We start from the raw sequence: 276,231 nt of genomic DNA on the forward strand, positions 1-276,231 counted from the left end.
AACAACGATCGACACCACATGATGACCAATGAGCCGTCTCATCCTGGTGACGGTTTCTATGGTAACGACTGAACCTCTGGACTCAGTGATTTAAGCAGCTTTGTTCATCAGGAGGGACACGACGGCGTTCTGACTGAGCGATGCTGTTACTCTGTGTTTGTTTATCCAAAGTGAACGTTTAAAGGAGCGGAGCGCTGAGGAGCACTGAGGAGCCCTGAGGAGTCCTGAGGAGCGCTGAGGAGCCCTGAGGAGCCCTGAGGAGCCCTGAGGAGTCCTGAGGAGTCCTGAGGAGCGCTGAGGAGCCCTGAGGAGCCCTGAGGAGTCCTGAGGAGTCCTGAGGAGCGCTGAGGAGTGCTGAGGAGTCCTGAGGAGCGCTGAGGAGCGCTGAGGAGTCCTGAGGAGTCCTGAGGAGCGCTGAGGAGCCCTGAGGAGCCCTGAGGAGTCCTGAGGAGTCCTGAGGAGCGCTGAGGAGCCCTGAGGAGCCCTGAGGAGTCCTGAGGAGCGCTGAGGAGTCCTGAGGAGCGCTGAGGAGCGCTGAGGAGTCCTGAGGAGTGCTGAGGAGTCCTGAGGAGCGCTGAGGAGCGCTGAGGAGCCCTGAGGAGCGCTGAGGAGTCCTGAGGAGTCCTGAGGAGCCCTGAGGAGTGCTGAGGAGCCCTGAGCTAATGAGCTAATGTTAGCACGATAACACTCACACACAATCTTTAACATCATACCTGTAAAACTTCTAGCAGTACTGTAAGCATGTTAGCATGTAGCTCAAAGCACGTCTCTCTCCATGCTAAAGCTATGCTAGCATGGCTGCAGATGGGTTCAGTGCCTTTAAGTCAAAACATGTCAGTAGCCGCTCGATGCTAAACTCTGAGAATTGATGTCACTTCCTCGGGGCTCCTTGGCATGTTCATCTAACGGAGACAGACCTGAACACTTCAGCTCCAGCGTCTCAGAGCTGCGTCCTGCTACGTCAGCTGCAGATTGCTCTACGCGCTGGTGCGTTCAAGAACACAAATCAGCCGTACAGAAGAGTAACATTAGCAGCGTGATGAATCTGTCGGGGGATTTCCTTCATTTCTGGAGGAGTGGCTCTTATTAATAGGATAACTCTGCTCTGACCTCCTCTTGGGCCTCATGTAAGCTGGAAAATCAGCCGCCTCCTCCTCCTCCACCTCCACCTCCTCCTCCTCCTTCTCCTCTCCGCTCCGCCGTCCAACGCTAAGACGTTCCAACTGGGGGAGCTGACATGGTGGCGCTCGGCCCGCACAGGCGACATCTGCAAACACTTTCCAAATTATTACCCAGCTGAGCGGCACGAGGAGGAGTAGGAGGAGGAGGAGGAGGAGGAGGAGGAGGAGGAGAAGGGTGTGTTGGCCCAGTTCTTTCTCCTGCTGAACGTTGAGCCCTGACTCGCGTCCATCTTCAGCAGCGTTCATCACCTCCTGCTCCGTCAGGACGAGCTTCAGCTCATTAAATATGACTCATCACTTTAACGTTTCCCAGCAGAGATTTAATAACACACCTGACGTGTCCCTCACAGGCCTTCAGAGTCAGGCCTTTGTTTACGTCTATTAACCACCAGGTGTTTCAGACAGGAAGTAGCCTTTGTAAACAGGAAGCAGAAGGTGAGAGTAAACATGAGAGGAACTCAAAGGTTCATGAATCATTCTGTTTCTTATTTCATCTCCTTTAATAACAAAGTGAAACAGTCAGAAACGTCTTCCTGTGCAGGGAGGCCGACTGTCTGCAGCTCGGCCGACTGTCTGCAGGGAGGCCGAGGCAGTCATCGTTTACAGATCGCTTCATCGTTTACAGATCGGTTCATCGTTTACAGATCGGTTCATCGTTTACAGATCGGTTCATCGGTTCATCGTTTACAGATCGCTTCATCGTTTACAGATCGGTTCATCGGTTCATCGTTTACAGATCGCTTCATCGTTTCATCGTTTACAGATCGGTTCATCGGTTCATCGTTTACAGATCGCTTCATCGTTTACAGATCGCTTCATCGTTTACAGATCGGTTCATCGTTTACAGATCGGTTCATCGGTTCATCGTTTACAGATCGCTTCATCGTTTACAGATCGGTTCATCGGTTCATCGTTTACAGATCGCTTCATCGTTTCATCGTTTACAGATCGGTTCATCGGTTCATCGTTTACAGATCGCTTCATCGTTTACAGATCGGTTCATCGTTTACAGATCGGTTCATCGGTTCATCGTTTACAGATCGCTTCATCGTTTCATCGTTTACAGATCGGTTCATCGGTTCATCGTTTACAGATCGGTTCATCGGTTCATCGTTTACAGATCGGTTCATCGGTTCATCGTTTACAGATCGGTTCATCGGTTCATCGTTTACAGATCGCTTCATCATTTCATCGTTTACAGATCGTTTCATTGTTTACAGATCGCTTCATCATTTCATCGTTTACAGATCGCTTCATTGTTTACAGATCGCTTCATCATTTCATTGTTTACAGATCGCTTCATCATTTCATCGTTTACAGATCGTTTCATTGTTTACAGATCGCTTCATCATTTCATCGTTTACAGATCGTTTCATTGTTTACAGATCGCTTCATCATTTCATTGTTTACAGATCGCTTCATCATTTCATCGTTTACAGATCGCTTCATTGTTTACAGATCGCTTCATCGTTTACAGATCGCTTCATCATTTCATCGTTTACAGATCGCTTCATTGTTTACAGATCGCTTCATCCTTTCATCGTTTACAGATCGCTTCATTGTTTACAGATCGCTTCATTGTTTACAGATCGGTTCATCGGTTCATCGTTTACAGATTGCTTCATTGTTTACAGATTGCTTCATCATTTCATCGTTTACAGATCGCTTCATCGTTTACAGATCGCTTCATCCTTTCATCGTTTACAGATCGCTTCATTGTTTACAGATCGCTTCATCCTTTCATCGTTTACAGATCGCTTCATCATTTCATCGTTTACAGATCGCTTCATCGTTTCATCGTTTACAGATCGCTTCATCGTTTCATCGTTTACAGATCGGTTCATCGGTTCATCGTTTACAGATCGCTTCATCATTTCATCGTTTACAGATCGCTTCATCGTTTACAGATCGCTTCATCGTTTCATCGTTTACAGATCGGTTCATCGTTTCATCGTTTACAGATCGCTTCATCGTTTCATCGTTTACAGATCGGTTCATCGTTTCATCGTTTACAGATCGCTTCATCGTTTACAGATCGCTTCATCGTTTCATCGTTTACAGATCGCTTCATCGTTTCATCGTTTACAGATCGCTTCATCATTTCATCGTTTACAGATCGCTTCATCGGTTCATCGTTTACAGATCGCTTCATCGTTTACAGATCGCTTCATCGTTTCATCGTTTACAGATCGCTTCATCGTTTACAGATCGCTTCATCGCTTCATCGTTTACAGATCGCTTCATCGTTTCATCGTTTACAGATCGGTTCATCGTTTCATCGTTTACAGATCGCTTCATCGTTTACAGATCGTTTCATCGTTTACAGATCGGTTCATCATTTCATCGTTTACAGATCGCTTCATCCTTTCATCGTTTACAGATCGGTTCATCGTTTCATCGTTTACAGATCGCTTCATCGTTTACAGATCGCTTCATCGTTTACAGATCGTTTCATCGTTTACAGATTGCTTCATCATTTCATCGTTTACAGATCGCTTCATCATTTCATCGTTTACAGATCGCTTCATCGTTTCATCGTTTACAGATCGCTTCATCGTTTACAGATCGCTTCATCCTTTCATCGTTTACAGATCGCTTCATCGTTTATAGATCGCTTCATCATTTCATCGTTTACAGATCGCTTCATCGTTTCATCGTTTACAGATCGTTTCATCGTTTACAGATCGCTTCATCATTTCATCGTTTACAGATCGCTTCATCCTTTCATCGTTTACAGATCGGTTCATCGTTTCATCGTTTACAGATCGCTTCATCGTTTACAGATCGCTTCATCGTTTACAGATCGTTTCATCGTTTACAGATTGCTTCATCATTTCATCGTTTACAGATCGCTTCATCATTTCATCGTTTACAGATCGCTTCATCGTTTCATCGTTTACAGATCGCTTCATCGTTTACAGATCGCTTCATCCTTTCATCGTTTACAGATCGCTTCATCGTTTATAGATCGCTTCATCATTTCATCGTTTACAGATCGCTTCATCGTTTCATCGTTTACAGATCGCTTCATCGTTTATAGATCGCTTCATCATTTCATCGTTTACAGATCGCTTCATCGTTTCATCGTTTACAGATCGCTTCATCATGTCATCGTTTACAGATCGGTTCATCGTTTCATCGTTTACAGATCGCTTCATCCTTTCATCGTTTACAGATTGCTTCATCCTTTCATCGTTTACAGATCGCTTCATCATTTCATCGTTCGTCTTCCAATAAGTTTGGTTAACCTCAAAACCCGACTCAGCGACAGCTCGAGGACCTGTCATCATCGTTTCCCTGGCCTGTGTGCCAGTTTCCCAGCAGCTCCTGAACGCAGCACGGACCAGGACTGAAGAACTCTTTGTGTTTTAAACTTTCCTCTTTCTGCCCGGCCCCCCGCCCCCCCCCCAGGACTCGGAGGCTCAGCGCGCTCTGACTCCACACGTGTCACTGGGAATCCGTTCAAGGCGTTCGGAAAGATAGAGCGAACAATCATTGAGGTAATTACCTCATTACCCAGCATCCACCTGAGAGCCGGGGGAGGCGGCTGGCATGCAGCGTCCTCGAGCACTGATACTTCCTGACAGTTAAGTCATGGAAGGAAACGGAGCTGCTGTTAGCATCGCTGCACCTTTAAAGGGACAGGTGCAGACAGGAGTGAAGGTCGCAGCTCGGAGCTCGTCGAGCGCTCACTGGTTCCAGATTGTGTCCAAGAACAAACCAAAACATTTCCAGGAAGAAGACGGATTTCACTTTCATCTCAGTGCGGCTGTGTTTAGCGTAGCTTAGCACAAAAACAGGAAGCGGGCTCGTTTCACTGACATCATGAACAAAACAAGAGGTTTGGATTTAGCTTAGTTAGCCCTAGCAACTAGCTAACAATGAGCAAACTAAACATTGTTTTATTAAAGTAGCTGTTTGTAGCTTATTGTACTAGCATGAAGCTAAGGCGACTGCTAACAAGTGTAGCTACAAACAGCTAATGTTTACCTGATGTTTATGTTTAAATCGAGTCATCTCAGCCTTCATGATAACGTTAGCTGCTTGTAGCTAACTATGGTGCGCTAACATTTCATTGGTTGTGGTTGTTGTTTTTAGCTAACCAATGCTATTACTGAAAACATGGGGTTAACTGACTGAGGGTTAAAATGCTAGCTAGCCTACCCAAAAGAAGCTAGTATTTAAAGCTACAGACACCTTGCTGTAGCACTGTCGTAGCATTTTATATGTAGCTTAGGAGGACGACTGAGGAGTGAAATGTTAGCCGCTAAACAGCTAGCCTCATTGACAAAAGATCACGTGTTTAGAAAGTACATACGTATAGTTAGCATTTAAGAGCTAGCTAAAAAAGTCAAAAGTTATATCCAATGTTGTTTTTAGCAATGTGGAAAACACGAATGGGGTTAGCCTAGCTTAGCATAGAATCTGGAAGCAGGAGGAAACAATCCTCACACATCATTTACATGTTTTAATTTGTCAGCTAACAAGAAAATAAAGTGTTTGTAGTGGCGTTAGCATTAGCTCCTAAGCTAAGAGATGCTAAGATCCCTTAAATAAAAACATGCGGGTCTGAGCGGAGCTGTTTGAAGGTTTAAGGGGGGAGAGAGAAACAAAACAAGACGTTGAAAACCAGATGAAGAGAATCAGTGCGAGGTCGTTAAGCGGATCGTTAAAACGAGTCTCGTCCACGTAAATAACTCTGTAAACTCTGCTAATCGCTGTTGTTTCTGTGAGTCCGACAGTGAAAGCCCCTCTCTCTTTATGACACTCAGCTAATCCTGCTCTATGTTGGTGTATATTCATGTGGCGTGTAGGAGAGTCAGATGTTTCTGAGCGTCTGTCTTCACTCTGCTCGAGGCCTGAGGGCGGACAAAGGCAGCTCTGTGCAGAACACCACAGAAGAAGAAGAAGCACTTTAACAGGTTATATAAGCCTGCAGGTGGAGCGTGGGCTCTGGCACGCCGAATCAACGCCAGCACTTTGGCAAGAAGAGACGTGTGATTGGTTTTCAGAGCTCCTGGGAACAGCTGGACGTATCAGGGCGGAGACACACTGTAAAAAAGAACTTATTAAGGAAGACGGACACACTTCTGGTGCCATTTTTCCCCCTGAATTTCCTGAAAATCATGAAGGAAAACTGAATTCCTGCTCGTTTCCATCCCCTCTGTGTGTGAGCTCACGGCTGGTGGAGATAAACAGCAGGTGGAGCAAAGTCTCCAGGTGGAAACTTCAGAGGTTTTATTTCCTTTATTGTGTTGTTTGTTTGTTTTAGGCTGGAGTCTTTTATTGTGAAGGCCTGTGTGTTTTATTGTGAAGGGCTGCCTGGTGGGAGCAGAGTGACAGTGAAGGTCAGGAGGTGGAAAGAGGAGAGAAACAAACAGCTGCTTTCTGGCCTCTGCTCGGTGACTCAGACGTGTCGGCCATCTTGGATTGAACATGCGAGCTTTGTGTTTCAGTCACATGAAGAAGAGCGCAGTGAGGTCGTGTTAATGATTCAAACTGTTTCAATGTTTCTGCTGAAGCTTTCATTTCACATCAGCATGTTTTCTGTCCACAAGGAAAACAGCGCCTCGTTAGCCTCGTTAGCCTTGTTAGCAGTGTTAGCCTCATTAGCCCTCATTAGCAGCGTTAGCCTCATTAGGACAGTGCAGTGTGCCGCAGTGCCTCGGGCCGTGTGTATGTCTGTAACAACAGCAGAAGCTTTGATGTTTTACAGGCGAGCTCAGAGCCGCTCGGCTTCATGAGCAGACAGGAGGAGAAAACAGAGGAGGAGCAGGAGGAGGAGGAGGAGCAGGAGGAGGAGGAGGAGGAGGAGCAGGAGGAGCAGGAGGAGGAGCAGGAGGAGGAGGAGGTGGAAGGAGTCGTGTTGTCGAAAGTGTCGCTCTGAGAGACGGAGGATGCTGGTGATGTCGTCTGTGTGTCTTCACTTCTTCACGTTCCTGCTGCAGGTTCACCTTCCTGACGTCTCACAGGAGAATCCTCGAGGAGCAGCAGAGAGCACACGCGTGTTTATGTGAACATGTTGGTTATTGATAAGAATATTGATTAGAGTCACACTGCAGATACAGAGGGAGGAACCAACACACAAACAACAGCTCCAATCACCACAGCCAGCGCGCAGTGTGCTGTCTGTCTGCAGTACAGCTGTCAGCCTCTGGGGGCAGCAGCAGCTAATGTCAGCTGGACTGTCTGACACACACACGCACATACACACACACGCACACACACGCACGCACATGCACACACACACACACACACACGCACACACACACCCACGCACGCACGCACGCACGCACACACACACACACACACAGGACAGGTGGTACTCTGAGTTTTATAGACAAACAAACATGTTGGAACTGTATCCTCACAGCTCTCCTCCTCCTCCTCCTCCTCCTCGTCCTCCTCCTTCTTCTTCTGCTCCTCCTCTCCTTCTACCCCTCCTCCTCCTCCTCTTCCTCCTCCTCCTCCTCCTTCTTCTTCCTGTCCTTCTTCTTGCTCTCCTCCTCCTCCATCTCCTTCTTCTTCTTCTGCTCCTCCTCTCCTTCTACCCCTCCTCCTCCTCCTCCTCCTCCTCCTCCTCCTTCTTCTTCCTGTCCTTCTTCTTGCTCTCCTCCTCGTTTTTCTTATTGTTCTCCTCCTCCTCCAGCTCCTTCTTCTTCTTCTGCTCCTCCTCTCCTTCTACCCCTCCTCCTCCTCCTCCTCCTCCTCCTCCTTCCTCTTCTTCCTGTCCTCCTCCTCCTCCTCCTCCTGCTCCTCCTGCTCCTCTCTCTTTCATCACGGCTCAGTTTTCCCGCCGCCTTCCCTCCTGTTGACACCTGACGAGCGTCTGTCATCGTCCTCCTCTGATCTGTCGCTCCGTTGTGTAACTCTGCAGTGAATATTTTCCTCTCCTCTTTTTCATCAGCTGTTGATCCCTCCATCCTGTCGCATGTGACGCCACGTGTTGGACCGCCTGCGTCCTCGGAGTCCAGGTCCAGTGATCCGGTTTTCCTTCACCTCCTCCTCCTCCAACACGGAGGAAACATGTCAGCGTTCTGGCTCCCAGCGTGCACGTGTGAGGCGGGCGGTTGTGTTGTGATGTGGGCGGGGCTTGTGTGATGTTGTGATGTTTCCCATCATGCTCTGGTCCAGGAGCAGCGAGGCCACCGAGGACGCTCTGATTTCACGAGCTTCTCAGAGAGCACGTGGAGCAAACTTCAGTGTGTGTGCGCGTGTGTGTGTGCGCGTGTGTGGACACACTCGTTAGCATCGTTTGTTGAGTTTTGTGTTTCACGTCCGTCTGTGATTTACATTCCTCTCATTCCTGTCTTTACTTCTGCTTCCAGCTGCTCGTTGTGATCGAACAACACAAAGTTTGAGCCGTTAAAGAGCTGAAACGTGAGCTCACAAGTACACACTCTCAGCTCACAAGTACACACTCACACACTTTGAAGGGGGGGTAAGAGCATGTACAGTCACAGCATTAATGTAGCATTACAGGAGGGGTCTACCAGGCTCAGGCGCAGGGGCCCAGGTGGTCAGGGGCCCCTCGTCTGGAGTCTGTTTGTGTTTGAAGTGAGACTTTAAAGTAAAGACGACGGAGCTGATGGACTACAGAGACGCACACTGACAACAAAGAAACACTACAAAGAGACCACGAAACAAACTAGACCACAAAAAGGCTGACAACAAAGACACACAAAAACCTAAACAAGAGATACAGAACTGTTACACAGAGACGGCAAACAACTACAAAGACACAAAAGATGACTACAAGCAGCAAAACACAATACAAAGCTTCAAAACATCCTCAAAGACATTTTACACAACCATGAAGACACACAAGGTCACCACAGAGACACAAGGTCACCACTGAGACACAAGGTCACCACAGAGACACAAGGTCACCACTGAGACACAAGGTCACCACAGAGACACAAGGTCACCACTGAGACACAAGGTCACCACAGAGACACAAGGTCACCACTGAGACACAAGGTCACCACAGAGACACAAGGTCACCACTGAGACACAAGGTCACCACTGAGACACAAGGTCACCACAGAGACACAAAGCAACCACAGAGACACAAAGCAACCACAGAGACACAAGGTCACCACAGAGACACAAGGTCACCACTGAGACACAAGGTCACCACTGAGACACAAGGTCACCACAGAGACACAAAGCAACCACAGAGACACAAAGCAACCACAGAGACACAAAGCAACCACAGAGACACAAGGTCACCACAGAGACACAAAGCAACCACAGAGACACACAAAGCAACCAGAGAGACACAAAGCAACCACAAAGACACAAAGCAACCACAGAGACACAAAGCAACCACAGAGACACAAGGTCACCACAGAGAGACAAAGCAACCACAGAGACACAAGGTCACCACAGAGAGACAAAGCAACCACAGAGACACAAAGCAACCACAGAGACACAAAGCAACCACAGAGACACAAGGTCACCACAGAGAGACAAAGCAACCACAGAGACACAAGGTCACCACAGAGACACAAGGTCACCACTGAGACACAAGGTCACCACAGAGACACAAGGTCACCACTGAGACACAAAGCAACCACAGAGACACAAGGTCACCACAGAGACATACAAAGCAACCACAGAGACACAAAGCAACCACAGAGACACAAAGCAACCACTGACACACAAAGCAACCACAGAGACACAAAGCAACCACAAAGGCACAAATCAACCACAGAGACACAAAGCAACCACAGAGACACAACGCAACCACAGAGACACAAGGTCACCACAGAGACACAAGGTCACCACAGAGACACAAGGTCACCACAGAGACACAAAGCAACCACAGAGAGACACAAAGCAACCACAGAGACACAAAGCAACCACAGAGACACAAAGCAACCACAGAGACACAACGCAACCACAGAGACACAAGGTCACCACAGAGACACAAAGCAACCACAGAGAGACACAAAGCAACCACAGAGACACAAGGTCACCACAGAGACACAAAGCAACCACAGAGAGACACAAAGCAACCACAGAGACACAAGGTCACCACAGAGACACAAAGCAACCACAGAGAGACACAAAGCAACCACAGAGACACAAAGCAACCACAGAGACACAAGGTCACCACAGAGACACAAAGCAACCACAGAGACACAAAGCAACCACAGAGACACAAGGTCACCACAGAGACACAAAGCAACCACAGAGACACAAAGCAACCACAAAGACACAAAGCAACCACAGAGACACAAAGCAACCACAAAGGCACAAAGCAACCACAGAGACACAAAGCAACCACAGAGACACAAAGCAACCACAAAGACACAAAGCAACCACAGAGACACAAAGCAACCACAGAGACACAAGGTCACCACAGAGAGACAAAGCAACCACAGAGAGACACAAAGCAACCACAGAGACACAAAGCAACCACAAAGACACAAAGCAACCACAAAGACACAAAGCAACCACAGGGATACAAGGTCACCACAGAGACACAAAGTCACCACAAAGACACAAAGCAACCACAGAGACACAAAGTCACCACAGAGACACAAAGCAACCACAGAGACACAAAGCAACCACAGAGACACAAAGCAACCACAGAGACACAAAGTCACCACAGAGACACAAAGCAACCACAGAGAGACACAAAGCAACCACAGAGACACAAAGCAACCACAGAGACACAAAGTCACCACAAAGACACAAAGCAACCACAGAGACACAAAGCAACCACAGAGAGACACAAAGCAACCACAGAGACACAAAGCAACCACAGAGAGACACAAAGTCACCACAAAGACACAAAGAGACAGAAAGAGACACAAAGAGACAGAGGAGCATGCTACAGTCGTAGCTTTAATGTTTCTGCAGACGTTAGCATCATGCTGATGGTGACACAAGTTTCTGAGTCGTCCACAGAAATGAAAACGTTGATTCGAGCAGCCGATGAAACATAAACAGTTTAGTGAGAACACTCTGTTTCTGTTCATGTTTTTAATCACTCTTTATGTTTCCTCCACAGCTCTGCTGGCAAACGTCTGCAGGACTGAATTATAAAGTGTCAAAGAGCCAAAGCCCGCTGGAAAACAACACATGAAGAAGAGGAGGAGGGGGAGAGGAGGGGGAGGAGGGGGGGAGGGGGGGAGGGGGGGAGGAGGGGGGGAGGAGGCGGGGTGTACATGATGAAGAAACCAGAGAGTCAAAGACAAAAAAAGAGAAAAGGGTTCATGTTTGAGGTCCAGAGAAGAAAAGGAGGGAGGGAGGGAGGGAGGGAGACAGGGAGGCGGGAGTGTACAGTGTGTGAGGAGAGTGATGTCATCCTGGCCACGCCCACCTGCAGAGGCTATACATGCTGGCGTGGTGGTGGTCCAGCTCTCCACAGCGAGGACGTCCGATAGCTGAACAAGTCCTAAGACCGACTGACCAACCAGGGAGAGGCTTAGTGAAGTTGTGCAGCTCCTGGTCGCTCCTCTTCCACCTCCTTCAACTCCTCATCATCCTCTTTGTCCTCCTTTTTATCCTCGTTTTACTCCTCTTCATCATCCTCATCATCCTCCTCCTTGTCTCCTGAAGCTGAGAGGTCATGGCGGGCATCGCTCTCCTCCTCCGGGTCCTCGTCCTGCTGCTGGGAGGAACCGTCCTGCTCAACGGCACCCCGGCACAGAGGATCAGAGGCAAGTGGACATGAATACTCAGTCAGTCAGAGAGGGAATCGAACGTGTGGCGTAGATACAGAGATACAGAGATACAGAGACGTGGGCTGCAAAGAAGAGGCGGGGAAATGATGTGACATAGAACAGGAGAACTTTAACAGGTGGTCCTGCAGGGTCCAGAAGGTTCCAGGAATAAAATGATAATATTCAGAAAAAGCTGAAACAGAAAAGTTTGTTTTTGAAAAAGAAAAACGTTAAAAAGATAAAAAGTTTGAACATTTTATTCGTGGTTCGTGTGGGCAGCAGAGCCGAGCAGAGAGGAGCTGCTTGAGACGCAGGAACGTGACAGGAACGTGCTGCTCGTGGAAAGCACACGTCGTTCTGTTTGTTTCTGCCTTCAGCAGCACTGATGACATGCTTACAGTCAGGGAGCAGGGTTTACCTGCAGCTCAGGTGAAGCTGCTCAGTGTGTGTGCAGGTGAGTGTTCGCGTGTGACTCAGAGCATCTGCACAAAGGACAGAACACAGGTTCTGTCTTTACCTGTCGAATGGTGTTAAAGTGTTTTCGGTGTTTGAGGCGGTGCAGCGAGGCGTGCAGGCAGGTGTGCTGCTCGCCCGGTGGGAAGGGGGTGGGGCTAATTCATGATATAACCTGTGATCTTTGTATCTCATTGAGCTTTTAAAAGTTATGTAAGACGATCAAACTGTTCAGAGCGACGAGGTGGTCTGATGTCATCGGGGGGGGGGCTGTTCGCTGTTTGGAGGTTTCTGAGCAACAAGCCGGATCAGCTGCTCTGCTGTCCTGAACTGACCAGGTCCAGCTGGTACACTCGAAACAGCATCACACACACACACACACACACACACACACACACACGTTAAAGCTGCACTGAGGAGGGTTTGTCCAGCAGGGGGCAGCACGAACACATCACTCACTGAAAGTGTTAAACGTGTTCGTTTCTTGTTTTCACATCCAGACACTCAAAGGTCAGGTCAACACGACCTGTAACTGCTGACCTCACCTGTAACTCCGCTGACCTCACCTGTAACTCTGCTGACCTGTAACCTGCTGACCTCACCTGTAACCTGCTGACCTCACCTGTAACTCTGCGTCCTCTCCTCTTCTTCTCCTCTTCAGTGCGGCGTCAGAACATGAAGGTGCGGATCAACGCCACGGGCGACACCATCGTGATGAAGTTCGTGCGTCCGAGTCCCGACGTGAAGCTGGAGGGGTACGTTCTGGGCTACGGCAGCAGCATGTTCTCCAAACAGTTCATCCCGCTGCCCGAGAACGGACAACCGTACGAGACCGAGCTGGGTAAGAGGGGCGGGGGCGGAGTCTACGGAGGCCTGGAGAGGACATTGTATCTCTATAATAAAGATTATGTTCGTTTGAATCTTTTGTTTGATTATATTTAATGATCTTTAAACAACAAATTTAAAGGATTGACTTCACGTGTGTCCTCTCTGGGCTTCTGTACATCTCAGAAAATGGTTTATTGTCTTTTTATTTTGAGCCTGTTACTTCCTGTGTGTCATGATTAGGTGTTAAAATGCACAAAAATTGGCTGGGGTTTGGTTGCTAGAAGTTGTTGTGTGTGTGTGTGGGGGGGGGGGGGGGGGGGGGGGTGATGATGATGAAGATGATGATGATGGTTTTGTGACGGAGGTGCAGAGCTGACGGCTGTGATATCTTTAAAAACCTTTAAATTCTCGGTCATGGAGCTGAAGGACCTCGGCCCTTTGCTTTACCCCGGCCTGGATGCTGAGTCAGAATGCCCCCACAGCTGAAGTCTGGGGGAGAGGTCGGCACCTCCTTACATTCTCATGATTTAGGCTCCGATCCGAACAGAAGAAACGTTCTGGGTCAAAGTTGAGAGCTGATGTTGGACGGCCATAAAGGGAACATAAATCAGCAGCAGCTGTTCGGAGACGTTTCAGTCAGTTTGAAGACTGACAGCAGCTCTCATGAAATATGTTGCAGCACATGCAGGATTGTGTGTTTGTCTCTGTGAAAGTGACCACTAAAGCTCCATGTCCAAACCCTCTCACTGGGAAACGGAGAGATTCTGCAGAAGCTCTTTGGGGAAAAGCAGAACTTGAGAAGCTCTGAGCAGCCGAGGACTCGGCAGCAGCAGCAGCAGGTGGCATTGATCCTTTTTCTGAAGCTCCGCCAACAATTTTTATCCCCCAGCACAAAAACACTAAAAGTTATGATGCTGTGATGTGTTTAAGGGAGCGTATCGGGAGAGGGGTTAACAGAAATCCTGCTGAAAGTCGTCCTTCATCACCGCGCTCTCCTGAGACGCGCTCTGTTTGCACTCAGCATGCTTCGAGATAAATTATTGCAGCTTTGTTTAAAAACGTCCAAAGTTTGGCTGAAGTTTGGTGGACAGGTGAAACTCAGCCACATCGTGAGCGCTTACATGAGCCTCATTTGTTTTCATTCGTCAGTGCATACACAAAAGGTTTGTGCTTTCTTTAAACCTGTCAGAATTTGGCTGAGGTTTGGTGCTGGTAAATTGTAAACTGTTTCGAGGTTTATTTTTCTCTGCATGATTAACTTTGGCTCAAACCTCTTTGTTTGTTTCCTGACGACAGCTGACAGATTAACTCTGCGGTTCATTTAAAAACGTCTGGTGGACAGAACACCTCTCAGCCACATGATGAAAACTTTCTTCAACGGTTATCCAATGAGAGAGCTTCACTTCTTTATGGAGAGGAAATATTAAAAACCCTCTGTTTCTGGCTGGGGTTTGGTGGGTGCTTTTCTTGTTTAGGTTGTAAAGTGTGTAAAGATGTGAACTAAAGGCCGAACGTCTCTGAATGTTAGAGATCCAAACCTCGGAGCTGAAAACAGGTCATGACCACAGCGGATCTGAGCTTTGACATTCTTCTTCTGTGCAAACACATTTGTTTTGTGCAATGTCTAAACACGTCTGAGGTTTGGTGGTCTTCGGGATATTTTTCGTGAAGCTGAATTTTTCTTTGTACTTTGTTGAAAAACGTCTAAAGTTTGGCAGGAGTTTGGTTGCTGACAGTTGATGGTTTTCCTTTGATTTTTATCAGATGAAGCTGAAGAGGTTTGTTCTCTGTTCTTCACCGCAGAGTCGGTTTGAACTCACCAACAAACCAGACGTTCAAAACGTATCATATTTCTCTTCTGTTCTCTTAAAGTCTTTTGAGCTGTGACGACAGTGGAAGCCATTATTTTCACTGGAGTAAAAAACGTCAAAATGTGGCTGAAGTTTGGTGCAGAGATCCCCAACAGCCCCAAAGTTCATCAAACTTTTCACAAGACTTTTCTATATATTGTTTTCTTTATGGCATTATGTTTCATGGTGTGTTCAAGCACTGCTGGGAAAGTTGGACATCCATGATGTGTTTACTTACCGCTCTGTGGGTGCATGAGGTCCAGAGGTTAATGACAAACAGACCTACACGGTTTATTTTCAGGACTTAATTTAATCTCTTCTTCTTTCTGGCGCTCGTCTCTCGTCACCGCTCCTCCTGCCCCGAGGCCATCTGTCAATCACAGCGTGTGGGCGGGGCTGCGGTGTCAGGGCTGCTCTTAAACACTTCATGTGGTGATTACCTTCCTGCTTAGAGGAACCATCCATCAGCCGCTCGGGAGGATCGACCGCATTGTTGACTCTTTAAATCCGACGCTGCCGGCGGCTGCTGGTTTTGGTTTTTTGAGCCACACGAGACACAAACGTGGAAACTCGATCATTTCCTCTGCAGGGAAACGGTTCGTGTGTTTCTACCGAAGGATCAGCTTCAACATGTTCTTTAAGAGAAGTCAACAATTAATCAGTTCATTTGAGAGATGACAGATTTCTACACCAAACTTCAGTCAAACTTTGGACCTTTTTAAACATGTTTAAATTTCAACATCGTCAGAAAATAAAGAGAATGAAGCTCGAAGATTAAACATGACGTTGATCAAAAGAGTGATCAGCAGTCGGCGTGCAACGACGTGAACGAGAACTAAAGAAAACATTCAAATCAAAACGCTCTCAGGTGAGTTTGACCTCCTGACCTTCAGGACAAATGGAGCTGATGAATGTTCCAGAAAGACGAGAAGAAAAAAGCAAACAGAGGAGAGAAGAGCGATGACCTGAAGACAAACAGTGACTCTGCTGCTCTTACAGGTGATCACAGGTGATTGATGAGGTCAGGAGGGGAAGCGGGGGGGCGGGGCATGTTTCCACCTGTCCGTGTTTGAAGCTCTGAAGAGCAGAAGAAGAAACAAACGTCTCAGTCTGTTTGTTTAGCTCGAGCACTTTGTTTGTCTTAAAATCAGATAAATCAGCATGAGGTCTGGTGTGGGAGGAGAGCACTGCAGAGCGACACAAACAGGAAACAACAGCAGGATTTTCAGAATAAAGTGAGCAAACAAAAGCGTGATTTTCAGAATAAAAGGACAAAACAACATCGTGTGTGTGCGTGTGTGTGTGTGTGTGCGTGTGTGTGTGTGTGTGTGTGTGTGCGTGTGCGTGTGCGTGTGTGTCTGTCGGGGGGGGGTGTAGAGAAACTTGAGCCTCCTGAATGACTCAGGTGATGAGGAGCAGCTGTGAGTGTTTCACTTTGAGCTGTTTAAACTCAGAGTCTGTAATGGTTCACATGTGTGTGTGTGTGTGTGTGTGTGTGTGTCTGCTGTGGGGGTCGTTTTAATACCTGTCATGACATCATCATCATGGCCGCACGTGTCCATAACGAGGTGTAACATTCCCCACATGGTTCTGCTCTGCGGTGCGTTCAGGGACAGCTTCAGACGAAGCGTTCAGGACTCAACACCTGATTAATGTTTCTGATGTAAACGATGGTGTGTTCAGGGGCTCTGGGAAATGTTGGGACAAACAGCTTTCAAACAGAGGAGCCTGTTTTTATTAATATAAACTGTGTAAACATCACCTGTGTACTTCCTGCTCTGAGAGGAAGTCCTTCCGTCTGATCGTCCAATCATCGACCTGAATGTCGTTTCAGACGCGGAGCCAAAGTACCTGGTGGCCGTCCAGCCAATCCCTGTCAACAACGTGAAGAAACACTGCACAGGTACGCCCCCACTTCCTGTTTGGTTTGTAAAGCTTCTCAGGCGGACAGGAAGTCTCACTCTGTCTCACCTGTGTGCACAGGGAAGGTGAACCTGGAGAAGCCTCTCCACCTGGTGATCGGCTCAGTCAGCCCGACCGCCGTGCTGCTGTCCTGGGGAAACTACCTGAAGACGCCGTACGAGGGGAACATCATGGACGAGTGTCTGGAGGACGGGTGAGGATGGGGGGGGCAAGGTGTGATCAAGTGATGATCAGGTGTGATCGTGGGAGAGCAGGTGTGAACAACCTAAACAATGTCAGAATCGTACCTTCAAACATTCAAGCTATTGTCACTCTCTGAAGCCGACTATCTGACACGCCATGCCGTGATTGGTCAGCAGTGTGAAAGTGGGCGGGGTTTAATCAGACGACAGAGAGAACACTCTGATGTCCTTACTGACCAATGTTAGCGCTTCGTTAGCGAACGTTAAGACATGGACTGTTTGTTTGAGGCCTTCAGGAACACGTCTGTCGGTGATGAAACCAGACGGCTCCCTGCGTGTGAAGGCTCCTCACACGTTCATCATTCACACATTCATACAGACTCTGTTAGACGACATGAAAGCCTCTGCCTGCTTTCATCTTTGTTTACGACCAGTGACAAAGTGTCCACAGCTTGTTTCTCTGAGCAGCCAATCAGGATGATGGATGTCCTCTGAACCGCCCGTGTGATGAGTGACACCGACTCTCTGTTCCACCATGAAAGCCTGAGTCGGAGCCATCGGACGTTTTAAGACCTTTTATTATTAAGACCCCAAAATGTGTCAAAATAAAGCCTCAGATCAAAACACTGTTATTTAAAGCAGAACAGTTACTAACCTGTTTTTAACCCTTCGCTCTGACAAACATGCTCAGGGTTCAAAAAATGACTAGGTGAAGGCAGGTGAACAGGAGGCCCCGTCAGAGCAGGAAGTAAACCGTCCCTGGTGTTATCAGAGTGCAGACAGACAGATATTTGATTTAAGACGACAGAAGCTGAAATGTTCAGAAGAAAATCCTCTCGTGGATTATTTGTGTTGTTTTTAAAGCTGTTTGTGTTTCTCAGCAGTAACTGTGAGTGAAACTGTAATTACATATCAGCCTTTAAAAGGGCCGAGAGTAGAGCCCTGAGGAACCCCACAAGTAATAACAGACTCTCTGTGTCTGATGGACGTGGAAGGAAACAGCTGCTAGCTTAAACATTAGCATAAACTACTTCTGAGGCCGGTTATACATCGGGCAGTGTTTCCTGTTTGTTCTGCACGTCCATCCAAACGTCTCGCTGACGAGTGTTTCTGTGACCGTCCCTCAGGTTCTACACCATCCGCTACAGAGAGAGGAACAGGAAGTGGATCTATCAGACCTGCCCGACCAGCGACACGGTCGTCGACAACCTGAAGCCCAACACGCCGTACGAGTTCGGCGTCCGCTCCAACAAGGAGGACCGCAGCAGCATGTGGAGCAAACCGGTCATCCACAACACCAACATGGGCAGTAAGGAGACTGACAGAGCTTACAGTTTGATCTTCTTCATCACCACGCAGTCTGTGACCTCTTGTGACGCTGCGTGTTCCTGCTGCCAAACGTTTAGACGTCCGCAGTCTTACAAAGAAATGTTTAAATCAAACACAGATTTTCTGCTTTCATTTTCACACATTTCTTTTGTTCTTTCAGATAAAAACACACAGAAGCCGTTCAAGCTGCGAAACCCTCTCGCCAAGCCGCTGGTGAGTGACCTGCTGACATCATCAGTGACATCACAGGATATGATAACTTTAAACTGACCTGTCCTCGGACAATCACACGACTAATGTCGGTGTCTGTAGCTCGGTCGTTCCCTGCCTTCAAAATAAAAGCGTGCTTTAACCAGAGGACCGTCATGCTGGCTTCCTGTGGCCCTCTGCACGTGTGTGGTGTCGTATGACGCACATCTCCGGCATTGTGTGTTTGTTCTGTGAGGGGTCAAAGGTCGAGGTCGTGTTAGAGTCCCTGTGAGACGATAAGATCCGAAACACACTTCCTGTTTCGGAGTTTATCACCTTGAACGTGATTTACTGAGCTGAGCTACGGAAGCCTGCGGCTGCCAATGTCAAAGTGAAAATGTCAAAGTGAAGCTAAAACTACATTACCCATGAGCCTCAGCAGACTCATAACTTGGTTCTGAATGATCGAAGCTGCACATTAACAGGATCTGAAGCTCTCTGATTGGTTGATTTTCACAGCAGTGCATTCTGGGACTTGTAGTCCAACTGTGTCCTCTCTTGTCTTCCAGAAGCCTCTGGGACCTCACGCCCTCTTCCCTCCGCGTCTCGGTGAGTTTGTGCTTTTGAAATGCTCTTAGCGTGTTTGTGAACGTGTTCGGGCAGCGTCTCCGCCCCGTCTCGGCCTCACAGCTGAGCAGCAGGTGTGTGCAGAGGTGTAATCCTCCTCCATCTGTTCTCTTGATAATAAAAGAAAGAATTAAAGGTGTGACAGACGTCAGCACATGTTCAGGCCGGTTCAAAGCTCTGCAGGAGGAAGCTTCCAGAAACATCCCAAACATCAGGTTCAGACAGAGACGCAGGTCTGACAGCAGCTCATCATGGATTCAGCTCAGAGTTTGTTTATTATCGAGAACAGCCCAAAATATTGACGTTCTAAAGCTTTGAATCAAAGCCGAGCAGCAGCTTCACCAGAGTCTGAACTGATATTATCTAAACCTGAACAGCTGTGATGAAGGACTCTGATCCATAATTATCACACTCTTTCAAAGGTCAGGTCAAAGTTCAAATGGCTTTCTGTGACAACATGAATCTTTATTTTAACACTCGACTGTTTTTATTTGTGTCTCGTGTCGACTCGTCGGCAGCTCTGCACAACAGGACTCGCCTCCCTCTGCTCAAAAACCCGGCTTTCCCCGGAGCTCCTCGCACTTCTTTTGGTGATTATTACTTCCTGTTTCCTCCACCAACACAGACGCATCACTTCCTGTCACACTCTGTTCCTTCATTCAGGTCTGCAGACACTGTCTGACCCAGAAGCAGCACAGACGGTTCGACTGATCGAAAACTGCCCGAACGTGTGAGGCTGAAACGTTTGAGTGAGAGACACTCTCAGATATAAACAGTATATATACAGAGACAGTTATGTATAAGTACATATACATATAAATAGAGTTATACTGTATATAAACAGATGACTGTATTGTGTCGGTGAAGCTTCGGAGCGTCTGAACGTCTCCGTGATGTTTCTCACGCAGCTCAGTTTGATCTCTCGGCAGTCGAACCATCTCTGCGCTGCTTCTGTGAAACCTCCAGACAAACCCGTCATCCTTTTCTCTCCTTTCACCGCTTTTATTTTGAAATGTATTTCCTCTTAATGAACCACATTATTCCCCACAGCGCCACCTGAAGGCCACCAGGACACTTTACCTCTGCCCGGCTCTGCGGAGCCTCAGTCAGCTCATGTGTCACTCGGTAAAAACAAAAGCTGCTCGTTCATGTTTTTAATCATCGGCTTCATTTGCAGCCTGTTTTTACCTGCTTCAGCTGAGTCCAGTCATGCACCTGGGAGGGGGCGGGGTCAGGGACGTGCAGCTGTCGTGATTGGCTGCATGCTAGCATGCCTTAAGTTCAGTTAAACAGTCGATACCAGGCATGGAGAAGAAGGTCAGGTGCTTCGAGTAGGTTGGGTTTGCCCCGCCCACCCTGAGCGCAGCCACTGCTCGTTATTTAAACCACGCTGCCAAAGGTCATGTGACCCAAACGATGCTTCACTCTTGCTCCTGAAGCCGTCACAGTTCTTCTTCTGCTGTTCTTCTGTCACTCTGGAATGTTCTGTTGTCTGTTCTCCTGTCGTTCTCAAGCGCTCAAAGACTGAACATCACAGATTATTATGATAACTACGACTGTGACGACTCAGACGTCAAGAAGTTAGATGAAGATGCAACTACTGGAGAGGCTAGTTGACAAGCTAACTGCTAACATACTAGCCAGCTAGTTAGCTGTTGGAGCCGGTCAGCTGGTGGTTAAACTGGTTTGTAACGCCGGCTGCTCCAACAGGATTAAAGTAGGTTCAACATTCAGCCAATCAGCACGAGGCAATGATTGCTCCAGCAGAGATCAAGTCTTAAATATATGGGGCCAGCTCATTGTTTCCTGTATGTGCGCAAAGTTTCAACAAACGCTGCTACATGAAAAAACTGTTTAAGCTTCGAGGACGTCTGAAGAGAAATGAAGGTTTCAGAAAGTTCAGTGAACTATGACCTGAGTGTTTGAGCAGGTAGAGACGGGTTCAGTCACAGCGAGCACTCTCTGTCCACCTGTCCCTGTCTGTCCCCGTCTGTCCACCTGTCCCTGTCTGTCCACCTGTCCCTCTCTTCAGTCCTCCCTGTGGCTGCTTCATGAGGTCGCTGCCATGTTCGATCAGTCTGCATGACAGGACTGCATGTTGACACGTTCAGGCGCAGACGTTGTCGGACTCTCCCATCAGGGAGAGACGACACAAGTCGTTCTGCAGAATCCTGAAGCTCCTGTCCGCTCTGCGTGTCTCTGTGAATGTACAATGTCTTCCAGACTTCTCTGTATTTCGGGTACAAGATGATGGGACCAAAACCTGATCACATTTGTTAACCAATTGGAGAATCTCATTAGCAAGTAGGGCTGGGTATCATGTCTGGAGCTGATTTGATGTTTGGGATGACACCTGAACATTTCTTTTTAAAGTAAATAAAACGTCTGAAAGTGGACGATGTAGCATCGATCCGACCTGCTGAGATCAGACCTGATGATCCCATCATCACCTACCTCTCTCCTCTCTCGCCCCAGACAAAGGAAACACTGTTAGAAACGACAGCCAGCGACCAGCGGATCCCACTGCTGCCCTCCCCACACTCCTGCCCAGCAAAGCCCCTCCTGCCTCCACCACAGCCTCCCCCCTCCTTAAGCTCAGCTCCGGGGGTGACTCACAGCAGGGGCAGACTACTAAGGCACCCACTAATGTACCCGAGAAGCCTCATAACCCTGCTGGTAATTTCCAACTTCAGCTTTCCCCTTTATGTTTGACTTCTTTTGGCCTGTTTGAGAGAAGCAGAGGTTCACCGGTCAGTTAACCCTGTAGTTAAAAACACCTGCTGCACCTCTCGAGTCTCACTGTGTGACCTCCATGACAGGAAGTGTGTCATCTGCAAAGAAGAACACAAATATAATCCCTTCGCACCCTGTGGGGCCGCCATGAAAGTCTTTATAGACTGTTGTGGTATCAGTCGCTCGACTGGTCGGCCGGTTGGCCAGAGTGAAGCAGAAATGTTGATTTGACTGGTTCAATCATAAAGAGTCTGTGTGACCTACAAATACAGCACAGAATCGTCTGCGGATGTGTTTAGTTTAAAGTTATTTTTTAACATTCTTAATCTTCCAACTTCTTCAAGGTGTTCTCTCTCATGTTGAACTTCCTGGTGTCAAACGTTTTGTCTTTCACAGCCTGAGGACTCTCTTCTCTTTCCAGCTCGTGGTGTTAAACCTTCTTTCTCCCACACAGCTTTCGGCCAATCACAGGACGAATCATCGCTGCTGAGATCCGCTCTGGCCAATGAGAGAGCCAAAACTAGCCACTGGGGTAATAATGACCTCATGAAACGCTTACTGCGTCTTGCAATCAGAGGCAGTCTTGCTCCTTCTGTCTGTGTCTGCTGTCCGTGTGCTTCCTCAGAAATGTGCAGTGACGTTTTTGTCCACAGGAATGGCTGCTCGCTCCAGGACATGCACCATCGAAACACATTCATGGCCTCCAATGTCTGCATGCTGCACACAATCTTACAGTCATGGTTGTCTTTTAATGACTGTGGTTTCTTAAGATTGTGAGCGCTTCAAGACTTCTCATGATCCCATCAAGCTCTGGTCCATTACAGTCAGATCCTCCATCACTAACATCACTGCTCAGGGCTGCTGCAAGCTCGCTTCACTGGCACCTTAGATCAAGCCAAGATCAGATTGTAACTGAGGTCCTGCAACTGTTTTTGATCTCTTAGGTCAAGACAGCAAAAGAAATCTGTCTCCACCCCTGCCTTTTCAGCCCTACCACCCGGCAGCTACCACGCTTGTCAGATCCATGAGGCCTGCATCAGGAAAGCCCCTGTTCCCCTTCTCTAATGGCCTCAGACAGCCCTACTCGTCCTCTAGACCCAGTAACTCATCCCCCACCTCTGGGATACTCGGGGGTAATCCTCCTTGTTCTTTCTTGTATGTTTTCAGTTCACTGTGTCTCAGAAACAGTGTTTATCAGTGAGTCGTTTCAGATCAAAGATTCATTTGTTTCGCTTCATATAAAGTCAAACTTTCTTTTTCAAATCTGGACTAAAAGTTTTCAGGAAAGAAACTTTGCTGTTTGAATGTTTGCGATCTCCCCTTAAATTATCTGAAAAACAGTGCTGTTAAACCCGACTGAGAACACTCTCAGTGCGACCTCTGTGCACCCAGAGGCATCAACATGTGCCATCGCTCCCCGTTTGTCGTGGAAGCTGGCACTCTCCATTAAACCATGAAACACAGTGATTGGTGATCTTCCACAACAGATCTGAATGTTCTAAATAAAGCTGCAGACTGAGACAGATATGTGTCCGCACGTCCAATCAGCTCTGTGCAGGTCGTCAGTGAAAGTCAAAGTGTCGTCTGCATACAGCCAAACAGCTCCGCTCCGTTCTGTTACCTGCTGCTTTAAAAACAGAGACTCGATGTAACATCGTTCTCCTGTTTGTCGTTATCAGCAGATCCGTGTCTAAGAAATAAGAGTGTCATCTGCAAACAGTTACAGTTATAAATCTTACAAATGCAAAACGTGTGAACCAAACACAAGAACATCCGTGTTTCCTGAAATCAATAATCAATGCTCTCAATCACGACTTAGTAATGTGAGGTAAAGATGTGTCACATACGCAGCGCTGGTTTCTTCCTTAGATTGAGCACTGGTTTGTCAGTGCCTACCTGTACAGGTACATTGCTGCTGACGTGTGTGGATCCTGTAACTTTCTTTTAAATCCAAAGGTTGAATTTGTCTTTGTCTGTTAACAGTTTGACTTCTTTGCCTTCAGTCCTTCTGTCTGTTGACTGAGCTGCTGAATGAACCTCTCAGGTGAACAACCACCAAGTCCATTTTAAGCTGAAGTGTCAAAGGTCGACATTCAGGAAGATTCAAACACCAACCTGAACATGTCTTCCTGTCTGAATCTGACTGTCTTTAGCAAACCGTTCCAGCAGGACTCCGACGGTTGTTCTCATGAGCGGTTCAGGTTTCAGAGGCAGCGTCTTTCCCTTCGTAACACTCGCTGGTTTTCTCCCTACAGTGAACGGACAGCCGCACCGGGGGGGCCTGTCCCCACCGAGACCAGCCTTATGGTCCAGACCTCGACTGGGTAAAAAGACTTCGCTTGTCTTTCTGTGTTCCATCATTAACCCTTCAGTCGCTTTGCAGCCTCTCCGCCTGCAGCTCATGTTGGTGTTTTTGTCTCCATTCGTTGTGTTTATTAATACTTGAATGTTCATCCATCCATCCATCCATCGGTCTGTCCGTTCATGTTCATGTTGCCTTCTGTCCCACATGGTTTGTTGTCTCACCTCCAGCTTCTGCAGGTTTCAGCTTCTGGCCAGAACTTCTTCAAATAATCAAGTGATGCTGGAGTGGGAGCTTGATTATTTGACTTGGTTACATAAGTCCAGTCACAGCCGCAGATGATGTCACTCTGTGCTCCATGTGCTGGTGGTGGGGGGGTGCTTGAATGTCTGGGTTTGAGGTTGTGGTCGGGGTTTCCAGTTGTTCTCCCACATGCAGACTGTTTTCTATTTCACTGATTGTTTCAACAGATTGTTTCTCGTTACGCAACATTCAGAGTGAAACTCTACGTTTCATTTTTCTCTCAAGAAGCAGCAGAAAAACATAAAGTCAGCCTTCACCTACGGACGTCTTTAAATGTGAATGTTGTTGGAGAGAGAGACACGTGAAAGCATGTCGACGTTTCACTTTAGAAATCTGGGGAACACATTACCTTGAACTTGTTAAGACTACAGGTAAACTTTGCTAATGCTAGTTGTTAGGACGAGTGCTAATTGGCCACTGGTCAGCTGACTCTGGTCTTACAGGAGAGTCTCCTGAGCTGCTGGTCAGACTCAGTTAACGTGCTCGTCTTTCACTTCTCAGAAACGGGCCGACCGTCCGCATGCTCTGAAGGTGTTTCCAGAACTCTTCAAACCGTCCACACAAAACAAGAAGCAGATATTTTAAAATCAGAACGGGTTAAGAACTGGTCAGAAGAGTCTCTGTGCTTCAGAACACCTTCAGAACAACACCTCCAGAACACCTCCAGAACACCTTCATAACACCTCCAGAACACCTCCAGAACACCTTCAGAACACCTCCATAACACCTTCAGAACACCTTCAGAACACCTTCAGAACAACACCTCCAGAACACCTTCAGAACACCTCCACAACACCTTCAGAACACCTTCAGAACACCTCCAGAACACCTCCAGAACACCTTCAGAACACCTCCAGAACACCTTCAGAACAACACCTCCAGAACACCTCCAGAACACCTTCAGAACACCTCCACAACACCTGCACAACACCTTCAGAGCAGCAGGAAGTTTGTCAGACATGGCTGGGAAGTTATTAGATCCAATGACAACGTGAGTCAGACCACCATCACATGAGGTCTGGATGATCCAGATAGCACATTCACACCAGGTGGACATGGGGTCAAAGTTCAAAGATTGAGAGATGGTGTGCGTGGTCGGCCCGTGTTCTTGGTGCTTTGTCTTCGGCACGTTAAGTTGCTGAGACCTCCAGCTGTTCCAGCAGAACAGCTGGAGGTCTCTTTAGCGTCGACGATTCACAGATCTGTTAACCCAAAGGTGTCGAGGTGCTAAAGACAGAGCCCAGTGTTAAGAGTAGTGCCTCTCCTGCTGCAGTGAACAACTCATTGCTGGAGGACAAGAAGTCCGAGTTCCCCGATGTGTACAGCCGCTCGAGTCCCGCCGTAGAGGAGCGGTTTCATGGTTGGTAACGTTTTGCCCGTCTGCACCAGAGCTTGCTGATGTCGTGTGCTGCCTGGCGCTGCGGTCGCTCTGCTCTGCCAGGACTGCATGGTTTGGTCGTGTGAGGTGTCCCGGGGCTAATCTTTAAAAATAAACTCAGCTTGAAAGCTTTGGCCAGAAGCTTTGGCCGAGCCTGTGGAAAATACTTTTCAGAGTATCGCTTCTGTTATTGTTAGCTTGCTTTTTTCAGAGCCTCACTTTGCAGAGCTTCTTGCTTTCCTCAGCAGCGTCTGATCGAAGGAACAGTTGGTAATGACTGAGTGATGAACCCGGCGACAGGGCTCGACCTTTCCGGTTCTTAGTAATGTCCCTGTCCGCGGTTCATGTGCTTCTGCCTCTGCTTCCTGCCTGACTGCGAGCACCGTGAGCACGATGAGCTTCAGACATGTCGTTGTGTTTAGAAAGCCCTCACGCAAACAGGGCAGCATGGCGTGCAGCGAGCGCCTTCATCACAAACTGCTGTTAGCTGAGCACTGAGACTGTTTGTGTGTGAACAGAAGAAATCAAACCAATATTTGTTTCATTGCGTCTCGTAGTGTAATCAGAGGCACAGCTGAGCGTGGGTCGTAATCACAGCACGTCTCTGTTTGTTGAACTGTTGAATATAAGGACGTCAGAAAGCAGTAGATAACATCCCAACGCAGCCTCCGCAGGCTCCGCAGGCCGTCTGCGTACACGTTTACACGGAGCTGATTGAAAGGAATGCGTCTGTATCGTTTCATGCTACGAGCTAAACGTTTCAGGGCTCCATCATCTTTCATGTTTCTGGCTCCGCATTTATTCCATTTAGTTTTGGAAGCGGGTCAGCGCCTTGATTGTCAAGAATTTTGGCTTCTCCTAAAGCGGGGGGGCGGGGGGGGGGTAATTAACTGCAGGTTCTGGACTTCAGTCTTTGGAGGATTTTACACAAACACACGAGTTACACGGGATTGTTCATGTTCAGGTTCATCTGGTGTTTGGGAACGAGTCTTGAGTTTACTTCAGCAGAAGGAAACAGATCGTCAGACGATTAGCGAGCAGAAAACAGAGCTAATAATAGAGCGGCTGTTAGCGTGTCGCTCCTCGCCGTGTTCAGACAGGAACAGAAACATGGCTGACTCTGAGACGTTTCTGTCACGTGAACTCTAAAACACACATGAAAGCACGTTGTGTCCGCGTGTCACCGGAGCGTTCCTCTGCTCACCTGTCTGACTGTGATCAGGTCAAATCTTCTGCAGGTGAAGATCATGTGTGAAATGTATTCTTTGTTCCAGGATCTCCCCCTCGTCCCTCCATACCCATCAACAAGAGACCGAACCTGGTGGGCAAACCTGGAGACACCGGTCAGAGCCACAGATCAACATGTGTTCAGTGTCTCTGTCTGTTTCTTCATGAAGGTCTCTGATCCTCCTCTCTGCTGACATGTTTCCATCAGACAAAGTCAACAACTTCAAGCAGACGGACAAACTGCCCATCCTGAAACCCAAACTACCTCCAGCAACCGCCAAGCCGACCAAGCAGGAGCGCAAACAGACCAGCACGGCCGCTCCGACGACCGCCGGTACGAGCGCTCAACCCTAACACTACGAACACTACGCTCTGTAGAAGGCTCTCTCTCAGCATGCAGTGTGAATGTGCCCGACAGTCTTCCGAACTGTATTTTGAACAGCATCAGTGAGAGCGTCCTGTGGCAGAATGGGCCGGTCGATTTCATGAGAACTATCGGAAGCTCTTTAGACATTTACGCCCACGAGTCACATTTACCTGTAAAACTAAACTTCATCTTTATACATTTCTTGATTCAGCCAGTCGACAGGAGACCTGGGAGGACTCCGAGCTGTTTAAATCCCAGCCGGCCTCTGACGTAGATGCTTTGGGCAAGAAACGATATGTTGGTGAGTGGATGCAGATTCAAAGGGGCATCGGAAACTTCACATCAATCAAAAGGTGACTAATCAACCCTCTCCCCTCCTAAAGCTCCTCACGTCATCTACCAGACAGGAAAGAAACCGGACGAGCCCTGCTCCATCACCTCCTCCCTCAACTACTTCCCAGGGGACGAACGTGGCGAGGCCAATGTGACAGCTCCGCCCAAGTCTCCGCCCTCCAACCTCACCGTGGTGACAGTAGAGGGATGCCCGTCCTTCATCATCCTGGACTGGGAGAAAACCGACAACGACACCACGGGTACAAAGACAGACGGATGTTTTAATGTTTGGGTGGTGCTGGAGCGTCTTCTTGTTCTGTTGACCCGAACTCGACTTTGTTGTCCTCTCCTCAGAGTATGAAGTCATCTCCACCACTAAAGGACCCGACGGCGAGCAGGTTTCCATCCTGACCACCGACCAGACTCACACGGCCGTGGAGAACCTCAAGCCTGAGAGCAGGTATGTTTGACATGGAATCGACTTGTTGGGGAAGGGCTGTAGAAACAGGTTGATCCTGCTCAGAGCAGAATGAGCTGTTACCTCTCTCTGTGTAGTTAGACCGTCTGCTGCACCTCCTGAAATGTTCCTGACAAAGCGTCGTCTGTTCCCCGCTCAGGCGGCGCTCCGGTCGCTCTGCCTTCAGCTGTCCAAACACACCGAGGCAGTGGAGCGATTACAGAGTCAACCCGGAGCGCTGCAGCCAGACGTTCAGAGAGTAAAATAAGCAGAGTCTGTCCGTCACGCTCACTGAGGTTTTAATGAGCCTGGGTATGGGAAAACTATTTGGTATGAAGGACGATGCTTGGAGAGGAAATCTGGCACGTGTGGACGACTGGAAGGCGCTCCGAGCTGTTATTCTACATCGTGGTGAACGAGTTTATGACTCTTTAGGGCGTCTTTAGGGCGTCTTTAGGGCGTCGTAGATCTTTGACTAAATACAGGTGCAAAGAAGAAGGAGCTCTCAGCGCTCTCTGGATGTGTCTGCTCTGTGATTGGTTCATATATTTCTGTCTTTCTCTGTGTCTTGGTAGTTATGAGTTTAAGGTGAAGCCAAAGAACGAGTTGGGTTCAGGTCCTCCCAGTGAGCCGGTGTCCTTCAACACAGAGTCAGGTACAAGGTCTCATCTTCGTGTCCGAATGTTGTGAATAATTAACGAACCAAAGCCGCTAAAATTACAAACGTCCAAAAGTTCTGGTTCCGATCTTTCAAGATGTTTCTTTTTGTTTCCTTGAACCAGCCGACCCGCGTGTGAGCGAGAACGTCTCAGGTAAGAGCAGTGACAGCACAGTGTCATCAGCATATTGACGGTCACCTGTACAGTGGAGCCAACACTTCCTGTCTGTGCAGGTAAAGACGCCATCTGGACCCAGTTTCCCTTCAAGACGGACTCGTACTCCGACTGTCACGGCAAACAGTACGTGAAGAGGACCTGGTACCGCAAGTTTGTGGGCGTCCAGCTGTGCAACTCGCTCAGGTACAAGATCTACCTGAGCGACTCGCTCAACGGTGAGTACAGATCATCGAGTGTCTGTGAGAGGCTCCGAGGTTTGTTGACAACAGTGAAAAAACTTCACCTCATTTGGAGCTGCAGAGGAGCTAACTAGCTAATGCTAATGCTCGTGTTACTCGACTTGTAATAGATCCAGATGCACTCATGTGGGCCTCATGTTCATTTCTGTCATGTTCTGATTGTTTCTATTGATTTCTCTTTGCAGGTAAATTCCACAACATCGGTGATCAGACCGGCTTTGGCGAGGATCACTGTCAGTTTGTCGATTCGTTCCTGGATGGAAGGACGGGCCGGCAGCTTCGATCCGACCAGCTGCAGTCCAGACCCGGTAAACACCCGTTTCTCAGATCCTGACAGCAGACGTTTGCAGCTTTGGTTATTGTGCAGGTGAAACAGGTGTTACGTATCCGATCTCACTAAACATCTCTTGTGCTCCAGGTTTCTACCGAGCGGTGCGTCAGGAGCCCGTCCACTTCGGCCAGATAGGAGGCCACTCCCACATCAACTATGTGTCATGGTACGAGTGTGGGACGCCCATCCCCGGGAAGTGGTGAAAGGACTGAAGGTTCTCAGAGAGGCCCCGAGGAGGAAGCGTCGTCCAGGCTGGGAGGGCGACACCAGCAGGAGTCTCCGCCCATCCCTTCCCCAGTGCTGTAAAAACATGTACAGGACATACTCGTCAGGGAATTAGCAACGAGAAATATGTAAACATGCCTCATCTTTACTATTTATCAAGCAACAAGGTAGAAAGTGGTAGAAGAGGAGGAGCCTACATGGAGGTGGGTTACCCTCTGCAATGTTTTATTGTGTTCATAAAGGGAAGCTGGCTCCCTGGAAACTATTTTCATAACTTGAGATGTTATTTATCAAAAGGTCTGATTACATTTCTGTTGGAGAAGTCACAGGATATTATGGGATGTGGTGCTTCTGCTGTTTCTCTGCTGGAGATGTTTACAAACACGTCGTCATTTTCAGTCCAGCTCATTCCTGTCAATCAAACCAAAGTGTTTACCTGTAAAGCCCAGAGGTGCTCATCAGTCACTGTCCTGCTTCATATGAACACAGGTCTGTTCATCAGAACCAGCAGCTGACCAGTGAAACCAGTCGTGTACTGGTGGCTGTGAACGAACAGACGGAGAGTTTGTCATAAACTTGCTGGATTTTTTCTGCCTCATGCATGTTCATGCTCTGAGTACGTGAGCCCGTAGACCCTGAAACTAATTTAACTTTATAACAACCTGTTACATATGTTCTATATATCCATCATTCTGTCCTTCTGCTCCACTGACGGACGCTCACTGACACTAGATGTGTTGGAGCGCGTCTCGTACCGAAGCTGAAAGGCTTCTTCACTTGCAGTTTGCACATCAGAGATGTTTTATATGTATATGCAGAGAATGTATTTTTTTAATACATTTCCGTCAACATAACTTTTTGTCTTTAGCAGCTCGATCATGTGCTCTCGTTGTTGTTGCGTCGTGCTAAAGCTAGCTCATCTGGTTAACAGTGAGCTATGGCTAAGTGTTTCCATAGCTGTTTAGCTAACAAGGCGGCATCTCATCCAACGTGGACATGTCTCTGAACTCAAAACGTAAAGGATTTATTAAACACACACGCCGGGTGTCTCGTGTGGTATTTTTACTTGACTAAAGTAGGGCTAGCTTGGTTAGCAGGACTAGAGCATTAGCCAGTTGTTTCTATGGCCCTGATCGAGAACCAACAGAGTACACGTGGTGTTCCCATAAAGACGCCGCTCGTAAAAGTTTCCTCTTATTGAATGTTTCATGATCAGTGGAGAGCTAGCGATGCAGCTGCAGAGCTAGCTAAACTTATATTGATCATTTGAATGCACGTGATCAAAGAAGAGCTAGCATGAAACAACAGTCCGTTCTATCAATGGTGTTCTTTCTACCTGTCCGTCAAACTAGTATCAAGGTGCGTTTTTTAGCAATGATTCGTCCCACTGAGCGACGTATGGGAAGTTAGCTCAAACAGGGTTAGCTAGGTTAGCGCAGATAGGGTACAGGCTAACTGTGTCCGTGGCTAACTGGCTCTCACGCGTCAGGATTAAGAGAATAACAGTTCAGCATTAGTTACAGAGTGAGTCTCTCTGCAGTCTGAGCTACGAGCTAAATGCTAATCGTGCTGCATATTGTCAAACCGCCGACACCAACCCCCACCTGGTTACAAGCTGTTCACCTGTCACCTGGCCCCTGACTGTACAGACCCCATTAAGATAAAAGTGCTTGTACAGACTGTATGTTAGCGTGAGGCTGTGCTGTCCATGTTTTTCTACATGTTTGTTTCTGTATTGATTTTTAACAATAAAGAACATTTGATTGTTTTTTTAAATAATGTCTTTTTATTACCTTCACCTGTGTTTACCTTCGTCTCTGCGTATTGATCTGTTTAAGGCTAGCTAGCTAACAGTGTGTTGAGAAAGGATCAATATCAGAAACTGATGATGCAACAAGTTCATTTTAATTAGTTTAATTAGTAGTCTTTGTACGTAGTCCCATAATGCTTTGGGGTATGTAAACAGGAAGTGTGGCGTGTGGCTCTTCCTGATATAAACTCTGTCACATGTCGTCTGAACATGAACACAGTGGAACCACAGATTTCCTCTCAACACTGAAAACTCTTTCAGGTCATTCACCTGAAACTGGGTAAGAGCCAACGTTTACATTGTGTGTGTGTGTGTGCGTGTGTGCGTGTGTACGTGTGTGTGTGTGCGTGTGTACGTGTGTGTGTGTGTGCGTGCGTGTGTGTGTGTGTGTGTGTGGTTCCAGCCTGGTGAATGAATCACATGGCTCAGGTGGTTTTATGGAGTCGTTCGTGCTGGTGAAGTGAATCAGGGTGCTCTCTCTTTCACAGTTAATGATCCTCACAGTCGTAGAAACCGTTTAAATCCTGATCATGTGACATCACCAGAACCATTAGCGCCTGTTTCATCGATCAACTGGAGCCCTTCTCAAACCTTTTGTACCTTTGATTCAGTTAAACTTCAGAAACGTGTGAAGACAAAAATAAAGACTTTCTTTACGAGCTCTTGGTAACAAACCTCAGGTCATCAGAGCGGCCCTCTTTCTGCCCGAGTCTTTGGTCCAGATCTTCGACCTGTCGTTCTTTGAACGACTCAAGGGTTAGGATCAAACGAGGGACCTCTCATCGGTCCTCTTCCTCCATAAACACGTGAGCCACACAGAGGTGCTGGAAGCTTCTGTCTTAGAGCTTCTCAATATTTCCTTTGGACGCCGGCCTTCAGAAGTCACATGACCTCGATAAGAATCTCGTCTTTCTTAGACTCGTCCTCCGTCGACCTGAATCATTGAACGCTTCTTTAAGACTTCGCTCTGGCTTTGAATCCACCACCTCAGCGCTCCCTGGCAGCACTCGATGTTCCTGATCCACAGAGCCAGAGACTCTGACGGTGTTTCTCACACGTTTTTCCCTTCCTGCCTCCAAAGCTTCACGGGGCCTGGATAAGAACCAAAGACCACAGCACTTCAGAGCTACCTGAATCCTCTACCTCAGGTCGTCCTCACGCTGGGAGCTGTGGTCCATGTTCACAAGCTTTACAGACGAGGCGTTACAGGTGCTTCTCTTGGACTCAGGCCTCTTGAAGTCACTGTGAGTCGATCTTAGTCAAACAAAGGACCTCGGTAATTTGGACCCGCCGTCCCCCCCGGCGTCTGTCTGAGAGCTCTCCAGGCTTTGAACACCGGCCTCCTGAAGTGACAACCTCCGGACTCCCAGGTCGTCCTCCAGGTCGCTGAGCTACGGAGCAGAACCCTGTGTTTGTTGTTCCTTGATTGACCCCGGTCGGCTGTGATTAACCCTTCGTGCTACTTCTATGAACTTTGAACTCGAGCGGTACGTCGGTCGTAATACAAGTGTTCGTTCATTCTTTCTGGTGATGTAGCATGGGATCTATTGTACTTGTTGCCGTGGAAACAGAGTGACACATCACTCCTGACCTGGTAGAAATCGCTGTGCCGTCTCCCTCAGAGCTCGAGTGCTGAAGAATCTAAAATGTGGAAAACTGTGAATGTGGTTTGGTTTGATTCCAGGTCCTCTGTTTGCAGCCCGTACCCATCCTCATATTACCCCCCCCCCCCCCAGCATTGATGTGATGGATTACATCACTTTTCCAGAACGCCGTCAGGGCCGTTTTCTGAGACCGCGGGGTAAAGATGGGCTCTGTGTACCGTCGGCATGGCAACAGGTGGATTATTTCAGTTAAGAGGGGGAAATTGTGACAGATTTTTGACTCTGTGAGCAGAAATGTGAAGGTTTGTCCACCACAGGGGGGGCGTGGTGCCAGCTCTGCTGTAATTCATCCTGTTATGTAACACATGAACGGTTCCACTGAGAACCAGAACGTTCCATTAACGGCTCGGCGCTGACGTGATGCCCAACCTCCATCAGCTGCATAGCTTCTGTTCTTATGCAGAGAAAACTTCATCACATCACTGACCTTTGACCCCTAACATTTGGCCCCTGGCAGAGGTCTTGACCCCCCACTGTGGCTGCTGCAGCACAGACATGTTGCTCATTGTTTTTCACTCGTTTAGAGAAGGAAGCAGTGACGCTGGCGCTGCGTCTCTCTCGTGCTCCACACAGAGAGGCAGGAGCGTGTCGCTGAGTCTGCACAGCCTCATGATGAAGGAAACAGGCTCTCAAAGCTCCCCGTGTGACTCTGCGCTGGAACACAGGAAATGATGTCACACATGTAAACTTGAACTGTTTGTGCAGAAATGTTTAAAACACATGAATGTGCCGAGGCCGCGTGTGCTGCCATGTTTCTGCAGGCAGGAAACTGGATCCTGCTGTGAGGCAGACTTATGTAATGGTGCAGACGCACCGAGGGGCCGCTGGTTCTGTTTAACCTCCTCAACTCGATTATTGTGCAGAAGAAGAAATCCCCCGAAGCCTCCGAACATCTCTGAGTCCATAAACAAGAACAGACGGTCTGCTGGGAGATGTTGGCGAGAGTTCAGACCCGAGGAGAGCCCTCTGCTGGTCCTGTGTGATCAGCCAGGCTGCGTTCAATGGACTTCCTGTCTGATCCAGTGAACCTGACCACTTCCTGTCTGTTGGTCGATAAACGTTGTAAATGTGAGAAGCAGAGACACTTCGGTCTGAATGTGTGAGATGGAGACTAACAGGGTGAGAGGAAGCACCCTGAGGTGGACTGCAGGGACATGTTTGTAACGTCCTCCTCAGCGTGTCACATCCTCTTCCTATAGCAGAGAACACTGTTGTCCTCGCAGTTAAACTCAGTCGATGCACGAGACCACATCAGTCAGATTGTGATGACAGCTCGTCTGTGAGACAGGTTAACATGCAGGTGGCTGTCGGCCACAGATCAGGAGCCTCCCTCTAACACCCCCCCCCGGGCGCCTTGTTGCACCGTGTTTTTCTGACCTCTACATGTCCGTTGTCTCGTCCTCACAGGAAGTCTCGGCTCTGTGGAGGGTTAGTTGTTAATTCCTTTCGCAGTGACTCGTGTTGGACCAGCAGCAGCTCGGCCCGTTCCTCGTGTCATGTTTGATGGATGTTTCAGGACAGATGTTCTTTCCTTCTTCAGCTCATGTCCTGATGAAGTTCATCTTCATGTCGATGTGAGGAGCTCCCTCTGATGGATGACCCTTCAGTCTGAACCGACTCTGTCATCAAACTGCTCTGATGAGTTTTTCTAGCTTGTTTAGAAAAGAGACGTGTGGTCTGAACCTGGACTCGAGTTACCACATGTCGGTCCTGACTTGGGACTTGTTCTTTGGAGACCTGTATGTCTTCACTTGGGACTGTTCTACCTTGCATGTCTCCTGACTATTCTCCGGACTATTCGTAGCACCTGTCGGTCTTTACCTCCATCTTGTTGGTTTGTACTTTGCACTTGTTGCTCTTGAAAAGGGACTCGTTTGTTCTGACTTGGGACTTGCTGTTACATGACTTGGCCTCGAGTCAGACTCGATTCATGAATCTGATGACTCTTGATAGACTCGGGTCTTCACTTGAAACTCTTCTCTGAATCAGTTCAAAGTTGAATCGTAGTTTTCAGGTCGTTTAGGCAGCATTGGCGGGTCGTGGTGGTGCTCGTAGTCCTCCTGGTGTTCCTCAGGGCTCCTGACCTGGACTCCAAATGTTTCTCTCTTTGTCGTCTTCCTCCCTCGAGTTTCTCTGAAGGGTGAGTTACGAGGAAGGGGAACTCCTGCTCCCTGCTCTGATCTCATCCTGCCCGGGATTCCCTCATCTAAGGAAAATCTGACTCGGCCGAGCTGAGCAGGGAGGATGAGGGGAGAACAAGGGGAGGAGGAGGGAGGATGAGGGGAGGATGACGGGAGTAGGAGGGGAGGACAGGGGAGGACAGGGGAGGATGAGGGGAGGACAAGGGGAGGACAGGGGAGGACAGGGGAGGACGAGGGGAGGACGAGGGGAGGACTAGGGAGGATGAGGGGAGGAAGAATGGAGGATGCTGGCTGTTTGTTTCAGGGGAATCCCCGGTGAGATTAATGATCCTCTCTGGTGATGAGCTCTTCCTCTGAATCTGTTTCACAGAGACGTTTCGTGACGTCGTCGAGGGGCCGAGATGTTCGGTTTGTTCTTCTTCTCTGGTCGACTTCCTGACCGCTGGGGGACTGACGGATTCTCACTGTTGGGCTGAAGTCCTTAAATCTGACCTCAGATCACCTCTTGGCTCCTGTCCTCCTCCTCCTCCTGCTCCTCGCTCAGAGCCTGTGTTCACACCGAGCTGACGCGGAGCCAGGTCTGGATTGTTGCCGTCACACATGGGTCAGATAAATCCAGAACCGCCTGCTGAGGTGAAGAAAAGAGGCAGAACGTTTTCTCAGAAGCATTTCAAGGCGAGAGGATTGTATAATACTTTTTATGAACTTTCTTTATGTGTTTTCCAGCTCCAGATATCTGACAGAAACGATCCAACGGACGGCGCGGCTCAGAGAAGATTCAGAACGTAATTTTATGGGCTCTTCTTCTCTTTCATCCTAACAAAGACGATCTTTGTGTTGGTGTAAAATCAGTGTGTGACATTCAGGAACTAAAATAAACGCCGCACGTTAAAGAGGTGTTCAGGAGCTAAAATAAACGTGGGGCGTTCAGGTGCTAAGAGAGTGCAGGATATTCAGAAAACTGTACAACAAATGTGAGGCGTTTAGGAAGTAAAATGAGCGTGGGACTTTTGGGGACTGAACAAACACACTGGCACTGTCCTGGAGCACGTTGTGTGTTTGGGGACTAAAACTAGCACAAGGCGTTCTGGAACTACAATAAGCGTGGGATGTTTGAGGACTGCAATAAGAGGGGGGCTTTGGAAGGACTCGGTTGCAATTCAAACCTTTTAAAAAAAGTTTTCAGGTTTTCTGAACAAACTGCAGAGAGTTTGTTCACTTAGAAAACTCAAAGTTTTTTAAAATCACATGATTGAACGTGTCAACTATTCTTGCCTGAACAGAACATGATGTTTTTCAGTCTGCCGGCTGGAGGGTCAAAGGTCAAACTCTTTGTGTAGACATGTTGTCTTTACAGCAGTGTAAAGGCGAGTGACCTGTTGTCCAAACGTGTCACGTCGATGTGTTAATTTTCATTCTGAGGGACTTTTACGTCCTTGTCTGTCTTAATGTACGCAGACGTCCATGTCTGTCTAAACGCGCGCAGACGTCCTTGTCTGTCTTAACGTACGCAGACGTCCATGTCTGTCTAAACACGCGCAGACGTCCTTGTCTGTCTAAACGCGCGCAGACGCCCATGTCTGTCTTAACGCACGCAGACGTCCATGTCTGTCTAAACGCGCGCAGACGCCCTTGTCTGTCTAAACGCGCGCAGACGCCCATGTCTGTCTAAACACGCGCAGACGTCCTTGTCTGTCTTAACGTACGCAGACGTCCATGTCTGTCTAAACGCGCGCAGACGTCCTTGTCTGTCTAAACGTGCGCAGACGCCCATGTCTGTCTTAACGTACGCAGACGTCCATGTCTGTCTAAACGCACGCAGACGCCCACGACTGTCTAAACGTACGCAGACGTCCATGTCTGTCTAAACGCGCGCAGACACCCACGACTGTCTAAACGCACGCAGACGTACATGTCTGTCTAAATGCACGCAGACGTCCATGTTTGTCTAAACGAGTGCAGACGTCCATGTCTGTCTAAACGCACGCAGACATCCATGTTTGTCTAAACGAGTGCAGACGCCCACGACTGTCTAAACACACGCAGACGTCCATGTTTGTCTAAACGCGCGCAGACGTCCTTGTCTGTCTTAACGTACGCAGACGTCCATGTCTGTCTAAACACGCGCAGACGTCCTTGTCTGTCTAAACGCGCGCAGACGCCCTTGTCTGTCTAAACGCGCGCAGACGTCCATGTCTGTCTAAACGCGCGCAGACGCCCTTGTCTGTCTAAACGCGCGCAGACGCCCATGTCTGTCTAAACACGCGCAGACGTCCTTGTCTGTCTTAACGTACGCAGACGTCCATGTCTGTCTAAACGCGCGCAGACGTCCTTGTCTGTCTAAACGTGCGCAGACGCCCATGTCTGTCTTAACGTACGCAGACGTCCATGTCTGTCTAAACGCACGCAGACGCCCACGACTGTCTAAACGTACGCAGACGTCCATGTCTGTCTAAACGCGCGCAGACACCCACGACTGTCTAAACGCACGCAGACGTACATGTCTGTCTAAATGCACGCAGACGTCCATGTTTGTCTAAACGAGTGCAGACGTCCATGTCTGTCTAAACGCACGCAGACATCCATGTTTGTCTAAACGAGTGCAGACGCCCACGACTGTCTAAACACACGCAGACGTCCATGTTTGTCTAAACGAGTGCAGACACCCACGACTGTCTAAACGCACGCAGACGTCCACGTTTGTCTAAACGAGTGCAGACGTCCATGTCTGTCTAAACGTGTGCAGAAGTCCATGTCTGTCTAAACGCGTGCAGACGTCCATGTCTGTCTAAACGCGCGCAGACGTCTACGTCTGTCTAAACGCGCGCAGACGTCCACGTCTGTCTAAACGCGCGCAGACGCCCACGTCTGTCTAAACGCGCACAGACGTCCACGTCTGTCCAAACGCGTGCGTCCATGTTTGATCCTGGGACGTCGTTGTGGCTCAGCCTGTCAGCAGAGCGGATGCATGTTGCTATCAGATGATAAATCTGCTTTAGATGGATCAGGTTGGAGAGGCTGAAAGGCTGAAAATGTGAAGCAGAAGGAAACAGAGACTTATCAGCTCGTCTGCACACACATGGAGTGGATTTGTGGGTGTGTGTGGCTGCAGGGGCAGATGCTGGGAGGCGATGAAGCCGTTATGTCACACATAGCAGCAGCACTCTCAGGTCTGAAGAAGGGAAAAGATTGATGTCACGTTGGCTCTTTGTTTTATTCTCCAGACAAAGTCAAACCTGCACACGCTCACAGACACGTTGAAAATTAATATTCAGAGAGTTTACCTGCAAGTCAGTACCCAGGGCACAGTGGACCTGCTGCCGGAATCAAACCTCCACAGTGAACGTTTGAACCACCGAATAATGCTTCGATTTCTCAGTAACAAAACCCTCAGAAGAACAAGAGTTCAAACCAGCACGAGGCGTTCAGGGACTCATATGAGCATGAGCGTTCTGAAACTGCAGAAACATTTAAATTCGAGGAGTCTGAAACTACATGAGGAGCGTGTAAACATTACGAGAGTATGAAACACTGTAAACTGCGTCTTAATCCTTTAAAGGTCGCACGTGTTCTTCTGTCCTCTGATTGAATCTTCGCATGTCGACACCTGCAGCAGGCTTCACCTATGTGTGTGTGTACATGTTGTGTGTTTGTGTGTACATGTTGTTCACCTGATGGCAGCTGATGAGACTCACTTACTAAATCCTGAACCTGAACGTCTCCCCTGAAACACATCACTTCATCAGTGCCGGCCCCGGAGGGCGCTGATCGCTCAAACAGACCGGAGCCAGAGGAGGAGCTGATGGTTCCAACAGAGGATGCATGAGAGAGGCCAGCAGGAGGGTCTGAATCCAAGGTCAGTGTGTGTGTGTGTGTGTGTGTGTGTAATCAGGCTGTCAGGTTGCACAGATGTGCAGACAGAAAACATCTCGCTCCTTGTGCAACATGAAGCTCTTAAAGGAGGCAGAATTAGTTCAAACAGCTCTTTTAAAATATAATGATGTGTCCCCGCGGGGCCCCGAGCAGAGCGCCGCCTCACGTGAGCTGGCTGTGTGTTTTATAGCGAGTTAAAGCTGCAGCAGGTCCAGGTCTGCTTCTCATTAGAGCAGGAAAGCCCCTGAAAACACAGCGCTTATGTAAGAGTGCAGCAGCCAATCAGAGAGCTCGGAGACGTCAGGAGGACTTTAACTTTACTAACTATATTATTATAACTCTGAAGATGTTTGGACTGAATTAAAGAGTTTCAAAGTTCAGCTGAAAAGTTTCAGATCCATCAGTTTCAACATTTTCCTGCCAAATAGATGGAGGAGGATGGAGGAGGGAGGAGGGAGGGTGGAGGATGAAGACGGAGGACTAAGGATTGAGGACTGAGGTTGGGGGAGGGGGGATGGAGGGTGGAGGGTGCAGGGTGGAGGTTGGAGGTTGGAGGTAGGAGGTTGGAGGTTGGAGGGTTCAGGGTGGAGGTTGGATGTTTGAGGTTGGAGGTTGAAGGATGGAGGTTGGAGGTTGGAGGGTGCAGGGTGGAGGTTGGAGGGTGGAGGTCGGAGGGTGAAGGTTGGAGGTTGGAGGGTTCAGGGTGGAGGTTGGATGTTTGAGGTTGGAGGTTGAAGGTTGGAGGGTTCAGGGTGGAGGTTGGATGTTTGAGGTTGGAGGTTGAAGGATGGAGGTTGGAGGTTGGAGGGTGCAGGGTGGAGGTTGGAGGGTGGAGGTCGGCGGGTGCAGGTTGGAGGGTGCAGGTTGGAGGGTGGAGGTTGGAGGTTGGAGGGTGGAGGTTGGAGGTTGGAGGGTGCAGGTTGGAGGGTGGAGGGTGGAGGGTGGAGGGTGCAGGTTGGAGGTTGGAGGGTGGAGGGTGCAGGTTGGAGGTTGGAGGGTGGAGGTTGGAGGGTGGAGGGTGCAGGTTGGAGGTTGGAGGGTGGAGGGTGCAGGTTGGAGGGTGGAGGGTGGAGGGTGCAGGGTGGAGGGTGGAGGTTGGAGGTTGGAGGTTGGAGGTTGGAGGGTGGAGGTTGGAGGGTGCAGGGTGGAGGGTGGAGGTTGGAGGTTGGAGGGTGGAGGGTGCAGGGTGGAGGGTGGAGGTTGGAGGGTGCAGGTTGGAGGTTGGAGGGTGGAGGTTGGAGGGTGGAGGGTGCAGGTTGGAGGGTGGAGGGTGCAGGGTGGAGGGTGGAGGGTGCAGGGTGGAGGGTGCAGGCTGTCATGAGTCTCTAGTGTAGTTCTGGTTTGTCTTGTATTTCGGTGTTCAGTTGTTCTTCCTTGCGTCACTTCGTCACCTCGTCACCTCGTCACCTCGTCACTTCGTCACCTCGTCACTTCGTCACTTCGTCACCTCGTCACTTCGTCACCTTGTCACCTCGTCACCTTGTCATGAGCTCTCATTGTTTAGTTTGGTGTTTGGTGTTTTCCATGTTCGGGTCACAATTAAGTCTTGTTAAGTATTTCACTTGTGTCTTTTTGATTAGATCATTTCCTGTTTCACTTTGTCACCTTGTCTCTCGTGTTGGTCCACTTCCTGCCTTTGTGTTTCCCGCTTGTTTGATTATGTGCCCTGCCCTGATTGTCTGCACCTGCCCCTTGATTGTCTCACCTGTGTCTGATTAGCCTCACCTCCTAAGTTTATTTAGTCTTTGTGCTCCCCTGTCTCTGTGCTGGTTCATTGTGGTCCATCGTGTGTGAGTCTATGTCCCTGACCTTACTCTGGATTATCCTCGTGCCTCCCCTGATTTCCTCGTTGCTCCTCGTTCCCTTGGTTTACCTGTTCCCGGTGTTGTTTGTAAGTTTTTTTTCTCTGTCTTTTGATTTTCCTTTTTGTCTTTTGTTGGAGTTTAGATTTTGTTTGTGCATTTTTGCCTTTCATTTAATCAAATCCGTTATCTAATTCTGCGTCTGGGTCCTCACCTTTTTGTTGAAATTGAAACCGTGACACAGGGTGGAGGATGGAGGGTGGAGGGTGGAGGGTGGAGGGTGCAGGACAGCAGTTTGTTTTCGATCAGTCCGTCACAGTTTTATTTATTAATCAACTTCTTACTGTTTGTTTGTTTCTGCACAAACTGAACACCTGAAGACAACCTGTCCTTTAAAGTGTTTCAAATGTGTTTCAGGTTTAAAGCTCCAGTAACACAGCAGGTAAGGGAACCTGCTTCTGCCCCAGTGCATGCTGGGAAACCCAGCAGAGAAGGACAGCAGGTGAATAAAGCAGAAGGTGCAGAACACAAAACTGTCCTGCAGAGTCCTGAGCACCGTGTCGGGTTTAATCTGCTCTTCATCTTGTTTTCAGTGTTTGTTTGTTTGTGTGTTTTCAGTGTGTCTCTGTGTGTGTCTCTGTGTGTGTCTCTGTGTGTGTCTCTGTGTGTGTCTCTGTGTGTGTCTCTGTGTTTGTTTGTGTGTCTCTGTGTGTGTCTCTGTGTGTGTCTCTGTGTTTGTTTGTGTGTCTCTGTGTGTGTGTCTCTGTGTGTGTCTTTGTGTGTTTGTGTGTTTTCAGTGTGTCTCTGTGTGCGTCTCTGTGTGTCTCTGTGTGTGTCTCTGTGTGTGTCTCTGTGTGTGTCTCTGTGTGTGTCTCTGTGTGTCTCTGTGTGTGTCTCTGTGTGTGTCTCTGTGTGTGTCTCTGTGTTTGTTTGTGTGTCTCTGTGTGTGTCTCTGTGTGTGTCTCTGTGTTTGTTTGTGTGTCTCTGTGTGTGTGTCTCTGTGTGTGTCTTTGTGTGTTTGTGTGTTTTCAGTGTGTCTCTGTGTGCGTCTCTGTGTGTCTCTGTGTGTGTCTCTGTGTGTGTCTCTGTGTGTGTCTCTGTGTGTGTCTCTGTGTGTGTCTCTGTGTGTGTCTGTGTGTGTCTCTGTGTGTGTGTTTGTGTGTTTGTGTGTTTTCAGTGTGTCTTTGTGTGTTTGTGTGTTTTCAGTGTGTCTCTGTGTGTGTCTCTGTGTGTGTCTCTGTGTGTGTCTCTGTGTGTGTCTCTGTGTTTGTTTGTGTGTCTCTGTGTGTGTCTCTGTGTGTCTCTGTGTGTGTCTCTGTGTGTGTCTCTGTGTGTGTCTCTGTGTTTGTTTGTGTGTCTCTGTGTGTGTGTCTCTGTGTGTGTCTTTGTGTGTTTGTGTGTTTTCAGTGTGTCTCTGTGTGCGTCTCTGTGTGTCTCTGTGTGTGTCTCTGTGTGTGTCTCTGTGTGTCTCTGTGTGTGTCTCTGTGTGTCTCTGTGTGTGTCTTTGTGTGTTTGTGTGTTTTCAGTGTGTCTTTGTGTGTTTGTGTGTTTTCAGTGTGTCTCTGTGTGTGTGTCTGTGTGTGTCTCTGTGTTTGTTTGTGTGTCTCTGTGTGTGTCTCTGTGTGTGTCTCTGTGTTTGTTTGTGTGTCTCTGTGTGTGTGTCTCTGTGTGTGTCTTTGTGTGTTTGTGTGTTTTCAGTGTGTCTCTGTGTGCGTCTCTGTGTGTCTCTGTGTGTGTCTCTGTGTGTGTCTCTGTGTGTGTCTCTGTGTGTGTCTCTGTGTGTCTCTGTGTGTGTCTTTGTGTGTTTGTGTGTTTTCAGTGTGTCTTTGTGTGTTTGTGTGTTTTCAGTGTGTCTCTGTGTGTGTGTCTGTGTGTGTCTCTGTGTGTGTCTCTGTGTGTGTCTGTGTGTGTCTCCTGTGTGTCTCTGTGTGTGTCTCTGTGTGTGTCTCTGTGTGTCTCTGTGTGTGTCTCTGTGTGTGTCTCTGTGTGTGTCTCTGTGTGTGTGTCTGTGTGTGTCTCTGTGTGTGTCTGTGTGTGTCTCTGTGTGTGTCTGTGTGTGTCTCTGTGTGTGTCTCTGTGTGTGTCTCTGTGTGTGTCTCCTGTGTGTCTCTGTGTGTGTCTCTGTGTGTCTCTGTGTGTGTCTCTGTGTGTGTCTGTGTGTGTCTCTGTGTGTGTCTCTGTGTGTGTCTGTGTGTGTCTCTGTGTGTGTCTGTGTGTGTGTCTGTGTGTGTCTCTGTGTGTGTCTCTGTGTGTTCTTTCTTAAAGCAGCCTCAGGACTCTAAGTCCACATCTGCTTCCTGTCAGCGCAGCTTGTATCAGAGCGCCCCGTCGTCGCGCCCCGTCGTCACACCCCGCAGAGAAATCGAACGCCCCCTGCAGCCGAGGGTTCACGTCAGAATGAATTATGTAACGATCGTCTTTATTGACGGGTTTAATTATCAGATTTATGCTGTCAAACTACAAACAGACTGAGGGGAGCCTGAAGGCAACATCTGCATGAACAACATTTCTATACTGTAAAAAGGTTTGAGCTTTTCTTCTGTATGTGCGTCAGTGTTTGGAGGAAGGAGGACAAAGAAAACATCTATTTAGTTTAAATTAGAGAAAAATTAAATAAAATCTGATCCGAGTGAGACCTCCTGTCTGTAGCTTTTGTGAAGTTGTCAACACGAGGCTTCTGTGTGATGTCACGTGAGGCGGCGTGTTGGCGGCATGTGTGGTGGGACTGAGACACCTTCACCTCCATGAAGACGTCTGCTTCGTGTCAGAGCTGCTGCTGCCTTCACTGACCCCCTCAGAGTCCGGAGAAACCAGCTCCACTCTGAAAGCCTTCTCTGTGAATCCTTTGATGATACTCTGACTTTCATGTAGCGCCACCATCAGGTCAACATGTCAAAGTGATTAAAACCTGCAGCTGAAAACTTTCCTCTGAGCCTCTGCTGCAGCCTGTTTTCTCCTAATAAGCTGCTGTGAGCATGCTAACATGCTAAACTAAGGTGGTGAATGTTATTGTACCTGCTAAACATTAGCATATGATCATTGATATAGTGACACTGTCATGCTAGCAAGCTGATGTTAGCCTTTAGCTATTAGCACACAACTCCTTTAAAAGTTTAGATGACTGAAGAGTTAAATTTAGAGGATCCACGACCAGCAACGTCTCAGTGTACACTTCATTTATTCAGACCGACACACCAGTGTAAACCATTAAAGACTTACCATTAATAACCAGTGTAAACCATTAACAGGACATTTAGACTGTAAAAAACCAGTACAAATGAGGGTATATACGGCCCACCACTAACCAGTTTAGACCAGTTTAAACCAGTTAAAAGGCTCTAAAGTTAAACTCAAATATCGGTTACTAAACAATAAAACCTCAAACACACCATCTTTTATTAAACATCGATCTCAGGTTAAATCAGATATTAAAGTGTTTGTGTTGAACTCTGCTGCCACCTGTGGGACGAGCAGCGTCACTGCAACCACACGCAGCAGAGACTTTCATCTGCACTCTTCTTCAGCTTATTTTTTATTCTCTTTTTTTTAAAGTGGGAACAAAGATCCCCCTCCTGGGGGTTCCAGTGCATCCTGGGAAATGTAGTTCACACATGTGAAGCTGTGATGATGAAACAAGCAGAGCTGCAGGAGGTTCCGAGAGGTCGTTCTGCTGCGAGCTTCAGCTTCGCTCCTGTTTATTACTCTCTCTGCATTCACATGTAGCTTTGCATCTCCATGAACGCTGTGCTAATGAGCTGTTAGCGGCTACAGTTAGCTGCTGATGTTAGCTGCCAGGACTCCACAGGTCTTTGTAGGACTCGGAGCCCATGGTCCTGCTTAAGGTCTTGGTCAGATTGTAGTGTGTGTAGCTGAGCGGGATGAGGATGGCGTTGGAGATGTGTTTGACGGAGTGAGACACGGTGGCTCTGAAACTCGGTGTCCGGGCCGTGAAGAGGACGAAGATCTGAAAACCCTGAAAGAGAAAGGGGGGCAGTAAAGACCAATTAAAGACAAGGCTAACAGTTCCCCTCTGGTTCCATTCTTTATGCTAAGCTAAGCTAACCAGCTGCTGGCTGTAGCCTCATGTGACATGAGTGTCAGCAGCTCCTGACTCACCTGTGTGGTGGTGCAGAGGCAGAAGGCGATGCTGAACACCAAGTTGGCGTGTCCTCTGGTGACCAGGACCAGGTAGCCCAGAGTCCAGGACAGACCGAGCAACACGGCCAGAGACACGCTGACGAGGATCTTCTTCCTCAGGGACAGAGAGCTGCTGTGGAACCGTTCACACAGGTAGAAGTTATTCTCTCTGATGAATGTTCATCACATGCGCTCTGTGTTTGCTCTGAGACTGAAGACTTTGCTATCATTGATCGTTCTGATTCTCGTCCATAAATCTGCCTTTCCTGTCTGTCCTCCTGAGAAGGACTTTTACATCTGAAAGAGTAGAGGTGTACAGTAACTGTTAGCAGCGTTACCTCTGGAGCTGGGGGTCGGTCCTGCAGGTGATCATAGAGGTGAGCAGCAGCAGCAGCAGGTTGTAGACGAGGATCAGACCCAGAGGAAGCAGGAAGCCCCAGAACATGGGCCTCCCAAAGTCAAAGTGTTTGTCTCTATCGAGGCCTGCGAGCCAGCAGCTGACGGAGCAACAACACAGGCGTTACAACAGATCATCAACCAGTTAATAATGTGGAACTATTATCACCGAAAAGGACCCACAATTCCTCCTGTCGGTATCCCAGAGGGTTCTCCACCCTGTATGTGGCTCCCAGCGTGACCGCCATGATGACAGCCGGGGCTCCTACGAACAAACAGCGACAACATCAAAGTTACAGCGTCTGAATTCATGTCCTGATGTTTTGTTGTGGAACGTTCGGGGCTCTGGAGGGTTAAAGTCTCACCCCATCCCACAGCCAGGCTGCCTGAGGTCCAGTGAGGGGGGAGACTGCGGCGCAGGCTGCTCACAAGCAGCACCAGCTCCGTCCCGTACACGGCGTTCCACATGAACGTGGCCAACAGGAAGTAGTGCATCAGAGCTGCCACCACTGAGCACGTGCCTGCGTCTGGCTCCACGCGCTCATCAGAGGGGAGGACGACGTTTGTCTGAGCGTCGGGCTCAACGTCGCTGTGGCGGCTCGAGTTCCCCACGCCGGAGAGGAAGGTGATGATGAAGGCCAGCAGACTGATGCACACATACAGCAGAGGCAACTTCCTGTTGTTCTGACGCCCGCCAGACAGACAGCTGCACAGAGGACGAAAAAAAGGCGATACAGTTACAGGAAACAGTTTAAGTGGTGATCCTTTGAGAAGTCTGACGATCTGTTGAACATCCATCCACAGACACTAGCAGGATGCCTTTAGGGCTAACGGTGTAGCTAGCAGTTAGCGATAAACGCCTTTAAGCCAACACTTCCTTCTTCGTGCGCGGCACTATTTACAGTCCCACTAGAAACAAGAGAAGTGAGGATGGAGCTGGAGCTGAGAGACAACGTCTAAGAGCAGAGTGTTAACTGTTAGCATGCTAATGTCTGTTTATAGAGATTCATAAGATAATGACGATGAAGAGGATGGTGTGATAGAGGGTGGAGTTCCTCCTCTGTTGCTTTCCACACAGTTTACCTGTGCACACCAAAGCCTGCTGATGCGTGATTGGTCGATACTACTCGGACTACCAACAGAAACCAGAACATACTGTGCACCATCCTTTCACATATTTAGATGTTTTACATGTTAAACATCTGTTTTGTTTCCATGGGAACTCTAAGAGCTCCACTGAGGTGCTAAAATAAAGTCTTACTTTTCTTTAATGTGGTGAACGATCGTAACAACCAAACCCAGAACAGAGAACGAAAGTCCAACGATGGAGACCACACTCAGAGCTTCTGCGTATTCATAGTTCTCCCTGAAGGACTGAAACACAACAAACGTAGAACATTTGTACCTTCAGCTCAGTTTGTGTCGTGTGATCTACATTAAAACCAGCTGTGGTCTCATTCAGTTCTTTCACCCAGAGAGCAGCGAAGTTGGTGGTGTGGTCACAGAAACATGTCAGGACTCCGTCTGAAGCGTTTCCCTTCCAGCAGCCGTCCGTGCTCCACTCGTTCACAGAGTAGTTCCAGAAAACACAGGCGAAGTCGAACAGAGACGTTCTCTCCATCACCTGAAACATCAACCTGTAGTCAGACGTTCACCCTGTGTTCTCGTTAAAGACAGTCTGAACGAGATCTTACTGCCGGTCTGAACATCATCTCCACGCGCTGCGGCACCATGCTGCGCCCACGACCTTCAACGCTGGCCGACAGGACCCTGATGGTGGCCCGTCGCCGCATGTAGTGCCTCGACCTGAAGAAGCGGTCGTTCTGGTAGAGGACGAAACCCAGCGACACGTTCGCCGGTTCCTGGTGACCGCTGACGGCGCCTTCAGGCACAAGGCGAGGACATTTTTATTAGTTTGGTACAAAAACCTGAATTTCACAGTTTTCTGACAGAAACCAGAAAACTCACCTGGTGCGAATCGAACGTGTATCAGGGCGTCCGCTATGAATCCGTCTTCCACCACAGCTTTCGACGTGTTTGTGTTCAGCCTAATTCTGTTAGCAACAAAACTGCCGGTGGTCCCTGAACACACCGAGAAACAGAGATGATGGCTCTGACATGAAATGCTCTGATATGATGAAACACATGAAGAATGTCTTTGAATGTCCCTGTCAGGCTCCTGTAGGCAGGAAGCTCGACCTGCATGTGAGACTTTAACAAATAACAAATCATGAACATTAAATTTAGCTTTGACTGTTTCAGCTCGTTGTTCTGCCTGCTAGCTCTCGGACACACAGAAACAAACATGGCCGCCTGACAGGAACCAAAGTCCATCGTTAAAGATAATTAAACGTTTCATTTGTAGAGTGCAGATATTTTAACCCTTTCTCTGCCGCTGTCTCTGTCCAACGCTGCCCTCAGTTTGTAAACAAACTGCTGGAGGCCTCGCAGAGAGCCAGACGCACACGCGACGATAATAAAAGACATGAGCAGAGATCAGACGGACGGCAGGACGCTGACACACTTTAACATCATAAAACCATAAAAAGCTTCAGTGAACATAATTTATCCGGAGGATTAAACAACAGCACGGACTCTGGACTGACTAAACCGGGTCACCTGAAATAACCCGGACACGAGGTTTAACCTGGATTCTCTCAAACCCACAGACGATGGTTTAAAGGACTCAACGGGATGAAGTGGACTCGTGTTCTTCTCTCGGATGATCGACAATAATCATAACCTTTGATTGTTTTAGTCTCCTGCAGCTCGCACAATAAGCTGCCAACAGAAATCATCCCAACGCGACCGACCGGGTCAGAGCTAGTCTGTACTTGTAGGACATTTAAGTTAACAGACATCATTCAGTATTTCTCCAGTAGAACTCTGAACAGGCTTCGAACTTTATTGGGGCTATACTGTGGAGAAATAAAACTTTATTCTGCAGGTCCAGGATTTAAAATGACCCTAAGACGGTTACCTGACTTTAGTCTACGTTAAACTTAAAGCTCAGTCACGAGTACATCTGCTGTTTTTGCTGCTCTCGTGAATCCTGCCTCATCCAGGTGAATGAATTCGCACCTGACAGAGAGGTGAACTGGACTCCCTGCGTGTCTGCAGCAGGGACCTGTGCCGACTGGACCACCAGGTTTGGTTGGACCACCTGGGACTGAGACGTGTTCAGACTGAGGCTGAGGTTGACGGAGAGCTCGTCCAGGGTCTGCGTGAGGCTGCACACAAAATACACATACGTTAAAATAATAACCAGTACGTTAACAACATTAATTATCTGATGTCATGTCTTCTGCACCTGAAACTGAACATGACGAACACCTGAGACTTCAGGTGTAACTGCCGAGTTTAACCCAGAATGCTGTCTGAGTACCAACCGTCACATCGGGTATTTAAAGCTCTCTCGTGTTAAATGTTCGATGGCTTCCTCCCCTACTTCACTTATTTTTGATCAGATGTCTCTAAAGACCAACAGTTATACACCTGACATATTGGTCTTGTCCCTTTGAGGCTCCCGTAGACCTTCAGCCTGGAGCCAGACCTGCCTCCTGTGAGTGTCCGGGCTGAATACTAATGTGAAACTGTGTCTTTACTTTGAACAGTTTCAGCTGATTACCAGTAAAAACAGAAATCAACAGGTTATGACTAAAATGAAACGTTTGGCTTAAACAGGTCATGTTACTAAAATGGCACAGGTGTACAGGTAAACATGACAGCTGGACCAGCAGGCAGGGGCAGGTATGAAGAGTTGATCACCTCAGAGTGGAGTCGTTTTCCTCCTCCTCGTCTGGAGTGCCGGCAGTGAGCAGTTGGCTGACTGTTGCTACCGCTGCCACCCTGACGCTCTGCAACACAAACGTTAACACAGGACACACCTGTCAGCAAGACACACCTGTCAGCAAGGATCACAGCTTTAGTGAGCGTTTGTTGTATCTGCAGTTTTAGAGAGAAACCCTTGAACCTGGTTCGGCAGTCGAAGATGGTGTTTGGTGTCGACTGAACCGACGTTTCTTCTTCTTCAGTTTTGTTGGACGTACCTCTGTGGCGTTTGGAAACCGCAGCAGTGTGTCGGCGATCAGAGCTGCTGCTGTCACGTTTTCAGCCGTCAGCTCTTCAGGCCTGGACGTCAGAATCTGAGTGCTGGAAGCCAGAGACTCCAGATCAGCTGGACCGGTAAGCTGAGAAAAGAAAGACTGTATTCAAACTGAACCTGGTGGAAACATGTAAGGGACATTCAGGCATGTGCTCTTGTTGTTACCATGACAACATTCAGTCTTCACTGTGTACTGTAAAACACAGCTCTGTTATTCTCACATTTTGTTGGATGTTGCTCAGCGTCTGGTCACACCGGAGCACCTGTGGTGGACGGTCGAACACCGGCGATCCGTTCTTGGTGGAACATCTGGTGGAAGCCCGAGGTTTACCAGCTGGATGGAGCGACAGAAGTTAAAGTGGTGGACACAAATTCATCTTGTTTCATGGTGTCAGATAGATGTTGGATGTAGGGTGTTGGACTGGAAGGTGGACAGAGACACAGTGCAGATATGTTGTTGCAGGCAGGTTGACAGTTGGTGCAAACTTACCTCCACTTGTTCCTTTGGGACAGAGTTCCTCAGAATATGCAAACCAGCCGATGGCTGTGCGAGGAAATCGAAATCCACCCAATGCTAGTTCTTTGCAGAAATTTTCTACGAGGAAAAATGTTATAAAAGGAGCTACGTCTTTGAAATATTGACCTTGTAGATGCTTCTCTTACCAGGCCTTAACCATGTGGTCGCATTTTACTAATTAATGTGTATTTAGCGGCAATGATACAGGCTAGCATCAGAACACAATGCTAAAGTCATGCTAGCTAAAGACCCGTTCATGTTTATGGTTCCCCAAAATGCTAATTTGTAGCTTTCTGAAGATTTAGATATAAAATAGAGCCTGGTGTCCAAAGTGTAGAGAAACAGACACCGCTGTCAGTAAGTCACATGTTCACACAAGTTTGGTATCATGCTGCTGTCGCTGAGCCAGACGTACCTTCAGAGCATCTCTCTCCGGTCCAGTCATCAGTGCAGGTACAGACACCGCTCACCGGGATCCCTTCATTCTCGCAAACCAGAGGAGTGGTAGTGGGGGCAGTAGTGGTAGTGGGGGTGGTAGTGGTGGCAGTAGTGGTAGTAGGGGCAGTAGGGGCATTAGTGGTAGTGGTGGCAGTAGTGGTAGTGGTGGCAGTAGTGGTAGTGGTGGCAGTAGTGGTAGTAGGGGCATTAGTAGTAGTAGGGGCAGTAGTAGTAGTGTTAGGTGCATCAGTAGTATTAGGGGCAGTAGTGGTATTAAGGGCAGTAGTAGTAGTAGGGGCAGTAGTGGTAGTGGTGGCAGTAGTGGTAGTGGTGGCAGTAGTGGTAGTAGGTGCATCAGTAGTATTAGGGGCAGTAGTGGTATTAAGGGCAGTAGTGGTAGTAGGGGCAGTAGTGGTATTAAGGGCAGTAGTGGTAGTGGTGGCAGTAGTGGTACTAGGAGATGGAGGAGGCCAAGTTGTAGAAGAAGGAGCAGTTGTAGGAGGAAGCGATGCAGTAGTAGGAATAGGGGGAGTAGTATCAGTAGGACCTGTAGACCCCTCTTCAGCAGTAGTTAGAGCTGTACTTCCTGGAGATAAAGTAGACCCCTCTGTAGCAGTAGTTAGAGCTGTACTTCCTGGAGATAAAGTAGACCCCTCTGTAGCAGTAGTTAGAGCTGTACTCCCTGGAGATAAAGTAGACCCCTCTGTAGCAGTAGTTAGAGCTGTACTCCCTGGAGATAAAGTAGACCCCTCTTGAGCAGTAGTTAGAGCTGTACTTCCTGGAGATAAAGTAGACCCCTCTTCAACAGTAGTTAGAGCTGTACTTCCTGGAGATAAAGTAGACCCCTCTGTAGCAGTAGTTAGAGCTGTACTCCCTGGAGATAAAGTAGACCCCTCTGTAGCAGTAGTTAGAGCTGTACTTCCTGGAGATAAAGTAGACCCCTCTGTAGCAGTAGTTAGAGCTGTACTTCCTGGAGATAAAGTAGACCCCTCTTCAGCAGTAGTTAGAGCTGTACTTCCTGGAGATAAAGTAGACCCCTCTTCAACAGTAGTTAGAGCTGTACTTCCTGGAGATAAAGTAGACCCCTCTTCAACAGTAGTTAGAGCTGTACTTCCTGGAGATAAAGTAGACCCCTCTTCAACAGTAGTTAGAGCTGTACTTCCTGGAGATAAAGTAGACCCCTCTGTAGCAGTAGTTAAAGCTGTACTTCCTGGAGATAAAGTAGACCCCTCTTCAGCAGTAGTTAGAGCTGTACTTCCTGGAGATAAAGTAGACCCCTCTTCAGCAGTAGTTAGAGCTATACTTCCTGGAGATAAAGTAGACCCCTCTTCAGCAGTAGTTAAAGCTGTACTTCCTGGAGATAAAGTAGACCCCTCTTCAGCAGTAGTTAAAGCTGTACTTCCTGGAGATAAAGTAGACCCCTCTTCAGCAGTAGTTAAAGCTGTACTTCCTGGAGATAAAGTAGACCCCTCTTCAGCAGTAGTTAAAGCTGTACTTCCTGGAGATAAAGTAGACCCCTCTTCAGCAGTAGTTAGAGCTGTACTTCCTGGAGATAAAGTAGACCCCTCTTCAGCAGTAGTTAGAGCTATACTTCCTGGAGATAAAGTAGACCCCTCTTCAGCAGTAGTTAAAGCTGTACTTCCTGGAGATAAAGTAGACCCCTCTGTAGCAGTAGTAGTAGCAGTTACAGTAAAGGGAACACTTGTAGCAGTAGAAGTTATAAAAGGAACAGTCGTCGCAGTTGAAAGGAGGATGGCAGCGGTGGTTGTCGAGGGTTCTGGGATCACAGCGGTGGTTGTGTCGGGGATATTTGGCCCTGTTGATGATGTCTGTGAGGTCTTGGCTGTAGTGCTAGAGAAGGCCAAAGGAACAGCTGGACAAGACATAATTATTACAACAATCAGGAGGAGTCAGTTGTCACTGTGCTGTCACAGTGTGCAACAAAATATAAACCAGACTAAGAGTCTACAAACATGCTAGCAGCTCTGTGAGGCTGTGTGCTGACCCACATGAACAGTTGGATAGTTGTTTTAATAGTTTTAATATAAATAATTTAAATTAACATAATGAAGATCTAAGCATTATTTTAAGTTGATTCCTTTATTATAAAGAAAATTAAACGAAGAGTAGCTTCAGTGAGAAGGTAAATCAGACCACAGTCCAGCCCAGAGCACCACCAGTTTAAACTGGTCAGACTGGGATTGGGACAAACAATTCAACAATGAGCCAACATGATGAACAGATAATAAGCTGTTGTTTTCACATTTGTTGTTATCATGTTAAACAAAAGATTAGTTGTATAGTCCTCCATTTAACCAGTTTAATGTTCCAGCTATAAACAAACCGAATTACCCAACACACACGACCAGTCACAAGCGTCTGAAGGAAAGCAGGAGTTTTCTTACCCAGCGTGAAAACAAGCAGAAACCTTAAGTCCATCGCGACTAGCGGCTGCAGGTCGGACACTTTGTCATGTGATTAAAGTCCAGTTTATTAACTGTGATCATGTTACTGTGAAGCTGTGTTTGAACTGTGCTGCCGTGCAGGGAGTGTCAGAGTGGTTTATTCAGCTGAGTTTAATGTATTCAAATTCAGTCATAAAACACAAATGAGCTCAAAGTTCCTTTTTTACTGTCGGACTCCACACTGTAAAAAATCCACGCTGTAAAAGAACAAGTCTGCTCGTTGATTCCACTGTGATTGTTTAAACACGTTTAATGTTTCATGAATGTTTGTGAGCAGTGAATTTATCTGCCTCAAAGACAAGTGACTTTAATTCTTTTTATTTGAGACTTCAAGTTTCACATTGACAGCTGACGTCTCATCCTCTGAGCCAACAGGAGGCGGACTCATCGCCCGCCTCTGAACCAATCAGCTGTCAGATGTGATGACTGATTAACCCTTCACTGTCTGAGTGCTGGAGTTTGACTCTCTCATATTGAACCATGAGATGGCTGTTGTTCTCTGCGAGCTCTGACGTCACTTCGATCTTAGAAAAGTTTCAGGTGAAATAAAAACATGTCATTTCTGCTCTCTCACTTCCTGTTTGACCTGGGATCTGTAGTTTTTTCAGGATAAAGCTGCCCTCTTGTTTCCATACTCTGTGTGATACCAACAGTTTGAGACTTTAAAGCTTTGCAGACAGAAACAGGATTTCTTTGGAACGTCAGAGAGGATAAATTCTGTGTGTTCATGTTTCACTCCTTCACTTTGTCTCTGGTTCTACTTTAAAACAAACACTGTGGTTAAACACTGAGAGGAGTTTATCTGTTGGACCCTGAACTTTGACCTCAGGCCTCCCAAAAATGATTGAGGGTCGATGGAGCAAGACTCACAGAGCCTGAGGGGAGCGAGCACAGAGCCGCCGGACTCATGAGCTGAATCACAGCTGAAGTGTTGCCGGGTAGAAAACTGCTGCGTAACCAGTCAAAGCCGATGGATTATTGTTCTAATAATGATCAATAATCAAAAGAAACACTGTTAAGGCTAATAGTTAGCTTAGCTTAGCTTAAAGGAGCATTGAAACTGTTTACATAAAATCTGACTTTGTTTTTATCTCTCTTCCTATTTACTCACTTCCTCTTTCTATTAATGTTTATGAATGCTGCTGTGTGTGTGTGTGTGTGTGTGTGTGTGTGTGTGTGTGTGTGTGTGTGTGTGTGTGTGTGTGTGTGTGTGTGTGTGTGTGTGTGTGCGTGTGCGTGCGTGCGTGCATGTGTCTGTTAATGTAGCATGGAGCTGTGTTGTTGGAATGATCAGAGTTTTTAATGATTGTCAGGCGACCCACAAACAGAGCTGCTGTTAATCATTCAACACACACACTCCTGTTAAGCATAGCGTGTGTGTGTGTGTGTGTGTGTGTGTGTGTGTGTGTGTGTGCTTTAAAGGGGGGTGTCGTGTCTGTGTCCCTGCAGTGCTCGGTGTGCAGACATCATGGCTCAGCTGGTGGAGTGTGTCCCAAACTTCTCTGAGGGTCGAGACAAACAGGTTCGTTCTCTTTAATTTCTCTGAAGAAACAGACGAGTGAAGGTGAAGCTGCTGTTAGACACACCTGTCCTGACTGCAGCTCGTTCAGTAACTTACCTTACCTTAAAAATCAGGTTTAACAGTATCTGTGATATGGGCCTGTAGATATATCTGTGACGTTATCGGCCTGTAGATATATCTGTGACGATATCGGCCTGTAGATATATCTGTGACGTTATCGGCCTGTAGATATATCTGTGACCATATCGGCCTGTAGATATATCTGTGATGATATCGGCCTGTAGATATATCTGTGATATCGGCCTGTAGATATATCTGTGACGATATCGGCCTGTAGATATATCTGTGACGATATCGGCCTGTAGATATATCTGTGACGTTATCGGCCTGTAGATATATCTGTGACCATATCGGCCTGTAGATATATCTGTGATGATATCGGCCTGTAGATATATCTGTGATATCGGCCTGTAGATGTATCTGTGTTATTGGCCTGTAGATATATCTGTGACCATATCGGCCTGTAGATATATCTGTGACGATATCGGCCTGTAGATATATCTGTGATATCGGCCTGTAGATGTATCTGTGTTATTGGCCTGTAGATATATCTGTGACCATATCGGCCTGTAGATATATCTGTGATATCGGCCTGTAGATATATCTGTGACGTTATCGGCCTGTAGATATATCTGTGACCATATCGGCCTGTAGATATATCTGTGATATCGGCCTGTAGATATATCTGTGACGTTATCGGCCTGTAGATATATCTGTGACCATATCGGCCTGTAGATATATCTGTGATATCGGCCTGTAGATATATCTGTGTTATCGGCCTGTAGATATATCTGTGATATCGGCCTGTAGATGTATCTGTGTTATTGGCCTGTAGATATATCTGTGACCATATCGGCCTGTAGATATATCTGTGATATCGGCCTGTAGATATATCTGTGACGTTATCGGCCTGTAGATATATCTGTGACGATATCGACCTGTAGATATATCTGTCAGCTCTGGTGTGAATGCAGAGACAGACTGCAGCAGAGTGTTTGTGGGTGTTTCAGGTGATTGATGCCATCTCTGCAGCCATCTCCGGCTCCTCCGGCTGCAGCCTGCTGGACGTCGACCCCGGAGCCTCCACCAACCGCACCGTCTACACCTTCGTGGGCTCACCTGAGTCCGTGGTGCAGGGAGCATTGAATGCTGCCCGCTGCGCCTTCAGCCTCATCGACATGAGCAAACACTCAGGTCAGCGGCGTCCTTCAGCAGGAAACAAGAAGTGTTAATCGGGAGATAACTGACGTGTGTGTGTGTTACCTGTCCAGGTGAGCACCCTCGGACCGGAGCACTGGACGTTTGTCCCTTTATCCCCGTCCAAAACGTCTCCATGGAAGACTGCGTCCGTTGTGCCACCGTGTTCGGGCAGAAGCTGTCTGAGATGCTGCACGTGCCCGGTGAGACGCTCACATTATTCATGCGGCGGCCATTTTCCTCTGACATCACACTCAGGGTGGGCAGCTCAAATGTTTTTACACTGCATGATGAGCACTTTAACTTTAACCAGAGTACTTCCACACTGTAGTCTTAATTCTTTTCTTCTGACTCATCTGACTTCCTGTTGTCACCACTGTACACAGGAAGTGACACCCAACATGGCAGACTGTTAATAGTCTTCACAAACACAACGTTTAGCAGTGTAGCTAGCAGTGATGCTAACACTGTCTCCGTCCTCAGTGTATCTGTACGGAGAGGCAGCACGCAAAGACTCGAGGAGAAGTCTTCCTTCAGTGCGAGCCGGAGAGTACGAAGCTTTACCTGACAAGGTGAGAGTCCGACAGCCAATCAGAGACCGGCTGCTTTTCTCCTAATCTCTGGGTTATTCAGTGCGTCAGCGGTCACTGCTTCATCTCAAACCAGAGCAGGCTGTGTACCTGCATCGCAGCAAGGTGACAGAGCTGTCACAAGGCATTGTGGGAAATGTAGGAGAAGTTACGAATAGATCTTCAGAGAATCAGACCGAGCTGATCATCACCTTTCAATAACATAACACAGATAAAGCGTATGAGTTTCTTGTGCTCCTGTTTCACAATAAGAGTTCCACAACACTTGTAAAGATCTTGATGCTTGTTTTTTCTCTCCTCCAGTTGAAGCGAGCTGATTGGTCCCCTGACTTTGGCCCTGCCCTGTTCGTGCCTTCATGGGGCGCCACGGTAACGGGTGCTCGCAAGTTCCTGATCGCCTACAACGTGAATGTGATCAGCACCAAAGAGCAGGCGCACCGCATCGCTCTGAACATCCGGGAGCAGGGCCGAGGGAAGGACCAGGTGCATGCTGGGAGTTTGAGTCAGACAGTCATTCCCCTCCTGTTTGTCACGTGGTGTTTTTTCTTTGTGATACGATTGTGTTCACTTTAACAGTGATACAAACTGACTCATTTAATACTTTATTATGACTCTGTTACTACCTGCTCACCTGTGGACTGCGTGCATGCGTGTGTGTGTGTGTGTGTGTTGCAGCCCGGGCGGCTGCAGAAGGTGCAGGCATTGGGCTGGTACCTGGACGAGGCTAACATCGCTCAGGTGTCCACCAACATCCTGGACCACGAGCTGACCCCCCTCCACAGTGTGTACGAGGAGGTCTGCAGGGACGCCGAGGTCAGAGGTCACACGCACACACATTGACGCTAACAGGAACAAGCACGTTTTTCTTTTTTTTCACAAATTAGTCAGAAAGTTTCAGTGATAAGGTGTGTGTGTGTGTGTGTGTGTGTGTGTGTGTGTGTGTGTGGTGCGTTCAGGGCCTCACCCTGCCCGTGGTGGGCTCTCAGATCGTCGGTTTGATCCCTCTGAAGGCTCTGCTGGACGCCGCTGACTTCTACATCCACAGAGAGCGACTGTTCATGGTGGAGGAGGAGCACAAAGTCCGGCTGGTCAGAGATCAGATCCACAATCAAATCTGTTTTTATACGACACAGACATGACGTGTGTGTGTGTGTGTGTGTGTGTGTGTGTGTGTGTGTGTGTGTGTGTCTGCAGGTGATCAGTAAACTGGGTCTGGACTCTTTGGGTCCGTTCAACCCGAAGGAGAGAATCATCGAGTGAGTTTGTCTTTAAAACATGCTTCAGCTCACTTCGACTGTGGCTCAGTGGTATAGTGGGTTGCCTCTCAGTGGGAAGGTTGGGGGTTTGATCCCTGACTGCTTTAGTCACATGTCAAAGTGTTTTAGTGTCCTTGGGAAAGCCACAGGTGAACCTGTTTGTGCTACCTGTGCAGGTACATGGTGGGGTCACAGGAGGACAGCCGGCTGGTGTCTCTGTCTCTGCAGCAGTTCGTTCACAGTGTCGGAGCTCGGACGGCGGCTCCCGGTGGAGGATCAGTTTCTGCTGCTGTCGCTGCTCTGGTACGAAGAAACGTCGTCATGTGTTCAGAACGCACGCAGCGCTCGAACACGTCAGCGTGACGACATCGAGGGACAAGAATCAAGCTCATTTTGACTCTGTTGTGTCAAATTTAAAGTTTGTAACTTGCGAGACAAACACAAAGGTCAGACCAAACCTCATTCAGAAAACAGTCCTTTTAAAGTCGTGTTCTAGTCGTCCTGCAGACACACCTGACAGAGCATAAACTCAGCCTGTTTACAAACCTGCCTCCTGACGTAGTTCTCTCAGCATCCTCTCAGCCTGTTTATTGTCATTAACTCTCAGTAACATCTGTTTGTTTTGGCTTCATAGCGCTGTAGTGAGACAGATCTCAGCCCACCTGTGACTGGTTAGATACAGTGAGAACAGAGGGATGAATACTCACAGGTTGCATTTCACCCTCTTGAACACAGATGACCCCATGGTCAAACTTGTGTGAGAAACACAATGTTAGAATTAGCTTTAGCTCTGGTCTGAACGCCGCTGTGTTTCTCTGTGATGACATGTGTGTCCTGCAGGGGGCGGCGCTGGGCGCCATGGTGGGTCAGATGACGTACGGGAAGAGGCAGTTTGAGAACCTGGACGGCGTGATGAGGAGGCTGATTCCTCCGTTCCACGAGGCCATGAACGAGCTGCTGCTCATGGTGGACGCCGACTCGTCCGCCTTCAGCAGCTACATGGTGAGCAGGACGCTCCGACGGCACGCTGACCTTTTTATTTGACTGTGTCCGAGCTCCACGCGACGGAACATCGTGTAAACACGAGCTTCAAAACCATACGTTTGTTTGTGTGTTTCAGGCAGCGCTGAAAATGCCTAAGAGCACGGCAGAGGACATGAAGAGGTGACTTCAAACATTTATGTGTCGTGTCTATAGTCACTATTTATTCACTACAGTATAAGTCAGCCTGTATTCTATAATCTGTGACCTCTGACCTGTGACCTGTGCTCCCTGAGGCGTGAGGCTGCCATGCAGGAGGGTCTGCAGCGGGCGGTGGGCGTCCCTCTGGCTCTGGCGGAGCGGGTCAGCGTCCTGTGGCCGTCTCTGAAAGAAATGGTTGTTCATGGAAATGTGTCCTGTAAGTCTGATGCTCAGGTGAGTCAACGTCACGCTCAGGTGAATCAACCTCACGCTCACAAACATTCTCAGACCCGTGGTGGAGGTTGTTTACGTCATGTGACCCTGTGGCTTCAGGTGGCAGCTAAAGCTCTGGAGACGGCCGTTTTCGGTGCGTACTACAACATCACCATCAACCTCAAAGACATCACAGACGAGGACTTCAAGATGGCCGTACGTGTGTCCTCTGTAGGTGACCTTTGCGTGACTCAGGTGTGGTCATGAATCATCAGCTTGTGTTTGTGTTGTTTCGTGTCGCAGACGCTGAAGAGAGCGGCGGCGTTGCTGCAGGAAGCGAAGGACAGCGCCGCCGCCGTCCTGCAGGCTGCTGAGGACAGGAAGTGAAACAGCTTCCACACATCTGAGTTTATTCTACAAGCTCTCACGTCTCAGCGTGACGCCCTGGGATTGTTTCTTACAGCAATGCACTCTGGGACTCGTAGTTGATCCAACAGTTCAGTCTTGAACCTTCAAACTTTTCTTCACTGTACAAAACATGTGAAACATCCAGCGTCTGTGAGGGTTGAACTCAGTAAAGATGTTCATTAGACGTATATATTTACATATTATATAATGTATGTTTTACTGTGAGGATCATAAACATGAGGCGACACAATAAACTGAGAGCGACTACCTGACACGTGTGATTATTAAAGGCAGGAAGACATTTTCTACTTGTGTGAAGCTAACGTTAGCATTAGCAACAGACTGCACACTAGCAGGTGTAAGATAAGATAATCCTTTATTGATCCCCAAGTGGGTATTCAGGACATAGCAGGTATAGCATGTTCACAGAGTTTAGCATGCTAACATTAGCGCATTAGCATAAAACCCATGAGCTCAGGTGGTCAGGTGAAAGATTGAATGTCAAACCTCAAATCAAACATCATTTTCATTCATATAACACAGAGCTCTGACCTCTGACCTCTGAGGACACAATAAAAGAAACCTGGATATCAGGAGTCTGCTGCTTTAGCTCACACTGTTACAGGACTGTTTGGAGGTCTGAGGTTGTGGGTTCAATCCCCTCTTCAGGTTAGCATTTTAAAGCAGGTGTGCAGAGAGAAGACTTGAGCTGTTTGATCAGGTGCGTCTGGATGTTGGACACTTGGTCCTTAGAGGTCATTTCTTATCGAGGTTGGAGAAGACGGGACGGATCAGGCTCTGAGGGGACAGCTCTGGCTGTAAGAGGAGGGACTGTCACACCCAGTTCGTCTCTCCTGAGAGGTCGTGGGTTTGACCCTTCGCTGTTCTGTCACGTCTGAAGAAAGACTCAACACCTTTGTGGGACAGTTGTCAAATCTCTGATCCCGCCGCTGCAGTTGTTGGACGACTGTTACGAGGTTGTAGGTTTGATGCTTTCAGAGTGAGAGAGTGAACTGTGTGTTTGTGCCTGGTGGGGCAGCTCAGCAGGTCAGAAGACTGTGTGGGGTCAGGAGGTCGTGGGTTCAGTCCTCATTAAGAGTCACTGAGTTTTGAGCTCCGTCTCTCAGACAGGTGAAAGTCCACCTGTCCTCACTTTCTCTGCAGACTGATGGAGCTGAACTTCCTGCAGCTTCTTCCTCAGTCTGATCTTCTTCCTCCCTCTGGGTGAGCATTTCTACCAGTGCTGAAGATGGTCTAGAGGATATCGCTGCTGCCTGTCGTCGTGGAGACGTGGGATCAAACCCCACATGAGACCACCTGAGGTATGTGATCACCTGTGGGTTTGTGTGTTTCTCTAAAACCAACGAAACCTCCGTCAAACTGCTCGATCTTGCGTTGCATTCATTTCTTGTTGCAAATTTCCGCCCTCGTTCAATTTGATCTCAGCTGATCTTCAAGGAGTCAAAGAAAAGGTGAGTCCAGGTGAGTCGAGCTGGCTGGCTTGGTAAAAGCCAGCTAGTGAGACCAGGTTTTGTGTCTCATAAAATCACATCCTGTAGGGAGACACTGTTTTTATTTTATATCTGTAGTGAACAAAGAGCTGCAGGGAGCCTTTGAGCTGCAAAGTGAATAGAAGTTATGCTAGTCCTGAGCTAGCTAACGTTAGCTAGTAAAGATGAAAAGGAACCTCTGCATGCTGCAACCGCTCAAAATGTGTCTATTGGTTGTGTCTGCTTCTCTGTAAAGTCAGCAGGGTTTGCTTTAGAAAAGTTAAGGACCCAGGAGCAAGCAAAGGTAAAATGATCAGTTTGATGTGAGTCCCAGCACACTCAGGGATCTTGGGCAGGCTCAGGACGAACTGTTCAAAGAATCAGTTTAAATCAACATTAAACGATGTGAAAGAGAGGAACGGCGTCATGTGGAGGTGTTTGGACGACAAGGCAGAAGGAGGGAAGGGTTAGAAGTGTGATGGAGACAGTGTGAAAGAGAGAAGCAAAGAGCACTGCCTTCAAACCGACCGGACTCAACAGACGGTTTAAATTACATGACAAATAAAACAAGTTGTAACCACGAGGTGGCAGTAAAACCCCACAGAGAAGAAGAAGGTCGATGCACTACAGAGCACTGGGTGGCGCTAATGGCACCACAAGCTGTTTGCACAACGCCAATTATATCAAGGGGAGAAGAAGAAGTGTTTCCGGTAGCATGTTGCTTGCAGAGGCTAACACGCTAACGAACTCTACTCACGCCGCGCGTGTCAGCGTGAGGTACAACCACCTGTTTGGATTTACCTGTTTAAGGTTTAATGTGTGCCCCTGTTAGCTTACAATGCTACATATCGTTAGCGTAGCGTTAGCCTGCTGCTTGCTGGAAACGGACGGACGCGGACACTGCGCATGTCAGAAACTGTTTGTAACTGAGTGAGGAGACGAAGTTTAAAGTGTCTCTGCGGGAGGACGTTTCTGAGAATAGACAGCGGTGACGTCCAGAGAGACTCGAGCTGTCCGACACGCAGCAGGTGTGTTCTCATGTTAGACAAACAGGTGAACCAGCTGTTGACAGAAAATACTGCTGTATATTCCTTATTTCACATTGTCCACATTTATACTGTTCCTTCATTACTGCTCATAACTAATTATGTGATGTTTAGCAGCATCATTGTTTTATGACGGTATTAGAGGCATTCCATCGTCACTGAGACTTCTCACTGTGTGTATCACTCCTCCTGTCAACAGACTCTTATATCCCTGTAGTTACACAGATAACCGTTACATTGTATAATGTGCTGTTACACTGAATATGAGCACGCTGTGATTATGAGCCGTATCACAGCCGTGCTGATGTTCAGTGTAACAGCACAGTGTGATGTCACTTCAATAAGAACACCGCGCTGGACTGAGGAAGGCCTGCAGTGATTGGCCGACAGCAAATACATACAGTCATTTATTTGTAAACCCGAATTCAACAGGACCAAACGGTTCAGCTTCGTTAGACTGACACTGGGTAGTTCTGTTAGTTACCTCACAGGTAGACGCTCTGATACTTTTAGACTAGTGTTCACAGTGAGTGCACGACTGTGTGTGTCATATTTAAATTACATTAAGAGCATGTGCTGTGCTGCTGTTGTCAACACTGTTCATGCTCTATGCTAACCCCCGTTTTGAAGGCTACTGCTCCCTCTGATTGGAGGAACAGTGAAGTCAGGCACCACAGAAGAAGAGTAATGTGTAAGATAGAGAGGTCACACGGGGCTCCAGTTACAGCTGATGAACTTGGTGAGTTTTCTATAAACCAGTGAGGAAGTGATATTAGTGCTGAGAAGTCATCAATCATTGTGATCAGAGTTTTTATAGAGTACAACATGTTTCACAGAGTACAACATGTTTCATATCTCCGTCCCTGATAAACTCTGGTTGTGTTTCCTCCCACAGACCAGCAGCTGCTTCTCTCTGAGCCGGAGGGACCCCGGTCTGGACCCAGCAGAGCCCCTCACATTAAAGAGGAACAGGACAAACTCCGGACCACTGGGACTAACTGGGAGCATCAGTGACTAAATGAACATCATGCTGTGCTGAAGAAGACTTGAAACTAGAGACTGAGACATAAACTCATCAGGAACATGTTTACTGAGGGAATACATCAGGAGAGGAGGAGGAGCATGTTCTCATTGACTTCTATAGGATCACACTGCTCTTGGCCCCTGCTTTAAGTGCCTTTAAAGCTGTATTTTTTCTCAACAGTCTGTGATGTTCTGTAGCGCCACCTGGTGGACACAGGAAGTGATGAGCCTGTGTACATTCTCCAAACAGGAGAATCCAGGTGGACCTCTGTGCTCGGCTCAGGACGAACTCGGACTGTGAAAGCATCAATAAATTTGACCTCTGGTTTCATGTCTGCTGCAGCGTTGTTTGTGTTTCTCAGGAGTTTAAATGTGTCACATCTAACCTGTAACTTCCTCTGGGAGGGGGGCATGTTCCACAGACACACACGTCTGTAGTTCTGATGGAGCACAGTGCGACACGTGTGTGAACACGATACATCATTATGTTATCATCCAGTGTCTGCTTGTCCTTCTGTCCTGTGACGGCCATGTTGTTTCAGGTTCAGGTGTGTCTGAACTGTTCCACCTGTTTGTAGTCGGTGTGTGTCTGAGTCCAACGAAGCTAAAAAACAAATGAAATAAAAATCTAACTTTGCATCCAAATGTAGCCGAGTGAAACGCCAGCGTTCAGGTCTCTCAGGAGCGGCCTGGATGTGATTGTAACTCAGGTAATAGCTCAGCACCTGAGCACCTGTGTGACGTCCTGTTTCTCTGCTGTGGAAGCAAAGTGACAGAAATGATCCAAACTGTCGTTTTCAGAGCAGAAACACTTCCTGTTGGTCTCCACAGTTGTTGTTTCACTGTGACACAGGACCTCCTTTAAACCTGCCCAGGTGAGACTCACCAGCACTCTCACTTTATCTGCTCTGTGTCACCTAAGGATGTCGTATGCTGTGTTTCCTCCACCTGAGCCCATAAAACAGACTTTATTAGGTCGTTCCACTTCAACAGATATGATGACCACGCCCTGTGTAAAGTTCAGTTTCCCTTCTGTGCTCGCTGTGACGCAGATTCTTCTGTTCATCGGAACCTGCCGCTGAAGGTAAACGCCAACTTTAACATGTCTTACTCGTTAACAGCAAACAGAAACGATCTGCTTTTATTCAAAACAAAACGTTACAGTTGAACTGGTGACAGACGGTGAAACAGCCTTCAGAGCAAAGTCGAGTCAGGAGTTCATGCGGACGCAGCAGCAGGAGCTTATGTTTTATAAGATCGATCAATACGTCACTAAATAAATAAATGAAAGCGCTCGTGCTGACCCGCAGTGTTTCTCTGCGTCGCTGCTTCAGTCTGTGCTCTCAGTGATCAATAATCAGATCAAAGAAGCAGAGACTCTTATTTTGAAAGGACCTGTCTGAGTGTGTTTGAGCCTGAAAGCGCTCGTGCTGACCCGCAGTGTTTCTCTGCGCGCGCTGCGGAGGCTGAAGTTAAACTTGAGTTTGTCTTCAGGAGAAGATTTAACGTCTGTTCATCAGGACGGATTCAGTCCGAGTACAACAACAGGTCAGACTCGTGGATATCTACAGATACAATAATGATGTGACAGTGATGTGTCAGAGGTGTGTGTGTGTGTGTGTGTGCGTGTGTGTGTGTGTGTGTGTGTGTGGGTGTGGGTGTGTTCTTCATTGCTTAGTGGACAGTCTGAACCTGTGGACTCTGAGCTCCTGATCAAAGTTCTGCTTTATTGTCTTTATTGATCACAGTACAGTTAAACAATAACTGACTAATTAAAAGAGTCCATGTATCGTTAGAACACACTAAATGTGAACAATGTGAGGTCAGTGTGCTAAAGCGCCCTCCAGTGTGAGGTCTTCGAGGTTCTCCTCTCCGGTCAGCCTTCAGCACCACGGTCCCTGAACGCATCAGTGCCTCAGGGATCTGTTCTCGGCCCATGATTATTCTCCATCATCATAGTTGACAGAAGAATACAGGAACATCGTGTTCTGATCAAGGTTCTGATGTGCGGTGAGCAAAGACCTGCAGACCTCAGGAAGAGGACTGAAGCCTGAAGGTCTCGTCTTGAGCAATTGTGAGGCAACGGCCCTGTGCAAAAGAGGATCCATCGTGTCCTTGTCCCTTCTTGAAGAGCTCTTAAATCAAGCTCACTGAGCAGATGTTTTAGTACTGTCCATTGAAGAACCTCCACTGGACGGGCCATCTGTCCAACACGCTGTGGACACCTTGAAGCACTGTATGTTCACCAACAAGCTTGAACCTGGAGTCAACGTCCAAACAGTCAGGTCAGGATAAGAAGGAGTGCTCCCGCCCCGGCTGAATGAATGAATGTCTCACTAACTCCACAGCTGTGTTCGGACCAGAGGTAAATCGATGTTGAACCTTGGGTCACTCGAGGGACTTTGATCAGGTCACTTGTGTTTGTTTGAGTTAAACCTCCTCCTGAGCTGTGTCTGATGAACTCTCCTGCTGCTTCCAGCTCCTTGAGGCTGACCAGTGCCCAGTGTGATGAGCTGTTAGCTCGGATCAGTACCAGGATTTCTCTGATGGACACCAACTACCGGCGTTCTGTTTCAGCTGTGGAGCGCCTGTCCACCTGTCTCCGCTGAGTGGCAGTTTCACTGTATCAAGTCACACGTGGGCTGAGATCTGTCTCACTACAGCGCTATGAAGCCACAACAAACAGATGTTACTGAGATTTAATGACAATAAACAGGCTGACAGGATGCTGAGAGAACATAAGACATAACAAGGAACATAAGATCAGTGATGTGATGTCTTTAAGAAACATCTCAACAGTTTTTCCAAGTTGGTCCCAACTGTCCAGCCGCCCCTGAAGCATGCGTAACTTGGTCTCTAGTCCCAGATTGAACCACCGGCTCCTCACGGAGCCTTGGCACTCTGCTGGGCCGACACCATGAGTCATGAAAGGAGCGTCTTTATTTCTTTCTTTTAGACAGAAGTGAAACTTTGGATGATCTCAGCTGAACTGTCTCCTCTGCAGATCAAAGTGTGTGAGCTGATCTGAGCTCAGCGTCATGAGTCAGTGTGAGGACAGAGAGGAGGGGGCCCCTCCCTCTGGACCTGGACCTGGAACTGGACCTGGACCTGGACCTGAGCCCAGCTGTGTGTCCTTAAAGAGTGACGGGTCAAAGGGTGGTCTCGTTGATTTTAAAGGACACCAGCCCTCTGCAGTAAAGAGGTAAACAAACTAAAATCATTCAGCTTCCAGGTTTATTGAACTTTGGTGTGTTGATCTTTTCTGGTTGATAGTTTCGAGACTCTCCAGGAGCTTCTCTGTCTGAAGACTGAACAGTGAATTTCCATTGATGGTGGTCCTCCCCTCTGTGTAACAGGATCTCTGAGAGACCAGCCTCTGAACCTGGACCTGAGCCCAGCTGTGTGTCCTTAAAGAGTGACCGGTCAGTGGATGGTCTCGTTGATTTTAAAGGACACCAGCCCTCTGCAGAAAAGAGGTAAGCTGATAAAAACATTAAAATGTTGCTGATTCATTGATGATTGTTGATGGACAAACTCAGTAAGAAAACTTCTGCTTGTAACGCCGGTTTTAATAATTGCTAAACAAATACGCTTTTGTATTATCGTCATTAAACAATGAGCAAAATATATTTATCTTTTTTAAAGAAGATTTTTTGGGCTTTGCCTTTATTAGACAGGACAGATGAAGTGAGACAGGAAGTGTGGGGAGGAGAGAGTGGGGGTTGACATGCACCAAACGGATCGGCAGGCCGGGAGTTGAGCCTGCGATCCGTGCGTCGAGGACTGTAGCCTCTGCATATGGGGCGCCCGCTCTACCAACTGAGCCAAACCAGCCAAACCAGCGCCCCAACAAGCAAAATGTTTTGTCCACTGTATCAGCAAACGTGTGTCACTGTGGTCTGGGTGCTGTGCACATTAATTACTGTTTTTATGTTTCTAGGTGATTCTTTAAAAACTGTCGATTTACTTCCTGTTTGACTTAGGATCACCATCGTCTGCTGGTTAAGCCTTGTTTATGAACACAGCTCTGTGGTGAACAGTCATGGTTTGGTCAAGGTACAAACTAAATGTGCACAGTCATCAGTTTGTTTTAGCAGAGCCGAACAGGTTATATTCAAAACATCAATGAATATATTTAAACAACACCTGTGTCTGTTTGAATACATGTAGCCCTGAGACGTACGTTCCCCTTCCACCCTCAGCTTTGGTTTGATCCAGTGTTCTCTGGTTTCCTCTTTGGATAACCTGATGTTTCAACACTTTACCTGCTACAAGTTTATTGCGACAAGCTAAATACATAGCATCCATAGCATGGGGTAGCATCCATTTAGCTTGCAACGAAAACTTAAGTCTGCACAGAACTGCAGACTCGAGGGACCCTCACCTTGTGTCTGTCTCTCTGCGGACACACACACTATGATCTGATCCTTCATGGTTCCTCCACAGAGTCGACCAGGAGACCTCAGAGGGTCCCAGTGGTCAGTCTGCCCAGCAGCATCAAGCACACCTGGACTCCATATTTATGGTCTGTACCTGTACAACAGCTACTCTACACCTGTTCTGATCCAAATGATCTCAATCTGCACTTTTTAGACTCTTCAGTCCGTCCAACAAGGACCTGAGGTTTGTTTTGATTTCAGTTTGATGTTTCACTCATACAAAGTTCTGTTCCAGCTGCTGGAGGAGAACATCGTCACGTTTGTGAAGAACGAGCTGAAGAAGATGCAGAAGGTTCTGACTTCAGATTACCCAGAATGCTTAGAGAGTCAGAGGGAGGATGAGGAGGAGTTCCACTGTGAGGAGGCAGAGCAGAGGAGGAGCAGCAGCAGAGAGGCACTTCTGAAGCTCACAGTGGACTTCCTGAAGAGGATGAAGCAGGAGGAGCTGGCTGAGCGTCTGCAGAGCAGTAAGAGAGTTTAACATGATGCTGAAATGGAAGAAGTATTCATGTCACCAGAGAGGGAGGCAAAGTGTCTGTAGATGCATTCTTTAGGGGAATTATATTAACATACTTTTATCATTAATGACTTGTTGATTTTACTTCTTGTGCGTTTATTCAGAAAGTCCTAAAGTTTGTCGACGTAAACTGAAGTCTAACCTGAAGGAGAAGTTCCAGTGTGTGTTTGAGGGGATCGCTAAAGCAGGAAATCCAACCCTTCTGAATCAGATCTACACAGAGCTCTACATCACAGAGGGAGGGACTGGAGAGGTCAATGACGAACATGAGGTCAGACAGATCGAAGCAGCATCCAGGAAACCAGACAGACCAGAAACAACCATCAGACAAGAAGACATCTTTAAAGCCTCACCTGGAAGAGATGGACCAATCAGAACAGTGATGACAAAGGGAGTGGCTGGCATTGGGAAAACAGTCTTAACACAGAAGTTCACTCTGGACTGGGCTGAAGACAAAGCCAACCAGGACATACAGTTCATGTTTCCCTTCACCTTCAGAGAGCTGAATGTGCTGAAAGAGAAGAAGTTCAGCTTGGTGGAACTTGTTCATCACTTCTTCACTGAAACCAAAGAAGCAGGAATCTGCAGGTTTGAAGAGTTCCAGGTTGTGTTCATCTTTGACGGTCTGGATGAGTGTCGACTTCCTCTGGACTTCCACAACAATGAGATCCTGACTGATGTCACAGAGTCCACCTCAGTGGATGTGCTGCTGACAAACCTCATCAGAGGGAAACTGCTTCCCTCTGCTCGCCTCTGGATAACCACACGACCTGCAGCAGCCAATCAGATCCCTCCTGAGTGTGTTGACGTGGTGACAGAGGTCAGAGGGTTCACTGACCCTCAGAAGGAGGAGTACTTCAGGAAGAGATTCAGAGATGAGGAGCAGGTCAGCAGAATCATCTCCCACATCAAGACATCCCGAAGCCTCCACATCATGTGCCACATCCCAGTCTTCTGCTGGATCACTGCTACAGTTCTGGAGGACGTGTTGAAGACCAGAGAGGGAGGAGAGCTGCCCAAGACCCTGACTGAGATGTACATCCACTTCCTGGTGGTTCAGACCAAACTGAAGAACATCAAGTATGAAGGAGGAGCTGAGACAGATCAACACTGGAGTCCAGAGAGCAGGAAGATGATTGAGTCTCTGGGAAAACTGGCTTTTGAGCAGCTGCAGAAAGGAAACCTGATCTTCTATGAGTCAGACCTGACAGAGTGTGGCATCGATATCAGAGCAGCCTCAGTGTACTCAGGAGTGTTCACACAGGTCTTTATAGAGGAGAGAGGACTGTACCAGCACCAGGTGTTCTGCTTCGTCCACCTGAGCGTTCAGGAGTTTCTGGCTGCTCTTCATGTCCATCTGACGTTCATCAACTCTGGAGTCAATCTGATGTCAGGAGAACAAAGAATTCATCATGAATCTGCAGAGACATGTTTCTACCAGAGTGCAGTGGACCGGGCCTTACAGAGTCCAAACGGACACCTGGACTTGTTCCTCCGCTTCCTCTTCGGTGTTTCACTAGAGACCAACCAAACTCTGCTACGAGGTCTGCTGACACAGACAGGAAGTGGCTCACGGACCAATCAGCAAACAGTCGAGTACATCAAGACAAAGATCAGTGAGAATCTGTCTGCAGAGAAAAGCATCAATCTGTTCCACTGTCTGAATGAGCTGAACGATCGCTCTCTAGTGGAGCAGATCCAACAGTCCCTGAGATCAGGAAGTCTCTCCACAGATGAACTGTCTCCTGCTCAGTGGTCAGCTCTGGTCTTCATCTTACTGTCATCAGAGAAAGATCTGGACGTGTTTGACCTGAAGAAGTACTCTGCTTCAGAGGAGGCTCTTCTGAGGCTGCTGCCAGTGGTCAAAGCCTCCAACAAAGCTCTGTAAGCACATTCATATTTACACTTTGACTAAAACTCAACCTTAAGATCAGCAGGAGAGAATACTTTCTACTTGTCTTTTACCTTTGCATCATTTCTCCAGGCTGAGTGGCTGTAACCTCTCAGAGAGAAGCTGTGGAGCTCTGTCCTCAGTCCTCAGCTCCCAGTCCTCTAGTCTGAGAGAGCTGGACCTGAGCAACAACGACCTGCGGGACTCAGGAGTGAAGCTGCTGTCTGAGGCACTGAAGAGTCCACACTGTCTTCTGAAAACTCTCAGGTCAGATGAAGTTATGTTGTTGTAAATAATTTGTTACTTACAATGACAATCAGCCGGTCAGCTCTTTTCAGGCCATGACAGAAGCTTCTGTTGAATCAGAGGTGAAATCAGCGGGAGCATTGAGCAATATGATTCTTCAATAGTTTGAGGATCCCCTTCATACCTCTTTTCAGAGTAAAGGTCCACAACCCTCATGATGCATTGACAAGTCTTGTCAACCAAGACAACCCAAGATATCCAGAGCCTTCAGCATCTCAGAGTCTCATCCCCCCCTGGTGTCTTGTCTTGCACTGCACTGCCTTTCTCCCACTTCAGTTACCACTGCCAGAGAAATGATCAAAGCTTCCCCAAAGCCTTCCTCCTCTGTAACCTCCATGGAGAACGTGTTGGTCCATGTATGCATCACAAATAGACCAATGTCTTTACATCCTAAAGGTCGACGTTTTAAGGAACCTATTTTTTTAACAGTGCATTTTGTGTCAATCAATTCTCACTGAAGTAACGGTTTGTCTTGAATGACTTCTGTATTTGACTTAATATTTCCAGAAACTGTCATCTCGCTGTGGTTTCAGCTGCCTCTTGAATGTAAGCATTGTAAATATTCGCAGGTATACCCCTCACAGTATTTGTGTTGTTTTGTGACCTTGCAGGCTCTCGGGCTGTCTGATCACAGAGGAAGGCTGTGCTTCTCTGGCCTTAGCTCTGAAATCCAACCCCTCACACCTGAGAGAGCTGGACCTGAGCTACAATCATCCAGGAGACTCAGGAGTGAAGCTGCTGTCTGCTGGACTGGAGGATCCACTCTGGAATCTGGACCGTCTCAGGTATGAGGAGTCCTGCTGCAGCCACAGACAGTCAGTGTGATAGTGGAGGAAGAGCTGGAAACATTTTCTTTGTGACACTGTCAGCCTGTATTATGACCCCAAAAAACCAAGCCGACAAGCTGAGCATGCTCTGTGCCCAGAAGCTGAGAAGCAGAGCCTTACTTGTCTCAAAGAAGCTTGTGAAGTCTACAGATCTCAGCTTTGATCCACAGACACCTTGATGCCCTCTCAGAGGCATCTGTGACCTTCCTTATTCCTTTCTCCTTTACCGTCACATCATCCAAAGGAGCTTTTTGAGTGACTGCTCTGTAAGGCCTCTACAACTGCCCTTACTGGGCTCACACCAGGCCCTCCATCCCCAGGTTCCAATGTGCTTACCAGCCCCTTGTACTTTGCCTCTTCCCCTCAAAGACCCCCTCCATCTGTACTGCCTAGGAAACCGTAATCTCCACCAGGACCACTTGTCTTGTTGTTTCCAACACCAAGACCATGTCTTGCCTAAGTGTGCTCACTACAGTGGTGTCTATGAATCTGAGCTGAGATCCAACGTCAGCCTTCAGCACTCAGTCCTGTGCTGTGGCAAGGACATTTTCCATGACCTGCTCCCATCTGGAGCAAACCCACCCTTTCCACCCTTGTTTAGACCTGCTTCTTTGATTATGGCCTTGTCCAGCTGATGTAGATGTTTTGGGGTGTCCCTCAGGCTGAAGAAGCTTTAATAATCCAGAATGGTCTTGCCTTGTTCATGATGTTGGTCCAGTGCAGTTTCCTCTGGCTTCTGTGAGACTCAGCTGTAGCAATTGACAAGGTTCAGCCACAGAATAAGACTTCCAGTGTCTTAAACCTTAACCTTAAACCTTGGAACTCCAGACTGTCTCTGCCAATCTCCACTGCTGGGCCATCTTCATCCTACTGCAGATGTCCTTGATGTTTCTTGCTCTAACAGGGAGGTGGATTTCTGGGGTTCATCAAGGCACTGCTTGGCGCAAGGTCTATCCTCCTTGCTCTCTCTCTGCAAGTTCTGTACCTTGTCAGCTTTCTTTTGAGTCAAAGCATGTTGGCAACTTTGTTTGCCAGAGGTTCATCTTGGTGAATCTGAAGGGTTTTGCAAAGAAAGGCGATGAAGGGTGGTTCTTTCTGGTAATGATGCAGAATTTAGATTTAGACATGGGTTCACAAAAATAACAAAACCATGTTTAAGAGTGATGTGAGGTCTGTGTTTGATGCTGTGAGAGGACGTGCTGATCTGACCCCTCCTCCTTTCAGGGTGGAGCCTGCTGGAGTCCGATGGTTGAGACCAGGTCTGAGGAAGTGTAAGTGTAGATTTGACAAATGAACTCAAAGCAGCACACATGCAAACATTTTCAACCTGTGACATCACTTCTTTAAATCTCTGATGTCATCATTAAACTATCTCATCTCATCTCTCCATCAGACTCCTGTGAGCTCACACTCGACACAAACACAGTCAACAACAAAATCCAACTGTCTGACGACAACAGGAAGGCGACACATGTGGAGGAGGATCAGTCCTATCCTGATCATGCAGACAGGTTTGAATGTCTTCAGCTGATGTGTCGGACTGGTCTGACTGGTCGCTGTTACTGGGAGGTCGAGTGGAGAGGACTGGTTTACGTGTCAGTGAGTTACAGAGGAAACAGCAGAAGAGGAAACAAAGACGAGCACAAGTTTGGAAAAAATGATCAGTCCTGGAGTCTGAGCTGCTCTGATAGCGGTGGTTTCAATGTCTACCACAACAACGAGAGGAAATCTATCACCTCCTCCCCCTCCCCCTCCCCCTCCTCCTCCTCCTCCTCCTTCTCCTCTGTCAGAGTAGCAGTGTATGTGGACTGTCCTGCTGGCACTCTGTCCTTCTACAGAGTCTCCTCTGACACTCTGATCCTCCTCCACACCTTCAGCACCACCTTCACTGAACCTCTGTATGCTGGGTTCAGGTTTAGTTCCTGGTCTGACAGGTCTGGTTCCTCAGTGTCTCTGTGTTCTCTGTAGGAGGGAGAGTCTCCTCCTGCTGGAGGATCAACAGAATCACAGTCTGATAACAAGTTACTTTAATAAATTAATCAATAATCAATAAACAGAGAAAAGTCAAACCTGATTATAAAGATTTGTCAGTCAATCAATTCAGTATTTGATTGGTTTAACATCAATGTAATGTTCTTACACTTCAAATAAAGAGATCATTTTCACTGCACATGCTGTACTTTGTTTTGCTTTATCATGATCAGTGTTGCAGTTGTTGACAGTGACCACTGGAGGGCAGTGCACACACACACACACACACACACACACACACACACACACAGTGTTGAATGGACACTTGTTCTGAACACACAGACAGGCGGTCATGGGACCCTGTTTGCTCGTCCTGAACCATGTGAGTCATATGAGCCTGAGAGAGAGAAGAGGAAGAGGAGTGGATTAAAGAAGAATACAACAAAGATGGAGGGCTTGTCCCGGTGGGTGACGGAGGCCGGGTGGTGGGTGAGGAGGTGCTGCTGTGGGGAGGAAGATGAGGAGGAGAAAGAAAGGAGGGAAGAAGACTACTACAAAGAGGAGGAGGAGGAGGAGGTGAAGATGGAGGAGCTCAGCTTTAGAAAAAGCAGGAGCTCAGCTTCCCTCCCGCCTGCTGAGGTATTCAGTAAGACTGACATCATACCTCCCTGTCTGAGTGATGTCACTTCTGTCTGAGTGATGTCACTCCTGTTTGTCACTCCTGTCTGAGTGATGTTACTCTTGTTTGTTACTCCTGTCTGAGTGATGTTACTCCTGTTTGTTACTCCTGTCTGAGTGATGTCACTCCTGTCTGAGTGCTGTTACTCCTGTTTGTTACTTCTGTCTGAGTGATGTTACTCCTGTTTGTTACTCCTGTCTGAGTGATGTTACTCCTGTTTGTTACTCCTGTCTGAGTGATGTCACTCCTGTCTGAGTGCTGTTACTCCTGTTTGTTACTCCTGTCTGAGTGATGTTACTCCTGTTTGTTACTCCTGTCTGAGTGATGTTACTCCTGTTTGTTACTCCTGTCTGAGTGATGTCACTCCTGTCTGAGTGCTGTTACTCCTGTTTGTTACTCCTGTCTGAGTGATGTTACTCCTGTTTGTTACTTCTGTCTGAGTGATGTTACTCCTGTTTGTTACTCCTGTCTGAGTGATGTTACTCTTGTTTGTTACTCCTGTCTGAGTGATGTTACTCCTGTTTGTTACTCCTGTCTGAGTGATGTTACTCCTGTTTGTTACTCCTGTCTGAGTGATGTCACTCCTGTCTGAGTGATGTTACTCCTGTTTGTTACTCCTGTCTGAGTGATGTTACTCTTGTTTGTTACTCCTGTCTGAGTGATGTTACTCCTGTTTGTTACTCCTGTCTGAGTGATGTCACTCCTGTCTGAGTGCTGTTACTCCTGTTTGTTACTCCTGTCTGAGTGATGTTACTCCTGTTTGTTACTCCTGTCTGAGTGATGTCACTCCTGTCTGAGTGATGTTACTCTTGTTTGTTACTCCTGTCTGAGTGATGTTACTCCTGTTTGTTACTCCTGTCTGAGTGATGTCACTCCTGTCTGAGTGCTGTTACTCCTGTTTGTCACTCCTGTCTGAGTGATGTTACTCCTGTTTGTTACTCCTGTCTGAGTGATGTCACTCCTGTCTGAGTGCTGTTACTCTTGTTTGTTACTCCTGTCTGAGTGATGTCACTCCTGTCTGAGTGATGTTACTCTTGTTTGTTACTCCTGTCTGAGTGATGTTACTCCTGTTTGTTACTCCTGTCTGAGTGATGTCACTCCTGTCTGAGTGCTGTTACTCCTGTTTGTCACTCCTGTCTGAGTGATGTTACTCTTGTTTGTTACTCCTGTCTGAGTGATGTTACTCCTGTTTGTTACTCCTGTCTGAGTGATGTTACTCCTGTCTGAGTGATATTACTCCTGTTTGTGGATCCTTACTCCTCACTGAATAACATGACCTCTCTGTCTGTCTGTCTGTCTGTCCCAGCTGGATCCGGTCCGGACCAGCTCGTACCCCTCTGGCTCCCAGCCTCACTGGTTCCACACCCTGCAGGTCCGACGGCTCAGAGTGCAGCGAGGACGCAGCAACAGTGACCCGCTGGGAGGGAACAGCTGCCAGGACCACTTCACCTGGGTCAGAAAACACACCTGTCAATCTTTTTTACAGTTTTTACAACATGACGGAGGTTAGACAGTTCTCTGCCTGTCCATAAGATGTCCTCAGACATCTCTACCTGTCCAGTACCTTGTCACTTCCTCCTTCCCTGTACTCACGCCGTCCTTCATGGCCTCCACTAAACCCTCCATCTGACCTGCGAGCTGATGTGTCTCCTGTGTCTCTGTGCAGAAACCGGGCCTTCAGTTCGGAGCGGCTCATTCCTACGTGAGTCTGGAGAAACTGGGTGAAGGAGCGTATGCCTCCGTCTACAAAGGAATCAGCAGGTCAGTCCAACCGTCTCACCTCCATCAGAACCACAGACAGGACTCATTGTGAGAACTACAGACGGGACTCAGTGTGAGAGCCACAGACGGGACTCATTGTGAGAACCACAGACGGGACTCAGTCTCAGAGCCACAGACGGGACTCAGTCTCAGAGCCACAGACGGGACTCAGTCTGAGAGCCACACTAGCTCAGTAGCTCAGTGATAGCTGTCTGCTAACAGCGTACTCCTGCACGACCAGCACTTTTACTGTGATACTTCCTGAGCTGTAGCTGCTGGTACTTCTGCGTGTAACAGTTTATTTTGTATTTAAACTTCATTTTGTTGAATCTTTTTAAGGATCAATGGGCAGCTGGTGGCTCTGAAGGTGATTCGTATGAAGACAGAGGAGGGCGTCCCGTTCACTGCCATCAGAGAAGGTACCAACACACAGAGTCCTCATTTTTTATAGTGTACCTCCTTTCTGTGTTTTTTACTGTGAAGCCACGTGTTAAACTTTTTACAGAGCATTCTAGGTTGTCCTTTTTTTAATAAGGTTTATTTTTTACAGCGGTTTCACTGATTTCTGACATTCCACCCGAACCCGAGTTTGAGAGGTTGAAAGGTTGATGGTGGAATATATTTTTAAGGTGCTTTCAAGGTTTTTTAAGGTGGTAATGAAGTCTCGGGAGTCTTTGGATTTATAGGTCACATTTACGTTTAAGGTAGTATTGATTATAGGTGATTTTGTACGTTTTTTAGGTGGTACTTTCTGGTTGTTGATGTTTTTACAGTGCATGCCCTGGTATACAGTTTATTCTGTGTATGTGTGTGTGTGTGTGTAGCCTCTTTGCTGAAGGGTCTGAAACACGCCAACATCGTCGTCCTCCATGACATCATCCACACCCGAGAGTCTCTGACCCTCGTCTTTGAATACGTGGTGAGAAACATGTGGAGGTCGCCTGCGGGGGGCGCCACCTGCAGTTGAACATGATCTTATAAAACTAAACTACTGATACTTATAATAAAGTAATGATTCAGAAGAAGGTCTGTCTTCATGTCCGATGATGTAAATATTGTAAATGTTGACGTGTGGACTTTAAACATTTGTTTCTTCTTCGTGTGTTGTTGCAGCAGACGGACCTGGCCGAGTACATGAGCCAACACCCTGGAGGACTGCACTCGCACAACGTCCGGGTTCGTTCACAATCACAGAAGTCAGCCCCACACATCAGATAACCTTTAAAAACAGCAAAGGTGAAACGACTTTAACCTGTTGTTTTTGTTTTTTTGTTTACATCTGTTTTTGTGGTTGTTTTGAGTCGCGCTTGTTGTCATCATTGTCTTTTTGTTGCTGTTGTTGGTCAGCATTGTTGTTGTGCTATTTGCCGTTGTTGATGTCCTGGTTGCTGTTGTCATCCTCGTTGTTGTCGTCGTCCTTATTGTTGTTTTCGTGCTCATTATTGTCGTCCTCGTTGTCCTTGTCCTTGTCCTTGTCCTTCTTGTCGTCCTCGTTGTTGTTGTTGTCCTTGTTGTCGTCCTCGTTGTTGTCGTCGTTGTCCTTGTTGTCGTTGTCCTTGACCTTGTTGTCGTCCTCGTTGTCCTCGTCCTTGTCCTTGTTGTCGTCCTCGTTGTCCTTGTCCTTGTCCTTGTTGTCGTCCTCGTTGTCCTTGTTGTCATCCTCGTTGTCCTTGTCCTTGTCCTTGTTGTCGTCCTCGTTGTTGTCGTCGTCCTTTTCCTTGTTGTCGTCCTTGTTGTCATTGTCCTTGTTGTCGTCCTCGTTGTTGTCCTTGTCCTTTTCCTTGTTGTCGTCCTCGTTGTTGTCGTCCTTGTTGTTGTTGTCCTTGTTGTCGTCCTCGTTGTCGTTGTCCTTTTTCTTGTTGTCGTCCTCGTTGTTGTCGTCCTTGTTGTCGTTGTCCTTGTTGTCGTCCTCGTTGTTGTCGTCCTTGTTGTCGTCCTCGTTGTTGTTGTTGTCCTTGTTGTCGTCCTCGTTGTTGTTGTTGTCCTTGTTGTCGTCCTCATTGTTGTCGTTGTCCTTTTCCTTGTTGTCGTCCTCGTTGTTGTCGTCCTTGTTGTCGTTGTCCTTGTTGTCGTTGTCCTTGTTGTCGTTGTCCTTGTTGTCCTTGTCCCTGTTGTCGTCCTCGTTGTTGTTGTTGTCCTTGTTGCATCCTCGTTGTTGTTGTTGTCCTTGTTGTTGTCCTTGTTGGTGTCCTTGTCCTTGTTGTCATCCTCCTTGTTGTCGTCCTCGTTGTTGTCGTTGTCCTTTTCCTTGTTGTCGTCCTTGTTGTCGTTGTCCTTGTTGTCGTCCTCTTTGTTCTTTTCCTTGTTGTCGTCCTTGTTGTCGTTGTCCTTGTTGTCGTTGTCCTTGTTGTCATCCTCGTTGTTGTCGTTGTCCTTGTTGTCCTTGTCCTTGTTGTCGTCCTCGTTGTCCTTGTCCTTGTCCTTGTCCTTGTTGTCGTCCTCGTTGTTGTTGTTGTCCTTGTTGTCGTCCTCGTTGTCATCCTCCTTGTTGTCGTCCTCGTTATTGTTGTTGTCCTTTTCCTTGTTGTCGTTGTCCTTGTTGTCGTCCTCGTTGTCGTCCTCGTTGTCCTTTTCCTTGTTGTCGTCCTCGTTGTTGTCGTCCTTGTTGTCGTTGTCCTTGTTGACGTCCTTGTTGTCGTTGTCCTTTTCCTTGTTGTCATCCTTGTTGTCCTTGTCCTTGTTGTCATCCTCGTTGTTGTCGTTGTCCTTGTTGTTGTTGTTGGTGTTGTAGCTGTTTATGTTCCAGCTGCTGCGGGCGCTGTGCTACATCCACAGTCGGAGGATCCTCCACAGAGACCTGAAGCCTCAGAATCTGCTCATCAGCTACCTGGGAGAACTCAAGATGGCCGACTTCGGTCAGACAGCCTCCACACGGAGCTCCACCCACTCATGGCTTTATCAGTCGTCTCTCTCATATACAGATGGTTTTGATTCTGTCCGTACTGACTGGACCTCCCCGTCTGGTTCTCGGTTCAGGTCTTGCTCGGTCCAAGTCCATCCCCAGTCAGACCTTCAGCTCGGAGGTGGTGACTCTGTGGTACCGACCCCCCGACGTCCTGCTGGGATCCACAGATTACTCCACGGCTCTGGACATCTGGTCAGTGCTGCAAACACATTAACCCTTCAACTTTTCAATCTCAGGTAGCCCCGCCCTTTTAAAACCAGCTGTGACCATGTGATTGTGTCATTATTGAATAAAGTTTTCTGCGTTTGAATCAGGGGAGCTGGGTGCATCTTCATCGAGATGCTGCAGGGGGCGCCAGCGTTCCCAGGAGTCACTGATGTGTTTGAACAACTACAGAAGATCTGGACGGTGAGGAAGAGTCCCCAGTAAAAAACACTGTTACTAATATTACTAATATTATCATTATTATAATTTATTCATTGTTGTTATTGTTATTATTATTATTATTATTGTAGGTTCTGGGCGTCCCCTCTGAGGACAGCTGGCCCGGAGTCAGCCAGCTGCCCAACTACAACCCAGGTCGGTAGACTCCGCCCACTTCCTGGTTCAACGGCCAATCACAAGACAGTGAGGAGGCAGTCAGGAAGTGATGTGATGATAAGAATGAACCCCTAAAAGAAACAGTTTACAAAATAATCCAAAGATCTAAATGATATTGATTTAATCAGTTAATTTCTTTATTCTTAAATGTATGTTTTCTTTTTTGTGATAAATTAGACTAAGTATCATTTCATTCTTATTTTTTATATTTTGATATTTTATCATTAACTTTTTCATTTACTCAAGTAAATTATTTTATTTCTTTATTTTAGTTTATTTCAGTTTATATTTTATTAAATTCAAACATAAACAAATTGTCTGTCTTAGTTTAGTTAGTTTTCAAGTAATTTGAGGAAAAGTTAAATGTGTTCTATTTTTAAATTATTCTGAGCTTATAAGTAATGACTGAGAAATAAACATGTTTAAAGGTGAGAAACATACAGTCCTAATAATCATTGTTTTATAACATTAATTATATTTAACCCTCATTATTACAGTAAGTGACAGATTAATTAGAGGTTGTTGTTCCTCCACACAGAGTGGTTCGTTCCCTCCAAACCGAAACAGCTCCGGACCGTTTGGAAACGGTGAGAACAAGTTTACATGCAGTTAGCTCACTAGAGACTCCATGCTAAAGTGTTAGCATTGAGACTAATGTATGCTAGTGGAAAGCGTATGCTTAAGAGTTAGCATATAGTCTTTGCACAAAGCTGACTGTCATTTATTGTTGTGTATGCTAACATGTTAGCATGGAGCCCACTGTATTGTTTTATCTATGCTATTGTCTGAAAACTGTTTATATAGCTGTTAGCATGTTCACTAGCTAGCATGGAGCTCTGTATGACTCAAACTAAGTAATGCCAAAATGTTATCATGTTAGCACTGAGCCTGCAGCCTGTCTGTCTCTCTGGCTGTGCGTCAGGTTGAACCTGTCTGTCTCTCTGGCTGTGCGTCAGGTTGAACCAGCTGCCCTATAAGACGGAGGATCTGGTCGACAGGATGTTGAAGGAGATCCCGTCAGAGCGGATCTCGGCGCAGGATTCCCTGCAGCACCCGTACTTCAGCACGCTGCCTCCTCCCATAATGCACCTGAGAGACAGTAAGAGCCCCTGTCATAACCACACCTTATACATGCTAACAGATACAAATGCATTCATCTTCTTCTTCTGTGGTTTTTGCAGCGGTGTCCATTTTCAAGGTGCCCGGCGTTTGTCTGGAGACAGAGGTCAGAGACGTCTTCCACCCCGGGCGGAGGGTCAAACCCTGGTGAACAGACTCAGAGCCTGGCGAGACGACCGCGGGGGCAAACAGACCCATCTCAGTCAGATGACCTGTTAGCATGAAGCTAAAGCGTGAAGCTAAGTGCTGGTGCTGTAATGTAAATGTGCTTTAATCTGTTATTTGTTGATTTAAATATAAAATCTTCCCTCTGCGCTCGTCACTCTCAGCGAATCTCCTGATAGCATTCGTTAGCATATGTTAGCATTCGTTAGCAGTGTTTATCAGGATTTCTTCGTGTGCTGATGAATTCCCCTGACAGCCTTCTTGAATAATGAGTGAATGTTTGTGATGAAGCTGCAGACAAACATCCTCTTCATGTCTTCCTGTCAGAGGTTCGAATGTGGATTATTCTTACAGCAGCAGGTTCTCAGGTACACACAGGACCGACAAACAACAACACGTACGTGTCAATGAAAAGCAGCTGAACAATAATTATACGTAAAGACCCAGGGATCCTCCGCAGACATGAGATGAAGATCCTCCACATAAATAAACTAGAGTGTACGAGCTTCAGTCAAAGATTTTTTTCTTTGTTTTAAAAAATGTTTTTTTTCATCTCATCGACTTTCATCAAAATTTACAAAATAAAAAAATCGTTCTGTCACTCAAAAAGTCCAAAAAATAAAAAAAATGACAGGAAACTGAAGATTTTAGATGTTACAGCAGAGTCTGAACCATAACCTGGTCTCACGAGGTCTCGTGTGGTCTCGTGTGGTCTCATGTGGTCTTATGAGGTCTCGTGTGGTCTTATGTGGTCTTACGAGGTCTCATGTGGTCTTATGAGGTCTCATGAGGTCTCATGTGGTCTTACGAGGTCTCATGAGGTCTTATGAGGTCTTACGAGGTCTCATGTGGTCTTTTGAGGTCTCGTGGTCTTATGAGGTCTTACGAGGTCTCATGTGGTCTTATGAGGTCTCATGTGGTCTTATGAGGTCTCATGAGGTCTCGTGGTCTTACGAGGTCTCATGTGGTCTCATGTGGTCTTATGAGGTCTCATGTGGTCTTACGAGGTCTCATGTGGTCTTATGAGGTCTTACTAGGTCTCATGTGGTCTTATGAGGTCTCATGAGGTCTCATGTGGTCTTACGAGGTCTCATGAGGTCTTATGAGGTCTTACGAGGTCTCATGTGGTCTTTTGAGGTCTCGTGGTCTTATGAGGTCTTACGAGGTCTCATGTGGTCTTATGAGGTCTCATGTGGTCTTACGAGGTCTCATGTGGTCTTACGAGGTCTCATGTGGTCTATTAACGTTTAGTATTCACCCCATGTGTTAGCTACAGGATAGCAACAACAGCAGCGCCAGCTAAGGAAGGTTCCCAAATCCCGTACATATAGACCAGAGCTGCTAACATTAGCTTTACCTCTGATAGCATTAATGCCAGGACGTTTCAGTGCTGAATAGAGCGACCTGTAAGCTAACAAGCTAATATAGCTATCAAATGATATGCTAACAATTGGAAGAAACACAAGGCAAATACTTAAGGAAGGAAGCTAGTTAGCTGGATATGCTACCGTTAGGGTTAGGATTAGAGAGTGTAATCCATTCCTCACGTGTTCCTGTGTTTTGTTTTTACAACGCAGAAATAAGTCACAGCTAGCTGCTAGCATCTTTAGCAGGTTACTGGTCTGTAAAGGACTCTCAGCAGATATCAGTGGTTGTTGCTAGTTTTGGTTAGCTCATGGCCTTTTTCTTGTTGAAAGATTCTTTTTAAATGATGTTTAGTTTATTTTCTTCTTCGTGTGTTTTGTGGCTCCGTTTTTTCAGACGATGTTTCACACGTTTTATTTTCATACAGAGAATAAACAGAATCACTCTTTGTGTCAAACTTCTTATTTCACTTTTTGTTTTTGTTTGTTTGTTTTTCCGAAGCATCACATTAGCATGTTTGTGCGACAGAACAACAAGAAGCGTGAACAAAACAAGAGCTAACAAAAACTCGTCTGTTTTGAAGTTCATGTATAAATTTATGATGATTCGTTGGATCCTTTGAGTGACAGGAAATCAATTGTAGTTAAACTGAGGGACTTGATTGATGGAGAGATAAAAGAGGGAGCAGAAGGTGTTGCTGCATATTTAACTCTGTTTGTCGTTTGATGACAGAAATTCATTCACGGCACTCGAACACGTCATCATAAATAAATCAGAACGCTCAGCAGCCTTTGAAATGTGGCCTCTGAAGAATCAGACGATTGACAAGTTGGACTCGAGTTATTTTTAATCTCAAAGACACTTTTTCTTTTGTTTTCTCTCAATAAACTTTAAGTTTCCTCAACTTTCAGCACATCGTCGGCTAACGCTAACGTGTCTTACAAAGCTACTGTGTTATTCTGCCCCGCGATGCTAACTCAGTGAAAACAGTGTGTTAAACACAGAGACAAAACAAACCGAGGCAGCTGATCAAACAGCAACAAAGCTAACTATCCATGAGGAAGCTAGCGGCTAATGTTTGCTAAAGCTAAAACACATTTTAACAACCAAATGTGTACAGTGACTAATACAACTCAACTAAATGAGGCAGCAGCTAAATACTAAACAAATAAATTATGAGCTCACTAAATGCTATATATATATATGTTATTATTATTATCATTATTATTAGCAATAATAATAGTAATTATAATAATAATAATCATTATAATGTGTTACTGGGTGAACTGGATCCTGGCCCCGCCCCCTGGCCACGCCCCCTCAAAAACTGTCTTTGTCCTCTTCCTGGCCTCTCCTCTTCTTCTTCTTCTTCTTCTTCTTCTTTTATCTCCAGTCTTCTTCTCTGCTCTGACCTGTGGGCGGAGCTCCTTTGTCCCTGCTGTCCCCGAGTGCATCTGCCCTCGCAGCTCGTCATGTTAACATGTGAATGGGACGGTAACATGATGTTAATATGTGCTGCTCAGCACAGCTTCCAGTGTTTCCAGAGGAATCCCTCAGCCCGGCTCCCCCAGAGCCCCCCACAGGCCGGCTTTTCATCTGGACAGGGTGTTGTACTTCGGGGGGAGCGGGGAGGTTCATTCCTATGAACAGGGGTTCATGTTGAAAACCATCTGTTAAAGAAATCGTCTGAAGAAGGCCGACAGAAAGTGACAATCAACAGCAGAGAAGAAGAGCTGTCCTGGTGGCGGGGTAGGGGGCGGAGTCAGGGGGCGGAGTCAAGTCACTGAATCAAGGGCTCATTCTCACTTTGTTCCATCACATCCATAAAAACTGACTGCCTTTACGAAATAAGAGCAGAGAAATGACACACAGCAGCTGTCAGGATAAAAAGATTTTCAAAATAAACTTAATATTTAAAAGTTTCTTTATCGGTGTTCTTTGTGCTTCTTTGACTTTTCTTTGATATGAAAACATCTTTTCGTTGTACTCAAATGAGACATTCAGGCAGGTAAAGGAGGTAAACCGATGATTCAACTCAAACCTGGTGAGAAAACAAAACAAACCGCGCTGCTGTTAAAATGTTTACCTTCAATTACTCACTGCAGCTCTGTGGTGGTTTTGCAGATCGAGCTGTGTGTGTGTGTGTGTGTGTGTGTGTGTGTGTGTGTGTGTGTGTGTGTGTGTGTGTGTGTGAGTGTGTGTGCTTATAATTAATTCATATTTTATATATTGAATGAGACTGCAGAGTTCAGTTTGTGATTCTTCGTGACGTCACTTTTTGAAATGTTGGTCGTATTTTTTTAAATAAACTTCAGTTTTTAAAGATTCTTTGAGTTTGACAGAAACAGACTCAGAAAATCTTTTTGTTGCATTAAAAACATTCACGTGTCTAATTATTAAATGTCAGAAATTATAAAATGTAAAAGTATTCTGAATAATATTCATAAAATGATCACGTGACAGGCGACACAGCCGCTTCTTTTCGGGGTCTTTACGAGGTTAAAATCATTTTTATTACAAAAAACTGATGTTTGCTAAATGCTAACTTTATTTAGCATTAAGATTATTTAATAATTCATTATTCTTTAAATTGAGAAACAGCAAAATAATTCAGATCTTTTCTGTTAAATTTAAATCTAAATTAAATTTTATGCTGAAATCATTATGAAAGATTTAATTTAAAAAATATTAAAACTTACTTAATTTATCTGAGGGACACCTGAAAGCATCATGAGGCTAACGTAGTATGATAGAGTATGTATAATAGTGTAACACCTGTGCTGTAGTGTGCAGTAGTGTTTGTACTTTTAGTAGTAAAGTAACACACAAATGTACACTGAATGTCTTCATGTTCACTGTGCAACGCCCCGCCCCCTTCACCTCCACCGACCTATCAGAGGCGAGAAGAGCAACATAACAAAGCGTTTGATTGGAGCAGAGAGGCAGAGGAGTTTCCAGGCGCCCCCTCCTACGGGGAATAGCGGTGGGGGAGGGCCTGGAAACCGGCCGGCTGAGTGAGGAGTCAGTGTGATGAGAGAGTCAGTCCTGCAGCCTGCGCGGAGGGAGAAGAGCCCCCCGAGCTTCTTATCAACAAAGAAAAGTTTCCACTGCCGTGTGCGTGCTCAGAAAGAGACGGAGGACGACCTGCTGCTCGTCATGAGTGATGTCTCTCCCTGGATCCGGACTGACAGTCAGCTGGAGAGGAACAAACACCACGATTCGGGTCATTGAGGATGCAGCAGTAAAGAGCTCCTGACTCAGTCATTCTCGGTGAAACTCAGCAGCAGGAGCAGGACCGACTTCTTCTGGAGTCTTTGCTGCTGAACAGTTGCATCTTTCTCAGGAGCTTCTTCTTCGTGGAAACTTCTTGTGTGAGTGCTCTGTCATGGCAGTGTGGAGGAGCTGGTGCAGAGTTTGGATAACGGGCTGCACTCTGCTCCTGGTGCTACTCCTCCTGCCATGCGCAGCTCAGTATGAGAAGGGCATTTCCATCCCTGAGCACGGCTTCTGCCAGCCCATCTCCATCCCCCTGTGCACGGACATCGCCTACAACCAGACCATCATGCCCAACCTGCTGGGACACACCAACCAGGAGGACGCTGGGCTGGAGGTCCACCAGTTTTACCCGCTGGTGAAGGTCCAGTGCTCTGTGGACCTCAAGTTCTTCCTGTGCTCCATGTACGCACCGGTGTGCACGGTTCTGGAGCAGGCCATCCCTCCCTGCAGGTCTCTGTGCGAGCGGGCTCGGCAGGGCTGCGAGGCGCTCATGAATAAATTTGGCTTCCAGTGGCCAGAGAGGCTGCGCTGCGAGAACTTCCCAGTGCACGGTGCAGGAGAGATCTGCGTGGGTCAGAACACAACAGACACGGACAGCCCCACCTCAGACCCCACCCCCAACCTCCCTGAGCTCCTGACCCTGCCCCCATACATCCACACGAACCAGCCCTTCTCCTGCCCCCTGAAGCTCCAGGTGCCCCCTTACCTCAACTACCACTTCCTGGGGGTGAAGGACTGTGGGGCCCCCTGTGAGGCGTCCAAGCCCAACGGACTGATGTACTTCCGTGAGGAGGAGCTAAAGTTTGGCCGGCTGTGGGTCGGTATCTGGTCCGTTCTGTGCTGCGTGAGCACCCTGTTCACCGTGCTCACCTACCTGGTGGACATGAGGAGGTTTCGATACCCAGAGAGGCCGATCATCTTCCTGTCTGGATGTTACTTCATGGTGGCGGTTGCCTATGCCGCTGGCTTCTTGCTGGAGGACAAAGTGGTGTGTGTCGATGCGTTCAGTGTGGACGGCTACAAGATGGTGGCTCAGGGCACCAAGAAGGAGGGGTGCACCATTCTCTTCATGATCCTCTACTTCTTTGGCATGGCCAGCTCCATCTGGTGGGTGATCCTGTCACTCACCTGGTTCCTCTCGGCCGGGATGAAGTGGGGCCATGAGGCCATTGAGTCTAACTCACAGTACTTCCACTTGGTGGCCTGGGCAGTGCCGGCAGTTAAAACCATCACCATCCTGGCGATGGGGCAGGTGGATGGCGACCTGCTCACCGGGGTCTGCTACGTGGGGATCTACAATCTGGACGCTCTGCGGGGCTTCGTCCTGGCACCTCTCTTCGTCTACCTCTTCATCGGCACGTCCTTCCTTCTGGCCGGCTTTGTGTCGCTTTTCCGCATCCGCACCATCATGAAGCACGACGGCACCAAGACAGAGAAGCTGGAGAAGCTGATGGTCCGGATCGGCGTGTTCAGCGTGCTGTACACCGTGCCCGCCACCATCGTCATCGCCTGCTACTTCTATGAGCAGGCGTTCCGGCCGCAGTGGGAGAGGACGTGGCACATGCAGACCTGCAAACGCTTCGCCGTGCCGTGCCCGGCCAGAAACTTTGTTCCGCTGACGCCCGACTTCACCGTGTTCATGATCAAATACCTGATGACCATGATCGTCGGCATCACGTCAGGCTTCTGGATCTGGTCCGGGAAGACGCTGCAGTCATGGCGCAGGTTTCATAAGAGACTGAGCAACAACAACCAGGGAGAGACGGTGTAGAGGAGGAGGAGGAGGAGGAGGAAGAGGAGGATGGTTGCTGGGACACACTGAGGACATTTGACTTCCTAATGACAGTCGTGGGTTTGGTGCTCATCCTCTGGAGGATCTGAATCCTGTTTGAACTCGTCAGGACGCCGTTGGGCCGCTCCCAGCTGCAGGGACGTGTGTTCGATTCCGCCCCTAATCAATGATCCACTTGTAGCTCTTCGATTTTTAAACTTGTTCAGTAACAGAAAGAGGAGGAAGAACCTCGTGTCTGTAATCAGCGTGGAGGTGTCCTGCACGTATATCTGATCTAGGTTGTGTTGATCGATTGACTTCCTGTCTGAAGAAGAGATTCAGTTTAAACTCAGAGGAAAACACTTTTACACTCCACACGTCTCTAAACCTGTGAGTGGAAACGTTTACTCTAAAAATCTTTTGGTTAAAAACGTGACACTGTGAGGTCACAGACAGGTGACAGGAAGTGAGCCATTGTGTTTTAACTCATTGAGGAGCTTTAAAACACTCACTCCCTTTCTCAGAGTCCTGTCTGAACATACACACACACACACACACACACACACACACACACTCACACACATGTCTAGATTCAGTGTGACTTCCTCTTCGCTGATGTCCCTTCAGAATAAATCTCCAGAAATAAAAACCTGTTTTTAGTTTCCTTCAGTTTCAAAGTATTCAGTGATTCTCTGCACACGTCACACTGCTAACAGCTAATTCAGCACCTGTGAACATTATATTTTCTGTTTACTTCCCTCAAAGCATCATGGGAGTCATTGTGCGTCTCAGATCTCATTGGAGGTGACGACAGACCTTGAGATAAAGTGTTACTGTCATCACTTCCTGTGTATCCAGGAAGTGTTTGAGTTTATGGTTCATGTTGTATATTTTCTTTCTTTCTTTTTCAATCATCTTTTTTTACGTGTTGTTTCCTGTTGTGAGGTTTTTCAGAATAAAATGTTGCAGTTTTGACAGAAGCAGGGTTGTTCTTGTTTTTAGATTATTGATTCACATATTTAATGTTGATCATTTTGCTCCAGACGGCCGCTCTGCTGAATCCTGCTGAATCCTGCTGAACATGATCCTGAAGAAAAGCCTCCCAGCCTGAGCCCGGGCAGCATGACCTCCTCACGGGAGGGAGCAGCGTGACCTCCTCACGGGAGGGAGCAGAGGACAGCTGTTCACCTTCCTCAGGTCGGGAGATTTTCCTCCTTAAATCTGAGATGAAAAACTGGTCTCCTGTAAACGGCCAGCGTCTCCTCAGAGACGGGGAGGTGGCGCCCTCTGGTGGTGAACAGAGTCTCTCTCATGCATCAAAGTGAAATCGTGATTTTACTGTTGGAGCTCATTCAGAATTATTTTGCTGATTTGATTTGATGAGAAATGTTTCGTCTCAATGAGCCAACCTGACGCCTTCACAAAGCAACAGATATTTTGAACTTTTATTTTGAAAAGTATTTTACAGATTGTTATTAGGAGTTAGTTTTGAGGCTCATCAGCAGTAAGTGAAGCTGTCTGATGACAATGTTACAACAAGCAGGGGAAGTTTTCAGGTGTTTGTTCATTATGACCTCACTGATGTTTCATATCTAACCATGCTAGCGTTAGCGTTAGCTGATCCCTTCAGCCTGGACTCAGAGAGCCGAACGTCTGTCCTTAAAGGTGATTGGTTCATTTTTATGAGTTTTGTGGTTTTAGCCGGCTACACTGTAAAAAATGATGAAGTGTTGTTATAAACTATTTGAAGTCTGCACAGGGGGTTTTATTTTGAAAGTTGACTGAAGCTGTTTCTGTGCCTGACTTCCTGGGCAGCCTGACCGATCTGTTTTAATGACCCTCAGCCTGATTATGAGTAATGAGTGTGGATCTGTTGTGTTGTAGTGACTCACAGTGACCACCAGGGGGCAGTGAATACTCTCATCATTTCTGTCTGTTGAGAAAGAACATCAACGTTTACAGATGGTAATAATATCTGAGCTCACAAATCACTCTGGCATAATGTCTGATAATGTGTAATGATGTGTTGTAGTGACCCACAGTGACCACCAGGGGGCAGTGAATACTCTCAGATGGTGGGAGAGTTGGGGTGGAAACAGTGAGGACGCTGATGTCAGGACTTCTTCTGGAAGTTTCTGTGTTTTACACTGAGGTGAGTTTTTATTGTGTTTCTTACATTTATATTCACTCTGCCTTTAGAACAATAAAAACACAGGATTATTTCCCCTTCACAACAGAAACTGTGCACTTCCTGTGAAACCCATGTTCTTTAGTTAATACATTTAAATAAGGTTATTGTCATATGCAGAATGAATCCTCCCTCTTCTGAAGCTCAATAAAACATTTTTATCTTAAATCTTAATTTTACGAAGCTGAAACAGATCTGAGAAACGACTTTTATTTAACAAAAAAGAGTTCAATGAAATACGATGAAATATTTGACATTTTATTTTTGGTCTGAGGTCAGATTTGTGTGAACAGATAACGAGTCATCAGCCCCTCTGTCAGTCATGTAGCGGCCTCAACCATCCACACGTCTCTTTGTGGTCGTTTTGTGTCTCTGAGGTCGTTTTGTGTCTCTGAGGTCGTTTTGTGTCTCTGTGGTCGTTTTGTGTCTCTTTGTGGTCGTTTTGTGTCTCTCTGAGGTCGTTTTGTGTCTCTCTGTGGTCGTTTTGTGTCTCTGTGGTCGTTTTGTGTCTCTTTGTGGTCGTTTTGTGTCTCTCTGAGGTCGTTTTGTGTCTCTCTGTGGTCGTTTTGTGTCTCTTTGTGGTCGTTTTGTGTCTCTTTGTGGTCGTTTTGTGTCTCTGAGGTCGTTTTGTGTCTCTGTGGTCGTTTTGTGTCTCTGAGGTCGTTTTGTGTCTCTGTGGTCGTTTTGTGTCTCTGTGGTCGTTTTGTGTCTCTTTGTGGTCGTTTTGTGTCTCTCTGAGGTCGTTTTGTGTCTCTCTGTGGTCGTTTTGTGTCTCTGTGGTCGTTTTGTGTCTCTCTGAGGTCGTTTTGTGTCTCTCTGAGGTCGTTTTGTGTCTCTCTGTGGTCGTTTTGTGTCTCTTTGTGGTCGTTTTGTGTCTCTCTGAGGTCGTTTTGTGTCTCTTTGTGGTCGTTTTGTGTCTCTCTGAGGTCGTTTTGTGTCTCTTTGTGGTCGTTTTGTGTCTCTCTGAGGTCGTTTTGTGTCTCTTCGTGGTCGTTTTGTGTCTCTCTGAGGTCGTTTTGTGTCTCTTTGTGGTCGTTTTGTGTCTCTGTGGTCGTTTTGTGTCTCTCTGAGGTCGTTTTGTGTCTCTCTGTGGTCGTTTTGTGTCTCTTTGAGGTCGTTTTGTGTCTCTTTGTGGTCGTTTTGTGTCTCTCTGTGGTCGTTTTGTGTCTCTGTGGTCGTTTTGTGTCTCTTTGTGGTCGTTTTGTGTCTCTCTGTGGTCGTTTTGTGTCTCTTTGTGGTCGTTTTGTGTCTCTCTGAGGTCGTTTTGTGTCTCTTTGTGGTCGTTTTGTGTCTCTTCGTGGTCGTTTTGTGTCTCTCTGAGGTCGTTTTGTGTCTCTCTGAGGTCGTTTTGTGTCTCTTTGTGGTCGTTTTGTGTCTCTGTGGTCGTTTTGTGTCTCTGAGGTCGTTTTGTGTCTCTGTGGTCGTTTTGTCTCTCTCTGAGGTCGTTTTGTGTCTCTTTGTGGTCGTTTTGTGTCTCTCTGAGGTCGTTTTGTGTCTCTTCGTGGTCGTTTTGTGTCTCTCTGAGGTCGTTTTGTGTCTCTCTGAGGTCGTTTTGTGTCTCTTTGTGGTCGTTTTGTGTCTCTGTGGTCGTTTTGTGTCTCTGAGGTCGTTTTGTGTCTCTGTGGTCGTTTTGTCTCTCTGAGGTTGTTTTGTGTCTCTGAGGTCGTTTTGTGTCTCTGAGGTCGTTTTGTGTCTCTTTGTGGTCGTTTTGTGTCTCTCTGAGGTCGTTTTGTGTCTCTGTGGTCGTTTTGTGTCTCTGTGGTCGTTTTGTGTCTCTTTGTGGTCGTTTTGTGTCTCTCTGAGGTCGTTTTGTGTCTCTTTGTGGTCGTTTTGTGTCTCTCTGAGGTCGTTTTGTGTCTCTCTGTGGTCGTTTTGTGTCTCTCTGTGGTCGTTTTGTGTCTCTTTGTGGTCGTTTTGTGTCTCTCTGAGGTCGTTTTGTGTCTCTTTGTGGTCGTTTTGTGTCTCTCTGAGGTCGTTTTGTGTCTCTTTGTGGTCGTTTTGTGTCTCTCTGAGGTCGTTTTGTGTCTCTTTGTGGTCGTTTTGTGTCTCTCTGAGGTCGTTTTGTGTCTCTTCGTGGTCGTTTTGTGTCTCTCTGAGGTCGTTTTGTGTCTCTCTGAGGTCGTTTTGTGTCTCTTTGTGGTCGTTTTGTGTCTCTGAGGTCGTTTTGTGTCTCTCTGAGGTCGTTTTGTGTCTCTTTGTGGTCGTTTTGTGTCTCTGAGGTCGTTTTGTGTCTCTGAGGTCGTTTTGTGTCTCTTTGTGGTCGTTTTGTGTCTCTCTGAGGTCGTTTTGTGTCTCTGAGGTCGTTTTGTGTCTCTTTGTGGTCGTTTTGTGTCTCTCTGAGGTCGTTTTGTGTCTCTTCGTGGTCGTTTTGTCTCTCTGAGTTCGTTTTGTGTCTCTGAGGTCGTTTTGTGTCTCTTTGTGGTCGTTTTGTGTCTCTGAGGTCGTTTTGTGTCTCTTTGTGGTCGTTTTGTGTCTCTTTGTGGTCGTTTTGTGTCTCTCTGAGGTCGTTTTGTGTCTCTCTGAGTCGTTTTGTGTCTCTTTGTGGTCGTTTTGTGTCTCTGTGGTCGTTTTGTGTCTCTGAGGTCGTTTTGTGTCTCTGTGGTCGTTTTGTGTCTCTTTGTGGTCGTTTTGTGTCTCTGTGGTCGTTTTGTGTCTCTGAGGTCGTTTTGTGTCTCTGTGGTCGTTTTGTGTCTCTGAGGTCGTTTTGTGTCTCTGTGGTCGTTTTGTGTCTCTGAGGTCGTTTTGTGTCTCTCTGTGGTCGTTTTGTGTCTCTGTGGTCGTTTTGTGTCTCTCTGTGGTCGTTTTGTGTCTCTTTGTGGTCGTTTTGTGTGTCTCTGAGGTCGTTTTGTGTCTCTGTGGTCGTTTTGTGTCTCTGAGGTCGTTTTGTGTCTCTTTGTGGTCGTTTTGTCTCTCTGAGGTCGTTTTGTGTCTCTGAGGTCGTTTTGTGTCTCTGTGGTCGTTTTGTGTCTCTGAGGTCGTTTTGTGTCTCTCTGTGGTCGTTTTGTGTCTCTGTGGTCGTTTTGTGTCTCTCTGTGGTCGTTTTGTGTCTCTTTGTGGTCGTTTTGTGTGTCTCTGAGGTCGTTTTGTGTCTCTGTGGTCGTTTTGTGTCTCTGAGGTCGTTTTGTGTCTCTCTGAGGTCGTTTTGTGTCTCTTTGTGGTCGTTTTGTGTCTCTCTGAGGTCGTTTTGTGTCTCTTTGTGGTCGTTTTGTGTCTCTCTGAGGTCGTTTTGTGTCTCTTTGTGGTCGTTTTGTGTCTCTCTGAGGTCGTTTTGTGTCTCTTCGTGGTCGTTTTGTGTCTCTCTGAGGTCGTTTTGTGTCTCTTTGTGGTCGTTTTGTGTCTCTGTGGTCGTTTTGTGTCTCTGAGGTCGTTTTGTGTCTCTGTGGTCGTTTTGTGTCTCTCTGAGGTCGTTTTGTGTCTCTCTGTGGTCGTTTTGTGTCTCTGTGGTCGTTTTGTGTCTCTCTGAGGTCGTTTTGTGTCTCTCTGTGGTCGTTTTGTGTCTCTTTGTGGTCGTTTTGTGTCTCTCTGAGGTCGTTTTGTGTCTCTTTGTGGTCGTTTTGTGTCTCTCTGAGGTCGTTTTGTGTCTCTTTGTGGTCGTTTTGTGTCTCTCTGAGGTCGTTTTGTGTCTCTTTGTGGTCGTTTTGTGTCTCTGAGGTCGTTTTGTGTCTCTCTGAGGTCGTTTTGTGTCTCTTCGTGGTCGTTTTGTGTCTCTCTGAGGTCGTTTTGTGTCTCTCTGAGGTCGTTTTGTGTCTCTTTGTGGTCGTTTTGTGTCTCTGTGGTCGTTTTGTGTCTCTGAGGTCGTTTTGTGTCTCTGTGGTTGTTTTGTGTCTCTCTGAGGTCGTTTTGTGTCTCTGTGGTCGTTTTGTGTCTCTGAGGTCGTTTTGTGTCTCTGTGGTCGTTTTGTCTCTCTGAGGTTGTTTTGTGTCTCTCTGAGGTCGTTTTGTGTCTCTGAGGTCGTTTTGTGTCTCTCTGAGGTCGTTTTGTGTCTCTGAGGTCGTTTTGTGTCTCTTTGTGGTCGTTTTGTGTCTCTGTGGTCGTTTTGTGTCTCTGAGGTCGTTTTGTGTCTCTGTGGTCGTTTTGTGTCTCTTTGTGGTCGTTTTGTGTCTCTGAGGTCGTTTTGTGTCTCTGAGGTCGTTTTGTGTCTCTGTGGTCGTTTTGTGTCTCTTTGTGGTCGTTTTGTGTCTCTCTGAGGTCGTTTTGTGTCTCTTCGTGGTCGTTTTGTCTCTCTGAGGTCGTTTTGTGTCTCTGAGGTCGTTTTGTGTCTCTTTGTGGTCGTTTTGTGTCTCTGAGGTCGTTTTGTGTCTCTTTGTGGTCGTTTTGTGTCTCTGTGGTCGTTTTGTGTCTCTCTGAGGTCGTTTTGTGTCTCTCTGAGTCGTTTTGTGTCTCTTTTTGGTCGTTTTGTGTCTCTGTGGTCGTTTTGTGTCTCTGAGGTCGTTTTGTGTCTCTGTGGTCGTTTTGTGTCTCTTTGTGGTCGTTTTGTGTCTCTCTGAGGTCGTTTTGTGTCTCTTTGTGGTCGTTTTGTCTCTCTGAGGTCGTTTTGTGTCTCTGAGGTCGTTTTGTGTCTCTTTGTGGTCGTTTTGTGTCTCTGAGGTCGTTTTGTGTCTCTTTGTGGTCGTTTTGTGTCTCTCTGAGGTCGTTTTGTGTCTCTTTGTGGTCGTTTTGTGTCTCTGAGGTCGTTTTGTGTCTCTGTGGTCGTTTTGTGTCTCTGAGGTCGTTTTGTGTCTCTCTGTGGTCGTTTTGTGTCTCTGTGGTCGTTTTGTGTCTCTCTGAGGTCGTTTTGTGTCTCTGTGGTCGTTTTGTGTCTCTCTGTGGTCGTTTTGTGTCTCTGTGGTCGTTTTGTGTCTCTTTGTGGTCGTTTTGTGTGTCTCTGAGGTCGTTTTGTGTCTCTGTGGTCGTTTTGTGTCTCTGAGGTCGTTTTGTGTCTCTGTGGTCGTTTTGTGTCTCTGAGGTCGTTTTGTGTCTCTCTGTGGTCGTTTTGTGTCTCTGAGGTCGTTTTGTGTCTCTCTGTGGTCGTTTTGTGTCTCTTTGTGGTCGTTTTGTGTCTCTCTGAGGTCGTTTTGTGTCTCTTTGTGGTCGTTTTGTGTCTCTTTGTGGTCGTTTTGTGTCTCTCTGAGGTCGTTTTGTGTCTCTCTGAGGTCGTTTTGTGTCTCTTTGTGGTCGTTTTGTGTCTCTCTGAGGTCGTTTTGTGTCTCTGAGGTCGTTGTGGTCGTTTTGTGTCTCTGAGGTCGTTTTGTGTCTCTGAGGTCGTTGTGGTCGTTTTGTGTCTCTGAGGTCGTTTTGTGTCTCTTTGTGGTCGTTTTGTGTCTCTCTGAGGTCGTTTTGTGTCTCTTTGTGGTCAATTTGTCTTTGAAGTTGTTTTGTGCGTCTTTGCACGCTGACAATCGTCAGGATGTGATTCAGTCTGTGATATTAAAACCATCTGTTAGCTGACACATGTTTAGTGTGCACACACACACACACACACACACACACACACTCACGCACACACACTCACACACACACTCTCACACACACACCAGCCCATGTGATCTGCTCAATGACTTCCTGTCTTCTGCTGCTGTTGGACTCAGATGAAAACAGCCTCTTTTGTTCTCGACTGTTACAATACTGAGAGCGCGCACACACACACACACACACAGTATTATTGGTTATGTGTGTGTTTCCAGATGCGACCCTCTGAACTCGTTTCTTTCAGGGGTTTTAATGAACGTCAGACGGACTCATTCAGTGTTGTTTCCTCGTTTCTCTCCACAGATCATCTCTTCTTCCTGCGGCAGGGTCACATTTTATTAGCAAACACTCAACTGAGACTACAGGACTACTGGAGGTCAAGCTGGAGGTCAAGCTGGAGGTTGATAGCGATAGTCAGACGATAGATAACGCCTGTCCTTTGTGGAAGCTGAACAACAGTAAAACATTACAGAGATGTTACTGATGATCCATACTGATCATATTAAAGCATGAATGTCACAGTGATGAACAGTTAGAGCAAACAGAGAGGTGCACATGTGCATTTTAATGACCAGAATAAGTTCATGTTGCAGTGTCGGAGAGAGAGCGATCTTAGCAGACTCTAAGCTAGCGTTAGCTCGTGTTAGCGCTGTAGGAGAGCTGCATGGAGGCTCTCGAGTCCTTCACACAGAAACCGGTCTGCAGGCCGTGAGCGGAGAAGTTTCCTCTGTCAGTGACGATTTTCACTGATTTTTCTTTAACGCCACATGAGCGAGGACTTTCTTTAGCCCTGAGTCGTGTCTGCAGGCGCCCTCACAGGTGCCCGTCCTGTGCGTCCTGAGTTCTGTGCAGGACATCATGCAGGTTAAATCTCAGGCTGTCAGCGTGCCAGCTGCACATCTGAAAAAGCTCACAGGGAGAGCTGGGACGTGCGGTTCCCACCGTCGGCTGGCTGTGAACTCAAACCAGGACGGTGCTGCAACCTGGTCCTGCTCCCTGCAGACCGGAGGGTGTCAGCGCTGGCAGGGCCGCCTGAGGTGGCAGCGTTTCCCTGTTTGTCTTCATAATGAGAGCCGCTGTGAAACAATGCGAGGGTGAGGGCTTCACTTCCTGTCTCTAAACTCGCCCAAACCAGGTTTTTATAAAATGCGGCTCCATTGTCCCAAAAAGGAAAAGAGCAATTAAAGAGCCGGCAGCGTGCTGCGAGATCCTGCAGCTCCGTCTCTTTCATGTTTGTCCTGGCAGAGTGTGTTCCTCCAGGTGTTCAGGCATCTCTGTGAGGACCCGAGCCGCCCGAGGACTTGATGTTTACACTGATTCCTTTAACATGAAGTGTTTTCTGTCGGCACAGAGATGAAGTTCAACACGACACAGACTAAAGTCATGATCGTTCATCGTGTCTCACACTGAGTCTGTGCTGACGGCTCGTAAACGGCCTGTTTCTGTTCACACGTTTCAATAAAGTGTTCATCAAATCTTTATTAGAACAAGAGGCACTGACAGGACTGATCGTCTCACCAGCATCTTCAGCCCCTCGGCTGTTAAAGGTGTTAGCTGTTAGCTGTTAGCACCACTCTGTGCGTGCGCGTGGAGACCATCAGGCTACTCACACGCCCAGCAGGAGGAACACTTCCGACCACACAACAGGCTGTCGTTCGTCCGACCTGAGTTTGAATCAGATCCGTGACATGGCGGCCGTACGTGGCGTCTCTGTGCCTCACTGCAGCAGCTGAACCCTGTGGGACGCACGCTCACACACCTGAGGCTGTCAGGTTGTCTCACCTAGTGAATGTTTCCTGCTGATACCTGAATGTTCATCATCGTGTGCCTTCCTCTCTCAGAGAACACCTGCAACAGGTGTGAAGTGGGTATGAATCCTCTCTGAGCTGCAGCGCTGCTGAAGGGACGAGCTTCCTCTGGTCGACCTGTGGAGGTGAGAGAGGGCTGACCCAGACGGCACAGGTGCGGACTGTGTTCCATCCAGTGCTTTATAAACCTGTGATAAACGTACGAAGGGATGAGCCTGAGCCTGACTGTGACCCTCACTCAGGTATGTTAACACCTGATGCACACCTTCCTGTTTGAAATGTTTGATCCCGCCCACTCCAACCTGTCAATCATTCCCTTGTGTGATGAGAGCCTGTTCCTGATGTGTCCATGCACACAGTGAGACAGGTACAGGTGAGAGGTCACACTGACTCACACTGTTTTAGACGATCAGGCCACACGTGAAAAGTGTGTGTGTGTGTGTGTGTGTGTGCGTGTGCGTGTGCATGCGCATGCGCGGGCGCGTGTGCATGCGCGCGATAATGAGTGTATTGTGAGGAAGAACAAAGGCAGGTCTGAGCTGCAGGAGCCAATGAGACGTTGATCACATGACCCAACATGTCGACCTGTAGTTCATGTTTGAGATTCTTAAAACACATCAGAGTGATACCTCGTCAGCACACAGCAGCTCTGTCAACCCCCCCCCCCCATGTTTCAGATGCAGTGATTCATGAGATCGAACAAACAGACGTCTGGTTTCATTCTGCAGCGTTTATTTGGTCTCACCGTCGCCAGCAGCAACAACAACATGATAACAATCGTTTCATCGTCTGATTGAACAGGAAGTGATGTAACCGCAGCACGCCGCCTCACTTTAAACACACTGATACAAGAAGATATAAAAGCATTAAAACCAAGAAACTGAAATCTGAGCAGAACAGGAAACAGAAACAATCTTTAGAACATCTTTAGAACATCTTTAGAACAACTTTAGAACAACTTTAGAACAACTTTAGAACAACTTCTGCATTTACAGAGAGCGCTTTGATCTCAGCTCTCTGACCACCGCTCATTGTAAAGGTCAAAGAGGTCAGAAACATGTCAAACATTTCAGTGCTGCTAAACTCTGTCATTACAAACCTCACTGAGAAAACGTGGATCTAAAGCAGCTGCGTCTCCTCTCGCAGTCTGCTGTGTTTCTGTGGATTTTCTTAATGAGCTTCTGAATGACAGACTTTAAGAATCCAGCTGCTTCACATCATCTCATCGTCAGTCAGAACCTCAGAGAGAAAACGACACGTTTTCACACCGTGTCCGAGCCCCCGTGCTGAGTCTGCAGGTCCCTGGTGGTTGGGGGGGGCGGGGGGTCAGGTCTCAGACATACTCGAACCTGGTCTTAAAGGGGGGCTGACCCCGCTGCGGGATGGGGGCCAGTGTGTTGCAGCACTCCCTCTGCAGACACCAACAGGAAGTGAGCAGCAGCGACCCCCCCAGCAGGTGCAGGACCCCCCCAGTCCAGCCGCAGAACAGAGCGTCCCCGAAGTCCCAGCGTGGCACCATCTCAGGCAGCGTCTCGTCAAAGAAGCGTAGGACCGCCAGGTGGGCCACATACGAGACCGGGATCAGCCCCAGGACCCCGGCCCCCAGGCACAGCACCCCCCCCACAGCCTTCAGAGCCCTCTTGCAGTGGCGGGGGTCCGCTCGCTCGGGGCAGCAGGCGACGGCCTGCAGGCCGGGGATGGCCAGCAGGAGTCCCAGCAGCCCCGCTGCCAGCGTCAGGATCATGAAGATCCGGGCCAGCTGGATGTTGGGGGGCAGGCCCAGCATGCCGTCGTAGGGCCGGCACTCCAGCCCCCCCAGGTCCTGCACCACGCAGGTCTCCCACAGGCCCAGCTGGTACGACTCGGTGGGCAGCAGGTTGGTGGACAGCGTGAGCCACGAGGTCATCAGGGTGCAGGCCAGCGAGCAGAGCCAGGCCCCCCCCGCCAGCACAACCCCCACCAGCTCCAAAGCCTGAACGCCCGGGTCCATGACGAGTCTCTCCGAGTCTCAGGATCCCCGAGTCTCTGTGGGTCCAGGTCTTTACCTCCCGCTTCCCTCGTGCTCAGAAGGGGGGGCTCCTCGATGCCACATCACTCCTTCAGGGAGGATCCTGAGCGGCCGCCAGCTGCTCCGAGCTTTAAGTTCAACACAGAGAGAGAGAGAGCCGTGTCCTGCCCCCACCCCACCGACCCCCCTCCATCAGGTCGACGGGAGGCAGTGATTGGCCGGCGCTGTGAACAACAGCATCATTGAGCCGCCTGCAGCAGGAAGTGATCACTCTCACACACACACCATCTGCACGCCGTCTGACTGTTAAATGAAAGATAAGGATGAATGTTTGGTGTTTGAGGGTTTCCGCTCAGGCTGCTACAAACACTTCAGCTTCATGAGTCTGACTCTGAATAATTCTTCACGTGTAATAAACTCTTTTTTTCAGACTCATTTCAAACTTCTGTTCAAATCTAACAAGTTTAAGGCATCAGTCGGTTTACTTTTAATAAACGTGTATAAAATGTTTGAGTAATTGAAATGTTTCCGTTCGTAGCCTGATTGTGCTTTTTTTCATCATTCCTTCATACAAAAATATAAATAAGATAAAATAATGTCTTACTGATGTTTATATTGAAATCTGAATGTTCTCTGAAGGACCAGATTTAGATTAATAATCAATAAATGACACCTCTAATAAAAGTGACCGTTAGCTGCTGCTCTCTGGCCTACTGACGCCCCCTGCTGGACACCAGCAGCAGCTTCATGGATATGAACTGCGTCACACGACTGAGACAAATACGGTACTTGTCATCACACGGCGCCACAGCTCAGGCTGGATCAGATGCAGGGTTCAGGGACATGTCGGTGTTTCACGACGAAATAGAGATCGAGGACTTTGAGTTTGAGGAGGACACGGAGACGTTTTATTTCCCGTGTCCCTGCGGAGACAAGTTCGCCATCACTAAGGTTAGAAACTGAAGGCTAACAGCTAACTCTCTGTTAGCTTCAGATACACGCAATTCCTTTATATTTATTATTAAAGAAGTCTCCTCTTCTAGCCGAGCACACGGCTTCTAACTAATGTTCCTGAAGTATAGACTATAGAGTAGACTCCACATGTACACGCCAAACTTCATTTAAATATCGTCTCATTTAAAGTTTACGCTGCTGCAGTGACACACTCACCTGTAAAAGAAAACGTTTTAAGGACTTCTACAGTTCATTGAGGTCTGATGATGTATTCGGCACGCATTTCATGATTGTTAATATTTTTTTATATTAAAGCAATTGAATTATGTTGTAAAGAAAGTAACCTGAAGACATCAGAACAATGATATAAAAATGTTTTTAATGAAGTTTCGTTTGTTTTTTCTGTCACAAACACCCTTAATTACTTAATTTTCTCAGTTCAGCAGCCTTATGAATGATGTTCTACCCACCAAACTCCACCTAGATTTCATGACATTAAAGGCTCTCCAGCTTCATGGATGTATTTGAATATTGACTATAACAAGTTTTAAGACTTTCACTAATCACTGATGTTCTGATGAATTCGGCGTACTGACAATCTCTCTGACGTCACTGAATGTTAGATCAGTTAGTCATATCTCTGTGAGTGTCTCCATCCTGTTTAAAGTTTGTCCAAACATGAGCACATATGATTTCTACTTTTTCTTAATGGAGTTTGGTTTGACGTAAGCCCTGTTCTTTAACTGCTGATGTCACAGCAGTGTCACCTCTAGGATGGACCTGCTGTGTGTCTGTGTGTCCGATCTGTAATCGTTGAAACGTTCAGTCTCTGACTGTCTGGATTCTTTTTAAAGGAGGATCTGGAGAACGGGGAGGAGGTGGCCACGTGTCCGAGCTGCTCGCTCATCGTTAAGGTCATTTACGATAAGGTCAGTAAACGCATCACGCCTGCTTTGAAGTCGAGGTGAAATGAAAAATGTCATTTTAATCCTTTTAGATCATCACGGTAACATTGTGAATCTGTTTGACAATTTAGGCCCAAAAAAACACGCGTGCTTACGTCAGTTAGCACCAAACAATTTCAACCAATCAATCTGCAACATTTAGCCGCAGAGCACCAACAACGCTCGGTCAGTTAGCTAGCTGCTGCGCTGTGGAGAACGTCTGTCTACGCCCACTTCTCAACCATCAAATCAAATCCCTCTAATGATATGTCCCGCCTGCACGTCCTGTTTCACTCGGACATACGTCACGATACGGAAGCTAGATACTCTCGAGATGCCGTTTCAGCTCGACTTTAAAGGCTCACAGAGCACCAGCTGGGAGCTGAACCCTCTCTGTGGACTTGCTCACATTATTTCTGTTTGCTGAACAATCCTACTAACACGTTCGATGTGATACAACCAGAAAAAGACCTTTATTGTGAAGGTCCACTCACTGACAGGAAGTGGTCACTGGACATAAAAGGTTGTTTTGTGTTTCAGGAGTTGTTCATGTCCGGAGAAATCATCGAGGCTCCGCCATCGTCTTCTGAAGCCAGACTGCAGCTGGCCCAGTCCTCCTGACCTCCGACCTCTGACCTGTGGAAACCACGGACCGCCCCTTTAAACCAATAAAAACACTTCACACAGCCAGAGACAGGAAGTTGCTCAGAGCTCACAGCATCTTCTTCTTCTGTGGTTTCAGCTCGTTTGTCTCGTGGTCACGTCCATTTTTCTTCACGTTACTGAAGGATGGTGCATTCAGGTGCTGCTGGGAAACCTCAGCGTCCTGAGGGGAGAAAAATACCTGAAAGAAAAAGTCAAATGAGCTGATGCATGAGTTTGATGTGTACGTACGTGTCTCACTCCAACATGAACTTATTTCTTCTTCTTGTCGTTTGAATAAAAACTGTTCCTGCTGCTTCCTCATGTTTTAGTGACGAGAACATTTCAGCTTTAATGATCTCATTTTATTTCATGTTTTCATCCTGATTTATGTTCATTTCACAACAAAGGGAACACCGCAGCTCGCCCTACCATCTTCTTCTTCTTCCCGCTGTGAGGCAGTTGTTCATTTAAACCTGTCTGACTCCCTGTTTATAGAGTAAACTCGTATTATTAATATATATTAATAATACTGAAGGAATGTTCATGTTAACCTGTTTGATCACATGGTTTGATATAATAGAGTCAATAATCATGGTATCATCAGCTAAGGTTATTTTAATGCCGCACGCATACGATTGTTTTGGACATGGTGTTTGCTCCTCTGTCTCTGAGGGAGGTGGTTAGTGACCGTGTGTGGGGTGAAGAGCTCCAGGGAAAGGGAAAGCTCGAGGTGGTCCAAACGATAACACCTTGCTTTGTCTCTGAGAGGAAGTCCTTTCTCTGATGTAACAGACGCTGTGAACTCAAGAGTCTGTCAGTCAGCTGCACAGCTGCGCTCTGTGTAGGACTGCTCTTCTATTATTCTGCCCTTTAAGACATCAAAGAACTGTTTTGATCTAAGCATCAGAAATTGCCACCACGTCACTATGATGTTCAGGCTGAGAGCAGTAATTAGTGACGTCAGCTGAGCTCGGAGCCTCGCCCGTTTCCCGTTAAAGTTTACTTTCACCTTGTCGTGTCTTCGTGACGCAGCTCGTGTCTCCGTCTGAAGGTAACACACATTTTCTCTCTTTTTAACGGCTCTCTGCTCATCTTATTGCCAACAGCTGTTACACATGCTAACAGCTGTTACACAGCAGGAAGCTGCGCCTCGACTGTCTGAAGTAAGTTTGATGTGAAGCTGACAGGCTGTCCGCCATGTGGTCCGAGTATGCAGGGTTAATATAAAAGCAAGTAGATTTGATGTGGAGGGATCGATCAGAGGGGATTTATTTTCTAATTAGATAGGCGGCTCTGTGTCACTATATAAATAAATATGTTACTGCGTCTTTAAGCCGCCATGTCGAATTCTCCAACAGGAACCAGCGTCGCTCTTCAGTCTGTGCTCTCACGTGATCAATAATCAGATCAAAGTTAAAGTTTACGTTTCTTTCTGAAACAGAGACTCTTATTTTGAAAGGACCTGTCTGAGTGTGTTTGAGTCTTTAACAGCTCGTGCTGATCCTCAGTGTTTCTCTGCGCGTGCTGCAAAGGCTGAAGTTAAACTTGTTGTTTGTGTGTGTGTGTGTGTGTGTGTGTGTTTGAGGTCCAGCTTCATTAGTTGTTGGACAGTCTGTGTGAATGTGGGCGGGGCAAAGGTAAAGCTGTGTTCCTGAGCACATAGAGAGCACCAGCCCTCCTCTTTGCTCTGTGTGCGGCTGAGTGACGCCACCTGGTGGACGGATGTAGACCTGCAGCAGCTGATGGAGCCTCCTGACTGCACGGAGCAGGACATAACGGACAGCTGATTCACTGAACGATGTTTCCTCCACAGATCAACGTGTGTGAGCTGATCTGAGTTCAGCGCCATGAGTCAGAGCGAGGACAGAGAGAAGGGGGCCCCTCCCTTTGGACCTGGACCTGAGCCTGAGCCTGAGCCTGGACCTGGACCTGAGCCTGGACCTGAGCCTGAGCCTGAGCCTGGACCTGAGCCCAGCTGTGTGTCCTTGAAGAGTGACTGGTCAAAGGAAGCTGCTGTTTTTTTTAAACCAGGGTAAATATCTGACAGAAGTAGTTCGTTAATAAAAACCAGTTTCACCTTCGATCAGTCTCTACATAGATCAGTTCTGAAGCTGAGCTGAGCATAGAGCACCTGATCCTCTCACACCTGATCCTCTCACACCTGATCCACCTCACACCTGATCCTCTCACACCTGATCCTCTCACACCTGATCCTCTCACACCTGATCCTCTCAACCTCACACCTGATCCTCTCACACCTGATCCTCTCACACCTGATCCTCTCACACCTGATCAACCTCACACCTGATCCACTTCACACCTGATCCACTTCACACCTGATCAACCTCACACCTGATCCTCTCACACCTGATCAACCTCACACCTGATCCTCTCACACCTGATCAACCTCACACCTGATCCTCTCACACCTGATCCTCTCACACCTGATCCTCTCACACCTGATCAACCTCACACCTGATCCTCTCACACCTGATCCTCTCACACCTGATCAACCTCACACCTGATCCACTTCACACCTGATCCACTTCACACCTGATCCACTTCACACCTGATCAACCTCACACCTGATCCACTTCACACCTGATCAACCTCACATCTGATCCTCTCACACCTGATCCTCTCACACCTGATCAACCTCACACCTGATCCTCTCACACCTGATCCACCTCACACCTGATCCTCTCACACCTGATCCACCTCACACCTGATCCTCTCACACCTGATCCTCTCACACCTGATCAACCTCACACCTGATCCTCTCACACCTGATCCACCTCACACCTGATCCTCTCACACCTGATCCTCTCACACCTGATCAACCTCACACCTGATCCTCTCACACCTGATCCTCTCACACCTGATCAACCTCACACCTGATCCACTTCACACCTGATCCACTTCACACCTGATCCACTTCACACCTGATCAACCTCACACCTGATCCACTTCACACCTGATCAGCCTCACACCTGATCCTCTCACACCTGATCAACCTCACACCTGATCCTCTCACACCTGATCTACCTCACACCTGATCCTCTCACACCTGATCCTCTCACACCTGATCAACCTCACACCTGATCCTCTCACACCTGATCCACCTCACACCTGATCCTCTCACACCTGATCCTCTCACACCTGATCAACCTCACACCTGATCCTCTCACACCTGATCCTCTCACACCTGATCAACCTCACACCTGATCCTCTCACACCTGATTAACCTCACACCTGATCCTCTCACACCTGATCCTCTCACACCTGATTAACCTCACACCTGATCCTCTCACACCTGATCCACCTCACAGAAAAATTACTAAACGATCAAACACTGAGTTTTGGTTAAAGGGCATGTCAGTCTCCTCAGGAAGTGGAACAGGAAGTGGAACAGGAAGCGGTTTGTAGCTCCATTCTGATAACACTGACTGTAGCAGTATTTGGTTATAGTCACAGCTCCACCTACTGGCGACAGGAAATAACATGTTTTACATGTTGATGTAGATAGTTGAACATATACATTTCAAAATAAAAGCTGTATGACCTTAATGATGACCTTTATTGTGAAAATCCTTTTAAAGGGTGAGTCCCTGGAGGCGCAATGACTTCCTGACTCAAAACAAAATACATTTTAAAGTGATGAGGCTCTGAGGAGGGGCTGTGGTAAAATGGCTCAATAGCGCCCCCTACAAAATGTCTTTGAATTAAGCCTCCAGCACGTTTAACCTAGAGAATTGAAAATATGAAGGTTGATGTGACATCCTCACTAAAAGATTGTTGAGGCCCAATCGTAAGTCCAACAGGAAGTGTGCCAGAAGTAAAGGTACATAATATATATTTCAGGTCATTAACAGGGCTCATACCAGGACAAATATTCTAATATAAAACTGAAGTGTAATAAAAACCGATATTCAGATATTAAAATTAGTATTTGATGTGAAAGAAATTCAGCACTACCGTAGCTGTCTCGCGAGCTCACGTGTTCTCGTATGTCCTCGGGCGCACTCTCTTGGTTACGGAGCATCCTTGAATGCATCACAGTAGAATTCAGATACCTGCCCGGCCGGAGAGAGAGATTCTCTCCCCAGCATAACAGACAGGTATAGGTATGTTGATTTTTTTAAGAGACATGTTTATGTTAAATAAATCTACCTGTCACAGCACAAATCGCTCGGTGCACTGAATGTGCGTTTTACCGTAACCTAATTACTTAATTTGTTTGTTTTGCAAGTATAGGAAGCCTATGTTTATCTTTTAAAAGGAATGTTTATGTTTACATTAATGTATCTTGGCATGTAAGTTTGTCTCTCGTTGTATTGGTATGCCCTCTTGTGGACATATTGTGCAAAAAAAGATATGAGAATAGTTCGGACCTTTGTGTTTTTTTAGAAGGAATGATTGAACCTCATTCTGACAGCAGTAGCTCAGGCTTCACCGAACTCCTCCTGGGAGATCAACAGGTGTGGCTCAGACCTGCTCTGGTACAGAACAGACCCTCAGGATGAAAACAGCAGCTGTCGGCATGTTTGTACGACATCACTGACCTGAGGGGATTCAAACATTGATCATTAAAATAGTGAGTGGGGTGAGAACATGAGAACGTGTGTGGTAGTCAGATTTGTGCAGAATGCTTGGGGGCCGATCAAAGTTGGGTTGTTGTGATTGAAGAGAAGTTCCAGCTTTCATTTGACAGCTTTGGTTTGATCCAGCGTTCTCTGGTTTCACTCACTAACATTTGCACTAGTTAGCTGATCCTTCATGGTTCCTCCACAGAGTCGACCAGGAGACCTCAGAGGGTCCAAGTGGTCAGTCTGCCCAGCAGCATCAAGCACACCTGGACTCCATATTTATGGTCTGTACCTGTACAACAGCTACTCTACACCTGTTCTGATCCAAATGATCTCAATCTGCACTTTTTAGACTCTTCAGTCCGTCCAACAAGGACCTGAGGTTTGTTCTGATTTCAGTTTGATGTTTCACTCATACAAAGTTCTGTTCCAGCTGCTGGAGGAGAACATCGTCACGTTTGTGAAGAACGAGCTGAAGAAGATGCAGAAGGTTCTGACTTCAGATTACCCAGAATGCTTAGAGAGTCAGAGGGAGGATGAGGAGGAGTTCCACTGTGAGGAGGCAGAGCAGAGGAGGAGCAGCAGAGAGGCGCTTCTGAAGCTCACAGTGGACTTCCTGAAGAGGATGAAGCAGGAGGAGCTGGCTGAGCGTCTGCAGAGCAGTAAGAGAGTTTAACATGATGCTGAAATGGAAGAAGTATTCATGTCACCAGAGAGGGAGGCAAAGTGTCTGTAGATGCATTCTTTAGGGGAATTATATTAACATACTTTTATCATTAATGACTTGTTGATTTTACTTCTTGTGCGTTTATTCAGAAAGTCCTAAAGTTTGTCGACGTAAACTGAAGTCTAACCTGAAGGAGAAGTTCCAGCGTGTGTTTGAGGGGATCGCTAAAGCAGGAAATCCAACCCTTCTGAATCAGATCTACACAGAGCTCTACATCACAGAGGGAGGGACTGGAGAGGTCAATGACGAACATGAGGTCAGACAGATCGAATCAGCATCCAGGAAACCAGACAGACCAGAAACAACCATCAGACAAGAAGACATCTTTAAAGCCTCACCTGGAAGAGATGGACCAATCAGAACAGTGATGACAAAGGGAGTGGCTGGCATTGGGAAAACAGTCTTAACAAAGAAGTTCACTCTGGACTGGGCTGAAGACAAAGCCAACCAGGACATACAGTTCATGTTTCCCTTCACCTTCAGAGAGCTGAATGTGCTGAAAGAGAAGAAGTTCAGCTTGGTGGAACTTGTTCATCACTTCTTCACTGAAACCAAAGAAGCAGGAATCTGCAGGTTTGAAGAGTTCCAGGTTGTGTTCATCTTTGACGGTCTGGATGAGTGTCGACTTCCTCTGAACTTCCTCAACAATGAGATCCTGACTGATGTCACAGAGTCCACCTCAGTGGATGTGCTGCTGACAAACCTCATCAGGGGGAAACTGCTTCCCTCTGCTTGCCTCTGGATAACCACACGACCTGCAGCAGCCAATCAGATCCCTCCTCAGTGTGTTGACGTGGTGACAGAGGTCAGAGGGTTCACTGACCCTCAGAAGGAGGAGTACTTCAGGAAGAGATTCAGAAAGAAGAAGCAGCAGGCCAGCAGAATCATCTCCCACATCAAGACATCCCGAAGCCTCCACATCATGTGCCACATCCCAGTCTTCTGCTGGATCACTGCTACAGTTCTGGAGGACATGTTGAAGACCAGAGAGGGAGGAGAGCTGCCCAAGACCCTGACTGAGATGTACATCCACTTCCTGGTGGTTCAGACCAAACTGAAGAACATCAAGTATGAAGGAGGAGCTGAGACAGATCAACACTGGAGTCCAGAGAGCAGGAAGATGATTGAGTCTCTGGGAAAACTGGCTTTTGAGCAGCTGCAGAAAGGAAACCTGATCTTCTATGAGTCAGACCTGACAGAGTGTGGCATCGATATCAGAGCAGCCTCAGTGTACTCAGGAGTGTTCACACAGGTCTTTATAGAGGAGAGAGGACTGTACCAGCACCAGGTGTTCTGCTTCGTCCACCTGAGCGTTCAGGAGTTTCTGGCTGCTCTTCATGTCCATCTGACGTTCATCAACTCTGGAGTCAATCTGATGTCAGAAGAACAAAGAATTCATCATGAATCTGCAGAGACATGTTTCTACCAGAGTGCAGTGGACCGGGCCTTACAGAGTCCAAACGGACACCTGGACTTGTTCCTCCGCTTCCTCTTCGGTGTTTCACAAGAGACCAACCAAACTCTGCTACGAGGTCTGCTGACACAGACAGGAAGTGGCTCACGGACCAATCAGCAAACAGTCGAGTACATCAAGACAAAGATCAGTGAGAATCTGTCTGCAGAGAAAAGCATCAATCTGTTCCACTGTCTGAATGAGCTGAACGATCGCTCTCTAGTGGAGCAGATCCAACAGTCCCTGAGATCAGGAAGTCTCTCCACAGAGAAACTGTCTCCTGCTCAGTGGTCAGCTCTGGTCTTCATCTTACTGTCATCAGAGAAAGATCTGGACGTGTTTGACCTGAAGAAGTACTCTGCTTCAGAGGAGGCTCTTCTGAGGCTGCTGCCAGTGGTCAAAGCCTCCAACAAAGCTCTGTAAGCACATTCATATTTACCCTTTGACTAAAACTCAACCTTAAGATCAGCAGGAGAGAATACTTTCTACTTGTCTTTTACCTTTGCATCATTTCTCCAGGCTGAGTGGCTGTAACCTCTCAGAGATAAGCTGTGGAGCTCTGTCCTCAGTCCTCAGCTCCCAGTCCTCTAGTCTGAGAGAGCTGGACCTGAGCAACAACGACCTGCGGGACTCAGGAGTGAAGCTGCTGTCTGCTGGGCTGGAGAATCTAAACTGTAATCTGAATACTCTTTGGTAAGGTCAGAGAACTGTGTTAAATGATACGTCTCTACCAATGAATGTATATATAGATGGATGACGCGTCTCCATCTGCTCTCACTGTAGAGATCGGCAGGTAGAGCCACCGTAACCGATTCCGCTAACCAAAACACACGCTTTACTTCACTGACTGAAAAACCCCATCAAGGATTCCGCACGCCGGCATTTGTAACAGCAGAGCAGTTTCTCGTGTCGGTCTGAAGCAGATATTCACGCTGATGGAAAGTTCAGTGACTGTAGTGTTAGTGTTAGTTACGTCTCCTCTCGCCGTTCCTCCTCTACTATGCTACTCGGGAACAGAACACTGCAGGAGCCCCATTTGTCCACAGAGCTGTCAATCATGAGGCCACACCCCCGGCCACGGCTATCGTCCGTGCGGAGGCATTATGTTTTCGGGTTGTCCGTCCGTCCGTCTCATTCTTGTGAACGTGTTATCTCACAAACGCCTTGAGGGAATTTCTTCAAATTTGGCACGATTGTCCTCTTGGATGCAAGGATGATCTGATTCGAATTTGGTGGTCAAAAGTTCAAAGGTCAAAGTCACTTTGATCTCATATCCTTCCCATTCTTGTGAACACGATATCTCAGGAATGCCTTGAAGGAATTTCTTGACATTTTGGCACAAATGTCCACTTGGACTCAAGGATGAGTAGATTTTGGTAGTCAAAGGTCAAGTGTCACTGTAACATCTGGAGTCTACACAGACAGAAATGTAACTTCAACTTGACTAGTAGGCGGAATCATTAAAAGTAAACTTGTCAGAAAAATGAACACTGTGACATAAATCAGCAGGATAAGAACTAACTATAATGACAGAAACCATGTTTGAGGAAAATGTATTTGACGTGTATTTTAATTTTATAGTTTGACTCATGTCCCATCTGTTAACATGGAGGAGGCGGACTTTATGAGCTATACTGCAGCCAGCCAGCAGGGGGCGATAGAGAGGGTTTGGCTTCACTGTTAGGGAGCTGTCATGTCGGCCATCTTTTTATACAGTCTGTGGTGACTGCATAATAAGCTTCACTTATTTACACTTCAGTAAAACATTTACTTACTGAAGACAGTTTGTTTTTGTATCAGACAAAGCAGTGAGCTCAGATGACCTGAAGTGTGTGTGTGTGTGTGTGTGTGTGTGTGTGTGTGTGTGTGTGTGTGTGTGTGTGTGTGCGTGTGCAGGCTCTCCGGCTGTCTGATCACAGAGGAAGGCTGTGCTTCCCTGGCCTCAGCTCTGAGCTCCTCCCACCTGAGAGAGCTGGACCTGAGCTACAATCATCCAGGAGACTCAGGAGTGAAGCTGCTGTCTGCTGGGCTGGAGGATCCACTCTGGAATCTGAACCGTCTCAGGTATGAGGAGTCCTGCTGCAGCCACAGACAGTCAGTGTGATAGTGGAGGAAGAGCTGGAGACATGTGCTCTGTCTTTTTGGGTGAAGTTTGGATAATGAAGCTTCATGTTCGTTCATGCAGGACACAGAAGTCATACTGCCCAGCTGTAATCAGCTGACAGCCTGCTGATTACACCAATCACAGCTTCTCACAAGAAAGTGGCCCCTTTACATGCAACTTCCTCTCAATCATTCCTGCTACACCACTGCTGCTGCTTCTGCCTCCACCGAACCAGCCTCCTCCGCCCAGGAGGCATCCTAATCAGATGCCCAAACCACCTCAACTGGCTCCTTTCGATGCAAAGGAGTAGCGGCTCTACTCCGAGCTCCCCCCAGATGTCCAAGCTCCTTACCCTATCTCTAAGGCTGAGCCCTGACACAATCAGTGTGTAACAACAGTAGTGAACATCATCTTCACAATAAACAGGGTTCGGGTTAGCTGCAGTTCATGATGAACAGAGGTCTTGTTGAGGGAATCAGCTCAGTGCAGGGCCAGGTGTGTGTGTCTAACTGCCCCTAATTTAGACCAGGTATGGGAAGCCTTCATATATCGTTGGGTTCCAGTGCTCCGTCCTGACTCATTATCTCCCCATCAGAGGCACTGAGAGGTTCTCTGAGTGTTTTCCCTTTCTGTGTGCTTTGCTGACCATGTCTAGTTTTCTCTCGAGTAGTTTGTTGGTGCTGGGTCGATCTTTTCTACCCCAGCCTTTGTGTGTGTCTTTTAAGGCATCATTGGCAGCCATTGTGCTCTTTGAAGTGTTTCCTGAGTCACCCTAAAAGTTTAGTTTCCCCTTATCGAACATTATTTTGTGAAGGGAGTTTGTTTTGTTCTTAGATTATTATTTTGGTTTTTCCCCTCTCCCATGTAATCGCTTGTGATTTTTGTGGTTGTCCCTCTGGGATAACTTTAAGACACCCTGGGTCTGCGATTGCGTCCCATCCCCCATCATCCTGACAGTATGTTTGTATAGAGTGATGTGAGGTCTGTGTTTGATGCTGTGAGAGGATGTGCTGATCTGACCCCTCCTCCTTTCAGGGTGGAGTCTGCTGGAGTCCGATGGTTGAGACCAGGTCTGAGGAAGTGTAAGTATTCAACCTTCCTCAAACTGTGACATCATCAAACTGTGACATCATCAAACTGTGACATCATCAAACTGTCAATAACTGAAGCCGTCTCGTTCTCTCCATCAGACTCCTGTGAGCTCACACTCGACATAAACACAGTCAACAAAAAGATCCAACTGTCTGAGGACAACAGGAAGGCGACACATGTGGAGGAGGATCAGTCCTATCCTGATCATGCAGACAGGTTTGAGTGTTCTCAGCTGCTGTGTCGGACTGGTCTGACTGGTCGCTGTTACTGGGAGGTCGAGTGCAGAGGAGATGTTTATGTATCAGTGAGTTACAGAGGAATCAGCAGGAAAGGAGGCAGAGATAAATGTAAGTTTGGAGAGAATGATCAGTCCTGGAGTCTGCTCTGCTCTAAGAGTGGTTTCTATGTCTACCACAACAAAGAGAGGATATCCATCACCTCCTCCTCCTCCTCCTCCTCTGTCAGAGTAGCAGTGTATGTGGACTGTCCTGCTGGCACTCTGTCCTTCTACAGAGTCTCCTCTGACACTCTGATCCACCTCCACACCTTCAGCACCTCCTTCACTGAACCTCTGTATCCTGGGTTTGGGTTTATCTCTGGGTTCTTTGATCAGCGCTTCTTCATGCCTGGTTCTTCTGGTCCCTCAGTCACTCTGTGTTCTCTGTAGGAGCGAGAGTCTCTCTGCTGAACGTCAGTTCGGTCTGAACAGGGTCAGGGTTTCACATCACCTGTCAGTGTGATCATCTGACCGCTGTATGAAATCATTTCAGTGATTCAGAGACATTGTGACGTGTTTCTCCTTCACATCCATCAGTCAGTTTTTCATGAATGCATCGACGGCTGATGAACTCTGACACGTTTGTTCCTCACTTGTTGTCTGTAGTTTGATTTGTATAAAGTCTCTTCTTCACAGAACAAGTGAAGGTTTAATGATTGCTGTTCAATAATGTCAATAAAGGTCAAAGTTCATGTTTTTAACAAACAGAAGTTTAAACAGAACTTCACGTTTTAACCAGTTTTTTTCAGCTGTTTCAGATAAATGTTAAAGTGCATCAGAGAAATAAAGGACATCTGTGGTGATGCGTTCACTGGCTCAATTGCTGTTGGATTTCCTGCCTTCTCTGAGAAACAGTCTGTTGATGCAGTTGTTTGTGTTGCTGTTGCTGGTTATGAGTTTTAGAGTTGCTCACAGAGCTGCTGCACCAGGTTTCATCCCCTCACAGGAACATGACAGCATGTTTTTATTCGTGGTGCTGCGGTTCAAACAGCCTGGATGCTGGACAGAGGTGGAGCAGGAGCTCTCCGTGGGACAAGCAGCGAGCTGACCAGGCAGACGGCCTCTCTGGAGGACGGGCGGGGGCTGAACAGAGACACAGAGCCTATCAGGGGGTCAGTAATTGAGGCAGAATCACCCTCAGGTCAGATGTGGCCATAAATGACGGATCAGGAGTCTCTGGAGAAGCTCAGCGAGGGAAAGGGAACTGTTGCTGCAGCTCTCCAGGGACAGGACTCAGCTGGGCAGCTTGCAGGAAGCCTGGCTGGAAGTCCGCAAAGAAGATCAAAGGTGGATTCAGGCCGACAGGGACAAGAGCCGACTGGTTGACGGGGTCCGGACTCAGCCGGGACGCCGACTGGAGACCAGACAGGACTGGGGGAAGTTCTGTGGGGCTGGGCAGCAGAGGCCAAGATGGGCGAGGTTGTTGGGAGTCATGATGAACGTGTCTTTTACTGTGGCCTCCACAGGAACCAGAGAGAATGTCTCCTTGGACTGGGACTCACCTGACAGCCAATCGTACTGTCCTCAGAAGGCTCACATACACCAGGCAGACAGCTGCACATGTATTGTATGTAGATGTATTTTGATTTTATAGTTTAACAAGTCCTGAATGAATGTTTAGTTCACAGTGGCCTCTGTCCCTTCTTCCCCGCTCTCCCCTACCTGAAGAATATTCTGATCCTGATACTTTTTATATTTCAGGAGTTTCAGGATTTTGTCATGTGACAGTTCTTGTACACCGTGCTAGGACTACTTTTATTTAATTAATAGATTTAAGTACTTCTTTCATCTCTTTTTGTTAGCTGTTAGCCGTTAGCCTGCACGCTGGTTTTGACGAACCGTTGTTTCTGGAGACGCGTCCAGACGACGCATCAAACACTGATTATTTGAATGCTGTCGTCGAAGCTCCCTGATCATCTCTCACACTGATATTTCATATTGTTTCTCAGTGTCTGACCTGAGCGAGGCTCCGCTCTTTGTACTCGTTTAGCTGTGATGGTATATATTCAAATCACGTGTTGGTTGTCAGATGAACGTTTGCTCTCTGGATTTAAACACTTTATCTTTCTGTGTTTGTAAAATCAGCCTCCGTAACGTCTGCTAACACGGCTCAGCTCTGTCTGCACGGACAGCAGCTAAACAGACGCTCTGCAAGTTAGCCGTTAGCCATAGCCGTTAGCCGTACACTAGCACAGTGCTGCTGAAACACTGAGTCACAGCTCTGTGTAATGAACCGTCTGAAACACGGGCTGGTTCAGTCTCAGCCTCACAGACCGCTCGCCTGCTCCAACAGTTTAGCTAGCTAGCTGTGTGTTAGCCAGCTAACGATTAGCATGAACTGATCAGTTATTCAAAGGTTTTTACTCACCGGGTTCAGAGTTCGTCAGCAGGATGTAGGTGTGATTGTCCTCCTCTCAGTCTGTGCTGTAAAACCATGTGTTCACACCTGAACACAGCCGAGAGCCCACACCTAAACCTGTCTGCTCCCAGACTGCCCAGAGGCGGGCTTTATGACCTCTACAGCAGCCAATCAGCAGGGGGCGATAGAGAGGGTTTGGCTTCACTATTAGGGAGCCGTCATGTCGTCCATCTTTTTATACAGTCTTTGATTTAGATAAAAAATGATAAAATGACTTATTCAAGGAGAATCATGAACACTCTACATTTTATCATTAAAAATGTTAAAGATTATTAACCAATAACTAATAATATACATTAAAGATTTTAAACTTTTTTAACATTTAAAAGAATACAAATGTAAATTAATAATAATAATTTAGTCACTCCACACTCTATGCTGTTCCCTAGTCTTGTCATATTTACATTATTGTGCTGAAGTTTGGGGTAAGAACTATAAAAGTTCATTACAGTCACTAATCATTCTTCAACAGAGAGCAATAAGGACCATCCACAAGGTCGGCCATCTGGAACACACACACTATTTCTACAGTCTCAATTATTCAAATTCACCGACATAGTTGCAAATCAAACGGCAATAATTATGTACAAGGCTAAGACCCATCAGCTACCAGCAAACATTCAAAACTGGTTTCATGAGCGTGAGGGGGGTTATAATTTGAGGGGAGAATTCAGTTCCAAAATACTGAACAGAAGTTTCACCATGAAAGGTTTTTGTGCATCACTGCTGCTGTAAAACTGTGGAACAGTCTGAGTGAGGAACAAGAGCAATGTCCAAGCATCCATCAGTTCAAAGCACGGTCCAAAAGTATGATGATCACAAGATACAGGGAGCCGTAATATCAAGAGTTGTTGTGTATGTAGGTATATTGTGTAAACATTTTGTTGTGTTATACTTGTGTTAATTAGGATAGAATCTTGTAAAGTATATGATATGGATGTCTATGCGTTTTTTTTCTTTCCTTTTTATATAAAATTGAATAGTATATTTTTATAAGAGTAGTACTGTAAGCACGGAAGTCAACATGTAATTAATTAATTATTGTAAGTCACTACAAGAGGGGTGAGAGTAGATAAGGTTTACTTCTTCTCACTCCCGTTCGGATATGTTAAGTTTCTGTCTGTTTTGTTTTTGTTTTTTGCCCCTTTTTTGCTATTTTAATGTTAGTCACTTTGTATGTCTTTCTCTATCATTTTAAATTGCAGAATTGTTTGTTTTTATTGACATATTCGAAATAAACATGACTAATCTAAACTAAAATAACAGACAGTAAAACTTTTTATGCTTAAAAAATCCTTTAATAAAAACGTATAAAGTGAAATTTACATTAAAACAACCTAATCTCCTGTAACCAAACCTCATGTAAAATTTGACCGTTTTAAGGACGTGTTGATCTTTCTGTCGCCTCTTCTGCTCACGTGGGACTCCTGGCTTTGAGTGACAGCTCGTTACCTGTCTTTCTCACGGTCAAGTAACACCCGTTACACAGGCCGAAAGCTGACTAGACTCTTCTTTTTAATGGACTACCTCTCCCATGATCCTCTCGTGATGCTCGCAGAGAGCTCAGGTGACGGCGGAAACCGGAAGCAGCATGTGTGACGGTTTCACGTGTATGAGCTGAAAGAAAACGACTGAAGAGGACGAAGAGCAGAGATCACTGATCACCGTACAATCACGCAGCCGCACGCGGAGACCTCCGCTGTGACGTCACAGGCAGAACTGGTAGAGATAGCAGTGCTAACCTTAGCCTGCATAGGTTTCCAATGTGTGATGCTCGTGCCTCACGAGACTCTGACCACGTGACTGCCCAGCAGCAGGAAGGTAGGACGCCATGATGGATTTATTTATTTGTGTACTGTTAGCTTAACAAACTGTCAACTCGTGTTTACTGTGTCAACCATACACAATGTTATTTACTTTAAATCTTGCTAGCATAGCATTAGCATGTGGCTAAAAGCTGAGCTGATGTCACAGTAGTATCTGAAAGGCGCTTTTGAACGCGTTTCATATTTCACAGAATATTCAGTAAATATTTAATCAAAAGGATTTAAATGATGAACACGTTAATATTTAATTTATGATCATTTATGTTTTTAATCTGCTTCTTTAACTATTTTAATGAAATGAAACAAACTGCTGCAGCTTTGATCACCTGACATCAATTAGAACTAATAATCATTAATTTAATTATTGATGAATCTGTTTTTATTGTTGATTAATAAATTCAAACAAAATGATCAAAGATCTGACTCGGAGTGAGAGGTCTGATCAGTTTAATATCTTCGTCTCAATAGTCAAGAACACATGAAGGTTTCCACCAATCACATTCATCCTCAGACAAACAACCACTAATACTGTCACCAGGGCGACGGTTGTCCGGGTCCCGTCCCCATGGCAACTGTGAAGATACCAACCGTGTATCATCTGCTGACCCGTACTTTCAAAATAAAAGTTATTGCGATTCTTAAGTCGAACCATTTTTACTTCCTGTCAACGTGAAAACATTCAGTTTGATCCGTTTTTACTCTGCAGCAGAGAAACGACTCGAGTCCAGACTCGTCACAGTCACATGCTGAAGCGTCCTGATGACTCGTCAGGTTACAGCCAAGTGTCTCTTCCATCACAGGGTCACCTCTGCAGGTGCGAGTCACATTCAGCAGTTGTCAGTCTGCACTCGGAGCAGATTGCTGTTTCAGACTCAGAGAATCAATGATGACAGCTGGTGATTTTACAGAGTCTGAAACAATACACACATGAACACAGATGGCCCCACCCCCTCTGTTACCTGAACAGGAACAAGGTGGGCGGGGCTTACGCTGTAATGATGTTTTTTCTTCTCGTGCTGAATAAAACATTTTTTACTTTTTGTTCTTCATGAAACAGAAACATGAATAAAAAACTCAAAACTTCAAACTGATCTACAGTCTGTGTCACATCCAGCCCCACCAAACCCCAGTCACAAAAACACCAAAATAAGTATCATAACGCTCCACAGGAAACCAGTGCCTTTCAAAATAAAAGGATTAGAAAATATGATGAAAGAAGGAACAAAAACCACCAAGAACCAAAATAAAGATTTAAAACGATCTGATCGATGTCTCTGAGGGAAACGGCGCCCCCGCGTGGTGAGGAGAGGCGGTGCCACAGGTCATACACATGGAGGAGCTGGATGTTGGGGAGGCAGATGTAGTGTTTGTTTTACACACCTGGGTTTACACACCGGGTGGAGTTTACCCCCACAAGGTTAATATTTACTGTCTGTCAACAAAGATGAGTGATCTGTTGATCATGTGAGTTATTGATCCGTATGATTGTTAGAGGACTGAACACATACTGCAGACGGAAGAAAACTAATGACAGTAAACAGAGTCATTTGAGGGAACAAACGACTCGAACGACTCGTTTCTGTTTTTTACCAAGTCTTTAAAAAGGCTGCTAACTTATTGGACCAGATCACATGACCTGACATGTTTAGGGACTCGATAAAGACAGGAAGGACTTGTTAAGGGGCAGACGTTAGGCTGATTTAGCTTTAGCATTAGCATTAGCATTAGCATTAGCGTTAGTTTGAAGCTCAGGACAGGGAGAGTGTTTTTGTGCTGAACTCCACCCAGCTGAGACGTGTGCTGTGTTCAAGGACCACAGGATCTCAGAACTCCATGACAGACGTGACTGTTCAAACACGTCGATGGATGGACCGCTCAGTCTCTTCAGATGGTGATGGTGTGTTTAGAAGCTCCGCCCCCCAGCGCTGCAAGCTGATGAAACATGGCGTCACTGCTGGGCCAGGAGGGCGCTCCTGTTAGCCTTCATCTTATCCAGACGCTTGGACAGGTGGAGGTTACTCACCTCCAGCTCCTCCACCCGGTCCAGAGCCGTGCGGAGCTGCAGACAGACAGAGCACAGTTTAATAGGCAGACAGGCAGGCAGACAGACAGACAGACAGACAGACAGACAGAACACAGTTTAATAGGCAGGCAGACAGACAGGCAGGCAGACAGACAGAGCACAGTTTAATAGACAGGCAGGCAGACAGACAGGCAGACAGACAGAGCACAGTTTAATAGACAGGCAGACAGACAGGCAGACGTCTCACCTCTCTCTGCAGTTTCCTCTTCTCCACCTTCAGCTCGTCTTCGATCTTCTCTGCGTTTTCTGACGCTGACTTGTATCGAGTCACCTGACCGTCCAGTCGGATCACCTGCGTCAGAGAGACACTGAGCGTGTTTGCCCTCCTATAGGACTCTATGAGAACGTCCTCTGTGCTTTGACTTGTCATCGTAGAGTTCAAAATAAAAACAAACTGATCAGCCAGAAGTCAAATGAAATTCTGAGTTTGAAATATTTACAGAATATTTAGTTTCTGATCTCCGGGACGTTTTTCTAGAACATTCACTCAGATAAAGAGCTGATCATGACGTATGTCTGACGTTAAAGGTTAAAGGTTAAAGGTAACAAATCAAAGTCTTCAAGTTTTTCACTTCAGAGCAAATTACAGAAGTGATCTGGAGGACACTCACATTCTGTTCCAGGGTGGTCACTTCCTGTTCTGACTTCACCAGTTTGAACTTGAGATCGCTGATCTGTCTGTTGGCGTCTCCTGAAGGACAACACACCAAACGATTGAAGTTTATGTCGTGCTGCTGTTTGACGTGACAAAACTTTAGACACGAGAGAAAATGTTTGTAGACAAAGTTTAAAAACACGTTCAGGAGAGAGAAATCAAAAACAGCAAAGACGAAAAACAAGACGGGACAAGAAGAACACAAAGACAACGAAAACAAAGACGCAGAAGAAGAGATGAAAACCAACATCAAAGACGCAGAAGAGATGAAAACAAACATCAAAGACGCAGAAGAAGAAGAGATGAAAACAAACATCACAGCCGCAGAAGAAGAAGAGATGAAAACAAACATCAAAGACGCAGAAGAAGAACTTGGAGGACTCACTCTGCAGGTCCAGGATGTGAGAGTCCAGCCCGTTCTGCAGCCCGTCCCCCTCTGGGTCTCGGTCAGTCCCGTTCTTCTGCTCCAGTTGAGACGTTAACAGCCTCACCTGCACAAACAGGAAAAACTAAAAATCAGAAACTGATTCAAGTTCAAAAAATATTTAAAGTTCAGATTTCTGAAAGCGTCACCTGATCCTGTAAAGTCTCTCTCTCCTCGAACAGTTTCTTCAGCCGCAGTTCTGCAACACAACCACAGTCATATTATATTGTTATAGTATTTATATATAATATTATGTTATAATGTTTATATAATAATATTATGTTATAATGTTTCTATATTATATTATGTTATAATATTTCTATATTATATTATGTTATAATGTTTATATATAATATTGTTATAATATTTCTATATTATATTATGTTATAATATTTCTATATTATATTATGTTATAATGTTTATATATAATATTATGTTATAATATTTCTATATTATATTATGTTATAATATTTCTATATTATATTATGTTATAATGTTTATATATAATATTATGTTATAATATTTATATATTATATTATGTTATAATATTTCTATATTATATTATGTTATAATGTTTATATATAATATGTTATAATATTTATATATTATATTATGTTTTAATGTTTATATATAATATTGTGTTATAATATTTATATATAATATTGTGTTATAATGTTTATATATTATGTTATAATATTTATATATATTATATTGTTATAATATTTATATATTATATTATGTTATAATGTTTATTATAATATTATGTTATGTTTATATATATTATATTGTGTTATAATGTTTATTATAATATTGTGTTATAATATATATATAATATTGTGTTATAATGTTTATATATTATGTTATAATGTTTATATATTATGTTATAATATTTATATATATTATATTATGTTATAATATTTATATATTATATTATGTTATAATGTTTATTATAATATTATGTTATGTTTATATATATTATATTGTGTTATAATGTTTATTATAATATTGTGTTATAATATTTATATATTATATTGTGTTATAATGTTTATATATAATATTGTGTTATAATATTGATATATTATATTATGTTATAATGTTTATATATAATGTGTTATAATATTGATATATTATATTATGTTATAATGTTTATATATAATGTGTTATAATATTGATATATTATATTATGTAATAATGTTTATATATAATATTGTGTTATAATATTGATATATTATATTATGTTATAATGTTTATATATAATGTGTTATAATATTGATATATTATATTATGTTATAATGTTCATATATGAAATTGTGTTATAATATTTATATATAATATTATGTTATAATGTTTATATATAATGTGTTATAATATTTATATATAATATTATGTTATAATGTTTATATATAATGTGTTATAATATTTATATATAATATGTTATAATATTTATATATTATGTTATAATGTTTATATATAATATGTTATAATATTTATATATTATATTATGTTATAATGTTTATATATAATATTGTGTTATAATATTTATATATAATATTATGTTATAATATTTATATATTATGTTATAATGTTTATATATAATATGTTATAATATTTATATATTATATTATGTTATAATGTTTATTATAATATTATGTTATAATATTTATATATTATATTATGTTATAATGTTTATATATAATATTGTGTCATAATATTCATATATAATATTGTGTTATAATGTTTATATAATAATATTATGTTATGTTTATATATTATATTATGTTATAATGTTTATTATAATATTGTGTCATAATATTTATATATAATATTGTGTAATTTTTATATAATATTATGTTATAATGTTTATATATTAAATTATGTTATGTTTATATATTATATTATGTTATAATATTTATATATTATATTATGTTATAATGTTTATATATAATATTGTGTTATAAAATTTATATATATTATGTTATAATGTTTATATATTATATTATGTTATAATATTTATATATTAAATTATGTTATAATGTTTATATATAATGTGTTATAATATTTATATATATTATATCATGTTATAATGTTTATATATTAAATTATGTTATAATGTTTATATTTAATATTGTGTTATAATATTTATATATATTATATTATGTTATAATGTTTATATATTATATTATGTTATAATATTTATATATTATATTATGTTATGTTTATATATTATATTATGTTATAATGTTTATTATAATATTATGTTATAATGTTTATATATTATATTATGTTATAATGTTTATTATAATATTGTGTTATAATGTTTATACATTATATTATGTTATAATATTTATATATTATATTATGTTATAATATGGATATATTATGTTATAATGTTTATATACAATATTATGTTATAATATTTATATATTATATTATGTTATAATGTTTATTATAATATTGTTATAATATTTATATATAATATTGTGTCATAATATTTATATATAATGTGTTATAATATTTATATATTATATTGTGTTATAATGTTTATATATTATATTATTTTATGTTTATTATAATATTATGTTATAATATTTATATATTATATTATGTTATAATGTTTATATATAATATTGTGTTATAATATTTATATATAATATTGTGTTATAATATTTATATATAATATTATGTTATAATGTTTATATATTATATTATGTTATAATGTTTATATATAATATTGTATTATAATATTTATATATTATATTGTGTTATAATGTTTATATATTATATTATTGTTATAATGTTTATATATAATATTGTGTTATAATATTTATGCATATTATATTATGTTATGTTTATATATTATGTTATAATATTTATACATTATGTTATGTTAGAATGTGTTAGTGAAAAGTAAAAATGTCAAAAAACAAAACTTAACGTAAAGACATAATATAAAATGTTTGTCTGCCCTCTGGTGGTCAGAATGATTTAATATCGCAGGTTAATTCACATAGGATTATTTTACATGTTAATAAATACAGAATAAAACTATTTAAACTTTTACTTTAAATACCGACAATCCAACATTTGAGCGCCAACATGCTCTCCAAAGAAATCAGAATTAAATCAAAGTAATACAATGAATGAAATAAATAAAATTGTGAACAGGAAATCACAAACAAATTGAATTGAAACATTAATTGCAGAAATAATAATAAATGTAGTGAAGTTGATGGAGTCCTGGGTCTAAATACATAAATAAATCTGAGCTGAAACACCAAGCGACCGATCAGCAGAGCCTCTGCTGCAGCGACCAATCAGATGCACAGATTGTGTGCTGCAGGTGAATACAGGGCAGCATGGAGCTCTCCATCAGAATCCGAGTTTGTCACAGAGGCTCAGAGAGTAAAAATAAGAAACATTGAAGACGCTGATGGAATAAATGTTTATTGAAATGTGATTTGATAAATGAGAGCGATCAGAGGAGAAGCAGCTGAGAGGTAAAAACAAACCTTTATTCTGAACCAACAGCAAACAGGCTGACTCTGTTACATGCTGTGTTTGGACTTTCAGCTCAGACTCAGGAAGTGCCCGCTCCCAGCCACATCACACTTTTTGCTTTAGTACAGATGAGACCAGATAAAGCACATGGTGTAGAGATATTTAGAGGTTACGGTAACTTGCACCTTCAAAATAAAACGAGATCTCCTGATGACGTCAGGAATAACCCGCAGGAAGTTCTTTCTTGTTCTATGAAATCTTACAGGCAGGTTTGTGTTTCCTGCTCCCCACTCGGATTCCTTTCCTTCCTCTCCAGAGTTTCTCGCTGCTCACACCTGGAACCACCTCCACATCTTCAGACACACCTTCTGTCTCCGACTGATATTGTTGCATTGCTGGTTGCTGTTCTGCCTCCTCGTCTACCTCCTCACAGCTGTCCACATCTGCGGCTGACAGCTCCTCCACATCCTCAGTGTTTGATCCCGTCGACTCGTCAAACAGTTGATCTTCGTCAATTCGTCCTTCATGAAGGTTCAACACCAACTCAGGGAGAGCCATGGCCTTGATTTCATGTGCAGTTACTTCTAGGAGCCGTCTGACCTTTGACCTCTGAGCAGCAGGAGGGTTCAGCGATAATGTTTGATAATGTTTGAGTTGTGTCTCAACAACAGGAGTGTGAAAAATCTTGGTTTCTGCAGCTTCAGCAAAGAAAGATTCCACAAATACAAATCCCTCAGAGCAGCTGGTCAGCTTTGGATCGCTCTGACTTTGCATTTCTTCTAGGTCCTCATAATTCGCCCCCGTCTTTCCTTCCGGAGACGATGGAATGACTTCCTCTGTAAAGTTGGGAATGATAGAAATGGTGTCTGGGGTTTCTTCTGCTGCTCTGTGGTCATCACTTGCTGAAAGATCCTGAACTTCATAAACATCCTCTAGGTCCACAGAAACATCCGAGGTTTGAGGATGAACCTCCACAGAAACTCCTTCCATCATTCGTGACACTGAACGGTCTTTGATATTTGCTGAACGTCCAGCAGCTCTCTGATCTGAACTCTCTTCAAAAGTGTCTTCAGGAACGTCCTTCAAGGATTCGTCCTCCCTGGTGACCTCGATACTCATCATTTGGCCTGTCCAATCTCCATCAGCTGTATGACTCTGATCCGACATATCTTCTTCAAAGATCTTTAGCGTTTCCTCTAAATCTGAAATCCACCGATGAAGAGATCCCACGACCTTCGAGAGTTCAGATGTGAAACCTTGAGTTTCAACAAACCCTCTCATCATGGTGTGAATCCTCTTTTCCAAACGGCTGCAGTCCTTCAGCTTCTCCACAGCTGACGCTGACAGAGCTGAGGACTGAGGTGTTCCTGTCTCGCTGTTGCATTGGGGACGTTCCTCTTCATTACTACACCTGTACTCAAGGTTCTCATGTGTGTCAGACTGTTCTCCACAGATCTTTTCCTCTGCTGAAACACCAGAGCTGCTGATGGCACCCTTGTTCTTCGAGGCTTCATGTTGGGTACCTCCCAGACTCTCTGAACCTGTCTGCTGTTTCTGCACCAGACTCCCAGAGGTCGTACTTACCTGTACAGCCTTCTCATTATCTGTGAGGACTTTATCTTCATCGTCAGGACATCCATCATCATCTTTCTCAGCCCTCCTGTCGACACATTCATTATTTTTCAGATGGTCCACTGATGTCGGAGAACTAAACTCATTTCCTTTATTGTGTTTTTCACAACAAGCTGAAACATCAAGCAGAGCTCTACCTTCTGCACAGGTGACACCCCTGCCTGTGTTTACATCTCTCTCTTGATTCTCACAGATCTGACCAACAGCAGACGAACACTTTGGTAAAAAATCCCGATCTGAAGATGGAGACTCATCCTCTGTCATGACTGCACCTTGTGCTTCTGGTTTCTCTGGAGTCGGAGTGTGTTGTTGAACCGTCTGATTTTTGATACCCGACACCATCGCCTTGTTATCCAGTATCATGTCTTCAAGAGGTCGAGGAGGAACCAGTTTTGATCTGTGGACTCTTCCAGGTGAAGCTCTGCGAACAGGTGAAGACTGATTTACACATTTTGCTTCTCTTTCTGACTGACGCACGAACCGTTGAGTTTCTCCCACATCAGTTTGACTTTTACAGATTTGGTCGTCATAAGAGGACTCTATGCCTGTGACATCCTGGGTGGACTCCATGCCTGTGACATCCTGGGTGGACTCCATGCCTGTGACATCCTGGGTGGACTCCATGCCTGTGACATCCTGGGTGGACTCCATGTCTGTGACATCCTGGGTGGACTCCATGTCCGTGACATCCTGGGTGGACTCCATGCCTGTGACATCCTGGGTGGACTCCATGCCTGTGACATCCTGGGTGGACTCCATGCCTGTGACATCCTGGGTGGACTCCATGTCTGTGACATCCTGGGTGGACTCCATGCCCGTGACATCCTGGGTGGACTCCATGTCTGTGACACCCTGGGTGGACTCCATGCCTGTGACATCCTGGGTGGACTCCATGTCTGTGACATCCTGGGTGGACTCCATGCCTGTGACATCCTGGGTGGACTCCATGTCCGTGACATCCTGGGTGGACTCCATGCCCGTGACATCCTGGGTGGACGCTACGGACGATTTCACTCCAGACTCACTGTGAGGTTTGGTTGTTCCTTTACAGGCCTCATCATCAACAAGTGACCGGCCGACGACAGATTTAGACTCGCACGTCTGAACACAACTTCCTCGTTTGTTCATCTGTTTTCTAACTCGTTCATCTCGGTCCTGTCTGATTTTAGATTTCTTGGTCGGATCCTTTCCACTTCCTTTGTTTCTTGTTTGTTTCCTTGAAGCCTTGGTTCTGCCTGGAAGTCGTTCTGTTCGCTCCAGTTTTTCTGACCTCTTCACTTGTTTGAAAGAGTCCGTTTTAGTTTGTTCTCTGCTGGAGGAGACGTTTAGTGACCGCGAGCGTCGGTAAGTCTGACAGCGATGGTACTTCATGTCGTCTTGCTCCGCTTGCTGCTGTTCTTGGACTTTCCCTGAAAGATCACGAAGCAGACGTTGGAGAGCAAGCACAGCTGACTGGTTAAAGATGTAAACGAGGAGAATTTAAAGGTTTTAGGATTTATCTGGACGAGAGACGAATCGAGGTTACAGAAGACGACAATGCTGACGTGTCAGAAGGTCGATGAATTTTAAAACATCCGGAACGATTAGTTGATTGAAGTCACAAGATATTAAACACCAGATATTACATGCATCTGTTAAAGGTCCATTCAAACATTCAAACATGAGCATGCAGTTTAAAGAAGTCACTCATTCTGTTGGTGTTCAAAACCAACAGGTGCACAGGTTAACTAGTTCTTACCCAGCATGCTCTCTCTGCCACCATGTGACGACTCCTGAGCCAATCGGGTGGCAGATTCATCCTCAGCCTCGGCCGCCTCCCCATTGGTGGAGACCTCAGGAGAGATGGAGACTCCGTGTTTCTGTGCAGGAGGAAGTCGTGATGTCATTAATCGATAAATGGAGTTAAAGGTTAAAGGCTGAGTGATGCAGGCGACGTTTGATGACATCACAGCAGTGACGTCCCTATGTGTAGACTCCTTTTTTAAATAAAACAACCAGCAAAAAATGCTCGTCAATATTCAGGTCATGTTTGATGACATCACACAGGTGAGGGAAGCGACCTCACTGACTTGAATACCTTCAACAACTCTCTGAGTCGGACCACCTCATCTCTGAGCCGATCACGTTCCATCCCCACGAGGTCTGAGATCTCCCTCTGCCTCTCTAACGTCTGAGGAGGAAGAGGAGGAGGAGGAGGAGGAGGAGGAGGAAAGAAAAGAAACAGGAAGTGCAGTTGAGGAAGCAGCAGAGGTTAGAAACATTAGTGTGCAGACAGACAGGAAGTGTGACGGTATGTGACATAGCTCAGGTGTCGTACCGCCATCTTTTTCTCTTTCCACTGCAGCACCTCCTGCAGGTCAGACACCTCCTGACAGTAAGAGCTGCTCCTCAGACGGAGCTCAGACACCTCCTGAAGGAGGGGGAGAGGGAGGAAGATACAGAGAGGAGGAGGACAGGGAGCAGGCAGGGTGTTAGCATGTTAGCATGAAGAAAGAAGCTTTAAGAGGCGCGGTGTGTGTCCACTCTGAGTTTGTGTTCTCCAGGTGTGTCTCTGGTGGGCGGAGTTACAGGTGTTCTCTGAAGGAGTGTTAATAACCCGTGTGACTGTTGTGTGTTGTGTCACTGACCGTCAGCAGCTCCTCAGTGTGTGTCACAGTTTCTCTCATCTCTTTAAACTGGAACTGAAGGACACTGTGAGCCTGACGCTCCCGCTCCAGCTCCTGCACACACACACACACACACTCAACTCATTACATCATTATGAGCTTTAATATTATATCCTGAGCTAGTCTGTACACACAACTGATGACCCTATGACCCCATGTGAACCCTGTGTGACCTCTGACCTTGCTCCTGTCGTCACAGTGACGGCGTGACTCCCACAGCAGCTCCTCCATGTGGCTCAGCTCCTCCTTCAGAGTTTCTGTCTGATACATCAGAGTCGACTTCTCGTTGTGAAGCTGAGCGTTCGAGACCATCGCTTTACGGTACTTCTCCTCCGCCTCCGCCAGAGAGTCCTAACACAGCATTATTATTATTTATTCATTAATAATATTAATAAGAACTAATAATAATAATTAGCTAAATTATACTCATTAGTCTCATTTCAACACATTCATAAAAATAGAAATTATTTCATCATCACTGACGAGAAAACAAAGCATTAAAAACATATCACACCTGCAGTACTCTGTGCTTTATAACTGAAGTATCACAGTACCTGCAGTACTCTGTGCTTTATAACTGAAGTATCACAGTACCTGCAGTATCACAGTACCTGCAGTACTCTGTACTTTATAACTGAAGTATCACAGTACCTGCAGTATCACAGTACCTGCAGTACTCTGTGCTTTATAACTGAAGTATCACAGTACCTGCAGTACTCTGTACTTTATAACTGAAGTATCACAGTACCTGCAGTACTCTGTACTTTATAACTGAAGTATCACAGTACCTGCAGTACTCTGTACTTTATAACTGAAGTATCACAGTACCTGCAGTACTCTGTGCTTTATAACTGAAGTATCACAGTACCTGCAGTATCACAGTACCTGCAGTACTCTGTACTTTATAACTGAAGTATCACAGTACCTGCAGTATCACAGTACCTGCAGTACTCTGTGCTTTATAACTGAAGTATCACAGTACCTGCAGTACTCTGTACTTTATAACTGAAGTATCACAGTACCTGCAGTACTCTGTACTTTATAACTGAAGTATCACAGTACCTGCAGTACTCTGTGCTTTATAACTGAAGTATCACAGTACCTGCAGTACTCTGTACTTTATAACTGAAGTATCACAGTACCTGCAGTATCACAGTACCTGCAGTACTCTGTGCTTTATAACTGAAGTATCACAGTACCTGCAGTACTCTGTACTTCATAACTGAAGTATCACAGTACCTGCAGTACTCTGTGCTTTATAACTGAAGTATCAGTACCTGCAGTATCACAGTACCTGCAGTACTCTGTACTTCATAACTGAAGTATCACAGTTCCTGCAGTACTCTGTACTTCATAACTGAAGTATCACAGTACCTGCAGTACTCTGTACTTCATAACTGAAGTATCACAGTACCTGCAGTATCACAGTACCTGCAGTACTCTGTACTTCATAACTGAAGTATCACAGTACCTGTAGTACTCTGTGCTTCATAACTAAAGTATCACAGTACCTGCAGTATCACAGTACCTGCAGTACTCTGTACTTCATAACTGAAGTATCACAGTACCTGCAGTACTCTGTACTTTATAACTGAAGTATCAGTACCTGTAGTACTCTGTGCTTCATAACTAAAGTATCACAGTACCTGCAGTATCACAGTACCTGCAGTACTCTGTACTTCATAACTGAAGTATCACAGTACCTGCAGTACTCTGTACTTTATAACTGAAGTATCAGTACCTGCAGTGCTCTGTACTTCATAACTGAAGTATCACAGTACCTGCAGTATCACAGTACCTGCAGTACTCTGTACTTTATAACTGAAGTATCACAGTACCTGCAGTACTCTGTACTTTATAACTGAAGTATCACAGTACCTGCAGTATCACAGTACCTGCAGTACTCTGTACTTTATAACTGAAGTATCACAGTACCTGCAGTACTCTGTGCTTTATAACTGAAGTATCACAGTACCTGCAGTACTCTGTGCTTTATAACTGAAGTATCACAGTACCTGTAGTACTCTGTACTTCATAACTGAAGTATCACAGTACCTGCAGTACTCTGTACTTCATAACTGAAGTATCACAGTACCTGCAGTATCACAGTACCTGCAGTACTCTGTACTTCATAACTGAAGTATCACAGTACCTGTAGTACTCTGTGCTTCATAACTAAAGTATCACAGTACCTGCAGTATCACAGTACCTGCAGTATCACAGTACCTGCAGTACTCTGTACTTTATAACTGAAGTATCACAGTACCTGCAGTATCACAGTACCTGCAGTACTCTGTACTTTATAACTGAAGTATCACAGTACCTGCAGTATCACAGTACCTGCAGTACTCTGTACTTCATAACTGAAGTATCACAGTACCTGTAGTACTCTGTGCTTCATAACTAAAGTATCACAGTACCTGCAGTATCACAGTACCTGCAGTATCACAGTACCTGCAGTACTCTGTACTTTATAACTGAAGTATCACAGTACCTGCAGTACTCTGTACTTCATAACTGAAGTATCACAGTACCTGCAGTACTCTGTGCTTTATAACTGAAGTATCACAGTACCTGAAGTATCACAGTACCTGCAGTACTCTGTACTTCATAACTGAAGTATCACAGTACCTGCAGTACTCTGTGCTTTATAACTGAAGTATCACAGTACCTGCAGTACTCTGTACTTCATAACTGAAGTATCACAGTACCTGCAGTACTCTGTACTTTATAACTGAAGTATCACAGTACCTGCAGTACTCTGTACTTCATAACTGCAGTATCACAGTACCTGCAGTATCACAGTACCTGCAGTACTCTGTACTTCATAACTGAAGTATCACAGTACCTGCAGTATCACAGTACCTGCAGTACTCTGTACTTTATAACTGAAGTATCAGTACCTTCATGTCTCTGATGGACGCCTCCGTCTCTACAGAGAATGACGTGTCACAACTTCCTCTGCGAGATGAAGCTCCGCCCAGAGATGCGAGCGTGGCGGCAGAGAGGGTGGAGGCCGTCCTTGAACCCTGAGGAGGAGGAGGAGACATCTTCATCACTACTGAGGAGGAGCAGAAGGAGGAGTCTGAGGAGGAGGAGTCTAAGGAGGAGGAGACAGAGGAGGAGTCTGAGGAGACAGAGGAGGAGACAGAGGAGGAGGAGACAGAAGAGGAGTCTGAGGAGGAGGAGGAGACAGAAGAGGAATCTGAGGAGGAGGAGACAGAGGAGGAGTCTGAGGAGACGGAGGAGGAGACAGAGGAGGAGTCTGAGGAGACGAAGGAGGAGACAGAGGAGGAGGAGACAGAAGAGGAGACAGAGGAGGAGTCTGAGGAGACGGAGGAGGAGACAGAGGAGGAGTCTGAGGAGACGAAGGAGGAGACAGAGGAGGAGGAGACAGAAGAGGAGACAGAAGAGGAGACAGAGGAGGAGTCTGAGGAGACGGAGGAGGAGACAGAGGAGGAGGAGACAGAAGAGGAGACAGAGGAGGAGTCTGAGGAGACGGAGGAGGAGACTGAGGAGGAGACTTGCCTTTTCGATGAAGTCTCTGTCGGGTCTCTCCTCCACCTGTACACACAAACAAACTTTATTGATCTGATTGATTGACACTGTGATAAACTTTATTGACTAATCTGCAGTGAACAACATGGCCACCAGGGAGCACCAGAGTGTGAGCTGACAGTGATCAGAGAGTGAGAACCAGAGAGGGGGGAGGGGATAGTCAGACTGACACCCACAGAAGAAAGCTCACCACGGGGCTCGCACGAGCCGAACTGGCCCTGGAGGAGGCCCGAGAGCCGGAGCCCAGAAACCCACTGTAGTCTGAAGGCTAGGGGGAGGAGGAGGAGGAGGGAGGAGGAGGAGACAAGTAGGGGGAAAGTCAGGAAGGGAAAAAGAGGTTAAAAGGGAAAGAATGAAGAAAAGATCAGTCAGCTGTTAGTTGTCAGTTTATCCATCGTTTAAACGTCACATTAATCAATAATCAATAATTAAATGTTAAAGGGACAGTCCACAGTGTTTACACACTATTAGACAGACTGTTAGAACTTAATTTAACTTTAAAATAACAGCAGGAGCTCTGATTGGCCACACTGACAGGAGCCGACCAAACAGAGCTGCTCTGTGGGCGGGGCTTCCTCTAAATAACAGGAACAACTTTGTCAATAAGACTCACCCTGAAGCTTCCTCGACTGCCCACAGACATCCTCTCCTCATCATCGGACATCTGCAGACACAAACACACACTGAGACCTGGTTCATTAAAACCTCCTGGTCCTAGTCCTGGTCCTAGTTCAGGTCCAGGTCCAGGTCTGAGTCCCAGTCCTGGTCCAGGTCCTAGTGTTTGTTTTAAACATGCTGGTCCTCACTTGTGTTTACGATGTCTAAGAGGAGACTTTGTTTCTGTTTCCTTCCCTCCTTCATATTTTCACCCTCAAGCATTGAAACATCTTAAATCAGCTGATCAGTGTGAGGACAGGAAGTAACAAAGGCTAAACAGGAAGTGAATAAGAGTAGCAAAAGCAGAGGAAGAAGTACAGACCGAGGCGTGTCTCCGTGAGTGGCGAGAGTATCGCTCACTGTCCTCCTGAAAGGCCACGAAGAAGAAAGACAACAGACGAGTTAAAGAGCTGAAACAGCAGCAGAAGAAGAAGAGAGCCAGGCTTCCTCTGAACTCACAGGTGCTGTTTTTATTACTCTCAGCAGTGAGGATCCTCCTGACAGACACAACTCAGGGATTATTAATCACTGAGGCCTGCTGTTTACAGAGGAAACCTGACAGACAAAACTCAGGGAAATATCAAAACCAGACAAGCTGAGGGGCAACACTTCGTGCTCTAACCATGCGGGTCATGTGACAACAGTTTAGTACCCCAAAACATGCACACACAGGTCTTTGGCCTTTCAAAATAAAAGAAAATACGAATTATATTAAAATAAAATAAGATAAATCAATCAATTACAAAAAATGAAAATAGAAATGTACATAGAAACACATCAGTAGATCAATAAAATGAAATAAATAAATAAATATATCTACATATAAATTCTAAATGAATATAATAATACAACTAAAATACAACGGGGGGGGGGGGAGTCAGATTATCAGTCAGACGTGGATTAGACAGGCTGATAATCTGAGTCTGTCTGAGCGCGTGCAGTACAAACACTCACCATCACTGATACAACAACAAGCAGCAGCTACTTCCTGTTTACATGAAAACCTCACAGTGAACTGGGTCACACTGGCATGACCTTTGACCTCCAGCTGCTATGTTGCATTAAAATTCAGTATATATCATGGTTCACTATTTTAAACACCTTACTTTATTTTGTTATATTTGTTTAGGTTCAGTTAGTAAATTTACCTCATGTAACATTATGTCTGCTATGTTACACCATTATACTTATGAAGGTCATCATGATGTCACCTGTTCATGGTTCAGAGGTCAATAAAGTTTGATCACAAGGTTTTCATGAGTCAGACAGCAGCGACGTCACAAGTCCTAACGAGCCCTTATCAGTCCTAACAAGTCTTTAACAGTCCTGATGAGTCCTTAACAGTCCTCATGAGTCCTTAACAGTCCTAACGAGCCCTTATCAGTCTTAACGAGCCCTTATCAGTCTTAACGAGTCTTTAACAGTCCTGATGAGTCTTTAACAGTCCTGATGAGTCCTTAACAGTCCTAACGAGCCCTTATCAGTCTTAACGAGCCCTTATCAGTCTTAACGAGTCTTTAACAGTCCTGATGAGTCCTTAACAGTCCTCATGAGTCCTTAACAGTCCTAACGAGCCCTTATCAGTCTTAACGAGCCCTTATCAGTCTTAACGAGTCTTTAACAGTCCTGATGAGTCTTTAACAGTCCTGATGAGTCCTTAACAGTCCTAACGAGCCCTTATCAGTCTTAACGAGCCCTTATCAGTCTTAACGAATCTTTAACAGTCCTGATGAGTCCTTAACAGTCCTCATGAGTCCTTAACAGTCCTAACGAGCCCTTATCAGTCCTAACGAGCCCTTACCAGTCTTAACAAGCCCTTATCAGTCTTAACGAGTCTTTAACAGTCTTAACGAGTCCTCATGAGTCCTTAACAGTCCTAACGAGTCCTAAACAATTGTAACGTGTCCTGAACAGTCATAACGAGTCCTCACACAGTTGTACTGAGTCCTCACATAGTCGTTACGAGTCCTGAACAGTTGTAGCGAGTCCTCACACAGTCATAACGAGTCCTAAACAGTGTCGTAACGAGTCCTAAACAATCATAATGAGTCCATAACAGTCGTAACGAGTCCTGAACATTCGTAACGAGTCCTCACACAGTCGTAACGAGTCCTAAACTGTCGTAACGAGTCCTTACAGAGTCGTAAAGACCTGTAGAGTCCTACCATCCACTGTTCAATGTGGCCCCACTTATTATCCAGACCATAATACTTCTGTAGGAGGAAGAGGAGGAGCCAGTGTTAGAACATGGTGTTAAATGAAGACCTCAGATTAAAAGATAATCAGGTGAGTATTAACCCCCCCCAGCCAGCGCTCCAGAGGAGTGAAACAAACACACCCTGCAGTGTGACTTAAGGTGGAGGGAGGAGTTAGTCGTACCTTATGGCTGTGGAAGAGCTGAGGCAGGCGGGAGGAGAAGCAACAGGAGAGACACACGGTTAAAACAAGAGGGCAAAGGTCAGAGGTTACAGGTGGAGGACAGAGGGTACAGGTGAGAGGTCACAGGTGTGTTAGTGTGACAGAATAAAAGGTAGTTTTCTGTAGAAGTGTAGGACGCTGAACGATGAATCAGAGGTCAGGTCACATGACATGATGTCATGCTATATATTACATGTATGTCAGGTCCGATACATGGTGTACATATTATGTCATACATGTGATTTATATAAGACATGTTAAGTATGACGTGTGCTTGAACTCACACGGCAGCGGAGTGAAACTCTAACTCATGGAGCTGACAGTCAGTTGACTTTAAAACATTTGATGAGGTCAGAGGTCAGAGCCTCTGAGTGGTGGTTGGGGCTGTGATGTCAGTCAGCTGATGAGAATACGTTCTGCTGTTCTCACATCTTCAATCAGACAAAACTATTTAAACCATCACAACTTTCACACGTCAATGTGAATTAAATATTTAGTTATTAAATATTATAAACTTTTATTCCTCAAACACGAGCTCTAGCTAAACGTTGTTTTGATCGTTAAAGCTGCCGTCTGCTTCAGTCAGTGCTGTTTTTGGCGCCCCCTCTGCACAAAGTGGTACATCTCATCCTGATTTCTTTAACAGTCATATGTATGACTCACTTAACATCTTTGCCCTGTAAAATGTAAACAAAGGCTGCGTGAGTTAATCACTTCGTCTGCCCCTCCCAGCAGTTTCAGGCATTAACAATAACTCCAACTCTTTAAGTGAATGAAAAGTGTGCCAGAGCCCGACGTGACGATTCTTCTTCTGGGTAAAAGAGTCTTTAGAACAAACCGTCGTCACGTGAGAATCTGCCCCCAGAAGATTCTTTAATCAAACAAACTCGTTATTACTCAGTTAAACTTTTAAACTCAGGGACGCTTTATGTTTTTACACATAATAGTGTGTTACCCTGACTACGTGTGCGTCTGTTCGGTGTAGCAAAGACAAAGTTTGTTTTACCTGAGAACTAAAAGTGATGAAATCAGAGTTAACTCACCTGAGACACGTGACCGGCTCTCACCTCAGAGTGACACTGCTGACTGACTCATCATTAAAGCACACTCACTGTTACCTCACACACTCTGACCTTTGACCCCCCCCCCCCCCCCCCCCTCTCGAACACTGCTCTGTGATGTCACACAGGTACATTCACCTGGCTCCCATCATGTTTACACAGAAACCTTAAACACGATATGATGTCATCAGGTCAAACCAGGCTCTCTTTCAAAGTAAACTCTAAACTTTAGTTACTTTTGTGAACAAACGTTACATCAGAGATGTGTCAATAAAGTTTATTTATTAACACATTTAAACAACATTTCAGAATAAAAGCCTCCTGACCTCCTTCTGTTGTCTCTCCAGCTCCTTCATCCTGATCTCTCTCGCCTCGGCCCGTGCTGCTCGCTTCGCCGCCAGCCTCGCCTCCGCCTGACACACACATCGACATTATTACTGTTATCAATAACACACACAGATCAATACTGAACACACACATATAGATCAGTATGCTTTCAGTCACTCCCAATAATTATTAATAAACACGTTGATTCTGTTATTTCTGCAATATTAAAATATCTTGTTTTAAAAGTTATTCACGTCATTGACACGCATGTTTCTACGTCTGCCCGTTTAAACTTTATGAAATGTTATTAAACTTTATTAAACGTTAATAAACTTTATTAAACGTTAATAAACTTTATTAAACGTTAATAAACTTTATAAGACTTTTACTCAACTTTAAAAATGTTATTAAACTTTATTAAACGTTTATAAACTTTATTCAACGCTATTAAATGTTATTAAACTTTATTAAATGTTATCAAACTTCATTGAATGTTAATAAACTTTATGAAATGTTATTAAACTTTATTAAGCGTTAATAAACTTTATTAAATGTTATTAAACTTTATAAGACTTTTACTCAACTTTAAAAATGTTATTAAACTTTATTAAATGTTTATAAACTTTATTAAACGCTATTAAATGTTTTGGAACTTTATTAAACATTATTAAACTTTATCAAACTTGTTACTTTATCAAATGTTATTAAACTTTATTAAACTTTAAAAAAAACTTTATTAAACGTTATTTAATGTTATTCAACTTTATTAAATGTTATTAAACTTTATTAAACTTGTTATTTAACAATTCATCTCAGCACAAAGACATGTTTCACAGTAAAATCGATGACTGAGACAGAGAAACTGTGTAAATAAACAAATGTTTCATTCTTGTTGTTTTCTCCAGCAGGGGGCACCTGTCTTCCTGCCTGTCTGTCTGCCAGCCTGCAGGAATGTGGACTGTACACCTGTCTTCACTGCAGGAGACACGCCCTCCATCACCATGACAACAACACACCTGAGTACAGTATGAAGGTAAACCAGTTTGTTCAGGCTGATGATGGACTGTTTTTATTTATAAGAGCTTCATAGGAACTGTTGTCAGTTAGACAGGTGATAAAGGCTTCGCCAAAAAAGACAAAGAAGACCGAAACTGTAATCCAGCTGTGTTAACATGTAAACAGGAAGTTAACAGGAAGTAAACAGTGTGGATGATGTACAGATCTGTGTCAGTGTCATCATGGTGAAATGTGGATTACTGTTTGTGCTGCTGCAGAGGATTAAAGAATGGAGGTCACACATACGCACGCATGCAAACGGGCGCGCACACACACACACACACACACTGTCTTACTGCTTGCTCTCCCAGTAGGTCACTGCTGCGACTGTTCCAGAGGGGACAACAGACTCATTTAATGCCAACATCAGTCACACCAGACTCCATTCAAAAATAACTCGATTTAAGCAGCAGCTGCCCCTGATGTGTTTCTGAATGAAAAAAATAATAATGTGAAAGTGTTGACTGAAGCTCGGCCTGGAACCTGACCAGGTGACAGACAGGCCGGCAGACAGGTGAATGTAGCCGCACCAGTCTCTGTCTACCTGCTCAGCTATGTGACTCAGCAGGTTCTCAGATCAGCTGAAGGAAACTCTGACCAACAACAAACTCCATCAACCAACATTATAATTTATCAATAACAGGAAACACCTACCACTTCCTGTGTGTGTTTCACAATAAAAGCTGTCTAAGGTATTATTATTATAATAGTCATGTTACTGTTTTCATTAATAATCTATAACTGTTCTTCTTCACCTCCTCGCAGCTCTACATGTTGCCCTGGTGACAAACAACAAACCCACTTCCTGTGGAGGCCCTACAGAAATAAAAGTCTGATTCAGCTGGTGACCAGTACTGAAGAAAGCAGCGGGCTTCAATCTGATCCTGGTTCAGGTCAGTCATGTCATGTGACCACATCATGTGACCATGTGACCACCTGCAGGCTGAGTGTTGATACGGAGCTGATGATCGATTGATGAATCTGCATCAGACACGTTTTTGTTATTAATTATGTGAATGTGTTCATTAACTAAACCGAATCCCTCCACATATAAAAACAATCGTTCATTAATGAATCATGATCATAACTGACGACTACGGCAACAAGGACCACAGAAGAAGAACAAGTTTGCTCCTGAGTGAGCGGCTCATTCATCAGCTTCACATTCCAGAACAGAATGTAGGACGACCTCAACAATACACACACGCACACACGCACGCACGCACGCACGCACGCACGCACACACACACACACACACACACACACACACACACACACACACACACACACACACACACAGAACATAAAGGCTCTGTTGTTGCTGCAGAGACAAATTGAGGAGCTGAAACATGAAAATATAAAAAAGTTAAACAGCTAATTATTTGATGTATTACTGTGTTGGTGTCATGATGGCGTCATGATGATGTCATCCTCTCATAACTACAGCTGATCAATGACTTCCACCTGACTGTTTATAGACGTCTGAAAATGGTAATAAAATACTACAAAATAAGAACAAAAGAAAATAATATAATAATATTAGGTAATATTATTATAAAATTAAGTGACTTTAATAATAATAATAATAATAATAATTATTATTATTATTATTATTACTGTTATTTTGAGTTATGGTGCCCTTGTCCCCACAGTTACACTGCTGACTGATTTAATGGAGGTGTTAAACCTCCAGTGACACAGTTAACTGGGCCTTTAAATCAAAGCTTGTTGTTATTATTGATTAGAATTATTATTAGACAATAATCACACAGTCATCTTTAAGCATCCTCACCTCCCGAGCGATCTGGTTGAGAGCATCATCCTCGGCGGTCAGCTTCTCCCGGTTCGGGATCCTCTTCCTGCCTGGACCCTGAGTCCCCATCGGGAGGGTGTTATTGGGGGCCGAATTATCCACTGAGGTCTGCTGTGGTCCGGATCACAAAGACCCGGAACTCAACGGCAGGAAAATACTAAATAATCCTATCTCAGATCAAAAACTGGGACTTTTCAGATGTTATTGAGCCGGTTCCGGATCCTCTTCCTGTCTGTACCTCAGCTCCCCATCGTCCGGGACTTTGTTATTGGTGGCCGAATTGTCCACTAATGTCTGCTGAAGTCAGGAATATCCGGAATGGACCGTTAAGACCAGAGACTTTATTAAAGAAACCTGTTTGACATTAAAACCTCGAGTTTTTCTGAAGCTGTTCGGCGGTCACCTTCTCTCGGTTCGGGATTCTTATGTCTCCATCATTTGCGAGGTTCTAACCGGGGGCCGAAAGATCCCCAAAGGTCTCCCCTTGTCCCCAAACAGCCCGGCTCGGTGTTTAGACCCGGAGGAATACCGAATAAAGCTTTCAGAGAATATTTTCTGATGCTACTCGGCGGTCAAAGGAGGTCCGGAGCGGCTTCGGGCCGAGCCGCCGTTTATCCTGTTATAGCTTGCTAACGTTAGCCTGCTGCAAACCGTCACAACCGTAAAACCGGGAAGGAATACATATTAATAATCACCGGCAGTCACTGCAGGTGTCTGTTCTCTCCGTTCACACCCCTCAGTGAGGACCAACAAAGTCACCGCTGCGTCTGTAAAAAGGGCCGGTAAGATTGTTAATCCGCTATAACCGACAGACACTGCGAACATTTAACGCTTTATGAGGAAAGAACCGGTTCTGTTTCCTCCGGGACCGTGAAGTACCCACGGGTTACGTTGTCAGGTGAGCCGCAGGTGGGCTGGTACTGGACCATAAACGCATCCTGAAACGACGGTCCGCAGTGAGACACAGAGGAGGGAGGAGACTCTTATTGTGGTAGGGAGGCTGTTCACCGTGTCAAGCAGCAAATTAACATAAAAACAGGAAATACATATTTTCAAAATAAAAGCTAACCATTATTTTACATCTTCAGATAATATTTAGATTTCAGTAAAGAAAATGTAAACTTAACAATGCTGACATTCACAGGATGTATTTTATATTTCATGTTAAAATAAATTCAATAAAATGCAATAATATTTTCATTTTATCATTTATCATTTTATATCATTCTATATAAATATAACTATATGAAATATAACTTAACTTTTATAAAGTAAGTTTGATGAAGGCAAAAATTTAAAAAAAATGAGAGAAAAAGTTAAAAAATAATTAGACAAATTAGAGACAAAAAAAATCGAGAACACTCTGTCTCTCGCTCTCTCTCTCTCTCTCTCTCTCTCTCTCTCTCTCTCTCTATATATATATATATAAATATATATATATACCGGTATATATATATGTGTGTCAGCCCTGTGATTGACTGGCGACCAGTCCAGGGTGTACCCCACCTTTCGCCCATTGACAGCTGGGATAGGCTCCAGCCCCCCTGCGACCCTGAACAGGATAAGCGGTATAGATGATGGAAGGAAGGATGGATGGATATGTGTGTGTGTGTGTGTGTGTGTGTGTGTGTGTGTGTGTGTGTGTGTAATAGGGTTAGTAATAATACAATACGGTATGAATATATGAGTAATAAATTATATAAACAATAATTATTAATAATGTAGATAATCTTTCAGAAGCCAAAATATCAAATGATGGATTAAATTCTGAAAATGTGTTTTAAATATTAAAATGATGTGTTGAAGTTATTTTATTTTGAAAGGCCCAATTTTAACATTAAACTGACTCATCACAAAACTATCTTTAACATGAAGAGTCGATTTTTTTTATAAGCAAACTTTAACGTTTTGTGTTTATTTAATGTAAGAGTGCAAATAATTATTTACACTTTTTTTTTAAGTTTAATGATTTAATTAAATAAAGTCGTTAAAATAAAATGTGTTCTTTATCACATCAGTAAAAGTAAGTTATACGTGACACGTGAGTCTGTTAAATTCACTCAATTATTATATTATATAAATTCAACTGTGTGTACCGGAAACGCTTTAACTTTGAAGGGCCTATCGGAAGTTGTTTCTTACAGTTTAATGTAACTATTGAAGAAAACGAGAACAGCTTCCGGTTACATATTTCATAATAAAAGAAGCAATTTAAATCATCCGGTAATGCAGCTCATCCTTCAAATGTTCGTTTTTGTTTTTGTTTTTTAAATAAACGTTTTTACTAATTTATGAAGATTTTTAGCTTAACTTTATTTTTATTGTCTGATTCACTTCCTGTCAGATCATTTACCCCGAACACACCGATTATTACTAATAATAATGATATCATGATAATATGGTGAAACACTTTCAGCTCGACGTCATCATCAAATCTCTGCTTTGATTTGTCCAAACAAAATAGAAAATAAACAATGATTACATAAAAGATCCATAAGTCCTCATCACAGAGTTTATTTAAGTTCAACACCAAAACATTCATCAAAAGTTTTGACTTTTATTGATGATCAATAAATCAAACATAACAGATCAATAATCAGTGGTGGACAAAGTACACAGCTTCATTACTTGAGTCGAAGTATAGATCCTCCTGTCACATATTACTCCGATACAAGTGAAAGTTGCTCAGTCAGATTATCACTTCAAGTTCTGGAGTTCTTGTTTTTTTAAAGATGATTTTTTTGGCTTTGCCTTTATTAGACAGGACAGATGAAGAGAGACAGGAAGTGTGGGGAGCAGAGAGTGGGGGGTTGACATGCACCAAACGGATCGGCAGGCCGGGAGTCGCACTTACGGTGCGACTCCCGGCGACTCAGTGCGTCGAGGACTGTAGCCTCTGCACTGGGGCGCCCGCTCTACCAACCCAGCCAAACCAGCGCCCCAGGAGTTCTTGTTTTTAAAATACTTCATCGTTCAAACGACTTTTTAAAAGTCTCAACACGTTTTAATGAATCCGGAGAATCGTCGTCCTTCTCTTTAGATCAGCACCACCAATAAATGAACAGCCTGATCCGAGTGACGTCTGCTCTGCGTTCAACCATGGAGACGGGCGAGGTTCAGGTACGGCAACACCACTAAGACAAACCACACGCAGAACTACACGAACACTGTTTATTGTCTTTAGGATTTAAGAAAAGAAAACTCATCAGCTGACAGAGCAAAAGTATCGAGTACCGAGAACGTTGAGAGAAATGTGGCGGAGTCAAAGTTTCCTCCGGAAGAAAACTCAAGTACAGATACTCAAAACATGTACTGAAGTAAATGTACTTTGTTTCTGTCCACCGCTGTCAATAACTGAATGTTTACAATCAATACATCTTTAATTTCTGTTATTTTCTAAATTAATGTTGATTGTTTGCTTTTATTGATCGATCAGAACAATCATTAAAAATCTAATCAAGCCTAAAAGCAAAGTTGTAAAGATTGTGATCCTGAAAAAGAGGAAAATATAAATGTTGGTGTTAAAGTTTAAAAATGAACTTTTAATTTGTTTTCACTTCCACCATAATTTTTTAGTCTAAATGATTTAAGTGATTAATCTTCTACTAGTTCTGCACTCACTCGACATCCATGAAGGAAATTCTGATTATTATAATTAATTATAATTAGTTTTAAAATAAACTTCAGGATTTAAAGGATTTTCTTTTGTTTCTTTTAGATATCATTTTGCTAAATTATGCTAAATATATTTAGAATTTATATAGATAATTATATTACATATTATATAATATTAATTTATTTGTTTTTTATTTAATCTTTGAAATTCTTCATTTTAATTTGTTTACATTTTTTTGTGTTTTTTTCTATTTTTATTGTTTTTCTATCATCATTTCTGTCCTTTGCTTTTATTTCCTGTTTTATTTTGGTGAGTATTTTCAGTGACATCACTCTGATGATCCATGTGTAAATAAAAGAGTTCAAGTTTTTTCACTTTGTTTTCAGACAGAAAACTTTACATGAGAAATCACTGAAAGATAAGAATCTGCTGTTTGATGGATTTTAAGTATTTAAAATCTTTTATTTTAACGTGTTATTTTAACATGTTGTTAGCTGTGCAGCTTTAGTTTTACAGTGTAACTTTTAAGAGTGAATCTGTGTGTGTTCATGATGCCGGGACGACGAAGAGTCGTGTTTCTGATTTCAGAACATGTTGGATTTCCTCTGAGCTCCGTTACTGGACTCTGTGGACACAATGAGACTCATCAGACAGCTGATTGTCTCATTCAACAAGATCAATAAAATAATAAATTATAACAATCATTAATAATAATAATAATAATCATTAATTATTCATTATTAATAACTACGGATCGTCATCAATAATCAAAGTGTGAAACTTTCTTACTGGAGAATTCTTGTGATGATTTCTTCCTCTGATGAGATCCAGAAACCTGATTTAGTTCAAAGACATCAGATTACAGAGATTTATTCCTGAAGCAAAGACGAATCCTAAACGTCACCAACAGGCAGCTGCGACGTTTCACCTGTCATCCCAAACTGTCTAACTGACAGGTGGACACAGCCAGCAATATAATGATATAATATATGCTAACATCTATTAGCATACTAATGACCTACAGAGGCTTACATTTGTAGCTAATAATGCTAACATCTATTAGCATACTAATGACCTGCAGAGGCTTATATTTGTAGCTAATAATGCTAACATCTATTAGCATACTAATGACCTGCAGAGGCTTATATTTGTAGCTAATAATGCTAACATCTATTAGCATACTAATGACCTGCAGAGGCTTATATTTGTAGCTAATAATGATAACATCTATTAGCATACTAATGACCTGCAGAGGCCTTTCAGATGAGAGGTGAAACGTCCTCAAGAACTTCAACCAAGTCCAGTTACCTTTTGGATTAAGCTTAGAATTATCCTGACCTGGATGACTGAGAACCTTCACAGACAATGAGGAAATGACCTCATAATAACATGGTGATGATGTCATCAGAGCTCACGTTACACAGTCTCACCTTCTTCTTTGAGCCGCCGGCGTTCAGGGCAGCGATCTTACTCTCGATGTCTGACACCTGCACAGAAAAGTGACATAACTTCCTGCACTGTGACCTCATCACCTCTTTGATGTTCTCATTATTATGTCATCCAGGTGTGTGACTCCGCCCACCTCACTCTCAGCGCTCTGGACTCTGGCAGCAGTCAGAGCGACCACGTCCTCCAGTTCCGACAGCTCCGAGTCCGTCGTCCCGCCGAAATGGTTCTTAGCACTCTGCTCGAGGCGCCGCAGCTTCGACTCCAGCTCGTACGACTGACCGGCAGCGACATACACCTGCACAGGTAACACAACACACCTGTAACACACCTGCACGGGTAACACAACATACCTGCACATGTAACACACATACACGCACCTGTAACACATCTGCACAGGTAACACAACACACCTGGAAAACACCTGCGCAGGTAACACAACACACCTGGAACACACCTGCACAGGTAACACACATACACACACACCTGGAACACACCTGTCTCACACTCCTGTCATGCTTCAGGTGAGGCAGGGGGGCGGACTCTTAAGCTACGTTTCCACTGCAGGAACTTTCTCAGGTACGAGGAACTTAGAAGCACTCAGCGTGCTGCAGGTCGAAAAGGTTCCTGCTGAAGGGGCGGTGTCTGAAAGAACAGGGACTTTGGGGGAGGGACTTGAGGCGCTGGATATTTCTGATTGGTCCTCGCAGCATTCAGAGACTCAGGTCAGCTGAATGACTCCGACACAATGACCTGGAGGAACCTTTTAGTCCCCTGAAAAGAAGCTCTGAAAGTTCCTGGGTTCTTTTGGTGGAAACGCGGCTTTAGTTTCACATTCAGACATAAAGAGTTCAGGGGAGATCGGGACGAGCAGTGTCACCTCGTTCTCGTTCCCAACTCGTCAAATACGACACTTTGTCTTTGTGGACACGTCAGTGGACTGCTGTGCTGAGGGGAGATGGCGGGATGATGGATGGAGACGGGGGGTCGAGTCCCGTGTGAACCGTGTGAAAACATTGAGTCATTGCTCAATCCTACCACATGATGTCTTTCCAAACCTCAACATTTGATTTTAACCGAAACATTTATTGTTATTCTTGATGTTTAACAGGAAGTACACAGACACAAACGTGCGTCTGTCTGAGATAAAGAGCCGTGACAAAGTGTCGCTATCTGACGACCTGGGTAAGGACGTGTTGACACATGCTGCTCAGTCCTTTTTAATGTGCAGAGCAAGTTAGCAAAAATGAATATACAGCTTCTGGTTAGAATTTCAAAATAAAGCATGTTGACTGACGTTTCACATTGTTTGGTTTTTAAACGTGCATCAATACTCAACAGTGTTAGCATTATGAAGCGGCCACAGTGTGCTTGTAAAGACACAAAGTACGTGTTGGGTTCAGTGAAAACATCATGGATGTGGTTTAAATAAATCGTACAAACGTTACAAACGTAAAAGACGTCAGACAAACCCTGACAGCAAGAATCGAACCCCGGTCTCCTGAATTATAGTCCTGTTCCCCGTTCATCTCCCCACACCTCCACCTTGACCTGTCCCTCTCTCTCTGTCCCCCGTCACCTGACTTCAACGTCAATATAAACATTGTACTGGAGGACACCAGAGAACCTACAGACTCTTATTTTGAAGCTTTGGGCCGCTGACCTGCTGCTGTGTTTGACCAGTTGGGAGTGAGAACGTGTCGTGTAGTTCATGTTTGAAGCTTACATTTTCCTCAAGTTCCCTGAATGCATCATCTGCCTGCTTTACGTCAGAGCTCGCTAATGGGGGCCTTTGAGGCGGCTCTGACAGGCCGTACTCGACCATGGCGTTTTCTGTGGCGTTTATGGTTCTCAGGACCTCAGTGGTGAGGTCACAGAGGGCAGCCGCAGTCGATCTCTGAAAGCCACGAGGAGGACAGAAGTTAGCAGCTGAAACACAACGTCTGATCCTGAAGCCTGGACTCAAACGCACCACAATCTGCCTGGACTCAAACGCAACACAATCTGCCTGGACTCAAACGCACCACAGTCTGCCTGGACCCAAACGCACCACAGTCTGCCTGTACTTAAACGCTCCACAGTCTGCCTGGACCCAAACGCACCACAGTCTGCCTGTACTTAAACGCACCACAGTCTGCCTGGACCCAAACTAACCACAGTCTGCCTGTACTTAAACACACCACCACAGTCTGCCTGTACTTAAACGCACCACAGTCTGCCTGGACCCAAGCTAACCACAACCTGCCTGTACTTAAACGCTCCACAGTCTGCCTGGACCCAAACGCACCACAGTCTGCCTGTACTTAAACGCACCACAGTCTGCCTGTACTTAAACGCACCACCACAGTCTGCCTGTACTTAAACGCACCACAGTCTGCCTGGACCCAAACGCACCACAGTCTGCCTGTAATTAAACGCACCACAGTCTGCCTGGACCCAAACGCACCACAGTCTGCCTGTAATTAAACGCACCACATTCTGCCTGTACTTAAACGCACCACAGTCTGCCTGTACTTAAACGCACCACAGTCTGCCTGTACTACGCATCGTTTCAACTCCATCTTGTTCTTTAAATATAAAAAATGTTTCAGGACGTCTTCGTTCAAAGAAACAATCAGCTCTCACTTCCTGTCTCCGCCCCCTCCATAGTCAGGACAGGTTCTTTCTTCCTGCAGTTCTCGTCCTCACCACAAGAGGTCCTCACACTTTGCCTCCCTCTCACATCCACACACCTGTTCAGTGTTACAATCAGGCACCTGACTGCCCCGCCCACCTGCTCACCTGTTATCAGCCTCACACACTGTCCTTTGTTCAGCTGTCAGCTTGTTTTCTTCTGTCTCCATTCGTGTTTTTGTTTTGGAGTTTCTTTGTCGTGGACTTGCCTTCCTGACTTACCTGCCTGTTTCCTGTTCCTGGTTCACCTGTCCTCCTACCTTCACAAACCTGCCTGTAAGTTTCTGTTAGATAAATAAATCTGCGTTTGGGTCCTTTCCTCCTGCCTGGAGTTCACTCTCAACATGCGAAACATGTGGTTCAGAGTTTTTCCTTTTCTTTAAATGTTTAGTGGATGAAATCTCAGGTAAACACCACTGAAGAAGAGTTCAGGTGTGTGGGTGAGTGGATCCAGGCAGGACATTAAAACGAGCTGCAGGTTTAAAGTGATGCAGGAGCAGCCTGTTAGTCATGCAGACATAAACATTTAAAAACACGAACAGAAACGTCGATGACGTCACAGGTTTTTAACTGAATCCAGCCGGAGATGAAATCAGCTCCAGGTCCAAACCTGCTCTACACTCAGACCAGCTGACCTCGTACCTTCTGGGCCTCGGTGGGCATCTCGTCGCTGGATGAGCTCAGTTCTTTGTCCTTCAGAGAGTCCACAGAGACCCCCGGGCCCCCCCTGATGGCAGCCAGACCTTTACCGACATAGAGGGACTTCTTGGCAGCCTCGTCGTCTGACGACAGCCCCTTATCGCTCAGGTTCCCCGCCAGCTCGCTCAGCTTCCTCCTCAGTTTCTCCTCTTCGTTCTGACCTGCCGGAGTCGACGTCTGCAGGAACAAAGAGACGTGTTTTTCTTTACAGCAAGCAGAAGTTTCCTCTGACTGTAGAAGAGTCTGCAGCTCTCACCTCGTCTGCAGGCGTCATCTTCTCCTCCAGGCGGCACAGCAGGTTCTCGATGGCAAACATGCGTTTGTTCAGCTCGTTCATCTGCAACACAGAGAAGATCCTCAGACTGCAGCGTTTTCAAAGAGAGAAATGTTTGGTGCTCACTGAGCTTCAGACTCGGCTCCTCGAGTGTCTCAGCTTTCAAAGTGAGTTAGTCTGTAGAAACAAAGTGTGAATGTTTCAGGCCGAGAGCAGTGACAGGTGTTCTTCTCTTACAGGCTGCATCTGTCCCAGGTTCTCCTGAGAGGACGTCCGGCTGTTCCTGCGGCGGTGGGGGGGCTGTTGGTACATGGGGGGGCATCGGGGGTAATCGTCCTCGTCAGAGGTGTCGACGTACTGCTGCCGAGCCACCGAGGAGCTGATCTTAGACAGAGAGCGAGCACGCACCATCCGGCTGTCCCCAAAGTCCTCTACAGGTGCACACACGTACACACAGGTAAATACAGGTGCACACACATAAACACACGTACACACAGGTAAATACAGGTGCACACAGGTAAATACAGGTGCACACAGGTAAATACACGTACACACAGGTAAATACAGGTGCACACAGGTAAATACAGGTGCACACACATAAACACACGTACACACAGGTGCACACAGGTAAATACAGGTGCACACACATAAACACACGTACACACAGGTAAATACAGGTGCACACAGGTAAATACAGGTGCACACACATAAACACACGTACACACAGGTAAATACAGGTGCACACAGGTAAATACAGGTGCACACACATAAACACACGTACACACAGGTGCACACAGGTAAATACAGGTGCACACAGGTAACCAGAGGTACACACACGTACACACAGGTAAATACAGGTACACACAGGTACCTCACATGTTCTCTGGTAAAAGCACTCATAATACTACAGTTCCTCTAATAACCACCAGGTGGAGCTCTAACTTTAATGTTTTGTGTACTGCATACAGTATCTGTGTGTGTGCTGTGTGTGTGCTGTGTGTGTGCTGTGTGTGTGCTGTGTGTGTACTGTGTGTGTGCTGTGTGTGTGCTGTGTACCAGGTCTGGTGTTGTGTCGGTCCAGACTCTTCCTGCGGTTCACTCGCTGGTTCATGTCGTCCACGTCGTTCCTGAAGCCGCGCTCCTCCTGCAGCTGCTGCTCACACAGTTCATTAGAACTTAATACGTTCATACTTCAGGTGTGTTTTGTACTTCAGGTGTGTTTTGTTCTTCAGGTGTGTTTTGTACTTCAGGTGTGTTTTGTTCTTCAGGTGTGTCAGTACTTCAGGTGTGTTATTACTTCAGGTGTGTTTTGTACTTCAGGTGTGTTAGTGCTTCAGGTGTGGTAGTGCTTTAAGTGTGTTATTACTTCAGGTGTGTTAGTGCTTCAGGTGTGTTATTACTTCAGGTGTGTCAGTACTTCAGGTGTGTTTTGTTCTTCAGGTGTGTTAGTGCTTCAGGTGTGTTATTACTTCAGGTGTGTCAGTACTTCAGGTGTGTTTTGTTCTTCAGGTGTGTCAGTACTTCAGGTGTGTTAGTGCTTCAGGTGTGTTATTACTTCAGGTGTGTTCGTGCTTCAGGTGTGTTATTACTTCAGCTGTGGTGTACCTGTATAGACTGCCGTCGTGAGTGAGGGAAGTATTCTTCAGGGTCAAAGTCCAGAGGATGAACAGACAGCAGACGTTTACTCTTCCTCATCTGACAGGAAACAGGAAGTGAAGTTTAAACGCTTCAGTCAGATTCAGAACAACCAGTGTTACATTTTTATTTTCACGTTACCACTTTGTAGCGCTGAGCCTCAGCGTCCACGTGCTCGTCCTCCGTACCGTTATACATGTCTACAAGTAGAAACAGAGTACTTTGACATGTGTACGCCTTAAAGCTTTGAGTCAACGACTGTATATATAAATATATAAATATATATATGTGTGTGTAGAGTATATATAGCGACTAAGCCTAAACTTAAAGCCACTGCGGGGCTACATAGACCGGCTAAGTTATTAATTGGCGCGCTCCTGTGTGTCTGGTGAATAAGACGTTTATGATTCGTTGTGTCACATGCCAGTGGAGTTTGCCACATGCCATTGTGTCGGCGTGGAGTAGTGGTCCACTCCTCCATCTAGCAACGCCTAACACCTGAGTGAAAGTTCCTACCTGTAAAGTGGATGACCTTAACCCAAGGGTGACACCTGCTGGAGCCATTTGTGTGTCACACTTTAACCCCTAAATATGGCTCCTACAATATAATATCGTCAGTTTATTGTGTATTTCTGTTTATGCGACATCAACTTATGAAAGACTGACTCACAGCTGCGGACGTCCGGCATACTCTGAGTGTCGTCATCACGACCACCTGAAAAAAACCACAGGAAGTGTCGTTAGCATATAGCATGTAGCATCTGAGTTCAAAAGAAAATGTTTTCTTTCGGATGAATAACTCAAGTTATATTTTTATATTAATTAATGATACACTAACATCTTTTCTATTTTTTACTTTAGAATATTTCTGCTGCTACATGAATTAAATCCACAGTCGGACTGTTTAACTAACAAGATACTGAAGTTAATATCATTTACACTAAAGTGTAATAAAAGTGACGATTGAGATTCTGCTGATCTCTGATCAGTAAACACGTTAGTTTAACAGCTGATCACCTCATGTGACTCTGAACTCTGTGAATAAAGTTTGAACATAAAAAAGCTGTGTCCCAGGCCCCACCCACACAGGTGTTGTGATGTCACAGCAGACTCACCATCTCCATTCAGCCTCTTGTACAATGACCTCATCACTTTGGCACTGCCAAAGCGTTTGAAGCGGTTCCTGACGTTATCATGGTACCAGCCCACCGTGCCGATCTTCAGCACCCTGCAGGTGAACACAGCACACCTGAGACTGACCAAGTATCTGTACAGGTGGAGCTCTAACGCCCTCTGTGGGTCACATAGCAAGTTACGAGCTAAAACATTTGCCTGACAGTTTACCTACACAGGTGGAGCTCTAACGCCCCTTGTGGGTCACACAGCAAGTTACAAGCTAAAAGCTTTCCAGGCTTCTTGCTGACCCTATAGCATCATGTACACCAGCAACTAGAAGGGTTTAATGCTAAAATGTTAGCATCCCGTTTCACTCCTGTCAGTACTCTGACCCACCTGTATGGGCTCACCTGGTCATGCGGCAGTTGTCACACACCCAGCCATGCTCCTTCTTGTTGTAGCGGCTGCAGGACTTGCAGGTGAACATGTGACAGTCCAAACACTGACGCTTGCTGTTCACCAGGAACTTGAAGGGCTGCAGGCAGCGGATGCAGTGCGAGTCGGACAAACGAGTCTGAGACCCAATCAGCTCCTGCTTCGTGTCCTCCTTCTCAATCCGAGTCTTCAGCTCGCTGCACAAACATACACACACAGCGCTAATGCTAAGCTAGCACACACAGCTAACACACTAAGCTAAAACTCACAGCTCGGCTGACACACACAGCTAACACATTTAGCTAAAACTCACAGCTCAGCTAATGCACACGGCTAACACACTTAGCTAAAACTCACAGCTCGACTAACACACGGCTAACACACTTAGCTAAAACTCACAGCTCGACTAACACACGGCTAACACACTTAGCTAAAACACACAGCTCGACTTACACACTTAGCTAAAACACACAGCTCAGCTAACACACACAGCTAACTCACTTAGCTAAAACACACAGCTTGACTTACACACTTAGCTAAAACACTTAGCTAAAACACACAGCTCAGCTAACACACACAGCTAACACACTTAGCTAAAACTCACAGCTCGACTACCACACGGCTAACACACTTAGCTAAAACTCACAGCTCAGCTAACACACACGGCTAACACACTTAGCTAAAACTCACAGCTCAGCTAACACACACAGCTAACTCACTTAGCTAAAACTCACAGCTCGACTAAGAAGGCTAACACACTTAGCTAAAACACACAGCTCAGCTAACACACACAGCTAACTCACTTAGCTAAAACTCACAGCTCGACTAACACACGGCTAAAACACTTAGCTAAAACACACAGCTTGACTTACACACTTAGCTAAAACACACAGCTCAGCTAACACACACAGCTAACTCACTTAGCTAAAACACACAGCTCGACTAACACACGGCTAACACACGGCTAACACACTTAGCTAAAACACACAGCTCGACTTACACACTTAGCTGAACCACACAGCTCAGCTAACACACACAGCTAACACACTTAGCTGAACCACACAGCTCAGCTAACACACACAGCTAACACACTTAGCTAAAACACACAGCTTGACTTACACACACAGCTAACTTACTTAGCTAAAACACACAGCTTGACTAACACACACAGCTAACACACTTAGCTAAAACACACAGCTTGACTAACACACACAGCTAACACACTTAGCTAAAACACACAGCTTGACTAAAACGCACAGCTAACTCACTTAGCTAAAACACACAGCTCAGCTAACACACACAGCTAACACACTTAGCTAAAACACACAGCTTGACTTACACACACAGCTAACACAAAGCTATCTTATTTTTCAGTCATTTTTCAGGCAAAAAAGTAAAAACTTAATTTTATTTGATTTAGTTTTCTACAGAATCTCAGGTGATATTTATTCTCTCTGTGTGTGTGTGTGTGTGTGTGTGTGTGTTTGTAACTTGATGACGTTTCGCTGACTGTAAAAATTCAGTTTTTATGGCTCTGTGATGAAAACAGCTTGAAGGAGAAGAAACAGGAAGTGTCCTCTGAACTGTTCATGTGTTTCTCTGTGTAAATGTGATTTCACTGTTCCGATCAGATTATCGCAGAAGAAGAATCGATCCTTTAAGGATCCTGCGTTGGGTCGCTATTGATCAGCAGTGATCAGAGAGGTTCTCTCACAGGAAATCTCGTCTGTAATTGAGCATTTATTTAACTTTTCAAAGTCAGAGCAGCGTGTCCTGTTTGAGGCTGTCTGCCCTCCAGGGCTGATGGGAGTTGGAGTGTTTGAGGGAAACACAGAGCGTCTTTGTCAGCTTCCCGTTTTCTGCTGCTGACTGTCGACCGTGTGACCGAGTCGTGATCGAGGGCAACAACAACCAAGTCTTTCACGCTCACATTCCTGACACTCACATGGACGGGTCAAACAAACGAGTCAAACAAACAAACGACTCAAACAAACGACTCAAACAAACGACTCAAACAAACAAGTCAAACAATTGAGTCAAACAAATGATTCAAACAAACGAGTAAAACAAACAAACAAACGAGTCCAAAAAATGATTCAAACAACTGGTTCATTCAAACAAACGAGTCCAAAAAATGATTCAAACAACTGGTTCATTCAAACAAACGAGTCCAAAAAATGATTCAAACAACTGGTTCATTCAAACAAATGATTCAAACAAATGAGTCAAACAAATGATTCAAACAAACGAGTAAAACAGACAAACGATGGATGGGATGTATAGATGGACGGATGGATGGATGGATGGATGGATGGATGGATGTAAAGATGGATGGATGTATAGATGGACGGATGTAAAGATGGATGGATGTATAGGTGGATGGATGTAAAGATGGATGGATGTATAGATGGACGGATGTAAAGATGGATGGATGTATAGATGGACGGATGTAAAGATGGATGGATGTATAGGTGGATGGATGTAAAGATGGATGGATGTATAGATGGATGGATGGATGGATGGATGGATGGATGGATGGATGGAGAGTACGTACCCGAGTCTCTCCTCTTCCTTCTTGCGGAGGTTAAAGTCTCGTTGAATCACCTCCCAGACGTGTTTGGCCTCTTCGTCCGTCAGACGAGTCAGATCCAGTTTATGCTCCATCACACTGGAATCATAAAGAACATCAAAAAGTTTAACTGTGTTTATGCTTTATTATAATGGCAGGAGGAGTTCCTCAGGGTTCTGTTGTTGGTCCTTTGTTTGAGTTAATAATTTAATATGAAACATGTTTATGATTTAAATTATTGAAGGATCAGACCTCCAGCCGGTTCACAGGTTCTTATATCGTCTGCTGTACTTCTATACTGAAGTATTTTATTTTACTGCAGAAACTTCAGTCTATTTAAACTCTCATTAAAAACTTAATTCCAACTTAATATTTACTATAAACTGACTGACTCATATAAAACTGGCGTTAAACTTAAACTCAGTTTAAACTCTTGTGGACGTCAATTAATGTTGCTGTAAAAAAAAAAAAAGAAAAAATGTGTCTCATTGCCGGTTGCTCAGAGAGATGCTGGTCTGTTGCCACACCCTGAAACGATGATCTCATTCTGAATGTCTCAGATATTTATTCTATGAAACTTTATCATAGATATCTTCAAACTAAACCGTAAACAAACCTTCAAAATAAAGCAGGACAGAAGAAAAACATTTTCCCTAAATTCAGACTTGAAATGTTTCTTTTTGTAAAAGTTGATTTAAATCAGTTTGAATCGTCTCTTCTAATCAAACGTTCAATTATGGATCACTCTATGAAATTTAAATCAAATCATGGCATCAAATTTGACTTCTAATAAATCAGACTATTTAAACATTAAACACAGAACAAATAATAATGTAGAAAAAAAGATTTAAATGCAGATTTAATAATTAGACACCAACAAACATCAGAGTTTCAGTTACTGAAACTTTCAGTCTGAATTAAATCAGTTTCCTGTCCTTGGTTTTGAGTCAGTGTTAGTTTATGAGTTAATGTCAGTTAATAAATGATGATAAAATAAATGTGGTTAAAGAGGAGATGAAGACTCACCGTGTTCCTGTGTTCAGCCTCAAACTGCTGAAACTGAGACCGAGTTTAAACTGTGAATCAGCTGATCACATGACGACCATCCTCATGACAACACACACGCACACACACACACACACTCACACACAGTCTGGAACATGGAGTGCAGAGAGAACAAATCAGTTAACTCAAATAAAGTTGTTTTCTGTGAAAATAAAGATGAGATCATTTTAAATATTTACACACTCGTCTCCTTCAACGAGTCACGACTCAAACACACTCGTCTCCTTCAACGAGTCACGACTCAAACACACTCGTCTCCTTCAACGAGTCACGACTCAAACACACTCGTCTCCTTCAATGAGTCACGACTCACACTCGTCTCCTTCAACGAGTCACGACTCAAACACACTCGTCTCCTTCAACGAGTCACGACTCAAACACACTCGTCTCCTTCAACGAGTCACAACTCACACTCGTCTCCTTCAACGAGTCACGACTCAAACACACTCGTCTCCTTTAACGAGTCACAACTCACGCTCGTCTCCTTCAATGAGTCACGACTCACACTCGTCTCCTTCAACGAGTCACGACTCAAACACACTCGTCTCCTTTAACGAGTCACAACTCACACTCGTCTCCTTCAATGAGTCACGACTCACACTCGTCTCCTTCAACGAGTCACGACTCAAACACACTCGTCTCCTTTAACGAGTCACGACTCACACTCGTCTCCTTCAACGAGTCACGACTCAAACACACTCGTCTCCTTCAACGAGTCACAACTCACACTCGTCTCCTTCAATGAGTCACGACTCAAACACACTCGTCTCCTTCAATGAGTCACGACTCAAACACACTCGTCTCCTTTAACTAGTCACAACTCACACTCGTCTCCTTCAATGAGTCACAACTCACACTCGTCTCCTTCAATGAGTCACGACTCACACTCGTCTCCTTCAACGAGTCACGACTCAAACACACTCGTCTCCTTCAACGAGTCCTAACTCAAATAAAGTTATAAATATTTACACACTGGTCTTCTTCAATGAGTCACGACTCACACTCGTCTCCTTCGACGAGTCACGACTCACACTCGTCTCCTTCAATGAGTCACGACTCACACTCGTCTCCTTCGACGAGTCACGACTCACACTCGTCTCCTTCGCCGAGTCATGACTCAAACACGCTCACCTCGAATCAGACCACTGACTGTTACACGTGTTTCACATGAAGATATTTAGTTATTTAAAGATAACTATTATAGTTTACAAACATGTTGTCTCCCCTCTCCTTGTCTCCTCTCCTTGTCTACTCTGTCATTGTCTCCTCTCTTTTCGTCACCTCTCCTTGTCTTCTCTCTCCTCGTCTCCTCTCCTTGACCCCTCTCTCCTTGTCTCCTCTCTCCTCGTCTCTACTCCTTGACCCCTCTCTCCTTGTCTCTCAGATTCTCATCAGTTGTTTCTGCTGACCTTTGTTCATCTCCTTAAATCATTGGTTTTGCCAATGAGGTTCTGAACTGGAACTGATGTTTAAGACAACAAAGTGTCAGGACTCAGGAAAGACTTTTATTATGAAGGTGCTGTTTCCCTCCTCAGCCACCAGGGGTCACACTGCATCCGTTTCCCCTCTGAACCTTGAGGAGAGCTGGTCCTTGAGGATTTTTCCAGGACTCTTCTGTGCTGTACATGATCTTAGAGGATGTTCCAAGAGGACGTTCTGGGGTTCCTTGAGGATTTCCCAGGAGGTTTCAACAGTCCTGCACTAAGTTTAAGAAGGCTATGTGGTCCTTGAAGAAGTGATAGGGTCCTTATAAAGATACTTAAAAATGACAAAGGTACCTTAAAAAGCTATGGGTCCTTAAGAAAGTTTCCAGGCTACTCTGTAAGCCTGTGGGGGTCGGTAGGAGTCCTTGAGAAATCAGGTCCTTTTTCAGGCATCACAGTCGCCCTCATCCTCCAGACCTGCCTTCCTCTCTCTGACCTGTGAGCACCTGAACGCATCATCAGACAGAAGAAAGGCTTTTATCTGGAAAAAGGAAGGCGCAAAGCACGAGGTATCTCTTCTTGTGGGATTTTAGAAAAACAAACAGATCTCTGCTCTCAGCCAATCAGATGCCAGGTAACCATGGAGACAGCCTGTCTGAACAGGTAGTGAGGAATGTAAGCATGACCCGACTTGGGGTCAAAGGTCAGCAGAGAGAAGATTGTTCACACTGAGGTGTTCAGTTTGTTCACCGTCTTCTTCCTCTGTGGTGGTGAACTGCAGCAAGGTCAAAGGTCACAGATCCTATTTTCAACTAACATCACACCCTGAGCATGCTCAGTCGGGCCCTTTTCTCCCTGCGACATCAGCAGCAAAAGAAGCTACAGACAGAACTTCATTCAGAATCTGCTCGTTTTAAGCTGCTGTAATTAAAAGAGCAGGCGTTCTTCATGGGCTTTTATTTTGAAATGTTCTGCCTTGACTGAAAAACAAAAAATATTTGGAGTCTGTTTTTTTTAATCAGCTGTTTTAAAAAAGAAATCTTTATCTTGTGTTTGTTACGAGATAAAAGAGCCTGAAGCGGTTGATGGGTCTTTAGGAGGATTCCAGAATGTGATAAATAAAATAAGGATGCTTCATATTTCCAAAGGAAATCCAGGAATCCTGGAATGATCACAAGAGTCCTTAAAGGGCTCCCAGGCGACCTGGAGGACGCTCCTCGGTCTTTGAGGAATTTCCAGGCGTCTTTGAAAGGTTCAAGGTTCCAGGGCTTCTAGAAGTGTCCATGTATTCTTGAAGGTTTTCTCACGCTCATGTTTGGACTTGTACGCTTGTGAGGACTCTCAGACACACCAACATTTCTGAACTGAAACACACACACACACACACACACAGATAATGGGGGGACGGTGGGGTCTGACAGGGGACAGGAGGATCAAACTCACAGTTCCTGTTTTCTTTTTCAAAAGTTAGTTAAATTGTGTCTTTTTTCAATGAGGTTTGGTGAGAAGGACTTAAAATACAGACTTGACTGACAGAGGCCTGGAGTACTGTAAGACTCCCTGTTTTTTGGGGGGGGGGGGGGGTCCTGGAAGATGTCACATGGTTCCTGGAAGACGGGAGTGAGGGTCCTTGAAAAGGTTCATCTGGGCCTTGTGATTGAGCCATAGGTCATTGAAGAAGTTTAATAAGTCTTGTGTTCCTTGAAGAGTTTCCAGGGTTTTTCAGAGCAGTTACAATTGTCTTTGAAAATAAACACCGGCTCTTGAAGAGGTTTAATGAGTCCTTGGGGGAGTTCAGAGAATCCTTGAGATGTTCCAGAGTTTTTCAGAAGGTGTCCTTGTGGAAGTCTTTGAGGAAGTTATCTGGCCCATAAGGATACCTGGAAATGTTCCAGGGGGCCTTGAAGAGGTTCCGGGGGTCCTTGAGTGAATGAGCGGCTCTGGTTGTCATGGAAACATGGCTCAGAATGAGGGCTGTGTGTGTGTTTTAGCTCAGTGTGTAATCCCTGCTGCACTGAGCGTGCTCTGTCCGACCCTTTTGTCTCTGTGACATCAGAGGCTCATTTATTCCTTTAATCCTCCAATCAGACGCTGCAGACAGAAGCTCATTCAGAATCTGACCGTTTTAAGATTCAATGACTTTAAACTTTATTTCACCACAAAATTCAAACCAGAAACATGAAAACATGAAACTTTACTTTGATCAAATATTTTTTCTCTAAACTCAAAACACTGAAGACGTTTTTGATAACATGAACGTAAAATGATGTTTCTTTACACAGAGTTTGGTGTCAGTGCAAGAAGACATTTATTTATTTAGAGTTTTTAAATATGGGATACAAGACCAAAGGTCCTTGAAGGTGTTCCAGGGTCTCCGAGGAGCCTCTCTGTGTTGCTTAGAGGTTCCAAACCCAAGTTGTTGTTGTTCCAGAGATCCTGGAAAAACTTCCAGGTGTCCTGAACATGTTTGGAAAGGAGAAGTCTTTATGTTTGTTAGTTTCAGTCCTGCAGAGTCACAGACTTGTGTTTTTGTACTTTTTACATAAAAAATGTTTTTATTGATTTTTACCTAAATAAAAGGCAGGTGAGCTCACCTGTTCTGGGGTCAGGTTTGTGAGTCCGAGTGGCGCCTCTGTCTGTTCTTCCAGCTCGAGGCCTTCACACCTGCAGCTGATGATGATGACCAGGTGACTCCCACAGGTAAACACAGTCATTGAGCTGAGAGCAGCTAGGCACCTGAGCAGGTAGAGAGGCGGTCACAGGAACCAAACTCTGCGCAGAAAACTGCTGATTTTACCGACATGTGAACCTGAACTTTGATCTGAAACAAAGTAAGTCGTCCTTTGACCTTTAACTCTGTCTTCATGTTGGTCTCACCAGCTGCTTCCTTCATCATCGTCCGTTTTCAACCCTTACATTTATTTTCTTTAAAACATCTACAGATTCCAGAGTCCTTGAAGATCTTTTGTCACATCAGGTTTTTAATGAGCTGAGACAACTAGACCTTAAATTGACGATTTTTTGTACGCAGTTTGGTCTGAGTCCACCAGAGTCTGTAGGAAACAAATACAAAAACTTCTTTTTAAAACTTTTCCAGAAGAACTATCTGTCCATATTATCTCATATATCTATATTTTAATATAATTATAAGGTTTGATTCACAGTTTACGGTTAATCTCTAAAAACGTTTATTTATATTTAAAAGTCACACAAACATTAATTTATTAAACAATAACAAACACACATTCACACATATACAGTAAATAAACACGGTACATATTTTTATACTCAATAATCACAATGATGTGACGATTATCACCACAGAAGTCACACACGTAAAAATTTCAATCTTTAAGTTAAATTCACTGAACTTTCAGAGCGTCGTAAAGAATCTGATTTTTAACAAGACTTTGGTTTGAATCCTTCATGTTTAATTATAGAAGCTCATGACTCTTATTATTTTATTGATTTATTAGATTTTTATATTTTTTATGATAAATTATATTTTAGCTAAAGGCTAAAAAAGTAAATATTTATAATGTTACCAGTGTAATGACTTTTGTCAGTTCCTGGGACCATCAGACGTTTTGATGAGAGAATAATAAATGTCATATAAATGATGAATTCTTCTAAACACAAGTCATTATTATTCTCCTGTTTTATTTTTCAGCTGCATCAAAAACTCAATAAATTCTTAAGTTCAAAAATAAATTTCACATTCAAATAAAAAATATTCACAGAATAAAAAAACAAACATTTTCCTTCATTTTTACAAACTCAGAAGACAAATTTCTTTTCATCTGTTTCCAAGACGCATAAATACCCCTAGTCTCGAAGAGTCCTCGAGTCTGAAGAAGAGTCAGTGAGTCTGAAGAAGAGTCAGTGAGTCTGAAGAAGAGTCCTCGAGTCTGAAGAAGAGTCAGTGAGTCTGAAGAAGAGTCAGTGAGTCTGAAGAAGAGTCCTCGAGTCTGAAGAAGAGTCGTCGAGTCTGAAGAAGAGTCAGTGAGTCTGAAGAAGAGTCCTCGAGTCTGAAGAAGAGTCGTCGAGTCTGAAGAAGAGTCAGTGAGTCTGAAGAAGAGTCGTCGAGTCTGAAGAAGAGTCGTCGAGTCTGAAGAAGAGTCCTCGAGTCTGAAGAAGAGTCAATAAGTCTGAAGAAGAGTCCTCGAGTCTGAAGAAGAGTCCGCGAGTCTGAAGAAGAGTCAGTGAGTCTGAAGAAGAGTCCTCGGGTCTGAAGAAGAGTCCTCGAGTCTGAAGAAGAGTCCTCGAGTCTGAAGAAGAATCCTCGAGTCTGAAGAAGAGTCAGTGAGTCTGAAGAAGAGTCCTCGAGTCTGAAGAAGAGTCCTCGAGTCTGAAGAAGAGTCAGTGAGTCTGAAGAAGAGTCCTCGAGTCTGAAGAAGAGTCAGTGAGTCTGAAGAAGAGTCCTCGGGTCTTCCTTTGCCTTCACAGGGGGGCACTTTGGTCCGTCTCTGTGTCTGAGGCATGGCTGATGAGTCTGGCGAGGCCAGTCTTGGTGGAGTACCTGAAGATAAAGGCCTTCACAAGGTCGTAGCGGTAGTTCCGGTGCAGGAAGTTGTAGAGGATGGGGTTAATGCAGCAGTGCAGCAGCGAGCAGCACTGCGTCAGGTGCAGTGCCACATCCAGAAAGTTCTCCAGCCGGCAGCTGAAGGGTAGGAGCTGCAGCACCGACAGTGTGTCCAGCAGGAGGACAGCGTGGAACGGCAGCCAACATGCCACGAACACCACAATATAGGACAGGACGATCCACCGGCCAGTACGGCACTCCTGATCTGACCCGGAAGGGACCACTGCCGCCAGTAACAGGTAGAAGATTGCGATGATGGGGAATGGGAGGGCGAAGCCCAGCACGATGAAGCTCAGCTGGATGCCAGCCATCCACTCCCGTGGGCGATCTGCCGGGTACACTGGCCGGCAGATGGCGTCATCAAGTTGCAGCGACCTCACCGCCTGCAGGAAGTAAGTGTCTGGGACAGACGCCACCAGTGCCAACAGCCACACCAGGACACAAATCAGCCGTCGCACTGCCTTCTTTCTGCGGCTTTCGGGGGCGCCATTGAGCAGCGTGACAGACAGGTAGCGGTCCACGCTCATGCAGGTGAGGAAGAAGATGCTGCTGAACAGGTTGATGCTGAAGATCAGGTGTGTGAGTTTACATACAGCGTCTCCAAACGGCCAGCGTCCGCCCTGCAGTAGAGAGGTCACCCACACCGGCAGTGTGGCCATCACACACAAGTCCGCCACCGCCAGGTTCATCACGTACAGGTGTGTCTCATAGCGCTTTCTGTCGCAGCGCAAGTTCACCCAGACCACCAGGGTGTTAGCGGCAAGGCCCACAAGGAAGATGAAGATGTAGAGGACGGAGAGGACGCGGAGGAAGGTGGCGTGGCTGATAGCGCCTGAACAGCGCAGAGTCTCCACGCGGGAAAGGTTCATGTGGTCGGCGGCGGTCAGGTTTAGCTCCTCCCACAGCTCCATGAGCTCGCTGAGTTCACTCGCACTCAGACTCATGACGACTACACACCTGGAAAACAGGAAGAGACGGGTCAGAGGTGGATCCAAACCAAGCAGCAACCTCCGGTGTTGAAAAATTAAGCCAATGCGGAAGTGCAAAAAACTGCAGTTCCTCGAGTGGCCACTTGAGGCTCAAGAAAACAAGAAATACCATTACAGCAGAAATAAACATGTTTACAGGCTGTTTTAAATAGCAAATTTTAATGTTCATGATAACTGTATGTGCGTACATTTTTTTGTAACACTGCAGGAAGTGGACTAAAATAATATAAACACACACAGATTCACGGAGGTCAGAGGTGAAATAGTCTGATTATCGATCGCAGTATTGATCTGTGATCAAACCCTTCCTGTTTATTCTTCACAGGTCAGATCGAACAAACAAAAAGTCACTTCCAGTTTCCATATTTGCACAACTTTGTTAATTTAAAAATAAATCAAAATAAACCCTTTTATGCTACAATGTTTGATAAATAAATTGACCACAGAAGAAGAAAACTAAGTTCTGTGTGCCACTCGCCAAAGTCCATTAAAAAATCTCTCAATTTAAAGCTTGTTGATGTGGGACATGAAGTTCAAAAGTAAAAATACTGATAATAGAAATGATAAAGTAACATACAAAACTAGTTTTTTATTCAAAGTCTGTTGAAGTCTAAAACTGAACTCTTTACTCTCATCAAGTTTTCCAGGTTTTTTTAGAGGAGGTTGAAACAAAAGAAGACTTTTATTGGACCTGCAGCCAACATAAAAACTCAACAGGAGCCTTTAAACTGAAAGGTCACGACCTTCAAAATAAAAGTTTACTGCAGTGTTGAAACAATGAGATGATTAGAGGTTCAGAAAACAAGAGAAGAAGAAGAGGGAGGAGGAGGAGGAGGACTGAAAACGCATGAAGAAGAGTGTTATCAAACCTATAGATACATTAATATATACATGTTTAAATATCAGTATTAATTACGATGTCATGACGCCTTTGGGTTCCTCAGAGTGGTTTCCAGTAAAACCAGTTAATGTGGAATAAACGTCATTAACAGAAAACGATCATTAAGTTTTATTTTGAAACTTAAACGGAGCTGTGGTGTGTTTACGGACACTCTGAGCTTCATGTAAATGAGCCACACACATAGCCTACATACAGTGTGACCAGAGCTCACATTCAATGTAAACCAGTTTGTATAAGATGTGACACAAGCCGTAAGGTTCAAACACAGAGGCTCCTGAACGCACCATAGAGCTTTAAAGCACTTAAAGTGTCATAAAACACAGACTAACTCCTTGAACGCATCATCAGCTACAGGCTCAGTAACACGCCTCTGTGAACAACTCGCCGAAGTCCATGGCGAAATCCCCAGATTTAAGAATTCTTACCTCATTCACAAACATGAACGCATCACCACACACATTAAGATGTCGAAGAAGAAACACCATCTTCTCCATACACCTGCCGCCGTGACCGTTTGATGGACCATAAATCAGTTCTCAGAAGTTGCGATAAGTGTTTTTGGTGAGACAGTCATATGCTGAATTCAACACAGGACACAGGTAGTTACTGAAAACATCTAACAGACTTTCCTTTACAGTGTTAAATGTTTCATTGTTACAAAACAACAAAAAAGTCTAATATTCAAACGGAGTCTGGGTGGCGGGTTGTACTGCTTCATGACAAACTTTCAGTGTATAATGCTGTGAATAAGACTTGTATAGAAGAATCACGATGGACATCTCGTCCACTATCACAGCACAGTTCTATGTGGAGGAACAAAAATCAGTGAGTAGAAGTGAAGATTACTTTAAGATAGAGAGCTGTTTGTTGGAACATGTTTTAGCCGAACACATGAGGACATACCTGGTTACTAATAACTTTTAATAGTTTTCCTACAGAGATGTGTCCATTAGCGTGTAGGTCATCTTTAAAAACGACACATTTCTAAAGGGAGTCTGGCATAAAGTCATAACCCTGATGCAGAAAGCGTAACGAAAGGGTATTACCTGCAGAAACAAAAAAAACCATTCATATTTTAGTTATCTTAAGAGTTTAAGAGACTTACAGGTCAAACAGGAACGTTTCGGCTGGTTCCTCCCAGTTCGATCCCCGTCCTGAGGCGGGTTTCAGTCCAGTGGATCTGACACGGTCTGAGGCGGACTGAAGCGGACTACCCGGGCCCCCCTTCTCGATGCACTTTAAAAAGCAGACTGAAGAAGTAACGCCCACAGAGAGGCAGCTCTGCGGTGATTTATTGCGGCTTCAGCTGCGGGACAAAATAACTGAAGGATGTGCAAAAAAAAAAAAAAACAAGAAACTGCGACTTTCTTTTTTTTTTTTTTTTCACGAATTTGCGTGTCATCCTTGCGCATGGGGCCATGCTAATCTCTGTATCGTTCCAATTTTAATATATGTGTTAGAGAACTTTCCAATGACCCGCAAACAAAAGCGCAACAGATGCGTGACGTCACACCGTGCGGGGGCTGTGCGGGAAAAAGACTGAAAATAAGAAAAACGTTTTAAAGACACTTCTATTTGAATCATTTTGTGTTAAATCCGTTTGAACATTTAAAGACTGTCTGATCATAGAACTGAGAATTTATGATTGAATAGGAACCAAACTGGTTCTCATACTTCGGGTCCTCCCTGATCTTTGGTGCTTCTGGTTCTGCTGCTGGTTCTTCCTGAGATCATCCTGGTTTGGTTCTTCTGTTCCTCGTCTGGTTCTTTAGGTGCTCACCGACAGTCAGCTCAAATGGAACCTTTTTTAGTCTCAAACGTTTTGACCTGGAGAACCTGCAGGATCCTTCAGAGCATAAATCAGATTAAGAGTCCGTCAGGATCCTCATCAGCTCCGCGGAAGGTCAAAGGTCAGAGAGCTGACCCACAGACATGACATCATGAGTCTCTGATATGACATCATTAATAATGAAAGGTGGAAGCAGCTGGAAACATGAAGTAAGTGACCACAACCTTCAGATGCTATTGATCAGTGCTGACCTTTGACCTTTAGGATCTGATGAAGACCTCTGATGACCCTCCTCCTCCTGTTCACTACATCCTGTCTGAGAGTTTCAGTCTAAAAGTCGTTAAACTGGTTTCTTCCTGATGGAAACAGGAAATTATTACTGTTGAGTTAAAATGTTTTATTAATGATTTGTTTTCATATTTTTTCTACTGACTGAGTTTGTTTGGACTGGAAGAATGAAAAAGACGCCCCCTGCTGCTCTGGATGAATTAAACCTGGACTGTGTCTGCGGGGGGGTTTCCCTCCTTCTCGTCCTGCAGAGATGCTACAGGTACGTTTCCAGAGTTTCCTGATGTTGAAGACGGAGGATAAGCTGCAAATTCACTCAGAAAACACCTGAACAGGTGAGCAGCAGCTCCTCTTCACATCTTTGAAATCAATTTAATATTCAACATCAATTTTACTGTTTTATTGCCTCAGGTTTCAGCTGAGCTGGCAGAGAGGAGGACCAGAGAAGAAGAAGAAAGAGAAGACATGAGGAGGACCAGAGAAGAAGAAAGAGAAGACTGGAGGAGGACCAGAGAAGAAGAAGAAAGAGAAGACAAGAGGAGGACCAGAGAAGAAGAAGAAAGAGAAGACAAGAGGAGGACCAGAGAAAAAGAAAGAGAAGACGGGCCAGTATCTGGTTCGGGTGAGAGGTGTGAGGAGGTTGGCATCAGTAGATCTTTGGTTGCGGGTGGGAGCGTATTGGGGAAGGAGGTCAGTGAGGTAGGAGGGGGCAAGATTGTGAAGGGCCGTGCAGGTGATTAGTAGGATTTTGAATTGGATGGGAAGCCAGTGGAGGTGTTGTAGGACAGGAGGTGTGTGGTCTCTGGTGCGACAGTGGGTGAGCAGACAGGTGGCAGAGTTTTGGATGTTTTGCAGTTTGTTGAGGATTGTGGAGGACGTGCCATAAAGAATGCTGTGGCAACAGTACAGTCTTGAGGTGAAGAAGGCGTGCATGAGTGTTTCAGCAGCTGAGAAGGTGAGGGAGGGGCGAAGACGGGCAATGTTTTTCAGATGGAAGAAGGCATTTTTGGTTATGTAGTTGAAGTGATGTTCAAATGTGAGAGATTGGTCGAAAATGACACCAAGGTTGCGGATGTGGGTGGAAGCAGGAACAGTGGAGCCATCAATACAAAGGGCGAAGTCGGGGCAGGGCGAGATGAGTGATTTGGGACTGATGATGAGGATTTCTGATTTGTTGCTGTTGAGTTTGAGAAAGTTTGCTTGCATCCAGGTTTTGATGTCCATAAGGCAGTCTGTGATGGTGGAGTGAGTGGCAGCAGCGATGGATTTGGTGGAGATGTAGTGTGAAAATGGAGGCCGTGAAGGCAGATGATGTGACCAAGGGGAAGCATGTAAAGGATAAAGAGGAGGGGACCGAGCACTGAGACTTGGGGGATGCCAAGAGAGAGAGAGGGGCTGTTTTAGAGGTGGAGTTGTTGATGCTGATAAACTGGTGGCGGTTGGAGAGGTAGGATTTGAACCAGGAGAGGGCAGTTCCATTGATGCTGGGGGAGGATTCAAGGCGGGTGAGAAGAATGGAGTGATTGATGGTGTCAAAGGCTGCACTGAGGTCAAGAAGGATGAGGATATTAAGGGAGTGGAGGTCGTTAGTAACTTTGAGAAGGGCAGTCTCTGTGCTGTGATGGGCTCTGAAGCCGGATTGAAATGGTTCATAGAGATGATTGGAGTCCAGGTGGGTTTTGGGTTGGGAGGCGACATTCAAGTTCAAGTATTTTGGACAGAAAGGGGAGATTGGAGATGGGGCGGTAATTGTTGGGGATGTCAGGGTCAAGGCCAGGCTTTTTGAGGAGGGGTGTGACAGAGGCGAGTTTAAGGGTGGCGGGGACAGAGCCGGTAGACAGGGAGGAGTTGAATACAGAGAGGATGAGGGGGAGGAGAGCAGGAAGGCAGGCTTTGACTAAGGTGGTGGGGATGGGGTCCAGGTCACAGGTGGAAGTCTCCATGGCAGATAGTGATTTGTGAAGTTCAAAGGGGGAGATCAGGGAGAATTGGGAGAGTTAGCGATCTGTAAGACGGGGAGTGGCAGAGTCAGGGTCAGGATTAGGATCAGGATTAGGGGGGGTGGAGCTGGAAGTGGTGAGTTGGTTGTAGTTTAAATGAATTTTTGTTTGGTTAAATGACATGAATGAGTTGCATTTGTCAACTGTAAAGGAGTGGGTGGAGTTGTCCATGGGTTTGAGAAGTTTGTTGATTGTGGAGAATAAGGCCTCGGGCTTAGTGGAACCAGAGTGGATGAGGCCAGAGTAGTAGGTAGTAGTGAGGTCAGAGCTCGAGAGGTGGTTGATGGTAATACCGGTGGAGCAGACCAGGTCAAGAATGTGGCCGTGGTTATGGGTGGGGAAGTTGATATGTTGGGTGAGGTTGAAGCATTTAAGTATGTCCAGAAATTCTAATGCTAATTTGCAGTCGGTGGAGTCAATGTGGATGTTGAAATCACCCAGGAGCAGGATGGAGGGTGAGATGGAGCAGAGCTGAGTGAGAAAGTCAGAGAGGTCGGAAAGAAAGACAGGCTTATGTTGGGAGGGGCCGGTATGTTATTGAAATGACAAGGGGTTTAGGGCCAGAGAGTTTGAAGGTCAGGTGTTCACATGAGGATGGGGAAAGGATAGTGGCGAGGCTGGTTTTTAAATGGTGGTGGTGGAGGGCAGCAATTCTGCCCCCGCGGCTGTCCGGGCGTGCTTTATCCAGGAAAGAGTATCCATTGGGGGTTGTTTGGTTGAATGTGAAGTAGTCCAGGGATTTATGCCAGGTTTCAGTGAGACAGAGAAAATCAAGTTTATTGTTATTATAGAGGATGGGAGGATTTGGGTCTGGTACAGAGGTTGGCTGAATTCACATGCTGTTGATTGTGGTGTGGTAATGAGGAAGCAGAGGTTTGTGCTGAGTCCACAGGGATGGGATGGAGTTGGCAGAGGTGGAATTATAAATAAACTTGCACTGGGAGCTTTATGGGCATAACTGGGTTGGATCTGGATGAGGTTGTTATTAATAACAGCTTTAATTGTGCGTTGTGGACGGGACAGCCTATGTGTTACAGTGGAGAGAAAGGGCTGACCGGCAGCTGAGGGAGACAATGATAGGTGGGGCCAGTGGGGGGGGGTTCTCACTGGGAACAGTGCTCTGGGGTGGTGACATAGAGGAAGAGGGAGGGGTGCGTGTGTGGAGAGTAAATATTCAGTCACATGGATATGATTGTATCACATGCTGTGAATTAATAATTAAATGGTTGCCACTCTTGTGTGGAGGATACTGTCACTCTTAAATAAGGAGTAGCGTTCCCAGGGGTGCTGGTTTGGCTCAGTTGGTAGAGCAGGCGCCCCATATACAGAGCCTACAGTCCTCGTTGCACTGATCGCAGGTTCGACTCCCGGTCTGCCGATCATTTGGTGCATGTCGTCCCCTGCTCTCTCCTCCCAGCATTTCCTGTCTATCTTCAGCTGTCCTGTCAATTAAAGGCAAAAAAGCCCAAAAAATAATCTTAAAAAAATAAAAATAAAATAAAATAAAAAAAATAAGGAGTAGCGTTCCCAAAACCAATTACAATTGTCTGTGAAGCCTATGTGGTGAGCCCTACAGGTGGACTGGAGCCAGGTGTGGAGACTGTGGATTCTGTTGAGGACCAGAGCACACCTGTTCCACCTGAGCCCCACTCACCTGAGGTTTAGGTACCTGGGAGATCAGGAGCCTCCTGTCTGCTGCACCTGGTGTTTAAGGTGAGTCCAGACAGGCACCTGCTCTGTTTGCGACATGATCATCAAATCCTGGCCTCTGATAAGTCCGAGTGTGTGTCAGGTCGCTTGTGAGCTGCAGCCGTCGGTGATGTGACATTTTCAAAGAGAGTCTGAGAGGTCAGGAACTCAAGGGTCACACACACCTGAAGTTTCAATGTTCTTTTATTGTGAAGGTCTGCAGTAAACAACAGGAAACACTTTATTCTGAAGGTCTGCAGTAAACAACAGGAAACACTTTATTCTGAAGGTCTGCAGTAAACAACAGGACACACTTTATTCTGAAGGTCTGCAGTAAACAGGAAACAGGGTCAGACACAGCATTGTTTCAGAGACAGAAGAAGAGTAGAATCTCGGCTGCCCCCTGCTGGCTGAGCATTTTACATGCAGAGATTTTAAAGGGTTAAAGAATAAATATGAACCAGCTTGTAGGGTTTAATTTTCAAAATAAGAGATCTCACTTCTTCCTGTCCCCAGCCTGCTGGTGTAGAACTTTATGTTTATACAATAAAACTTGTAACTTTGTAGGAACAGGACAGGAAGAGAGGAGAACCTCGTAGTCTGACCAGATCTGAACTTAAACTGGAACCAGTCCAGAAAAAATCTTAACGACTCTGAAACCTGCAGAGTTTGAGCCATCGGCAAGACTCAAGTCATCAGAACGACTCGGGGCATCGGAATGACTCAAGTCATCGACTCAAGTCATCGGAACGACTCGGGGCATCGGAACGACTCAAGTCATCGTACCTCCTGTATCTTATCTCTTATCTTGGTAAGGTAACAGACTGGGATATATGCTAACATGCTAACATGAGAGCTAACTATAGGCAATAAGGTTGCATGATCATGTGCTAATGTTAGCATCTTTACATATTGGTGGGACACACTTATAGCAGCATTAGCATATTATCATTATTTTATATACACATGTCGGTATACCAGGCTAACACATTAGCAAGGTTAGCATGAGCCTGTTTAGCATTTACATGTGTGTACATGTTTCTTGTTATATTAAAGGCCAATGTTATGTGCTAATGATAATGTTACATTTGAACATTAAGTGCATTAGCGCATTAGTCAACATCCAGCATGAAGGTTAGAATTGTGTGTACATTTACCATGCTAACATGTAAACATTAGCATATTATAATGCTAACTTTAGCATTTTCCCCTCAGTCCTGTGTTATCTATTTGATACAATTTCTGTTTCAGTTTTATTATTAATATTTTAGATATAAATTCTGACTGACGTGAAACAGCTTCAGTGTTTCTCATGTTGTTCAGGTTTGGTTCAGGAAGACGCTGCTGGGCAAGAAGGAGCGAGCTGCAAACACCAACGAAGAAGGAGGGGGAGGTGGAGGAGGGAAGAAGAAGAAACTCGAGGTGTTTTATTTCTGAATTTAGAGCTTTATTTTTATGACATCATCTCTGTAAGATGTGTTTACAATTTGTTTAGTTTAATGATTTAAAAAAATGTTTCTTCTTTTAAGGTCAATAAAGTTTTATCAGTTTTCAGATGCAGTTCTCTTCTCTGCCATCAGGTGGCAGCAGACAGCAGCACACAGGAACCTGCAGGTGAAAGAACATCAGTAGAGACATTCGTCCATTTAAAACCCTCCATGTGACGTCATCACTCCTTAACGACAGGTGTGATGATATCACACACATACAAGTGCATCATCCCAACTGTTAACAAGATTGTTTCCATTGTAACAAGGTTAATAAGACAACTCCAGTACCATGGTCGATGTAATATTGGAGACAAATGATTTGTTCTTTGGCCGAAGTTTAGACACAGATGGTTATACATTACTGAAAAGATGATTTGACACAGATGATCAAATCACAGCAGAACTCATCTGGTGGTACATCTTAAAAACCTGTGTGTGCACTATGCAGACATGCCTCTGAGAGGCCAGAGGGGAGGAGCGTAAATTATAAATCAAATCAGATCCATCCGGCTAGGAAGTGAAGCTTTCCTGCAGCCAGTCCACTTCCTGTCCGGGGTCAGAGGTCACGGTCTGACGCTGACTCAGCAGGAAATCTTGGATTTCAGTGTGTGAGTTTGTGTCACTTATATTTAAGTTTTAGCATTTGTTTTGTGTTTCTGTGTACGTATGTTTTAAAGGATTGTAGTTTATAACCTTATTTGTAATATTTTACCTGCAATGTTGAAATAATTTAAATGTGGATAAAAATAATAAAAACAAAGTGAATCATCAAAGAATTATCAAAGAAGAATTTAATTTTTAAAATTAATCTGATTAATAATCAATACATCAACATTAAAAATATGAATGAGGCTCATTAATATTAAACACAGTAACAGACTCTTATTTTGTTAAAAGTATCAGACATGGCCAGGCTGTGATGTCATCATTGATGTCATCAGTGGTCCTCACAAGGTGGTGAACTGGCTCAAAGCGGCTCTCAGCTTATCAGCGATCTGACCAATCAGAGAGCAGAGAGGGGATGACATCACATTTCATCAAGTTCATCAAGTTTCATCACACATAGCCCCTTACCCTCCTCACCTGCTGGTAGAAGGTCACCTGTTGCTGAAGGTACAGCTGCATCATTCGGTTGTAGTCATAGATACGGTTGCTATGGAAATGATTCATCTCAGCTGGGGGAGACACGAGGAGTCAGGTTACACAGAGAGGTGACAGCTAATTGGTCCATTCTGTAGGTAGTACTATCTATAGTACTGTGTGTACCGTGTGAAATACAGTGTAGTACTGTGTGCAATAAAGTGTGTAGTACAGTGTGTAGTACTGTGTGTAGTACTGTGTGTAATACAGTGTGTAGTACAGTGTGCAATAGTGTAGTACTGTGTGTTATACAGTGTGTAGTACAGTGTGTTATACAGTGTGTAGTACAGTGTGTAGTACAATGTATAGTACAGTTTGTAATACAGTGTGTAATACTGTGTAGTACCATGTGTAGTACCATGTGTAGTACCGTGTGTAGTACCGTGTGTAGCACAGTGTGTAGTACAGTGTGTAGCTCAGTATTTAGTACAGTTTGTAATACAGTGTGTAATACTGTGTAGTACCGTGTGTAGTACCGTGTGTAGCACAGTGTGTAGCACAGTGTGTAGCACAGTGTGTAGTACAGTTTGTAATACAGTGTGTAATACTGTGTAGTACCGTGTGTAGCACAGTGTGTAGCACAGTGTGTACAGTTACCTTGCAGTGAGTAGCTCATGCAGCTGATTCGTTGGTTCATTAATTTTCTGTCGCTGTTGCTGATTTTTCCTGCAGAAACCAAACGATCCGATTCTTTCACCTTCTCTACTGCAGCCTGAACACACACACACATTCACAGGTGACACCAAGCACCCTCAATGACATCACTGTCAGGTATGTCGATGATGTTGAAAGAGAAACTGAATCAGTGAAAATCAATTGAATAAATATATTTTATATGACTTTACAGTGTAGCAGTAGTGGCAGTAGCAGTAGTAGCTGTAGCAGTATGAGCACTAGCAGTAGCAGTAGTAGCAGTAGTAGCAATAGCAGTAGTAGCACTAGCAGTAGTGGCAGTAGCAGTAGTAGCACTAGCAGTAGTAGCAATAGCAGTAGTGGCAGTAGCAGTAGTAGCACTAGCAGTAGTAGTAGTAGCACTAGCAGTAGTGGCAGTAGCAGTAGTAGCACTAGCAGTAGCAGTAATAGCAGTAGTGGCAGTAGCAGTAGTAGCACTAGCAGTAGCAGTAGTAGCACTAGCAGTAGCAGTAGTAGCTGTAGCAGTATGAGCACTAGCAGTAGCAGTAGTAGCAGTAGTAGCAATAGCAGTAGTAGCACTAGCAGTAGTGGCAGTAGCAGTAGTAGCACTAGCAGTAGTAGCAATAGCAGTAGTGGCAGTAGCAGTAGTAGCACTAGCAGTAGTAGTAGTAGCACTAGCAGTAGTGGCAGTAGCAGTAGTAGCACTAGCAGTAGCAGTAATAGCAGTAGTGGCAGTAGCAGTAGTAGCACTAGCAGTAGCAGTAGTAGCACTAGCAGTAGCAGTAGTAGCTGTAGCAGTATGAGCACTAGCAGTAGCAGTAGTAGCAATTGTAGCAGTAGTAGTACTACAGTACCTTGTGTACAGCAATGATTTCTGGGAAACATCCCAGCAGACCTTTGTACTCGCTGTTTGTCTCCAACAGGAAGTGAAGGTCCTTCTGAGGCTGAACAAGATCACAGAGGACACAGAGGTCATCAAAGGTCACAGAGGTCAGACTACAAAATGAGTTTATTAAAATCCAATTCATAACAACACCTTCAGTTCTCTGAACAATGTAAATGCACAAACATGCAATAAAATATAAATAATAACTGTTATAAATGAAACACAATAAAATATAAATAATTGTTAAATATTTAATTCAATAAAATGTAAATAATAAATATTATAAATTAAATGCAATAAAATAATAATTGTTGGAATTCAAATAAGATAACTAATAAGATCATATAACTAATAGATAACTTGAAAGTTTAAATATATCTGAGTTTAAATGACTTCATAAGAATATGAAAAGTTAGAGTTTAAATACTGCAATACTGCAGTGTTTCTGTACCTGCTGAGCTACGATCTCTGCGATCTCCTCGTACGTTTTACCGGCAGCTGTCAGAGCGTCTGTCAGAGTCTCCTCCCCTACATCATGATGTCATCAATAATAATAATAACAATATTATATATAATATATATAATAATATAACAACAACATACAACAATAGTCATATATATCATATAGAATAGTTTAATGATGCCTTCAAGGACCTTCTGACATCTGAAATCATGTCTCAATTCCTCCTCCTTCCTTACTTCCTTGCCTCCTTCCCTCCCTCCTTGTCTCCATGTGTCCTCACCTGGGTACTTGCTGCAGGTGAAAACAGCTGACAGGTTCCTGAAGGCTCGGCCAATCCGCTCATACTCTTTAGGCAGCGCTACAAACACAAACACACACACACACACACACATTTACAAAGACGTGTGTAAATGGGTACATCTGTGTGTACAAGTATATAAATATATAAGTACCAGTATAACTATATACCGTAAATTCTCAAATAGTGTTGGGTCCTTCATTTACCTCTGCTGCAGAGGGCACTGAGCTTTCATAGGAAGCAGGCTTATGTTAGAGGCAGGCCGTTAGTTACAACTCCCTCTGTACATGTAGTCATATTTTAGTATGAAGCCTCATTTTGCTCCTGCTAAACTTTGCACATGATTCATCTTGAACATTTAGAACCACTTCATCAGTGTATTTGCACATTAACATCTCTGTACACTGTAATGGCGCATTAACACCTTGAATCACTGTATCTGCACATGAAGAATCTATACACTGTAATTGTAATTTTAGATTTACTTGAGTAGGTTTACTTTTCAGATATGTTTATATTTAGTTATATGTTAGTTTATATTTTAGATTAATATAGTTAGGTTTTTATTTATTATTGCTGTTAGAACTCCTGGATGTATATATTCCTTCTTCTAGTGTTATGGTTATTTTACTGTGTATTTATTTTGTCCTGTGCTGTAATCGCTTTGATAACCTGCTGTAACACCTCAATTTCCCAGTTTGGGATCAATAAAGTACATCTATCTATCTATCAATCGATCTACCTTTCTACCTACCTACCTGCCTACCTACCTACCTACCTACCTATGATCTGCTCTGTTTCCACTTTTTCTTCCAGTATCTGATTCTTTTTGGATCAGCTCTAAGCTAGATCTAAAATTCAACTTTCCCTGATGCTGTGTCATGAAAGCCGTTCAGTGTTCAGATTTCCCGCCTTCCTTGAATGCATCAGATCGATCCGACCTCCGTTCAACAAACAAGCATTTTAAAGTAGTTGTCTTCTCCTCTCGACGACAGACCTGACAAAGCTTGCATATTTACTTTTTACAAATCTGCATCATGATGTTGACATTTCGGCAAAGGTAAGACCCGTTAAGTAAAGTCAATCACAAGGAAAGTAGTACAAGTGAATAAGTGTATAAGTACTAGTATAAGTGTATAAGTGTTTAAGTACTAGCATAAGTATATAAGTGTATAAGTACTAGTATAAGTGTATAAGTGTATAAGTACTAGTATAAGTGTATAAGTGTATAAGTACTAGTATAAGTATATAAGTGTATAAGTACTAGTATAAGTGTATAAGTACTAGTATAAGTGTATAAGTGTATAAGTACTAGTATAAGTATATAAGTGTATAAGTACTAGTATAAGTGTATAAGTACTAGTATAAGTGTATAAGTACTAGTATAAGTATATAAGTGTATAAGTACTAGTATAAGTGTATAAGTACTAGTATAAGTATATAAGTGTATAAGTACTAGTATAAGTGTATAAGTGTATAAGTAGTAGTGTAAGTGTATAAGTACTAGTATAAGTATATAAGTGTATTCGTACTAGTATAAGTATATGTGTATTAGTACTAGTAGAAGTGTAGTAGAAGTACACACGTACGTCCCGTGCAGCGTTTCCAGTGTGTGTGTCCTACATTCAGCAGCTCTCTAACTCCGTCCTCCATCGACCTCGAGAACCGACCATACAGCTCACACCTCTGTTCACTACACACACACACAGACACACACACACACAAATATAAACACATGCCACACCTGCTATGTAACGTTAGTTTTATTTTTCAACCCTCAGTTTTGTCTGTGAGGCTGGATAGATTGATGGACTAATTGGTGGATTGATTAATGGATCGATTGATAAATTGATTAATTGATAGATAGATTGATTAAGGGATTGATTGATCGATGGATTGATAGATGGACTGATTGATTGATCTACTGATGGATTAATGGATGGATGGATGACTTACACCTCAACAGCATCGAGCTCGACGGCTTCAGGTTCCACCAGACTGAAGATCATCGGTCCCACAGTCTCGTCTTTCTCTGCCTTCCTCTTCCCCGCCTTCCACTCCTAAAACATCACAAGACTGCGTCAGCCAATAAGCAAGCAGATTACGGCCCTCTACAGCAGGGGGTGGGGCTTAACCTGCCTTCTCGTCTCTGTAGGTGAGGAAGAGCTGAAAGACGTCGCTCTGAGAGACGACCGGGTGACGACACATCCGAATCATCCAGGCCTGCAGCTGCTCCATCCGCATCCTGATGAAGTCCACCTCGAACCGGCCTGAAAGCATAGGAAACCACTTAAACACAGAGGTCAAAGGTCATCTTGGTGAAGTCCACCTTGAACCGGCCTGAAAGCATGGGAAACCACTTAAACACAGAGGTCAAAGGTCATCTTGGTGAAGTCCACCTTGAACCGGTTGGAAAGCACAGGAAACCATTCAAACACAGGTGTGGTACAAGTGTGGTTGTCATGGCGACAGCTCACCTGTGACCTGCTTGTCGGGCAGGGGGGGGATGGGGAGAGCTGAGCCAAACTTGTCCAGCAGACGCTCGTACAGCCAATCAAAGTGCTTGTAGCGATGATTGACAGGTCTGTTGGTCGTCTGCAGGATGTTGAGAGTCAGAGGGCGTGTACTGCTGTGTACTAATACTGTGTACTAGTACTGTGTAACATATATAAATATGTGGTGTCTCACGTTGGGGGTGATCTGGTACTCGATGAAGCTCTTGAGGCCGTACAGTTTGGATTCTTTTTTGGGATCAGCAATCAAACAGTCAAGAGGAGCCGACGGGTACAGCCACACGGGACCCACCTCTCCAATCTGATTGGACGATGAACAGGGCCGATCAGAGCGCAGCAATCAACAACACAGCGTGATCAAGTGATCTTTAAAGTCCATTACTCACATAGACAGAAAGTCTGTCTCTGCTGTTCGCGGGAGGTTTAGCTAACAAGAAGACTTCTGGACTTGGACCTTTGGTGAACGGAAACCTGAGAACACACAGGCTCAATGAGATCTGCTGGATCTCCTGACATCTACGGTATCTCCTGATATCTACGGGATCTACTGACATCTTACAGGATCTACTGACATCTACGGTATCTCCTGATATCTACGGGATCTACTGACATCTACGGTATCTCCTGATATCTACGGGATCTACTGACATCTACAATATCTCCTGACATCTACGGGATCTACTGACATCTACGGTATCTCCTGATATCTACGGGATCTACTGACATCTTACAGGATCTACTGACATCTACGGTATCTCCTGATATCTACGGGATCTACTGACATCTACAATATCTCCTGACATCTACGGGATCTACTGACATCTACAATATCTCCTGACATCTACGGGATCTACTGACATCTACGGTATCTCCTGATATCTACGGGATCTACTGACATCTACAATATCTCCTGACATCTACGGGATCTACTGACATCTACTGGATCTCCTGACATCTAGGGGATCTACTGACATCTACGGCATCTACTGACATCTTCTGGGATCTACTGAATCTACAAAGATAAATCTGCTGTGCAGATTTTTTTACTTGTTGAGGGAGATCTTCACTGTGGACCCACTGGTGCTCCGACATGAAGCCCCTCCCTCCTCCTCTACGTGATCGTCACCACGGTAACCGCCCACTGATTGGTCGTCCCAGTCGTCGTCCCACTCGCAGTCATCGTCCTCGACCTCTGCTGGAGACGGGAAACGGATTTTTGTTATTGGACCAAACCTTTATTTAACTTTGAATTAAGAACAAGATACTTGTACCCTAAGTATCTTGAAAAATATCAAAAAAACTTGTGTTACCTTGTTGTGTGTTAAACGCCTGACTATCCCATCCTTCAGCTGTGGTACTGACTGAAGCCCCGCCCTCTGACCAGGAGTCCCTGCCGCCTTCACCTCCACCACCAACCTGAAACACAACAAAACCAGCAATGTAAAGACCCAAAACGACACTTAACTGTGGTCCTTTAATGTCTCTTTGTGGTGGATTTGAGTCTCTTTAGTTTATTCATCATCAGGCTCTAATGGAGGAAGTGGGAGGAGCTTAGTACTGGTTCTGCTCACCTGTAAATATCCCTCAGGTACCAGTCCAGTTCTCCCACTGGAGTCCTGGGCTTCGATCCAGCCTCCACCCACAGTCTGCTCACACAAACACGCATTAACTCACATGCACACACACTATTGGTGTGTCTTGTACTCTGCATATAGTGTGTATCAGGTACAGTGTGGGTGTTTATAACACAGTGCATATATGATGTGTATTTACCTGGTCCAGCACGGTGATCGTCTCCCCCTGTCGCACTGACAGCTCGTTGTTTCCGGGTTGGGCCGTGAAGTCGTACAGAACCTGAGCCTGAAACTCAACAAACATCGTGTAACTACTCTGTTTTTTATTTTGTCACTGAGATAATAAAGATACTAAGTGCAGCTGCAGCTTATTTGATGGAGGGTCCTCACAGGTGGAGTAAACCCTGTGTGTGTTTGACAGGAAAGGTCTGGTTATCAGTGAAACTACAAACTGTGACAAACATATGAACCTGACTTCCTGTCAGACCAGAACTGCAGAGTCAACAGCTCCAGGCTGTCACACCAGACTCCATACACATTTACATCATTTTAAGACACGTCTCTGAGGGTTTGAGTCACTTTCTACACTGCTGCTCGGCTATTGTAATAATATGTATTATTTATAAAATGTGTATTTATAAATTATTTTCAGGTCTTTATAATTGTCCTGTCAGAAGAATATAATCATTAATAAGGGAATATTTTAAAACAGGTTTGCAGTAGTGTTTCCAGGTTTTCTCTGATAATCCAACCAAACTTCTTTTAGAAATGTCAACTTTTGGTTATTTAATCGTGTTTGTTCACGTTTGCACTAGAATCGTGTCACTTTAAATTATATTTTTTTTATTTCTTTCCAACCATGCAGCGTTGTGAGTGAATAATGATTAACTATCATGTTGTTATAACGTGGGACAAATGTCTGATTTTATTAGCATATGTTTCATTTTTTCTGCCCGTTGATACAAGATCGTTTTTGAATTTGAACCGGACGCTGTTTGCATTGTGAAATAACGAGTTTGTGTTTTTTTGGAGATATTTTTTCTTCATTTCGAAAATGTAAAAAAAAAACACCCCTAAAGAAATGTTTTAATTATTTCGATTTATATGAATAAGAAATTTGTTCACAAGTCAGCAGAATAATTTTGTTGTTGTTTTTCTTTCCTTTGACATCTTCACGATGTTTCCACCAGACTCCATGAGAGTTTTCACTGTTTTTTGTGCAGGTCTGCTTTGTTAATCGGACAGTTTCTTTACTTTTCTATTATTATTATTATATAGTTACAGTTATTTTCCTTTCATGATAAAACATCAAACCGTCCGACAGAAATGTTTTTTTTTTACCTTTAATTCAATTTATTTCATGTTTGTTCGCCTTTAAACGTAGCGCTAACTCACGTTTTAAATGACTGTTTTCTCTATGAGGTTCCGGCATGGAGCGCCCGGTACTGTCTTCAGTCTGAAGATGCGAAGCGGCGGCAGCAGATGAGAGGTCAAAGGTCGCTGTCCCTCACACCTACACTCACCTTTAGAGCCATGATGACGTCGGCAGCAGCGCTTCTTATTCTTTTATTTTTTAATCAAAGTTTCATCCTTTCAGCTCCTCCGCGACCAACCTACAACTTCTCCCGCGTCAAGAGGGAAACAACAACACATCACTTCCTGTACCCGATTTCACAATAAAGGCTGGGGTGCAACAGTAAGTATCATCAGTAATGATCAAAAGTAAAACCATTATATAGCGCGTAAGTGAAAATACGAATACACACTTAAAACTGAATTAATTCTGTTTTATAGAAAAATAAAAATAAGTAATAAATTATAGATTTTTAGCAGCACAGACGGGAAAAAAACTAAATTTTACACAATTAATCTGAGAGTAGAACAAGAAAGTATACATGAGTAATTTAACTTACAATAACAGGCAATAGTACACATACAGTATTCACTCACGTCAAGTGACGGGGTGTGTTTATTAGCAGCAAAGTAAAGCACATTATTAATTATACACTGCTCAAAACAATTAAGGTAACACGTAGTCTTCGCAGCATAACACCAAGTCAGTTAAACTTCAGGGATATCAATCTGTCCATTTAGGAAGCACAAGTGATTGTGAATCAGTTTCACCTGCTGTGGTGCAAATTAAAGAGACAACAGGTGCAATGGAGAGGCAACAGCAGGACAACCCCCACAAAGGGAATGGTTTAACATGTGGTGGCCACAGACAGCTGCTCTCTCCTGATACTGACTGACTGATTCTGTTTTGTGTTCTGCTAGTGTCCTTGTCACTACTGTTAGCATGAGGCGGTGCCTGCAGCCCAATCAGATTGCACAGGTAGTCCAGCTCCTCCAGGATGGCACATCCATACGTGCGGTCGCAAGAAGGTTTCTGTGTCTCCCAGCACAGTCTCAAGAGCATGGAGGAGGTACCAGGAGACCGGTTGTTACACGAGGACAGTTGGACAGGGCCGTAGATGCGGAGGAACAGGAGGAGCACTGCCAGAGCCCTACAACATGACCTCCAGCAGGCGACTGGCCTGCATGTTTCTGACCAAACTGTCAGAAACAGACTCCATTAGGGCGGCATGAGGGCCCGACGTCCTCTAATGGGACCTGTGCTCACAGCCCAGCACCGTGCAGCTCCATTAGCCTTCGCCAGAGAACACCAGAATTGGCAGGTCCGCCATTGGCGCCCTACTAACCACATATCTTCCCGGGAGTTCTTGTGCTCCCTTGTCTTGAAGGTTCCTGAGGATCGTTGCTGCAGACCACCTGCTGCTGTGGACCTGCTCGACTGCAACAACTACTAACATCAGCCTTCCCCATAGTATCATTATTGTTGCTGCTAATGCTAATAGTAGACCTGTTGACTTCAACTGTTACAATTACGATTACCTCAGCCTTTATCATTACTCTGCTTCTCTCGCTAATTTATTTATTTATTTATTTATTTAGCCAATCTTCACCCTAGTCTACCACTATTATTGGCATTGTAACCATAAGTATGTGTCTGTTGTTGTTCATGTAACAAGGACATATGTTGTTGTGGTAACAAGAACATATGTTGTTGTTGCTCTCTTTGCCTGTCTCTATCCTGCATCTCCTTCTATCCCATTTTCGGCCCATCCAGTCGAGGCAGATGGCTGTTCAACATGAGTCTGGTTCTGCTCGAGGTTTCTGCCTGTTAAAAGGAAGTTTTTCTGCCAATGTGCCGAATTGCTAAGTGCTACTCATGGTGGATTCATGTTGGGCCTCTCTTTAAATAACTTAACAAAGAGTCGGTCTAGACCTGCTCTTTCTGTAAAGTGTCTCGAGATAACCCTGGTTATGATTTGGCGCTATACAAATAAAATTTGATTGATTGATTGATTGATTGACTGTTCTCTTCACAGATGAGAGCAGGTTCACACTGAGCACATGTGACAGACGTGAAAGAGTCTGGAGATGCCGTGGTGAACGTTATGCTGCCTGTAACATCATCCAGCATGACCGGTTTGGCGGTGGGTCAGTGATGGTCTGGGGAGGCATTTCCTTGGAGGGCCGCACAGACCTCCATGTCATAGCCAATGGTACCCTGACTGCTGTTAGGTACTGAGATGACATCCTCCAAGCACTTGTTAGACCTCATGGTGGTGCAGTGGTGGTGCCCTGGGTCCCTCCTGGTGCAGGACAATGCCCGGCCTCATGTGGCCAGAGTGTGTAGGCAGTTCCTGGTTGACGAAGGCATTGATGCCATTGACTGGCCCTCTCGTTCCCCTGACCTAAATCCAACTGAGCACCTATGGGACATTATGTATCGGTGCATCAGACGCTGCCAAGTACCGCCACAGACTGTCCAGGAGCTCACTGATGCCCTAATCCAGGTCTGGGAGGAGATCCCCCAGGACACCATCCGCCAGGACACCATCCGCCGATTCATCAGGAGCATGCCCAGACGTTGTTGGGAGTGCACACGGGCACGTGGGGGCCATACACACTACTGAATCACATCATGGGTTGCCATGACGACATTCACGTAAGTTAGATCAGCCTGTGATTTCATTTTTTTACTCTGATTTTTAATCCAACCCTCGATGGGCTGATGATTTTGGTTTCCACTGACCGTTGTTACATCATTTTGTTCTCAACAAATTATACAATGTACATCACTGAAGATTTTCAACCTGAATTATACGTTCATCAAGATCTGATGTTTGATTTAAGTGTGACACCTTTTAGAGGTAATTATTCTTAATGTTGTTTGTATTAGTATCAGGACATGTAGTACATTATGCAAGAAACAGTGTAACATATGTGATGAAATACAAACGCATAAAACACAGTAACACTACACATTACTTTCAAAAACTGCAGTATAAATATTCAGTATGCAGTATCATTAAAGTACTTTACATGTACTGTGATAAATTACAGTGAAAGCAAACAAACCGGAAATACATCACAAACATTGTTACTCAAAAGACAGAAACATTTCAGTGGCATTCAATTTACTTACGTATCAGCTCTTACTTTGAAAGGTCATCTTCCAGTTTCCGGTATTTAGCCATTTATGATAGAACAATTGACAGAAAGTGACGTCAGACACCCGGAACAGTTGAGTGTTTACAAACTGAAGGCGTTTCCTGAAAAGTGTCCAATTACACACAGATATACACTGTAAAATCACGATGTATAAGACACTGTAAAATCACGATGTATAATACACTGTAAAAACATGACATATATAATACACTGTAAAATCACGATGTATAATACACTGTAAAATCACGATGTACAATACACTGTAAAAACATGACATATATAATACACTGTAAAATCACGATGTATAATTCACTGTAAAATCACGATGTATAATACACTGTAAAAACATGACATACAGTACACTGTAGAAACCTAATATACAAGACGCTTTTCTGCTTTGAGTTGAAGTTTTTTCAACTTGAGCCGCTCAGAGCGTTTCCCCAAAAACATGAGGCGCACTGAGCGTAAAAAAAAAGCGCTCAGCAACGCAAAAGTAGAACGCAAAAAACGTCCCTCTCATTGAAAACGACTACAAAAAAGCCGCCCCATCCGCTAAACCACGCTCTGTCTGATCGGGCCCTGTATACAGGAACAACATGAGACTAAATTTTACTGTAAAAAATACATGACATAAGAGTTTCATGTCAGAACTCCAAACTGTGCTGTTATAAGTCTGCACTGTAAAAATACTTTGACTTTAAAAATCAGAAAACACTTTTTTACAGTTTTTAATGACTTTATTTTTGTGAAACTTGACCCATGTTGAAACTACTTGTTCACCTGTTTGTCTGCACGTCCACCTGCTGCTGCCTTCAGGTACCCCCAGGTGTTTTCACCTGATCTCTCAGTCCTCTCATCTCTTAAAGCTGTGGGCATGTACACATTGCGGCACCTCACCTGTCAGGTGTTCCTGATCACAGGTGACTGAAAGCATTTTAATGATTGTAATTATTCTAATGTGAATGAGTAATAACACAAGAGAACCTGTTTTCAGTTTGTCACATTTATTAAACAAACAGTTAGAGAAGCAGCTTTTCATCTCAGCTCACACAGGAAACATTCAGGGACATTTATTTTGAAAGTTCTGCAGTTAAATGTGCCGCTTCCTGTTAAAAGACTTAAAGTGCAACAATTGAAACTGTCTTTCTGTGGGTTGAACTTCAAATCAAACAAACAATAACGTTTATTAATAAATGTTTATGTGTGAAATGAGTCTGATTTTAAAATCTGCAAATGTTTGAGTCAGAAATTGAACTCTTAAAGTTTAAATTGAGTCAGGCATGAAACACGTTTACATCATTCATTTGTTCATTTGTTCATCCATTCATTCTTTCATCGTGTCCGACGTTCATCGTTCACAGATCCACTCAGAATCGCCAGGTTTAAAGTTCTCTTCAGTATCAAAGAAATCCAATGACAGTTAATGTTGCTATGCTAACTGCTGCTAACAGGAGCTAACAGCTGCTAACACATATTTACAGTGTGATTTAACAGGCAGAAACTCAGTGCAGTAACCCTAGGAAATGAATGAATGAATGAATGAATGAATACACATTTAAAAAGATTCTGTCCGTAAGGTTCATGAGTGAAATGTGACAGAGTGAGGAAGCTGTGAGACTTTAATGATCACATGAATATTAATGTGATCATGTGAGTGATTTTTGACCAATCAGCTGCTTTTAATAAGTTTTAATGATCATTGTTAGACACAGGGGGCGCCGCAGAGCACCAATGTTCAGTAAACGCACCACTGTTCAGTGAACGCACCACCATTTAGTGAACGCACCACCACATGACCGCCACTGAGGCCAGCAGACCAATCACAGAGCTTGCTGCAGATGAGGGGGCGGAGTTACACAGGTCAGAGTTGCAGCACTTGAAGGTGAAACTGGAAACCTGAAAATGATTGATAAAGTTATCGATGACTGATCAGCTGGAACACATGGTGATCAAAACAACATACAATATATGTACAATACATACAAAGTATACTGGATGTACACAGTGTACATACAGTGTATATCTACATATACTGTATACATACACTATACATATATGTATACATATATATGTACATACTGGCATGTAAACGAGCAGTTATTTCATGTTTCAATCTGTTTAAAATCTATAACACTGATCAGATTATTATTCAGATTATTCATCGAATAGGATCAGGTTTCACTAAATTTCTTCTTGTGTTTTACAGCGCAACACAGCGCCTCCGCTGGTCAACCTGTGACATTACATGTTTCTGACACAGCTGAAGTTCATCACCTCTGATTTCTGACACTCAAATTTCATCCAATAAAGCTAACAGGAGGAGCTAACAGGAGGAGCCAACAGGAGGAGCTAACAGGAGGAGCTAACAGGAGGAGCTAACAGGAGGAGCCAACAGGAGGAGCCAACAGGAGGAGCTAACAGGAGGAGCCAACAGGAGGAGCTAACAGGAGGAGCCAACAGGAGGAGCTAACAGGAGGAGCCAACAGGAGGAGCTAACAGGAGGAGCCAACAGGAGGAGCCAACAGGAGGAGCTAACAGGGGGAGCTAACAGGAGGAGCTAACAGGAGGAGCTAACCTTAACCCTTAGATCAGGTGTAACCTGACGGTTACTGCGGTTCTACAGGACCCCAGGTGAGACACGCACACACACACACCATTTTTTCTGAGCTCAGCGCTGTGGTGGTGTTGGTTTTAATGGTTTAACTCCTGTTTGTTTGTTTGTTTATTAACTGATGCTAAGCTAATCTCTGCTGGTGCTGCAGTGGTGTATTCATCTGACAGTACTCAGTATTACCGCAGTGTGCTCTCTGCTCCTCATAGTACAAAGACATAATGAGCACTTCTTATGTGTCAGGATACTGTGAGTGTCTGTATGTTCTTTAAACAGTGGAATGACTGAGGCTGCCTTCACACCGACAGTCCGTTTCTTTGGTCTGAATCAAACACCAAAGTGTTACCAAGTTGCATTTTGCCTCCAGTCTGGTTTGTGTTCACACGGCAGCTTTTACCAGCAGACCAAACGTTTTACAATGCGAGGAAACTGCTCTCTGATTGGTCAGATTTTCCACGTGGGAAAACTCCCTGAAGTAAACAATGAGGGAGAGCACACTGATCAGTCACACTCAACTCGATCGTGGAGTTGATTAATGTTTCGTCGTCGGAGTTTTTTTTACTTTTAACCGACATTGTTCCACAACTCGATCGGTTCCACAACTCGATCGGTTCCACTCTCCTTTAGTTTTTCACTGAACACTTTGAACACCTCCGTGTTTTTGTGCGTTTCCACAAGCCTTTGTATAATTGTTTGGTCGCCCATATTCCTCCTCGTCGCTCCCCCACGTCTGTGTCTGCAAGTGTCAGCACCCGCTAACAACCCACAATGCACTGTGTACGGTTTGTTTCCTGTATTTGGTCTTACTTTAAGTCCGTTTATGTTCACACCTGTATCAAACCTGACCGTGGTTCATTTGGAAACGGACCGATACCTGTCTTTTCTAGCGGACCATGTTCCGGTTGTTTGGTCCACACCAGAGTTAGAATGTGTGTTCACACCTGTCCGAATGAACCAGACTTTCTGAGTAAAGTCTGAAAGTCCGGACCAGAGCTGTCAGGTGTGAAAGCCCACGAAATACACGTCAGAGACGTTTGATTGTACAGCGTCAACAGAGTATTACTACAGCATTAGTACAGTATTAGTAGAGTATTAGTAGTTCTGAAAGGAGTTTACCTGTGGGAACATCTGTCCCAGTCGGCTGTACTCACAGTCTGAGTACTTCAGACACTGACGATAAGTCATCCCACCTGCAGAACAGAAACATAATCTCAGTATAATCTCAGTTTAATCTCAGTATAATCTGTATAATCTCAGTTTAATCTCAGTTTAATCTCAGTTTAATCTGTATAATCTCAGTTTAATCTCTGTATAATCTCAGTTTAATCTCAGTTTAATCTCTGTATAATCTCAGTTTAATCTCAGTTTAATCTCAGTTTAATCTCTGTATAATCTCAGTTTAATCTGTATAATCTCAGTTTAATCTCAGTTTAATCTGTATAATCTCAGTTTAATCTGTATAATCTCATTTTCATCTCAGTTTAATCTGTATAATCTTGTTTAATCTCAATTTAATCTCATTTTAATCTCAGTATAATCTCTGTATAATCTGTATAATCTCTGTAATCTCAGTTTAATCTCTGTATAATCTCAGTTTAATCTGTATAATCTCAGTTTAATCTCTGTATAATCTCAGTTTAATCTCAGTTTAATCTCAGTTTAATCTGTATAATCTCAGTTTAATCTCAGTTTAATCTGTATAATCTCAGTTTAATCTCAGTTTAATCTCAGTTTAATCTGTATAATCTCAGTTTAATCTCATTTTCATCTCAGTTTAATCTGTATAATCTTGTTTAATCTCAATTTAATCTCATTTTAATCTCAGTATAATCTCTGTATAATCTGTATAATCTCTGTAATCTCAGTTCAATCTCACAGGTGTGCAGGTGTACCTCTCTCGTTCAGTGTGAGACAGGCGTCGTCATAGCTACAGTCTCGTTGTTTGGAGCAGCTGGCAGTGTAGTCCTTACAGCTGTAACAGCGAATGGCTGATCCTGAAAAAACAAACCAGTTTTAGACTGGAATTTGCTTACAATGCTGACAAAGCTAACAAAGCTAACAATGCTAGCATTAGCAGCTGAGACGTGTTATTTAACTCATCCTCTCTTTTTTTGGCAGAAACACGTTTACAGACTCAGAGAAGGAATCGCAGCCCTGATCATTACATGGACCTTTTAGCACTGTAGTTACCGTGGAGACAGACATCTGGTACATATAAATGATTACAGTACATTTATAAACAGTCAGAAAACCTGAGACAGTTCAGCTGATCACATTTAATGAAGTATATCAACATTTTAGGGGTTAAATGTAAACGATGAATCTTCAGATTAAACACTGATTTATATTTAATTGATACACAAACACACTTCTCTCATTTCTGTTTCGTCAAGATTAAAATTATTTATTAGAAATATGTTTTTTCATCGTGTTTAAAAAAACTTTAATATTTAAGATAAAAGATTTAATATTTTTCTGATTTTAAATATTTGAGAAAATCAAACGTACCGACTCCGACGAGAGCCGAGCCGAGCAGCAGACAGGTCAGCAGGGAGCGCTTCATTTTCACCTCCGCTCAGCTGAGAGAGAGACGGGTGGAGACAGTCACAGCAGGGTGGAGTGCTGTGTGTATAACATGTAATACTGGTTGTATAAAATGTGGTACCGTGTGTAGTACTGTGTGTATAACATGTAGTACTGTGTGTAGTACTGTGTGTACTGTGTGTATAACATGTAGTACTGTGTGTAGTACTGTGTGTATAACATGTAGTACTGTGTGTATAACATGTAGTACTGTGTGTACTGTGTGTATAACATGTAGTACTGTGTGTAGTACTGTGTGTATAACATATAGTACTGTGTGTATAACATGTAGTACTGTGTGTACTGTGTGTATAACATGTAGTACTGTGTGTACTGTGTGTACTCACCCAGCAGCAGTAGCAGTAATACTGCAGTTCAGCAGTACTGTTGTTGTTGTAGAGGAGCAGAGAGCAAGTGGATTCTGACTGGGACAGACAGCTGAGGGCAGCTCAGAGGCCCCGCCCACTGGTAAAGGCCCTGCCCACTGGGAGATGGGAGGGGCCCCGTCCACTGGGAGGAGCCAACTGCTACAAAACAGTGTCTTTGTTTCTGTTTTTATTGAAAGTCAAAACATGAGATCAGTGTCAGATACCGTCACATATACAGTAAATATATGTTATTTATACTATATCATATACTCACGATACACAGTATGTGTACTATATAATGTTGTACAGCATATAAACAACAGAATACTAATGCTTCAACTAAGGAAGAGTTCAGTTTACAGTAAACTGTATATACTATATATATATACACACGTACAGTATATGCGTGTATATTTATGTGTGTGTATTGGGGTGGCTGTGGCTCAGTGGTATTGTGGGTCGTCTCTCAATCAGATGGGGGATCGATCCCTGAGTGCTACAGTCACATGTCAACCCCAAACTGCTCCTGGAGGCGGAGCCATCGCTGTGTGAATGTGTCCTGATTGGAGATTAGCATAGCAGCCTCTGCCATCAGTGTGTGAATGTGTGTGTGGATGGGTAAATGTGACATGCAATGTAAAATCACTGAGTGGTCAGAAGACTAGAAAAGAGACACATAAGTACAGTTATGCAGAACTGATGACATTCAGCCTCAGTTGGACTCTGTATTTATTACTGATTGGCTAATATTAGCGTGCTAACACACTAAACTAAGACGGTGAACGTTCGTCTTGTTTTTGTCTGTTAGCATGCTAATGTTAGCTCTTATTAAATAAGGCCTGTTGGCTGACATCGGGAACAGGAAGCTCTCAGTTCATTTGATTTTCATCGTTCAGAGAAACACCAATCACAGCGCATAAACATGGGATGTAGCGTTGCTGCTAGGCTAGGTAGCTAGCTCTAAAATCCAGTTCATCTGTGTTCTATTCAACACAACACACAGATGTTTGAATGACTTGATTTAGTTGCAACATTTATCATTTAAAGAACCGTCCAACTAGCTTAAAACAGATTAAGAACGTTCCACATCAAAAATGCCCCGCCCCTTATTAGACAAACGGATCTGACTGGCTCGATCTGAATCTCGTCAGATGTAAATCTGTGTGAATGTGAGGCTGACCTGAGGTCACATGTTCAAGTGGTTACCATGGTTACCTCACAGAGCTGTTAGCATAGCTTTAGTTTGCTAGCCTGATTCAGAGGAGGATAAAGAGGAGCAACAGCATCATGATGTGATGTGGAGGCTGACTGCGTTTATCTCAGTGCAGAAGAAGAAAAGACTCAGTGTTTCGACCTCGAACGACCTCGAAACAAAGAGAATTCACACACAACAATCAGCTTCAGTGTGAGAGAACAAAGAGCACACTCACACACACACACACACACCCACACAGTGTTTACAGCCAGCACAGCGGCCTCATTCAAACTTTGTCATCAGACCATTGACAACAATCGGTTCAATCAGACGCCCAACCATCTGATTGTCTGAAAACACTGAAACACACGAGGACAAACATGAAGCTGCGTCTTTAAAAACATCCAGTAAAATAATAAAGAGCAGCTCAGAGCCCATCATCAAGAACAAAGAGAACCTCAAACTAAAGCTGTCACAATAAAACACAGTTTATCACTATCCTTTCAAATTAAAGCTCATCACAAACATCAGAGAAACTCAGACTCATGCATCAGCTCCATCTCAAACTCTGACGGAGAAACTGCTACAAACAGAAACACACTGCTTTAACGCTGGCTGCTCATTGGTCCAGAGACAGCAGGTGAGCAGGCTGACAGGTGAAACGCAGCTCAAACCTTCATTCATAATTCAGCAGCTTCACCTGTTTCTCCAGCACGACACTCACCTGTTTCTGTATGAGACCGTGTTAAACTCTGACAGACGGCCGGAAGGTGAGTTTTATTGAACAACTGTTCTTATCTCAGTCATCTGCTTTTTATATATTCTCAGTGCTTCTTATTGTGTTGTAGTTTGTAAAGTTCATGTGTTGTAGTTTGTAAAGTTCATGTGTTGTTGTTTGTAGAGTTCATGTGTTGTAGTTTGTAAAGTTCATGTGTTGTTGTTTGTAGAGTTCATGTGTTGTAGTTTGTAGAGTTCATGTGTTGTAGTTTGTAAAGTTCATGTGTTGTAGTTTGTAAAGTTCATGTGTTGTAGTTTGTAGAGTTCATGTGTTGTAGTTTGTAGAGTTCATGTGTTGTAGTTTGTAGAGTTCATGTGTTGTTGTTTGTAAAGTTCGTGTGTTGTAGTTTGTAGAGTTCATGTGTTGTAGTTTGTAGAGTTCATGTGTTGTAGTTTGTGGAGTTCATGTGTTGTAGTTTGTAGTTATTTAATGTTAAATTCTCTGTTTTCCTCTTTTTTAGACTGAGATTACCAGAGACTCATGATGAACTCGGACAACATTGGTACTCTGTCCACATCTATCCATCCATCTATCTGTTTTTTTGTACTTGTTATCATTAATCACCTGTTTTCTATCATTTGACCTGTATGATTTTAATTTCTTCTTTCTGATACAATTTTTGATTTTTATTTGATTTTTGTTTTCTTCAGAAAATTTGAATGAAATCCGTCCGTCTGTCTACAGAGTCGCCATGAAGCTCCTGTCTCTGCAGAAACTCTGTCACTGTGAGTACTACTCAGTCTTATACTACACTTGTTGTGCTACATTTACATACCACGTTTAATATTCTACATTTATATACCATGTTTAATATTCTACATTTACATACCATGTTTAATATTCTACATTTACATACCACGTTTAATATTCTACATTTATTGTAGAATATTAAACGTGGTATGTAACAAGAGTTCAGTTCTTGCTAACTTTGGATTCACCTCTAAAAAGCTGAACCAGAATTTGTGGTTCGTTCTTTATTAAAGGCGCTATATGTAAGATTTTACATACCCTGTGGGCTGATTTTTATGTAAAGTACTCAGGACGGTTTTTCCGCAAAACAAGAGGATGTGACGTATCTGCGTGTTGGCGAGTACCTCTGCCGAGAGCTCATTCTACGCCACTACAACACGAGACACTGCAAGCTGTGAAATGGAGAAGGACAATGCAAACAAACAAACACCCTTCGGTTACCGCTGGCTTTTTGTACACTGATTACATTTATATACTACATTTACCATACCACATTTATTATACCCACATTTATTATGCCACATTTATATACTACATTTATTTTACTACATTTATATAATATATTTATTATACTTCATTTATTATACTTCATTTATTATACTACATTTATATACTATATTTATATACTACATTTATTATACCACATTTATTATACCCACATTTATTATACCACATTTATATACTACATTTATTTTACTACATTTATATAATATATTTATTATACTTCATTTATTATACTACATTTATATAATATATTTATTATACTTCATTTATTATACTACATTTATATACTATATTTATATACTACATTTATTATACCACATTTATTATACCCACATTTATTATACCACATTTATATACTACATTTATTTTACTACATTTATATACTATATTTATATACTACATTTATTATACTTCATTTATTATACTACATTTATTATAACCACATTTATTATACCACATTTAAATACTACATTTATATACTACATTTATTATACGTCATTTATTATACTACATTTATATACTATATTTATATACTACATTTATTATACTACATTTATTGTACAACATTTATTATACTTCATTTATTATACTACATTTATATACTATATTTATTGTACAACATTTATTATACTTCATTTATTATACTACATTTATATACTATATTTATATACTATATTTATATACTACATTTATTGTACCACATTTATATACTACATTTATTATACTATATTTATATACTAAATTTATTATACTACATTTATATACTACATTTATTATACCTTCTTTATATACTAAATTTATATACTACATTTATTATACCTTATTTATATACTACATTTATTATACCTTATTTATATACTACATTTTATACTACATTTATATAATACATTTATTATACTACATTTCTATACTATATTTATATACTACATTTATTATACTACATTTATATACTACATTTATTATACTACATTTATATACTACATTTATTATACTACATTTCTATACTACATTTCTATACTACATTTATTGTACTACATTTATATACTACATTTATTATACTACATTTATATACTACATTTATTATACTACATTTATTATACTACATTTCTATACTATATTTCTATACTACATTTATTGTACTACATTTCTATACCTTATTTATATACTACATTTATTATACCTTATTTATATACTACATTTATTATACTACATTTCTATACTATATTTCTATACTACATTTATTGTTCTACATTTCTATACTAAATTGATATACTACATTTATTGTACTACATTTCTATACCTTCTATATATACTACATTTATATACTACATTTATATACTACATTTATTATACTACATTTATATACTACATTTATTATACCCTATTTATATACTACATTTATTATACTACATTTCTATACTACATTTATTATACTACATTTCTATACCTTCTTTATATACTACATTTATATACTACATTTATTATACTATATTTATATACTACATTTATTATACTACATTTATATACTACATTTATTATACCCTATTTATATACTACATTTATTATACTACATTTCTATACCTTCTTTATATACTACATTTATATACTACATTTATTATACTACATTTCTATACTAAATTGGTATACTACATTTATTGTACTACATTTCTATACCTTCTTTATATACTACATTTATATACTACATTTATTATACTACATTTCTATACTAAATTGATATACTACATTTATATACTACATTTATTGTACTACATTTCTATACCTTATTTATATACTACATTTAACATTTATTATACTAGATTTACTGTTCTGTGTATTTGTTTGTGTTTGCTTGTTTGTGTTTATTTGTTTGTGTGTGTTTGTGTGTTTCTTGTTTCAGTGGATGTCTTGTCTGTACTACACATCACAGCTGCCTTCCAGTCAGTGGTTGGAGTTAACCAGGAAGTGAGGCTGAACAGACAGGAAGTGACCCAAACACTGAACAGAATGTTCCACAGCATGTCACAGGAAGTGCAGGGCCATGTGACCCTGCAGGCTCCAGAGGAGACCTGCAGCCTGATGTTCAAACTCTACGACTGCTCAGAGTATGCTGTGTATAAATACACATTATGTGCGTGTATATAGTATTTGTATAAGTATTTGTGTATAATTGTGTATATTTGTGTGTGTGTGTTTCAGGAGTCGGGCTGGTTTAGTTTCAGCTGCTTCTCTTCAAACTGCTCTGATCGCTCTGTCAGCTGATACACTGATAAACAAGTACAGAGGTGAGGACCTGTCTATGGCGCAGGGAAAAGGACAAAATGAAGATTATTGAGAGGCCGAGGGAGGCAATGTCCTTGCTGATGCCAGCTACTGATCTGGCCAATGAAAAGCCAGCGCTGGTAAATGAGAAGCCGGCTATTCATTCAATCAGGGCAACAAGTCATGTGTCTAACATAGCAACCTATTAGATCGGCTACTGGATAGGCTGGGCATTAGCTTCCCAGGCTGGCGACTAGCACACTGAAGCTAGCTACATTAGCCATTGATTTGACTGGTCTTCTTCTTCTGTTGTATTTGAGTGGCGTATTGGAGCCCAAGGTGCCGCGTTACCGCCACCAACTGGACACGTTGGAGTGAGAAAGATCAAGTCATTTTGTCCTTTTCCCTGCGCCATAACTGTCTGTCGACCTGTCTTTCTCTGTCTCTGTGTGACTGTGCCTGCCTGTCTGTCTGCTTGTCTGTCTGACTGTCTGTCTGTGTAAATGTTTGCTTGTCTGTCTGTGAATCTGCCTGTCTGTCACTGTCAGTGTTTGCCTGTCTGCCTGTCTGTCTGTCTGTCTGTGTGTCGAAAGTGAAACACTCAGTGAGCATGCTCAGTGATATCAGCCTTTCAGATAAAGTTGTCCCTTCAGAATAAAGCTCACTCATTCTCTGTTGTGCAGCTTTGGTGAGTGTTGCAGAGAACAGTTCAGGGTCAGTCAGCAGGTCTGGACTCAGGTGTTTACTGCAGGACCTCAGCCAGGTATAACAGGTACACACTACTTTTCCCAGCATGCCCCTCTGCTCCCGCTTCTTTAACGTGTGTGTGTGTGTGTGTTCAGGTTCCTGTGGCGGTGCAGGAGGGAGGAGTTTTCGTCGGCGTGGAAGCTGCGGTAAGGTCGTGCTTTAACAAGGTGAGAACACACAAACCTTTGGCTGCAGGTGATTGGTAGTCGGCATGGTGACTCACTGAATCTGTGTGTTTACAGGTGTTGACTCCCACTGCAGGTGAACAACATGTGTTGTCATGGTTGCAGAGTGAGCCTTGCCTGTTGCTATGGTTGCCCACACTTTATCGCCTGTCTGTCAGTCAGAATGTCAGGCACACCGTCCGCTGCCACATCTGCAAGACCCTCCCCATTACCGGGCTCAGGTAAGCACCCATCGTCCAATCAGAGCTCTTGTATTTAACCAATCACCTCTTCACTCTATTAAGGTTAAACCAGACTCTCCTGAAGTTAAACCAGGCTCTCCTGAGGTTAAACCAGAATCTTCTGAGGTTAAACCAGGCTCTCCTGAGGTTAAACCAGACTCTCCTGAGGTTAAACCAGGCTCTCCTGAGGTTAAACCAGACTCTGCTGAGGTTAAACCAGACTCTTCTGAGGTTAAACCAGACTCTCCTGAGGTTAAACCAGACTCTGCTGAGGTTAAACCAGACTCTCCTGAGGTTAAACCAGACTCTGCTGAGGTTAAACCAGACTCTCCTGAGGTTAAACCAGACTCTGCTGAGGTTAAACCAGACTCTCCTGAGGTTAAACCAGGCTCTCCTGAGGTTAAACCAGACTCTCCTGAGGTTAAACCAGGCTCTCCTGAGGTTAAACCAGACTCTCCTGAGGTTAAACCAGACTCTGCTGAGGTTAAACCAGACTCTGCTGAGGTTAAACCAGACTCTCCTGAGGTTAAACCAGACTCTGCTGAGGTTAAACCAGACTCTCCTGAGGTTAAACCAGACTCTACTGAGGTTAAAGAGCCCCTTAACCAACTTAAACTATATTTTTTATAACTTTAAATTATTATAACTTAAATTCTCTCTACAACTCCTCCCTGTAAGTGTCACACACACAGACACCCACTTTAAACTGTGCACTGAACTGAACTCTAACTGGACGTAAGCTGGATGATTGTGTAATAATTCAACTGTGCAATATGTTGACATAAAAACTGTTCATCTATACTCTTATGTATATAACTTTTTTGCATCATACTCATATTTTGCATTTATTTATTCTGGCATTTATATTTAAAACACCACAGATTGACTTCTCAGCATTTCATCTTTATCTCTTATTTTATTGTATATAGAATGCACATATTTTTCTATTTTATGCCATATATGTCTCTATGCTTTCTCTGTGTCACAGCAACTGTGATGCCCGAAGATCCCCCGGAGATTAATGATTCTGATTCTGTGTGTGTGTGTTTTTAGGTATCGCTGTATGAAGTGTGTAAACGTCCACGTGTGTCAGAGCTGCTTCCTGAACGACCGTCAGACAAGGAAACACAAAACTCACCATCCAGTGCTCGAATTCTGCACACAGGTAACATAACACACAGGTAACAACACAGGGATGACATCACAGACACGTGACATAGTGCTTCAGTCTTCATGGTGCTCCGCCAGGTGAGAGCCTCTTGGTTGTTGATTTAAGCATTTTGTGTCTTTCAGCCCACCTGGAGGGAGTCTTGGTCCTCTCTAGTACACAGGGCCCGTCATGCCCTGTTGCCGGGACGATACACACAGAGAGAGGGCGACAGGAGAAGGGCCTTGATGTGGGCGGAGCCAGCAGAGGCTCAGAACAGGTGATTCAAAAATCACTTGATAAACACACTCGTTAAACACCTTTATTTACTTGTTGAACACGTGTTTGTTATTAAAGTTTTCGTCTCTCAGTGCTCCGCCCCCTCCTGATGCTTCACCACGATTGGCTGCTTCAGCCCAAGGTCAAAGTCCGTCCTCTGACAGAGACTTTTCCCATGATGCCTCAGTGCGACCACCTTCTTGCTCATTTTCATCCAAGGCTCTGCAGACTGACAAGGAGACATCAACTCAGCAGGTGACCTCTGACCTCACAGGGGGAGGGTCATTCAGTCTTTTATATGATTTGTAATGTTATATAATATATAGTGTTATATGTGTATATGAATGTTACACAATGTGTGGGGATAAAACAATAATAATAGTAGTTTGCAGTCTGGTTCTAGACTCCTTCTGGATGATTAAAGTTGTATCTCACTTTGTGGTCCACCTGAAGGGGGCGTCAGCTCTGCTGACTGAAGTCCGAAACCTGCAGAGAGACAAATGGTGAGAACCAGCATGAACCAATCACAGAGCGGCCTGCAGATACACCTCCTCATCTTCTGATTCCTCGTTGGTCTTCAGGTTGTTGGAGCAGCAGCTGCAGGTCTGGCGGCTCACAGTCCAATCAGACCAGGGCATCCTGGAGGACAGGTGTGCTGAGATGGAGGTTACCATGGAAACACTGAGAGAACACAATCTCCATCTGCAGGGCATGCTCACACAGGTAAACAAACACATGGATAAAAACACACGCGCAGGTAAATATACACACACACACACACACACACACACACACACTTTGTTTAAATCTTGAAAATCTTTGAGGAAAAAAATAATAAAACATTTGACACCGTCATCTTCACCTCTGTTTCAGAAGTCAGAGATCTGCCGTTTATTAGTGAAATGCATCTTGGGAGTTGTACATGACTTCTCTCCATCTCAGGCTTTTAACAAGATGGAGGCTTGCCGACACACCGGCAACAGGCCACGCAGCACAGACACGGGGAGAAATGCAGAAGAAGAAGAAGGAGAGGAGGAGGAGGAGGAGGAGGAGGAAGAGGAGGAGGAGGTGGAGGAGTTGTTGCAGAAAGAGGACGAGTGGACGGAGGAAGTACAACCAACTCCATCTCCCACAATGCACCAGGACACACCTGCGTCACATGACATCCACTGTGAAGAGAAGCCTCCGGGCAATGTATATCTCTGTCCTCCAATGGGACAACAGGACAGAGTTGAGGAGGCAGAGCCACAGGAAGAAGACACCTGTCTGTGTGAAGGAGAGGAGGATTGTGGGACATGTAGTGCAGAGGAGCTGCTGCAGGAGACTGTGGAGAGACTGAGAAATTTTATGCAGACAGACGGGTGTAAAGAGAGACAGACAGGTGAGTCAGTTCAGACTGATGTGTTGTGGTTACTATGGTTACCAGAGATGCTGTATGTTGTTTACAGTAAATCTGAGTTGACGCAGGTTTTTACTGACTTTCTGTGTGGAACCTGAAGTTCACACAAATGAGTCAAACATCAGACTGAATCTAAAAAAATATATTTTTAACATTTTCTGTGTTCAGGTGAGAGGAAGAGCGCGAAGCTTCTGGTTGCTGCAGACCAGGTGGGAGACTCGATTCGCCACCTGGTGGATGCTGTGAGAACAAACTGATGGACACTGAGCAGGTGGCACCTTTGCAGGTTACAAAAGTGTTTTATTGATTTTTAAATAAAGTATAAAGGTATAAAAAGTTCAACAACACAAACAATCAGAAACAAAACAGCACCAGAGGCCGTCTCACCTAGCAGACAGGTGTGTTACACCAACATCATCTTAAAATAAATGAATCAAACTCAGGTTTCATTTTCTATTTGTGTGCACGTGTTCAGAGTCAAAATATTCAAGTTCAAGAAACTGAAATAACAAAATCTGCTTCAGTTTGTAATTATTTTACTTACTGAATAATGTTAAATAAAAAATAAATGTTCAAGATAAAAAAATAAGATACTTTAATTTTGTTTCCTCTTTGCACACAAACATAAAATGACATTAACATGGATCACACGATTTCATTATATAATAATGTTATGTTATATTATAATATGTTATATTGTGTTCTATATCAGGAACTTAAAAGATTAGAACTTTATATGACCATAACAAATGATTATTTATAATAATTATTTATTCAGCTTTAACAATCAGTCATCCAGTGTGACAAATACTCTGATTTCGAAATGAGGCTCTTATCTGAACAGGTATCTTGCTACCTGAACAGGTTTCCTGCTACCTTCGACTTCTCTCACAGCCCCGCCCCCTACGGCCCCTCCCCTGGCGTGTTGATGGGGGGTTGGGGGGTCCAGCCCGTCGCAGGCCTTCTCTTCTGGGTTGAGGGGGCGTTGCCTGAGCCCTGGTTCTCCTATTGGAGGGTTGGGGGCGTGTCCTCTCCCTCCTGCCCCCCCTCCCCCGCTCTGACCTGCTGTAGGGTGTAGGAGGCGGGGCTTGAGATGTCGTACCCCGCCTGCTGACTGTCTCTTCTTTATCAGTCTGTGCTGAGTCCTTACTGAGCGTGCTCAGGAGGAAACTGGGGGCATGGCTGAAGTCAGATGACCTGTGAACTTTGACCCGGCAGGACCCTGCGGCCCCGTCGTCTGGTAGCCTGTCAGTGTTCAGGTCTGGACTCAGACTTCTGAACAGCTGACGGACACATGGTGGAGGCGGGCTAGAGGGGGCGGAGCCTTTGCGCCACAGGAATCCTTTAGGAGGGTTTTTCAGGATTCGGTTACTGCTGGAGTCGTAGAACTTCACAGGAAGACGTTTATATTTGACCTTTAACCCCTGCAGGTCCAGCGGACGCCTTTTCTTCCTGCAGCGTTTGGAGGCAGAGTCTGGTGCAGGTGTGTTTGTGGGGACGGGGCCTGAGGGGGAACAGAGCAGGTAGACCACAGAGGTGCGAGGCTGCAGTGGTGTGATGATGCTGGAGTAGGACGAAGGGAGGCAGCGCCACATCTGAGCCTCAGGAGTCCTCTCTTCTTTATCCTGATTGGCTGCTGGGTCGCTAGTGGGTGGGGCCTCAGAAGCTTGTTGACGAACAGCTGGGATGACCAATCGGATCGTCTGAGTGCCGTGACTGACTTTGACCACCTGAAGGAACAAGAAAAGGTTATGGAGACATTTTTTATTTTCTTTTTTGTCAGAAAACTGTCAAGTGTTCTCACCTGACACCTGGATGCCAGCCTGAAGCCCCGCCTCCTCCTCCTGATGTTCGCTGAGTCTTCTTCATGGTCCAATAAGGGCAGGATGTCAGTATCTGGCACCACCCTCTTGTTCTCACCACACCCTTTCTTTTGGCTCCTCCTACCATACCTGACAGTGATGACATCATCAGATGCATTTAGTTATTTAATTTAAAAATATATTAAATATATTACAGTACAGGTGAGTGCGTATATTACAGTACAGGTGAGTGTGTGTATATTACAGTACAGGTGAGTGTGTATATAACAATATCTACCTGTATATATACCTGTGCTGAAAATGTTACCTGGCCAGAGACTCGCTGTCGAAGTAGCAGATGAATCTCTCACGTCTGAACTGTTGGACCAGCTGGTCCACCTTGTTTTCATCCTCCTGTTCCACCTGGGCCCAGGTCTTCCCCCTGAAGGATTCTGGGATATGTTCGGGAACAGGCAGAATCTCGTCTATCGGCAGAGTCCAGAAGCCATGGTCCTGACTGGCCCCGCCCCCTGCTCCCTGCTTATTGTGGAGGGCAGAGTCAAGCTGGTAAGAGTACACCTGGTCCTCAAGATCCACCTGCACATCCATCAGATGGCTTATGTCTCGCCTCTCTGTCTGTCTCATCTGGGCAGGTGTGTGTGAGTGCAATGGGTCACTGAGTGTTTGTCCGCGCTGTAAAAAGAAGATTGCTACCTTTACTATAAATAGAAAACATTTTAATCACTCACATTGGGGCTTATTAACTCTTACCTGTACAGGTGAGTCCCAGTCATCACTCTGTGTTTCCATGGAGACAGGAAGGCTGAAATGGAAGCTCTCTGTCTCCTCCTGCTGGCAGGGAGTGGAACTGACACCATAACAACACGTCTGGATCACCTGATGAAACAACAATTTACTTTTACCTGATGGAGATTGTCCTTATTATCTCTATGTTACTCTTATAAACGAGATAATAACCTGTAGAGATCGTTTTAATAAACGAGATAATAACCTGTAGAGATCGTTTTAATAAACGAGATAATAACCTGTAGCGATCGTTTTAATAAACGAGATAACAACCTGTAGAGATCGTTTTAATAAACGAGATGATAACCTGTAGAGACCGTTTTAATAAACGAGATAATAACCTGTAGAGATCGTTTTAATAAACGAGATAATAACCTGTAGAGACCGTTTTAATAAACGAGATAATAACCTGTACAGTTAGAGGTAACTTTCGAGATCATCTACACTGACTGAAGCAGACAAACCTCCTCGATGGTCTGGTCCAGGGAGTCGCTGTGGTCGGAGGAGAACGCCTCCTCTTTATGAGCCTCCCTTCTCTCTTTCTGCCAGCTCAGCCAAGGCCGGAGCTCTGAGGGAGGGCCTGGGCCAGTTCCCAGGCCCAGAGATAAGGAGGGCCTTAGCTTTGAGGTGGGGGCGGGGCATGCAGAGGGCCTCAGCTTTTTAAGGGGCTGGGGGCCAGTAACTGAAACTCTGTGGGGGGATGAGGAGGATGAGGAGTTGCTGGTTTTCCTCCTGTTGGTCTTTCTGTGGGCCTTCCTGTGGACAGGGGGCGGGGCCTGAGTGTACGAGGGTGGGGTCTGTGTACATGTTGAGTGCCTTTGCCCTGCGAGGGCAGTCTCTCCTTGTTCCTGCTCTCTGATTGATGTCAACAGCCTCTCCTGACCAGCTCCCTTGCCTGATGGGCTAGTAGAGGAGTCTTCCACCTGCTGATTGGCCGGTTGATACGAAGCGTAGTCTGAGCTGGGCAGGTGTTCACGTGACTGGCTGTCGTTGTCAGAGAAACACAGTTCATCAATTTCCTCCCTCGGCAACAGGGGGGCGGAGACTGAGGGGAGGTCAGCATGAGATGGCCTATTGGAGACACAAATATGTCAACACATGCAGAACAGGTGTGTTCATTTTACCTGAAGTCAATGGTGAAGTTACCTGGGGTCGTTGTACCGTTGAAGGTGTGTTTGTTTTAGTTACCTGGGGTCGTTGTACCATTGAAGGTGTGTTTGTTTTAGTTACCTGGGGTCGTTGTAGTGGTGCGGGTGGTGCTGCAGGACGTCCTGCAGGAAACGCTCCAGCAGGGTTAGCTTAGTTCTGCTGCTGGTGGAGGAGACGGCGCTGGATCCTCGGGAGGAGGCGCGGACAGAATCCAGGTGTCTGAGACTGGACAGGTGCTGAGAGAAGAGAGGAGGGATGTTAACGTGTCATTGATTCTGATTGGACAGCTCAAATCTAGGTGTGTTGTTTGTACCTGGTCCAGATTACTGTAGAGGACTCTGCAGTATCCACAATAACCCTGTCTGCTTGGCTGACACCTGGATGGACCTGGCTGAGGCTCCACCCACATCCTGTGAGACACACAGGGTGAAAGTAATTAACATCTGGTGGTTGTGAGGTGTCTGTTTGCGTCAGTGTTTCCACAGAATGAGGACGGGACTTTAAAAAAAAGTAAGAAGGCCGACATTAAACCGCACAATCATCGTCAGGAGGGACAGAGAACCAGAGGGTGTCTCTCTCTGTTTTCAAGTTTTTTAAGTTGTATGTTTCTTGGTCCTCCAGCAGAAACACCTTAAAGAGATAAAACATTTAAACAAAATAACTGAAGAGTTTAATGAGCTGAAAAAGTACCAAACATTGTGACTGTCTCACATTTAGATGACATTTAATAGAGTCTGGTTGGTGGACGACTTCAAATATCCCTGATTAATCATGAGAATAAACAGGTGGACTCACCTGCTGGTAGACTCCGCCTTCCTCTGGTCACCTGACACACACACACACACACACACACACAGACACACACACACACACACACAGAGTGCAGTCAGTTTAATGAATGAAAGATAAACTATAAACTGTGTTTGAGTGTTTACCTTCATCAGAGGAGTGAGACATCTTGCTGCTGACTGAAGATCTGAAACACATTCATACATAAATATTTATTATTATATTATAGTTAAAAATGGACAAACATGGCTGCCTGTTCTCAGAGTATGTTAACTGCTGCAGTGTTTAACTGCTGACATTGATTGTGTGTCATAATAACAGTAACAATAATCACAACCATGATTAATCACATCTCACCTGGAGACAGTGCAGTCAGTGAGTTATCCGTCCAATCAAAGCGCTCCATGCTGTAACTAACGGTGACCAGGTAAGAGTTTCAGGTAGAGATTCCATGAGCCTATAGAGCGAGTACATGTTTCATATAGAACTATTATTGTTGTTGTAGAAATATAATAACAGATTTGATAGAATTGTTAAAAATGTAACGTTTTTATTATAAATGAATGATTTTCAAAAAAAAAAAAAAGGTTAACCGGAACTTTCTGACGTCGATTAATCAGAGCGAAGCTGAAACTCTGCTGGGATTGGCTGACGCTCCGCGACGCGCTCTGATTGGCTGACTGTGTGCTAACTAGCTGCAGCGCTAACTGGTCCAGTTTAACCTGGGTTTAAGAACGGCGTTAACTCCGGGTTAAACTGGACTAACGGTAACCATGGTGACAGTGCCGACGGCGACGTGTCTCTGCCGTTACAGCTGCTGTTACCGTCAGCAGCCCGCTACCAGCTAGCATGCTCTTAGCCTTTTAGCTGATCAGCCGCCTTACACTGATGCTGATTGGGTGTTTCAGATTAATGACGCGGATAACGAATAATCTATAACCGATCATTTTAATTACCTATAGCTGTTTATTTGTTGTTTACTTTCACACAGATTAAAGTCTTCTTCCGCCGCGCGCTGCTCCGCCGCGCTGTTTAGTTTCCGGTTAGGCTCTTCTTCTGCTGCAGAAACTCCAGCAGGGTGAAAAAACTGAGCAGTGAGTGATGCTGCCGCCAACAGGTAAGAGGAGGTACTACACACACAGCGGGCTATTTAGTACTATACAATTTCCTGTTTCTCTCAACAGCTCTTTCACATTAAAAGTCCATACTAGTGTCTCTTTGTACTTCACAGGCAATATAAATATTGCAGGGACAGATACACTGGCTGTGTTCGAAATGCAGTACAATGTACACTGCATACTATGCACCATTGACTGTGTACGGCGGCAAGTATGGAGGAGCTTTTTTCAAATTCATTTTTCAGTATGCGATGCCAGGCGGAAGTAAACAATATCCGCTGCTTCGTTAGCTAAAGCGCCCCCTCTGTGGAATGCTGCCGCAGTCATTTCAACTGCCCCTGTGACATTCCAGCGCTTTGCATTGTGGGATACCGAAGGCGAGAGACTAGTCTGATGCATATTGGAGATTTTTTCAGAATCAGTACAACATCTGGGATTGTTTTGGCATACTGCACATTTTGCTTTTTTTGCATTCTACATTAAGGCCACATCAGTACGTACTGCTAGTATAGTATGGCATTTCTAACACAGCAAAAGATCTGGGTTGCGTCTCCTGCAGCAGAGGATTGTGGGTAAGAACAGCATGCTGGCTGCAGACTAATCATTGTATGCGACACGTTTCAAAATAAGAGTTTAAATATTTAAATGCAGCGTGTTCCCTGATATCAGACTGACAGGCTTCAATGTCTTTAATGTCACTCAGCTTCAGTTTCTCAATGTAAAACTTTAAACTCGTGTAGCGACACCTGCTGGTAGAGCTGAGACCTTTCACAATAAAACAGCAGACGATTGTGTTGAAGTGCTTTTATTAGCATGTTTCAGTCTCAGATCTTGTTGAAAGCAGCAACATCCATCGACTGAACAAAGTCCTCAAAGGCTGTGATGTGCTCCTCCAGGAGGTCTGTGCCCACCTGAAAACACAGATGACACACACACACACACACGTTAAACATACAGGTAAATTAAAAAAACCATGCAGGTAACTAAAGATAAACTTCTCACCTTGTCGTCTTCAACCACGCAGCCGATCTGCAGCTTCTTGATGCCGTAACCCACCGGGACCAGTTTGGCTGCAGCGATAAAAACAGAACAGGTTATTATCGATCAGCTGACGTCAATCAGATCATTGATCAGCTGTAGTAATCAGATTATTGATCAAACTGCAGTCTTCAGATCGTAAAGTTTCATCTCACATTCAGCCGAAAGATGGTGAGTTAGATCATCATGAGGTCTGCAGACGCTCTCGTGCTGATCACTGATCAATAATCAGGACCCCTCTTCTGCTTTATTGTGAAGTAAATATTCCTGACGTGTGTGAAGCTACTTTAACTTCATTAAGTAAAAACCCTGATTTTACGGTTAGGAGCAGAAAGTCTCTGCGCCTTTAAAACGGGATAAATACTCACACTGTCCCCACACCAGCCCGTCCATCTGAATACTGCGGACGCACTCCTCCAGCTTCGACATGTCCGTCTCGTCGTCCCACGGCTTCACGTCCAATAGGATCGAAGACTTGGCGATTAAGGCGGGCTCTGCGGGACAGAGGGTGGAGTCAATAACCATGACAGCCAGTGAAGCAAAAGTACTTTTGATTGCAGGCCGGAGACTCTCAGGTAAACAAAAGGTATCCATCAGGCAGTCAGCCGAAAGATGGTGATTGGTTAATCATCATAAAGAGTCGGCCAATCAGGAGGTGGCATCGCGGTTCAATAATCACGTAACAGGTAACATACTGACAGTCATGTGACCTCAGGTGCTTCCTGATCTTTAAGTGGCTGTGATTGGCAGAGACGTACTCTTTGCTTTCCGTGCTGCGTACTCTGCCAGACGCTCCTCCTTCAGCCTGGCTGCCTCTGCGTCCTCCTGCAAGACAAGAATCAGGGACAATTTAATACAGAGCAGTAAATACAAAGTAATTAATGACATCACTGTGACCTCACCTCTTCGTCAGAGCCAAACAAGTCCATATCGTCGTCATCATCGTCATCCTTTGAGGCGGGGGAGGGGCCAGAGGTGGAGTCAGCCACACCTGCGGGGCCGTACTGACCAAGAGGCTTCTTCACACCTGGAAGACTGACAACAGGAAGAGGCGGTGCTTACTTCACCAATGTCACACACCTGTGTACCCACATCTTGCTGACATCACCGGCCTCACCTGTTCTTCTGACTCTGGTACGACTTGATGTGGTTGTACCAGCGGAGGGCGTGGCACAGGTCGGCTGAGGGTGGGGCCGAGATCGCCTCAAAGACCGCCACATCGGCCTGAGAGGGGACGTACCTGAGGACAGAAAACATGGTTATGTCTCCACGTCGGCCTGGGAGGGGACAGGTGTAGTTTCTAATCAGTCATGTGATCTTCCCAGCGATTTATTTTGAGGTGCTGGATGTTTTGATGTTCGCATCTTGTTCATGACGGGCTTTAATTATACGTGTAGCTTTAAACTGTCATCAGGCCACTGAGGCTCAATAAAGTTTCATGTTTTAGCCCCGTTTGACAGCTAAGTAAGCACTTCATTGTGCTGCTGCTGTTAGCTGTTAGCTGCAGCCCTGTTGGTCTGTGAATGTTTAATAAAATATAAATGTTTAAATTAAAACTAAAAGTTCAGTTAAATAAACGTATTCATCATGTGAAAGACAGTATTGATCCTCCAGCCTGCAGACTTCCCTTTACCACATGGAAAGTAAGCATGCACCATGTGGCTCGATGCTAACAATAGCATGAAGCTTCTTCCGCACATAAAACTCAAACTGTACCCGTCAGTTATTCGCCTTCACCTGTGTCACGTTGACACGCGCACACTTAACGGCTTCATGGCGGTTAATATTCACCTTTAACCTCTCTGCCGTGCTAACAGTCTGTCAGCTAGCTGTTAGCCATAGCTCAGGGCAGAGCCAAGATGGCGGCGCCGGCAGCTTCACTATGCAGCCGCGAACTTTACCGGAGTTTCTCCGGTTTGTAACGGACTCACCCCTCAATGTAGCTGCGTTCCGACAGGAAGTCATTCAGCACTGAGAGGCCGGAGGCGGATTTCAGGTCCCCGAAGCCCATGATGAAGAAGAACCGGCGAGGAGGAGAGGAAGGAGCTACCGGAGGAGTAAGAAGAAGGAGGGAGGAGGAGTGAAGAGACGTATTTATACCCGGAGACAGAGCCCCCCCCCCCCCCCCCGGACACTGCTCCTCCTCCTCCCCACTGCCCTGGAGGAGGTGGAGGAGGAGTTCAGATCACTGTGAAGAACAAGAGTTGAAAACATCAAAAGGCAGCTTGTTTGAACTTATGATATTTAATTATAACATTTGTTTCAAGTGTGTTTGACAGTAAAGACAAGATGTGAACAAGATGTCACTGTAACATGATTTAATTTAAACTTCCCTCTTCACCAACATTAATAACCACATTGTAATGTTTGTAATGATGCTCACACACAGAGTGAAGGAAACGGCAGCCGTGTGTAAATCATCAGACGACACAGTTTGTTTAAATTTAAGTTTGTTTAAATTTGAGTTTGTTTAAAACTACAAAAAAAACCGGAAGACGTCATCAAGTTTCTTCTTCTTCTCTCCGTCTTTAAATGTGTTTCTGCCTCCAGACACTTCACTCAAAAATGCTGTCAGACCTGTCACACAGTCACATGACCTGCTCGGATTGGACACTGCTCTCCTATTGGCTGACAGTCGGAATGACCCTGAACACACCTGAAAGATGTTAGACAGGTGAGTTTCAGTCCAACACAGAAGTCAGGGCCTGAAGGACGATGTGAAGCAAACAGACGCACACAAAACAAGAAGAAACAAGTTAACAGGATAAAAAAACAGAAGAAGAAGCACGTTCAAAGGACAAGAAGAAGAAGAAGCACGTTCAAAGGACAAGACGAAGAAGAAGCACGTTCAAAGGACAAGAAGAAGAAGAAGCACGTTCAAAGGACAAGAAGAAGAAGGGTGATGGGTCAGGCTCGCAGCTCGTCTCCTCAGGTACTCATCTGGGAAGAGCAAAGGGCAGACACAGGTGTCCTCCATGTCTCACCTGTGTCTGCCCTCTGCCCTTCTCTTTGTCTCACAAGCTCATGTGATGTCACAGTATGTGTTAGACCTAACTAATCAATCATGTGTTAGACCTAACTATCAATCATGTGTTAGACCTAACTAATCAATCATGTGTTAGACCTAACTATCAATCATGCGTTAGACCTAACTAATCAATCATGCGTTAGACCTAACTAATCAATCATGTGTTAGACCTAACCATCAATCATGTGTTAAACCTAACTAATCAATCATGTGTTAGACCTAACCATCAATCATGTGTTAGACCTAACTAATCAATCATGCGTTAGACCTAACTAATCAATCATGCGTTAGACCTAACTAATCAATCATGCGTTAGACCTAACTAATCAATCAGACAACTTGAACTAATAACTTTTGATACTCGTTTATTTTCATGAAACATTTTCAGAGCAGTTTTTTTTATGTCATTCTAAATATTTTTACTGTTTTTAAAACGACAGTGTGAAATATATTTAATTATATAGTGTCGTGCTTTGCTGTAATGGCTCGTACTCTACAAATACTGTTTATATATTTATATTGTAAATATATAATTTTACACCATTTATCGTCTGTATGTATGCAGGTACATGTCTATATAAAGCATAGAAACTGTCTATGAACTCAGCATTTATGCTAGTGTGTGTGTGTGTGTGTGTGTGTGTTTAGGTGATCCTGATGGGTTTGGACTCTGCAGGGAAGTCAACTCTGCTGGCCCGGCTGCTGACAGGACAGGTGAGACTCTGAGCAGATAGATACAGTCAATGTCAGGTCCAGGTGTGTCTCAGGTGTGATTGTGATCATCTATAAACATCAGGTGATGGAAACGTCTCCGACGATCGGATTCAACGTGGGAACTTTGGACCTGGATAAGAAGATATCTCTGACTGTGTGGGACGTCGGAGGACAGAAGAGCATGAGACCCAATTGGAGGTACACACACACACACACGCACACGCACGTACGCATACACACACACATCCACACACACACCTCCACCACCACCATTAACAACAAAACAAACAAAAATCAGGACAGCCTTAAAGGGACAGTTCGGGTTTTTTGAAGTGTTCCAAGTACAGTAACAGTCAGCACGGCCCTGTTAGGAGTACTACTGATAACTACCTCAAACAAACCCATTTCAGAAAACCCAACTATCCCTTCTTCTTCTTCTTCTTCTTCTTCTTCTTCTTCTTCTTCTTCTCCTGTCTCCTTCAGGTACTACCTGGACGACTGTAGGGCTCTGGTGTTCGTAGTGGACAGCACTGATCGGACTCGGATGCCGGAGGCTCAGAAGGCGCTGAAGAAAGTTCTGGCTGATGAGAAGTTGCGAGGAATTCCTCTGATGGTTCTGGCCAACAAGAAGGACCTGCCCGACTCCATGACCATACGAGAGGTACAACATGAACCCGTCTGCTTAAAATGCTCAGAAATATCATGAGGTTTGGTTTGAGAGAGAAACAGTTGGATTCTGGCATTTTTCAAATCAAATGACCAGGCTACAACCATCAGCAGAGCTGCTTCCTCCTCCCTCTCATCTTCTTTCTTCCTCCTCCATCTCTCTCTATCCTCCTCTTCTTCTCCTCTTCTCCCCCTCCTCCCCCTAGATCTCTAACCAGCTGGATCTGCCCGCTCATAGCGAGCGGCTGTGGGAGGTCCAGGCCTGCAGCGCTCTGAAGGGACTCGGCCTCCAGCAGGCCTTCATCTCTGTCCACAAACTGATCAAGAAGAGCTGATTGGGGGAGGAGGGGGAGAGAAAAGGAGAGAGAGAGAGAGAGAGAGAGAGAGAGAGTGGGAGGAGGGGGAGGGATTGTTTGAGGTAAAGTTGTGTTTAAACAGTTTTATACATTATGGTGATGGATGCTCTGATTGATCTGAAGGTTTATTTAATGTAATAATTATTTCAGCCAATCAAAATGCACAGTGTTATTTTCAAATCTGCCCGGTAACAGTGTCAGCTGTAATGGTCAATAAAAGTATTGATTATTAAGTTTCCAGGTAAACATGAATCTGATCCGTTTGTCAATAATAATAATAATAATAATAATAATAATATTATAGCGCCTTTCATGGGACCCAAGGTCGCTTTACAAGGAGGAACACAGAAACACTACAGACTAGACACAGTACATTAAACGACTGGTGTTGAAGGCTGTAGGCTGTGTTGAATAGATGAGTTTTGAGGAATTTAAAGTAAATAAGTAAAAAAACGTTATTTCTAAATACTTTATATACTTTATAAAGTTCTTCTTAAGTCGGACCAGAACTCTGCAGTCACCTGTTCAGGTTCATCAGTAACGACTCCGAGACTAAACTCTGGTCAGCTGTCAGTTTAATGGTTCAGTCAAAGATCAATCAGCTGATCCATCATCTCTACATCTTCTTCCTGTTTACGTGAACGTCCGCTCTGAGCACGTGCAGACTCTTGAGAGAGGACCAGGACTGGACAAGCAGCAGGACCGGGACCAGGACCCAGAGCCCGTTAAAGAAGACCAGGTAGACCCACAGGTGTAGCCAGCTGGACGTGTTCAGACTGGGACTGCCCAGCAGCCAATCAGGAGCGAAGGTCATCCAGCCGCCGTACAGCTCACACACACTCAGAGTGATCTGCAGAAAATGTCTGAAAAAACACAACACAGACTTTATATATGTTTGCATACGATATGAGGGTTATATATACAGGTAATACACAGGTAATATACAGGTTATATATACAGGTAATATACAGGTAATATACAGGTTTTACAGGTTATATACAGGTTATATACAGTTTACTGTCTTTAAGGATGTAATATAAAGCAGTATTACCTTTATTGTCACCTGTAGTATTACCTGTAGTATTTGTCGTGCAGTATTGCGTGTATCAGCAGCACAGCGAGCAGAGAGTCAAGGACAACGGTCAGAAGTTCGATGGAGACAATCGTTGGATCAGAAATAAGCCAACGACTGTCTGCTTTACTATACTCCTTCCCTACAGACAGACAGGTACAGAGGGACAGACAGACAGACAGGTACAGAGGGACAGACAGACAGGTTAAGTCCTGTTCTACAGACAGAAAGTACTTCCTGTAAAGTATTTGCAGTAAAAGTACATGACTACTTCAGCTAAACTCACAGAGTTCAGCCAGAGGACCTTCAGACGTTTCCACTGTCCCCCCAAGTGACATGTAAACAAACGGACCTTCCTACGTAAACAAAAGAATAAACAATAAATAGACAACCAGAGACATGTAAACAAACGGACCTTCCTACGTAAACAAAAGAATAAACAATAAATTGACCACCAGAGACATGTAAACAAACGGACCTTCCTACGTAAACAAAAGAATAAACAATAAATTGACCACCAGAGAAGTGTAAACAAACGGACCTTCCTACGTAAACAAAAGAATAAACAATAAATTGACCACCAGAGACATGTAAACAAACGGACCTTCCTTCGTAAACAAAAGAATAAACAATAAATTGACCACCAGAGACATGTAAACAAACCGATCTTTCTGTTGCCAGATTAAAAATCAGTAACAGTAAAACAAGGAAAAAGTTCAAAGAAAAAAAAATCAAATATCAGGTAATAAAAAAATAAAAAAGTTTATAGATAAAGACGTATGAAACCTGATTGGTCCTACCAGTGTCAGGTGGACAATGACATCATAGAAGAGCCACAGCAGGATCCACCTGTTCTCTGCAGAGCTCTCCCCCCCAAACCTGCATGTTAGCAGGGCTGCTACTAACACCTGGACAAAACATGCTAACAGAGACAAAAGAGACACCAGAGACAGGCCGGGGGATGCAAATGAGTACATCTGCTGTCAGAGAAGAAGAAGAAGAAGAAGAAGAAGAAGAGTGTTATTAGTATTTGGTACTGTGAAGAGAGAAGTATTACAGTAAAGGCAGTATTTGTTAGTACTCTCCTCAGTCAGTACTCGGGGTGAAGACTCAGGACCAAACTGTGTGAATGTGGAGTGAAGTTTTTGGCCCTGCCCCCTGCCCGTCTCCATTGGTTCTGATGGTTCTAAGCCCCACCCATTGTCCCACATTGGCTGCTGAGGTGAACACCCCACTCCCTGACCCCTCCCCCTCCCACAAAGTCAGCAGGTCCACCAAACTCCAGTCTGAAAACAACACGTTTAACATTTGCTCCATACCTCAGTGCATACACACTCTTTACAGATACACGTCAAAAGTATCTATTTGTTTCTATTATATAACAAATACTGCTACTTCTACTAATAATAATTATAATAATAATAATAATTCTTTAGGACTTTATCCGTACTTTACTTGCAATAAAGTCAAACTGCAGAAAATTCCAAAAGTCAAACATCCAGCAGGAGGCGCCACACTGAGCCATATATTGATCCGATGAAGTTTAACCCAAACTGTCCCTGATGTTGATCCTGAAGTAGTCCGAAGACACAATTAGGTCACATTAAAGGGTTAGACTCAGATTCAGGTGATGATTTCAAACTCAGCAGAAGACTAAAGATTCACAGCTTTAAACAAACTACCAAAGTAACAACAACACAATCACACAAACATACACACACATACACACATGCAGATGTCTTTGACATCACAGAACAGGAAATCCAACAGAGTCAGGAAACAGAAATGTGTTTTCACTGAACTTTATTTTTTCAGATTCAGGTGATTCTCACAAACCTGTTGGGTGACTGACAGTCAGACAGGTAAAATGAGTTGCACAGGAAATGTTCTTTGGCAGCACAAAGTGTTCATAAATGTCAAAATAAAAGTGTTAAAACTGTGACTTAAAAAGACGACAAAAAAGTTTAAGACTGCATTTTATATTCAAAGAAGACTGAACCATACCATCAGCAAACTCTGTATATAGATCAATTAACTCTGTGTATACATCAATTAACTCTGTATATAGATCAATTAACTCTGTGTATACATCAATTAACTCTGTGTATACATCAATTAACTCTGTGTATACATCAATTAACTCTGTATATACCATCAATATGTTTCCTGTGTCACAGATCAAGTTTCAGACAGTACACAGAACTTAAACTTTGACTGACTGAAGGAAAAGTTTTAGGAACCTTAGAAGGGAACTGAAGTGGAATGTTTTAGGAACCTTACCTTACATGAACTCTAAAGGGATGCTAGAGACACCTTAGTGGACTTCAGAAAAGCAAACAGAGAGGGAACGTTAGCACAGAACCTCAGGAAAATGGGAGAATTTAAGATGAACTTTAAAGGAACCCTCAGTGAGGCATTGGGTTGGACCTTAGGGAGTATCCTTTGGGGAACATAAGTGGAACCATAGGGGTCTGTTGGCCATAACTTGGGCCAACAGAGTGCTAGGAGAACCTTAGAGGAACCTGAGAAAAATTGTATGGAAACCCTGGGGAACAATAATGGACCTTAGAGGTGCTCTTGTGAACCCATTCCTCCTTATAGGATACTGTTTAAGAAACAACGGAAGATCTTCACGGGTTCAATGTAAGTATAGAATTAGAGACATCTGGATGTTAGAGGAACGTTTGAGGAATGTTTGAGGAACGTTCTGTGTTTAGCATCATGTTTACATCTGTGAGTTTTGTGTGATTGAGAGAAGCTGGTCAGATGGTCAGTTGGGTTCCATCGATGTTTTTATGTTAGATGATGGTTATTGATCAGCTGATTAGTAGCAGTCATTTTTATATCAGTCAGCTGTTGTTGAATAAAACAATACACATAAAAAGGAAATGACTACAATAGTTTACATACAAATAATCATCCTGTTAAAACCACAAATCTCCAAATTTCTGTTTTTTAGCTTTTCAGGTCAGTGGAAGAATTAAACGCTGAGATTCTTCAACTTCATGCAAAACTTTGACTTCAAACCTGCAGAACAAACATCAGGTGTTCTGTGTTCCGAAAGAGTGTAAAGTTTGGAGATACGTCGTTTTCAGGGTCACACATGGTAATGTGACATGTGAGCTTTTAATGTGTTTGTGTGAAGGATTATCGATAACATTCATCAAAACCAAAACAGCTGTTAACTTTAAAGGAACAGTTCTACATGAAATCCTCGACAGATGAATCTTTGTCACTCAGAAGAAGAAGAAATCACAAAATGTTGAAATGTTCTTTAACTATCTGCTCACATCTGTTTTGTTCTTAATGAAGATTAACAAGTGTTTACGATTCCTCCTCTTTCTCCTCCTCTGCTCCTTCTTCCTCTCCTTTCTCCTCCTGAGGCATGGTGGAGGACAGAGCGTACTCCTGACTGACCCCCTCTGAAACCACTGACAAATCCACACCGGACACCTCCTTATCTCCCTCCTCCTCTTTCACCTCCTCTCTCTCCTCCTCCTCCTGTTTCTCCTCCTCCTGTTTTTCCTCCTGCTCAGCCGGAGCCAGCTGGGCATGGAACTCGGTGAAGGGAACCTCCTGGTCGGGGCTGCCAAGTGGGGAGATCTGGATGTCAGCCTCGGTAAGGATGGACTCTCCAGTCTGGATGGAGGTCTCGGGCGGCTGAGAGTCTGAGCTGCTGCGAGGCTGAAACACAGAGAGTCAGAGGTCAGAGGTCACGGGAAATTGAATAACATGGAAACTCTGTGGAACCTTAAGGGATCTTTTAATGAACAGAATCTTAATAGAAGCTTGATTTACAGAAACCTCTGGGCAACAGGTGTCAAACTTTGGGGAATGTGAGAGGATGCTTTGGGGAACCTAAAGGTTCCTTTGGGAAACTAAAGGGAACCTTGCATGAACTTAAATGGAGGGCAGATAAATTGTAGAAGAACCTTAGGGGAACCCTGGTGGAATTTTATAGGAAGCTTGGAGAAACCTGAAAGTATGGGAACTATGGGAAACGGTAAGGGAAATGCTGGGGGAACCAAAGGGATGGGGGAATGTTAGTATGTTCAGAGTATTAGAGTAAACTGAGGGGGATGTTGGGAGAACTTCAGGGGAACATCATAGGAACATTGAGGAAACATACTGTATAGTTAAGAGAAACTTTAAGGATACCTTGTGGTAAACCAATGGGAAGGTTCATAAGAGGAACTAAGAACGTGTGATCACATTTAGATTGACCGAATAATATTAACACAACCAGGTACCTTCCTGATGCTGAAGGTCAAAGGTGAAACCTTCAGACTCGAGGTTTTCTGTTTGATCTTCTCTCGCTGTTCCGGAGAAACGATCTTTGTTCCAATCTTCGTCATCTTCTTCTCGATGTTCTGCCTGGAGAACGCCTTCTTCAGGCTGTCGACCTTCAGAGAGAGAGAGACAGTCAAACATGTCTGTCTGAACACCTGTCTGTCTATCTGAACACCTGACTGTGGTTCTTACCTTCTTCAGACTCGAGCGTTTCAGTTTCTCAGCTCTGGACTTCTCCATGTTCTCCAGATCATGAGGCCACACCTCCTCTTCTTCTAGCTCCGCCTCCAGCCCAACGTCCTCGTCAGATGATAGGTCAATGGTCTGGAGCCCACTCTCCAGGGAACGGTTGCCATCAACAACGCCTGACACTGATTCATCCCCTTCCTCTATAATCTCATCACGAGGGAACGGAGGAGGATCCTTGATGAAGACACTGGAGGGGATTTCGTTCTCCTCCTGAGGAAGAGCAGAACATCAGGGTGAAACCTGAGGAGCTTACCCTGAAAATGTTATGGGTCTAAGAGGAACCTCAGTGTTAGCCCAAAGGCAAGATGAGCCACCTTAGTGAGAGCCTAAAGAGAAACTTTGAGGGAACTACTACTCTCACCAAAATGGACACAATGTGCAACAATACTCCTGTTGAGAGTGCTGCAACTCTCCGTAATCTACATGTGCAATACTTACTTTTGTTTATTATGGGCAAAACTTCACTTCATCTCATTTCTCAACATGTGCAATACTCTTTACTTGTCTTATTAGTTCTGTACATTTCTTTTTTAGGATACACTTGTCTATGCCCTTTATTGTAATGTCGCACGATCCACTTTGCTGCTGTAACACTGTAAATGTCCCTGTTGTGGGTCCAATAAAGAATGATCTTATCCTTGGAGAACATTGGGACCTTGTTAGGAGAGTGACTGTCACGGTTGTGGACTCTGTTTTTTCATGTACTTCTTGTTTTATTTTGTTAATTTTAGTTTCACCCTCATTTTCTGATTTCTGATGTCATTTGATGTCAAGTTTCCCGCCTTGCAATCAGCCACACCTGTTGTCAATTTCCCATCATTCAGAATATATACCGCCACCATTTCACTTGTAACTCTGACAGATTGTCTTCGTTCTCTTGCAACAAGCTTTCCAGCCTTTTGTTTCTCTCGTGTTTTTGCCTTCGTGTGTTTTTGACCTCTGTTTTGCCTTTTGGACTTTTTGCCTTTGCCCCTCTGTTTATTGTTTGACCTTGGATTGTTCCTGGATACTGAGGGTAAGCCTGACCCTGATCTGTGCTGATGCTGTTCTGACTGATCTCCTGTGTATGACCTACTGCCTGGCTTTGAGTAAACTGCTCTCGAGTCTTTCTCTGAGCAGAGATATGACGGGGGCCTTGGTGGAACTTCAGGTGAATGGAAGAGAACCAAAAGAAACCCTGGTGATAGAAATGTGATGACAATATCAGGTGCTCCTAAGGGAGCCCTGACAACCTCTGCTCTTCATCTCCTGATCACCATCATCAATACATCAAACAGTATATTCATTTATGAGAGTTTCAAAGATAAGAGGAATAAAAGGATAAAAAATACTAACCTGAACCCTAAAGGTGTTTAAAATGTGAAAATGACCTGATGCAATCATCAGTATCCAATAATTTAACCCATGTATGACGTTTAATTTATAACTTGTTAACCTGTTCATGCCATTAACAAAAAATTACAAAGGGACAATGTATTAGTTTTTTATTCAGCACATAGATTTCTCTCCAGAACAGCTGTTAGAATAAATCAAGAAAACAAGCATGCTTATGTCCTCTTAATGTACACAGTATTTAATAAAACAGGCACAAACAGGAGGATGAAGACGAGAAGGCACAGCTGAGAGTTTCCACAGAGAGTGTTAAAAAACTGAAGGAGAACCACACCCCTGAGGAATGCTGGGTATTTAAGGAGGATGAGAATGTGTAGTGGCAGTGAGACGAGACAGTAAAACACGAGTACATACTGATACTGCAGCGCTGACGAGTGGACAGACAGGTACTTTCAGTTACTGCAGGACTTACCTGAAGCTGTCGACAGTAACGTTACTGTGTAAAGTAAAGTTTCTACAATTTCACTACAGACTTACTGCACTACAGTTACTGCAGCACAGTTACTACAGGACACTTACTGTGGTAATAGGACAGGTTAGTTAGTCACATGTTCGGCTGATGAATGCCACAAAACACCTGAAGTACTGTAACCTGTACATACCTCTCATGATGTAAGCAGTAATACCTGTTACAGTTAGTACTTGTACTTCATCTGTACTCACCAGTGCTGACCTCAAGTCTCTAATGATAGAAACAGAACCTGACTGTCTGTGGAGAACGTTACTGTCTGTGGAGAACGTTATTGTCTGTGGAGAACCTGACTGTCTGTGGAGAACGTTATTGTCCGTGGAGAACCTGACTGTCTGTGGAGAACGTTATTGTCTGTGGAGAACCTGACTGTCTGTGGAGAACGTTACCGTCTGTGGAGAATTTGACTATCTGGAGAACGTTATTGTCTGTGGAGAACGTTACTGTCTGTGAAGAACCTGACTGTCTGTGGAGAACGTTATTGTCTGTGGAGAATGTAACTGTCTGTGGAGAATTTGACTGTCTGGAGAACGTTATTGTCTGTGGAGAACGTTACTGTCTGTGAAGAACCTGACTGTCTGTGGAGAACGTTATTGTCTGTGGAGAATGTAACTGTCTGTGGAGAATTTGACTGTCTGGAGAACGTTATTGTCTGTGGAGAACCTGACTGTCTGTGGAGAACCTGACTGTCTGTGGAGAACGTTACTGTCTGTGGAGAACCTGATTGTCTGTGGAGACTTTGACTGTCTGTGGAGAACGTTACTGTCTGTGGAGAACCTGACTGTCTGTGGAGAACCTGACTGTCTGTGAAGAACCTGACTGTCTGTGGAGAACGTTACTGTCTGTGGAGAACCTGACTGTCTGTGGAGAACGTTATTGTCTGTGGAGAACCTGACTGTCTGTGGAGAACCTGACTGTCTGTGGAGAACGTTACTGTCTGTGAAGAACCTGACTGTCTGTGGAGAACGTTATTGTCTGTGGAGAACGTTACTGTCTGTGGAGAATTTGACTGTCTGGAGAACGTTATTGTCTGTGGAGAACGTTACTGTCTGTGGAGAACCTGACTGTCTGTGGAGAACGTTACTGTCTGTGGAGAATTTGACTGTCTGTGGAGAACGTTACTGTGTGTGGAGAACCTGACTGTCTGTGGAGAACGTTATTGTCTGTGGAGAACCTGACTGTCTGTGGAGAACGTTACTGTCTGTGGAGAACCTGACTGTCTGTGGAGAACGTTATCGTCTGTGGAGAATTTGACTGTCTGGAGAACGTTATTGTCTGTGGAGAACGTTACTGTCTGTGAAGAACCTGACTGTCTGTGGAGAACGTTATTGTCTGTGGAGAATGTTACTGTCTGTGGAGAATTTGACTGTCTGGAGAACGTTATTGTCTGTGGAGAACCTGACTGTCTGTGGAGAACGTTACTGTCTGTGGAGAACGTTACTGTCTGTGGAGAACCTGACTGTCTGTGGAGAATTTGACTGTCTGTGGAGAACGTTACTGTCTGTGGAGAACCTGACTGTCTGTGGAGAATTTGACTGTCTGGAGAACGTTATTGTCTGTGGAGAACCTGACTGTCTGTGGAGAACGTTACTGTCTGTGGAGGACCTGACTGTCTGTGGAGAACGTTACTGTCTGTGGAGGACCTGACTGTCTGTGGAGAACGTTATTGTCTGTGGAGAATGTTACTGTCTGTGGAGAATTTGACTGTCTGGAGAACATTATTGTCTGTGGAGAACCTGACTGTCTGTGGAGAACGTTACTGTCTGTGGAGAACCTGACTGTCTGTGGAGAACGTTATTGTCTGTGGAGAACGTTACTGTCTGTGGAGAATTTGACTGTCTGAAGAACGTTATTGTCTGTGGAGAACCTGACTGTCTGTGGAGAACGTTACTGTCTGTGGAGAACCTGACTGTCTGTGGAGAACGTTATTGTCTGTGGAGAACCTGACTGTCTGTGGAGAATGTTACTGTCTGTGGAGAACCTGACTGTCTGTGAAGAACCTGACTGTCTGTGGAGAACGTTACTGTCTGTGGAGAACGTTACTGTCTGTGGAGAATTTGACTGTCTGGAGAACGTTATTGTCTGTGGAGAACGTTACTGTCTGTGAAGAACCTGACTGTCTGTGGAGACCGTCATTGTCTGTGGAGAACGTTACCGTCTGTGGAGAATTTGACTGTCTGTGGAGAACGTTATTGTCTGTGGAGAACCTGACTGTCTGTGGAGAATGTTACTGTCTGTGGAGAACGTTACTGTCTGTGAAGAACCTGACTGTCTGTGGAGAACGTTACTGTCTGTGGAGAATTTGACTGTCTGGAGAACGTTATTGTCTGTGGAGAACGTTACTGTCTGTGAAGAACCTGACTGTCTGTGGAGAACGTCATTGTCTGTGGAGAACGTTACTGTCTGTGGAGAATTTGACTGTCTGGAGAACGTTATTGTCCGTGGAGAACCTGACTGTCTGTGGAGAACGTTACTGTCTGTGGAGAACCTGACTGTCTGTGGAGAACGTTACTGTCTGTGGAGAACCTGACTGTCTGTGAAGAACGTTATTGTCTGTGGAGAACGTTATTGTCTGTAGAGAACGTAATGGTCTGTGGAGAACCTGACTGTCTGTGGAGAACGTTATTGTCTGTACGACCAGGAGGGAACACTGACCTGGAAGATGAGAACTTTGAAGTTGTTCCTGTTGATCAGGTGGGCGTGGTTTGCCTCCAGCTTCTTAACCTGAACCCCTTGACGCTCCATCTTATCCCGAACCTGCAGACAAGAGCACAGGTGATGATAAAAATCTACCTGACAGGTGTGACTTATTCAAATCTACCTGACAGGTGTGCTGTGTTTAGTGACAGGTGTAAGAAGTATACCTCCTTCATGGTGACCGACAGTTTGCGGCTCTTGTCCAGCAGTTTGCTGACCGTGTTGGAGGTGTGACTGTGGCTCTTTGACAGTTTGGTCATATCAGCCTGGATCCCTCTGACCACGCCCTCCATCTCCACCTGGTGCACCTAAAAACATCAACAACCAATCAGACATAAGCCTGGATCCCTGTGACCACGCCCTCCATCTCTACGTGATTACCTGTTGAGGTTTGGACCTGTTAGTCGAGTGTCTGGTGTCTCTGCAGGTACAGAGAGCCAGTGTATCAAAGACTGAACAGGTCAAGAATCTGGGTTCCGTTCTGGTTTAGTGTTTCTGTGTCTCTGTGAACCTGCGACCCTGAACAAACCGGGTTGTTCAGGGTTAACCCTAACCCTGACCCTTTACAATCATTGGTGTTTGTTTCTGTATTTTAATAGCTTGTTTGAATGTTGAGTGACTGTGATGTAGTGTGACAGTAAACCTGTTCTAACGTGTCATTAAGGATCTCTCTGTTAACGACAATAATCACGAATACAGGAACAGGAAGTAGCACTTTGTTTTTATGTTTAAAAGATTTTAAGTTTTAAAACAGTTTCAGCTGAACGTCACAAACACGTCAGGAATGTTCACTCACAGGAAAGTCAAACATCTGTGAACCAGCTTCTTACCCTGCACCGTGCTGCTGTGGGTCATGTGACGCCTGACTGTGGGACTAAATTAGATCTTTGTATTCAAAACTTACATAAAAGGAAACACAGACTCAGAGACGACGAGGAGCATGTGGAAGACTCAAACTGAAGCAGACGACGCCTGCACGCCTCGCTCCAGCTAAAATCAACAGATTTTAGTTTGGAACGTTTATCTGATCCGAGAAGCATCAGAACACACATCTGCACTGGTTTGTTGGTGTGTGTACTGGTGTGTGTACTGGTGTGTGTACTGGTGTGTGGACTCGTGTGTGTACTGATCCTGGCTCACCTCCATCTTGTTCTGGTTCTCCTGCACAGTGTCCAGCATGTTGACCAGTTTGTCCAGCAGAGTGAGGACGGTGATGGCGTTGACGGGACCCTGACTCATTGTCTCTGGGTCGAAACCTGCCAGAGGGGCCGAGGGGGTGGCCTGTTCCTGGTTCTGGTCCTGGTTCTGGTCCTGGTTCTGGGGGGGGACGAGCAGGTCCTGGCTCTGGTGGGTCTCTGTGGTCACCATGTTGTCTCGGTCCTCAAACATCGACTACAAGTGAAAACTCAAAAACTGAAAGTTTCCTGCTGCAGAAAAACTCTGGAAGCTGTGCCTCGCCCTGTGTGTGTGTGTGTGTGTGTGTGTGTGTGTGTGTGCGCTGCACTCTGATTGGTCAGCTCAGAGGAAAACTTTCCACACCTTTAACTCCTTCACTGCTGATCTTAGAAACTTTAATACAATGGGAAGAAGCTTTTATTGTGAAGACCTTTACGCATCCAAAGATTTCCTGTCAGAAAAAAGCTTCCACAATAACAACAATAACAACAATAACAACAACATTCATTATAATGATATAATCATGTTTTATAAAGTCCTGAAGGGGTTAACTCTCTCTCTCAGCAGCTTAGTGTGTAGAGTGTGGTAGAGAGCTACCACACCTAGGAGGAGGGGTCTGTTACCATGACATACACACCACAGAAGTCTGTTACCATGACAATGGATATTGTGTTTGTGGAGAGAGAGAGACTGTCAGTCTACCTGTCTATCTCTCTCTCGCTCTCTCTCTCTCTCTCTTTGGTGTTTTAACTGTGAAGTCATCTGGAAGGAACCTCGCTCGCCCCTCCCCCCCTCTCTCTGTGAGTGTCTCTCACCCTCTCTCTCTCTCTGTGAGTGTCTCTCACCCTCTCTCTCTCTCTCTGTGAGTGTCTCTCGCCCCTCGCCCCTCGCCCCTGTTTGTTGGAGGTTTTCAGTCTGTTTGTTCGGGGGTCTAAACTCCTGACAGATTCAAATGGGCTTCAGTGGCTTGGCTGCTGTTTGATGAAAAACTCGACTCCTCTTTTTGTCAATAAACATGTAAATAATTTAGAAATGTAAAAAGTACCAGTGGAACCTTAGAGGAACCTTTGAGAATGTTCAGAGAACCTTTATGCAGCTTTGGGAGATGTTGGTGGAACCTGATCCAGGGTTTTCTTTCAAGAATCTTTGGAGAGAAACTTTAAGGGAACCCTAGTGGGTGAAATAAAACTGAGTACTCGACCAATCAAAAACGACAAGCACTACAGGCCCCGCCCTGAAAGTTCCTGGACTTTTGGAAAGTACTACTGCCCAAGCAGGGACTTTTCAGGGGGTAAGTCAACTACCCTGGAACTAAATTCAGACCTTGGTTCCTGCTGTCGAAATGCACAGAGTTCCTCAAAAGGTTCCTAGTTCCTGGGGAAAGTTCCTACTGTTGAAAAGCACTTGTAGATAGAGGAACTTTGGTGCTTTTTCACAGCAGGAAATTTTAGACAAATTTTGTTCTACAACAGAACCCACACACACAAACACAGTTAGTGTTTGTTTACAGGTGTGATCATGTGACTGTGGTTTGTTTTTGTAACATGTATATATTTATATGTTTGTTTTCTGTGAGTGTGTTTGGAACCATTCTTAATGCTAGAACACAGAAACAGGAAACAGGAAGACACACTCACATCATGGAATTCATACAAACACAATAACCTCATTACTCTCTGTGTGTGTGTGTGTGTGTGTGTGTGTGTGTGTGTCAGGGGCGCAGGAATGCCTTCGAACAGTCTGTGAGAACATCAACAACAGGAAGCGTGTACATTTTTCCACTGCAGGCACACAGTTAACCTTTATAGTCTGCAGACACACACACACACACACACACACATCTAATTCATATATTTTATATTATATTGTACCGTTAATACTTCATGTCAATCTTTGTACTGTTGCTTTAAAAAATAAATGCATGTATAAAGAGCAGCCACATTAGAGGGCGATGTTAAATTGGATTAGGGCGTTCATGCAGAACCGAAGTTCGAGTGGGTGGGGCATACTCAGATATAGTGTTGATTGATGATGGTACTCCACAGGGTACTATTATTAGCCCAGTTTAGTTTAATGTAATGATTAATGACATGTTTAAGGATGTTGGGGATGGGTTAGGGTAAACCCTGTCTGGAAAAGAGGGAGGAATATTAAGTTTATTCTTAGAAAGATACAAATAATAAATAGGACAATAGACAACCAAGGACTGACCACGTATGGTCATCCATTGGAGAGGGTTAAAGAAGTTTTTAGGAGTACATTTTGATGACAGATTAACACGGAGAACTCATCTACAGAAGACAATTGTCAAGTGTGAGAAAGTTCTAAATGTGATGCGCAAACGGGGGGCTGATAGAGGCACACAGATGATGATCTATCGAGCTATGGGTCGATCAGCATTGGACGATGGCTGCTTGGCTTATGGCAGTGCAGCGAGGACTTCCCTTGCAGAGCCGGATGTCGCCAGGCCAAAGTGTTGATATTGTGTTGTGGGCCATTTTGTACACCCCAATCTCAGCTCTGCTGGTTGAGATGGAAGAGACCCTGTTAAGACTCAGGTGTACAAAGTTGGCATTACATTATGTGGGGAAATTGAGCATGAGGCATGAGCATGCCCATCCAGGGAAACAGCTGTTAGATCAGAGCTGGGAGTGAGTTGTTCTGACTCAGCTGCTGCACTGATGGCTCTGCAGGGAGGAAGATCACGGGTCAGGCCCGACCTCCTCTCAGAATTATTACTGAGATTATATAAAGTGGGGATGAGTAGGGTGGGACTTTTATGGGTCCCAGTGCATGTGGGTGTCTTAGGAAATGTGGCTGTAGATAAAGCAGCCAAGGAGGCATTGAAACGGGAGGAGGAGGAGAGTGGCCTTGGGAGGGTCTGAGTGTCACATTATTATAAAGGAGGAGATGACAAGGAGGTGACAGAGTGAATGGGAGACAGAGAAGAAGAAACTATTACAAAATACAAGGGAGTGTTAGAGTAGGGGACATGTTCCTGGGGAAAGATAGGAGAGAACAAGTTATTATGACGTGAGAGACAGTACAACATATTCTTTTGGAGTGCTTCAAGTACAAGGAGGAGAGAAATGAAAACCTTTGACCTGTGGAACACCAGTATGAAGTGGTGAAAGCAGTGACTAAAAATACATTTTCTCCATCTCAGGGTGTGAGGCCAGAGCAAGAGCACGGTGCGCTGTAAGGACTGAACAGTGAGAGGCAGCAATACGCCAAGCCTGCAGGAAAACAAAAGAAGTAGAAGAAGAAGAAGAAAGGACAGCCACCGTTGCCCCCTGGTTGTTCCCATGACCCAAAATAAAGCTAAACATAGTGGACTTAAAGAGAGAATGGAAAGAGGAGAGGGGTTTTTAGCAAGCCGACACTTGAACAAATATTATAATTATTTACAGATGGGTCTAAAGATGAACAAGATAAAGTTGGCACAGGAATTGAGACACCCTGAATGAAAGTTAGAATAGAGAAAAAGAATACCTGATCAGATGTCAATTAATACAGCAGATACGATGTCATTTTAGGATTACTGTGGGTTGAGGAAGTCGGACCAGATAAAGCAGTATGTTGTGTTGATTCCAGAGCAGTTATATACAGTTAACAACCCATGAGTTCTAACAGGGAAGATTTAGTGATGGAAATACAGCAAAGCTTATTTAGATTATTCAAAATAGGAATATTAGTGCTGTTCTGCTGGCTACCTGCTCATGTAGGCATTGAAGGAAATAAATAAGAGAGGTGGTGGATGTACCGTTTGGAAAAGGGGAAGTTCAGGCGATCCTTAAAAGAGAAATCATGAAGAAATGGCAGGATAGATGGGATAGGGATAACAAAGGAAGGAAGTATTATGCAATACAGAAATCCTTTAATGCGAAGGGAGTATCAAGAAGAAACAGAAGGGAGGAGATAGTTTTAACTAAACTAAGGTCTGATCATACAGAACCAAACAAAACACTGTTTACGTTAGGGAAAAATATGTCTGATGAGTGCTCTGACTGTAAAATCAGAGAGAATGTAGAACATGTACTCGTGCATTGTGGAACGTTTAGGGAAGAAAGAAGAAGATTAGCACAAAAGGTTAGTGAGGCAGTGGGGCGTTAAGGGTATTCTAGGAACATCAGGTGAAGGGGTACAGGACACACTGAAAGCAGCAGAATATTCTAAAGAGATAGGAATATATCATAGAATATAATTTATACATATAGAGAGAGTTATTATTATTATATATTAATTTATCTGATGTAAAGTAATTATCAGACAACTTCCATGCTACATACTCCGGTACAGTAGGTGGCGGTAATGGTTGTAACCCGCCATTAAACTAAACGAAGAAGAAGAAGAAGCCACCAGGAGGCGACAAACTGTCAGCGCTGTTCACGGGACCGTAGAAGAAGAAGAAGCAGCTGCTGTTGTTGTGGAAGGGAAACGTTGTCCGACAGAAAGCTAAAGCTAACAGTGGATCATTAACACTGTGAAGAAATTTTCTCTCTCCGGAGAGAAACAAGATGGCGTTCATCACCGCCAACTGGAACCCGCTGGGAGAAGCTTTTTATCGGTCAGTTTATCTGTGGTTCATCGGTCACGTGACAGCTACGCCACGGCTAACCTTAGCTCTGCAGCTAACCACAGACTGCGGCTATAAATGATAGCGAGCGTCCAGGCTAACGTTAGCATCGCAGCCAACCACTGGCTGAAGGTGTAAAGGTTGTAATGTTAGCTGTTAGCAACGGTAGATGTATTTTCATTTACTGTCCGCTGGCTTTTAGCACCAGTATCCTGCTGATCACATGACACTGCTAGCAGACTGCCATTAGCTGTGTTGTGAGATATAGCCTGTTGGCCACTTGTGGATACCGTAGTTAAGTCTATTCTTTTGGACGTCACTAGAGAGCGCCACTGCACAGTTGTATGTGACGTGTTGAACACGGAGTTTTCCTCGGAGACTTGTTGAGTTATTAAAGAACCTTGTAAGCAATACAAACGTGCGTCTTCACTCGTATCATGACAAGCGGCAAGCTCTGTTAGCAGATAGCTGTACGCTCACTGAACGTCATTCAATGAAGTCCATTCAAACAGACCCATGACGTCATTACTTTGAATCATACCAGGTGTCAGTCAGCTTCAGCACCTCTCACATGACCGAATTTTAAATGAAATGCAACACAACAAAAGGTCAGAATAAAGATGTAACCTGATGCACGACAGCACAATGTGACGTGTGTGTGTGTGTGTGTGTGTGTGTGTGTGTGTGTGTGTGTGTGTGTGCACGGCGCAGTAAAACAGAGCTGTATGAAATGTGCTGGAACTTGAGAGATGGACTCCGAGACTGTTTGGTGGCTGCAGCTCCATATGGAGGACCAATAGGTAAACAGGCACACGCGCACACACACACACACACACACACACACACACACACACACACACACACACACACACACACACACACACACACAGCGGTATAGTCAGAGGGGAACAAATCTCTATGAATCCGATTTTATTCTTCAGTTTGTTAAACATTTAAAACAATTTAAACACTTTCAACAGGAGACCACAGTACACAAATACATAATTATGATATAAATAGACTCTGTTGAGGTTTTATAGTGATACCTGTCTATCTCTCTGTCAGCCCTCCTCAGAGAACCCCACAGACGTTCTCCGAGTTCTCGTCCTCAGTTGGAGATCTTTTCAGCATCTGGCATTGTGGTGTCGAGTTTCCTGGTGAGTCTTTAACGTTCATCTTTAAACATCAGGGTGTGTGTGTGTGTGTGTGTGTGTGTGTGTGTGTGTGTGTGTGTGTGTGTGTGTGTGTGTGTGTGTGTATGTGTGTGTGTGTGTGTGTGTGTATGTATGTGTGTGTGTGTTGATTTCATTAATCAGTAGTTTAGATCAGTGGTGGTCCGGGCCCCCCTCAGGCGGCGCCAAAGATCGCTGGGAGTGTGTGAGGCTTTGTCTGCACTGAGACTGTCAAGATTAGATTTGCACGTTAGAATCATTAAAAAGCTCTTACTTGATCATCAAAAGTCTGTTCAACTATTAAGAAATATATTCATCCACACATGCACTCATGTATGCACACATATATTTTTTGACATACATTCATACATCCACATATTTAAATTGAACTAAAAGCGGTGTTTATTATTATAACTAAAGATAACTTTGATAAACTAAAACGACAAAGAGCTATCGGCTGATTGGTGTGAATTTTTGCCAATAAAGATTTGGAATGAATCACTGTTTAGTTTTGGTGTACGTGTGTGCGGGCTGGGGGTCTCCAAGGAAACAAGGTCGGGAACCACTGGTTTAGATGGGCACATCGGTGAAGAAAGTAACAGCTGTCATTACATCATTATAAGCTCAACCTCTTTACAGATTCATTAGGGCACAGCCTCTGAACCAATCAGCTGTCTTCTGATGGTGGTATATCCTCTGGGAACGACTCCGGTGTCGCCAGCTGTTCCAGATAAACGACCACATTCTCCCTCCACATATGTCAGCAAAAGGGTTATAATGCTAAAACTAATGAGCTGTCTGTCTCTCTCCACCTGTCTGTCTCTCAGTGGAAAAGCGGTCCTGTGGTTCAGCTTGGCTGGTCGGTCAGTGATGAGCTGTTGTGTGTTCAGGAGGACGGATCGGTTCTGATCTATGACCTGTTCGGATCCTTTAAGAGACACTTCAACATGGGACTGGTTAGTGATAACCAATCAGTGATTAGTTAACTAGTCTTTGACCAGTTGGGCTTGAATGTGTGTTGCTTGTTGTTGAAACAGGAAGTGGTCCAGAGTCAGGTGTTAGAAGCCAAAGTGTTCCACTCTCCTTATGGAACAGGTATTGCCATAATAACAGGCTCCTCCCGCTTCACCTTGGCAACCAACATTGATGACTTGAAGCTCCGGAGGTTACCTGAAGTCCCAGGTAACACTGTGCATGCAGCTTTATATTGTGTGATACTTTTTATTCAGTTTGAACTAATTAAATCTGCCTGTCTCTCTTTCTGTTTGCCTGTCTCTCTGTCTGCCTGCCTGTCTGTCTGTCTTTAGGTCTGCAGGGGAAGCCGTCCTGCTGGGTTGTCCTGTCTCAGGACAGACAGACTAAAGTCTTGCTGTCCATTGGACCTGAACTCTACATCCTGGACAACACGGCATGCACAGCTGTGGTGAGACAGAGAGAATGATTAAGGAGTAAGAGAGAGACGGGCTGTGTTTGAAATGCTGTACTATATACTATGTACTACATACTATACTATGTACTACATACTATACTAGGTACTACATACTATACTATGCACTACATACTATGCACCATTTACTGCATACTGCTACGCCAGGCGGAAGTAAACAGTAACTGCTGCTTCTTTAGCTATAGCGCCCCCTTCTGCTGGAATGCTGCTGCTGTCCGTCATTTCAGCTGACACTGTGACGTTCCAGCGCTTTGCATTGTGGGATACAGTAGGCGAGGTAGACTGGTCTGATGCATACTGGAGATTTTCTCCGAATCAGTACGACATGCGGGTATTGTTTGCATACCGCAGACTACATTTAGGCCACATCAGGACGTACTGCTAGGATAGTACGGCATTTCGAACACAGCAGCAGTCAAACCCACAGAGAGGCCAAGAGGTCTGACCCAGTGACTGTATATAAAGATGTATGGTGTATCTCCATCTGCTCCCATTGTACCAAAGTGATGCTAAAACAGCCCTGTGATAGGCGCTACCATCGTGCGATAGTGACGTCATACGGAGCCAGAGTCTGCGCAGTAGAGATCGGCAGGTGGCGCCGCCGTAGCCACTTCCGCTAACCCAAACACACACTTAACTTACAGCAAGGATCCCGCACGCCGGCGTGTTTAACAGCAGAACAGCTTTTTGTGTCGGTCTGAGGTTAAAGTTCACAGGTATGGAAACTTCAATGACTGTAGTGATTGTTTTAGTTACGTCTCCTCTCGACGATCGTCCTCCACTCTGCTAATCAGGAACTGATCGGCTGCAGGAGCCGTATTTGTCAACAGAGCTGTCAATCATCATTTTGACAGCATCAAATAACTAATTGAAAATAAACTTGTCAGAAAAATGAACACTGTGACATAAATCAGCAGGATAAGAACTAACTATAATGACAGAAACCATGTTTGAGAAAAATGTCTTTGACGTGTATTTTGATTTTATAGTTTGACTCATGTCCCATCTGTTAACATGGAGGAGGCGGGCTTTATGAGCTATACTGCAGCCAGCCAATGAGAGCAGGTGGAGACGCGTCGTCCGTCCATATATATATAGTTATTGGGTCAGAAAACAGCTGACCACTCTCACCTGTCTGTCTCCCACCTGTCTGTCTGCAGGTTCCTCCAGGTTTCAGTCCTCAGGCTGGCAGTATCATCCACATGTCTGTGTCTTTTAGCTATAAATACCTGGCTCTCTTCACTGACACTGGACATCTGTGGACAGGCTCCTCCCACCTTCAGGTGAGCCACTCCTCTTTCCAATCAGCTGTGTGATCTAACCTGAGGCGACGGGATCTGTGTGCTTGATTGACAGCTGATTCTGTGTCTGCAGGACAGACTGAGTGAAGTTGACACCAAAAAGTCAGCACCTCCTAAACAGATGGTCTGGTATGTACACCTGTCCGTCTGTCTGTACGCTTGCTCACCTGTCTACCTGTCTCTCTACACCAGTCAACCTACCTGTATTTACACTTGTCTACCTGTCTGTCTTTACACCTGTCTGTACGCACGTACACCTGTCTACCTGTAATGATAACATCCAAGATGGCGCACACCCGGACTCCTTAGTTATTGTCCTCGGGGACTTTAACGAAGGTAACCTCAGCCATGAACTCCCAAAATACAGTTTATTAAATGCCCGACCAGAGAGGAGAATGTTTTAGATCACTGTTACACACTACTTATCACGCCGTCCCCCGTGCTGCACAAGGACACTGACCACGTCAGGATCCATCTGATTCCTGCGTACAGGCAGAAGTTAAAGCTCTGTAAAAGTGGACCAGTGAAGCTGTGGAGGATCTTCAGGCGTAGGTAAAAGGCCGAGGGCGGGAGTTGAACCCGGGGCCGCTGCATCGAGGTCTATAGCCTCTGCATATGGTCAACGATTTAACCACTGAGCCAAACCAGAGCCCTAGGTCTCGCATTTTACACAGCTCTTACTGTGCGCAAACTATCAGTCAAAAGGAGTGTTCATTGCTCTGGTTGGGTCTGCAGCTACCAACAGTCTGGATGAGTACACAGAGGCTGTGACATCATACATCAGCTTCTGCGAGGACTGCTGTGTAACATCAAGCACCACAACGACAAGCCCTGGTTCACAGCCAAACTCAGACGGCTGAGGCAGTTAGAGGAGGAGGTGTTTACGAGTGGGGACAGAGACGGCTACAAACAGGCTAAATACACCTTCAGCCGGGTGGTGACAGAAGCTCAGCGTCTGTACTCTGAGAAACTACAGCAGCAGTTTTCAGGGGGAGATGCTGACTCAGTCTGGAAGGGTCTCAGACAGCTCACCAGCTACAAGCCGATACACCCCCACTCTGTTAACGACCTGCGCCTTGCCAATGACCTGAACGAGTTTTACTGTCGCTTTGATAGACGATGGGACAGTCCTGACACCATCCCCCGTGACCCCAATCAACAGCTACAGCTGTACAACCTGTGGTAATGAAGTCTTTGGAGTGCCTGGTGCTCTCAGACATCAAGTCCATCCCAGACCCTCTCCTGGACCCCCTGCACTTTGCCTACAGAGCCAACAGGTCCGTAGACGATGCAGTCAACATGGCCCTCCACTTCATCCTCCAGCATCTGGACTCAGCAGGAACCTATGACAGGATCCTGTTTGTGGATTTCAGCTCTGCCTTCAACACGATCATCCCGGCTCTGCTTCAGGACAAGCTCTCCCAGCTGAACGTGCCCGACTCCACCTGCAGGTGGATCACAGACTTCCTGTCCGACAGGAGGCAGCAGGTGAAGCTGGGGAAACACGTCTCTGACTCCAGGACCATCAGCACCGGCTCCCCTCAAGGCTGCGTTCTTTCCCCTCTGCTCTTCTCCCTGTACACCAACAGCTGCACCTCCAGTCATCAGTCCGTCAAGCTCCTGAAGCTCGCGGGCGACACCACCCTCATTGGACTCATCTCTGGTGGGGACGAGTCCGCCTACAGGTGGGAGATTGACCACCTGGTGACCTGGTGTGGTGAGAACAACCTGGAGCTTAATGCTCTGAAGACAGCGGAGATGGTTGTGGACTTGAGAAAGACAGCAGCCACACCCGCCCCCATCACCATCAGCGACTCCACTGTTTCCATTGTGGAGTCTTTCCACTTCCTGGGGACCATCATCAGCCAGGACCTCAGGTGGGAGCTGAACATCGGCTCCCTCATCAGGAAGGGACAGCAGAGGATGTACTTCCTGCGGCCGATGAAGAATTTCAACCTGCCAAAGACAATGATGGTGCACTTCTACACTGCCGTCGTTGACTCCATCTTCACATATGCAATCTGCCAGCCTCATCAACAAGCCCCCCCCCCCCCCCCGTGTTAATTGTACACAAATTCCTCTGTGTGCGTAACCTACTTGGCAATAAACCTGATTCTGATTCTGACCTGTCTGTACACCAATCTACCTGCCTGTGTTTACACCTGTTTACCTGTCTGTTTGTACAGACACTACGTGTCTGTCCAAACTGTTTTTATGAAAACCTACATGCCTCTCTGTCTTGCTATTAACCCATCTCACCCTCTCTACCTGTTCAGGTGTCGCAGACCTAAGAGTCAGCAGCCGTCTGTGGTGCTGATGTGGGACAGACTGCTCATGGTGGCAGGCGTCTGTCAGGACACCATCCAGTATCCTTGAACCAGTTGAGACTGCTGCTCCAGTCATTTGTGAGGGTGGTCCAGACGTTGTGTTGATATGCTCTGGGAGTTCGTGAGGGTTCCCCTGGAGCTTGTTAAGAGCTTCACAGGGCTCGTTAAACCTTGTTAAGGTTCTCATGAGGCTCTTTAAGGTGGTCCTGAAGCTCCGTAACATGCTGTAGGAGCTCGTTGAGCAACACATGTTCGCCCAGGGCTCCTTATATGGGTTCTAGGTTTAAGAATATTGTGCAGCTATTCCAGGTGACCTCTTCTTCATAGTCTTACTCTGACCAGTCCATGTTTGATGATTGACCCTTGACCCTTGATGTCAGGTTCCCCATAGAGGATCAGTGTGTTTTGGTGGGAGAGCTGGATGGAGTCCGGATCATCAGCTCGACCACTCAGGAGCTGCTTCAGGAGGTTCCTCTGGTCTGTCAGGACATCTTTAAGATCGCCTCCATGGCTCCTGGAGCTCTGCTGCTGGAGGCCCACAGGGAGTACGAGGTGAGACCTGTCTGTCTGAACACGTGTCCGTCTGACTGTCTGTCTGCCTGCTTACCTGCCTGAAGACTTGTCTCTCTTAATACCTGTCGGTCCTTCTCTCTGTAGAAGTCGAGCCAGAAGGCCGATGAGTACCTTAGGGAAATCAAGGAGCAAAGCATGCTGGGAGAAGCAGTGAGACAGTGTGTGGAGGCAGCAGGACATGAGTATGACTCCATCACCCAGAAGTCCCTGCTGAGGGTGAGAACATACAGTTCAGAGTTCTATTGTTTTCAGGTGTTCTCAGGTGTAACGGCGTGCTCTGTCCACTAGGCGGCGTCCTTTGGGAAGTGTTTCCTGACAGACTTCAGTCCAGATCCGTTCGTGTTGACCTGCAGAGAACTCAGAGTCCTGAACGCCGTGAGAGAGAGCAGCGTGGGGCTGCCGCTCACACACACTCAGTATCCTCACCTCCAGGTGCACCATGGGAAACGTAGACCAATCACATGTCACTTTAGGCTCCTATCAGTCATTTAAAACCATGGTGACAAGCTTCTTGACCTCTGACCTCAGATTTAAACAGATGACTCTGCAGGTGCTGATTGACAGGTGAGACAGTTTACCCCACCTGTCTGACTGTCCTACCTGTCTATCTCTCTGTTTCTATTGGTCTGTCTCTGACCTGTCCGTCTCCGACCTGTCCGTCTCCCACCTGTCCGTCTCTCACCTGTTTGTCTCTCACCTGTCTGTCTCTCACCTGTCTGTCTCTCAGGCTGGTGTACAGACAGTTTTATCCTTTAGCGATAGAGATCTGTCGTTACCTGAAGATTCCCGACTATCAGGGCGTCAGCAGAGTGCTCAAACACTGGGCTTCGTGTAAGGTAAGCTGCCTCGCCTATCTCTTTTCTTCAGCCTGATTTACCTGCACAGCTCACCTGTTTGATGTTATGGGCAAGTCCAGGTGCAGCAGAAAGACCTATCGGATGAGGCCATAGCCCGAGCGGTGTGTGTGAAGGTGGGAGACTCACCTGGTGTTTCTTACTCGCACATTGCTGCCAAAGCTTACGACTGTGGACGCACCGAGCTCGCCATCAAGGTGACATCATGTACACACCATGAACAACTTGTATTATAAATTTATGAGATATATACAGGTACAATCACACATACCTTTGTACCTTTGTACAGGTATAAATCACACATACCCTTGTACAGGTACAATCACATATACCTTTGTACAGGTATAAATCACACATACCCTTGTACAGGTACAATCACATATACCTTTGTACAGGTATAAATCACACATACCTTTGTACAGGTATAAATCACACATACCTTTGTACAGGTGCAATCACATATACCTTTGTACCCTTGTACAGGTACAATCACACATACCCTTGTTCAGGTATAAATCACACATACCTTTGTACAGGTGCAATCACACATACCCTTGTACAGGTACAATCACACATACCCTTGTACAGGTACAATCACACATACCCTTGTACAGTTACAATCACATATACCCTTGTACAGGTACAATCACACATACCTTTGTACAGGTACAATCACATATACCTTTGTACCCTTGTACAGTTACAATCACATATACCCTTGTACAGGTACAATCACACATACCTTTGTACAGGTATAAATCACACATACCTTTGTACAGGTATAAATCACACATACCTTTGTACAGGTATAAATCACAGTTTAATTAAAACATACAATAAGATACGGTACGTGTTACATCTACAGCAGAACAGTTTGACTCCACACATAAATGCCAACATCACTGTTTCTGCTACACTCAAACTGGTTTCCACTGTCACACCAGGTAACCCAGTCTGCTACCAACACACCTGCTGAGACACTCTCTCACTCTTACCAAACATGAGACAGGAAACACACCTTCATCATCACCTTCATCATCACTTGGTGGTGTTTTGTTTTCAACAGTTGTTGGACTTTGAAGCTCGCTCAGGAGAACAGGTTCCTCTGCTGCTGAAGATGAAGAGGAGTCAGTTGGCTCTCAGTAAAGCGGTGGAGAGTGGAGATACCGACCTGGGTAAGTCTCAGTTAGCCCCGCCGTCACCTGTCTGTCAGGTAGATGATGTCATACTGACGTTTCCTGTGTTTGTAGTTTACACGGTGGTGACGTATCTGAAGAATGAGATGAACAGAGGAGATTTCTTCATGACGCTGAGGAACCAACCTGTCGCACTCAGCCTCTACAGACAGGTACAGATGACATACTGTGATTAACCTGTGATCACTTAATCTGTTGGTAAAGTTTCTAGTCATCCAGGTCGTCATGTCCTTAAGGCATGCTTCTAGTTGAGATAGCTCATTGGTTTCATCTGGCTTCATTGATAAGTATGATTGATTATCATCTGCATAACAATGAAAAATAATGTTGAGTGTTTCCTCGTGATGTTACCCAGAGGAAGCAAGTGAATATAGTGAAGAGAATCTGTCCCAACTCAGAACCTGTGTTAACCTGTAGTTGGATCATCCGTGTTAACCTGTAGTTGGATCATCCGTGTTAACCTGTTGTTGGGTCATCCGTGTTAACCTGTTGTTGGATCATCCGTGTTAACCTATTGTTGGGTCATCAGTGTTAACCTGTTGTTGGATCATCCGTGTTAACCTGTAGTTGGGTCATCCGTGTTAACCTGTAGTTGGATCATCCGTGTTAACCTGTAGTTTGGTCATCCGTGTTAACCTGTTGTTGGGTCATCCGTGTTAACCTGTAGTTGGGTCATCCGTGTTAACCTGTTGTTGGATCATCCAAGTTAACCTGTAGTTGGGTCATCAGTGTTAACCTGTTGTTGGATCATCCGTGTTAACCTGTAGTTGGGTCATCCGTGTTAACCTGTTGTTGGGTCATCCGTGTTAACCTGTAGTTGGGTCATCCGTGTTAACCTGTTGTTGGGTCATCAGTGTTAACCTGTAGTTGGATCATCCGTGTTAACCTGTAGTTTGGTCATCCGTGTTAACCTGTTGTTGGGTCATCCGTGTTAACCTGTAGTTGGGTCATCAGTGTTAACCTGTTGTTGGGTCATCCAAGTTAACCTGTAGTTGGGTCATCAGTGTTAACCTGTTGTTGGATCATCCAAGTTAACCTGTAGTTTGATCATCCGTGTTAACCTGTAGTTGGATCATCCGTGTTAACCTGTTGTTGGGTCATCAGTGTTAACCTGTTGTTGGGTCATCCGTGTTAACCTGTAGTTGGGTCATCCGTGTTAACCTGTTGTTGGGTCATCCGTGTTAACCTGTAGTTGGGTCATCCGTGTTAACCTGTTGTTGGATCATCCGTGTTAACCTGTAGTTGGGTCATCCGTGTTAACCTGTTGTTGGGTCATCCGTGTTAACCTGTAGTTGGGTCATCCGTGTTAACCTGTTGTTGGATCATCCAAGTTAACCTGTTGTTGGGTCATCAGTGTTAACCTGTAGTTGGATCATCCGTGTTAACCTGTTGTTGGGTCATCCGTGTTAACCTGTAGTTGGATCATCCGTGTTAACCTGTAGTTTGGTCATCCGTGTTAACCTGTTGTTGGGTCATCCGTGTTAACCTGTTGTTGGGTCATCCGTGTTAACCTGTTGTTGGATCATCCGTGTTAACCTGTAGTTGGGTCATCCGTGTTAACCTGTTGTTGGGTCATCCGTGTTAACCTGTAGTTGGGTCATCCGTGTTAACCTGTTGTTGGGTCATCCGTGTTAACCTGTAGTTGGGTCATCAGTGTTAACCTGTTGTTGGATCATCCAAGTTAACCTGTAGTTGGGTCATCAGTGTTAACCTGTTGTTGGATCATCCGTGTTAACCTGTTGTTGGATCATCCGTGTTAACCTGTAGTTGGGTCATCCGTGTTAACCTGTAGTTGGGTCATCCGTGTTAACCTGTTGTTGGGTCATCCGTGTTAACCTGTAGTTGGGTCATCAGTGTTAACCTGTTGTTGGATCATCCAAGTTAACCTGTAGTTGGGTCATCAGTGTTAACCTGTTGTTGGATCATCCAAGTTAACCTGTAGTTGGGTCATCCGTGTTAACCTGTTGTTGGGTCATCCGTGTTAACCTGTTGTTGGGTCATCCGTGTTAACCTATTGTTGGGTCATCAGTGTTAACCTGTTGTTGGATCATCCGTGTTAACCTGTAGTTGGGTCATCCGTGTTAACCTGTAGTTGGATCATCCGTGTTAACCTGTAGTTTGGTCATCCGTGTTAACCTGTTGTTGGGTCATCCGTGTTAACCTGTAGTTGGGTCATCCGTGTTAACCTGTTGTTGGATCATCCAAGTTAACCTGTAGTTGGGTCATCAGTGTTAACCTGTTGTTGGATCATCCGTGTTAACCTGTAGTTGGGTCATCCGTGTTAACCTGTTGTTGGGTCATCCGTGTTAACCTGTAGTTGGGTCATCCGTGTTAACCTGTTGTTGGGTCATCAGTGTTAACCTGTAGTTGGATCATCCGTGTTAACCTGTAGTTTGGTCATCCGTGTTAACCTGTTGTTGGGTCATCCGTGTTAACCTGTAGTTGGGTCATCAGTGTTAACCTGTTGTTGGGTCATCCAAGTTAACCTGTAGTTGGGTCATCAGTGTTAACCTGTTGTTGGATCATCCAAGTTAACCTGTAGTTTGATCATCCGTGTTAACCTGTAGTTGGATCATCCGTGTTAACCTGTTGTTGGGTCATCAGTGTTAACCTGTTGTTGGGTCATCCGTGTTAACCTGTAGTTGGGTCATCCGTGTTAACCTGTTGTTGGGTCATCCGTGTTAACCTGTAGTTGGGTCATCCGTGTTAACCTGTTGTTGGATCATCCGTGTTAACCTGTAGTTGGGTCATCCGTGTTAACCTGTTGTTGGGTCATCCGTGTTAACCTGTAGTTGGGTCATCCGTGTTAACCTGTTGTTGGATCATCCAAGTTAACCTGTTGTTGGGTCATCAGTGTTAACCTGTAGTTGGATCATCCGTGTTAACCTGTTGTTGGGTCATCCGTGTTAACCTGTAGTTGGATCATCCGTGTTAACCTGTAGTTTGGTCATCCGTGTTAACCTGTTGTTGGGTCATCCGTGTTAACCTGTTGTTGGGTCATCCGTGTTAACCTGTTGTTGGATCATCCGTGTTAACCTGTAGTTGGGTCATCCGTGTTAACCTGTTGTTGGGTCATCCGTGTTAACCTGTAGTTGGGTCATCCGTGTTAACCTGTTGTTGGGTCATCCGTGTTAACCTGTAGTTGGGTCATCAGTGTTAACCTGTTGTTGGATCATCCAAGTTAACCTGTAGTTGGGTCATCAGTGTTAACCTGTTGTTGGATCATCCGTGTTAACCTGTTGTTGGATCATCCGTGTTAACCTGTAGTTGGGTCATCCGTGTTAACCTGTAGTTGGGTCATCCGTGTTAACCTGTTGTTGGGTCATCCGTGTTAACCTGTAGTTGGGTCATCAGTGTTAACCTGTTGTTGGATCATCCAAGTTAACCTGTAGTTGGGTCATCAGTGTTAACCTGTTGTTGGATCATCCAAGTTAACCTGTAGTTGGGTCATCAGTGTTAACCTGTTGTTGGATCATCCAAGTTAACCTGTAGTTGGGTCATCCGTGTTAACCTGTAGTTGGGTCATCAGTGTTAACCTGTAGTTGGATCATCCGTGTTAACCTGTTGTTGGGTCATCAGTGTTAACCTGTAGTTGGATCATCCGTGTTAACCTGTTGTTGGGTCATCCGTGTTAACCTGTTGTTGGGTCATCCGTGTTAACCTGTAGTTGGGTCATCAGTGTTAACCTGTTGTTGGATCATCCAAGTTAACCTGTAGTTGGGTCATCCGTGTTAACCTGTAGTTGGGTCATCAGTGTTAACCTGTAGTTGGATCATCCGTGTTAACCTGTTGTTGGGTCATCAGTGTTAACCTGTAGTTGGATCATCCGTGTTAACCTGTTGTTGGGTCATCCGTGTTAACCTGTTGTTGGGTCATCCGTGTTAACCTGTAGTTGGGTCATCAGTGTTAACCTGTAGTTGGATCATCCGTGTTAACCTGTTGTTGGGTCATCAGTGTTAACCTGTAGTTGGATCATCCGTGTTAACCTGTTGTTGGGTCATCCGTGTTAACCTGTTGTTGGGTCATCCGTGTTAACCTGTAGTTGGGTCATCCGTGTTAACCTGTTGTTGGGTCATCCGTGTTAACCTGTAGTTGGGTCATCAGTGTTAACCTGTTGTTGGATCATCCAAGTTAACCTGTAGTTGGGTCATCAGTGTTAACCTGTTGTTGGATCATCCAAGTTAACCTGTAGTTGGGTCATCCGTGTTAACCTGTTGTTGGGTCATCCGTGTTAACCTGTTGTTGGGTCATCCGTGTTAACCTGTAGTTTGGTGTTCTGTGTTGTCAGTTCTGTAAACTGCAGGAACACGATACGCTGAAGGATCTTTATAACCAGGATGATGATCACCAGGAGCTGGCTAACTACTACGTTACAGCCAGTTACAGAGAAAAGGTATGAACACCTGAAACAACGCCTCCTGTCAGGCTGTTCACCTGTTGCATGTTCAGGTATGAACACCTGAAAGAATGCTTGTGGTGTGATGGTGATGCTGATCAACCTGAAAACTGATTTATGATGAAATCTTCTTCTGATTATTATCAAGTAATGGAAAGATGTTTTATCTCTTTCTGTCTGTCTGTCTGTCCACCTGCCTGTCTCTCTGTCTTCAGAGGTTAGACAGCCGTCTGTCTCTCCTGCAGTCTGCTGTAGATGAATACAACAAGGCCAAGAACGAGTTCTCTGCAAAGGTAAAACTCAACTAACGGTTTGGATTAGTTTCAGTTATCTGAAAATACAGAAACGTTAATGCTGTCACTTTAATAATAAAAGAACAGACGTGATAAAATAAATAAAATACCTGAGCGCTGTGAAACGGGGGGCTTGCAGGTAGCTCTGTGACACCTGGTGGATAGTAAACTGTTCAGAATGGGCCATCATGTTACCGGTTTTTAGTTAATATACGTTGTCTTCAGGCCACAGAGGACGAGATGCGTCTCCTTCGTTTCCAACGAAAACTGGATGACGAGAAAGGGGCGGGGCTTCTGGGACTGTCCCTACAGGTACATAAAGGGGCAGAGTTATTCATGAAAACATGATGTTCCACTTTTCCTCCCAGACTTCCAGGATGTTTCTGAATTAATGTAACAAATAAAGAATGCAGACAGGACCCACCTTGTGATGTCACTTCCTGTGTGTGCTGTCTCCAGGCGACTATGGAGGCTCTGCTGGCTTTAGGACTCCACAAACAAGCAGAACAACTTTACAGAGACTTCAGAGTTCCTGACAAGAGGTGAGACTTTGGCTCTGGGGGTGATGTCACTGTGTCTGTGTTGTGATTGGTTGACCACTCAGGTAACACAATCTGATTGACTTTAAAGTCATTGTGATTTTTATTTTTCTGCGTTCTGCGTCTCTGTCTCACCTATCTGTCTCTCTACCTGTATACCTGTGCAGGTATTGGTGGTTAAAACTGAAGTCTCTAGCGGAGAAGGAGGAGTGGGAGGAGTTAGAGAAGTTCTCAAAGAGCAAGAAGTCTCCTATTGGCTACCTGGTAAGTGGAAGCCCCGCCCCTGGTTTACCTGTCATTTGAATATATAGTTTAAACAATCGTTTCATGTTAACCTGGTTATTTTAAATTATGATGGAAGCACATTTCCCATGATGCTTTGCTTTTCTTCTTCAGGCGTTTGTGGAAGTTTGCATGAAGAGCAACAACAAGTACGAAGCCAAGAAGTACGTTTCCAAGGTTACACCTGAACAGAAGGTCAAAGCTCACCTGGCCATCAGGTAAGACTGAGAACACCTGTGACATCATCAGGCAAGTGAGAGCAGCTGCTCAGGTAACACTTCTTCTTCTCCTGTGTCTCTGACGGCAGTGATCTTGAAGGGGCAGCGGACGCTGCGATTGAGCGCAAGAACGAGTCAGAGATGGGGGCGGTGCTCTCCAGATGCTCCGCCTCCGACCGTCTGTTGATTGACAGGTTGAACCGCGCCAGAACTGCCATCACCAAAAAGTGACACTCAGAGCAGGTGTTACCATAGCAACCAGAGCTGCTTCATGTGCTGGAATGTCCGATCAGCTGATCATGGGATCTGTGATGTCACTGTTCAGTGTTGGTCACATGTGTTCTTGTTCTGTTGTTCTGTCCCTCTCTTAACTCTTAATAAAACTCTGGAGTCCGTCAGAAGCCCCGCCCCCTTACCTTCACAGTGATCGTCTAATCGGAGCTCAGCACCACCCCCTAGTGATAGCAGTGTACCTGCAACCTCAAACCCAACGCAGGTGTTCCCTGTGGTCCAACGGGTTTAAACACTGACCCTAAACTGTAAAGTCACGGGTTCAGGTCCCTCACTTCCTGTCTCTCACTTCCTGTCCTGTCGCTCTAATAAAAGAATAAAATGTAAAAATCAAATATGAGGCTTCCTGAGTCTTTCAGGTTTGGTGTTTAGTTCCTGTTTAGACCTTTTTTACTTTCTTGAAAGCACTTCCTGCTGTGGCTGCTCCACAATAAAAGCCTTCCACCACAGCACCAGCTAGTTGTTTTATTTTCTGACTTCATTACAGTTAAATTATTTATTTTCCTGATGTGTGATTTGATTTCTACCATCTCTTTATTGTATTTGATTTTAAAATCAATTCTGTTGAGCTTGAAGCTTTCAGCCACATCTCATGATCTGCATCGGTTGTCATGGAGACAGGTAAGTTGTTAAATCCAAAGATTTTGGGACTTTTTGGAAAAATGTGTGTAACTACTCTCAATATATCAATACAACTCTAATATCGGTTATGTTGATAAAACGGGGGAATCATCTTTATTTAGAAGTGCATTTATGAGTGAAATCAGCAGGTGAAACATTTCGTTTGTTTCAGGTCATTGTAACACGAGATTTAAACTGATAAATGTGTATCTTGGTTCAATAATTATTAGTTATACGCATGTAATACATGTATATATTATAAAACTTGTTAACGTTTATTATCGATTATTAATCACGTGTTTGCTGCGGTGGCTTTAAATCTGGTCAAGTGCGATTAGCCGGAGGGGGCGGGGCTTCAGGTCGTCAAACGGAACAAAGCAACAGAGGAAAGTTGGATAAGTTTGGAAGTACTACAGCTGCACTTAGAGAGAAGTGTTGCTGGTTGTCAGCAGCAGGTAAGTTTAATCAGTTCCTTTGTACTATTACTGTGTACACATGTACTCATAGTGTGCACGGTGACCTACTACATGTGTTCTAGCCTGTTCAAAGTCCAGCGATTTGTAGACGCGACCGATGTTTTCACAAACCAAACTCCAGTCAAAGTTCTGTTTCGTGACGCCATGGGGTTTAAATATTCGCTACTGAATTTAAGAAATGACGGAATCTTCCTTCTGCTCTAAACAGAAAACTGCATTAAACTCCACCAGATTCTAAATCTTTAGTAAGAGGTAACGTTGGAATCTTTAAAAGCGGAGTTTTGATTAAATGAAGTTCTGCTGTGTGATTAATTTTATGAGCCGAATGTTGTAGAAAAGCTTTAACATCAATACAAAGTCTGTAGTTAGATTCCAGCACGTCTGATAAGTGTCCTTCAGCAAGGCAGCAAAAAAACGGAATAGATTAGTCGAAGAAGTCTTGTGACAGAAGAAAGTGCTGAATCAGTTACAAATTAACAGTTAACAAGTAAACAGTCAAAAAACTGCTGTATCATCAAGTATGACGTTGTATAATACTTCTAGCAGTATAGTATGTAGTACTCAGGATCTGTATGTGTCGTACCACAAGCTCTATTTACAAAATACCTAAAATACACTATTTTATTTAAACCCCTTTGAATGTGTTTTACAGCACAAAGTTATTACAGCACATATCAAAACCAACGTAACAAAGTGCTTTAAAACATAAAAACCCAACAATCAAATACAAATACAGGCTCTCATAATATCACGCATTGACTACTTCAACTCCCTCCTGGCAGGCCCTCCTGCACATGGACGGATTATCATGACCATGGGCCCTATACAAACACAGATAGGCCAGGTATTCCTACAGACAGACACCTCCCTTAAGAAAACATTGCAAAAAAACAAAACAAAATCTTCTACCCAGTGTTGCTGTATCTCAGCAGTCAAACACACATCTTAATAAACGTAACCAAAATGAAAAAATATCTTAATTAAACCAGCTGTCTTCTGGCCTCCTCTGAAGAAAAGTCATCAATGAAGTCATCAAACTCCAACTCCCGGGTGACTTCCAATTCAATGGCCTTGAGTGAAAGCGTGTTCAGGCGTCTCTGTGTCATCTTTGTCCTGAGTTCAATTTTAATCCTGGCCATTTAAGACCATTCTGCCACTCTGACAGAAAGCATCAGATACAGTCCTACTTCAAAGCAGCATCTTCAGCATCTTTTTCTCTCTAGTTTTGCCGACCTGCTGAGCCCACGTTTCTTCTTTTGACCGTGAAATAGAAAGTAAACGTAGGCCTACCTCGCAACCTCTGTCATTACATCTGTGAAATGTAATTGCTTATTTAAAAAAAAAACATTCAAACTATTTTATTCAAACAATATTGTCAAAATATTTTCAAAACAAATACACTTCACACATAAAAAGATATTAATGCTTAAGGCCAAGGGCCCCCATTAGCTCAGGGCCCTCGGCACGTGCCCACTTTGCCCATGCGGTAATCCGTCTATTTTTCCTGCATGCACATTCGAACCTCTGCAGATGATCCAGAACGCAGCAGCACGACAGGTCTACAATCAACCCACAACGGCCGTCACTCCACTGCTCGTATCCCTCCACTGCTCGTATCCCTCCACTGCTCGTGTCCCTCCACTGCTCATATCCCTCCACTGGCTCTCAGTCGTCGCTCTCATCAAATTCAAACCCTGTCGCTTGCTTACAAACAGCAACAGAAACGTCTCCTGCCTACCTGAACGCCCTCATCCAGGTGTACACTCCGTCCCGCCCACTACGCTCTGCCAATGAAAGGCGCCTGGTGCTCCCATCACAACAGGGCCCTAAGTCTCTAACTAGATTCTCCTCCTCTGTCGCCCCCCGGTGGTGGAACGAGCTACCAAGCTCCATTCGGTCCGCAGAGTCCCTTTCACCTTTAAGTAGAAGCTAAAGACCCAGCTCTTTATGACCTCTGACCTTAATGATACTGATGATGTTGATGATGATGACATCGAGGATGTGGTTTATGTTGATTAGGATTCTCATGATGATCTCATGATAAGAACAATTTAAAACAGTGGTTGACGAAAAGAAACAAAATGAAGACTGTTTACCTTTTAACTACTTTTGAATATCTGACTTCCTGTTGTTCCCATGACAGCACAGTGATTGGTCCAGACAAATCATGTCATCAGTGAAGGTGGAGTGCGTGGTGAAGGCGGCCGCACTGGTGGGTGAAGGGCCAGTGTGGGAGGAGTCAGAGCAGATGCTGCTGTTTGTCGACATCGCTGGACAAAAAATCCACCGCTGGAGTCCAACGACCAATCAGATTCAATCTGTGGAGACAAGTCAGCCATTCAGCACGCAGAAACATTCAGCCCAGTTTATTCATGAGAAACACATTAATGAGTCGCCCCTGTCTGTCTCACACCTGTCTGTCTGTCTTCAGGTGACATGGTGGGCTTTGTGGTTCCACGCAGGTCCGGTGGTTACGTTGCAGGAGTCGGTCGCAGCCTCGTCGCTGTTGATTGGTCGAATCAGACTCAGACATTATTGCTGGAAGTCGACAAGAATAAACCGAACAACCGACTGAATGACGGAAAGGTCGATCCGATTGGACGGCTGCTGGCAGGTCTGTTCTACCTGTCTGTCTGTGTACCTGTCTGTGTGCAGCAGTGTTTGCAGGTGACTGTAGCCCTTTCCACTCTGTGGTTCTGCCTTATGCCGCCTTATCCATTTACATTGGACTACACAACGCTGGCTTAGAGCCGCCCCAGTGTGTGTGTTTCTACAGTGTGTGTTTGTTTTTTTAAAGTGTGTTTTTTGCACAGTGTGGGTTTTTACAGTGTACTACCTCTGTTTCTGCCTCTGATGCCGGCTCAGAGGAGGAACGACTTCGCCCCACCGTTCAGCTCCGAGTGTTTAACACAGCAGACGAGTAGTCACAGAGGCTTACTAATCCTACCTTGTAAAAGGGGCTACCGTGTTGTTTCTCAGGTACGATGGGGAAGGAGGTGAGACCTGCAGAACTTGAGAGACAACAAGGATCTCTGTTTTCTGTGACCTCTGACCTCACCGTGAGCAAACACCTGAGCCAGGTAACCCGTCTGTCTAGGCTCTTTTCATTTCTCAGTTTGTACCTCCTCGAGTCCTTTCCTCAACTCCTCTCCTCGCGTCTTAGTCCCTCCCACCAGAGATGTGAGTGGAGGAGTCGAGGCAACAGACATTTAACAACAGGAGACGTCCCTGCTTCAGAGCCGTCGTTTAAAAGCAACGTCAGTTAAATGTGACGTGTGTCACAGCTGCGTCGTCTGTTACAGCCGGCTGGTTTTATGATCTCTGTCAGCCGAACAGTGTTTATGACAAGTTACCTTTAAGTCACTTCACAACGTGGCAGAATGTGACGCGAATGTACGGCTGTCATACATGTTTATTTTTTAATTTAACACACACACTCACACAAATAAGAGGAACATTTATTATAATCCTCATCATAACTACGTGGCACCAACAATCGTGCCCACAGATATTACCTGTCCAGCATTCGTTTTACGCACACATGTGAGCACACAGCCGTGTGATCCAGCAGCAGCAATAACATTTACAGCCGGCCTTTCTCTGACGGTCAGCACATAGAACTTTAATAAACACGAGATCCTGTCCGGACCTGACGGCGTGTCTGCAGATTATAATAATGAATGAGTTACCTGCTGCGCCTCGCGCGAAAATGTTATGTTTTGTTTCTGCTCAAAAACAGTCGATACCTGAACATCAGGCTGTGGAAGCTTAAAATCAAAAGTCCACGCCTACACCTGTCCTTATTTTGTAGGAGACAGTTTGTCTTCTGGTTGTGATGAAGAGATAGCAACATGTGGACATGCTGTGGGTTAGTCTGGTGTGCACTCTGTTAAATGTGAGACACGGCGCGGACAATACCTGCTCAGACGGAACAGGTGTCCCAGGAGCAGAGATATGCAGCAAAAGGCTCCCGCCGTGGTTTCTATATTCCAGCTGTGTTTCACGCCTCTTTTTACGTCACGGTGCCGAAAAGACTTCCGCAAAGGATACACCGCTGTATCCTCGCTCATAGCTCCTCCAGCAAGTCTCCTCGATCCTCGATCCTCGATCCTCTCTCCTCGAGATGCATTTTATGAATTGAGACATCCTTCAAGATGGCGTGCAGAGATCGATTTCCGGGTCACAGGCAGGAGGAGCGAGGAGACGAGGAGGCACAAAATAAAGAAATGAGAAAGGCCTTCAGTCTTTTGTCTGTACCTGTCTCACTCTCAGGTGGACATATCCAATGGGATGGACTGAACTCTGACCTGTCTGTCTCTGTACCTGTCTCACTCTCAGATGGACATATCTAATGGGATGGACTGAACTCTGACCTGTCTGTCTCTGTACCTGTCTCACTCTCAGATGGACATATCTAATGGGATGGACTGAACTCTGACCTGTCTGTCTCTGTACCTGTCTCACTCTCAGGTGGACATATCTAATGGGATGGACTGGTCTTTGGATCAGAAGACGTTTTTCTACATCGATAGTTTGTCTCTCACAGTCGACGCTTTCGACTACGACTCAAACACCGGACACCTCGGTACCTGTGTTCTTGTACTGCATTTATGTGTACTTGTACTGCATTTATGTGTACTCGTACTGCAGTATACTATTTATTTGTGTGTGTGTTGCCTAGGTAACCGTCGTGTGGTGTATCGTATGGAGGAGGGGGAGGGGCTTCCTGACGGGATGACGGTTGATGCTGAAGGTCGTCTCTGGGTTGCCTGTTACAATGCAGGACGAGTGATCAACATCGACCCTGCTACTGGTTAGTTATACTGGTCACACTGGTCACACGTGTTATCTGAACTGTTGCGTGGGCTGTGCGAAGTGTGCAACCGCACAGGCCCTCGCGCCTCTACAGGGCCTCGCACAGGGTCCACAGCAACACTTCACATGTAGCCCAATTCTGCGGGAAAAGCGCAGACCTGGCAACCCTGGCAACCCTGGCTTTGCATACCGCATTTGTAGAATATTTTCAAGACTGTTGTTGACCCACCAAGATTCTGAAATGAAATTGCTGTTGATCAATTTATTATACATCGTAATAAGATTTTAAAACACATCATACAAAAAACACACCGAGAGGGGGAGAGCTGCTGCACAAGCGCAGGAGGGAGGGAGGGAGCTGGTGAGTGTAGTGATGACGTGATATGAAACTTTGTTTGATGCTCTACAGCTCTGTGACTGTCAGTCAAATATATGAACCAATGAGTCACTGAGCAGGGCCTCGCTAGGGAGGTCTTCATATGGTAGATAGCAGGTGGACACCACGTCACCTGAAGGGTTAAACACCGACCTGTTAGAATTCACCTGGCAGTACACGACGCGTCCACCTGTGCTGTGTCTGTCTCCTTGATCAACGTCAGCCGTCTGAGTCTCCTGAGTCTTCTTCCTGTTCTGGGTTGTCGAGCTTCACCAACGAGTCACACTGGTTATACTAGTTATACGAGTTATACTGGTTATACTGGTTGTACCTGCTGTATGTTCTCAGGTGTGCGGCTGCAGTCGGTCTCTCTGCCGGTGATGAAGACCACTTCCTGTTGTTTTGGTGGTCCAGACTTCTCTGACCTCTATGTGACCTCAGCCAGTCTGGGCCTCGACCAATCAGAGTTGAGACATCAGGCGGAGGCGGGACACACCTTCAAGGTGAGACTCATGAACTCACCTGTTTACACTCTGCGCAGCACACATGCCTGACTGTGTGTGTGTGTGTGTGTGTTTGTTTTTGTTTCTGTACAGGTTACAGGACTAGGGGTCAAAGGTCGTCCTCAATGTTTGTTCTCTGGATGATCTTCAAACTCGAGACTTAAGCAGCCAATCACAGCACAGATCACCTGATCAGACACTGTTAGCTGTTTCCGATCCTGCCAGGTGTGCAGGTGAACAGTATCTATTAATTAGAGTAGATTAACTCTTTCTTGTCTTCTGTTGAACTTTGTATCATCAGTGAAATACAAGTTGAAAGACGTAAAGTCCAGAGGATTCTGGGTAATGCAGTGAAACGTCATTAATAACTAATAATGATTAAGCTACCTTTAACTAACAATGTGTTTGTTTGAAAATGTTGTTAAAGCTTTATAAACCGAGTCATCCTCATCTTCATCAGTGTTTTTATTTACAGCAGAATCACATCAAACAAACAGGTAAACAAACAACAACATCACAGCTACTAGAAAACGTCTGTACAGGTAGAAAACGTTGTGCTCTTTTTTTCTTCTTTCATTTGAAATGTGTAATGGGGGGGGGTTGTAGAGACAGGGCCAGACTCAGACCACACCTGTCGGGTCTGTTCGGATTGTTCAAGTTTCCTGCATCAGGTGTGTCCAGTTCTCTTCAGGTGCGTCCAGGTGTGTCTGGACCTGAGCCTGCAGACTGTCCACCTGTTCTTCTTCGTGTTTGTCCTTCCTCAGTTTCATTATTAAATCCTGACACAGGTGAGTTTTTTTCTTCTTCTGTGGTCTTTAAACCTGAACATGTGAGTAAATGTGATCAGCCCAGTTTAACCAGTTTAACCAGTGAAGTACTAATCAATAGTAAGTGTACTCCGTACAGTAGATAACAGTCAGCACGGCTCCTGTTAGGAGAAGCCGACTGGAGTTCCTACACGGAAGCTAAGCTAAGCTAGCTGCAGGGTCAGGAGCACCATGTACTTTAGCCACTTCAGAGTCCTACATATAAACAAACGTGTCAGTTTAAGGGGACGCTGGATTTTAGTTTTTTGTCACTGCTTCACACTGACGTCAGACAGCCCCTTCCCTCTGCATTATGTCTCACTCTGCACAACGGCCCTGTATACCTACGCCTGCAGTGCACGGTGTCCGATCAGCTGTTTGTGTCAGCGGTTAGAAGAAAAGACTGTATGACCTGTCTGCAGCTAGCTTAGCTTAGCTTCCTCGTAGAAACTCCGCCGGCTTCTCCTAACAGGAGCCGTGCTGACTGTTATCTACTGAACGTAAAGAGAGCTTCTGTCGTCTGCTATAGTGCCTCCTAGTTACACAGAGTCACAGCTTCAATCACACATTCTGGTACTGGTTAGAAACCAGTTTGAGACTGGAGTGGCTCTGGTACTAGCTAACACTGGAGAGGAAGGGTGAGGATGAGGAAGATGATGGGCAGAGTCACAGAGAACCACAGTTTGACACTGAATGCTAATGCTTGGTGCTAACATTGTTTCCTGTTTGTAGTGGAAGTCAATGGAAGCCAACATTAAGGCTAATCTAAATGCTAACCTAGAGACTAACCTGGAGGCTAACCTGGAGCTGATTTCACCAGCTGGGCGTAACGTTCCGTCCGACCTAGAGCTGCGAGTTAGGACAGGCTTTATGTGACGCCCTGTGTTAGACTGAATCCCTGTTTGTTCTGCCCTCAGGTGTATTTTTTACACCTTGGATGGAGCAGGTGTAAGTTTAGAACGTCAGACTTAAATCCACAGTAAAACAGACGGTAAAAGTAGTGGTCACATAACTGAAGAAAAAGCCAATGGCAGCGCGGCTTGTTTACAGGATGATTAATGAAGGGCGAGCGAGACATCTACTCGGACAGTAAGCTAATGAGACGAGTCCCACCCTCAGATACGGCATGTGTCGGACAGGAACGTTGTCCCTGCCCCGCAGGTGCTGATTAAGCTCAGGATTGAAGTCAAAGGGGCCTTTCAAACACCATGGGAGACACGATAAATGAAGATCGGAAACGGCGTGCTTGATTATCATTAATGATTGCAGAGCTGGTAGCTGTTGTTTGTGGGTGTGTTGTCCAGTTTTGCTGTGAGCAGAGAGGTGTAAAGACTACTGAAATATTCTCACTCTTAGACTCACTTAAAAAGTACTCAAAGTAAAAGTTACTTCGATAATTTCCCACGTAGCTGATTTTTATAATAAACACATGTTGCCAAGGTTACCTTACACATGCATCCTATGCAAATGACATAAAATGAAACTTTGTTATTTTCAAACCTGGGCCCTTTTGTTAAAGTGGAAGATCCTTCGTTTAACCAGACACAGCCGTTCTATAGCTCTGTTCAAAGTCACCGGACTCTCGGTTCTAAACTAACACATGTTGGTTCAGTTCTGAACTAACGTGTATTGACGTGTAACGAGGCAGTGGTAGATCAGCAAGTCCCGTGTTCTGCAAGGTGAAGTCTGGTAGCTTTGACTAAAGCGATCTAACGGCTGTTTCTGGTTAAAAAAAACTTCCTTCAGTCTGTGTCAAAGGTGGTGTTTCCTTCGAACTCTCTTCCGTCCCATTCATGTTCCAGTCAGGTCCGGCCCAGGTAGTTACAGCCCAACTCTCCTTCGCTTTGGACTCAGAGAAAATCAACCGGCACCGCTGTTTTGAGCCTGACTGGCCTGTTTTTGATGCAATGCATCGATTGGTGTCTGGTTCAGTTTTTCTTTCTAGCTTGTGATAGCCGTACATAAATATTTTACTCAGTAACAGATGGATGTACAAATGTAGCGAACTACTTTACTTCATTTTAAACATACGGAAGTAAAAGTAACATCACAAAAAAGCTACTAAATCACAGTAACGTGACTTCTTGTACTTCGTTACTTCCACCTCTGGCTGTGAGAACATTTTAATGTTCTGCAAACAACCCTATGACTTTCCTTTTTTCACTCATCACTAAAATGTATTCTTCTCTTTTGTTTTGTTATCCATATCTTGTGAAGATAAGTTGATGGGAGAAGTTAGAGGGTGAAGATGTGTTGCTTGGCAACAGTGTTCACGTGGAGGCACATCATAAGACTTGGCGCAGCTACGACCGGTGTCAGTCGGGCTTGGTGCACTCGATGTAAATTCAAACGAAGAAGTGGGACACGAGTTTTACACCCAGCTGGTGCACTCAGCTTACCTGAAAGCTAACCTGAAAGCTAACCTGTAGGCTTTCTGAAGGCTAACCTGACTGTGTGTCTGGCTCTGTGAGGCTCATAAGTATAGTAGAACACATTAGAACACAATGCAGTGAAAGGAATAGAACCCTGTACAAGATCCAGTTAAAGACACGCAGAGGAACCCAGAACACAACGGAACCACAGAACTGCAGACCAGAACTTTAGTTTTCAAACCATTTAAAAAACTGCTGACCTTTGACCCAGGAAGTGTTGTTTCAGGATGTTTAGAAGAAACCTTAACATTGGTTCTACAGCGCCCCCAGTGGAGGAGATCTGCAGACACCACACTGATCGGGACCACAGTTTGATTTTGTTTAAAAAAGAGGCACATGGTCACATGGTCTTCTGAGGTCACACCTTTATCAACTTTTGAAATAACGGAAATGTTCTTTGAGTTTTCAATCACACCACATGGTCCTCCTTTTACATATTTTTAATTTAAGAATAAACGTTAATCTTAATGTTTACACTTTTCTGGAGCTCAGACTGTGAACACCTAACATCCACTGACAGCTGGGCCTCTGCATCTGCTGAGGAAGACCATGAGAGACGATCAAAAGGTCCAGACCGAGGAGCGTGCTCAAATCACACATTTATTAAGTGGAATTTAGTTTGAGTGCAGTCAGGAGGAACCAACAGTAGAGGTCAAAGGTCAGAGTTCAGGTTGTGTCTGGGGACCTTGGCTGTGCACATACGGAGTAATTCAATAACATACAAAACATGATGTCATCAGTTCACATCGATTGATCAAAAATGTTCAAAGTGCTGATTGGTCCCATTGATTAGAAGTGGGCGTGGCCATCTGAAGAAGACAAGTCATCGCCCTCAAACATGCCGACGTAAAAGTTCTCTCTCTCCGATGTCACGTTTCTCTCTCTGATGTCACATCTCTCTCTCAGTAGTGCTCCTCGGAGTGGGCGGGGTCACAGAAGAATCGAGAGCTGCGTTTGGCTGATCGAGCCGTGAAGGGGACGGTCTTCAGAGCTGCAGGTGAAAAAAAAAATCAGACAAGAAACAACTGATCTCTGTAAAGGTAACTTCAGGTAAACTAAGAGTTTCAGACAATGAACATGGCTCACTTGTTACTGGGTTAGATTGCCATGGTAACTGATATTGCACACCTGCCCTGAAGCAGAATACAATATGTTCCCGATAACTGGAACATAAGCTGTATAAAAGCTCCACCTACTGACCGATCAGGTGTCTGTGTCTGCCTGCAGCCCTTCTGATGGTAGACTTTATGTTGGTGATTGGTCACATGCTAGATGATGCCCCTTTTATGTGAATGCTGTCATGGGAACTGAGTGCATCACCAGACCATGTGACCTCTTAGTGAGATCACTCGGCTTAATGAAGCCTGATGACTAAAGTTAACCAGATGAGTAAAGTTAACCAGATGTGTAGTACTCGGAGTACAGACCTAAATTGTGTTAATTTCCTGTGATGAAAGTGATGAAAATGGTTACCTGTGATGATGATGATGATGATGATGAAGGTAATGAAGATGTTACCTGTGATGATGATGATGATGATGATGATGATGATGATGATGATGAAGGTGATGAAGATGTTACCTGTGATGATGATGATGATGATGATGATGATGATGAAGGTGATGAAGATGTTACCTGTGGTGATGATGATGATGATGACGATGAAGGTGATGAAGATGTTACCTGTGATGATGATGATGACGATGAAGGTGATGAAGATGTTACCTGTGATGATGATGATGATGATGATGATGATGATGATGATGATGACGATGAAGGTGATGAAGATGTTACCTGTGATGATGATGATGATGATGAAGGTGATGAAGATGTTACCTGTGATGATGATGATGATGATGATGATGACGATGAAGGTGATGAAGATGTTACCTGTGATGATGATGATGACGATGAAGGTGATGAAGATGTTACCTGTGATGATGATGATGATGATGACGATGAAGGTGATGAAGATGTTACCTGTGATGATGATGATGACGATGAAGGTGATGAAGATGTTACCTGTGATGATGATGATGACGATGAAGGTGATGAAGATGTTACCTGTGATGATGATGATGATGATGAAGGTGATGAAGATGTTACCTGTGATGATGATGATGATGATGATGATGATGATGACGATGAAGGTGATGAAGATGTTACCTGTGATGATGATGATGATGACGATGAAGGTGATGAAGATGTTACCTGTGGTGATGATGATGATGATGACGATGAAGGTGATGAAGATGTTACCTGTGATGATGTCCTCGATGGCTCCATCCTTCCCCTCATAAACATGGCGGCTGTCTTTTCCTTGTCGTCGTCGCAACTCGGTGATCAGCTCCTGCTGCTGCCTCCTCCCTCTGTGAGAGGGAGACTGTGGGGGAGGAGGGGGAGCTTTTAACATTTGACCTTTAAAAAATCACTCTCTAGATATTTAAATTGCAGATCTACCTGTGTGAAAGGTCAAAGGTCACAGTCTCACCTTTGTTTCCTCCTCCTCTTCCTGCTGCTCCTCCTGCTCCAGTTTTTCCAGCAACATCTGTTCCTGACGCCTCCTTTGCTCATTCTCCTCCTCCGCAACCTAAACCCAAATGCACACACACACACACACACACACACACACACACACACACACACACACACACACACACACACACAAAATACACACTACCTGTTCTCTTCACATCTTGACTTTGACTTCAGAGATAAATCCTGTGCTCTTGAAGTGGGAGTTGCTTCAGGCCCATAGGACTCACCCCTACAATGAGGCGGGCCTGAAGTGCCATGTTTACTCACCCTGTACGCTTTAATGAAACGAACAAAGATGGGGAAGAAGACGGATGGTGGCATCGTCTTTGAGCTCTCTCCAAAAAATTTCACCACATCTTCAAATGCGTCCTAGAGTCCAGACAGAACAGCACGTCAGTTTTTACAGTGTAGTCAGGATTACAAAGACACCCTGTGATTGGATGACTGTAACATGATGTCATCAGCATCCCCTTTGAGTGTATTTATGGGCTCACCTGTGTGTGTGTTTCACCTGTGTTGAAGACTCACCTGTTAATTAGTTTATTATTAGTTTATTTGAAAGGGCCGTGCACAACACAGCTGTTGGGCCAGAGTTAGCTATATGGCTCATTTACATCTGTAGTCCCTCTGACTCACCTGTGTCAATGACTCATCTGTGCTAACGACTCACCTGTGCGATGCGTGCATCCTCCTGCAGCTTGCTGAGTCGTGATTCGTGCCTGCTGATGAAGTCTTTGAGCGTGGCGTTGTGTTGAACACTGAACTCTCTCCAGGTGAGCTCCATGCCGCGCTGCAGCTCCTTCACGTCACACAGCACATTCTCCAGACTCACTACACACAAGTAAGACACTCAGGTGGATATCGTGTCTAATGAGTTTGCAGCTCTCTGATTGGTGGACAGACTCACCTGCAGCAGCCTTGTCGACATAGTGAAGCTCGTTGTAAAAAAGAGACACTGCAGGATATTTCTCTCTCACCACGTTGGAGATGTAATGAAGCAGCGTCTGTTTCCTGTCTGTGGACTTCGTGTCCAGCAGCTGAACACAAACACACAGAACTCTTCATCATCATCGTCATCATCACCCTCAGTTTACTTCATCAGTACTCAAACTGCTGATGTTGTTAAAAGTTGATTAATCCGTTCTGATTACATTCTGTCTAGACGATCAGTTCATGTCATTCAAGTGTGGGAGGAGCTAACAGGAAGTCAGCTGGAGTTGGACAATACTGAACATGCTCTGCGCTAAGTCTTCTGAGAACTCTTTCAGTATATGAAAGAAAAAAACTTTCATTGAACTTAATGTACTGCTTTGAACATACAAGTGTGTGTGTGTGTGTGTGTGTGTGTGTGTGTTTTACCAGGTCTAAACTCTGAAGTTTGAATCCGTACACGGCTCCTCTCTTACTGCTGTTCATGTAGTTCCCCAGAGCCAAGATGATCTACGACACAGCGTTTCATTCATAAACACACTCACTGTATACGTGTTTATACTCACAGAGTATTTATATCTGTATTATATAGATTTGTAAACACAGACTGACCTCGAGGATCTTCTTAAGTTTCTGAGATGATTTGATAGAAACTGAAGCAGCGATCATGGCGTGAAGTTGCTGAGAGAAAACAGAACAGTTAGAAAAGTCACATCTACCCGTTACCTGTTTGTCTGTCTCTCTAGCTGTCTGTCTTACTGGGGTTAACATCTGGACGTTGTCTGTGAAGTTGCCCATGAAGGTCATGATGGACATGCGCTGGTTAAGTCTTTCAATGCGGCTGAACTGCATCATGAAGCGGTCTTCGTCGCTCAGAGCCTCCAGAGGTTTTCTGTCCCTCTCGTATTGCCGTAGCAGTTTGACCTCAGCCTCCGTTGGCAGGAAACGCATCAGACACTCCACAAAGTCGACCCGAACAGTCCGCAGGTCGAACCTGCACAGACACAGACCAGAACAGTACTTTACATTCGGACCTTCCACTGTCCCATCAGCAGCCTGGACCCACCTGAGGATTTTTGGTAATTAAGGACTGCAGCCCTGTTACACCTGTCTGATTCCAGGTGCTGGCACTGGACTGGCGCTGGTCCAAGTGCAGCTGACCTAAGCTGAACTTGCCCCAGTCTGAATTAAACTAGTCCCGGTCTGAATGGGTCCTAACAACTATGTCTGGTGTGGTTCACATTTTGTGTCGGAGCTGAAACAGGTGCTGCTGCAGAGTCGGCTGAAGACTGAATACTGACCTCAGCATTACTGGTGTTCTGGTTGAGTTACTGTTAATGGTCTGACTGTTACTGAAGTTGCTGTTGGTACTGGTGGACTTACGTGTGGATGGCCCGACAGATGACCTCTGACCCCTGGCCGGCCTTCCTTAGAGTGATTGCCAGGTTTTTAGCTCTGTTTGCCTCGAGCAGAGAAACTTTTGACGGAGCTTTCTGAGGAAGTTTCTGTCTTGACAGAGTCAAGTCCACCGCCGGGCCCTGAGCCTTGGTCTTAAACAGCTCCTCAAAGCCCTCCACGTCCAGGTCCTGAGAGACAGACAGTTAAGCACACAAACAGGTAAGCAGGCAGACAGGTGAGCACACAGACATCTGATTTTAAGGGAGTCTGGTTTACCTGCAGGATGGACTCGTCGTCGATGTCGTTGAACACAGTCCCATTGATCTGACTTGGCTTCAGGGCGACCCAGTTCAGCACCGGCATTCTGAACTTTGTCTGGATCGGCTTCTTTATCTTCACCGCTGCACAACAGAGACAGACAGGTGAGCGGGCAGACAGGTGGACTACATTTTGTGTTTTTTAAGTATTGACTTAACAGACATCACCAAACGTATAGCCCTAACCCCCCATCTGACCTAGAACTAATCTCTATAACAGATTCTGTGTAAAAATGTAGTACCAGAAGTGTTTGTGTTTGTAGTCTGAGACGTATTGACCAATCACGTATCAGCAGGCTTTGGTGTATGCAGGAAAAACAGTGTGGAGAGAAAAGGTATGAAACAAATTGACCGTAACAGCATCCCGACTCCCGTCAGCTTTATCTGCTGATTTCTGCTTTTGTGAATCTCTACAGACGTCTGCATGCTAACAGCTGACACTCTGTTCTTAGACGTCGCCTCTCAACTCAAACTTGTTGCTTGATGGACTGTAAACAGTGCAGTGCACTGAAAAGGAAGAATTGGCTCGAAGTCCTTTATCTCTAACTGCTGGTAACTCAGGAAGCCCTGAAAACATGTCCGTCACTTCAAGAGGATACATCGTCTTTAGAGGATGATCCATGCTTCAGAGATTGACTCAGCAATAAAGATTCGACCAATCAGATCACAGGATAAAAGACAGAGAGATGATGGTCATGAAAATGATGATAATGAAGGTGAAGATATTGATGATGATGATGATGATGATGATGATGATGATGATGATGATGATGATGATGATGATGATGAAATGAACATGATGAGGAAGATGAAATGATGAAGATGATGAATGACTCGTTATGACACGTACAGAATAACTTGAGGGGACCCTCTGTCAGCAGAACGAGAGAAGAAAAACACACGTTAGAATCAGTCGCATCAGATTATATTTTGCATTACCATGACAACTGAGAATAGTGGATTCTGATTGGCTGTCAGGTGTGAGTTGACTCTCACTAACCACACACCTGAGACTCAACACTTATAACAAAAATCAGTGTCATGTTTCCTGCAGCCCGTGAACACATCATTCAAATTACTTGTTCTGTCTCACCTGCGAGTCCTGAGTTGAAGATGACCGTGGGCGACCCCCCTGTACCTGGAAGAGGGGGGGCCACAGGGGGAGGAGGGGGAGGCATGGGGACGGTGGAGGAGAGCTCGCTGGTCCGACAGGGGGGAGGAGGGGGAGGAGGAGGAGGAGGCGGAGGAGGAGCAGGGGGTGGAGGGGCAGGGTACGACCCATTGGACACTTAAAAAGAAGAGAAGAAGACAGTTAGCTTCTGTAGTTAGCTATATATAGCTTCTTTTAGCGCAGTTAAGATGAAAGGTGGAAACCAGCTTCTGATTGGTCAAGCGAAAACTCACTGGTGCCTGGCATTGGTGGTGGTGGAGGAGGAGGAGGCGGGGCTGGCATGCCTGGAGCTCCGCCCATCCCGGGTCCAATGCTGTGATAGGCTACGGTCTCAGGACTGTAGAAATTAATCAGCTGATCAGTCAACAGCATCATGTTCCTTTTTAAACTATTTTCAGTAAATGGGATACATTTGATTGATGATCAAACTGATCAGCAATGAACTGAATGGATTAGATATTTGATGTCAAAGGTGAAAGGTCACTGTGACCAGATTTAACTCTTTAACAACATTTAACTTTTATCAACATTTAACTTTGAACCACGTTTCATTCTGGGACACAAAGTAAAAGTGACGGTTCGGGTCATTTGGGTGTTTTTCTGGAATCTGATCGTAAATTTTTCCCTGCTAAACGATGTGAAAAGACTCTTTTGGTCTCTTGTGGATAAATGTCTTTCTTGAGCTTCTATGCTAATGCTAATTAGTTGGTACAGAGTGACGTGGCTCACCTGGGGGACAGGTTAGGACAGGGTGGAGGTGAGGGGGAGGCGGAGTCAGCCACACCACCATCCCCCTCCCCTCTCTGTGGTTGAGGAGCTCCAGGTCCTCCGGCCTGCTGCGCCTCCTGTGCCTGACGCTCCAGACGACTCTGCCGCCGGATCGTCTGGTCCTTCTCACGAACCATTCGCCTCAAGGTGTGCACCTGAGAGTTGGCGTTGGCATACACGTCCTGTACAGGTGAGAAGCAGGTGTATGTTAAAGGGACAGTAAAACATGTCTGGAAGTACACCGGTTCTTTAACATCTCCTACTTTAGCATCGCCAGAAAAAACATTTCTCCATAGCAGCTAAATGTTTATGTGGTTTCCATGGTAACGACACCGACCCTGACATGGTCCAGGTCCTTGTTGGTTTGCATCAGCTGTTTCTCCAGTTCGACGATCTTCAGCATTGCTTCGTTCTCCACGTCAAGCAGACGCTCCGACATCTGAGGACCGAGAGAGAGACAGGTCATTAAAGCCGGCAGACACCTTTCTGTCTGTGCACCTGTCTGTCTTTCTAACTGTCTGTCTTACCGTGCCCAGACTCTCCTCCAGCTCCTCCACCCGTTCCAGAGCCGCTGTCTTCGTCTCTGCGTCTTCCAGCAGCGTCCCCACATCAAACACATTGTCCAGGTAAGCCTGAATCTGCACCTGTAGCCTGTCGCTCTCTGTGTGCTTCAACCTCTGAGGACAGACAGGCAGGGAGACAGGCAGAGCGACAGAAGGAGAGACATGCAGAGAGAGTTTACACAGAGGCAGGTTGACTGTGGTTTTGTGTGTTAATAATAATAATGCCCTGGGGTGATTGGCTGACAGTGGGTCATGTGATGCTGATGATGATGTCACGTGTTACCTCCAGGTGTTCGTCCAGATTCAGTTTGGTGAAGTCGTACTGCAGGTGGACTCTGAAGTTCATGTCCTCCACAGAGTGAACCACAATGTTAATGAACTGCATACAGGCCACCTGGAAACAACAGACACCTGTTAACACCTGCTGATGATGTCATCACAAGGATGCTTTGACAGCAGGTGAGTCGTATGGAGGTAAAGTAACGTTAGAACAATGATTTTAAAAAGATAAAGAATCCTTAAATGTGAAATGTTTCTAAACTAAAACAGGAAACTGAACAAATGAAACAATGAAACTAATGAAACAATGAAACTAATGAAACTAATGAAACTAATGAAACAATGAAACTAATGAAACAATGAAACAAATGAAACAATGAAACTAATGAAACAATGAAACAATGAAACTAATGAAACTAATGAAACATTGAAACTAATGAAACTAATGAAACAATGAAACTAATGAAACAATGAAACAAATGAAACTAATGAAACAATGAAACAAATGAAACAATGAAACAATGAAACTAATGAAACTAATGAAACAATGAAACAATGAAACTAATGAAACAATGAAACTAATGAAACAATGAAACAATGAAACTAATGAAACTAATGAAACAATGAAACAAATGAAACTAATGAAACAATGAAACTAATGAAACAAATGAAACAATGAAACTAATGAAACAATGAAACTAATGAAACTAATGAAACAATGAAACTAATGAAACTAATGAAACAATGAAACAATGAAACAAATGAAACTAATGAAACAAATGAAACAAATGAAACTAATGAAACTAATGAAACAATGAAACTAATGAGACAATGAAACAATGAAACTAATGAAACTAATGAAACAATGAAACTAATGAAACTAATGAAACAATGAAACAATGAAACAATGAAACAAATGAAACAAATGAAACAATGAAACTAATGAAACAATGAAACAAATGAAACAAATGAAACAATGAAACAATGAAACTAATGAAACAATGAAACTCATGAAACAATGAAACAATGAAAGAACTCAAACATGTTATTATTACTTTTATTAAAGAGTTTTAAGTCAGTAAGTTTAAATATAAGTTTCAGTACCAAAAAGTCGATGTTGTCGTCTTCATTCTTAAAGTGTTCCATCAACTTCTCAAAACGCATCGACTCTGAACACACCTGTAACAGAACAACAGGTGAAGAGACAGGTCAGCAGACAGGTACAGAGACAGGTAATCCACAGGGGGAAGTAACAGGTTAGCAATCAAACCCTAACCCAAATGAACCAGAGAAACAACCAATCAGCTCCCAGAAGCAGTCTAGTGTACACAATATGTACAATAACAAGAAGTGCGTGTGCGTGTATGTTTACAGTTTTGAAGTTGTCAAAAGCCGACAGGATGATCTCGTGTCCTCCTCTGACCAAACACACCGCTGCCAACAACTCCAACACCAGAGCCTTTGTCCTGATGGAGAGAGACACAGGTCATCAGACAGGTGGTGAGACAGGTCAGCAGACAGTTTCTGTTGTTTCTGGGGAGGCTGTGGCTCAGTGGTAGAGTCGGCCGTCTTTCAATCAGAAGGTCAGAGGTTCGATTCCCAGCTCCCCCAGGCTACATGTGTGCGTCCTTGGGCAAGACACTGAACCCCACATTGCTCCCGGTGGCATAGCCAACAGGTATGAATGTGATGACTGATTGACGTAGCAGCCATCCGTATATGAATGGCCATTTGTAGGTTGTTCTTCTGTACAGTAGCACTGTAGTTTAGAGAAAGTTGCAGTACTGTGTGTGTAGTGAGTTCTGTCATTCTTTATAGTTTGTGTTTACTACTTTCTTACAGTATTTGTAGTTGTAGTACTGTGAGTAGTGCTAACCTGGGGTTCCTGTTGTTGAGACTGAGGGCGATTTCGTTGACCGCGTGAGGATGAGACATTACCATGTTGAATCCGTACTGAGGAGGAGGAGAGATGAAGATCAGCGTGTTTCTATAATCCTGACAGGTTAAAATAAGTGACTAGTTGTTACCTGGTAGTTCATCACGGCTCTCAGACACATGACACAAACGTGAACGTCGTCTTTCTTACAGACTAGTCGCGAGTTCTTCAGAGTTCTACGACTTGGCAGAGTGTTGGATCGAGTCACCAGAGTCGAACTACAAACACACAGACATCATCAGACTGTTGGCTTTTATCAGGTGATCTTGTTTTATTCCTTCTATGTTACCTGATGGAGTGTCGAGCTGCTCGGGGCACGGAGGAGGAGGGGGAGGGGAGGCTGCAGTCGCCGTGGAGATCCTCTATGGACCGACTCCAGGGAGAGTCAATGGACGAGACCTCGCCTCGGTCCTCCGACTGCTCACCATCAAACCTGAACACAGAAACAGGGTCCTCTAAAGTTTTACCAACATCCTGGATCAGAACAAATCAGTGTGACCTAATGCAGTTCAAAACAACAGATTCTGCTTCTAAGGAGGTTGGTATCTGTTGACTTTTGTTTCGTTGAGAGTCGGGAGTGTGTAAATTCAATGACGTTTATTACTGAGGCCATAGTTAAAGGTGTTGTTCTACTAAACTACATTATGTTGAGATGTGTCTCAAATTTTTTGTCCATTACATACATGAGGGGGCCAGAGTGTTAGGAACACCCCTGAATATAACGCAGCTCAGTACAGCCCCACCACCAACTTTGACCGTGACGCTTAAATATCATTGAATGAACACCTCATGAACACCTCTGTACATTACAGGCAGCATAACAGTAAATCTTCAGGAGTACCTAATGAAGTGGCCAGTGGGTATATTTGTATATATATATACATACAGTACTGTGCAGAAGTTTGAGGCAATTGTGAAAAAATGCTGTAAACTAAGAATGCTCTCAGAAATGGAAGTGTTCATAGTTTATTTCCATCAATGAACAAAATGCAGCGAATGAACAGAAGAGAAATCAAAATCAGATCAATATCTGGTGTGACCACCCTTTGCCTTCTAAACAGCATCAGTTCTTCTCGGTACACTTGCACACTGCTTCTGAAGGAACTCGGCTGGTAGGTTGTTCCAAACATGTTGGAGAACTAACCACAGATCTTCTGTGGATGTAGGCTTCCTCAGATCCTTCTGTCTCTTCATGTCATCCCAGACAGACTCCATGATGTTGAGATCAGGGCTCTGTGGGGGCCATACCATCACTTCCAGGACTTCTCGTTCTTCTTCACGCTGAAGATAGTTCTTAATGACATTGGCTGCATGTTTGTGGTCGTTGTCCTGCTGCAGAATACATTTGGGGCCAATCATACGCCTCCCTGATGGTATTGCATGATGGATAAGTATCTGCCTGTATTTCTCAGCATTGAGGACACCATTAATCCTGACCAAATCTCCGACTCCATTTGCAGAAATGCAGCCCCAAACCTGCAAGGAACCTTCAGCATGCTTCACTGCTGCCTGCAGACACTCGTTATCATAGCGCTCTCCAGCCCTTCGGCGAACAAACTGCCTTCTGCTGCAGCCAAATATTTCACATTTTACATCAGACTTCTCCGGACAGTAGATGGGTGTACCTGGGTCCCACTGCTTTCTGCCAGTTCTGAGCTGATGGCACTGCTGGACATCTTCCCATTTGGAAGGGAAATAAGCTCGATGTGTTTTTCACCTGCTGCACTAAGTTTCCTCGGCCGACCACTGCGTCTACGATCCTCAACGTCGCCCGTTTCTTTGTGCTTCTTCCAAAGAGCTTGAACAGCACATCTTGAAACCCCAGTGTGCTTTGAAATCTTTGTCTGGCAGAGACCTTGCTGATGCAGTATAACTACCTTGTGTCTTGTTGCTGTGCTCAGTCTTGCCATGGTGTCTGACCTGTGACATGAAACTTCCACAGCCTCACCTTGGCAGCAGAGTTTGGCTGTTCCTCAGCCAGTTTTAAGCCTCCTACACAGCTGTTTCTGTTTCACTCAATGACTGTGTTTCAACCTACATGTGAAACTGATGATCATTAGCACCTGTTTGGTATAATTGGTTGATCATACACCTGACTATAATCCTACTAAATCCCTGACTGTGTGCAGGTGTACCTCTAAGAATTGATGCTGGGTTAAAAGCAAAGGGTAGTAACACCAAATATTAAATACATAAACAATTATTATTTATATTTTTGAAGGCAGTCTGAGTTTACAGCATCTTTTCACACCTGCCTCAACTTTTGCGCAGTACTGCATATACAGCGGGTAAAATAAGTATCGAACACGTCACCATTTTTCTCAGTAAATATATTTCTAAAGGTGCTACTGACATGACAGTTTCACCAGAAGTTGGTAACAATCCCAGCAATCCACAAAGAAACCAAAACAAATAAGTTCAGAAATGAAGTTAGTTGAAATTAAATGGAATGTCACAAAAGTATTGAACACAACTACTGAAATGTATTTAATACTTTGTACAAAAGCCTTTGTTGGTAATGACAGCTTCAAGACGCCTCCTGTATGGAGAAGCTCGCATGCATTGCTCAGGTGTGATTTTGGCCCATTCTTCCACACATTCCTCTAATATAAACTCTGATCTTTGATTGGATTCCAGTCAGGTGATTGGCTGTTCCATTCTAGCAGCTTTATTTTCTTTCTCTGAAACCAACTGAGAATCTCTTTGGCTGTGTGTTTGGGATCATTGTCTTGCTGATATGTCCACGCTCGTTTCATCTTCAGCATCCTGGTAGATGGCAGCTGATTTTTATTAAGAATGTCTCTGTACATTTTCCATTCATCCTTCCTTCAATTATATGAAGTATGCCAGTACTGTATGCTGAAAAACAGCCCTACGCCACGATGTTTCCACCTGCAAACTTCACTGTTGGTATGGTGTTTTGGGGTGATGTGCAGTGCCATTTGTCCTCCAAACATGGTGTGTATTATGTCACCCAAAGAGTTACATTTCGGTCTCATCTGACCAGACTATATTCTCCCAGTATTTCACAGGCTTGTCCAAATGTTGTGCAGCAAACTTTAAACGAGCTTCGCCATGCTTTTTCGCCAGCAAAAGGGCGCTCTTTGCTTTTACCCATCATGAGATGTTTCTTGTGTGACACCTTGGTAATGAGACACCTTTTTATAGGCCATCAGTTGGGACTGAACCAGCTGATATTAATTTGCACTGGCAAGGGACAGGATTGCTATCTAATTACTAATAGATTTAAGCTGGTGTCTTGGCTTCCCATGCCTTTTTGCACCTCCCTTTCTTCATGTGTTTAATACTTCTTCCTTGTGTCATTTCACATTCTTACACATAACTTAATTTATGGACATCCATGGTTTGATTTGCATGTGTGGATTGCATGGGTTGTTTTTGACATTTGGCGAAAATCTCATTACAATAGCCTCATTAGAAAAATATTAACTGAGAAAAATGTTGATGTGTACAATACTTATTTTACCTGCTGTATATATATATATATATATATATATATATATATATATATGCATATACATATATTTGTGTGTGTGTGTGTGTGTGTGTGTATATATTTATATATAAAGTTATGTGTTGACTTACGTGACGGCGTACTGAGCGAAGGACAAATACTCAACAAGAACATCGAGGCCTCGATTCTCCTCATTGAGAAACTCTCTGACCCACCTACAGAGAAAGACAGGTCATCACAAAGAGAGACAGGTCAACAGAGACAGAGACAGGTAGTCAAAGGGAGACTGACTCAGGGTAAGAGAGTGAGACAGATCAGGGAGACAGGTACCCAATATGGTTTGTGCGAAGAGAAATCTCGAGCTCTCTGAGCATCTGAGTTGACTCCTGAACTCTTCTTCTGAACTTCTGCAGACAGACAGGTAAAGAGAGAGACAGGCAGGGTGACAGACAGAGGGACAGACCGGTTGTTTTAACCTTACATTTGTTGCATCAATAGAAAAATACTTTGTCATTATTTAACTCTGAAATCATCGCTGTTGTCAACCATCTACAAACTACATTTCCCATCTCACCTTGCGTGTGACTGCCGGGTCGAGGAAGCCTCTCAGTTTCTGGATGTAGGTGTGTGGAGGGTTCTTCACCTGAAACCTCTCCTGCATCAAACACACAAAAATGACATCACATAAGGTGCTGCAGGTGTTTGAAAGCTGCAGGTAAACATCAGTTACTGATTATTTTAATGCACATAAAGATTTATAACATTAAATAGATTTTATTTCTGAAACATTGTATCATTAATATTTTAATGTATTTACAGAGAGGTGAGTCATTAGTTCTCAGTGGACAATAATTGACGTAAAGAATAATCGAGTCTCTGACCTGAACCAGATCAGGTCAACGTTCAAACTCATTAACTTTATTAACACCACCCACCTGATCACAGATCAGCTCCCACTTCTTCTCGTTGTCATAAGAACGCAGTAGACGCACCTTGTCAGGAGGCAGGTTCATCGAATTCTGAAACAAACAGTTTATTTATAAATCTGACAGTTCTTCTTTACATCATTTTAGGACCTGTTTGTACTGAGCTGAATATCACTGTGAGTGTTTATATCAGGGTAAAACAAAGCACAGCCTACAACCAACACAAATGGCCTTCAACCAAGACCAACAACCTTCAACCAAGACTCTAAGCTTAATCAAAAAGGCAGCTGGACCTGGTTGACGTTCTTTAAGACGTTTCACCTCTCGTCCAAAAGACTTCTTCAGTTCTAAACTGACTGGTGGACGGAGCTAGAAATATAAGCCTCTGTAGGTCATTAGTATGCTAATAGATGTTAGCACTATTAGCTAGACATATAAGCCTCTGTCGGTCATTAGTATGCTAATAGATGTTAGCATTATTAGCTAGAAATATAAGCCTCTGTAGGTCATTAGTATGCTAATAGATGCGTAATCACGGTGAGTCGTTAGCCTGTGCTGTGAACCCAGTATCACTGAGAGTCGTTAGTACCCTCTGGTGTTGATGGGTCGTTAGGCTCACATGATCCTGAGTGTGAGTGTGAGCTCAGCTGTTTGAGCAGAGAGTTCAACACTGCATTGTCAGTGGGTGATAGGTGGTGTCTAAGGCCACCACCTTTGTTAAGGGATGGTTTTTCCAGCTTAACAAAGATGGCTTCCTCCACACCTCTTTCAAAGCAGCGGCCTTCTCTGGCTGGATGTGAACCTTGCTGTCTTCAGAGGAGTGTCCTTTGTCCTTTAGATGGAGGCAGACAGCTGAGTCCTGACCTGAGGAGCTGGCTCTCCTGTGCTGGGCCATGCGTTTGTGGAGGGGTTGTTCTGTTTCCCTGATGGACAGGTCCCTGCATTCCTCATTGCATTGCACTGCATGCACTACATTGCTCTGTTTGTGGTGTTTTGTCCTTTGGTTGGACAAGCTGCTGTCTGAGTGTGTTCAGTGGTTTGAAGTATACCGGAATGTTTTGTTTGTTAAAAATCCTTCTACAACCATGACCAACAACCTACAACCATCAGGATCATCATCTTGTTCAAGGTGTTTTTATATAAATACAGAGTATCTTTAATGCACTGCGAGTCCAGATTTCCATAGACATCAAAGCAGAGTCTGTCTGCTGTTTAACTGTACTGGACAGAATAATCCAGATTTACTGAGAACTGTTTGATGACAAATATGGATCCTGTTAGTTTGTGACTCCTCGCAAGAGGCAGCAGAATGCACAAAGAAGAGTGGTATGCAGCGGAAGTGGTTAGAACGATGTTTAGACTGGACTTGCATGAATCTCTGAGCCTGGTCTTGACTGGTTTGTTTTATGCATGACTCTTCTTTCTGATTCTTCTTCAGGATGTTTGAACCAGTCTGCAGGTTGGTAACACCTGCAGGTCCCTATGGTAGACTCTGACAACAAATGAAGCAGGTCCCATGGAGACCAGAAAGTCTAATAGTCTGTCTCCAGATTCTCACTCAACTTTAAGACCAGAGACACAATCAGGGGAAGACCTGAAAACGTGTAATCTTACACCTGAGACCTGAAGACCTGAGAGACTTGAAGAGAAAGGCTTTTATTCTTTGGGATCTTCTTTGGTTCCCCTCAGGATGAACCGTGAGCGCCACCTTCAGGTCAAACATGTTTCTGCGTTTAAAACTTTATTCATGACCAAAAACCTGCAGAACTACAGAAAATCCCATCAGCACTGTATGTACTGAAAACAAGCTAATGTTAGCATGGTAACAGGCTAATGAGCAAACACTGAATTCAGTATTTGTTTAGAAATCATGTGTTTGTGTGTGTGTGCATATATATGTGCGTACATAGGCTATATATGTATATATATGTACACACACCATACACATACACACACAGACATTTCATATAAACACACAACACGGCATCCGTCAGGTGCTTCCACTACTTATATGTGTGTGTGTGTAGAGTGCTGCTTGAAGGTATGTGAACCTCTTGAGGAGTTTTCTGTTGTTTTACCATTATTTCTTTCTTTAATCAGAACCAGTATTTTTACATGAAATAACAGGTGTATGTTTATCAATTCCTTAAACTTTTTTTGAGGAAATCAATTGTGTAGTCAAAAGACTAAATTTAAAAATATTTTTTTGAAAACTCTTGTAGGTGCAAAACTTAGTGAACCCTGAGCTGCGTTACTTAAAACGAACAGGTAAATACAATCAGGTGGGACAAAATTGGTGGCTAAATTCACCAATGAAATGAGAGATTTTTAGGGAAGAAATTAGGCAGCACTGATTGAAACAGAGATCAAACCAGGTCAGATTGGTCTTACCAAAGTGAACCCATACAGGTCAATCATGCCAAGAGGAAAAGAGATGTCAGAGGACCTCAGGAAGAGAGTAGTGACAGCACATTTGTCTGGGGAAAGATCATCTACAAATGGAGAGCACTGAAAATGACTGCAACTCTGCCTACAAGTGGGCGACCTTCTAAAATATCTGCAAGAAAAATGATAATTCAGGTAAAAGCCAACCTAAACATAACATCTCGGATTTGCAGACCTCTCTTGCTGCATCTGGGACACATGTGCATGCTTCCACAATAAGAAGAAAACTCAAACAACATGGCTTTCATGGGGGGGTTGCTAGGAAGAAGCCTCTGCTCTCAAAAAAGAACAAAGCTGCCCGTCTCAACTTCGCCAGAGAGCACCTGGAGAAACCTGAAGCTTTCTGGAAGTCCATTCTGTGGACAGATGAGTCCAAAATTGAACTGTTTGGTCACAACCAAAACCGCCATGTTTGGCGAAAAGTCAACACTGCATACCACCAAAAGAACCTTCTCCCAACAGTGAGGCATGGTGGTGGGAATGTTAAGATCTGGGCCTGCTTTTCGTTCTCGGGACCTGGACAACTCCGCGTAGTCCAGAGAATCATGAATTCTGAGGAATACTGTTAAATCCTGGAACATAACCTCAAGCGGTCAGTTGTGAAGTTAAAGCTTGGCCGAAAATGGATCATGCAACAGGATGAAGATCCGAAGCATTCCAGCAAAACAACCAAGGAATGGCTGAGGAAGAAAAATATTGTGTGTGTGTGTATGTGTGTGTGGGGTGTGTGTGTGTGCGTATACAGTGCGAGTGTGTGCGTACTCACCAGTGCGATGGAGAATCTCTCCTCCAGCTCAGCCGGGTCGGGCATCGGCAGTCGAACGGGAGCAGCTCTGGACCGGATCACAGCCAGCTGGCTCTCCATGCTCTCTGTGTTCCCCATCACACACACACACACAGACACTAAACGAACACACTTGCACACACACACTGAACACACCCACCTGCAGACACACACACGCTCAGCAGACAGTCAGCAGCAGGAACATGTGGTCGGCCATCACAGACAGGCGGAGGAGCTGCTGAAGGCCTGTCTGTCTCTCTCTCTCTGCTGTCTCTCTCTCTCTCTCTGCTGTCTGTCTCTCTCCTGTCTGACTGTTTGTGTGTCTGTGTCTGTCTGTCGTCAGGCGAAGGATCGTCTCTCCTCGCTCACTCTCTCTCTGTCTTTGTCTCTCGTCCTCGCTGTGGCCGCCGCTGCTGCTGCTGCTGAGGATGATGATGATGATGATGATGCTGATCCAGATGAAGGCTCTGACGGATGCCGTGTCGGTGTGTGTTTATATGAAATGTGTGTGTGTTGTGTGTGAGCGCGTGTGGCAGATCAGCCGGTTAATCCTCCCCCTCTCCTCCCCCACATGAAGAAAGAAAGAGAGAGTCGGCCTCCCTCCTCTTTGTCTCTTGCCCGCTCTCTCTCTCCCACAGCTGCACTCTTTGTCTAGCTCGCTCGACCCTCCCTCCTCCCTCTCTCTCCCTCTGCCTCCTCAGACAATGAGCCTTCTGCTGCCACAGGCTCCGCCCACCAACACACACACACACACACACATTCACACACACACACACACACACACACTCGTGGGGGATAGAGAGCGAGGTGTATAATCTGATTCAGCATCAGCTGCTTAGAAACAAACATCTGTTTTTATTTCACTATAATAATAATAATAGTAACAATGATAGTAATAATAATTATTAATATCATTGTTATTAAAATCATAATAATTCTATAAATTAAAAGTGTCAGAGTGAAACAAAAAACAGGAAGTGAAGTTTTGCTGTCAGTTTCTCTGGTGGAGCTTTTGTATCTGAATCTACAGTTCACAGTGCAGACCAGCAGGGGGCAGTGACACACCTGTAACACTGTTAACAACAATGATTACAGTAGGAGAAGAAGAAGAAGAAGGACGTGATGAAGGTGAATCATTACCTGAACTCGGAGTGGAGTTGTGTTCAGCTCTGACAACTACTAACTAACTCTACTGATTAACTCTACTAACTAATTTATTTGCAGGTTCCTCTTCTCTCATTGCTCTGATCTCGCTCTGATTTGTGTCACAAACAAATGATCCTCTTCAGTCCAGATTCAGTCTAGATGCTAACCCTAAGGACAGAAAGACAAAGAACTCTGAACACTGCAGCTACAAAGACAAACACTGAAGGAAAGCTGTGTGAAGCTGATAGATGTCCTCGGGTGATGTCACTTGAGTCAGCATTGTCTGAAGACTTCAATTTTCAAAATAAAAGTATTATTGTAAGAAAGAAGTGAGCTTACCAGACCTCTGTTGGCAACTGCTCACCCCTGCGCCAGGTGACATTAGCAATAACACGTTGCAAGAGTTGCATTGTGGGTAATGTAAAAAGGGTTTTTTGTGTTGGGTGCATCGATTCTGTACAGGAGACAATTCAGTGTTCATGACTTTATGTGATATAATTATTATAATGTGTTTCACCATGTGAATACTTGATTCTGATTGGCTGCAGGGTGACAATGGACACCTAAGTAGTTCAGGTGAAACTGCCTGTTTACTGTTATAAATTACAGAGTAACCATAGCAACGGGAATGCAGTCAAAGCCTCCATTACATAAAATATAATTTAATAAAACACTTGTTACTTTATTTAATATTATATATGATATAATATATGTTATAATCATATAATATCCAGTATGGTAATATATTATATTGTATTTTTATAATATTATGATATAATATATCAGTGTAGTCTTCCTCTGAACTGCAGCTTTAAACTGTTTCAGCACCACGGACAGAGTCTCTGCAGGAGCCCCGCCCCTTCTGATTCAGTCCATCAGGCTGCGTCGCAGAGAGAGAGAGGCAGGTAGAAAGAGAGACAGAGAGGGAGAAACACACAGACAGACAGACAGACGGACAGACAGGTGGAGGAGTTATGGATATCTTTTGCTTATGGGTTATTACTTTTAACGTCTGACCGCACAGACAGACAGACAGACAGCTCGTCCTGCAGAAAAAGCTCGCGCCGCCCTGTCCTGCCGTCGTCATGGGAACGGTGCTGTCCTTGTCTCCGACTCGTGGGCCGGAGAAACTCGCGGGGCAGAAGCCGCCGCAGCCCCGCGAGGAGGAAGAGAAGGATGGTAAGAAGAAGAAGCGGCACCCGGTGCTGCAGCACGCGCTCAGCTGGAAGAAACGCCTCGTTGCCGCGCGAGCCAAGAGGAAGGGCGGTAAGAAGGTGAAGCCCGCCGTTTCGGAGCCCGGGAAAATCTTGAGGGAGCAGGCCGACCCTAACAGCCGCCACAAAGCGCTAAAGAGCGGACACAGACACGGACCCATCCCGGTACCCGTACCCAAGGTCCCTGAACGCACCCAGAACCAGAACCAGGGTAGACCGGACCTGATACTCTCCCCGCGCAGGGTGGTGGTGCAGGTCGGTGTGTGTGTGTGTGTGTGTTGTTTCAGGAGATTAAATGATGCATTTAAACTATAAAAAGGTCAATTCACCTAAAGAAACAAAATAATATGAACTATGACTAAAAAGAAAAAAGTTTGACTTAAAATCTAATTAAAAGTCTTGAATGTACATGACCAAGTGTATCATATTTGATACACGTTTTTGAGACGTCTTCATCATTGGTGTGATCATTTGTTTCCTGAAATACTTGTTGAATACAACCAGAGACATGCAGTGAACAGATAATCCTCCAGGGGGCAGAATATCAGACCCAGAGGACCTTTGGATGAGACATCAAAGATGGAGGTTGCCAGTCTGTGATCCACACGAGGTTTTTACAGATGTTTTTGCCAATTTTGAAAAAAAGTTAAGGCCAGAAAACATTGAAATAGTTTCAGATTGTTGAAGAGGAATATTTACAAACCCAAACCCTACATTCTTGTGGGTGGTTAGATCTGCTCTATGAAGGACTTTTAAGGGGTAAAAAAATATTTGTTGTGTTTTTATTTGTTTAAAAAACACAAGGTAAACAGTAAATGCACGGTGGATGAAATATCATACTAAACAAATCTCATACATGCAATCATTTTTTTATTTGTCAGAAGGCTCAATAAAAACTCCAGATTCACCATTTCATGGTTCAGGTCAAACAGGGTTAAATCTGAAAACTTGTTGTGAGGGGCGCTCACACTCACTCCCCAAATCCCAGTCTCCACACTCACCGACTCAGACTTTGAGGCGCATCCCCGCTTAGTGTGTGAGTGCTGTCCCACTGTCAAATCACCAAGTACTTGAGGGCTCTGATGCAGACTTTCCTTTGGTGGTTACCCAGAGTTCATAGCCAACTTGGTGACAAACGTGATTGTCCAGCCCCCTTAATGTTCCTATACTGAAGTTGTATTCATTACAGTTGGAACAAAGAATATAATAATGTAAACAAAGTGAGCGAGAAGGTGAGAGGAATCTGTTAGTGAAACATGTAGTTCATCACTTATGATTCATGTTTGTAGAGACGTTTGTAAAAATAACTTTCTGACTTTTGATAGTAAAATATGTAAACACAGTAATGTTAGAACCACACATACATGCTGGAGGTTGGCTTTTTTTCTAAGTATGTAATGGTACACCTTGTGTGATGTCATGATATTGTCCCATTCCTCATGTTTATGCAGATCTCAAGTCGTCACAGACTCACGCTCTGCACGCCTGACGCCATTAAAGTCTGTGAGGGCTCAGTGCTCAGGCTTTAGGGTGGAGATTGGGATTGGGCCATTGAGTTTGGTGAGGGAATCAGCTCAGTGCACTGTCAGGTGTGTGTGTCTAATTGTCCATGATTAAGACCAGGTGTGTGAAGTTTATATATGCCATTGGATTTCAGTGCTCTGTGCTGACTCATGCTCTCACCATCAGAGGTAGTGAGAGGTTCATTCAGAGTGTGCTCTGGTTGTGTAGGGGTGTGTGAGTCCACAGAAGAACCATTAGAACCTGTGTGATTTGCGTTGCATATAATATATATATATATTATAATTATTCACAATCACTTTGACCTGCTTTAATATTATTATTATTGCTACCTTTGAAATCATGATTGCTCGGTTGAATAACGTACAAAGCGAAACAAGCCAAAAATGGAAGGCCCTTATGGCGTGCAAGAAGGTGCAGTGTACGTGTACATACAATAAGTGCATGCGTAGATGCGTATACTGATGTATGACATATTTGTTGTTTTGTTTGTTTTTTCTTTTTTAAGGGGTGTAGTCTTCTTTTCTTTCCTTGTGAATCCTTCCATATCATCTCTCTACCATTCGTATTTTTGGCTTTGTATGTAGTCAGTATAAAATAATTCAAAATTTGAATGCCAAAATTATTATTATATTAAATATTTAAAAAAATCCTTACATTTGAACAAAATAAATAAGATGACAGTTTTTCATAAAATCAGTGATTTCATCATTTTCAGGTTTCAGTTTGTTTAGAATATAACTTTATAATTCCACCAACCAAACCCTGTTCATTTTTTTGAGTGTTTTAAAACATGACAATCTCCTCTCTTCACGTCTCCTTCCTCCCTCCCTTGTATCCTTTCTTTGTGTCCTACCTCTTAGGCGTCTACAGGTGAGCTTCTTCGTTGTCTCTCTGACTTCCTGTGTCGTCGTTGTGTCAAACTGAAGAAGCTGTCGTCAAATCAGATTGTCGCATGGTTCAGAAACGTTGACAGAGCGCTGCTGGTGCAGGGCTGGCAGGTGTGTGTTACATTGTGTGTGTGTTTGTGTTACAGTGTGTGTGTGTGTGGTGTGTGTGTGTCTGTATCTTACAGTGTGTGTACCATCATTTAGGGAAACAGTGATCAGCAAACAGACCTCATCTCTCTGTAGTAGTAGTACCTGTAGTAGTAGAAGGGACTTTAAGCAGCGATGGCTGAGGGATGTCTACAGCACCTGTGAAACATTCCAACGGGTTGCTGTGGTGGAAGAAATTCAAAGTCACGAAGCAACAATTTGTTCCTGACTGCTGCTGGCAATGGATGACCTGTCAATAAGAAACAGGAAAAACTGTCAAATTAGCGGATATCTTTAACAACTATACTAATAATCCATACAGCTACTAAAGTTAGAATCGCATATAAACCAAATGAAAAGGAACATTATTACACTCTGACATTGTACTGACTACGGAAACCAGCCTTTCTCCCGTTGTACAGGAGTACATGTAACATAAGTACCTGTAGTTGCAGTACCTGTAGTTGTAGTACATGTAATATAAGTACCTATAGTTGTAGTACCTGTAGTTGTAGTACATGTAATATAAGTACCTGTAGTTGCAGTACCTATAGTTCTAGTACCTGTAGTTGCAGTACCTGTAGTTGTAGTACATGTAATATAAGTACCTGTAGTTGTAGTACCTGTAGTTGTAGTACATGCAATATAAGTACCTGTAGTTGCAGTACCTGTAGTTGTAGTACATGTAATATAAGTACCTATAGTTGTAGTACCTGTAGTTGTAGTACATGTAATATAAGTACCTGTAGTTGCAGTACCTGTAGTTCTAGTACCTGCAGTTGCAGTACCTGTAATATAAGTACCTTTGTCCTTGTAGGACCAGTGCTTCCTCAGTCCGGCCGGACTTGTCTTTGTGTACCTGCTGTGCCGGGAGGCAGTAGATGAGGACACATCCTCGGAGCAGGAGCTGCACGCCTCCTTCCTCACCTCACTCTACCTGGCCTACTCCTACCTGGGCAACGAGATCTCCTACCCCCTCAAACCCTTCCTGGTCGAGTCCAGCCGCGATGCATTCTGGGAAAGAGCACTCGAGCTGATCGACCGGCTGAGCGCCGACATGCTCCGGATCAACGCTGACCCACAATTCTTCACTCAAGTGTTCCAGGACCTTAAGAAACAGGGGGGAGGGAGGGGGGAGGAGAAACAGAAGGAGAAGCAGGAGAGAGAAAAGGAGGAGGAGGAGAATAAAGAGGAAAGAGAGAAAATAACAGAGAGGGAGAGAGAAAAGGAGAGTGGTGAGGAGGAGGAAAAGGAGAAGCAGGACAGAGAGGAGGAGGAAGAGGAGGAAGAGGGGAACATTGGAGGAAACAGAAGTGATGATCTGCTTGTTAACAGAAACTAGAGACAGACAGAGAGAGACAGACAGAGAGAAGGAGAGAGACAGACAGAGAGACAGACAGAGAGAGAAGGAGAGAGACAGACAGAGAGAGAAGGAGAGAGACAGACAGAGAGAGACAGACAGAGAGAAGGAGAGAGACAGACAGAGAGACAGACAGAGAGAGACAGACAGAGAGAAGGAGAGAGACAGACAGAGAGACAGACAGAGAGAGACAGACAGAGAGAGAAGGAGAGAGACAGACAGAGAGAGACAGACAGAGAGAGAAGGAGAGAGACAGACAGAGAGAAGGAGAGAGACAGACAGAGAGACAGACAGAGAGAGACAGACAGACAGAGAGAGACAGACAGAGAGAGAGACAGAGAGAGAGACAGACAGAGAGAGAAGGAGAGAGACAGACAGAGAGAGAAGGAGAGAGACAGACAGACAGAGAGAGACAGACAGAGAGAGAAGGAGAGAGACAGACAGACAGAGAGAGACAGACAGAGAGACAGACAGAGAGAGAGACAGAGAGAGAGACAGACAGAGAGAGAAGGAGAGAGACAGACAGAGAGAGAAGGAGAGAGAGACAGACAGACAGACAGACAGACAGACAGAGAGAGACAGACAGAGAGAGAAGGAGAGAGAGACAGACAGACAGACAGACAGACAGAGAGAGACAGACAGAGAGAGAGACAGATCTCAGTGTTTGTTAATTAGATGTGTCCTGACGTCTGAATGTAAACCTGCAGCTATTTCGCTGTTGTCATGGCGACTGACGAGCAGTTAGATGTCCAATGAAACATCAGAGAGTTGATGACCTTTGACCTCCTGCTGAACAGAAATGGGCTCAATATGATGCATGCTGTCAATCATTTATTTATGTATTATTGATTACCTCTATAACACATGATGACACCTGACTGGCTCTCATCTGGTCCTTATGAGTGATGCATTGTGGGAAATGAAGTTCAGCTGCTGCTAATCAATGACACAAACATCAATGATCAGCTGATCAGTTTGATGAAGGGGATGAAGATGAAGGTGATGAAGGTGAATGTAACACCTTTCAGGTAAACTGTGCCAAACTGTTTTATAAAGAAATCAAACCAGCGACATAAACAACAAAAGTCACCTGTGGGTTTATTTCCTGTTTCACTGTCACCTCACCTGTCCTTTTTTTTTAAATGGTCAAATATGTGTATTTTAATTATGTAATTTCTTACATTTGTGCAATATTTTATTTATATATTTTACTTATTATGAAAATGTACATTTCCATGTCGCCAACACAGAATCATTTTGGTAACCACAATAAAATGTCACATCTGATCTACACTGTTTTGTTCTATACTGGTCTCTTCTATACTGATCTGTACTTTAATAATAAATCATATTTTAAAAATGGAAAATGTTACATATATCAGATAATATTTATAGTATATATAATGTAACTTTGTACTACATAATGTATGAAATATTGTAACATTGTAGTTAGTAATATATTTAATATAATGTTACTTTATACTACTGATAAGTTATTTTATATAGCACCTTTCTAAAGCAGAAGTCACACGGTGCTTTGCAGAGAAGATAAAAGAAACAGACCAGGTACAAGACAACAACACAAAACAAAATGAAAACAGGAACAGACAAAGAGAAAACAAGTTTGGGGTAAAAACAAGAAACAGATACAATCAAGGTAGAAACATCAGAAACAACAATATACACAACAGATAAAGTAAACGCTGGGTGGATTTTAAGCTGCTTTCATATTAAATATATTAGATATTGTAACATTATGACATAATGTGTTAGATTAAGGAAAAGTTCATCTTTGTCAGGAGAGACGCTCCGTGCTTTTATGTTTTCTTTGTTTCTAAGTCTGAGGCAGGGACCAATCAGAGACGAGGAATCTGATGACGTCTGATCTGATCTCGACTCTGTGCGAGCTTTCTCCTGTCAGCCAATCACAGCCCGCTGACTCGATCGTTAACTTCCTTTAACAGCCGGTGGCGCTTGTCTTGAGCTCAGAGGAGCAGAGAAGCTGCCGAAGTCCTCAAACGGTGAGTTTACAAATATAAAACATTGTTTTAAAAACATAAAAGTCGAGACTTTGTTCCTCTAAACTTTGAACCAAACCACCGCGATGTCACGCGAGTCCCGTTTAAGGCGACTCATGTCGAGTACATGGTCAAATAAACTCAGTGAGGCTCATTAACGCCACACACCTGATTCAAGGTAATGCTAGCATAAACCTGTGTGACGTTTAACCGTTAATTTTACCTCTCCACACTTTGATTAATGAGCCGAACTTGTCTTTGTTTTATTAAATATGATGTACTTACATTGCATATGTTACGCAGCGGCTGGCGTGTTTTTTTAATTGTGTTTCACGGAGTGTGTTTAATAAAGTTTATTTTTAAATATTTTAACGAAGGGACGTTTATGTTACAGTCAGTGAACAGCGGACTCAGGATGAAGAGGAGAGAAGCATTCAATGAATTTTCCTCTTAATTAATAATTAGCTTTAAACGGACCTTTCTGTGAACTTCAGTGTAAAAAGTTTTGCATATAAATTGAATCAAAATTTACGTTAAAACAGAATAAAGTCTTTGATGTAGAAAAATAAAACAGTAAAAACGGTAAAGTTTCAATAATTAATGGTTGTTAATTTATTGTCTTTCTGTTTCAACAGTGGAAACATCGAAGTTCCCTGATAGGGTGAGACCTGCTCTGCACCTGCCAGGTGAGCTGATTCACACTCCAAATGTTTGATGTTTAAATGGTGAATAAAAACAGTCAATGATTAGATACTAGTAACAATCATCCTGTCAAACATTTAAACTGATTTAAATGATGTTGACTAGTAGAGTCATGAACCTGCGAGACTAAATATTATATAAATCAAAGTAGAGATGAATGATTTCAGTAAGTCGAATATCTGCTTAAAAATAGACAAAAGTTTAATGCAAACTTATAAGGATGAAAACGAGGTTCAACTGAGTTGGGATGTTACAACCTGATTAGTTGAATTTCAAACTTTTCTTCTTCTAATAAACAAATATATCGCATGGTGCTGTCTCTCCTTCGCTCCCTTTCTCTATCTTATGTTGCAGTCTGTCTGCATCATGTGACATGCTGTAGGATTAGACAAGTAGAGCAAGCTAATTAATCAAAACGTACAATAAATGTATATCAAAACATAACATGAGTTGTCCCCCCCCAAAACAAAATACACTTAAACATGTTCACAGACTGAGAGGATTTATTTAATATTGTAAGTTTTGGGTCTTTCTTCCCTTAAGACATCTGCTGCTGATACTTGAAGAAGAGTGGAGCTCTTCCTCCAGGATCAGGTGTCTTTATTAGGACTGAGTACTATCCTCATGCTAGATTTGTACTTTCCTTTTTTACTGCAGGCTGACAGATAATGCTTGATTCAAAATCCTGCAAAGACCTTGCCCTTAAAAGATAAACTGTAAAATAAAAAAAATATACTTGCAGACAATTAGGGGTGACACAATACTAGAATTTCAAACTTCTATACGATGCTTGTAAAAAAAACAAACTCCATACCCGTTTCTTTACCACAGAAATAGAATTCCTAGGAACAAAAACATGAGGTAGTTTTTTTATTCGCACAGTGCTGGTGCAGAAAAAACCTTGTGTAAGCTGATTTCTGTATCTGCAGAGTCGAATCACAATGTAACCAATGTTTACCTTTTAATGTTAGGGGTAAGGTATGGGAGGTGAGTGGACTACAAATGCTCTGAACATCCTGAGGCTCTGGTTCACTTTACGATGTTCAAACACAGAGTCAAACATTTAAATTGGATATGGAGTTTTTTTTTTTCCTCACAGTCAGAGGAAGATGGAGGAAGCATCAGCTGGTCAACATCAGACACAGGATGGCAGGCAGGTACGAGACCCTGGTTCAGGTAAGACATATTTGCTAACATGCAGGTAGGTGAAACCAACAGAACATTTAAGAATCTGGACCAGGTCCAGAACTACCTCTTATGACAGGAAATTTTGAGAGTCGAACACTGAATTCTGTGCCTTCTCAAAATTATAATATATATTAATTCATTACTAAACTTGAAGAGAGAAGAGGCTGGGCAGTGGCGTACCTTGGAGGTGGGATGTAGGTTGCCCACCAAATCAGGTCAAAACAGTAGCCAACTGGCACTGTGTGCTATTTCTCGCCACGGCATTTGTTTCTTAAAGGTGGGGTATTATGCTTTTCCATATTTACAGACGTACAATACAATGTAGGCTGAAGTTTCAAATCTGTACTAAAGTGCTGTAATAATGCTGCAGGCTTCAGACGCTCATTCTGAAGGCTGCTGTAAACACTGTTTTAGACAACGTTTTTCGACATGCTGCACTCCGTGACATCAAAGTCATGCATCTCTTTATTTGGGAATCTGCCCCAGGCACAGCAGAGCAGAGTTTAAAGGGGACATATTTTAGCAATGCTATCAGTTTTCTATTATTCTAATGTGTTTTTTGAATCATGTTGGTAAAGTTTTTGTTTTAAAAAAATTTAAACATATTTTAATTTGATTATATCTTGCCGCCTCTCGTTCCTCCTGAAATGAACAAGCTGTTTTGCCATTCAAAGGTTAGATTGGCTGAGAGTATTCGGAGTGACTGCATAGCCCCTCCTCCATGTGTGCGATCCCACGTGGGGGAGCAGCCACACTGTGCTCCAAAGTTGTTGAAAACATGGCTGCTGTAGGATTGGTTATTCGGCCTAATATGTACGAGCCAGAATTGGCAGGAGGTATCGAAATGGTCAGTTGAAATCTTGACAACCACACAAGCTGGTGCAGGAAAGCTGCCTGAGGTGAATGACGATTGGTTGATTTCAGCGAAAGCAAGATTCTACGTAGAAACCTGTCGCTGATCTGAATGGCCCATTTCAGAGGCTACCTTTTTTAAAGATGTAATCCTGGAAAAACACGGAATTATGCAGTTTTCACTGTGACCAATAAACACCCAAAAATGTGAAACCCATGCAAAATATGAGTATCCATTTAAAAGATATTGCCCTATTGCCCCTTTTTCCAAGGACAAGCTCATCCTGCAGCTCTCTTTGTAACTTTCCGCTGTACTACTCTGCACACTCTGTACTCTATGTACTGTAAGTTTTATGAGTTATTTGAGTAAATAGCAAAATCTGCCTTGCGTTTCTTGAAAGAA

At 44.5% G+C, this 276,231-nt stretch overlaps 27 protein-coding genes, 1 long non-coding RNA gene and 1 pseudogene across 44 annotated transcripts; 14 read left to right on the forward strand and 15 right to left on the reverse strand.

Annotated features, from left to right (window-relative positions):
• The first annotated feature begins 11,545 nt into the window (after window positions 1-11,545).
• On the forward strand, window positions 11,546-31,739 carry abi3bpb (ABI family, member 3 (NESH) binding protein b). 5 transcript variants are annotated; one of them, XM_069675580.1, is made up of 24 exons: window positions 11,546-11,854; window positions 12,972-13,151; window positions 16,823-16,891; window positions 16,972-17,104; window positions 18,221-18,402; window positions 18,583-18,635; window positions 19,181-19,220; window positions 19,757-19,828; window positions 20,289-20,363; window positions 21,714-21,914; window positions 22,426-22,503; window positions 22,916-23,104; window positions 24,227-24,295; window positions 25,850-25,936; window positions 27,229-27,297; window positions 27,390-27,515; window positions 27,760-27,849; window positions 27,932-28,141; window positions 28,236-28,341; window positions 28,914-28,993; window positions 29,121-29,150; window positions 29,231-29,389; window positions 29,599-29,721; window positions 29,832-31,739. In XM_069675580.1, exons 1-24 carry the CDS (start codon window positions 11,764-11,766, stop codon window positions 29,945-29,947), a joined length of 2,628 nt encoding a protein of 875 aa, XP_069531681.1. In that variant the 5' UTR covers window positions 11,546-11,763; the 3' UTR covers window positions 29,948-31,739. The 5 variants fall into 5 exon arrangements, with proteins under 5 accessions (XP_069531681.1, XP_069531682.1, XP_069531683.1 ...); XM_069675581.1 differs by lacking the exon at window positions 25,850-25,936; XM_069675582.1 differs by lacking the exons at window positions 22,426-22,503; window positions 22,916-23,104.
• Window positions 31,740-39,863: 8,124 nt separating this feature from the next.
• Window positions 39,864-44,139, reverse strand: LOC138603289 (splicing factor 3A subunit 2-like). Its single transcript, XM_069674969.1, has 2 exons — window positions 44,050-44,139; window positions 39,864-40,769 (listed from the first exon to the last, which is right to left on the reverse strand). Exons 1-2 carry the CDS (start codon window positions 44,137-44,139, stop codon window positions 39,864-39,866), a joined length of 996 nt encoding a protein of 331 aa, XP_069531070.1.
• A 904-nt stretch (window positions 44,140-45,043) lies between these two features.
• On the reverse strand, window positions 45,044-51,099 carry adgrg7.1 (adhesion G protein-coupled receptor G7, tandem duplicate 1). The gene is made up of 14 exons (XM_069674970.1): window positions 50,885-51,099; window positions 50,119-50,206; window positions 49,842-49,982; window positions 49,561-49,649; window positions 48,874-49,022; window positions 47,761-47,874; window positions 47,487-47,674; window positions 47,264-47,416; window positions 47,054-47,166; window positions 46,158-46,498; window positions 45,976-46,057; window positions 45,735-45,893; window positions 45,376-45,529; window positions 45,044-45,232 (listed from the first exon to the last, which is right to left on the reverse strand). Exons 1-14 carry the CDS (start codon window positions 51,097-51,099, stop codon window positions 45,044-45,046), a joined length of 2,175 nt encoding a protein of 724 aa, XP_069531071.1.
• A 3,686-nt stretch (window positions 51,100-54,785) lies between these two features.
• ftcd (formimidoyltransferase cyclodeaminase) lies at window positions 54,786-59,724 on the forward strand. The gene is made up of 14 exons (XM_069675603.1): window positions 54,786-54,839; window positions 55,910-56,093; window positions 56,171-56,299; window positions 56,580-56,668; window positions 56,990-57,169; window positions 57,362-57,499; window positions 57,643-57,774; window positions 57,881-57,942; window positions 58,119-58,245; window positions 58,783-58,944; window positions 59,063-59,106; window positions 59,220-59,358; window positions 59,458-59,553; window positions 59,641-59,724. The coding sequence occupies exons 1-14, from the start codon at window positions 54,786-54,788 to the stop codon at window positions 59,722-59,724; spliced, it is 1,620 nt and encodes a 539-aa protein (XP_069531704.1).
• Window positions 59,725-61,939: 2,215 nt separating this feature from the next.
• LOC138603378 (uncharacterized) lies at window positions 61,940-63,892 on the forward strand. Its single transcript, XR_011309240.1, has 3 exons — window positions 61,940-62,263; window positions 62,912-63,020; window positions 63,177-63,892. It is a non-coding gene; the product is annotated as an uncharacterized lncRNA (long non-coding RNA).
• Window positions 63,893-64,315: 423 nt separating this feature from the next.
• LOC138603372 (NLR family CARD domain-containing protein 3-like) lies at window positions 64,316-73,351 on the forward strand. Its single transcript, XM_069675118.1, has 10 exons — window positions 64,316-64,388; window positions 66,309-66,506; window positions 66,661-66,780; window positions 67,751-67,829; window positions 67,979-68,210; window positions 68,365-70,144; window positions 70,245-70,418; window positions 71,069-71,242; window positions 72,509-72,555; window positions 72,678-73,351. Exons 2-10 carry the CDS (start codon window positions 66,343-66,345, stop codon window positions 73,250-73,252), a joined length of 3,345 nt encoding a protein of 1,114 aa, XP_069531219.1. The 5' UTR covers window positions 64,316-64,388; window positions 66,309-66,342; the 3' UTR covers window positions 73,253-73,351.
• A 351-nt stretch (window positions 73,352-73,702) lies between these two features.
• cdk15 (cyclin-dependent kinase 15) lies at window positions 73,703-80,620 on the forward strand. The gene is made up of 13 exons (XM_069675124.1): window positions 73,703-73,894; window positions 75,241-75,387; window positions 75,601-75,695; window positions 76,035-76,114; window positions 76,520-76,614; window positions 76,809-76,871; window positions 78,427-78,550; window positions 78,672-78,792; window positions 78,915-79,008; window positions 79,116-79,179; window positions 79,739-79,787; window positions 80,157-80,299; window positions 80,382-80,620. Exons 1-13 carry the CDS (start codon window positions 73,703-73,705, stop codon window positions 80,468-80,470), a joined length of 1,356 nt encoding a protein of 451 aa, XP_069531225.1. The 3' UTR covers window positions 80,471-80,620.
• LOC138603458 (putative mediator of RNA polymerase II transcription subunit 24) lies at window positions 77,056-77,966 on the reverse strand (the record flags this gene model as incomplete). Its single annotated transcript, XM_069675246.1, has 2 exons — window positions 77,056-77,562; window positions 77,841-77,966. Coding segments are annotated over 2 exons (633 nt in total), but the record flags the coding sequence as incomplete, so codon positions are not given.
• Window positions 80,621-85,234: 4,614 nt separating the features above from the next.
• LOC138603374 (frizzled-7-A-like) lies at window positions 85,235-86,896 on the forward strand. Its single transcript, XM_069675123.1, has one exon. The coding sequence runs from the start codon at window positions 85,235-85,237 to the stop codon at window positions 86,894-86,896; it is 1,662 nt and encodes a 553-aa protein (XP_069531224.1).
• A 10,183-nt stretch (window positions 86,897-97,079) lies between these two features.
• LOC138603376 (putative claudin-24) lies at window positions 97,080-98,424 on the reverse strand. Its single transcript, XM_069675125.1, has one exon. It carries the CDS (start codon window positions 98,328-98,330, stop codon window positions 97,674-97,676), a length of 657 nt encoding a protein of 218 aa, XP_069531226.1. The 5' UTR covers window positions 98,331-98,424; the 3' UTR covers window positions 97,080-97,673.
• A 728-nt stretch (window positions 98,425-99,152) lies between these two features.
• On the forward strand, window positions 99,153-101,198 carry LOC138603377 (diphthamide biosynthesis protein 3-like). The gene is made up of 3 exons (XM_069675126.1): window positions 99,153-99,299; window positions 100,157-100,231; window positions 100,787-101,198. Exons 1-3 carry the CDS (start codon window positions 99,192-99,194, stop codon window positions 100,865-100,867), a joined length of 264 nt encoding a protein of 87 aa, XP_069531227.1. The 5' UTR covers window positions 99,153-99,191; the 3' UTR covers window positions 100,868-101,198.
• A 575-nt stretch (window positions 101,199-101,773) lies between these two features.
• On the forward strand, window positions 101,774-111,948 carry LOC138603373 (NLR family CARD domain-containing protein 3-like). Of its 3 annotated transcripts, none has more exons than XM_069675119.1 (9): window positions 101,774-102,054; window positions 102,705-102,923; window positions 105,683-105,761; window positions 105,911-106,139; window positions 106,294-108,076; window positions 108,177-108,350; window positions 109,554-109,721; window positions 110,797-110,843; window positions 110,952-111,948. In XM_069675119.1, exons 2-9 carry the CDS (start codon window positions 102,739-102,741, stop codon window positions 111,518-111,520), a joined length of 3,234 nt encoding a protein of 1,077 aa, XP_069531220.1. In that variant the 5' UTR covers window positions 101,774-102,054; window positions 102,705-102,738; the 3' UTR covers window positions 111,521-111,948. The 3 variants fall into 3 exon arrangements, with proteins under 3 accessions (XP_069531220.1, XP_069531222.1, XP_069531223.1); XM_069675121.1 differs by having other exon boundaries at window positions 101,774-101,942; XM_069675122.1 differs by lacking the exons at window positions 110,797-110,843; window positions 110,952-111,948 and adding an exon at window positions 109,843-110,105.
• A 3,857-nt stretch (window positions 111,949-115,805) lies between these two features.
• lrrfip1b (leucine rich repeat (in FLII) interacting protein 1b) lies at window positions 115,806-138,169 on the reverse strand. 2 transcript variants are annotated; one of them, XM_069675452.1, is made up of 19 exons: window positions 137,203-138,169; window positions 134,354-134,440; window positions 132,928-132,945; window positions 132,714-132,761; window positions 130,871-130,915; window positions 130,505-130,555; window positions 130,082-130,159; window positions 129,862-129,897; window positions 129,237-129,362; window positions 126,514-126,684; window positions 126,295-126,387; window positions 125,985-126,077; window positions 125,745-125,837; window positions 125,406-125,526; window positions 118,687-118,736; window positions 118,499-118,604; window positions 118,070-118,149; window positions 117,646-117,750; window positions 115,806-117,434 (listed from the first exon to the last, which is right to left on the reverse strand). In XM_069675452.1, exons 1-19 carry the CDS (start codon window positions 137,290-137,292, stop codon window positions 117,324-117,326), a joined length of 1,602 nt encoding a protein of 533 aa, XP_069531553.1. In that variant the 5' UTR covers window positions 137,293-138,169; the 3' UTR covers window positions 115,806-117,323. The 2 variants fall into 2 exon arrangements, with proteins under 2 accessions (XP_069531553.1, XP_069531554.1); XM_069675453.1 differs by lacking the exon at window positions 115,806-117,434 and having other exon boundaries at window positions 117,736-117,820.
• Window positions 138,170-141,423: 3,254 nt separating this feature from the next.
• mlpha (melanophilin a) lies at window positions 141,424-151,781 on the reverse strand. Its single transcript, XM_069674971.1, has 15 exons — window positions 151,672-151,781; window positions 149,093-149,314; window positions 148,682-148,794; window positions 148,237-148,281; window positions 147,708-147,766; window positions 147,537-147,626; window positions 146,988-147,084; window positions 146,169-146,362; window positions 145,914-145,994; window positions 145,601-145,834; window positions 144,012-144,182; window positions 142,422-142,583; window positions 142,270-142,326; window positions 141,629-141,674; window positions 141,424-141,464 (listed from the first exon to the last, which is right to left on the reverse strand). Exons 1-15 carry the CDS (start codon window positions 151,779-151,781, stop codon window positions 141,424-141,426), a joined length of 1,722 nt encoding a protein of 573 aa, XP_069531072.1.
• Window positions 151,782-158,391: 6,610 nt separating this feature from the next.
• On the reverse strand, window positions 158,392-159,701 carry LOC138603709 (atypical chemokine receptor 3-like). The gene has a single exon (XM_069675602.1). The coding sequence runs from the start codon at window positions 159,699-159,701 to the stop codon at window positions 158,616-158,618; it is 1,086 nt and encodes a 361-aa protein (XP_069531703.1). The 3' UTR covers window positions 158,392-158,615.
• A 2,313-nt stretch (window positions 159,702-162,014) lies between these two features.
• Window positions 162,015-162,112, reverse strand: LOC138603812 (U6 spliceosomal RNA; annotated as a pseudogene).
• Window positions 162,113-162,730: 618 nt separating this feature from the next.
• LOC138603591 (troponin I-like) lies at window positions 162,731-171,539 on the forward strand. 3 transcript variants are annotated; one of them, XM_069675456.1, is made up of 5 exons: window positions 162,731-162,986; window positions 163,136-163,353; window positions 169,716-169,814; window positions 170,600-170,666; window positions 171,323-171,539. In XM_069675456.1, exons 1-4 carry the CDS (start codon window positions 162,978-162,980, stop codon window positions 170,604-170,606), a joined length of 333 nt encoding a protein of 110 aa, XP_069531557.1. In that variant the 5' UTR covers window positions 162,731-162,977; the 3' UTR covers window positions 170,607-170,666; window positions 171,323-171,539. The 3 variants fall into 3 exon arrangements, 2 of the variants coding, with proteins under 2 accessions (XP_069531557.1, XP_069531558.1); XM_069675457.1 differs by having other exon boundaries at window positions 163,136-163,346; XR_011309246.1 differs by lacking the exons at window positions 169,716-169,814; window positions 170,600-170,666; window positions 171,323-171,539 and having other exon boundaries at window positions 162,731-163,059; window positions 163,136-163,346.
• On the reverse strand, window positions 168,728-177,030 carry LOC138603589 (sorting nexin-9-like). 2 transcript variants are annotated; one of them, XM_069675455.1, is made up of 17 exons: window positions 176,934-177,030; window positions 175,610-175,696; window positions 175,408-175,482; window positions 175,147-175,252; window positions 174,884-175,028; window positions 174,223-174,307; window positions 174,012-174,137; window positions 173,801-173,918; window positions 173,463-173,593; window positions 173,280-173,383; window positions 172,913-173,016; window positions 171,306-171,383; window positions 171,014-171,090; window positions 170,531-170,620; window positions 169,641-169,755; window positions 168,987-169,078; window positions 168,728-168,898 (listed from the first exon to the last, which is right to left on the reverse strand). In XM_069675455.1, the coding sequence occupies exons 1-17, from the start codon at window positions 176,943-176,945 to the stop codon at window positions 168,851-168,853; spliced, it is 1,593 nt and encodes a 530-aa protein (XP_069531556.1). In that variant the 5' UTR covers window positions 176,946-177,030; the 3' UTR covers window positions 168,728-168,850. The 2 variants fall into 2 exon arrangements, with proteins under 2 accessions (XP_069531556.1, XP_069531555.1); XM_069675454.1 differs by having other exon boundaries at window positions 174,884-175,031.
• A 3,885-nt stretch (window positions 177,031-180,915) lies between these two features.
• Window positions 180,916-185,530, reverse strand: cd59a (CD59 molecule (CD59 blood group) a). 2 transcript variants are annotated; one of them, XM_069675339.1, is made up of 5 exons: window positions 185,470-185,530; window positions 185,048-185,161; window positions 184,432-184,533; window positions 183,656-183,729; window positions 180,916-181,824 (listed from the first exon to the last, which is right to left on the reverse strand). In XM_069675339.1, the coding sequence occupies exons 2-5, from the start codon at window positions 185,100-185,102 to the stop codon at window positions 181,702-181,704; spliced, it is 354 nt and encodes a 117-aa protein (XP_069531440.1). In that variant the 5' UTR covers window positions 185,103-185,161; window positions 185,470-185,530; the 3' UTR covers window positions 180,916-181,701. The 2 variants fall into 2 exon arrangements, with proteins under 2 accessions (XP_069531440.1, XP_069531439.1); XM_069675338.1 differs by having other exon boundaries at window positions 185,048-185,118; window positions 185,470-185,529.
• Window positions 185,531-187,365: 1,835 nt separating this feature from the next.
• Window positions 187,366-195,499, forward strand: dytn (dystrotelin). The gene is made up of 15 exons (XM_069675225.1): window positions 187,366-187,455; window positions 187,924-187,965; window positions 188,114-188,188; window positions 190,615-190,819; window positions 190,914-190,999; window positions 191,660-191,739; window positions 191,819-191,890; window positions 191,966-192,129; window positions 193,183-193,294; window positions 193,423-193,556; window positions 193,648-193,810; window positions 194,009-194,058; window positions 194,137-194,278; window positions 194,498-194,936; window positions 195,123-195,499. Exons 2-15 carry the CDS (start codon window positions 187,944-187,946, stop codon window positions 195,209-195,211), a joined length of 1,833 nt encoding a protein of 610 aa, XP_069531326.1. The 5' UTR covers window positions 187,366-187,455; window positions 187,924-187,943; the 3' UTR covers window positions 195,212-195,499.
• zdbf2 (zinc finger, DBF-type containing 2) lies at window positions 195,227-200,543 on the reverse strand. 3 transcript variants are annotated; one of them, XM_069675223.1, is made up of 11 exons: window positions 200,458-200,543; window positions 199,859-199,958; window positions 199,648-199,688; window positions 199,508-199,538; window positions 199,026-199,122; window positions 198,794-198,948; window positions 198,028-198,634; window positions 197,528-197,653; window positions 197,085-197,449; window positions 196,759-196,906; window positions 195,227-196,684 (listed from the first exon to the last, which is right to left on the reverse strand). In XM_069675223.1, the coding sequence occupies exons 3-11, from the start codon at window positions 199,667-199,669 to the stop codon at window positions 195,827-195,829; spliced, it is 2,409 nt and encodes an 802-aa protein (XP_069531324.1). In that variant the 5' UTR covers window positions 199,670-199,688; window positions 199,859-199,958; window positions 200,458-200,543; the 3' UTR covers window positions 195,227-195,826. The 3 variants fall into 3 exon arrangements, with proteins under 3 accessions (XP_069531324.1, XP_069531323.1, XP_069531325.1); XM_069675222.1 differs by having other exon boundaries at window positions 199,508-199,688; XM_069675224.1 differs by lacking the exons at window positions 199,648-199,688; window positions 199,859-199,958; window positions 200,458-200,543 and having other exon boundaries at window positions 199,026-199,342; window positions 199,508-199,520.
• An 865-nt stretch (window positions 200,544-201,408) lies between these two features.
• On the reverse strand, window positions 201,409-203,724 carry eef1b2 (eukaryotic translation elongation factor 1 beta 2). The gene is made up of 7 exons (XM_069675152.1): window positions 203,589-203,724; window positions 202,775-202,897; window positions 202,560-202,692; window positions 202,416-202,482; window positions 202,026-202,151; window positions 201,622-201,689; window positions 201,409-201,530 (listed from the first exon to the last, which is right to left on the reverse strand). Exons 1-7 carry the CDS (start codon window positions 203,666-203,668, stop codon window positions 201,444-201,446), a joined length of 684 nt encoding a protein of 227 aa, XP_069531253.1. The 5' UTR covers window positions 203,669-203,724; the 3' UTR covers window positions 201,409-201,443.
• A 238-nt stretch (window positions 203,725-203,962) lies between these two features.
• Window positions 203,963-206,947, forward strand: arl11 (ADP-ribosylation factor-like 11). Its single transcript, XM_069675226.1, has 5 exons — window positions 203,963-204,589; window positions 205,334-205,399; window positions 205,482-205,597; window positions 205,883-206,060; window positions 206,272-206,947. The coding sequence occupies exons 1-5, from the start codon at window positions 204,560-204,562 to the stop codon at window positions 206,398-206,400; spliced, it is 519 nt and encodes a 172-aa protein (XP_069531327.1). The 5' UTR covers window positions 203,963-204,559; the 3' UTR covers window positions 206,401-206,947.
• Window positions 206,948-206,998: 51 nt separating this feature from the next.
• ebpl (EBP like) lies at window positions 206,999-208,480 on the reverse strand. Its single transcript, XM_069675257.1, has 4 exons — window positions 208,294-208,480; window positions 207,780-207,849; window positions 207,497-207,635; window positions 206,999-207,284 (listed from the first exon to the last, which is right to left on the reverse strand). Exons 1-4 carry the CDS (start codon window positions 208,468-208,470, stop codon window positions 207,038-207,040), a joined length of 633 nt encoding a protein of 210 aa, XP_069531358.1. The 5' UTR covers window positions 208,471-208,480; the 3' UTR covers window positions 206,999-207,037.
• A 799-nt stretch (window positions 208,481-209,279) lies between these two features.
• cavin2b (caveolae associated protein 2b) lies at window positions 209,280-218,044 on the reverse strand. The gene is made up of 6 exons (XM_069675256.1): window positions 217,731-218,044; window positions 216,758-216,898; window positions 216,549-216,650; window positions 211,976-212,242; window positions 211,744-211,896; window positions 209,280-211,177 (listed from the first exon to the last, which is right to left on the reverse strand). The coding sequence occupies exons 1-6, from the start codon at window positions 217,977-217,979 to the stop codon at window positions 210,818-210,820; spliced, it is 1,272 nt and encodes a 423-aa protein (XP_069531357.1). The 5' UTR covers window positions 217,980-218,044; the 3' UTR covers window positions 209,280-210,817.
• Window positions 218,045-222,171: 4,127 nt separating this feature from the next.
• On the forward strand, window positions 222,172-237,672 carry vps16 (VPS16 core subunit of CORVET and HOPS complexes). Of its 2 annotated transcripts, XM_069675554.1 has the most exons (24): window positions 222,172-222,333; window positions 223,054-223,142; window positions 223,408-223,499; window positions 224,342-224,470; window positions 224,552-224,696; window positions 224,822-224,937; window positions 226,122-226,244; window positions 226,336-226,391; window positions 228,539-228,628; window positions 228,970-229,141; window positions 229,247-229,378; window positions 229,451-229,578; window positions 229,691-229,726; window positions 229,890-229,998; window positions 230,079-230,213; window positions 231,083-231,191; window positions 231,267-231,364; window positions 235,501-235,605; window positions 235,824-235,901; window positions 236,127-236,213; window positions 236,361-236,443; window positions 236,608-236,704; window positions 236,837-236,940; window positions 237,030-237,672. In XM_069675554.1, the coding sequence occupies exons 1-24, from the start codon at window positions 222,284-222,286 to the stop codon at window positions 237,169-237,171; spliced, it is 2,505 nt and encodes an 834-aa protein (XP_069531655.1). In that variant the 5' UTR covers window positions 222,172-222,283; the 3' UTR covers window positions 237,172-237,672. The 2 variants fall into 2 exon arrangements, with proteins under 2 accessions (XP_069531655.1, XP_069531656.1); XM_069675555.1 differs by lacking the exons at window positions 236,127-236,213; window positions 236,361-236,443; window positions 236,608-236,704; window positions 236,837-236,940; window positions 237,030-237,672 and adding an exon at window positions 236,270-236,339.
• Window positions 237,673-238,242: 570 nt separating this feature from the next.
• On the forward strand, window positions 238,243-244,874 carry rgn (regucalcin). 2 transcript variants are annotated; one of them, XM_069675041.1, is made up of 8 exons: window positions 238,243-238,307; window positions 240,472-240,658; window positions 240,760-240,942; window positions 241,308-241,408; window positions 242,799-242,913; window positions 243,010-243,141; window positions 243,868-244,022; window positions 244,116-244,874. In XM_069675041.1, the coding sequence occupies exons 2-8, from the start codon at window positions 240,496-240,498 to the stop codon at window positions 244,164-244,166; spliced, it is 900 nt and encodes a 299-aa protein (XP_069531142.1). In that variant the 5' UTR covers window positions 238,243-238,307; window positions 240,472-240,495; the 3' UTR covers window positions 244,167-244,874. The 2 variants fall into 2 exon arrangements, with proteins under 2 accessions (XP_069531142.1, XP_069531141.1); XM_069675040.1 differs by having other exon boundaries at window positions 242,799-243,141.
• Window positions 244,477-265,369, reverse strand: fmnl2b (formin-like 2b). Its single transcript, XM_069675039.1, has 28 exons — window positions 264,773-265,369; window positions 261,571-261,654; window positions 261,210-261,290; window positions 260,966-261,042; window positions 260,767-260,850; window positions 257,450-257,593; window positions 257,252-257,378; window positions 257,101-257,177; window positions 256,597-256,690; window positions 256,329-256,403; window positions 255,229-255,339; window positions 254,910-255,059; window positions 254,720-254,821; window positions 254,344-254,564; window positions 253,848-253,951; window positions 253,537-253,731; window positions 253,294-253,314; window positions 252,403-252,527; window positions 252,112-252,314; window positions 251,488-251,722; window positions 251,341-251,409; window positions 251,158-251,238; window positions 250,706-250,835; window positions 250,469-250,629; window positions 250,066-250,167; window positions 249,752-249,850; window positions 249,520-249,643; window positions 244,477-248,251 (listed from the first exon to the last, which is right to left on the reverse strand). Exons 1-28 carry the CDS (start codon window positions 264,887-264,889, stop codon window positions 248,163-248,165), a joined length of 3,282 nt encoding a protein of 1,093 aa, XP_069531140.1. The 5' UTR covers window positions 264,890-265,369; the 3' UTR covers window positions 244,477-248,162.
• Window positions 265,370-266,810: 1,441 nt separating this feature from the next.
• Window positions 266,811-272,359, forward strand: LOC138603732 (cyclin-dependent kinase 5 activator 1-like). 2 transcript variants are annotated; one of them, XM_069675628.1, is made up of 3 exons: window positions 266,811-267,405; window positions 269,535-269,672; window positions 270,526-272,359. In XM_069675628.1, exons 1-3 carry the CDS (start codon window positions 267,022-267,024, stop codon window positions 271,048-271,050), a joined length of 1,047 nt encoding a protein of 348 aa, XP_069531729.1. In that variant the 5' UTR covers window positions 266,811-267,021; the 3' UTR covers window positions 271,051-272,359. The 2 variants fall into 2 exon arrangements, with proteins under 2 accessions (XP_069531729.1, XP_069531730.1); XM_069675629.1 differs by lacking the exon at window positions 269,535-269,672 and having other exon boundaries at window positions 266,812-267,405.
• Window positions 272,360-276,231: the final 3,872 nt, after the last annotated feature.

This window comes from Semicossyphus pulcher, unplaced genomic scaffold (genome assembly GCF_022749685.1).
Source record: "Semicossyphus pulcher isolate SPU_LCO1_2020_fin unplaced genomic scaffold, fSemPul1.0.p SCAF_24, whole genome shotgun sequence".
Lineage (NCBI taxonomy): Eukaryota > Metazoa > Chordata > Actinopteri > Labriformes > Labridae > Semicossyphus > Semicossyphus pulcher.

Bases quoted from the DNA above. Each gene is read 5' to 3' on its own strand.
- abi3bpb (XM_069675580.1), top strand. From the start codon at position 11,764: ATGGCGGGCATCGCTCTCCTCCTCCGGGTCCTCGTCCTGCTGCTGGGA. The intron at 20,364-21,713 runs GTAAAAACAAAA...CTCTCGCCCCAG, and splicing joins GTCAGCTCATGTGTCACTCG to ACAAAGGAAACACTGTTAGA. The intron at 28,142-28,235 runs GTACAAAGACAG...TCCTCTCCTCAG, and splicing joins AACCGACAACGACACCACGG to AGTATGAAGTCATCTCCACC.
- LOC138603289 (XM_069674969.1), bottom strand. From the start codon at position 44,139: ATGGTGGCGCTACATGAAAGTCAGAGTATCATCAAAGGATTCACAGAG. The intron at 40,770-44,049 runs GTCAGTGAAGGC...GACTCATGACAG, and splicing joins TTTCTCCGGACTCTGAGGGG to CCTGCACCCTCCACCCTGCA.
- adgrg7.1 (XM_069674970.1), bottom strand. From the start codon at position 51,099: ATGCACCTAACACTACTACTACTGCCCCTACTACTACTAATGCCCCTA. The intron at 49,023-49,560 runs GTGATCAACTCT...TTTTGTGTGCAG, and splicing joins GAAAACGACTCCACTCTGAG to CCTCACGCAGACCCTGGACG. The intron at 47,167-47,263 runs GTGAAAGAACTG...GTTGTGTTTCAG, and splicing joins CCAACTTCGCTGCTCTCTGG to TCCTTCAGGGAGAACTATGA.
- ftcd (XM_069675603.1), top strand. From the start codon at position 54,786: ATGGCTCAGCTGGTGGAGTGTGTCCCAAACTTCTCTGAGGGTCGAGAC. The intron at 56,300-56,579 runs GTGAGACGCTCA...CTCCGTCCTCAG, and splicing joins TGAGATGCTGCACGTGCCCG to TGTATCTGTACGGAGAGGCA. The intron at 58,246-58,782 runs GTACGAAGAAAC...TGTGTCCTGCAG, and splicing joins CTGCTGCTGTCGCTGCTCTG to GGGGCGGCGCTGGGCGCCAT.
- LOC138603372 (XM_069675118.1), top strand. From the start codon at position 66,343: ATGAGTCAGTGTGAGGACAGAGAGGAGGGGGCCCCTCCCTCTGGACCT. The intron at 66,781-67,750 runs GTAAGCTGATAA...GTTCCTCCACAG, and splicing joins CAGCCCTCTGCAGAAAAGAG to AGTCGACCAGGAGACCTCAG. The intron at 68,211-68,364 runs GTAAGAGAGTTT...GCGTTTATTCAG, and splicing joins GGCTGAGCGTCTGCAGAGCA to AAAGTCCTAAAGTTTGTCGA.
- cdk15 (XM_069675124.1), top strand. From the start codon at position 73,703: ATGGAGGGCTTGTCCCGGTGGGTGACGGAGGCCGGGTGGTGGGTGAGG. The intron at 79,009-79,115 runs GTGAGGAAGAGT...TTATTATTGTAG, and splicing joins AACTACAGAAGATCTGGACG to GTTCTGGGCGTCCCCTCTGA. The intron at 79,788-80,156 runs GTGAGAACAAGT...GCTGTGCGTCAG, and splicing joins CTCCGGACCGTTTGGAAACG to GTTGAACCAGCTGCCCTATA.
- LOC138603374 (XM_069675123.1), top strand. From the start codon at position 85,235: ATGGCAGTGTGGAGGAGCTGGTGCAGAGTTTGGATAACGGGCTGCACT.
- LOC138603376 (XM_069675125.1), bottom strand. From the start codon at position 98,330: ATGGACCCGGGCGTTCAGGCTTTGGAGCTGGTGGGGGTTGTGCTGGCG.
- LOC138603377 (XM_069675126.1), top strand. From the start codon at position 99,192: ATGTCGGTGTTTCACGACGAAATAGAGATCGAGGACTTTGAGTTTGAG. The intron at 99,300-100,156 runs GTTAGAAACTGA...TTCTTTTTAAAG, and splicing joins ACAAGTTCGCCATCACTAAG to GAGGATCTGGAGAACGGGGA. The intron at 100,232-100,786 runs GTCAGTAAACGC...TTTGTGTTTCAG, and splicing joins TTAAGGTCATTTACGATAAG to GAGTTGTTCATGTCCGGAGA.
- LOC138603373 (XM_069675119.1), top strand. From the start codon at position 102,739: ATGAGTCAGAGCGAGGACAGAGAGAAGGGGGCCCCTCCCTTTGGACCT. The intron at 108,077-108,176 runs GTAAGCACATTC...TCATTTCTCCAG, and splicing joins AAAGCCTCCAACAAAGCTCT to GCTGAGTGGCTGTAACCTCT. The intron at 109,722-110,796 runs GTATGAGGAGTC...TCCTCCTTTCAG, and splicing joins TGGAATCTGAACCGTCTCAG to GGTGGAGTCTGCTGGAGTCC.
- lrrfip1b (XM_069675452.1), bottom strand. From the start codon at position 137,292: ATGGGGACTCAGGGTCCAGGCAGGAAGAGGATCCCGAACCGGGAGAAG. The intron at 130,916-132,713 runs GTAGGACTCTAC...GTGGCCTTTCAG, and splicing joins GCCACATTGAACAGTGGATG to GAGGACAGTGAGCGATACTC. The intron at 118,737-125,405 runs GTAAGAACTAGT...GTTGTGTTGCAG, and splicing joins TGGCAGAGAGAGCATGCTGG to AACTGCGGCTGAAGAAACTG.
- mlpha (XM_069674971.1), bottom strand. From the start codon at position 151,781: ATGGAGCATAAACTGGATCTGACTCGTCTGACGGACGAAGAGGCCAAA. The intron at 147,767-148,236 runs GTGAGTCAGTCT...TTCTACTTGTAG, and splicing joins TATGCCGGACGTCCGCAGCT to ACATGTATAACGGTACGGAG. The intron at 145,835-145,913 runs GTGAGAGCTGCA...TTGTTCCTGCAG, and splicing joins AGATGACGCCTGCAGACGAG to ACGTCGACTCCGGCAGGTCA.
- LOC138603709 (XM_069675602.1), bottom strand. From the start codon at position 159,701: ATGAGTCTGAGTGCGAGTGAACTCAGCGAGCTCATGGAGCTGTGGGAG.
- LOC138603591 (XM_069675456.1), top strand. The intron at 163,354-169,715 runs GTGTGAGGAGGT...TTTTTCCTGCAG, and splicing joins GTATCTGGTTCGGGTGAGAG to AAACCAAACGATCCGATTCT.
- LOC138603589 (XM_069675454.1), bottom strand. The intron at 173,384-173,462 runs GCAGGTTAAGCC...GTGATGTTTTAG, and splicing joins TCACCTACAGAGACGAGAAG to GAGTGGAAGGCGGGGAAGAG. The intron at 168,899-168,986 runs GTGAGGAGGGTA...CTGATTGGTCAG, and splicing joins AGGTGACCTTCTACCAGCAG to ATCGCTGATAAGCTGAGAGC.
- cd59a (XM_069675339.1), bottom strand. From the start codon at position 185,102: ATGAAGCGCTCCCTGCTGACCTGTCTGCTGCTCGGCTCGGCTCTCGTC. The intron at 183,730-184,431 runs GTACACCTGCAC...TCTGTTCTGCAG, and splicing joins TCTCACACTGAACGAGAGAG to GTGGGATGACTTATCGTCAG. The intron at 181,825-183,655 runs GTAAACTCCTTT...AATCATTTTCAG, and splicing joins TGGGACAGATGTTCCCACAG to GTTTCCAGTTTCACCTTCAA.
- dytn (XM_069675225.1), top strand. From the start codon at position 187,944: ATGATGAACTCGGACAACATTG. The intron at 191,891-191,965 runs GTGAGAACACAC...GTGTGTTTACAG, and splicing joins TAAGGTCGTGCTTTAACAAG to GTGTTGACTCCCACTGCAGG. The intron at 193,811-194,008 runs GTGACCTCTGAC...GTCCACCTGAAG, and splicing joins AGGAGACATCAACTCAGCAG to GGGGCGTCAGCTCTGCTGAC.
- zdbf2 (XM_069675222.1), bottom strand. From the start codon at position 199,907: ATGGAGCGCTTTGATTGGACGGATAACTCACTGACTGCACTGTCTCCA. The intron at 197,654-198,027 runs GTTTGTCTGCTT...TTGTTTCATCAG, and splicing joins TGGACCAGACCATCGAGGAG to GTGATCCAGACGTGTTGTTA. The intron at 197,450-197,527 runs GTAAGAGTTAAT...TTCTTTTTACAG, and splicing joins ACTGGGACTCACCTGTACAG to CGCGGACAAACACTCAGTGA.
- eef1b2 (XM_069675152.1), bottom strand. From the start codon at position 203,668: ATGGGCTTCGGGGACCTGAAATCCGCCTCCGGCCTCTCAGTGCTGAAT. The intron at 202,693-202,774 runs GTGAGGCCGGTG...TCCTGTTGTCAG, and splicing joins TACCAGAGTCAGAAGAACAG to TCTTCCAGGTGTGAAGAAGC. The intron at 202,152-202,415 runs GTACGTCTCTGC...TCTGTCCCGCAG, and splicing joins CGCAGCACGGAAAGCAAAGA to AGCCCGCCTTAATCGCCAAG.
- arl11 (XM_069675226.1), top strand. From the start codon at position 204,560: ATGGGTCAGGCTCGCAGCTCGTCTCCTCAG. The intron at 205,400-205,481 runs GTGAGACTCTGA...TATAAACATCAG, and splicing joins CCCGGCTGCTGACAGGACAG to GTGATGGAAACGTCTCCGAC. The intron at 205,598-205,882 runs GTACACACACAC...TGTCTCCTTCAG, and splicing joins AGCATGAGACCCAATTGGAG to GTACTACCTGGACGACTGTA.
- ebpl (XM_069675257.1), bottom strand. From the start codon at position 208,470: ATGTACTCATTTGCATCCCCCGGCCTGTCTCTGGTGTCTCTTTTGTCT. The intron at 207,636-207,779 runs GTGAGTTTAGCT...GTCTGTCTGTAG, and splicing joins AGGTCCTCTGGCTGAACTCT to GGAAGGAGTATAGTAAAGCA. The intron at 207,285-207,496 runs GTAATACTACAG...GTGTTTTTTCAG, and splicing joins CTGCACGACAAATACTACAG to ACATTTTCTGCAGATCACTC.
- cavin2b (XM_069675256.1), bottom strand. From the start codon at position 217,979: ATGTTTGAGGACCGAGACAACATGGTGACCACAGAGACCCACCAGAGC. The intron at 216,899-217,730 runs GTGAGCCAGGAT...TGATGTTTTTAG, and splicing joins AGAACCAGAACAAGATGGAG to GTGCACCAGGTGGAGATGGA. The intron at 211,897-211,975 runs GTAAGAACCACA...CTCTCTCTGAAG, and splicing joins AACGCTCGAGTCTGAAGAAG to GTCGACAGCCTGAAGAAGGC.
- vps16 (XM_069675554.1), top strand. From the start codon at position 222,284: ATGGCGTTCATCACCGCCAACTGGAACCCGCTGGGAGAAGCTTTTTAT. The intron at 224,697-224,821 runs GTAACACTGTGC...GTCTGTCTTTAG, and splicing joins GAGGTTACCTGAAGTCCCAG to GTCTGCAGGGGAAGCCGTCC. The intron at 235,606-235,823 runs GTATGAACACCT...CTCTGTCTTCAG, and splicing joins CAGCCAGTTACAGAGAAAAG to AGGTTAGACAGCCGTCTGTC.
- rgn (XM_069675040.1), top strand. From the start codon at position 240,496: ATGTCATCAGTGAAGGTGGAGTGCGTGGTGAAGGCGGCCGCACTGGTG. The intron at 240,943-241,307 runs GTCTGTTCTACC...GTTGTTTCTCAG, and splicing joins GATTGGACGGCTGCTGGCAG to GTACGATGGGGAAGGAGGTG. The intron at 241,409-242,798 runs GTAACCCGTCTG...TCTCACTCTCAG, and splicing joins TGAGCAAACACCTGAGCCAG to GTGGACATATCTAATGGGAT.
- fmnl2b (XM_069675039.1), bottom strand. From the start codon at position 264,889: ATGGGGAACACAGAGAGCATGGAGAGCCAGCTGGCTGTGATCCGGTCC. The intron at 251,239-251,340 runs GTCAGTCTGTGT...GCTGTGTCGTAG, and splicing joins AACTTAAGAAGATCCTCGAG to ATCATCTTGGCTCTGGGGAA. The intron at 249,644-249,751 runs GTGAGACTGTGA...CCTCCCCCACAG, and splicing joins AAGAGGAGGAGGAAACAAAG to TCTCCCTCTCACAGAGGGAG.
- LOC138603732 (XM_069675628.1), top strand. From the start codon at position 267,022: ATGGGAACGGTGCTGTCCTTGTCTCCGACTCGTGGGCCGGAGAAACTC. The intron at 267,406-269,534 runs GTCGGTGTGTGT...CCTACCTCTTAG, and splicing joins CGCGCAGGGTGGTGGTGCAG to GCGTCTACAGGTGAGCTTCT. The intron at 269,673-270,525 runs GTGTGTGTTACA...TTGTCCTTGTAG, and splicing joins TGCTGGTGCAGGGCTGGCAG to GACCAGTGCTTCCTCAGTCC.